The sequence below is a fragment of the Micromys minutus genome (genome assembly GCF_963924665.1).
Source record: "Micromys minutus genome assembly, chromosome: 13".
NCBI lineage: Eukaryota > Metazoa > Chordata > Mammalia > Rodentia > Muridae > Micromys > Micromys minutus.
In genome coordinates this window covers 48768824-49004946 of record NC_137982.1, presented here as the reverse complement: position 1 = coordinate 49004946, position 236123 = coordinate 48768824, and the positions used below count along the sequence as shown (strand labels likewise).

Genomic DNA, 236123 nt, shown 5'->3' with positions numbered 1-236123 from the left:
TGCCCCTCCAGATCAGTAGGAGAGCTTATGAAAATGCAGATTCAGATTCAGTGGGTCTGGAATAAGATCTGGGATTCTATGTTTCCACCTTTATAAATACTTAACATGTTGATTTTTCAAACCATCTCTTCTATGTGTTACTTACTAATAGCCAAACCCAGGGCTTCCTGCATAAGAGAGAAGTAAGTATTCAACCACAGAGATACCCAACAACTGAACCGTTTTATCAGTTAAGTTTTTTGAACAAGAAAATACAGTTTGCCCAGCATGGTGGCATACACAATTATTCCTGGCACCCAGGAAACAGGCAGTTAGATCTCTGTGAGTTTGAATCTAACCTGCTTTACACAGTGAATCCCAGGCCAGTTAGTGCTTGTAAGTGGCATTTTGGGGAAGTGCATTACATATTTTTAGGGATTTTAGATATTTATTAGATTACTGATTTTTTTTTTCTTTTGGCTATCTTGAATTAGTGGTAGTTGTATACAGCTAGACAAAGTTCATTCCTTTATAGTTTATTCTTTTGTAACTGTTTAAAGGCAGGCATTTAATTACAACTTCTAAGAGTACCACAGAAAAAAGAAGTGTAAAGAAAGTAAACACGTCCTGCAACCCATCAGTGCAAGGCTCATGCAGCTAAGTGCTTGTGCCCTTTCCTTTGTTTTGCATTACAAGTGTATACGCTGCTTAATCACCACCATTGTCCTCATACCTCACGCTCCTCTTGATGAACATTGTTTTCCTCTGCAAGCTAATGCTGACGTCTGATGATACACAGAGACCACTATTTAGAAACGTGGCTTTCCCTGGCCCTAATCAGTGTTCTGATCTGTGCTTGTGAACAATGGCCGTTATTTATCCTTTTGATTGCCTTCAATCTTGAGGGTGCTGAAGGTAGAAACACTGATATGGAGTTATCTGTATTCTTTGGCACTTGACATGCTGATTATCCTCCTGCAGGATGGGCAAATTCAAGATCCCCTCAACAGCTCCAGCACCCAACATGAGTTTTTTGTTTTTTTGTTTTGTTTTGTTTTTGTTTTTTCAGCACAGAAGGTTTTAATTTTTAAGTCTTTTCAAATCTTAGACAAGAACAGTTGTATTCCAATGAGTAACTGAAAATAGGGTACTGATTAGCAGCAGCCACTAAGCCTGTCCACTGGTGGCTTAACTATTCTTTCTCTACTCTCCTTTAGAGCCCTAGTAATTTTCTTATTTGATTGAAGAAACTTTCTATGAAAGTGTTAATTCATCGTCTTGGTAGCATGCATTTCCCCATTTGTTGTTTAGTCTGTCTTTGTGAATGAAGCTTAGTGATGTTAGCATTCACCTGTCTGTGGAACCTCTGTTAACTACCTTTGATTTTGATTTTTTGGGGGTGGGGCATGGCTTTGATACTTAGGAAATCCTTTGGCCTGGGTTTTGTTCCTCCTGTACAGTTTCCACTTGTGCAAAGCCACAAGCAGCTCTGGTGTGCTGGACAGGATGGAGATAAATGGTAGTTTGTTTTTACCAGTATCACATGTTGAATAGTTTATCCCTCCCATTAGCCACTGGCAGCCCTTGAAGTTATGTTGAGTTTGTAGATCGCTAGTCCGCAGCTACACTGGCTATTCCGACCTGTTAATCAACTCGTTGCTCCTTTGCCAGTACCACCTGGTTTCCGCTGTACTTTAGTGGGAACAGGAAGGGTAAGATTGTTGTTTGGGTGGTTGGTTGGGTAGTTTCCTTTCCATGTTTATTGATAACGTTGCCTCTGAATAGTGCCTTTCAGAAATCACTGTTCTTATTTTGGGTGGATGAAGAAGGAAATGCTCCACAGCACTTAGATGATAGGTGCCAGCAGACCGGTGGGAATGGAGAGGTGCAGTTAGAGCTAAGGTAAGGGAGGGGAGGGAAAAGAGCACCCGGCTCAGTGACTCGCCCTGCACAGTTCACAGCACACACAGGGAGCTGGAGAAGGCTACAGAATGCAGACAGGAAAGAACCAGCTACAACTGGAAGAGAAGAAGAAAATGGAGGGACAGCGGGATCTTTTTGAGAAGGTGGTAATGACAGCTAATGCCACAGTATGTTTTCAAGAACATTTGCAGTAACACTTTCACTTGTAAAGAGCAAAACACACTGGAGTCCAATCCCATGGAATCCACAAGGCACACAAAGAGAATGGAATACCTCCGTTACCGACAGGAGAAATTAGAGACCGGGCGCACCATCGCCACTAACCCGTGCTATTTTTTGAGCTACTGTATTGGATTTGTATACCTGTATTTCCCCAACACTAGGTAGGAGAGAAAGGAGGTTACCTCCATAGACTACTTCCTGCTGATTAGGAACTTCAACTTTCCTCATTGTCAGGATACCTCCTTTTTTTTTTTTTTTTTTTTTTTTTTTTTTTTTGTCTAGTCAAACTGCAACAACACAACCAGAAACAGCGGAGGGGGAAGCAGCCTCTCAGAGTGCCCCAGTCCCTCTCAGGATCTGACATTTATCCCCTCTCCACAGTTCCCAGAATTAAACTACCAAAGCTGAGCGATAATCACACCCCCGCTATGTGAGGCAAATCAGAACCACCTGGGATGAAGTAGCCTCTTAACCCACATCTGGGATTGAAACAAAAACATATTCACATAACTGGGATTTTTTTAAAGAAACCAAAATTCTCACTGCAACTTGTCAGTTATGACTGGTTCAAAATAATTTACAAGTTTGCTTCCGTGACTGGCAGTATTTAAAAACTGATAAATTTCAATTTCTTACAAACCTAAATAGGTTGTTTCAGACAATAAGACACGAATGAAACATCCTGAGTTTCCATGATTTTGAGCCTTTGGTTAAGACGTCTGCTTTGGGCCTGAGATTGACCTGGGTTAAAGCTTGGGCACCTTGTCACTGCAGACAAGTTCTTTAATGAATCTGGGTCAGTGTCCTCCACCAAAGGAGAACAATAACAGAAGCGCTGCTTTCCTGACCATTAAAGGAGCTACGTGGTGTTTGGTGAGTAGCTGGTTTGTAGTCAGCATCCTACATTAATATTTTCTTCTATATTTCTGGACATAAGGTCTCTGAGGGCAGAGACCTTGTATCTTCCTCCTCAAGGTTTACAGCACAAAAGTCAATGATAGGCATCCCAAATTCTATCCAATTTCTATGGAAACCATGTGGTGTTTCATTGATGTTTTGTTGGTTTTTAAGGAAGATGGGTATTGAAGTAGACTTTAAAATGCCATTTAAAGCTTTTGTTACCTTTTGAGTAGTGCCGATCTGACCCTGATCGGGCAGCTTTTCCTCGAGGAATAGCAAACATGACGTTGGGAAGGAGAAAACAGAAGGCTGGCAGATGTGCTATGAGAGTCCATTCTCCAGATGGCGAGCTCGGCCTCTGAAGTAAGCTTCGCCTAGAACGGGCCTCAGGCTGCCAGCACGAGCCAATGCCCTAGGCTGTAAGACAGCTCTTCTGTGATGCCAGGTTTTTAGACAGTGAGGAATGGGGGGCAGCGGGCTGAGGGCAGGGCTCCAGGGTAGGTGTGGCATGTCCTGATGGAGGAGACCAGGAACTCTACCGAAGTCTACAAACCTGAATGTCTAAATCTAGTTATGAGATGGAATTCTAAATAAAACACCTGTCATCATACTTGGACGTGGCTTTTCGATCAAGAGCTTCCTTTTAGTTCTTGGATTTAAAAGCTTTGTTAACAAAACAAAACAAACAAAGAAGGTTTGAATTCATACTTGGGTTTGGCGATAATGGGCCACTGCCTCGACCATGGTACTCCCCGCCTTCCTGAAGGTCAGGAGAAAAATCATCAAGAAAACCATCCAAGTTGCCCTTTTGCCAAACTGTCTGCAGATGCCAATGGGGAAAGATGTTACTTCGAGATTCATTCTGACTCGTTCCCGTTTCGCCTGCCCTGTTTGATCCGCCGCGCACATCCATCTGGGTCTGGGAGTGTCGCAGGACAGCAGGCTAGCCACCCTCACAGTCCATCAGCTCCAGAGTGGTTTCCAGATAGCAGAGCAACTGTGGCCTGTGCTCAGAGCAGGTCATTGTCCTTACTGTGCTCTGTGCCCTTACCTGATGAGACCACTGAGGACAGAGATCGGGTCTTGTGGGGCTTTGGTTTTTTGTAATTTTATTCCTTTTTAATTCCTTCTTTCTTTCTTTTTTTTTTTAAATTATCTTTTATTTTTTGTTTTGCTTTAGATGGGATCCTACTTTATAACCCAATCTGGCTTGGCCCTGACTGTGGCGAACAGTTAGCAGGGAATAGTCAGCCAGGAGGAGGTGGGCTGGGAAGAGATGTCATTCCCTCATATCAGCTCAATGATAAGAGAGACCACACCCTACCTCACAGCTGGGGCGCCCCTGAGCCAAGGACCAGTCTGGGCTGAGCTGGATGAAGTAATGGGAGAGGGGAGGAGGGGCCTGAGGAAGGAAAAGGGAAGATTAAAAGAGGAGAGTTCAGGATCCTGTGAAAGACCAGCTCTTAGAGTCCGCCAGCCGGCCTACCCACTCTGGACGCTCCACCCTTCCCTTCCCTAGTGTTTTCTGTCCCCAACAAATTTCTGTTTTCTCCTTCTTTGAGTCTTTACTTTGTATCCCTAGGTGGATACAAAGAATGTGGACACCACCTCCGATGTGCCTATGACACTCCTGTCGCCCAGGATGGCATTGAACTAGAAGCCGTCCTTGGTGCCGAGCTACAGGCATCTGCTTTCGTCTCCTTATAAGGTTTCTTACTGTGCTCTGACACAGAAGGCCCCACTACAGACTGCTCCACTGTGGAGAGCGATCCAGCCATTGGACACGAGAGATTTTTATCTAACACTTAGGAGAGAATTTACTCGCTCTGAGACTGCAGTAAGGAACTTGAAGGGAAGCATCTGGGTTCCTGGCTCCTTTGCTTCACAAACCTGGATAAGCCCCCTAACTTTCCTTGCTCCAGCTTCCCAACTCACGACAGTTATAGAGTTCAAGCCTAGAGGTCAGGTTGTTGAGAGGCCTGCTCCATTACAACTTCAGGCTGCACAAATCTAAAGGGGCTGTGGCAGCCAGGTTGCTGACAAAGGGGAGGAAGAAGGCCTTTATACACAGTGGGTGAGGCTCTCTGCTCTCCCTGGGAGCTCAAACACAGCTAAATGCCAGAACCAGAATCTAAACTCTACCTAACAGACCGAGTTAGCTTTTGAAGTCTTTCCTTTCAAGAGGGTGGAGTTTGTGATAGGAAGCCCTTTGCTCTGGGTGGTGTGAGTCGGGTGGGGTGGGGTGCCGATGACCTGCTACCTTTGTTTCCAGTTTGGATTTCCAGTCTCCTGTGAGGTTCTCTCATCTCGCTTCCTGTTTTTCTCACAAGCTCGTGCATATAAATATCGTTTTTCCTGCAGGTGTCACTAACTGCTTTATTCTTCTGGGCAGTCTCTGCCTTTCATGTGGGTTCTGGGACACCCACCCTTCTCCAGTGACAGATTAACAAAAGATTCCCATAGCAGGGAAGGCTGTGTGAACTGGAGCGAGATATATTCAAAGGAAACAAGGACATGGATCTTTTAAAAAACTAGGTACGGTTTTCTGTTTTTAAATCTACCGTTGTTGGGGCTATAGAGATGGCTCAGAGGTTAAAAGCACTAGATCTTAACAGAAGATCCCAGTTCAGTTCCCAGCACCCATGTTAGACCACAACCGCCTATAATCCCAGCTACTGGGGATCTGACCTCCCTTCTGAGCTCTGTAACTAACTAACTACACCCTGCCCCCACTACACACTCACCCTCCACACCCCACCCACACATAGACTCACACCTCCCCCATCACCATATATACACATACACACACACACATACACACAAAAACCTCCCCACCCCAACAAATGTTCACATACCTCCCTTCCATCTTCCCCACTTCCCCATGCACACACACATACCACACACCCATAGACACACATACACACCTCCCTGTCCACCACACACACATACACACATCAGACATCCATAGACACACACAAATTTTAAGAAGTTAATCTTTAAAGACATCTATGGTAGATCTTACTAAAACATCTTTGTTACTAAACTTAGGCCTGTAAACTATCGATCAATCATGAATCCACAAGGAGAAACTGAGAAAACCCAAAATAATGTTTCTAAAAGCACTTTGTTTAATAGGCTACAGATGCATCAATCCCCTTAATTGTGTCTTAATGTTTCTTAATAAAACCCATATTTTAAAACTCCTTCTAACTCCTCTTATTTCCTTGGACTCCGTGGGCAATAGCCACACCATTTGGGGCATCTGAGTTTTATGCCATTGGGTTTTCTGTTAGGTCATTAGTCTTGCTGGCAAAAGACACAGAAGTGTCAGCTCACTAAAAGTGTCCCTCTGGCTTCCCCAAAATGACTGTGACCCTTGGCACCTCCCTGGGGATTCCTTTGAGTTGGAAAGTCTCAGCCTCAAATGGAATTTAGCAACAGTAAAGGAAAACAAACAAAATGCAGTTTTTCAAAATCGAGTTCAACAGATCTCCTGTGTGTGTGTGTGAGTGTGTGTGAGTGTATGAGTGTGTGTGTGTGAGTGAGTGTGTGTGTGAGTGTGTATGTGTGAGTGTGTGTGTGAGAGAGAGTGTGTGTGAGAATGAGTGTGTGCGAGTGTGTGTGAGTGTGTGTGAGTGTGTGTGTGTGTGTGTATGTGTGACTGTGTGTGTGTGAGAGAGAGTGTGTGTGAGAGTGAGTGTGTTAGAGTGTGTGTGTGTGTGTGTGTGAGATCACCATCTTCTAAGGCAGATCCTCCACACATTTCTTCATGGGAGGAGCACCTTTAAGAGGGACTTCAGCTGTGTTGGATGCTGAGTATGTGGATCAGGACAGGTAGAAAGCAGTGATGCGGCTTCAAGATTTAAAATGAAAGCTTGTGGAGGAAAAGCTTTTCCATGACTTTAAATACTTTTCCCCAACTTGAAAGGTTGTAAATATATTCTCACCCAGAAAGGAATCACCAAGATTCCTTTGTCTTTTTAAAAAATTGAATATTTTCTGCATTTACATTTCAAATGTTATCCCCTTTCCCCTACTCCCATCCCCTCCCCCCTCCACTTGTTTCTATGAAGGGGCTCCCTCTGCCAACCGCCCTCTCCACCTCAGTGCCTTGGCATCCCCTACACTGGGAAAACGAGCCTTTGCTGGACCAAAGGCCTCTCCTCCCATTGATTCCAGACAGTGCCTCCTCTGCTGCATATGCACCTGGGGCAATGGGTCTCTCCATGTGTGCTCAATGGTTGGTGTTTTAGTTCATGGGAGCACTAGAGGGTTTGGTTGGTTGATAATATTGTTCTTCCCATGGAGTTGTAAATTCTTTCAGCTCCTTCAGTCCTTTCTCTAGCTTTTTCACTGAGGTCCTCGTGTTCAGTCTGATGGTTAGCTGGAAGCATCCTCAGCTGTATCCGTATGACTCTGGCAGAGCCTCTGAGGAGGCATCCATATCAGGCTCCTGCCAGTAAGTACTTCTTGGCATCAGCAATAGTGACTGGGTTTGTTTATTGGCTGCATATGGAGTGGATCCCCAGGTGAGGCGGTCTCTGAGTGATCTTTTCTTTAGTCCCTGCTCCTCTATTTGTTCCTGTATTTCTTCACATGAGTGTTTTGTTCTCCCTTCTAAGAAGGACTGAGGCATCCACATTCTGGCCTCTCTTCTTTTTGAGGAATTTCATGAAGTCCTCATTCCTAATAGCTGTTCTTTATTCACTTTAACTTTGCTAATTTTCGAACTCTTTCTACATTATTTTAATGCTCTGGAGACTTCACACAGAGAACTGTAGGTGCACATGTGTGTGATAATGGAGAAGTGTGGATTGCACTTCGCATGTGGAATTGGGGAAGTCCTCTTCCACGTGGCCCTCTCGACCAGCATGTGTATGCATTTAGCTTGCCAAGTGTTCTCTTGCTTTTCTTCTCAGTTATAGGTGGGAAAGGCATTGGATAGAAAAGTCGCTTGTCTGTAAGTTGCTCCCAGATCTCATGGAGAAAACTAAGGACACATTTAGTTGTAAGGAAATCTGTGAGTCCAATTCAGACAGAGAATAAAACTGCAGGTTGGAGCCTTTATCTTCCAGATACATCATTCTTCTTCAGCATGGCTTAGGCGTTCAAAAAGAAGCTTCTCACCATGGCCCTATGTGGCCTTTTGTGTACCAGGTGGTGTGGTGATCATCCCAGCATGGCCCTGTGTGGTGTATGTGTAGCAGGTGGTGTGATGGTCATCTGACTTCTCTCTTTTGTGCCTGACTTTGACTGTCTCGTTCCCACAAAGAGTTTCTATGGCAACATTAAGTCAAATAAATGATGCTGTTCTTTGGAAGTGAGCCCAATAGCTTTCCATCTCAGAAAGAACCCAAAAGCATCACTACTGCCTTACCAGTAGGTTTAACACATAATTTATCACCCAACTGGAGTCTTTTGTTTGTGACAGGAGCCTTAAGAGTAATTATGGCAGAACAGGTGTAAACCAGGGTCATCTGAGCAAACCAGGACCCAATGGCACTTACTCAAGAGGCCCTGTGGGGAACTAGCCAGAAGCCTCTCAGTTCTATCTCTGTCTCCTTCTCTGGCCTCATTTAGCTCAACAACCTATTGGATGCTTTTCAAGAATAAAGACATGCCCCAGCTGCCTGGGATACTCTTCCCCTGAGATACAGAATGCCTTGTTCTTTCTATTTCATCCAAGTCTTGGCTCAAATCTTACCTATTAGACCTCTCCTGACACTCCTAAAAGTGTCCTCTTCTCCTGTGTGTTCCTTTGTAGTTCTCAATACATGATGGTTCTCTGTCTGTCTGTCTGTCTATCATCTATCTGCCCATCTACCTGTCCTCTAGCTATTCTGTTCGCATGTTTGCTATCCAATTGGTTATGTCTCCACTCCAGAGCACAAACCATCGAAGATTGGTCTTGTCCTGTTTTTGCCATGTGCTTAATGTCTGCACAAGTGTTTGATGCTAGCAGACACATATTTAGTCCTCCATGATGAATGAAGATACGTGAGCCCATGTAGGGAAGAATAAATTGCTGATAAGGAGACTGCAAATAAAACTATCATAAAACACTTATTCTGGGTTATTTATATTTGGGTCTGTGTGATTTGTCTTTGTACAGTAAGAAAAAATGATATTAATTATGCAAACACCTGGAACTGTTTATGAAAAAAAAAGGAGCCTATTCTTCGTGCAGACAGTGTGGGAGAGAAAGAGTTCGGATGGCAAGTCCATAGGCAGGGCTGAAAAGAACTGCACAGGTCTTCAAACATCAGCTCTCTCTCTTTTTCTTTAAGAACCTGCTCTTTGAAACTCCCAAATTCAGCCATAGCTTTATGATTCCCTGTAGGATATTTCACTGAAACTCAGCCATATATATAAAAACAGCCATTTCCCCCAGAGGGATGAACAGAGAAGGTAGAGTAACTTCTGCCAGGTCGCCTATAAACTTCAAAGGCAGGAGAATGCCTGCGAGGTTCTCTCTTCGTTTTTTGGCTTCCTTCCCCCTCTCTGATGTTGATAGGGAGTATAAATAAACCGTAACTCGGAGGTTTTTTTACAAACACTTTCATATGGATAAAACCCATCTGAGCAGCATGTATAGCAATTTCTTTAGCCCCAATGTATTTCTTGCTAACTATTCCCTAAACATGAGATCAGTGGTTCTCAACCTGTGGGTTGTAGCCTCTTTGGGGGTCAAATGACCCTTTCACAGAAGTCACCTAAGAGGACTGGAGAACACAGATATTTACCTGATGATTCGTAACAGTAGCAAACTTCCAGTTATGGAGTCCAATGAAAATAATCTTATGGGGCTGGAGAGATGGCTCAGTGGTTAAGAGCGCTGACTGCTCTTTCAGAGGTCCTAAGTTCAAATCCCAGCAACCATTTGGTGGCTCACAACCATCTGTGATGGGCTCCAATGCCCTCTTCTGGTGTGTCTGAAGTCAGCTACACTGTATTCATATAAATAAAGTAAGTCTTAAAAAATAATTTTATGGTTGTGGGTCACCACAACATGAAGAGCTGTATTAAGGGTCATGGTGTTAGCAAGGTTGAGAACCGCTGCTCTAGAGGAAGACTGCAGCAAGGTTTTATAGAAAATAGATGTTGGTGTTGTGATCTGAGCCACATGATCTCTGTAGGGAGGCGGAGTCCAAAAAATAAAATATAAGAAAGGAAAGGAAAATATAATTATTCAAGTCTTTTTCAAGTTTTAAGACTAGGAAGCTGAGTAATAATTAGAAAGAATCCACTTTAGATGGATGCAGGCAGTTTGCCTCAATGTTCATGTCCACCAAAGACCTTTTTTCTTTCTCCTTTTTTCCCATTCAGTACCCTGGACCTGCTCCATCTAATTAAGGGAAAGGTCATCCACACACAAACTATGTTGCCGAGTAGCTGCATTAATCTTTTAACAGAGTCCTATTCTAATTCCCCTTGCCTGTAAGCCTTGGGTTTAACTAGCGTTTTAGCCATGGGCTCTCCTTTTGCCCTTTCTCCCTCTTTTCTGTTTAACTGACTGTCATTTTCAGAAGCCCCCCTTGATGTCCTCCAAACCTTGTCCACAGTCTTCCATTCTAAGTGAAGCTTTGTGAAGGGAGTAGCTCACTCGGTCTGTGGTCTTTGCAGCTTGCTGCCCCAAATTCCCTTCCACTCTTGAGGGCCTTCATGCAACTTGTGAGCCAAGCAGCCCAGGGTTAACTTAGGGGAAAAGTGTGCCGTTTGTATGCAGGTTGGTGTTTGCTGTTCTGGTTGACCAGACGGATGAGGACTTAAGCAATATCCGCTGCGCACTTAGTTTAAGCCATGGGCATTCTGGATCTCCGTTGTTAGGGCTAAAAGCCGGTTGTAATTGAATTGTTTTGGTTCACACAGCCCCAGTTACATACTGGCTCAGTGGAAGAAACTGTCTTTAATATTCTGAAGTGGTTATTTCTCCGTGAGCTCCTCAGCCCTGCCACAAAATGAAACCAGTGTCGAATAGGTTCCGCACTGTCCAGGATCTTGGCATCTGCTGACCAGAGCTCACTCTGGCTGCTGTCTTCATGGTGTCAGGTGAAGTCTGTTCAGTCTAGGAACAGGGATCTTGGTGTGTTTCTCATGTCATCAGAGCAGCAGGCAGATGCTGAAAGCAGAAACCCAGATTCAAGGGCGTACAGTATACTCTTGGAAAAACGAGCAATTGCTGACACCCATGTACGTGTGCACATATACTCCCACACATTTTAACTCAAGAATATTTTCATAAGCCTTAGCAAAAGAGTTTACTCGCCCCCTCTGGAACAGCCTGGAGTATAACATGCTTTAACTCAGAGCTAACGGGGGCTGCACAGGGAGTGGGTTCCTTTGGCTCTGCGTATGGCTCTGTCCTCCGGTTTAATCTTTCATCGCAAGGCTCTTCAGTGGTTTCATCAGATTTGGAGTTAGTGTCTCTGATGTGTTTGCCTCTGACCTCTGACCTAAACTTCAGCAGTGTTATTTTCAGCTGTTCTTTGACTGGGCTCCAACAGCTGCTGCTTAATACCTCAGACAGCTTCTGAGGGGCAGAGCTTCTAGCAACAGGATTCATCTGTGAGGCTCAATCTTGATTTGAAACTAGTTGCATTTTTCCCCTCCAGGTAGAAAATCGGGATTTGCAAAAAGAAGGTGGTGGGGGAGAGGTTAGCCAGAACAAAAACAAACAAACAAACAAAAAAAAGAAACAAAATTCTCTCTAACAAAGAAAACATATCTCTTACAGTTAACACGGAAGTGCTCGGCTCCCGAACAGCCGTTAGCTAGCTGAATTTGAAAATACTGTTCAGAAAGTTGCCACAGAGAAATACCTGGAAGATGTGTAGTTCTTGATAAATCCTGGGTGAGATGTTTGAAAAATACCCCTAAGAAGCTCTGAGCAAGTAGGACCATTCCACAGGCTTCCTTTGCTAAAGCCTATTCTGTTTTAGAAAAAAAGAAGAAAAAAAGATTTTTATTTTGAGCAATCCTGACATAACTCCTCAAATACCAGAACTTAAAAAAAAAAAAAAAAAGTGATTTTTAGCACTTTGGTGTGCATGAAGACTTGAAAAACCTGCTGTCCAGGTCAGTGACTTTCTGGGTGCAAAGTCCATAGTTACAACTGTTTAGTTTCAATGGCAAAACTAATTTGGGTTGTCAGGATGTAGGTTTTTTTTTTTTTTTTTTTTTTTTTTTTCCATTAGCTATCAGACATCAGCTGATAGGCAAAGAGCTCAGAGCTGTCCCCCGAGTTTCAGATAATAGCAAAAATAACATGCACTTACTGTTACCATACTAGGGGTGTGTCTCCCCCCATCCCTCTCTCTCTCCCTCTCTCTCTCTCTGCTCCCCCCCACTCCCCCTCCCTCTCGATAAGCTCAATGGGGCTGTCTATTTTTAACTTCCTGTTCTTTCCTTTTGGCTGGGTAATCAGTGCGGGCAGAGAGAGTCCCCGAATGAGTGCCGGAGCCTCATGGAAGCCGTCTGACATGACCAGCACACAGCATCGCTCTCTGCTCGGGGTCTAAACCCTGCTTCTAAAGGGCCATGTCCTGCAAAGAAAGTCCTCACGTGGGTGTTTCCACCACCACCGTCAGCTCAGTAGCGGTGCAAGCCGGGGACTCAAAGATTGTGATAGCTGTTGTCAAGGTAAACTCGGAGCTTCCTTTTCTCCGTGTGACTGGGGGGCGGGGGTGGCAGGGGGGGTGTCTGTGTGGAGTGGCTGAGAGCCCTCGAGGATAATGCACTGCTGAGCAGATGGCAAACAACAAATCTTCGCCACTTAAATCCGAGGCAGAGGACTGCTAAGTTTCAACAAGTTTCCAGTCAGTTGCTTTTCAGCTCAGAAAGCCATCTGCAGTTCCTCAGAACAAACTTTACTCTGGACTTCCAGTTTGGTCCTTAAAGGCGAGGCGCGTGCGATGGGGGTTCGGGAATCCCAGGTGAAGGAGAGTCTGGGATAGTGCCTGTGATTTCTGAGTGGGTGTGATGGAAAATGGAGGAGGCGGGTCAGAGTGGGGCACTGGCCCGAGCATGGGAGAACTAGTAACACCAGGGCAAGTGCCTCCCAGAACCGGTTTGCACTGGTAAAGGCAACACACTAAGTACTTCTCCCACTGTAGCCTGGGCGGAGACTGCCACAGACTTTGTCTTCAACTGCCTCTTGAGAACAGGAAAGTGCAGGGACTTGTTGTTAACTGTGTGTTTTATGTCTAGCTGTTTGCAAAGATGGCCACATGTTTTTCTCTGGGGGGTGTTGTAGAAGGTTCCCATGATTTTGTTCCTGTGGCTGAAACCATCATGAAAGGTCATCTGGAATATAAGTTTGCTCTTTAGATGATTTGCCACCCAAAGAATTCATGCTCAAGGAAAGCGAGCTTGGCAAACAAACACAGGAACAAAGAAAAGACAAAAACTCTGGCTACAAAGGCCACTGCTGCAAAATTTTACAGTAGTCTGGAGGTGTGCAGGGGGAAACAGTTAACATGGAGCAAAGGGATTCACTCGTAATCATGGAATGTAGGGTTCTGGGAGACCTCCTCAGCAGAACCTCTGCAGAGGTGTGAAGCTTCCCCGGGGAAATCAGGTCACTCGCACAGGACTTAAAAATGCTCTGGGCGACATGCAGATTCCAGGGGGAGTGGAAACAAAGCACATCAATGGCTTTTTTCTTTTTTTAATAAATAAATATTACTTTTCCTCAAATTTGAAATACTCTTAGAGTAGACGGAGTCACAGTACTTAGGGAATAACCTGCGGGGTAGTCAGAGGAACAGAGAGCACAGCTCCAACAGCCATATAGGAATGTCTTTTAAGCTGGATTCTGTTCCTCAGGAAGGCCACTGATGGTCCCTCTCCTTACCCTGCTGCCATCTCCAGATAAAAGGCACTTCAGCCTCCTTAGAGAGCAAAGTCTGGATGGATGGGTGGATGGGTGGGTGGATGGATAGATGGATGGGTAGATGGATGGATGGATGGATGGGTGGATGCATGGATGGATGGATGGATGGATGGATGGATGGATGGATGGGGAAAGCCTGGGTCTGGTCTGTAGTGAAGCTCCTCTCCCACTTTACCTGTGTGAAGAGTTGCTCACTGTCTAGAGAATTTTTGAGGGAATTCATCCAATGACTCGGAGGCGGTAAAGAACAGACCGTCTAAAGCACACATTTCTCATTTGGAAATTTAAAGAATTCAAACCTGCCCTCCATGAGAAAATATGTCCTGGGGATAAAAGAAGATATGGCACAGGTGTGTATTGCATTTCAACACTTTAGGCCATCTATCTCTGTGGAAGGAGAAAGTGTTCGGAGTGTAACTGGGAATTAAAATGGAAAAGGTGGGAAAAGGAGAAAGGGGAAAGAATAAAAGTTCACATTCCATTTTGTTTTAGTGTGGCAAATGGGTACGACTCCAACTGGCAGAATCGCAGCCCAATCTCCTAGAAATTGGCAGCAGTCAAGATGAAACCAAAAAACTGCTTTACGACCATGAGCTTCTTCTGGCCAAGCTTAAGGTAAGAGCCTGGGATCTGAAGCAAAGCTAAATCTCCAAAGCAAGATGAGGCCAGGTCTCGCTTTCCTTTGGGTCCCATGTCAGCCATTTTAATCCAGGGCCGTCAGAGAGTGGAAAAGCTGCTGCTGCCGGGTGTAAGCATCAGCCTAGGAAAGGAACAGGGCTGGACAGACAGCTCAGTTGGTCGAGGGCTTGCTTTGTAAACACGATGATGACCTGGGTTGAATTCCCTAGAGCCCAAAGGGAACGTCAGTCAGGCAGGGTAGCACAGGAAATGGGAGGATCCCCGAAGTTTGCTGGTCCAGCCTAATTGGTGAGCTACCTGCCAGTGAGAGATGCTGTTTCAAACAAGGTGGATGGTACTCCCAAGGATGATACCTGAATTATTTCTGGCCTCCACAAGAACACACACAGAGACAGACACCCAGACATGCATGCATGCCCCACCCCAAAAATGCAAAACTAGTTGTATTTTTAAATTTGCCCTAAATGCAATAGAAAATATATCACCATCTTTTCACTATAAGATCCCACCTCCGCTGGCTACCTCAGTGAAAACAAACTCCACTACCTTTTCATTCCACGAATTAAGTTTCCAAAGCACAACATCAGAGCTAACCTTTCTGTCGCTAAAGTGACCTTCTGATAAGAATAATTTAGGCAAATCATTGTTTTAAAATACCCAATTTTTACGCTTAGTATTACTAAGAGCTGTTGAAACCGGATGACATTGTTAGAAAAATTAGACCCAACTTGTTGTAGTAAGTTAAGAATGTAAAGTTAATGCCGATTCGGGATTGCCAAGGAAGGACAATGCCAGCTACATAATTTGTGAGGTTCCAAGCAAGGTGAGAAATGTGCAGGCCCTGGTTCTAAAAACTGCCATGGTGCGTCTCGTTCTGTGTCTAGTATCTGTCTACTTTGGGTACCAGTAGACCATGGATGTTGAGTATCACACTTAACTCACACAGTGAACGCTACAGGAAGCCAACTGGATGGGGGCGGGACGCGTAGACAGACAGTGCCCTCCCCGGTACAGTGAGGTTCCAGATTCCAGCGTGATCAGTGGGATTCACTTGAGATCCCAAGCTGAAGGAGAAACATCCTTAACCTTTCCAAGACAGTGACAGGCAGAGTGTGAGATCCCACGTGCTTCCCGGACATGCCAGTAGGATACTGCCAGTCCCCTGTGCCATGGGCTGCACTTGGAAGCAAGGAGATATCTTTGCCAAGGTCAGAGAGGCTCGGTGAAGATTCAGAGCCCTGAAATGGTCAAGGTGCTCTGTGATGTTAGACTTCTGGCTTCTCTTTGTTTCTTCTCTTTGAAATGCGTGGTTGATGTCTAATTCTGAATCAGGTCTAACTTATAGGCTGTGGAAAAAGAAATTAACTGGTAAAAGTGACTGAGAAGATGATAGATAAACCAGTCCTACAGAAGACAGAACCTGATATTTACTCCCTTGTCTGGCCACTCCTTACTCCGGTGTGATCTGAGTTGTCCTTCAAGGCAGCGGGCCCTGCTAATCACCAAGTCTTGTGGGTATTGAACAGGAACAAAACACCATTATAAAGTGAACAAACATTGGGCCTGGAATCAAAGGACCTTTGTGTAGCTTCAGTCCTGTCATAAACTAATGGATCTTGACAAATAATCCAAAGTTTTCCTGTTACAAAAAAGCTTCAATACACTCTTGAACGACTGTTCTAGGAACCGCACAGAAGCCCGATACCGTTCCCGTTCATCCCTGAGGTTTGCTTCCCCACGGTCCATGGGCTCCCATCTCCTTTCTGTGCACCTGCCAACATCTGTGGGATGTAATCCGGACCTAAAACTGCATTCCTTTCCCAGTTTCCACTAACTCATGCCGCCCCGTACTTTCCGGTTCACTGATGAATCGTGAATGGTGGCTCATAGCAGACTGGGCCTCCGGGGACTATGGCCTTTTCATCTCTCACATCTTTGAGAAAACACTACAAGACATGTTTTCTTAGATGGACCAATGCTCTTCTATATCTAAAAGCACCCTGGATCTCAGCTAGAAATAAGGGTTCCATTTAACCGGTTCTGTCTGCCTTCAGGGCATTCTGGGCTCCACATTCTAACTACCTGGTTCTTTTGAGCCAGACTTCAGGTGATAGGTGAGCTACTTAAGTCTTCAGGGTTTTTATCTGCATGATAAGGAGAGAGATCAGAGACTTGTATCTGTGAAATTTTTATCATGAAGTGCCATGAAATCTGGAGTCGGTTTCATCCTCCCTGCAAATGGGTCTGCAACATAAACTCTCAGTTGAAAACACATTTTGGGGCTGGAGAGATGGCTCAGTGGTTAAGGGTACTGACTGCTCTTCCTGGAGGTCCTGAGTTCAAATCCCAGCAGCCACATGGTGGCTCACAACCATCTATAATAAGATCTGATGCCTTCTTCTGGTGTGTCTGAAGACTGCTATAGGATACTTACATATGATAAATAAATACATCCTTTTTAAACCCACATTTTGGCTTTACCTGTGGTTCTAGTCATAGGCTCTGAATAGCCATCCATTTGTTTGCTAGGAACCTAGCCAGCTCAGCCCCTGAGTAGTTTAATTATCGGCTCCATCTTCCAAACTATACTGGTATTTAAGTTTTTGTTTAATGTTTATAAGAAAGGGGGGTTTGAAATTATTGAGGAGTTTGGATTCTATTCCAATTTGCCAACTTAAAAATAATGAGAATTGAATCTGTCAAATGGGTCCCAACTAATTTATTACTTATTAAGCTAGCAGGGCCATCACCACTTAACCTGAGGCAGAAAATTATTGGTCTCAGGTTAATTGTAATCCGAGGTTTTCAAAGGAAAAGGAGGTAAGTATTTCAAGAAGCCAATCATATGTAATATTTAGTCTTCTCTCAGTGTAGAGGACCTTGCAGTGTGTTCCAATTATAGAGAAAAAGATTCTGGAAGGGCTTCTGGGAGAGTGTAGGAGTCAAGAGGGAGCCCTTTCTGGTCAATAGTGCACTCATCCTCTCCAGTATGAGGGTATATATTTGAGAATTAGGGTAATAACAGGTACCTTTACACTTTCAAAAGGAAGATCTGGGAAGACAAATGTAATGTCGCATGGAAGCACGTACTGCCTTTAAGAGGGAAAATGGCATAATTATTATGCTAATGATGAATATATCAGACTAATGTGAACATTTACTAGGAAAGCTATTTTGTGCCTTCCATTAAAAATTATCTTAAACCCTCATATCGCAGAAAAAGGGATAATGTTGGGAACATGTGATTTTCCTTAGTGGTTCTGATGCGTCGGATGTCTGTCCCTGGGGGACTTATTTTGCCTTCAGCTATGTACTTAGCTATCCCTCTGGAGTATCCAGAGGGGGGGGGGGAATACACTCCCGTTTCCGGTGAAGAAAACAATCAAGTGGGAAAGGTTTAACTCCCAGGGCGTCTAGATTCCCACGCTGCACTGAATTATTTCCAATGAGAAAGAAGGCATCTGGGAAGGAGAAGAGGGGGACTTACACCAGGTAAAGACTTGCCGGTGGCTGCTATTAACTGTGCCCTCAGGTAGGCGCAGAGTGGTAGATGGCAGAAACGAAGAGGTAGAGGGTCATTTGGGATGTTGATTAGGATTCTGCTTTCCTCAGCATCAGCCTTCTCACTGCATCTAAGTGTCCAAAGGAATGCTCTGGTGTCTGACTCTTGGGCAGCAGCTCCTTGTTATGGGCATATGACCCTTCAGAGAGATTACAAACCACCACCCACTTTACTTCTTATTTGACTCTCAGAAGTCTAGTGGTTTCCTGCTTCAGATGAGATCTCTGTCCCAGTGTGGTTAATATTTATCCCATTTCTGATTACTGATCTGGAAACAGGCTTGCTATGAATACAACATAAGAGTAGCAAAGCCAGAATCCTTGTATTAAAAATTTGCCTTAAACAAGGAATAGTGTCAAATACTGCAATTAAGCTACGGTATTTGCTCAGAATGCATTTGAAAACATGATTTATTGCTCCAAAGTATAAACGATGTAAAATTTACTGTCTTAACTATTTATGTGAGCACTGACTACATGCAGAGTATCACAACCATCAACTGTGTGTTTAAAAAACAAAACAAAACAAAACAGTCAGACCAAACAGAAACTCTGCATCTCCTAAGAAGTAACTATTGTCTCTGTTCCCAGTATAGTCTATTTCTTCTGTCTATGAACTTGCCTGTTCTAGACATCACATGTAAATGAAATACCGTATTTTATTTTGCTTACCTGGCTTTTTTTCTTCTCATATGATATTTGCACGTATTTTGTTCAACAATTTCACTTCTTCTTGAGTAAGGAATAACAAAGAAAGAAAGAATGAATGATGAGCAACAATACATTGTAATGGTTGCATATCCCTTATCTGAAATGCTTGGACCAGAAGTGTTCCAGCTTTTCGAATCTTAGGGTTCTTGGAATGTTTGCATATGTGCAATGAGATATCTTGAGCATTGAACCCAAGTATGTGTATAAAATTTCTATATAAAGAGTAAAGGTGATTTGGGTGTGCTTTAGTATACCTGAATTTTGCCTGTGGCCTATGGCATGAGCTCAGGGATGGAATTTTCGACCTCAGGTCACAGCTGTGCTCAAAAGTTTTCCATTATTGAGTAGCATGTGGACTGGTTAGTCTTACTGTCGACCTGATACTAACTAACATCATCCAAAAGAGGGAACTTTAGCTGAAAAAAAATGCCTCTTTCCAGTTGGCCTGTCAGTAGTCTGTGGGGTGATTTTCTTGATCTGTGATTGATATGGGATGGTCTAGCTTGTGGGTGGTACCATTCCTGCGAGGTGATCCTTGGTTGATTAGGAAAGCAAGGTGAGCAAGCCATGAGGAGCCAGTTTATAATTAGTGTCCATCCATGGCCTCTCAATCAGTTCCAGCCTCCAGACTCCTGCCTTAACTACATGACATGACTTCCTTCTATGGTAGATAGATAGTAAGTTATATCTACTCTTTCTTCCCCAAAGCTGGTTATGGTGTTTATCATAGTGACAGAAAGGAAACTAGGAACCTCTCTCTCTCTCTCTCTCTCTCTTTCTCTTTCTCTCTCTCTCTCTCTCTCTCTCTCTCTCTCTCTCTCTGTGTGTGTGTGTGTGTGTGTGAGCATGTGAGCGCGAGTGCATGTGAGCTATGCCTGTGGAAGCAGAGGTTAGTCACCAAGAGCCTTCATTACTGTCCATGTCAGTTTTTGTGACAGGGTCTCTCACTGAACCTGGAGCTCATTGATAGACTAGCTGGGCAATGAGTCCAGGGATCCAGCTGTGTCTACTTCCCGGCACCAGAATTGTAGACATAGGTCACTGTGCCTCGATCTTGCACAGGTACTGGAACTTTGAACCCATGTCTTAATCCTTGCTCAGGAGGCACTTTGCCAACTGAGCTCTTTCTCCAGCCCCACATTTTGATGTACTTTTGATTTCAGATCTCAGCATGAGGGATGTTCACCTCGTAAGACATCTGTTTAGTCATCAGTCCCAGGACACGTGGATTGTTTTCTTTCTGTCTTCTGTCAAATGTGCTGCAGCCAACACTGACCCAAGCATTTGCTTGGAACGTCTAACTCTAACTCCTTCTGCTGACATGTAACAGCACAATCAGCCTTTGCATGATTGGGTTCTGAGGAAATGCTAAAATATTTCTCCCAGTAGAAAGCAAGGAGTTTGGCTGATGCCGTGTTTGGATTTAAATGTCAGCTTGCCACAACAGAGAATCACTTGAGCAGGGAGCCTCCAGTCAAGGATTGTCTCCTTCAGGTTGGCCTTCGGGTGTTTGTAGGGAATTGCCTTGGTTACCTTTATCAACAGATGTGAGAAGACATGGTTGTGGGTGGCATCTCCTAGTAGCAGCCCAGATTAGAGAAAAAGGAATTAAAAAAAAATGGAAGAAGGAAGAGTGTTTGCTTTTTGCTCAGTTGTGCTTGACCTCCCATCAGTGTATTTCTCCTTTTGCTGCTGTTTCTAATTCCTTAGCTGCTGTGAGAACCAGCTTTGCCAGGAGCCTGGCAGTCCCAATCTAGTACCCAAAGCCTTAAGGGCTGCTGGGGAGCTGCAGGTCCTCTATCCACCTTGGAATCCTGAAAAGCTGGTTCCAACCTAGGGAGGCTTCCATTGACCTTTCTACATTCTGTTCTAGCATAGTGAGGAGAGTGTCCTGCCTAGCTGGTGAGACTTGGGGTGGGGGGAGGAGTGGCCACCAGTGGGTATGAAGAGCTCTTTCTGAGGCCCATGGCAGGCTGCAAGCTTTCTCCTTTCTCTGCTGCTGCTGACCAGGCCAGACATCTCCATCTGGTAGATGCAGACCACAGTTCAATCCATGACAACCATGTCCCCAAGCTAATTCTTCTTGTAGGCTGGTTCCAAGGTGGGGGGCCCAGATTTTGGAGGTGGGAGAAGCCAGAACAGTCTTGTCTGCCAGTTCCTCTTTCCCATTAGTGAGAATACATATCTTTTTTCATACTTGATTTTCATGCCAATCTCCCAACCAATAGGGCACATTAAAGGGAGGTGGCCAATGGGCTTGTGCCTTGGTGTTCTAGTCACGGAAAGCATCTACTTTATGTCGCAGTGATGATTTTGAATGAGGTAAGTGAGATAAGGCAGGGACAAAGCAGAAGTTCTGGAGAACTTTTCTTATGCTTTGCTATTAAGAAACTTCTCTACCAAAAAAAAAAGAAAAAAATCCTCACAACCATGAAACTGAAATCTCTTGGTGACATTCCTGAGATATTCAGTTCTAGTGAACAATATATGCTATGGAGTGACCCAGCAGGCTAATTTTGAGTCGTATTTTTGAGAGCTAGAAAATGCCATGGACAATCTGATAAAATGCTATCCTTGTAAGTAGAAAGGAAAGATTATTATCTTAGTCCATTTGTGCTACTATAACAAAATATCGAAGACGGAGTTAAGTTATAAAGAACAGAAGTTTATTTTTCACAGTTGAAGAGAGCCTGAGTTCTGCTCCCAAGATGGTACCTTATTGTGGCACCATCCAAAGGAGAAGAGTTGTGTCTTCTTAGTAGAGAAGTGGGGAAGACAAAACAGGACTAAATTGTCTCTTCTTCAGGTTCCTTTCCTGCACTGACATCAGCCTGTCTACATAGCAGAGACCTCATGACCTACCTTTTTCTAAAAAGGGCCAGTTCCCAATATTACTGCATGAGGGTTTGTGCTTCCAAACATGTGAATATAACTTGAGGGAACACATTCAAACCATAGCAGAAATGCTAACTTAGCAGATCTTAGAGAGTCCACAACTTGTTCCTTTGAAACAGGAATTGGAAGAGTATCCATTATTGATGAAATATTGATGTGAGCTCATTTTTAGAAGCACAGAAATGATAGAGGGAGACATTTTTTTTAAACACAGAAATAGAAGAGCTCTTGGTTCAGGAGTAAACATTGAGATCCCTGGCAAAAGGGCCGATGTGGAACAAGAAGCCCAAGCATGTGTATCTATATATTTTTATATCCTGAGAAATCAATGACTCTGATTCAGTCAGGAGAGGCTTCCTCATTTCTTCAGGAAACAGACCATTTGTGGGTTATAGCAGATACTCATATCCCTTCTGAGATTGTGGTAAATTAGAAATACTTTAAGGTACCCTGTCCTCCTCTAATAGAGAGGGCCTATGGCCCTTCTCTCCAGGGTATGTAGACCATTCCCTGCCTTGGAAAACACAGTGTATCATATTGTTGTAGGGGCACCAACTTCAAGAGACTGACTACGTTTGTGATCCATGATTTACACAGACATTGTGCTCTAAGTCTTAGAACTGTAATACTTAGCATATACTCCACAGGACAGGGATCTCATCAGCCCCATAGAGGCCCAAATGGTGATGTCACTGGGCTCCTGGGCAGCCAATCTGATATTCCAGCAAGTGATTTGCCAGTCATGTGAGGGACTGTCCAGCTCTAGTTGCAACCTCACCATGCCTCTGTCGGGTACAGAAAGCCTTCCTTATCTCCTTCCCTAACTAGGCAAATAAATGACTGACTGCTTCAGGCAACCTGAATTTGGGGTAGCTTATGGCAAAGCAACAGAGAATAAGGGCAAAGGGTATCAGGAACCATTAACTTCTAAGGACAATTCATGCATTCATGCATGAATAATCACAAGCAGAAGAAAATGAGAATTTTTTAAAGAAGCAGTTAAGGAATATGACCAGACTTCTCTCCAAACAGGAGCTGGTATGAACGTACTATTAAGGGTAAAGCGTACGTCTGAGGTCTGTGTGACTCCTTTCTTGAAGGATAAATGAGTGAGCATGCATCCAAAGATTATATCTGTAATGACATTTGAATGTTTGGTGTACATCCTGCTATAGCTTTGTGATCAAGAGGGGGAAGATGTATAGTTATAACTCTACACACAGAGATATGCACAAAATATTATATGCAGGAGGAGGATTGATTCTGTCAGGGAAATCAGATAACGGGGATGGAGAAGGCAGTTAATACTGCCTAGGAAGTGAATATGAGTGATCGAGACACTGTAAGCAAATTCAAAGGGAAACCAGGGAGTGGGCAAAAAATACTTGCAATGTATATGACAATTAAAAATGTGTGTGTGTGACATGTACATTTTGTGTGTGACACATACATTTTGTGTGTGTATGTGGTATGTGTGTATAATTATTCATGTGTGTTGGTATAGGTTTATGTCAAGGTGATACATGATTGGACAGTAGAGAGTTAGGCGGCGAAAGGTCAAGGAAAGCAGAGGAGATTGACAGAGGAGGAGATGGAGGCAGATGCATATGTTTCTCTTCATGCATCTTTAGTTTGATGAGGTTGTCATGATTATTTCTAAAGGTTTCTATGGTCTAGTTTATCTCATATAGATGGGCAGTTTATATCTTTGTCCGTTGGTTGTAAGTTTATTGTGTAGAGGGTTTGTGGATTGAGAATTTAACATATAAACCTGTTTGATAAGTTAATGGATGTAGAGTCATGTTTTTACTGGGCTGTGGAGAATGTGAGCTAAGTTCTCCACTGGTAGAGGAGCAGCTGGGGCGAGTGGTGTCTGCATGGTAGCCTGTGGCTCCACTCGGGAACTGGTAGCCAAAGTTTCAGACTAAAAGAGAGACAGCTGAGAGAGGGCAGTGTGGGGACCTCATGGTAGAGAATGAGCCTGGGCGCAAGGTTTCACACTGGAGTGGCTGCTGCCGAGAGAGACTGAGCAGGACTTGTAGAGGTAGATAGAGATTCCTTTTTAATATTCATCACAACACGTGGGTATGGTCACACACAAGCCACAGCATGCATATAGAGGTCAGAGGATAATCTTGGGTGTCATTTCTCACCTTCTACCTTATTTGAGACAGATCCCATGTCATTCACTGCTATATAAGCCAGGATATCTGGCTATGAACTGAGCAGTCTGTCTCTGCCTCCAGTCCTTGGGTAGGACTTTAGAGCTGATAGGTACATGCTCTACTGTGCCTGGCAGGATTTCACAGAGGTTCTGGGATACCAACTTGGGTTGTCAAGCTTGTCCCACAGGTGCTTCACCTACTTCTCCATCTCCTCAGTCACAACTAGCTTTTTAGAGGCCATAACCTTACAGCCTCTGACCTATAAAGTACTTATTTAAAAGACAGCCCTCTGGGGGAAAATGTAATCTTCAACCAATGAAAGTAGAACGTATTCTTATTGGCAGTGACAGACAGCCTGTGGGTCTGTGATTTGGAAAGTTGGGGATGGAAGCTGACAGTTCCGGAAGTGTAAATGCACTTGTGATGCAGAGAGCAGGTGGTAGAACATGACAGGTCATCTCTGCTTTCCATCCTCAATGTGCTGGGTTTTATTATTTGTAAGATAGCAATGTGCCTTTCAAATTCTAGCTAAAAGGTGACAGATCCTTCTGTTTAGGAAAAGACCCCAATATGCATTCTATGTAACTGAAAAATGAAGGGATCCTTTGTTCTGTTTTGTCCATTACAATCTCTAATTACCATTAGCTCAAAGGCAAGTTTGACTTTAATACGTAGTAATGTGTAAATATGCCAAGCTCAAAGGATCTTAAAATGACTTGACTCTCTTTCACGTGATAAATCCATGCAGCTGTCACTCACCAGGAGACTAAGATGAACTCCACAGTTAGCTCTGACTTCTCAGTCATCTGCACCTTCCAATATCTGTCCCATAACATGGAGGCAAGGGGGCATCTGTTCTCCTTCCCAAAGCTACCCTGCTCACTCCTCGGAATTCCTGGCCAGTGTTCATTCTGTCAGAGGATCACAGACACATTAGTGGAAATAATATAGAGTCTTCTTTCTGACTTGCTTGGACTTGGACCCAGTAAGACCAATGTTATAGGCTCTGTGGTATTCCCACTAACTGGTGAACAGCGGTGGGGAGAGGTTAGCCCAGTTAGTAAAGTTAAACCCTGGCTTTTCAGTCCCCACTATACATTTCAGCCAGCCACACACTTGAGCTAGGAAAGTGAGACTTCAAAGAAGATTCCATACCGCGTATCATCGGGATGTCTGATTGCCTTGAAAGAGAGTTGGATGCTTTGTCGTTAGATGAGAAACCGAAGAACTGGATACCCCAGATTCTGTTTTATAGAATGTAATTTTTTTCCCTGTGAAAAGTCAAGGCAAAGCACACCCCACATTTTCCATAATTGGAAGCAGAGAAATCTAAAGCACCCAAGGCTGTCGCTTACTGCTTTCGGAGTGCGTGAGTGGTTTTTGGTCCAGTGGTCCCATAAGCTATTAAACTTTTATTAACGTGTTGAAAAGAAAATGCTTTGCTGCAGTGTCACACTTCTTGGAGCAGAGATGAATAGAAATCTATAATGTATACACACGGACCAGCCACATTTGTAACTCACAGTGTGGAGGAGCTGTGTGCAAATTTTAGGGACTTAAATGCTTATGCAGGAAAGAATAAGTAAATACCCTGAATTGATCTAAGCTTAAGAGACTAGAAAAATAAGAGCAAATTAAAACCAAAAGCAAGCAGAGTGGAGGAGATTACAAAGAACAGTGATCGATACAATTGAAAACAGAAACACAATAGAAAAATCAATATGGCAAAAGCCAGCTCTTTGAAAAGGTCAATTACATTGATGAACCTCTAGCCAGCCCAACAAGGGAAAAGAAAGAAGGCAAAAATGACCAATATTAGGCATGAAGAATAGGCCTTATTATGAATCCCGCCGTCATTAAATGTATAATGAAGAGGTGCCAAGCACATGTGTCTGTACACGAGTCTAACAGCTTAGATGAAATGAACCAGGTCCTTTGAAAGCATAAATTACCAAACCCAATCAAAAAGCAAAATAAAAAGAAACAAGTGAAAGTAATTTAATAATATGCTTAATTTACTCCAATACACACCAAATATTACCATTTAGCAAGTAATCATTTTAAAATTACGGATGGAATATGGCAGCAGAGCAGTTGGACACTGTGGCCTTAACCTACCCCTGCCAATGATGTGTGGTCACTGTGTGTCCAGTATGGTGCACTTGGAAAATAGAGGAGTCTACATTTGGAGTTTCTTTGCCTTGTTTTCTACCTCAAGGTGAAGAGTCAGTGCCACGTACGTCCTGAAAAGGAAGATCGTGGCCTGATATTTCTGTCAGGGGAACTCATTTCTTTTCTTTTTCAAAAAGTTTTCCAGTGGTAAATTTTTATAATTAGTTAAGCAGTGTCATTGAAAATAGTTATAGAAGGGATACAAACATTTTCCCAATGCAACGCTTCTGAGAAGTATTCTGTGAATGTGTGTGTTTGTGTCTGTGGCTGAGAAGCGTATGTTATGTGTGTGAAGGTATTCTTGTGTGTGTTTTGTAACTGTTTGAAACTGATTTTGCTTTAAGCAGTAATTTCTTCCAAACTACTGGAAAAACGGATGGCTCAGTGGTTAAGAGGGACTGCTCTTTCGGAGGACCTGGGTTCTGTTCCCAGCACACACATCATCAATGCAGCTAACTCTAGATCTGGGGGATCTGATGCCTCTGGCCTCCTTTGACACCTGCACATACCCACAAATAGATCATCACATCTACATATAATTATAATTATAATTTAAAATAGAATTTAAGAATTTTAAAGGAAATAGCATGATACTTTGAAATCATGAAGGGAAAACTGTGTTACTATTGTTTGGAAAGCCACCGACAGACAACTGTAATTAAACCGCAACTTGTCTGGTTCCCACTTCTGTCAGCATTGCTGCACATTTCATTAATATTTTTATGTGTAATTAATTTGCTGTCTACTGTTCATTCATGGCTCACATATTGCTCAGTGGATCTCTCATGGCTGCGTTATATAATGACGATAACATCAGACACTAAGTGCAATTTGGAGTCTAAAAATAACTGAAATCATTTCTTAAATATGTTTTGGCTTAATTGTGCTAAATGTTGGCTAACAGATCATTAAAAGTTTTGTTACTTGAGTGATGAGTATTAGAGTGACAAGTGGGGATGTGCTTTCAGTGGTTGGAAAACCTTGGGGATTTTTGTAATGCCTAATTCATTTACACACACACACACACACACACACACACACATTTCACAGCTGAGTAGTTCTCAATCATGTCATAGATAATGGCCCAAATGTTGAATAATACACAAAAGGAGTCATGCAAATATGGTGACTAATAGCAAGTGTTCCATCTACTTTTCTTTTCTTTTAATACTTAGGGCTTGGGAAAGGGGGATTCACTGTCTGGATGTTACATGTAAAACATAGAGTAAAGGTTGAAATATTTCGTGAAGTCTTTCAACCAGGCTGTCCACAGCATCATCTGAATGCCTCAGAAGTGGACTGGTCCTCGGATCCAAGCCCTGAACTATGTACCTGAAAAAGTGATGGAGAGTTAAGATTAGAAGTCAAAAAATTAATGCTGGATTTTCTTTTTCCTCGACGAGAAAGCACCTTCTGCATCATTTGAGATTTACAACTGGTCTACAGAAGAGTTTAGCCAACAGAGAGAAATGGAGCCTTCTCAATCCTGATAGTCCTGTTCTATGCCAGTCAGTTGTCAGCACAAGTCATTGCTTCTAATAGAAGAGGTTTGATTTGACTATTGCAAAGGAAACAAGCAAGCAAACAAACAATAATAATAATGGTGGTGGTGATGATGATGACGACAGTAAAAATAATCCCCTAGCTAAACTTGAAGATAATTTCTTTCCATAGTTGATAGAACATCACCAGCTCGTTGGTCCCTTGTGCTCCCGTGAGATATCCTGTATGTACATGGCTCAGGGTTGCTGTATATGGCATTATAAATGTGAAACATTTAAGAAGTTCTTCCTTCTCCTTGAAAATCTTTAGAGGTGATAATGGCTGTACTTCATACCCATCTACTGTGCCCCAATCATTCTACACATCCCGAACTGAGTATTTAATTCTTAAATTGACCTTACAGGACAGGAAACACTCATTGTAACAGATACCTAAACAGGCTCAGAAGTGGCTAATGACCAATCCATAGTGCCTTATGCCAAACCAAGTCATCGCTCCCCACATTCATTTAAGGATGTATTATAGTAATCAAAATGTAGATATTGCAAGATTGTATATGAAAAACTCTGCTAGGAAGAGCTGATGTACAGCTGACAGAAAGGATAGCTCAAGAGCGGAGAGTGGTTTTGTGGTCTTAAAGGAAGTGACATGTTAGGGTTGAGAGTCAGCAGCTATGAATAACAATGAAATTAGGACATTTGCAGGCATATTAGATTAGGTGATACAGACTAACAAAAGCAAAAAATTGTATGTTCTGTCTCCTATGCAGGGTCCTAACTTTTACTGTTTGCTTGCATATAAAAAGGTAGTGTGGGGGTGGACATGGAATACTAAACTAGGTAGGAGACCATGCAGTGGAGAAGCAGGAAGTATTGAGAAAATGTAGGAGAGGTCAAAAGGTCACACAGGGTGTTAAAAATGGAAAAGTGCTACCAGAGGAGGGAAGGGCAGAAAGAAGGAGGAACAGAAGGGGCCACAATGAAACCAAATTCTTTGTATGCTACTTTTCATGAACAAATACTACATGTTTATATAAGGTAATATTTGGTAAAGTCTCTTCTACATTTTAAAACTAAAAGTAATTAGAAGTCATAATAACATTACTTGGGAAGCACTGACTAGGTCTGGCTGGCGTAAGGCACTGTGGATTGGTCCTTAGCCATTGCCGAACCTGTTTAGGCATCTGCTGCATGTGAGTGTCTCCTGTCCTGTAAGCATTTGCTTGATGATCAGGTTTTAAGAATTAAGGTTAGAGGATAGGCTCAGCTACATCTTTGAGATAAATACAAGCCACACACACAAAACCTCACAAAGAGCCCTGTTAGGCATCAAAAGATGAGATGGCATGGTGTGGAAGACAAGGGCTAGAGACAGAAGATTGTGTGCTGGGCTCAAGATTGGGTTTAGTGGTGGTGGTCAAGCGGGGGTAGATTTGTCAAAATAGTTTCATGATAGTTTCCTTTGTAATTATTTACAGGGTACGCCAGAGTGGGAAAATTCTAAACTTAATGATGTAATTGGAAGCTGTTAACATTGAGATTTACACTACAGTTCTGATGGAAAGAGCAACATAAATCAAATTTAAAAGTCTTCAATAGTTCTTAGCATAGTATGTTTGTTTAGTGGAAATTTTTTTTGCCAGTGAATTATAAACAGGATGTCTTGGTTTCATTTTATTTTACATAAAGAGTAAGAGAATAGTCAAAGATTATCCCACAGTCTTAACCGTGTAGGGTAAGAATAAAGGATACCCTAATGACATTGCTATGTCACAGCCCATTTGAAATCAGGATATCTTATATATGTGGTCACTGCTAATGTTTGCTAGATGGTCAGTTATCAAACACAAAAAGCAAAATGTGGTTCATATAATGGAATTTTATTCCACTATAAAGAAAAATGGAACAATAAAGCTTGTGGGAAAAAATGGATGGAAGTATAGAATATCAAATTGAGGTAACCCAGGCTTAGAAACACAAATGTTGAATGTTCTTTTTCCTATGCAGAACTGTAAAAGTAACTTTACCGTCCTGTAGTAACTGTCATCTCAGGGGCTTACTGCTTGCACCTGCTAAGCTAGGCCTCGGTATAATCAAATCTACACCTCGATTGTTTTTAGCCTTAGACTTGCTGCTGAATAAGCTCACCCTTTCTAGTTCTTTCTGAGCTCTGGCTGACTGGTGGGACCCAGCTGTTCTAGCTCAAACTCCTCTCCAAACTGACTGATTCAACCTGGCTTCTTTTTTGGCCTCTGACTGAATTGTTCTTCTTGGCCTCAAATTAAATCTGGCAATCTGTTTTAGTCTTCTGGCTCCTTCTCATTCTCTGTCTCATTCTGTCTTCACCTGTGTCTAGTTTGTTCCATCTTCAGCCCATTTCTATAAAACTTTTTCAGTAAAATTGTTTCCTTCTCTCTCTCTCTGTACTGACCCTCAAGTAGCTTCCCTTTACTTTCTCTTCTCATGAGAATTGTATGCATTATATTGTGTCAAATCTTTCTCTGATTCATCACTTTGTCTGTCACTCAATTGGGCTTCACTTTCCACTAGATAACAGAATCTTGAATTTCACAGTATGATCAAATATCCTGCAGCAGAGATCCTAGCTTCTAGTGTTTATTTGTACATGCATGTTTGCATATATGTGTGCATGTGTGTGTATGCACACACTTGTCCACAAATGTACATGCACCTGTGTAAGTGTATGTATGAAGGTCAGAGACTGTGATGGTTGGAATCTGCTTGGCCTATGAGAAGTGGCACTGTTAGGAGAGTGGCCTTATCAGAGGAAGTGTGTCTCTATGGGGATGGGCTTTGTGGTCTCCTAGTGCTCAAGTTCCACCCAGTGTGGAAGAGAGTCTCTTTCTGGCTGCCTTTGGATCGAGATGTAAAACTCTTGACTCCTCCAACACTAAGCCTGCCTGCACAATCCCATTCTTTGCACCCTGAAGATAATGAACAGAACCTCTGAAATTTAAGCCAGCCCCAACTAAATGTTTGTTTTTATAAGAGTTGCCTAGGTCATGGTGTCTCATCACAGCAGTAAAACCCTAAGATAGAAATCAACTCCAGATGTCATTCCCCAGATGCTGTCCACCTTGTTTTGAAAGCTTGTTTCTCCTTGGCTTGCAACTCCTCCAAGTAGTATAGGATTGACGTACTACAGACTCCAGAAATCCCCCTGTCTCTGCCTATCCAGCATAAGAGTTACAACCATACCACCAATACTCAGCTGTTTTATATAGATTCTGGGGATCAAACCCAGGTCACAGTGCTTATGCAGCAAGCAGTTTACCAGTGGAGCTATCTCCTTTGCCTCCGATGGTAACTTTTTTTTTTTTTTTTTTTTTTTTTTAATCTGTGCTTAGTTGTGTGTGAATGAGTATGGGCAGATGTCTGGAAGTGAGATAAGGAACCATGAGAGGGGAAAGGAAATGGGAAGGCTAGTACAGCCCATATGATTTGAAAGTGAGAAAGGAATCCAGGGAATAGAGGGATGGAGTGATTGATCACATAGTAGAGGGCAGAGAGGTGAGACAGGAAGGGGAAGGGTTTGGTTGAAGAGGATCAATCAAGTCAACTGTGTATAAAAACACAGGAGGAAAGTCATCCTCTTCTCAAAAAAAAATTCTACAAAGGAAGAAAAGACAAGATATAACACTATGGAAAATTTGAGGCAAAAATATTCAGAGATAGAGCACACACGTATGAGGGAAAGAAAATTCCAAGACAAAAATATGAAATAACATTAGAAATAGCAGCAAATTGGAAAAACCTAATATTAGATCTGACAGCCAGAAAATGATTGCTCTTGTGGTGTCTCTAGGACATTCCTTTCTTCTGTTGGTGACCATGCTGTCCTCTGGGTACTTGTTGTCATTGTCATTTCTCTATGAACTACTCCAGAGTTCTTTTCTTCAGAGATGCAAATTTTTCACATTACCTCCGTGTTGGTCTGTGAACACAGGTCTATCTCTGAGTCCTGGCCCTGTGTTTGGGTTATATGTTAAATAAATGTTCATAGAATGAAGGAAGGACTGAATGAACATATCTCCCCTCCATAACTGGGCAAAAGAAATACACAAAACTGAATCCAGGTAAAGAAATACATTAGAGATCGCTGGAGTCTTACACATAGCCCGGCTCCTCTTGAACTCGCCAGTTGAAGGTTTGAAGAATCAATAATTAATGTATAGGACATTCTAGTTCCTAAAACACATGGTGGGACTGATTAATTATTAATACTATTAGTGTTTCTGATTTGTATCATTATTCTTCTAACTGAGCTGGAGGATGTATTTCCAAGTGAATTATTGATACCCTCATTTTAGAATGCCAAAGCGGCCTCCCTTGTGAAGTCTTTGCCGACTCTGCCCTGCTCTTTGCCTGTCTTTCTCCACAGAGCTCACTGGCTTCTCAGTACACACTTGTTAGGTACAGTGCATCTCACCTGAGTGCTGGCTTCATGTAAGCTTGGTCTGTATAAAGTGCTTTAGGCGTGGCTTACACAGCATTTAGGCCCCCACCATCTTGTGCACCTGAAGAAGGCCACGTCCTTATCCTGTATGGGGTAAGACTGGTGAAAGAAAGGCGTTCTGCGGTTGGCACTTTGGCTCTAACATTTGGCATTGCTTTTAATATTGGTTTGCTAGAATTTTTGTACACATATATGTTTCTCACAACATTGCAAGCTTTGCTCTGTGTAGCAGTACCTAGTTATTATCTGGTTAATTTTTGTCTAAACTAGTTGTAGGAACTTTGAATTATATCATTACCCATGCATGAAGATAACTCAGTGGGTATGTATTGATTATTCTGTATCAACTGGCTTGTAAACAATAAGATTTAGCAAGTTCTTAGCCCAGTTCCTATGGTTAGGAAGCATTTGTCTTGGAACCCCAGCCCATTACGGTTGCCTTTGTGTCAAACAGTGACCAGATGCTAGCCCTTCAGTCATTGGCTGGGCAGTAAGGACCCCACACATGGAGAGAATGTGTAACAGTAAGGGAACATGGGTTCCTTCTCACCTGACCCAGTAGGACCAGTCAGTAATATCAATGTCACAGTTGCCGGTCTTGTCTGATTTAGAGGAACCAGGTTGCCATAGCAACAGAATGGCTGTGTTCTAGCAGACCGGAGTCCATTCTGTCTGGCTGCTCTGCTTGGCATTGCCAAGGACATGAAGGAAATGTAAGAGGCACTCTTGGCTGCTAGAAGTTTATAATGTATAATGCATAGAGGACAAAATGACCCTGTTAGGTCCATGAAGCAATTAAGTAACCACGATCACAACATCAAGGCTGGGGATGATTAATTAAGTCCCCAGATGAGGGAGGCTGATAGCAAAAGCACCATAGGCAAGTTTGGGGGAGAAAAGAAGTTAATTTAGCTGGAGCGGTTTTGTGGAGAAGGTGGCATTTAAGGACAGCTTTGACATAATGGTGTTGTCAGGGTCAGTGTGTAAGGGAGAAGAAGTTTCTGGAAAGGAAGAAGGCTACTCTCTCAGGCCCCAAGTGGCTGCTTCCGCTTTGCTCTGTTCCACCCTGAGAACAGATGTTAGCTTATTACTTATGTTTATTTATTCTTCTGTTTGGTACAAAAACTTCCTAATAGTCTAGCTTTCATCATGTCCCAGAAAAATATGTCATTCTCTTTATTGTTGTTGTTGTTGTTTTTGATCAAGCCCGAGGAATTCCAGTTACCTGTCGGAACACACAATAGCATCCTTGATAAGTCTCCAGGGGACTGCTGTTTTCAGTCACACTGAAGAGCAGGGAACAGTGGGGAAGGCCGTGAAACCTAAACAAATCTAAGGGTAGAGAAAGCTCCTCAAACAACAGAAAACACCATTAAGAATCCCAGCTATACACCTGTAGATGATTTCTAATTACATTATTTACTTCAATTCATGGAGCAGACCTGGGAGAGTCATTTATATGCAAATGCCAGGCAAGGAAAAAAATAAGAAAATGTGTTTATGAAAAGTAATGGTGGAGAGGTTCGGGGTTCATTTGAAATGTTTCTAAAATACCATCTTTCGCTGCACAAAAGAAATGTTTCTGAATAACAATTATGATGCAGTAAATCGAGAGGAAAATACTTGATTTTATTTACATTTAATTTATACAGGGTCTAAGTCTTGAAAGATAAAAGTTGTGGCAATTTTATTATGATGGAGTTGTTTGTGGTCCTTTAAACAGGTTTGAAAAATAGACAAAAAAAAAAAAAAAAAAAGACTTTATTTGGTTTTTAATCCAAATGGACTGGTGCAATTGTATGGTGTTAGAATTTTCCAGGTCTTTGTCTGTCTGTCATTGCTATGTGGCTGACGTTTCCTACTGACAACAGAACCATTTGATATTTTACCAACGCCTTGGCACTAGCACAGGAAGCCTTGCGGATGAAAGTGTGGGCAAGCATCCTTAATTACCCCGGGGCTGTGGTTTGGCTTTCAGGTAGAGGCTACTGGAGGCTTCCACCATGTGCTTGGCACTCAGGGCTCTCCGCAGCCCATTTGGAGCACCAACCCTTTCAGACTGGAAGGGAGCCAGAATCCAAAGTCAACCTTTTTGTCTTGTGCCAGTCCAGTTTCGGGGCACCCTTACAAATAGGGAGTGGTGTGAGCACCACCAAGCAGATACACATAGTATGTCTTCAGAACTAAGGGATGGTGTGCAATTTCTCTTTCACCAGGAGAGTATTTTTGAAGTCTGCTTACAGTGTTGTTAATTAGATTTCTCGGCTCATGCAGGGACAAACCACACCAAAACCACACGGTTCCACATGGAGAGGTTTAATAGAACAGGGACAGGACAAGGGTCAGGGTCAAGGGGAGAAGAGAAGAGAGAGGGGAGGGGTTTCAGTCTTTCAGTCTTTTATAGGGGTAGTGCAGTCATTGGGCTTCTGAATGGGTGTATCCTGGTCTTGCTTTGACTGTTTCCATGGTGATGGATGTGCCAGGTTCCAGTCACTTGTGGGTGGCGCCATCGCTGGGGGGTAGGAGCTGTCCTAATGCCCACATACAGTATATTCACTCAAATTCAGTATGGCTTACAAATGAAGGCCTAACAGTCAGAAGGAGCAAAGGAAAGCATAGGAATCCTGTAAGAGGAATCATGTGACTCCCGTGGCATTTACTCTTGATATATTTTCATCACTGTTAACAACTGCGAGAATGCTGTGTCACTGACTTATAGGTGCTGCGCCACACAGCTCACCCTGTGACATCTCATTTTAAAAAGTATTAAGTGGAAAGCAATCTTCGTGCATAGTGTCCAGCCCTAAAAACCGAGGCTCAGGGATCGCACAGTACATGAGTTATGCTAAGCAGCAGGCTCAGTGTGATTTGGGGTGGCGCTTAGAAGCTCCTCCCATGTTTACCTCCTCCTGCATTTCCTGTCCAGCCTCGTTCTGAGCCGCACTTCCGCTATCAGAGTCGTTCTTTCGGATGACCACGAAAGTGCTCGGTGTTTGACTCCGAGTAGAGGTGCACACACTCCTGTTACCTTTTACCCCACTCTCCTGTTATCCGGTGCCCCTGTAACCTGAGATTTTAGGGGAAAAGCTTGTTCACTCTGACAGACTCAGGCTAGGCTCCACAATACCCAAACTAAAAACAAAACAGAAAGGTGGTATAGTCAATGTGGCCATCTGCTGGGGCAAGAAACAGTTTAAGGGGCCTAATAACCCCCGTGTCTGTCTTCAGAGTACTGTCATAAGGTGTCGTTCTGAATAAATGGAGAGGTGTGCATACCTAAGCCTCCTGGATGGAGGTTGGTCCTGCCCATCAGGGACTTACCATGTCTAGCCAGTCTCTGTTGTCTCCTGAACTCTGGAATCTCTTCCTCTGATTCTTCTTCCTGGAGCACAAGATTTGTGGGGGGACTTTTAATTCTTTGGGGTCTTTTGTTTCAACACTCTGATAGTGGACGGGAGACATGCGTGCTTTCCTTTAGTATCTCTTCCGTGGCAGGGTGGGTACACTGGGACCTTCAAGTCCTTTTTCTTTTTCTTTTTTTAAAACCAAAGCTGGCTTCTTTTGGAAAGAGTATGGATGTTTAAAGAAATAAACTTTCTCTGAAGTAGCCTTGCTAGCGTCTGCCAGCACATGGGAAGAATTCCCCTTGAACCTCAGGCTCTCCCTCACTGCCCTGAATCACCATGCATTTGCTTACTGACTCTTCAACAGTTAAGGTATCTGCAGCTGCCACCAGAAAATGCCGAGACAGCAAGCAGCGTACATGCCCCGGCAGAACGGCCTGACGTCTTGCCAGTGGAGCATGAAGTCAGAGGACAGAAGCAGCCAGAGTCAGTGCTGAGATTGCTTTCTTGAACATTGTACCGTTTTGGTTATACAATAAAGAGCAGTGTGGTCTGGAGTCTTTTCCAGGGGAGGGAAGTGAATCTTACAGATGCTAAGGGGCTTCTTGGCCTCCGTCAGCTGGTAGACCTGGAATCCAACCTAGTTTGCCATCGTCTTTCTATTATGTTCTGTCCCAGAGTTCCCAGAACAAGCTGGACACAGAAATCTCATCATCTTTAGACAGAGCACTTGATCCAATGGAAAGAGAGCCCTTCACATCACAATAAGAAATAAGGATGTCTTGTTTTAGGTAGGTCTGCCCTAAGTCTGGCCTAGCATGGCTTATTCTGGTGTGCTAAGGCTCGGGGTTATGACTGAGTGTACTTCTATGAGGATGCCACAGAACTGATGCCAAGCACAGCAACTCGACCATACGAAAGGGATGCCATCGGAGTTCTAGCTTTTAAGCTTCTTGGATGGTTGAAGAGAACAAAAATACCTACTTGCATTTGCAACTTGGAGTTACCATCTAAGGAACTCTGGATTCTAAGTGGTAGAGGAAGCATGTCCTCATTGCTAATCAATATGAAGCCTTTTGTCATATCAGACCTATTTCAATCACCCTTACTTTGCTGTGAAGTACTTGAGAGCTGTCCTGATCTATTTGAATGTTCGTTATAATCAATATTGATTATGAGAGTACGAGCTCCGACTGTAGAATATTCATTCTATTTTGATAGGAGGCAGGATATAAAGAAGATGGAATGGGGAAAAAGACGGTGCATAATAGCTTACGAGTGACTTTGCTTTCCTGTGTACTGCTAAGTACTTCTCTATATGAAGGGAAGAGCCTATAGTTAAAGTGGAATTCCTTTCACCAAAATAGAAATATCCAGTGCTGAGCAGCAGTCTACGTGTGAAACAGTGATGTCTCTGAGCTGATGGGCCTTTAGAATAGGTGTTTTTCTCTCATCCCTAATGTTCTGCAAATATGAAGAAAAGGCTGCTGGGACATTTGCTTTTGTTAAGGTAGAAGATGCTTTACTTATTGGCAGTATAGGCCAGGAGCATATTTTTATTGACTTCTGGTATCCATCAAATATTCAGAATATTTAGATAGAAATCTTTGGAACATTCATTAAATATTTTATTGGAGGTTTATATTAAGCATTCCGCTTAAGTGAGACCTTTGTCATGGCCACGTTGGCTTGATGGACACAATTCTATTTTTAAGTCACTAAACGGTAGTGTTTAGAGGCAAAGTGGTGTTCTGAACCTGGAGCTCTGACAGGGCAAAGGAGGACATGGGTTTGGAGTACCTAGAATTGAAGAGAAGCTAAGCCTACAGTTTTCTCTTTCTTCTTATGTGTGTGGGGGAAGGGGTATATGTGGAGCAAACATATGAGTTTGTACATGTGCACACATGTAGAGGCCACAGCAGGATGTTGGATGTTCTCTCCAGCTCTCTGTTTTATTGCCCTGAGGCAGGGTCTTTCAATAAAGCAGAAGTGGGATTTAATTTTTTTTATAGGCTGGTTGGCCTAAAGCTCTCCAGATCCACCTGCCTCCATGCCCACATGTTGGATTTACAGGCACAAGCGTTCAGTATGTAGGCGCTGGGGATTAGAACTCAGGTCTCCATGCTTGCTGAGCAAACACTCTTATCCACTCTGCCGTCTTGTCAACCCACAGCTTTATTTTAAAGATTCACTTTTAAGGAATTATTAAATGAGAAAATGCCTCCATGAGATCCAGCTGGAAAGCATTTTCTCAATTAGTGATCAAGGGTGGGAGGACCCATTGTGGGTGGTACCATCCCTGGGCTGGTAGACCTGGGTTCTATAAGAAAGCAGGCTGAGCAAGCCAGGGGAAGCAAGTCAGTAAGTAACATCCCTCCATGGCCTCTGCATCAGCTCCTGCCTCCTGACCTGCTTGGGTTCCAGTCCTGACTTCCTTTGGTGATGAACAGCAATGTGTAAGTGTAAGCTGGATAAATCCTTTCCTCCCCAAACGTGCTTCTTGGTCATGATGTTTTGTGCAGAAATAGAAACCCTGACTAAGATACTATCTTCTCAAAATATGAATTTCAAAGGAGGTTTTCTTTGTTTTGCTGCTTTACCACTTGGCAGCTGCTATTTCCTCGAAGTTGAAAGATTATACTGCCTGATAAGGAAGCATGAGGTGGACATTCGTGAGTGTTTATATAGTTTATAGGAAGGAGGGTAGAAAGAGACAGGGGCGTCTACAGGAAAGAGGAGTTGCTGTTGGCTGATGTGGGTAGAGAGCCTCATGGAGGGGTGAGATTGACCTTGAGACTGAAAGGCAGACAGGTTTTTAGATAAGCAACAATCAACACAGGAAATGTTCCAGTTAGAAAGAATAGCAGAGTCAGTGGATCCCAACGCGACCTGCAAGAGACTGACAAAGATAATTATACTTAACTACTCGCTGCTCCAAAAATGTTCATTATTCTTTACTTCCAAAGGTCCCAAACTAATTACTTTCAGCTCCCTTGGTAAAACTCAGGTGAATTTCTATAACCAAAGGACTGCCTGCTTCTGTCCCAGGTAGACGATCCTGTCAGCCTAACATATGCAGGCCGTGCACATCTATTCGGACTTTTAGTAAATTGCTATTCAGGGCACCGTTTAATGCTCCACTGAAAAGAAAGTCTGTAATCTTTTTTTGTATGCTCTGTATGGCAGCTCGGGTGCTACAATGACCATAAAATATGCTCCACTTAAAGCTGACTATTGGGAAGCTACACTTAAAAAGACAGAGTTCATTTTTTGAGGAGTGTGGAGTATCTGTGGTGTTCCATGCCTCTGCAACCTGAAGGGAAAGTAGTTTTAGCATCTCTTTAAATAACAAGTTGTATGATGTTGGCCAGAATGTCTTTTTCTCTCATCCAATTCCAAGATACTTTGCCTGAGTTTAATGGCCAGCCAAGTAGGAAAGGAAAACTTAAATTAAGCTGGCCTTGACCGAGGCCTGAGGCAACTCATTTTTCATGGGTTGCTTGTCTTAAAAGCACCATAGCTCATTGTCAACGCAAAGTCTGCTTACGCTGTAAACCGGACACTCCATTTGTTTTCTGAAACAAGTAGCTTAAGAAAAAAAAACCATATTACCGCTGCTGTCAATTAATCTGAGTATTTCATTTGGTGGCTGCCCCGAGGCTTCTTCAACCTGAGAATGGATTTTTCATAACTGAGAATATGTTGTGACTTTTTTTTCAAAGTAAGGACAGAATCTGTTATTTTTTTTCCCCTTAGACGTTGGGAACAGAGTGGAGTCGATGCTGTCACCTTGGGTGGTGACCAATTTCTCTGTATTGTATTCTGTGTAACCCCAGTGCCACTTTTGGTGACTTAAAGGTGACAGCAAAATGAAGAGAGGGTTTATTTAGTAAAGCAAGTATAAGGAATGAAAGGCTGAGAGGGTCACTAAGGACGCCCAAGAGAGGTACCCAGAATACATAACTTCCAAGGGACAGAGGGAGAGCTGACTACACAGAGAAGATACACTTAAAAGAGACACCATGGCCAGGAAGTACTTGGATGTCTTTAGTTTACAGTGAGGTGATCTGGCTTTCTCATAGGCATATATCACAGCCAAAAGGTGCAAATCAAGTGAAATTATTTATTTGTTTAGGAGAGTCAACTATTCAGATACAAATTCAGAAAGAGCTGGGAGAAATTCCACTAGCTGTCTACTGATGGGTGCCCACTTTGGTCATAAGTTATTATCTAAAAGCACAGGACAAGTGAATGACTCAGTGGGGAAAGGCTATTGCAAGTCATACTTCCTGAGACCCACTTCATAGAAGAGAACAGACTTTTTCCCAGTGGTTGACCTCTGACCTCTGTAAATATACCATGGCACACTTAATGAGTGAATGCAATATGTGTTCAAAGTTCAAAAATAAGGTTGAAATCTCAGGGTCGCTTTGATTTGCATTTCCCTGATGACTAGGGATGTTGAACATCTCTTTAGGTGCTTCTTGGCCATTCAAGATTCTTCAGGTGAGATTCTTTGTTTAGCTTTTTACGGCATTTTTCAATTTTATTTTATTTTTTTGTTTTGTTTTCTGGAGTCTAACTTCTTGCGTTCTTTGTATATTTTGGATATTATCCCTCTATAATAATATATTTATTATTATAGATGTTGGGTTGGAAAAGATATGTTTTTCAGTCTGTAGGTTTTTGTCCAATTTACAGTGTCATTTGCCTGACAGAAGCTTTTCAGTTGAGGGATGGGGCCATGCAGCCATCTCAAAATCTTTATCCCAGAGTTGTTCCTGTCTAAAGGAAATGCAAGGACAAAAATTAGAGCAGAGACTGAAAAAAAGACATCCAGAGACCACCCCACCTTGGGATCCATCCCATCTGCAGACACCAAACCTGAGAGAGGGAGAGAGGGGAGAGAGGGAGAGAGGGGAGAGAGGGGAGAGAGGGAGAGGGGAGAGGGAGGGGAGGGGGGAGAGGAAGCAGTGAGCAGAGCACGGAAGCCTAGGTGTGCCGTGCTAGGATACTCCTCCTCAGCTTATCTTGTGGATGAGGAATCACTGACTGTGAGGCAAGGGAGTGACCTCATGTGTTCTGTCACTAGAACTTTATTGATGACCTCATGAGTTCTGTCACTAGAACTTTATTAATGACCTCATGAGTTCTGTCACCAGAACTTTATTGATGACCTCTTGTGTTCTGTCACCAGAACTTTATTGATGACCTCATGTGGCATGCTAGGGAAAAAAAAAAAAAAAGAAGAAACCAACAAACCAACCAACCAACCAAACAAGCAAACAAACCTACCAAGGTAAAGATGTAAAGGCACCTTGACAGGTCTGTAGCTAGATGTAGTTTTTGAGAACTCACGAACTTTTTTAAATGTCCTTGTGAATTGGCCTCCCTTTTCTTCCTTTTGTCACAATAGAGGTATTTTGGTTGAATAGCACCCATTTGCACTGAGCCACTGGCCATGTCTAGAACTGAAGAAAAGGAGATCTTTGAGACAGAATTTAGAGGTCTAGGCCAAGGTCGCTAAGGTTGCATGCAGAAATTTTAAAGTATGTACTTTTAGTTAAGGCCTGGTGACCGTGTGCCTTCACGGGACACAGGTAGCTCTTCCATCCATATAGCTCACAGGGATCAATCAGATCAGAGTAACTGGTGTTTCAGCCACTCAGGCTGCTACTATTTCCTTGTGTTGTGTAACATCTTGTCTGCCAGCTACGTAAAACAGCATCATTGTTGTTGAAGTTAATCAACTGCATGAGAACACTCAAGGTCATTCCTCTCAGCCAGCCCATGTTCTCTCTCCAGAGAGTCAGCAATAGATGATGCCTTCAGCACATAGACATAAGTCAGAGGCAAATGAGGACATTGACCCAGAAGGGATTCCCAGTTCTGATCCTCAGAAACCTGGGGCCTGGGAATCTACCTCTTCTAGAATCCCTCTCATGGTGGTGTGGGTGCACCCAGTTACTACCTAGTTTGGGGAACATGGATCTGGAGAATTAACACAGAAAGGACTCAGTGGTAGAGGCCTAAACAGAGGACTCAAAAATAGTCAACAAACCCAAATGCTGTGAGCACATGTTTATCATATCTGCCTTTGATGCTCAAGATACCGTGTCATAGGTTGTTTGGTACCCTCTGGAAGCTGCTGGAGGGAGGACTGTAAAGATGTTTGACAACTGAGCAGAATGAGCAATTTCATCTCTCTGATGCTAGCAAAAGGATGGTCAACAGGGCACTTGTGTGCTTTGGGTTGGTCGAGCAGTCTAGATATGCCTATGCATTGAAGTGTAATACAGACAGCCTATACCTTAACTGTTAGATGCAAGCAGGTTTGTAAACTTGAGAGTTTAATTCAGGGGGCTGGTCACTGCCTAAAGAAAATAAAAAAGGATGACATTAATCATTCTGTAGCACTGCCATACTCAGAGTTTATAGTTTCAACTTTCAGAAAACATACTCCCTTTGTCACTTATCACTGTGTGGTTACGGCAAATAATCTAAGTGACAGCAGGCACGGATAGTGATTGAAGTTAACCAGACCTGCATTCAACAGCAAAGAGAGGCACAACCATTTGATATTTATTCAGTGATATCTGCCTCAAATATTTCTGGAAATAAATTATTTAAAATGTTTTCCTTCTTGACTTGGCAGAAGAAAAGATGGTACAATTTCATGTTGTTAGTTCTTATCTCATTAGGAGTGTCAAAGCAAAGTTCTTATTTTTCTTTTTAAAAAATCAGGGATTTTTTTGTTTGCTTGTTTGCTTTTGATTTGTTTTGATCCCCAAATATCATAGAGTACAACTCTTATGTAGACACCATGGATGTGTGCTGTTGTCAAGGCTCTATGTCTCTGACTTCTGGATAAGTTCTACTCATGGCTAGTAGGATGGTCACCAACCTGCTCCAGGTTTACACCATACCAACTCAGTAGCACATGGGGTGACCATTGCAAATAACCTTGCTGGGAAAGGCTCTGTGGAATTGAATTTTCCAGGGATTTTTAAATTATTACTTCCCATTTTATTATTAATTTTTTGAATCAATTAGGTTTTAATCCATGAGCCAGTCAACTTATGTATAGCTCAGTCAACAAATTTTAGAAGCCAGGCCAATGCCATTGGCTTCTCCTGTCAATGGGCAAAGGTGAGGGGTGGCTTTCAGCATCTGTCCTGTGTTCGTCACATACAAGAGGGCTCTGCTCTGTTGACAGGGAAGAAAAGAAATAGTTTTCGTCAAAATGAGTGATGGGGAGGCAGGGAAAGAGGGGGAAGAGGAGGAGGAGGGGAATGAGGAAGGAGGGGAGAAGAGAAGTAGAGTAGAGCACACTTTTGTAAATTGCCTGAATAGGCCTCAAGAGGAAAAAAAATGCATTTCCTCAATGGTGTGACCAGTGGTCCTTTTGTACAGTTATGAACATTATAGGCTTCTCACTAATGTAAGATCTAACTTTAGTCCCCTTGTGGGGAATGTTCCGCATACAAAGGTAGATTCCACTAGTCCTTGTGCCTTGCCAATGTACCCAGCAAGCAACTCCTCCAAGTTAAGGAATCTGTAGCTAGGATGTATAGAATTAGTCAACATTGTGGGTGGATGTTTGACACCCCTCCATGACAGTGTCTTGCAGAGTGTTGTATTGAAATACTTTTTGGATACTTTTGAATGAAACTTTGTTTCCCATCTATCAATGTTTTACTCAGTAATGAGATACCATTGGACAAGACCTCCCATATTTTTTATTTAGCTTCTTCTCTTCACCTCCCTCCCTCTCTCTATAGAAGATGTGAGCCACCAGTTCCTATCTGTGACATATTAAACAATATTATCTCCATTGAACAAGTTGGCCTATGTTCAAGGAGCTTTGTGTGGAATTCCAGGCAGGATATTGTTAGAGGAGGGAGAGGGGAGGATGGTATGGGCATTAGGCTCCAGGCCCCTCTCTCTAGCTCACAGCCTAAGACGGAGGTTTCAGGAATGACTGTCTGGACAAGCTGATGCTTAGGGCGACATCCAGTGTGGCTTCCTCGTGACTGGTGGAAAGAATCTTCATTGGCTTTACCTTATTCTCTGGAAGGCAGAAACATACAAGAGTAGTCCAGAGATCCAGCTTCTGCCATGTTAGGAAGTGCATACAGACTTGAAGCAGGGTGGGGGGCAAAGCACGGATCCCTCGTGTCTTGGACTATTATTTGTTACTTAAGGTGACAGAGGCTCTTTTCTGTGCGATATGTATTTTCATTGCCCCATTACTTTTTTTGGTTATTTTTACACAGAAAGATTAGATTACAAATGCAGACCCCTAAACATATCCTAGTTTTGGTTTAGCCTGCTCTGTCTTATCCTTTATTCCTGAATTATGTATATTCATCACATTTTTGGTCATTTAATAATATTAATTAGCTGTGTTGAGATTTTTCTGTCCTTCTTATATTCCCTGAAATTGTTGTTCAAATTATGTTCACAAGTACACCTGTGAGTAAGCGCTTATGGAAATAGATTAAATCTGTTTGCTTTTGAAAAAGAATAACTTTATGATCGCAAATGCTCACATTTTAGAGTAATTGCCATTGGTTAATCATATGTGGGTGAGAAGACTACAGACATCCTCAGCTGTGTCTGACTAGAACACTTCTAGGATCCCAGATTAATTTGAGCATTTGAAAACTCTCAAGTCAAGAAGTGTTTTAAGGGATGCAGGGGTTTTATTTTTTTCTGTGTTTTTAGATCATTTTCTTTACTTAGAAAGTGTTTTGAATTGCTTGACAGGAAATAATAGGATGTGGTTGCAAGAAACTTTAGAAAATCATTATCCAGATACATCCCAAAAATAGAAAATTCAGAGGGCATCCTCATCCTGACCCCGACAGTGTCCTGATATATAAGACATACACCTGGCAGTAGAGTTGGAGTCAGAGTGAGAGCTAGCTAGAACAGCTAGTAACTCAAACCCAGCTGGCTAGAACACCTAGTAACTCAAATCCAGCTAGCTAGAACAGCTAGTAACTCAAACCCAGCTAGCTAGAACACCTAGTAACCCAAACCCAGTTGGCTAGAACACCTAGTAACTCAAACACAGCTAGCATATTAGCCAAGAGCAGCATTGTTTCAGTGTACTCTTTTACAAGTACCTTATGGTGGGATTTTAAACAGACTTGGTTATTTTATTTATTTACCTTTGAAATGCTGTCCTCATTCCCACTTTCTCTACCCAAACCCCCATCCCACCCTTTCCCCTGCCTCTATGAAGGTGCTTTTCCACCCCTCCCCAATTCCTACCTCACTGCCCTAGCATCCCTTATGCTGGGGCATCAAGCCTGCACAGGGCCAAGGGCCTTCCCTCTCATTGATGCCAGATAAGGCCATCCTCTGCTATATATGTAGCTGGAGCCATGTGTACTCTTTGGTTGGTGGTTTAGTCCATGTGAGCTCTAGGGGTTCTGGTTGGTTGATATTGTTGTTCTTCCTATGGGGTTGCAAACCCCTTCAGCTCCTTCAGCCCTTTCCCTAACTCTTTCATTGGGGTCCCCAGGCTCAGTCTGATGGTTGGCTGTGAGTATCTGCATCTGTATTAGTCAAGTTCTGGCAGAGCCTCACAGGGGACAGCCATACCAGGCTCCTGTCAACAAGTGCTTCTTGGCATCAGCAATAGTGTCTGGGTTTGGTGTCTATAGATGGGATGGATCCCTATGTGGGGGACTCTCTGCCAAGCCTTTCTCTCAGTCTTTGCTCTATTTTTTTTTTTTTTGTCTCTGAATTTTCTTTAAATAGGAACAATTCTGGGTTAAAGATTTTGAGATGGGTGGGTGGCCCCATCCCTCAACTGGGGGGCTGTGCCTATCTTTAAACAGACTTATTTAGGGAGATCACTTATGTTTAGAAGAATCACCAAAAAATGACTGCAAAGATTGATTGAGAGTTTTGCATCAGCAATACTTACAGCATGCATCTGCTTTCTCCTGTTCACCTTCATTGGTAAGGGAGGCCCTAGACATGGATAAAAAGAAACTGTGCATGAGCTACATCCCCACGTCAGGTGACATCCTTCCACCAGGCCTTCCCTCATTAAGAGTGGCTACGGTGTGAGGCCTGGGAATGTGTGGAAGAGTTGGAAAATGATGTTTCTTTGCCCTTGATGACTTTACCATCTGCTACTTCAAGTGTGAGCAGGACAGAGAGTCTCTGGGCACTATACCACTCAAGGATGTTCTCAAGACTTATGGGTATTCATCAGCCTTTCAGATCATAAGTAGCCTTCTGTTTCCTATTATAATAGTATTTAATTTATTCTTATAAGATTACAGTATATTCTCCATACAGTGGTTTATAAGTAAATAATAATAATTAATATTAATGAGAAGGTACACATGAATATAAAAGAAATTAAAATACCACCTAATACCTATGGACTGTTAGTATCTGTCAGGTACTACAACAGAGACTCACATAGATCACTCATTTAGTCCTTATAACTTTATAAGGTCAATATTGTTTTAACCATATAGTTGGTCACAAAACAGGCCTTTACAGATACAAGAAGATCAAAATAATCCCATGCACCCTATCAGATCACCATGGACTAAAGGCTGGTCTTCAATACAACAACAACAACAAAGAGCCCACATACACATGGAAGCTGAACAATGCTCTACTCTATGATAGTTTGGTCACAGAAGAAATAAAGAAAGAAATCAAAGACTTTTTAGAATTTAACAAAAATAAAGGCACAACATATCCAAACTTGTGGGACACAATGAAAGCAGTGCTAAGAGGAAAACTCATAGCTCTGAGTGTCTCCAAAAAGAAACTGGAGAGAGCATACACTAACAGCTTGACAGCACTCCTGAAAGCTCTAGAATAAAATGAAGCAGATACACCCAAGAGAAGTAGATGTCAGGAAATAATCAAACTCAGAGCTGAAATCAACCGAATAGAAATAAAAAGAGCTATGCAAAGAACCAACAAAACCAAGAGCTGGTTCTTTGAGAAAATCAACACAACTGATAAGCCCTTAGCCAGACTAATGAGGTGGCACAGAGAATGTATCCAAATTAACAAAATCAGAAATGAAAGGGGAGACATAACAAAAATAAAAAACTGAAGAAATTCAAGAAGTCATCAGATCCTACTACAAAAGCCTATACTCAACAAAACTGGAAAATCTAGAAGAAATGGACAAATTTTTAGATAGATATCGGGTACCAAAGTTAAATCAGGATCAAATAAATCATCTAAATAGCCCCATAACCCTCAAAGAAATAGAAGCAGTCATCAAAAGCCTCCCAACCAAAAAAAGCCCAGGACCAGATGGGTTTAGTGCTGAATTCTAAAAGACCTTCATAGTAGACCTAATACCAACACTCTCTAAACTGTTCTACAAAAAAGAAAAAGAGAAAACACTACCCAAACCATTCTTTGAAGCCACAATTATGCTTATAATTAAATCACATAAAGACCCCACCAAGAAAGATAACTTCAGACAAAATCCCTCATGAAGATTGATGCAAAAATACTCAATAAAAGTCTTGCAAACTGAATCCAAGAACACATCAATATGATCATTCACCATGATCAAGTAGGCATCATTCCCGGGATGCAAGGATGGTTTAATGTATGGAAGTCTATCAACATAATCCACTATATAAACAAAATCAAAGAAAAACAAAACCCTTTAGAGGCTGAGAAAACATTTGACAAAATTCAATACCCTTTCATATTAAAAGTCTTGGAAAAATCTGGAATTCAAGGCCAATACTTAATTATTATAAAAGCAATATACAGAAAAGCAGTATCCAACATTAAACTAAATGGTGAGAAACTTGAAGCAATCCCACTAAAATCAGGGACTAGACAAGGCTGCCTACTCTCTCCCTACCTATTCAATGTAATACTGGAAGTACTAGCCAGAGCAATCAGACAGTGAAAAGAGGTCAAAGGGTGACATATTGGAAAGGAAGAAGTCAAAATATCACTATTTGCAGATGACATGATAGCATACTTACGTGAGCCCAAAAATTCCACCAGAGAACTTCTACAGCTGATAAACAACTTCAGCAAGGTAGCTGGATATAAAATTAACTCAAACAAATCAACAGCCTTCCTCTGCTTAAAGGATAAACAGGCTAAGAAAGAAATTAGAGAATTGACACCCTTCACAATAGTCACAAAGAATATAAAATACACTGGTGTGACCTTAACCAAGCAAGTGAAGGACCTGTATGACAAAAACGTCAAGTCTCTGAAGAAGGAAATTGAAGATCTCAGAAGATAGAAAGATCTCTCATGCTCATAGATTGGAAGGATCAACATAGTAAAAATGGCCATCTTGCCTAAAGCAATCTACAGGTTCAATGCAATCCCCATCAAAATTCCAACTCAATTCTTAATAGAGTTAGAAAGAGCAACTTGCAAATTCATTTGGAATAATAAAAAACCCAGGATAGCGAAAAACATTCTCAAAAATAAAAAAACTTCCAGAGGAATCACCATCCCTGACCTCAAGCTGTATTACTATTATAGATCAATTGTGATTAAAAACTACATGGTATTGGTACAGAGACAGGCAGGTAAATCTATAGAATAGAATTGAAGATCCAGAAATGGATCCATACACTATGGTCACTTGATCTTTGACAAAGGAGCTAAGAACATTCAATGGAAAAAGGACAGCCTCTTCAACAAATGGTGCTGGTTCAACTGGCAGTCACCATGTAGAAGAATGCAAATTGATCCTCTCTTATCTCCTTGTACAAAGCTCAAGTCCAAGTGGATCAAAGACCTCCACATAAATCCAGGTACACTGAAACTAATAGAACATAAAGTGGGGAAGAGCTTAGAACACATGGGTACAGTGGAAAATTTCCTGAACAGAACGCTAACGGCTATGCTCTAAGATCAAGAATCGATGAATGGGCCCTCATGAAACTGCAAAGCTTCTGTAAGGCAAAGGACACAGTCAAAAGGACAAAACAGCCACCAACAGATTGGGAAAAGGATCTTTACCAATCCTACATCTGATAGAGGGATAGTATCTAATATATACAATGAACTCAAGAAGATAGACTCTATAGAATCTAATAATCTTATTAAAAATGGGGTACCAAGCTAAACAGAGACTTCTCAACTGAGGAATATGAATGACTGAGAAGCACCTAAAGAAATGCTCAACATACCCAGTCATCGGGGAAATGCAAATCAAAACCACCCTAAGATTCCACCTCACACCAGTCAGAATGGCTAAGATCAAAAACTCAGGTGACAGTAGTTGCTAGCAAGGATGTGGAGAAAGAACACTCCTCCATTGTTGGTGGGGTTGTAAGCTGGTACAACCACTCTGAAAATCAGTCTGGCAGTTCCTCAGAAATTGGACATAGTACTACCTGAGGACCCAACTTTACCACTCCTAGGCATATACCCAAAATAAGCTCCATCTTCTAACAAGGACACATGTTCTACCATGTTCATAGCAGCCTTATTTATAATAGCCAGCAGCTGGTAAGAACCCAGATGTCCTTCAGCAGAGAAATGGATACAGAAATTGAGGTACATTTATACAATGAAGTAATATTCAGCTATTAAAAACCATCTTCATGAAATTCCTGGGATGGAACTTGAAGCTGAGTGAGGTAACCCTGTCACAAAGGAACACTCATGGGTATGCACCCATTTATAAGCAGAGACTAGCCCCAAAAGAGCTCAGAATACCCCAGAAACAATTCGCAGAACCTAGAAAGCTCAAAGAGAAGGACAGCCAGAAGGTAGAGGCCTCAGTGCTTCTTAGAAAGGAGAACAAAACACTCATGGGAGGAAATAATGGGGTGAATAAAGAAGCAGGGATTGGAGAAAAGATCATCCAAAGACTGCCTCACCAGGGGAACGATCCCATATGCAACCACTAAACCCATGTACTATTGCTGATGCCAAGTAGTGCTTCCTGGCAGGAATCAGATATGGATGCCTCCTCAGAGGCTCTCCCAGAGCCATACTGATACAGAGGATGATGCTTGCAGCTATCAGACTGAACAGGAGGATACCAATGAAGGAACTAGAGAAAAGACTGAAGGAGCTAAAAGGGTCTGCAACCCCATAGGAAGAACAAAATTATTAACTAACCAAGCCCACCACAGCTTCCAAGGACTAAAACACCAACCAATGAGTTGTTTTGAAGAGACCCATGGCTCCAGGTGCATATGCAGCAGAGGATAGCATTCTCTGGCACCAATGAGAGGAGAGGACTCTGGTCCAGCAAAGGGCCATTTTCCCAGTGTAGGGGAATGCTGTGGTATGAGAGGGAGGTTGGGAGAGGGAGCATCTTCCTGGAGGAAATGGGTGGGGGAGGGGGATGGGATTGGTGGAAAGGGGATGACACCTGAATTATAAATACAGAGAATATCTAATAAAAATATTTTTTAAAAAACTCAATATTGTTGTCTGAGGTTGAGACTTGCTGAGAAAAGTCGGTTTATAAAATGCACAGGGTTTACTAAGTGGCAGTGAGTTTGTGGGCCTTGGGAGTTTAAGCAAAGGGAGTCAAACTTAGGGTCTTGTGTTTGCTCTACCACTTAGCTATACTCTTAGCCCTAACTCTGAGACCTGTGTTATGTGAAATGCCTGCCATAAATCAGAAGAGGTTTGACATATTATTGCTTCTCACTGTGACCAAAGGAAAAATGTTCTCTGTCTCTGGTAGAGATAACTGAGTGTGTGTGTTTCAGGTTTTTGCTCAAAAAAGACTATCTTCATACAGGAGAAGTACGATTACCTCAAAATTTTCTTCATGTGAAATTTTTCTGCACATCATAAGGAAAAAAAATGGAGATATCGGGGCAGTTTCACATAGCATTCTGTGCTGAGGAAAAATTTCTTTGTTGTTTTCCAAACTGAAGGAATACACCAATCAAATTATCTCACCATTTCCTAACATAGCAATTGACTTCCTGTCTGTTGCAATTCCTCAGGAAATATATGATGACACTGTGTGGTTGTGAGATGTACCTTTGCAATGTGTCTGGGGTCTTCCCGGAAGCTCTGCTCCAACCTCTTCTCCATCTTTGTCAGCCTTCTTGCATCAAATGCTAAACTGCCCTGTGTCTTCTAGCTCTTGTATTTTCCCTGCATTCTCTCCCATTTCCAGGCTTTTTGACTTCTTTATCCAATCAATTCAACTCTATGAAGTGGCCTCATCTTACTTTTCACCAGTGACTACAAGCCTGGAAGGACTGAATGGTTTCTTAATGAAGATCCTTAATATCTAACATAATGCCTGTTAACATTGTCAGCACCGCACCCCAGTCCTCTTCTTCTGACAATTCTTCTATTGCATTGTTCTCAAACTGTGCTTCCTAGACCCCCGAGAATCTACAAATGCAATCTCAGAAGATACCTATGATATTTTCACCTTTTTGATGTTTATTATAAAATGCTGTAGGCCATTAGGATCCAATGCTTGCACTTGCGTTTGAGCTTCAGTTTTACAGAGGAGCAATGGAACAGCAAAGCTTGACTTTCTAAAAAGTGGCTTCACGTACTGAGGGTCCATAACTTCAGTCTGAGAAACCTTTACACGCTTTCTGTGACTTTCACAGTGTGGCATGCGCTAGAAATTGCATACAACCAAAGGTCCTGTTATGTTAGTTGGTAGACACTGTGAGTGGGTAAAGAACGAATTGAAATATATTGTCTTTGGTTGGTGAGAATCTTCTAGAGAACAGTTTAGTGCCAATAGCTAGAGCCCACCAAATCTACCCACTAAGAGTTTAGTTTGTGGAAATAAAGTCCACAGATTTATAGACGAGGAGCAAGAAGCAATGGAGAGAAGATTATTGGAATGAGCTCAACCTGATGCTGTACAGTAAGGATAGGACCTGGACTTGAAGTTTAACAATATGAGAACAGTAATAAATCACAGGCATTGCACGTGATGTTGTATTTGGCACTAAAAAAATATCTTCCTACTATTTCTTCTGAGTTTAAGGTCAGAGGGTAATATTATATGCTTTGTTCTGTTTGAGAGTTAAATGGTGACTGTTTTAGGCATAGTTGATGATCTTATCCTTTGAACTGCAATTCTCTAAACTCGGCTTTTGTGACATAAAAACAGCCATAAAGTCAGAGATGATCATGGCTGCATCCCCAGTGGAACTTTATCTGCGGACACTGAACCTTCAATTTTGCGTTTTAAAAAAGCATAAGAGATAAATCATAAAATTTTTCCTCTAACATTATTCTTGGTAATGTCATGTACAATTTTGATGTGTTTTGGCCATATCTCCTCTCGTTCCTTCATCTCCCACCTTTGTGTCTTCATTTTTTTTTTATTATAACACACAAGGCTACTTATTATGTAGATATATGTAGTATGATGGCATGTAGCAATGTTCTCTCAGATTCTGGGCACTAGTATAGCACTGATGTACAATGAAGAATATCTATATATTACTTTCATAATCAGAGGAAACAGGAGTAATTGCTATAAACCTGAAAGTAGTTTTAAAAGGTTAGGGCCCTAAATTCATTCAAGGGAGAGAGTTGAGGGTCTGGGAAGATCCACAACCCAAGTATCTTGACCAATGGAGGAAAACTGTTTGGACAATCGAACCATGGGTGAAATATGGAGAGATGTGTGACTCCAGGGAAAAGAAATCTAGACTGAGTTATGGATGATTATCTGTAGAGAAGGGAACACCAGAGCAGAAGTAAGATCATGTCCCGAGGCTTAATTAGCTGGACTACAATGGAAATTCATCTTCAGCAGGGACATAAAGACAAACAAGAGGGGAAACTGAGGCATGAGATGGAGGCAGGGAAGGACAAGCTTTGAAGGAAGCCAGCTATTTGACTATGTGTCTTGGAATAGAAGGGAGCTGGGGAAGAGGAGGGAAGTGAAGGTAGTCCCTTAGGAGTGGCTGCTCTGCAGAGTCTGGTAGTGGTAGATCTGGTGAAGACAGAATGAAGAGCTTTAGATAATTTTGAGTTTGAGGAAGTTGTTGCATCAAGTTTTGGTGAAGATTTTCCAAGGAATCTAAAGATCAGGAAAAACATATAATGTATAGAGTTTGTAGGTTTAAGAGCTGAAACCTTCACTAGGAAGCAGGAGGGGATAACAAACCTTCCCATCAAAAATGATTCGTATGTATAAATTATGGTCTACTAGACCTTCCTGGATCACATACAGTTTCAGGTCTCTGTGCTTAAAATGTGCTCCTTTATTTTCACACTGGATGGCAACTGACACATATTTTGTTTTCATGGACTTAGGCCTTGGAGGACCGAGTGTGGGAACTCTTACAGGAAGCAGACAGGACGGCCGAGGCAAACAAGGCTCAAGGTCAGGTGTACGATGCCATGGCCCAGACTCTGGGTGAAGCGTGGGCAGCCTTGGTCTCCATGCTTGAAAGAAGGAGGGAGCTACTTGGTCTGACGTCCGAGTTCTTTCAAAGTGCTTTGGAGGTATGTGTTTCAGAAAGCATTTGCTACTCCACAACATTGCCAATAACTAGCATGCTCAAAATGTTTGACATCCCGAAAACAAATGTTGTACGCATGTGCAAAATGGTAAAGGAGAGATATAGAATACATTTTGTAATGTACATATGTCGTATGATATATCCAGACATATATGTATTGTATATATATATATTGTATAATATATAATATATACATAAAATTAATACTTTAGATATAGATCATCAGTCATATAGGTAAGTAAATGTGAAACTCTTACAGACGTCACTTTGATCTAGTTACTTCTTTAGAAGATTGTGATATAATATAGACTAGAATCTAATTGCTCTGTCTATCCAGTTATTGGGGACTGTCGATGTGGAGGATTTTATTGGCCAAAAGTCAGAGAATAAAAAAAAAATTGCACAATATTTCTTAGGATGTTTGACTTGTAAATATAGCATCTTAGAGTATTTTCCTGAGGAATATAGGTGCTGCTCTATAGTTTAAGCCTCATCAAAATGCAAGGAAAGAAGAAAAAGGCTCCGATCTTCAAATTGTTTATGGTTCTAGTTGGCAGTGTGAACCTGGGGGAACAGGGCTCAAGAATGAGGTGGACTGGGCTGGAGTCCAGTGGTTCAAGTGGTTAAGAGCACTGACTACTCTTCCAGAGGTCCTGAGTTCAAATCCCAGCAACCACATGATGGCTCACAACCATCTGTAATGGGATCTGATGCCCTCTTCTGGTGTGTCTGAAGACAGCTACAGTGTACTTAATAAATATTTTTAAAAATGACATATATTTTTTAAAAAACTGAGGTGGACTAAATCTCATGCAATAGCCAGTTTTACTCAGAGCAGCTGACAAGTTCTACAGGGAAAGTTAAGAAGTGTCACCTGAGCAAAGTGTCCAATCGCAAGGACAAGCTGCAAACTGCAAAAATGTGGTTTTCAGAGGAACCCAAACAACAACAGCTGAAGTAAATTCTGCTGCACCAGTAGAAGCAGGAAAACACATCCCAAGAACAACTCCATGTTTTGAAGACACTGAGGTCACAAGACTCTTGTCTTGTGTTTCTTAGAGATTTCTCACAAGCACTCAGAATTCTCCACCCACAGCTTTATTCCCGGACTGTATTCCAACTTAGATGAATGGCCACTGAACCCTTCTGTAATTCTTCTTGTGTGTGTGTGTGTGTGTGTGTGTGTGTGTGTGATTTTTACATTTTTCTCTTTGTAGCAGTTATCAATTTTAAGATGTGAGACCTCCCTATTTTTTTCAGAAGATATATATTTTGTGCCAGGCAATTATTGGAATGTTCACACTTTTGACTCCTCTCAGTGGCACAAGCTCTTGCTGATGTGCAACAGCTACTTCATTATGATAAAACACTAACTTTGAAAATCAAGATATTCTTAGAAGGGAAATTCAGGAGTTAAATCCGGAATTACGAAGGTAAGGAGATTAGTCACAGAACATCAAACTTGAGGTGGACAATCTCACGCTCCATGAACTGATTTAGAAGAGGAACAAAAACCCTTACTGCCGCTTTTAGGATTCACACGCCACAGCTCCATGTCGAAGCTCTGCTCGTTTTATAGACCATCTTCAGGGAAAATTCAATATATGATCTCCTTTCTTGAATGAAGAAATAAGCCAGCTGAAATATACTCACAGCAGCCCAATTGCAGCTCTAGCTGATTCACTCCATCTTAGTGGGAGGGGAATAAATGTCATCATCTTTGAAACTCAGCACTCCTGAGAACAGCAACTTATCTTTCCCTAATGTCAGGATCAGTGTTTGTTTCTCTGTGTGGTTTAGGTTAATGATAGCTAATTTTCTCTGTGATGTGGAAATAATTTCCAGACACTGTAAGGAGTAGAAGGAAACACTAAATTGAACCAGATCAACTGGGCATGGTTATCCGTTTACTTAAGATTTATCGGGTCTAGGGAAATAAGTAAATATGTCTGTAGTGTCCAGTTTCCCATTCCGTGAACTGTTCATACTCAGCGGAGGGGCTGAGTCCGACATAATCTGCCGGCGGCTTCTCTAGCTAAACGGTTTCCATCCATGATCAAAAAAGATGATGAAATTAATGTTAACTCTTATTCCCATCCCTGTTCCCACTCTGGACGAGTTTCAGAGAGAAGAAGGGGGGAAATCCACAAGGTAAGAATTAGTAGGAGAGCAAGGAGTGTTCAGACCTTTGTTTTTGTTTCAGTTTGAACAATTTTGAGTAAAGAATCTGAAAGAGATGTAAACTATTTTGTGGTCGTAAGCTTCCTGTACTGTTCTACCAGAAAACAACCAACAACCTTTGAAGATTCTCTTGGAATATTATCTTTAAAAATTAGTTATAGAAATTGGACGACTGAGAGATGTGTGTGAGTGTGTGTGTGTGCATGTGTGTGTGTGTGCGTGTGTGTGTGATTCCCCTGTAAGTTCTTACAGGTATAGGAGAAGTTAGGAAGAGCTATGGTGGCTATTACCAGCTAGTGTCTGATGGTTACAAGCTGAACTGTCAGATGGGGGTCTGCTCTAACACTGCTGTGTTTGGTAACAGTGCACCTAAGGGACAGTGGCCAGCGTCCCTTAACCTGATGTACAAGATGGCAGAGACCGTCGATGCTTTTCAAAGGGGTAGGCCCACCAGGCCCTCTCACCATTCCATACCACCCAGCACTGCATTTTCTGCGGCTGTTGTAATAATCAAAATGTGATGCATCCTCTTAGTCAACTTGTTTCATAAAGTATCAAGCATCACCAAATTCAAAGAAAGCAAAGCAGGAAGTCTAGTGCAGTGGGTGGTCTTCTTATGTCTTTCTCATGGACACTTTGCCTTTGTTGTTTTGTTCTCAATCATATCCAAAGGTGGGCATTTTACCAGGCTCTTTATGCATTATGATAACCTCTACTAAACCTTGGTGTAAAAACATACCACCTATATATGTATGCAAATCCATGTCCCACCATGGGGACATTGTAATAGAATATTTAACTATACTTGGCCCCACCTAAAATTTATGTTTAAGATTATCTCCCCGAGGGCTGGAGAGATGGCTCAGCCATTAAAGGTTAGGCTCACAACCAAAAATGTAAGACTACCTCCCTGAGTAAGTTTCCATTTCAAATTTACTTTAGAGAAATGTTTAAAAATGAAATTGATCATACTGGTCACCATTTGTGTATTATCCACTGTCCTTAAAGTGTTGAAATGCTCCAGTTTTTATTTTTGATTTAGCCAATCTCATTTTTATTTATACAAATAAGGCACGGATACTGTTGACAACTCCAAATAGCATTGGAAGTTACAGTTTCAGAAGTTAAATTTGTCTCCTCTCTCATCCCCGGTTGCATTTCTTCTTGTAAAATTAACTAACTTATTTTAGCTTAAAGTTTATTATATATTTTATATTAAGTTTCATTTTAAATTAATTAGTTTTGGACCTCTATCTCTTCTGCCTTTACATGTGTGTCTCTCTGTGTGTGCATGTGTGTTTTCTTCATGAAATTAGACTGCTATTCAGAAGCATCTATAGTTTATATCTAAGCTTAAACACACAAAGGGAAAAAAAATCACAACATTTTCTCTGAGATTCCTAAATTAAATTTACTGTGATTTTATTAATTATTTGTCAGTCAACTTTTTGTTGATTTTTGTCAGCAAGTTTTCTGGCTATTCTTTGAGAACTATTTTAGAATATTGATAGTTACTGAATTTATGGCTTATATGGAAGATATGACTGCTATATATAATATCTATATGAGATAACTTTGGCTGAAAAACATACTAGATACTTGAAGATAATTTATTTTAGCATATATAATCTGTTTCTGGATACAAAATAATAGAGGAGAAACCATGGCATTCTGTAAATTTAGTACATGTAAATACACATCCTAGATTTGAATACATTAACATTCGTCTGCTATCTATCTATCTATCTATCTATCTATCTATCATCTATCCATCTATCATCTATCTATCTATTACATCTATCTATCTATCTATAACCTATCTATCTATCATCTATCTATCATCTATCTATCTATTACATCTATCTATCTATAACCTATCTATCTATCTCATATTGAGTCAGCTAGGTCATGACCTAGCTCATAGTGTGAGAAAAATCCATAAGTATAATAAAGTATTCTATTGTTTTTTAAAAATCATTTTCATGTCTTTCCCTGTGTTTTTTTCATAGTTTGCTATAAAAATAGACCAAGCTGAAGATTTTCTGCAGAATCCTCATGAGTTTGAGAGTCCCGAAGCCTTACAATCACTTCTTCTGCTTCATGACCGACATGCCAAAGGCAAGAAATAGGCTCCCCCTCTCCCGCCGTCATATTAACTTTTTCAGATTAAAAAAAAAACTTAATATATGATTCTCATAAATGGCAGTATTTAGAGTTTTTCTACTGTTATACTTTAGTTTGTTTCAAGAAAGGATAAACAGAGCTTTACTTTTGGCCACCTTCTGAAAGAAAGCACTAGTTATAGGTGACCCCAGAGGAAGGTAGAGGGAGCCTGTGGAAAGTTCTTCTGTGGGTGTTCTAGAGCTTTATCCATGAGGAAGAGGCTGCCATGGCCCAGCATCTCTCAAGGTGTGCAGTACCATGGATCCTTAATCTATACTCACTAGTTGAAGTCAGTAAATGTTCCATCTAAGGGTGGATAAATACCGACCAACCTTTAAACATCAACCATAAGGAAAATTCCTCTTTTCATCATTTTAATAAAAAAAATGTAGATGAAAGCCCAATGAAACATGAGGCAGAATATTTTAAACTCTCTCAGAGTATCTAGTAGCAATGAGTGAACTGTTAAAGCGCAGTTTATATGTCAGGTCCTCACCACAGGAATCTGAGGCTGGCCAGGACTGGTGTAGAGGCGGTGCCATCTATGAAAATAATGTTGACAAATGGTTGGGGGAAGGTTCCTTTTCTTTCTTTTCTTTTCTTTTCTTTTCTTTTTTTTTTTTCTTTCTTTCTTTCTTTTTTTTTTTTTTTTTTTTTTGAAATTTATTTTATAATCTGTTCCTGGGCCTTATCACAAATTTTTATAATGTTAGTGTTCATTTCATTTTATTTTGACTTTTACAAAGATTCCATGAAGTCAATATTTGTCACTTTTAATTTGATTTGATCCCCAAAATGTTTGATCATGCAAGAAAAGAAACAAAACAATAAAGTGAAATTTTAAGGACATAGTTCTCTCTTTCACACATGCACACACACACACACACACACACACACACACACACACACACACACACATGCGTATTGTATATTGCTCTCTAACTCTCTAAAAAAATAGTTCTTCATTATCAATTGCTTGCTGCAAATGTCTCCAAATAAAATGATCAATAACCCTGTCCTTCTGGTATAAATTTTTATGGCAACCTACCAAATGCCTAGATGTGTTTTTCTGGTGATTTCTCTGTCACACCTGTCACCGTGAGATATAAACAGAAACAGCAGACCCAGCACTAAAGCATCAGCTGGCTTTTTTGACAAAGCAGCTGTTATCTCCCTGGGTCCCCTGAGGCTAAGCGGAATCACTTAACATTCCTGGTAGGAAGCTGGAAGAGACTCAGGTCCAGTGACCAAGATGGGATCTATGGCCTCAATTCAATCTTACCCAGCCAATGTGATTATCACACAACTTTACTCATGGAAGCGAAGTGACTTTACCCCGTGGAGATGGGTACTTTCCTATCATTTGGTGCTGGAAAAGGAGACTGTTTAGTCTTCCCTTTGCTGCATTTGCTGGCATCTTCAGGTTTAATGGGGTCTGTGACACAAAGAAGCCAGCTGACACAGATGCACCCTGTTTTTATTTGGAAACCTGAGGCTTTGTTGTCCTGATGTCCAACTGACAATGAACCCATGTCTTACTTTCCAGTGCAATCTTTGAGAGTGTGCTGAGCCTCATCTTGGGTTGACAAGATGGCTGAAACGCTAACTGAACACAGGAAGCATACTTTGTCTTTGGTGGTATGAGTCTTGGGATATTTTTAAGCCTCTCTGTGTGATACTCGAAAAATTGTAGGGGGCAGTGATCCAAAGGACCGCATCCTAATGAATAATGCCCAATGGTGGCCTCAAGAGCTTTGTTTTTATAAGATGGAATTTAGACTAATCAGCCCATTCAGTGGGACGTGATTAAGATGATATAATTTGAAGTGCACATTAATGCATAAAATTTCTGATTGCTAGGCAAGGGCTTTGTATCTATCATCATCATTAAATTTATGGGAATAAAGTGTGAGTTAGCAGTTCCAGTAAGTTTCTAAGTTGTTGAGCAGTTGAATTGGATAAAGTGTAGGCACTGATGGCAAAATATAATTGGGAGCTATATGACGAAACTTACCTACTTCCTTTAGCCTCACCTGTCTGACCCCTGTGTCCCACTGCTCAGGTCAGAACAAGATGACTGGGTTGAGGGTTGTGCCTTTCAGAATGTTCCAGAATGTCCCATCAGGGTTCAGTGCTTTAGACAGCTGAAGACTAACATTGCCTCACCCATCTTCCCTTCTTTGGGGCTAACATTGTCGTATTAGTACCCCTTTTCCCAGAAAACACTTTGCTGATTACTTTCCCATCTTCTGTTTTGAATTCAGTGACTTAGAATAATGTTTCTGAAGCAGTTCTTGGTGAGGAGCCCAGGGTCCCATCACCATACCGCAGTAGGCTCAGTGGCAAGGGCAGTTATTAGCTGAATACCCGTCTGTAATATTCCAGCCAACACAAGAGCTTGGAGTGAAAGTAATGCTTTGCTATGAAATTGGGCAATAGGAGTATTTGGTTCAGTTTATCCCTTCAAGGGACTGACAAATGATAGGCCTGAATATGCATGGAATAGAGGTGTAGAGGAAGGGAGGTGAGGTATTTTGCATGCTTGACAGAGGAAGCAGGGGAGAATATAGAAGCAGGGGGAAGTATAAATGTGAGACGAATTTACAGAGGTAAGATGGAGCCTTTTGGAAAAGGAAGCTAGAAGTTAGGTTGTGCCAGATGTGATAACCTACGTTAAGGGACCTTAGCCCTCCATTTTAAGGCAAGAAAACTGTAGCTGAGAGAGGAAGAGAGGAAAAGTTGGAGGTTGGCATTGAAAAGGGAAAAAAGGAATGGAGTTACAGAGAGAGAGAGAGAGAGAGAGAGAGAGAGAGAGAGAGGGAGGGAGAGAGAGAGAGAGAGAGAGAGAGAGAGAGAGAGAGAGAGAGAGACAGACAGAGAGAGAGAGAGAGAGAAGCAGATGGAGAGAGAGACAAAGTCTGTATACATTTCCTGGGGCAAATGCCTGTTTATCTTAGACAAGGCACTAATGAGAGACCAGAGAAAACATTCGTACATTTAGCTTGGTGAAATGATAAGTCTATTGAGTTAACTTAAGGGAGCATGGATGACTCAGAACCAGGGTGATGACTTGTAAAAGCTGTGTTCCTGCAGCTTTCTGCCTAATTTGCTGACAGATTTACTGAAAAGACTCTTGCCTAATACATATTTACAGCTCATGTAAGCCCCCCTCTGGGGGATGTTGTGAATCTTATAACTTTAGGGCTCTTGGGTCTTGTAAGTTTAGTGAAGTTCCTGAACCTCATAAATATTTTGGTTTCTTGAGTGTCAGGAGCCATCCTCCTTCCTTCAGGAAGGACTGGTAGAAATACCACTTACCAAAAAGCATGTTATAAAAGAAATCTGTGGGTAAGTGTGAAGAATGGATAAGTGGGTTAGAGCAAGGATACGGTCAAGAGAGGGTTGCCCAAGTCCAGGCAGCAGGTGACACTTTGTATCATGGGATGGAAGGAAGCAGATATGGAGAAAGTGGGATGGTAGTGTAAAATAGAAAAATCATCCATGGTAAGATAAGGGAAGGTAAGATAAGTGTTAGGGAATTCCTACTCCTGGCTTGTAAATAGTGGACTTACTCTGAGCTGTTTCTCCAATTGATGCTGATGTGTAGATCTTCATATCAGTACTTCTCTCGATCCTGCCTACCCCTCAATGTTCTCTCCTCTAGTTGATTTGTCAGTTCTTAGGATTTAAACCATCCTACAGTATTCGATACAATCACTATAGAGGTTGTTAACTGGTGAGCCATTTGACAGACACATATCTTTGATCACATGGGGTTTAAAAAAATTGAAATTGCAAAGTATTTAAAATGTTTATACATTTAAATTCTTTTCGATACAGCTTATCATTAGTATGTTACATACATATGATGACGAATGCAGAAACAACTGCCCAGATGTTCATTACTATATCTTCCTTTCTAATTTTCTTCTAGAACTCTTAGGTAGATCTCTAGTCCTTTTGAACAAAAGTCAACAACTCACTGACTTCATAGAAAAGTTCAAGTGTGATGGATCTTCTGTGAATTCTGAGCTGATTCAGGGAGCTCAGAGCAGCTGTCTGAAGATCGACAGCCTCCTTGAACTTCTGCAGGACAGGAGAAGGCAGCTGGACAAGTACTTGCAGCAACAGCGGCAGGAATTGTCTCAGGTTCTGCAGTTATGTCTGTGGGACCAACAAGAAAATCAGGTAATATAAATGGATATTGGTTGAAGTCTTAGTCTTGGTCAGTTGGTTACTATATGGCCTGATGATGCTCTGAAAGGTTCACAATTGCCATTGTTGGATATGTTAATGGCTAGCCTAAAAGTATTTTCTCTTAACCACCATGTAGCTTTCCATTGTAAGTATGCATATGAAAATGAAGATTCCTGTAGGTTTATGTTAAGGCAATACATGATTGGACAGTGGAGAGGTAGGTGGGGAAAGAGGCTGGAGGAGTGGAAGACAGGGAGCTTGACACCGGAGGAGGGACTGGAGGCACAAGGAAGCTGAAGCCGATGCATGTTTCTCTCGGCGTATCTCTAGCTCGATGATGCTGTTATGACCATCTCTAAGGGTTTCTATGGCTCTACTTTATCTTTTCTGGATGGGCAGTTTGTACCTCTGTCTGCTGGTTATAAACTTACTGTATAGATGGTTTGTGGGTTGAGAATTTATCATATAAACCTGTTTGATAAGTTGATGGCCACAAGTCGTGTTTGTGCCAGGTGGTGGGGGAAAGGAACTTGCTCGGGGTGGTTGTATCCACCCAGGACAGAAGCAGCAGGGGCGGTGGAACAAACCACCTGAGTTAATAGAGGCGGCATAGAGCGCCAAGTTAGAGATCCTTGTAGTGTCAGATGGCCCCTCGAGAGCTGGCGAAGCACTGGATAAAAGGTTAAGCCACTTTTTAATATTTACTGCAACAGATTCCCATCTCCCTTTCCTTATCCTGTCAACACTGCAAATGGAGGAGCGCCTAGGTGAACATTTGAAAATAAGTGCTCTATCATCGGATCTGCAATCTCCCCTCCAGATCATTACTCTGGGGCTTTTCGTGTTTTTGAAATTCTGAAGTATGAAATATGGTTTCCTGGGAGTCAGAAAGATGTGTCAGATTGTGTTAGATTGCCGCCAATGCCATTTAAAACAATCTGTATATGCAAAATTGAGACAGTGTTCCTGGGAGACTTGTCACAGTCTAGTGGGAAAAGGTAGGGCACTGGCTCGTGTCTGGATTGTGGTTATAGGACTTTAGGACCCCATGGGTTTGCACACTCAGTAGAGCTCATTATTCAGACTGTAGGCATACCATAATCATTTCAAAGTTATAGTGGTCAAAGACCCTGATCAAATGGCTGGCATGTTTACTGCAAAGTTTCCGTTTGCTTCAGCCCCATGCTCACAGGTGGCAGCAATCATGTAGAGGCTGCTCTCTTGGCAGGATGCATAGGAGAGGGCTCTTTCTATGTTTCCTATTTCTATAATGCAAACTTGAAGACAGACATACCGCTAGAAGGGTATGTGTGACCGGGAAAAGTTGGTTCTTATTTCAGGCTAAAAAAAAAAGAAGATTTAACGTCTAACATTTAGATTTTTTCCCATGGAGTACCTACTATTTTCTGTTCCCTGTTACAAGGGTTACAGATACACACAACAAAAGTCAGTGTCATTTTCCTGCATGAGTTTTATTTTGTTGCATTTCAGTCTTTGATATTTGGTGGTAGGTAACTCTCACTCTGGAGGAGATTATCTGGTGACCACTAGGAAGTAGAATCTCTGAGGTGTGCCACCCTAGTTTGAGTGGAATACTCTCAAGACATCTAAAATGTCACCAGAATTTGTAAGGTGTATTCCAGAATGCAAAATCATTGAGAACTATGAGACCGTATAATGAGAAAGTCACCGGATACGTGACAGCTTCTATTTGAGAATCCAGTGGGAATCACGTTGCTCCATTAATCAGGCTAGCCCCTTGCAGAAGCTGCCATAGGTTAGAGACCCAGTTACAGACCCCTCTGGTCATATATGTGTTCTGTTACCTTCTCTCACAGGCCCATCCGTAAGCTACCTCTTCCGGCATCTCCTGCTGGTTCCCGCCTACTTCTAATGCGGTGCTGCCAGCTTTGCTTTCCCTGGTCCCATCTTGATCCCCCATCCCACCTTCACACATGGGTTAGTCAGGATGCAGCCATACAGGGTAGTCGTCTTTCACTGACTATGGTGGTTTGATGAGCATCCACTCAAAACTGTTCATTAAAAAGATGTTCCCAAGTTTTCTGTCTTCTGCATCACAAGCAGGTCCATGACAGCCCATATTCTTCCTTCATCCTTCCTGCCCCTCCCTTTCCAAGTTATCTTCTCTGGCATTCAGTTCTCTCTTAATTCTGACCTGCCACCATGTTCCCAGAGTGACTGTTCTTCTAATGGGGTTTCTCAGTGATCTTTTTCTTCTTAGGTTCACCACTCAAACGCTTGACTCTGACGTTTCCAAGGCAGACTCAAACCTATCACTGTCCTGTATGGGAGATTGTCGCTCATTTGGATTAACGCAGAAACCCTTCTTCTCCAAAGAAAAGACCCATCTGGGAGGATTTTGCTAAGCAAGAACAATTGCCCCAATAATGGAAATGCAGTTATAGTAGGCTTTATCTATTTCTTATTTTTGAGATGGCAATTTTGCCTTCCCACTTCATTGCTGCTAAACTAGTCAGCCACTTCAATTCCTGCAGTAAAAGCAAAGCCAGAATTCAAGAGTTCTAAGTGAAAATAGACTAGCTCAATTACATGCCAAAGAAAAATTGAGATATCTCGACAACCTTGTGAAACTGAGATGTTGGGTGATAGCTACAGTCAGATATTGAAGGTTTCCCTCCCCTCCCTCCCCTCCCTCCTCTTCCCTCTTCTACTCTTCTTTTCTATTTCCTTCCCTTCCCTTCCCTTCCTTCCTTCCCTCCCTCCCTCTTTTGGAGGTTGGGTTTGGAAAGACACCCTTCATCTTTTAGAGAAGTTTTCAGATGACAGCGTAATTGAGCAGAAGGTAGAGATACTCTATACATCCCACCCTGGCAACCACATTATCGGCAGCATCTACCTGAGGAGGACTTCAGTACTGCTGATGTTCAAACGTGAAGACATCATTATCATCTAGGGTGCTGTATTCACTGAGGTTCAGTCTCAGCGCTGTGCATTGTGTGAATGTGGACAGATGTATAATGGCTGGCGTTTGTCATTATGATACGATGCAGAATAACTTGACTGCCCCTCAAGTCCTCTGTGCTCTGCTGCTTTATCCCTCCCTCCCCAGCTGTGTACGCTGATCTCTTTTTACCTAGATTGCCTGGTTGAAACCATACATTATGTAGCTTTTCACGCTAACTTACCTTTCCCCCAGTAATAAGCAATTAAGTTTCTTTCTCTTCGCATGGCTTGATAGACGATGGTCTGTCGAGGGCTGACTGATATCCCATTGTCTGCATATACAACTGTTTACCCAGTTCACTTGCTAAGGGACATTTTAGTGGCTTCCAGGTTTTGGCAAGTGTAAATAAACAGCCGTGTGTAGGTTTTAGTATCAAGTTGGATTTCAGTTCGTTTGAGTAAGTAACAAGGCGCGTGTGTTGGAATATGTTTGAATATGTTGGACAGTGTGCTTAGAATATGTTTACTGTCATCCAAAGTTAGCTACAGATTTTTGCCAGCAATGAATGAGATCTCTGCATTCCATTTCTCTGCCTACAATGGAGTCTATCAGTATTTTGGATTCCAGGAAATAGACAGTGGTATTTCACTGTGGAACCTTATCTATAAACTGAGAATAATACAGAATCAGAGAGCTATTCTAATAACAAAATGCAATAGCATGCACACACTACTTTCTTTGTTTTCTCTTCAGTTAGACTTACATGAATTCCTTCCCCAGGCTTCATGTTAGGGATACCAAGTACACTGGGGCACCCAGATGATATACATTGTTGGATGCCCTATAGGCCTACTAAGAATACACATTCACGGAGATGACAGGTCTTTCATTTGTATTCCATTCCTAACAGTCCTGAACCAAAGCTAATATGATTATTGTGTAAGACTAAACAGTGCTTGAATATAACTCACTGCTGGGTAAGATAGTTATTGCCTTAAATATAAAGTTAGACTTGTGTTCTTAAAACAGTCCACAGTGCGTTTTCTCTAGCTAACTGCAGTCCAGCGGCAAGAGCAATTAATAATAACTATTTTACATGCTTATAAGAACACACATCCTTGGGCCAGCCTGCTAGGTGGGTTTAAATTATGGCTCCACCATTTATCAACTGAATAACCGAGCCATTATTTAAATTCTATGAAATTCTATTATCTCTAAAAATGTCTATAATAACATTAATGGTCTGGAGTCTTATTAGGATAACCAAGTCAGTTTTTATACGTCCAGTAGTAACTGCTGTATCAGTACAGCGCTTTTTGTCCTTGTACCTTTGAGGGAGAGTGTAGGTCCAACATAAGACACATAAGACCGGTACTGCTCAGAGCAGATGAACATTGGTCTTGGATTGAAGGCCAATCTTATTACTTATATTGGAGCCATAAAAGTAAGGTCAAATGAGCAACTTTTATAATCTTAATGTTCATATTCATTGATGGGCACTCAGTTTTTTAAGAGGCAGTATTTTCCTAGCTTATTACATACTAATTTTCATGTGTTGGAAGTGTGGGGAGCACTTCCCACTCAGATGATGGCGGTAAGCATTTGGTATATGGTCTACCCATTTTGGACTTTCATTCCAGCACAAGTCTAGTCATGTTTATATACATACATACATATATATATATATATATATATATATATCTGTCAGAAAAAATAAGCAAAACCTAAGGAGCTTATATTGTATATAATACTATATTGTAATATAGCTTTTATGAATTTAACCAAATAATAGACATATCCTCTGGTCAAGAGAAGAATAAGAAATTTGATGAATCTATAATATTGATTGTAGTATAACTTAAACCATGTCTCATTGGTAAAGAGTCAGAGCCTCTCCAGTTTCTCGGTGCTATAAAAGTTTAAGTGTGCACTGTTGATTGCTATCAGTCTAAGTAGACATTAATATGGTCTCCACAAAGCTTAACCTGTTCTGTACATAGCTCTGTAGATGACATAGAGCTGTACTTGGCAGCACAGACACCAGATTGAGATTGTTAGGGAGTTCAGGAGAAGGACGTGATATTCCTGTGCCGTGTACCCAATAATCCTGGAACATGGTGGCAACACACGTCACGAGAGGCTTGTCCACCCTGGGCTTGTTTTATGGAACATAAGGACTGTGAAGAGATGCATTCTTAACGCCGCAGCTCTGTTGATCATTCTAGCCACCTAAGAAACAGGGAAAGGACCTGACTAGTGAGAACAAAGACTATGGATGTCTGACCATGGAGGAATCTCCCCTGAGGAGAGACAGTTGATACTTTCATGACTCTGGGTGCTTGTAGCCTGATGCTTTTGAAAAGGTCAGTTAGTTCTCTTTGGGGGAAGGAAGTTAAAGGATAGGCATGATAGCAACCAGAGATGTTCATTACTTATAAAGGAGAGTGAGTGAAAATGAATTCTTTTTCTGTCTTATTTGGGATGTGATCGTCTGCAAAGCACAGTCCCTGGGCATCCACCTTTATCATAAGTAAGACAATGTACACGTGCTTCCCACGGACAGGCGAGCAACCTGCCCTTTCTTTTCAGCCATAGCAGCATCTTAGTTCGCAGATAATCTGCCTCATTAATGAAAATCAGAAGCAGCATGGAGTATTTTGTGCATAATTAATTATCTTGGCAAGAAGATTTATGAATGTAATTTTTCTCAATTGTTCCAATCAGGCATAAGCGAGGCAAACAAATACACTAAAACTAAGTTATTCACGGCTTCTTTATGGAAGGCAATGTCAAGGGCATCGAGAAGGATTAAGATGGGGGACAGGGGCTCTGCTTTTTCCACCCAGGGCACACCTATATATATTTGTGCATGTTTTTACAAGGAGGAGAGACTAACAGAATTCATGGGAAGGCCTTATGGTTCATAATTTGAGGAGAGCGCAGCCATTTTTGGATACTATGTTCCCTATCAGCTGCCAATTACGCATCCGAGACGCCCTGAAGATGTAGCTCTGATGCATGTAATCTTGTGCCCATGAGGCATCTGCCAAGCTCGTTTGTGTACGAACACTCACTTGTGCTTCTTTGTGTGTTTTCTGGTACAGGCCGCTGCTTTTTTGTTTACTTAAGAGTCTGAATGAATGGCCAACATTAAGTTAATAAGAGACAGCTTAGGCAGGGTTAAAAAGCTTACAAAATTCTTCTTTAAATACATTTTTCTGGGCAGGAGAGATGGCTCAGTGATTAAGAGCACTGTCTGTTCCTCCAGAGGTCCTGAGTTCAATTCCCAGCAGCCACATGGTGGCTCACAACCATCTGTAACGGGATCTGATGCCCTCTTCTGGTGTGTCTGAAGACAGAGACAGTGTACTCACATACATAAAATAGATAAGTAAATTTTAAAAATACATTTTTCTAATACTGTCTGCTGTAAGGCAAACGTAGAGGGGAGTGGGGGAGAGCTATAATTTGCTTGTCGATATTGGAATCTGGGGGTTTGGTCCAGTAACAGACATAAATAACAATCCATATGTATTTTAAAACCTACCATAGTATTTTATTTTGGCACATTGGCCCTGTCTGGAATTCTTTTTTAAATTCCTTGTTAGCAGGAAATGCAAAGAATCTTAATGTTAATAGAAGCCCAGAGTTCTGAAAGCAATAGACATTTGCTGGTTAGAACGTTGATTATCATTGCTTCAGGCTGGTCAAGAATGTAAATAACACTTTTTTGAGTGTGTATATTTTCCATGGGGGATGTTCTTCTAACAACTAGGGTTAGAACCAAAGCTGTATATGAAATCCACCAAGTTGTCCAGCTTAGGAGTAGGGATGGTGAGGTAAGAGAGTCAAGCTGTGGTCTCAGTCCTTGTGTCTGTCTCTCTCTCCACACTGGGGTATATTGGTCCAGATTTCCAGGGTCCTAAGAGTGTGTCTTAGTTAGGGTTTCTATTGCTGTGACAAACACCATGAGTAAAAACAACGTGGGGAGAAAGGGGTTTATTTGGCTTCCACTCCCATATCACTATTCATCATTGAAATAAATCAGGGCAGGAACTCAAAAGATGGTAGGAAGCTGGAGGCAGGAGCTGATGCAGAGGCCACGGAAAGGAGCTGCTTACTCCTCATGGCTTGCTCAGCCCCTGCTGCAGAACCCAGGAATGGTACTGCCTAAAGATGGGCCGGGACCTCTTCCTATCAATCACTAATTAATAAAATGCCCTATAGGCATGCCTGTAAGAAAGAAGGCATTTTCTTAAATGGGGTTCCCTCTTCTCAGATGGTGTTAGCTACTGTCAAGTTGACATGAATGATCCAGCACAAAGTAGAACTGAGTTGTGTCTGGAATACTGTGCCTTGGGTACCTTTGGCACCGTGATTCATATTATATAGGACTCTATCCTCTTTCTTGAATAAAGAGATTTTTTTTTTTTCCATTGCTCTGAATTCCCCCCACAATGACCTAGAGGTATTACTGAAATAAAATTTAGGTTTAGAGACCTTTTATTCAGGAGACTTTGGAGCTTTCTGCTCTCAAGTGGGTGTAGTTAAAGAGCCTACCCTAAAACAAAAACAAAAGCAATCCCACAAGTCAATGGCAATATCGTAAAGGAGAGGGCTCTTAGTAGCATTATGTTTGGAATAAAGATGCCAGAGGACATTATATGCTAACATTAAACAGAATAATTAAGTAGATTGCCCTTTAATGTAACTTTTAGATAGGAAGATTATCTGTGAGGGTATTTATAAAAGTAACCAGTTTTTCTCATGACAAACTGTTCCAGCTGCCTGCCACCTGTCACCTGATGCTTAGGATTTGAGAACCTGGGGAGATATTGATACTTTCCTGCTGGCTTCAGTAACTTGAGAAAGGCTTCCAAATTCTGCAAAAGAATGTGACCCTTGTCCTCCTCAGACTTGAAACTAGGCCCCCAGATAACAGGCTAAAAATTGTATCAATCCGAAAATGTTTCTAAAAATAGAAACTCAGCACAAAATTTCGACAATATTAAAAGACAACTTTGCAACAAATCTAGTTTGTAACTTCATAATTGGCTTCACTGAGATTCCATAACCAGGCACAACTGGGACAAATTGGTTTAGACTGTCCCATTCTGCTTCGTGGTTAGGTTTTATTTATGGCCAAGGACAAAGGTGGCCTGGGCAAAAAGCAAGTCTCTTCTACAGAGATGTCCGGACTGATTACTCATAACTGTCTTCTTTGAAGGTGGTTGAATGGTTGGCTTCTTGAGGCTGGCTGAAACACCATCCCTTGTGAGAAGTGTAGGTCAGTCTGTTTGCACATCCAGCTACGATCCTCTGTGTATTTTGAAGCCAGTGTAGACCAGATGACTGGGTTGCACAGCAATAATCCAGCTCCCAAGTCCTGTGGCACAGAATCGGCCCTCTGACCCTGCCGCCTCGTCTCCTGTATTCCCACCTGATGTGGCAGGTGGGCTTCTCAAGTTGCTTATCGCCTCGTTAAACACACAGCACATTTGACCAGATTGCCCAATGCAAGATAAAGACTACTGTTTGCTCTGCTCTGAGCAAAAGAAAGACGAATCAAAGTAGACAATTGGAATTGTGAGGCCAGCTGTAATTGCAAACATGTTGGTGTTTATGGTAATTGGATGGAACACGGTCAAAAACGCTTGGGCCAAGGAAGATAAAAAACAAAACAAAACAAAACAAAACAAAAAAAAAAACCATAGAAAACCTGATTTATTAATAAATAAATAATAAAAAGCCCTTTTTATTCTTTGCCAAGTTCTTTCTTTCTTTCTTTTCTTTCTCTCTCTCTCTCTCTCTCTCTCTCTCTCTCTCTTCCTTTCTTCCTTTCCTTCTTTTTTTATTTTTTCTTTTTTTCTGAACAGTAGCTGGTTCTGTGGCAAGAACTACTCTATACAGGAAGAAAAAATCAAAGTAATTTGAAGAGATTATTTTTTAAATGTTTGTTAAGATGGTTAGAATGCTTTTTTTTTCCTCTTAACTTTCCTCACCTAGAATAGTTATAAATAAAGGTAAAAACTAAACCTCATTTCGGTTTCTAGAACAGATTGCAGAAAAGAGAAACAGGTTACTCGTGGCAGTCTGGGGCAGGACGTCTGGCTTCCACAGCCCTTCACCTTTTTTGCTTCCAGACTTTTCATCTTTGACCTTCACAGGACATCTCCTGCTTCTATGTCTGTGTGTTTTAGATACTGTGCATCCTTTGCAAAAATAGAATTCTCAGTTTCCTGCTGTCGGCCACCTCTGCCCGAGGCTGCGTTCTGACCACTTGACTCAAATGCTTCCACTTTCTTCTCTAACTGCAGCTTCTATTGAGCCCCCGACGGTGCTGCAGCCTTGCCGATACATTTTTAATTTTAAAAGTGTTCACAGACATGGATTCCCCCAGAATCCACTGTTTTAATAGACAGGTGTGATGGGAAGAGAGATCAATACTACACTAGGAAGCATGGAATCCATCCAGGGCATCGCTGACCCCGACCCTCCTTGCTGGCTGCATGAACGTGGGCAACCCTCATTGGTTGTCTCGGTTGCAGGAAGAGGATGGACAATGGCTGAGGTCACAATATAAGTGCCTCTGAGAAGCTCACCATCCCCTTCTCTTCGTTTATTTCTTTCAGTGGGTGTGGTCAAGGTAGACTGTTCAGTTGATACGCCCTTCCTTGTCCAAGGCTAGCACACAGCAGTCTTCAACTTCCTGCTGAGTTCTTAGTCTGCTTCCCCCCTGCTAGTGGCTCTTCCCCTGAGCCGTGCAAGTCTACCTACCTACTTGGCAGCTTTTTTTCTGCCAGTCTTCCTAAACTTTAGCAATAATGCTTGAGTTTTATTAACATCCCAATCTTTTTTCCCTTTCTCCCTCCACTCTTCCCTCCTTCCTTCCCTCCTTTCCTCCCTTCTTTTTTTCTTTCTTCCTTTCTTCTTTGTATCTTTATTGACCTGCTTCTGTCTTTACCCTCCAGTGGATGCCTAAGCCACCCAAAAGATCTGTCCCATATTTTCTCTGACTCAGTCCCGTCTCCTCTAAAGAACTGGAAGTCATGTCAACCAACAGAGTGATTCTAAGTACATGAGTTCAGTCAGGGTGCATGGTGGGGACCGAGAAAGGCAAGGGAAAGTTTTCATCCCCCCCCCACCTTACGGATGGACACACAGAACCAATTTCCAGCCACTTCTCTGAATGGTTTTTGGTTCTCTCTTCCTCCCTACACTCCTCCTTTTGTGGCACTATTCTGCAGAAGTGTCCACGGGCTGGACTCATCACTCAAGCCTTTGGACAGCAACTGATGCAGTTTAAAGGCTTATACAAAGCACCCTTGGAATATCTGTGCAGCTGTCTGTGGTGACGACTCTTGGGATGCAGTGGCTGGCTGACTGGGTATCAGAGTATAGTGGTGGATACTCTTGTGGTTATCTACAATGTCTTATTTTAGCCCGAGAAGGGCCCCAGCCCATCTGTGGGCATCTCACAGCACAGGTGGTAACCCTGATCTGTGGGGCCACCCATGTGTCCGAATGCCTTGTGAGAAGATGTGACAGGCGTGATCTACTTACTCCAAGAATTTATACCAATTTGTGTTTCTTCCTGAAGTGTATCGGGTCAGGAAAAAAAAATGTGTAGATCTAGGGAAGTCATATGTCTCGAAAGGCAGGATGAAAGATACTGAATGCCACCATAGTTTTCTACCTCCAAAGTGTTGCTCACTGGAGTAGCAGCTTGTGGAGGGTGGAATAGTGTCAGCAAGTTCTACAGGAGGACGTCAGTCAACACCGTTTAAAACTCAAAACAAGGTGTTGCAACAGAGCAGACCTCCAACCCCAGTACTTGGGGAGCAGAGGAAGGCAGAGCTCTGTGAGGTGGAAGCCCACCTGGTCTGTGTGCCAAGATCCCAGCCAGCTAGAGCTATGTGGTAAGATCCCATATCAAAAGAAAAAAAAATCACAGAATCTCCCTCCCTCCCTCCCATCTAGGTTTCATCACTTCTGATGTGTCCGAGATGCAAATTTTTGACTCCCAAATTAAATAGGATTGTCTGACGCTTCAAGCTTTTCACCTGTTTAGGGAGATTAACAAACACCTGCTTCCTCCTTGGTTTCATTCACTCAGCGTCCATATTAGCTGGCCCACAATAAAACATTCTCATGTCTGCCCCCACCCCAACTTTAGCTAGGAATAGAAACCGCTTGCTTCTAGCCCTCAACAGCTACGGAATCTCCCCAGGTTAGGTGTGCTCATGCTCTCTGAGGAAAACCCCCATGTCACCCTTCCAATCATGTTTTTGTGAGCACTCACTTGTACTGTTGGAAGGGATTATTTTATAGAAAAGTAAATTTTAGCGCTCTTCATTAAGTGCCCTCTGTGGGTTCTTGTATGTACGCTGTACTTATCTAGTTCTAATCGGATACCAGAAAAAAATGACTTCAAAGAGTTATAAATATATAAGAAACACTATGTAAGTTTATATAGTGTGAAACATATATCACATACTTTACCAACATTACGAAGAAGGTGAATTTCATGTAAGAGTAGCTAAAGGGTAAATGTGAGGAGTATTGTTGTTGTTTTTGGTTTATGTTGCGCTGATAAAGAGCTAACATTTAGAAACTTTGTTGCTCTATAACATATCTCCTGTTCTGTGCTGGGAAAGGATGAGTCACTTCAGACCGTCTGCTTTCAAGCTCAGCTGCCACACAAGCTCCCTAGTGGCCCACAGGCATCTCTTTGAGGCATATTTTCAGTTTGGAACTTTCGACCTGAAACCTTTCCTCAGCCTCCTGCTTTGTGTATCCCTTCCTGTTACCAGAGCTGGAAGAAAGCCCGTGACTGGGCAGACAAGATGACTAAGGCCTCAGAAAGACGCAGCATGGCTCTTGGCTATGCCCACCATTTTGAGGAGGCTGCCAATTTTCATCTTTGAGGTTGGCAGCAATATCCCCAGACAATGGGGCTGGAAGACTGTGGGTTACAGGACCATGGCAGGCACAGCGGAAGAGCACGGATTTTGGAATTATGTACACTTGGGGCAGATCTTTCTTCTGCTGTTACCATCTGTCTCTAGATAAACTGCTTCGGCTCTCCAAATTCATTTATTTCTTCTGTTTGTATGACTGTATTGCTCTTGTGGCCTTACTGAGAAAAACGAAGATGACACTCTCCAACCAATGAGCAACATATCTAGTTTATAGTGCAGTCTCTCATGGATTAGTCATTCTGATATGATTCAGGGACAGTACTATACAAAAGCAGATGGCACAAAGCTAGCTGCAATGCATTGTATGGATAGAAAGGTTCTTGTGTTCAGGAGTCTTAAGTCAGGAGTCTCACATCAAGTTATAATGTCTCACTAGGAATGCACTGTGACAGTCTTAATGGAGAATGCTTCTTCGGCTGTTGTGACGCTGTGTGCCCTGTGTCATGAGTCAACTGTGCACGTATCTGGTGTCTGAGTCCTGTTTCTACAAAGTCAGTGGATTTTGACAACTGTTCCATCTCGTCTCTCAATACAGATTTCCACCAGTTACTGCAAATAAAATACGTTTGCATTTTCCTTCTGTTTACTAGAGAATATGATTCTACATACGCTGTTCAGTGTCTTTAACTAAGTCTGTGTAACTATATCCAGATTCACATTTATATAGAGAAAGAACGGTGTATTTGAAAAGGAAGCAAGATGTATGGGCCGCATAGGAATGCACTGTTGCTTTCCGAAAAGATGCTGACTCACTTCTTCATGCCTTATAATCCTGAGCTGCTAAGTGAGACGGTCCCTGTACTTTTTTCTGATTTATTTCATCTATTTTCTCCTAAGCATCGAGAGGCTGAAATAAAGAGGGCACTAAAGACCTGGAAGATATTACCATCCTATATAAATTAGTGTACGTGAAAGAGATTGAAGTACTCTGTTTTGAAAGGTAGCAGTACTGTGTCTGAGTTTAACTCCTCTAGCCCAGACATTTAAATGTTGATCTTTTCTTCTCACCTCTTTTCCAGGTTTCTTGTTGGTTTCAGAAAGCAATAAGAGATCTGCAGGAACAGAGTCTGGGTTCATCGCTTTCAGACAACCAAGAGCTAATGTGTAAGCACGAGGATCTGGCAGTCAAAGCAAAGGTAAAAAGATATATTGTAGTACGTGGGAAATGCCAACAGGATTGCTCCGGAAATGTGTGTGAATCTTTTACAGGGGACAAAAAATGAATAAGCCACTTTTGGCATAGAAATGCTACTGCCCAGTAACTTTTAGAGTAACAGTAAGACAACAGCTTGTGCACACACACCCTCATTCACACACATTCATTCACACATACACTCATTCACACACACTCATTCACACACACTCATTCACACACACACACTCATTCACACACACACATTCATTCACACACATACACTCATTCACACACATACACTCATTCACACACACACTCACCTGTCACAATTATTGTTTACTCTGAGTATGAGAGATGCCTTATTTAAGAGATCACAAACCCCTAAGAAGTCTATCTTTTTTAATGACTTGACTGAAACAAACAAATCAGAGGCTTGAGTATTGAGAGTTTCTTCATCGAAGTTACATCTTATCCCAGGCAGAGGTGGAACTAGATTCTGTCTAATCCAAGGTCCCAGCTCTTCCGTATCAGGCTCCACTGTATTTCTGCAGAATGGATCTTGGCTGGTGCGACAGTTTTGTCTGCTTGTTTTCTGCACACTGCACTGTCTCCGGTTTCCAGGCTTGCTCCCTGCTCTCATCTTCATCCCCGCTCCCTCACTTGCTTCACATTCCTCTGTTTTGCAAGACATTGGCTCCCAGCCAGGCATCTCTTGCAGGTGGTCTCTAGAGACCTAGAGCGTATTTTGGTGACCGAGCTCAGGGAATTACACCTAGAACATCGTAGGTGGTTAGTAGTTACAGGTCAGAAGTAATGGACGTACTGAAACACTTGTTAGTTGGTGACTGAAAGCAAGGAAGACCAACCATATACTCATCTGACACTTGATAGAAGGCTTGTGGGGACAGACTGTATTTAATTAGGGTTAAATATTCCAAGGATATGGTTTTCTTAGTTTTACGGTACCTTCTTGCTGTGGTTGAATGCCGCAAGTATATTGTAGGTCTTCAAAGGCCGAGTCTCAATGGCTAAGTGATTGTTAAAACATACAACTATGAAAGAAAATCTACCCTATAATAACTGCTCATTTAAAATATTTTCAGCTTTATTTGCATGTTAAGGTTTTTCATTGAATTAATATAGTGATCTATTCTATATGTATCAAACTCATAGTTTCTCAGTTAGAATGAACCAGGAATGATTCAACTTGCAGAGGATAGCTACTTTCAAAAACACAGTAACAAAGACAACAGCTCACATAAGTTAGAGTTCCTTGTATTTCAGTGACTGTGCGTATGAAGCTATGAGAGTTGTTTACACTTAAAGATTTGTTCACATATGACTTTGGTTCTAGGAGTGCTCTGTGTCTGGGGTTCACAGTTCACATCTGAAACTATGGAGTGTATAAAAAGAAAAGGCCATGAGCTTGCTATGTAAGAAACATAGATGAACACATTTGTTTCTCTTCACGATGTCAGAAATATTTAAATAGGACAAGCTGCAACAATCTCAAAGGCAGCAGTTTGCCAGATATTTCCACTTTCCTAGAAAGCTATGGTGGAGGTGAATATTCTAATTTAATTACTAACGTGAACTCAGGTCACATCATACTATACATCACATTACGCGCGCGCACGCACACACACATACACTGTACTGGCTGGTTCTGTTTCAACTTGACACAAGCTGGAGTCATCACAGAGAAAGGAGCCTCAGCTGAGGAAATGCCTCCATGAGATCCAGCTGTAAGGCATTTTCTCAACTAGTGATCAAGGGGGAGGGCCCAGCCCATTGTGGGTGGTGCCATCCCTGGGCTGGTAGACCTGGGTTCTATAAGAAAGCAGGCTGAGCAAGCCAGGGAAGCAATCCAGTAAGCAACATCCCTCCATGGCCTCTGCATCAGCTCCTGCTTCCTGACCTGCTTGGGTTCCAGTCCTGACTTCCTTTGGTGATGAACAGCAATGTGGAAGTGTAAGCTGAATAAACCCTTTCCTCCCCAACTTGCTTCTTGGTAGTAATGTTTTGTGCAGGAAGAGAAACCCTGACTAAGACACAAAGACAGACAGACAGACACACACACACACACACACACACACACACACAGAGAGAGAGAGAGAGAGAGAGAGAGAGAGAGAGAGAGAGAGAGAGAGAGAGAGAGAGAGGAGAAGCTGTGCTAGCTGAGTGAAGCCACTGCAAAGCCACATGATTGAAAGAGAAGCTATAGAGCTGAGTCCAGCTTCTGAGCTAAAAGGTCAGGACTGGTTCTAGACGAAGGAATGGGTGGCTGAATGGATGGCAGGTGAAGGCAAGTGATCATCATGTCAGACAGAAGAAGATCTGAGTAGAGCGTGTCTACAAGCTGAGTGGAAACCCGTGGGACAGCTGAGAGTTCTACACTATGGCCAGCTGTGAGTTTTCAATTAGCCATCATCCGCTGCACTAAGAGCCTTTTGTGAAGAGGTCTGATAACTCCACCAGTCTGTAGGTAGTAAGATACAACTCTAGAGGGAGGCTTCACACTCTACCATGCTATAAAATATTAGTAGGACGTTATCCTTGTAAGCTCCCCCACAATAAATAAAATCTGGTTTTCCTTCCTCCTTTTTTTAATTAATAAAAAGAGGCCTAGGCCATAAGCTTTGGCTCATTTCCCCAGCTAGCTTGGAAGTTTTTTTAACCCATTTGAACTAGTCTGTGCCTTTCACATGGTTGGTTACCTCTCCTCAGCTTCATGCACCAAAGTCCAGGGCGAATCTCCTCTGTGTTCTTTCCTGAGGTCATCTGTGTGGCTGGATACCTCTGCTCAACTCCCATACTCCTGACCTCCTCTCTGTTCCTGTGTGACTCTCTTGGGCCTCTCATTGTTTCCCAGAATCCTTTCTTCCTGCCAGTGTCCCACCTCCTAGTTCCTGCCTTAGCTCATTGACCATAGGCTTTCTTATTGACAGGTGTTGCCTATAAGAGATCTCTCTATACGCCTCAACCCTGGGCTCTTGACCAAATTCACAATACCAGGCATGTGCTTCTTCTTACAAAATTGGCCTTAAATCCAACCAGAAAGTGGTTGGTTACCCCCATAATGTTCATACCAGTATTGCACCCATAGGCATGTCTTAGCACATGCACCATTTATTGCAGTTCACAGGACTCACAGCTTGGTAAGACTTGATGGCCCAACTCAGCAGCCTGCATAGCACCTTTCAGTACATCCAAATCAAGAATTCTTCCCAGGATATTTACTGTTTGAAAGTCCACGTTATTCTATCCCAGACAGTCCCACGCCCCTGACGCCGCTGTGTTACTTTTCCTAGAGAGACACAAGTCCATCTGGGTGATCTGTGAACGTATGGGGATTTCTTACAGTATCATGAGTGAGGACTAGTTACAGGTACATCACTGTGTGTGTGTGTGTGTGTGTGTGTGTGTGTGTGTGTGTGTATCCCAGTCAACCTTCTACTTCCTATTTCCTTTTACATACCCAGCTCAATACCCAGCTGTGGAAGAATTAAACGCAGCCCGAGAGAGGTATCAGGATGCGTGGCTGGGGTCTCAGGTGAGGGTCTTATGATCTTCTCTCTCCTATGAGGCCTGATCTCACCAGGGACTCCTTTGTCTAGTCACAGCCACTCTGGTTTTACATGGCAATAGTTCTGACACGGTTGGAGGATTGAATCCCAGTAGACTTAACCTTTCTAGGGCTCCCAGTTGAAGGGACCACAACTCTTAGTCGCTTTTTCATGCTCCCTGTTGCCTTACCCAAATTGCTGGTCCTACAGAAAGGACCAGCTCTCCAGTGTGTGATGCCCAGAGAAAAATGAAACCATGAAGGCTTGCCTGAACAAGTTTATGGAGGATGCTATCTTGGCGATGCCAGTGCATGTAGCCAAGTGTGCAACCGTCTAAGTGGGCCAGAGAAGTCACGACGGTCAGCTGACTACAGGGGAGCTCTGTGTACAGAGTTAGGTGCGCTTGGGGGCTTTTGTCACTTGGAGATTTTCCTCAGTCACTTGGACGATCTTCCATTTTAAAAGACGGTATATAAAAGAGAACCATTGAAGCAGAATGTCCCTAGTTCTGATCTGATTCTTCCTCGCCCTTACTCCTGACTAGCCTAAGTTCAGGGGCTATGTATGGTGCTGCGATAGACTGTATTTATCTATATCAAAGACCAAAATGAAAGTACACTGGGTACAGGTTGCTTCTCCAATGCCTTACTTTCATAGGCACCTGGAAAAGAGGAAACGTAGGAATTCTGCAGAAAATACTTGTGCAAACAACGACCTGTAAGAAGTAGTCCCAAACTGTTGTTTGCTTTTCCATCCTTCGGCCAGACTTTCAGATGGTTTTCAATAATCTCATTCCTTTGAGAAAAGATTCAATTTTTATATGTCCCAAATAGGATGCAGCACACTGTATTCTGGACTCTTGTTTGTGCACAGCATGTGGAGAGGAGTGGGAAGTCACTTTCAAAGAGAATTGATCAGAAACAAGGCATCAGGTGGGGGGGTCATTTACTGAAACTCACGGAAGAAATCAGGTTTACGGGACCCATGCTTCTCACAGCGAGACTGGCCAGCAAATCTTTTTGAAATACGCTGCAAAAATGTCTCAATTGTTTCTTGCTGGAATACATTCAAATGAAGAAATGGGGTAACTGCCACAGCTCTTGGTTAGGTTTTGGGGGGTATTGAAATAATTGAGTTGAACCTCAAAATCTGAGTGGTTGTTTGAGCTATACCATCTCTACTTAGTGTAGAATTTTCTATCATGTATATAACCAAAAAGGGAATAGCAAATGCAGATGCTTTTAAATCCTCCTTGGATGGCACCATAAGTCAACTTAATGTCCTAAGGCCTAATTGCAACTTTAGAGGTCAGAATTAGTTACATGTCCCAATCTGGGCTCCCACAGTGTCAACCCCCCATTCAGTTCAGCCCCTTGCAGTTGGTGCTGTGCAGAGTATTGGGGCTCAGGCTGCCGGCCACTCACAGAGTCCTGAGAGATGCCGGGAGACTGTTGACATCTGGATCTCATGGCCAGAGAATCTGTGTAGTTGTTCGGGAACATAAGGCTTAAAAACATAAAGATAGAAACGACTCACTGTCAAGCTTAAAATATTAGAGCTTTAAATTTAAAAAACACAAAACAAAACAACAACAGACTTGGGAGCTCTTCTAAATCCTGAAAGGTCTCAGGGACTGCAGAGGCGGCTCAGTGGTTAAGAACACTTACTTCTCTTGCAGAGGACTGGGGTCCAGTTGCCAGCACCCACTTGGCAACTTATACCTGTTGGTGACTAGTTCCAGGATGTCCAGTGCCACGTTCTTCCATTGCACTTATGTGATGCACATACATGTATTATATACATGCAGGCAAAATACCATACACCCATCTACGTAAAATCAAAATAAACAAAACCTTAAAAAGAAAACTTCAAAGATCTGGCATCCTCAAGTTCGACATTCCACACAGCTGTAAAAGGTTTTGGTGTGGGTCCAGTATTACATGTTTCTTGTTTTTTGTTTGTTGTTGTTTTTTCCCCCCTTTGGAAAAGGCATGCACACCCAAGGGCTTCCCATAAAACATGCCATTCCCCTTTAGTGATCAGTATGCCTCATCTTCCATTCCATTCATACCTTGTACCTGTGAGTAAGCATCAGTGGTTAAGAGCCAATGGGCAATGAGATGCCCTCCAAACAGGGAATCTGCTCCACTGTCGGGCTTGCACTCACTGCCAGCATGAGGGGAGATGAGAAAGGGAGGCTGGAAATACTCTGGGAGTCCAGTGAGAACAGAAGTGACTTCAGAGGTAGGTCCTAGTCGCTTCGGCGATGGAGGTTATTAATCTGCATTTTCTAGGAAGACTTACAGCCATGCAGTGCAAGTGTCTCTCCCAGATTTCCCATCAAACTTAGAGGCTGAGCCTGTGTGTAACAATTTTCCCATAAAGACTTATCCTCATCTAAAATACACAAGCGACTTGGAGGTCTTATTCATGCATGTCTACACTCTCATGGTTCAGATAAGTGAATAATGGTTACATTATGTATAGTTGTGCACGCGCGCACACACACACACATGTATATACACACGCATATATATGTATGTATACATAGATAGATACATGCACACACGTATATACGTATAGATAGATATATATATATGTATGGTTGTATACATACATACATATATGTAGAAAAGAACTGAAAATAGGTGCTCACACAAAATCATATACATGAATACTCACTGTAGCAGACAAAGGGTAGAAGTAACTCAGATGTATGGATAAAATAGTGTAGTATATTTACATAATAAAATATTTCACAGCCCTAAAGCAAATGAAGTATTACACCACAGTGAGAATAGGCCTGGGAGAAGACAAACAGAAAAGGCCAGTTTGTGAGCATTCATTTATGTAATACGTAGAGAAGAAGGAAATCCTTAGAGACAGAAAACAAATCAGTGGTTGGCTAGGCTTTGGGGAGGAGGGCATATTGACTGCTTAATGGGCCTATTTGTCCTTTGGGGGCCATGGAAATTATCTGTGACACATAACATTGTAAACTTACTAAATGTCACTAAGGGTAAATTTTATAATCCTTTTATTTATTTTACTGTTGTTAAGAATCCATATGTCAAGCATTTTGCTGAACATGGTTGTATATGAACACATTTAATCCTTAAAACCACCAGAGAAGTAGGCAGCAATTACTGTCCCGCATTTACAAAATAAAATAAAACTGGGTCTAGTTTTTGTTTTGTTTTGTTTGTTTGTTTTAGAGCCTGTAATGGCACCAGAAATATGTAGAGTTGTTTAACTTTATCTTTATGTCTTATACTTTTTCCAATAAGAAGAAATATATATGTACCCACATACTATGTATGGTGTTATTTTTTTTTATGGTGTTAATTTTCGGTGGTTAGTTTTGTGTATTTTTCTTCACAAAATAAAACTGTATTGTTCAATTATAAAGACAGAATGAGAGAGATATTATAAAGAGGTACTTCTTGCTGTATAGGTGGTAATTATGCATACAAGTTATTCAAGCCAACTTGCAGGAATCTCTACTTTCTTGTCTTATAGTAGAAAGCTTCAAGGTTGACTTTTTCCCTTTGAATAACGTTTCTGTGGGACCACAGCCCTGGCATGTTTCACACGATATTCTAATGATATTCTAATGATATTATTTATAGGGACTTGGGGTCATGATCACAGAGCTAGTTTGTGAAGTCAACCACAACTGGAAAATATTTTTCAATTACTTGGAAAACCAGACCAGCTGATGACTCATGGAAGCTGGTCTTAACCTTGAAGCTGAATGTGAATACTACTGTATCAAAACATGGGAGGTGGTATGACTATGAGAACCATAAAGACCATGTGTACATACACACACATGTACATATGTATTATGTATGTACGTGTGTGTGTGTGCGCGCGTGTGTAGAATTGCTGTTATATGCTGTTTCTGTTGAACTCACTGGGGAGTCACTTCAGTGACTTCTACACACACCATTTTATACTCAAGGGGTCCATTGCCCAGTGTCCCCCCCAACACTTGCCAATTTTTGTTTTGTTTTATCATCCTATGTGTGGAGAACTAGTTGATGGAGACTTCTTGCAATTCTCATGTAGCTGATGACTTTGTAGCCATTTCACACGGTCATTGTCCACTGTGAACATTTCTTTGAGGAAATTTTCATATAACCCCTCTAAGCATAGCATCTTTCCATGAACAGAATCTTTTAACTTTTATAAAGTCTAATTATTTTAAATGCTGTTGCTTATGTTTTTTTGTTTTGTTTGTTTGTTTGTTTGTGCTTTGTCTGCTAAATCCAAGGTTACAAAGATTCTTGTTTATCCTCTGAAGAATGTTGTAGCTTTAGCTTGTCTATTTAGGTCAATTATTCTGTTTGGCATAGAATATGGTGTATGGTATGAGACAGGAGGTTAGCTTCATTCTTTCTCATATGGTTGTCTAGAGTCCCTGAAGTTCAGGAACTGAATAAACAATCTTGGCATCTCTTTCAGTGACTGCAGATGTTGGGGCTTCTTTCTGGATTCTGGTCAATTCCATGAATCTGTATGTCTGTTACACAGTTGTGGTAAATATTAAAAAGTTGGAACCTTTTATGCTGTGCTTGTGCAGGCTCCCCATATCTCGGGGTCACCACACTGCCCTCTCTCAGCTGTCTCCTTTTAGTCTGGAGCTTTGGCTACTGGTTGAGTCGCAGGCTACCATGTTGAAACTGCTCATCCCAGCTGCTCCTCTACCAACCGAGAACTTAGCTCACATTCTTCATACCCTGGTAAAAACATGACTCACAACCATCAACTTATCAAATAGGTTTATATGTTAAATTCCCAATCCACAAACCCTCTACACAATAAACTCACAACCGGCAGACAAAGACATAAAGACAGAAAAAGATAAATTGGCCCATAGAAACCCTTAGAAATAATCATAACAACCTCATCAAGCTAGAGATGCACTGAGATGCACATACAAGCCAGCTCCTATCTTGCCTCCATCCATCTCCGCCTCTTCTCTCTCTCTTCTACTCCTCCAGTCTCTTTCTCCACCTACTGCTCCACTGACCAACCCTGTATCACCTTAACATAAACCTACATTACACTTATGTACCACATCATTTTAATTTGAAAGAAAAAGTGAAATTTGGAAGGATAAGTTCTCTTTGTTTTTATTTCAATATTTTTAAAAGGTCATTTTGACTCTTCTGGTGGCCCTGCAACTTCATGTGACTCTTCAAGTAACTCCCTGAAGAGCCTAGCAAGATTTACTTTGTGTCTAGATATTTGGAGGAATATTACTCTCTTATTTTTTTTTTCTTTTTAAATATTTTATGGTATGGGTGTTTGTTGGCATGTATGTCTGTTTACTACATTCATTCAGGGTCCACAGAGGCAGGAAGAGGGTGTAGGATCCCCTGGAACTGGAGTTACAGATGGGTTATGTGTCACTGTGTAGATGCTGGGAAGCAAACCTAAGTCCTCTGGAAAAGCAGTCAGTGATCTTAACCACTGAGCAATCTCTCCAGCCCATAGTATTGCCATCTTCACAATATTAAATTCCTGGTTCATACTCACATGTGGCCATTATTTATGCATTTTCTGGATTTCTCCCCCCTTTTCAACACTGATAAGTGAATTCTGTGCACTAGCCTTATACCCTTTCCATTAAATTTATCCCTGACAATTTTGTTCTTTCTTGTATTACAATAATAGAATTGTCTTCTAGTTTCCTGTTCAAATTGGTCATTGCTGCTCCTTAGGAACACAGTGGATTTGGGATGGCAGTGTATTAGTTCTGGGAGGCTTTGAATATTCCAGTGGATTTTCTGTATGTAAGATCATATCTCGCAAAAGCCTCCTTTACAGTTTTCTGCATGCTCATCTGTCTAACTGGGGGTGGTGGTGGGAGATTGCTTTTGTAGAGATCTGTAGACCAAAGGTTCCCAAATTATAAGACGATCTGGGATTCCAGGCTTAGGATTTGACTACAGCAGTGTCTGCATTTGGAGCAAACTCCTATTAGGTTCTGCTGATGTGGGTCTATGAATCATACTCTGGAGGTCAAAGACAGAAAGAAAAAGCAAACAAGGAAAAAAGCAGCACCAGCAACAACAAACCAAACCAGTGAAATCAAAGACAGAGTTCCCAGAGACAGTGTGAACTGTAGCCATTGTTAGAACATGCAAGGTATAAATCTATATCTGTGTTAGACCAATACATGCTTATGAGTATTTGCCTGCATGCACATATGTGTTTCTTATGTATGGCATGACGGGTGGTTGCAAAGGTCAGAAGAAGGGATTAGATCTCCTGGAACTGGAGCTACAGATGGTTGGGAGCCATTGTGAAGGTGCTGGGAACTAAACCTAGGACCTCTGCAAGAACACCAAATGCTCTTAACCACCAAGCCATCTCCTCGGCCAAGACAATACAAATCTAAATAGATGATATAAATGATAATATAATATAAATAGTCTCTGAGTAGGGGTAAGGAGTGGGGACCAACCAGGAGGAGTTGGGGTAGAGGCAAAGCATGATCATAATGTGTTTTATGAGAGAAACTGTTATTATCCTCCATGAGCATCACTGAACTGGGACATTCAGTATCTTCCATGAGCATCACTGAACTGGGACATTCAGTATCCTCCATGAATATCACTGAACTGGGTCATTCAGTATCTTCCATGAACATCACTGAACTGGGACATTCAGTATCTTCCATGAGCATCACTGAACTGGGACATTCAGTATCTTCCATGAACATCACTGAACTGGGACATTCAGTATCTTCCATGAGCATCACTGAACTGGGACATTCAGTATCCTCCATGAATATCACTGAACTGGGTCATTCAGTATCTTCCATGAACATCACTGAACTGGGTCATTCAGTATCTTCCATGAACATCACTGAACTGGGTCATTCAGTATCTTCCATGAGCATCACTGAACTGGGACATTCAGTACAAAGGAACTACTTGTATATTTCTTCTCTGCTTCAGGAGGTGTGGGGCAATATCTAGAATTCAAGTAACCAGTTTTCAGGCCATCCAAATATCTTCTTGGTGTTCCACAAGCACGTGAAATGCTTTCTTCTCACTCCTGCATATATTAACTTAGACAGAGAAACTCATGGTTTCACTGTTGAATCTCTAGTCATTCCCTGGCGTCCTTCACTGAATATTACATAATGTGTGAAGTTATAAAAACAGATTCCTTCCTTCAGTAAATCCACATCGTATCTGATGACCGCGAAGAAAAACCTAAGAGGGGAGTAGACGCTGCTTCTTTTACACAGCTTTGTCTGCATTGAAAATCAGATCTGAACTGTCTCAAGGCAGAACTAGTTGCGTTCTCCGAACCCTAAGACACCTGCATCAATATATCTCAATCCCTCTGTCTTCATCCTAGTGAATGATTAGTTTTACTTGCCTGATTTTTAAATGAACTTCCCAATTATAAGCAGATGTCATTTTTCACAGAACATAAATTAGAAACAATTCCATCACTAAGAGTCACAAATCTGTATAAATAGTATTGAGTTTGCCAGTGAGCCTTGGGAAAATCCATAAAACAGTGAGTTTTTTTTTTTTTATTTTAATTTTAGTAACCCAATGCTTGCCTTCACTTGGGGTTAGTTTCAAGCCCAGTGAGCCATATCCTTTTAATTTCTAAGGCGAACTTGCATTTTAAGACTCCCTCAGAAATATGCTGAGTTCCAAAACTCAGAATACTGTGGTCTGAAATTGCTAGGCCGAAGCCATCATCTCTGGGACCCTCGGCTCATTCTGTTTGGCTTCTGGTTTTCTTTTTGCCTCCTCTTTGATTCTCTATCATTGGTTAATCATTAAATGGAGATTCCTATAAGGCATGGCTTCTTGTAGCTCCTCTCTTAACGGTACATAATCACACGGTAACAGTGGAATAAAGTCCACTTCCAGTGGTTGGCTGCCTGTAAAGGCATCTTCTCAGTGCTTAACACAGTCATATCCCAAACCACTGTGGCCATCTGTGTTACCGTAATGTGCGATTGGTGAGCGCCAGGTTCCCAGCCTTAAGTTTTCTTGATGTGATTTGTTCCTAGGTCCTTTATTTCACAGCATCATCCTGAGCTGCTGTCTCACAAGCTCCACTCCATTCTTTGGCTACGTGTACCATTGAGCCTAGACCCCAGTGGCTGTTATTAATTTAGTCACCATGTCTCCATGTTGCTTCAACATTCTAGAAGGTTCTAAGACAACTGGCACAGCCGTTTTGATTGGATCCACGAAAATGTTTTATTCCTATCAGCCTTGCATTTCCTTTAGTTATCACTGTCAATTCCCTGTTTCGGTTTGTATTTGTTTGTTTGTTTGTTTGTTTGTTTGTTTAATCTTGTGCATGGGTGTTTAGCCCAAATGTGTGTCTGTGTACCACATGTGTGCCTGGCATCTCAGGGAGGCTAAAAGAGAGTGTTTTCTCCCCTGGGACTAGAGTCATAGCTATGAGGTACCACATGGGTTCTGAGAGTCAAACTCAGGTGCCCAGAAGAACAGCAAGTGCCCTTAACTGCTGAGCCATGTCTGCAGCCCGACTCTTCGTTTAACCTCTCCCTTGTTTCTCAGTCATTTTTACTTCCTACCTCTTACAGGCCTCCTTTACCTTGAGCACTCCCACCTTTTGATTTTTAGCCTCATCTTAGGCATCTCTGTCTATAGAAAAATGCTTGTGGAAGTCTTGCTCTGGGTCAGCTGCATTTCTCTTAGGATCCAGACTCCCTCACCCCTCCTTGACTTTGTGCGCTGGCCAGGGCTGTTTCTTCTGCATCACCCCCTTCTATCCAGTCCCACCTCCAAGCTCCTGAGCTACAAGTCCTGCCCGTGCTGAAACACCCATCTCAGTCTCTAATCAGGACAGCCTTTCTTTTAAACATTTGCTGGTTCGAACTTGAGCTCACACAGTCCCTTTGTCTCTGTCAGCTGTCTCTATGAGGTGCTGAAGAATGGGTTGATTGTTCCGTGTCAGTGTGAGAGTTACGCAACATCCGTCCCGGTACCTTTTGCCCACACTTCATGGGTTACTGAACATAGGGTCAGAGTAAAGTGGTTCCACTGAGTCACAAGTCTATCAGATCCTCCAGAAGGAGAAATTCATGTGTGAGATTCTAGTCTTGACTACATTTTATTTGAAGGCAGATGATGTCTTTCATACCATTAGAAGCAAAGGTTTGTTCCTATAAGGAAGAGAGAGAAAAAAATTTCTACATACAGCTACAGAAGTTTTACAGGAAAATTAAAAAAAAAAAACTACATAGGTATTCAGAAAAGTGTAAGAAAGGAAATGCTTAAAAAAGTCTTTTTCATTTTCCTTTACATCTGTGGCTCCATTGTCTAAGACAATGACATGAAGAAAGAAGGAAAGAGAACATGGTGTGAGTCCTTCATGAATCAAGATGATGGCCAACATTATATCAGAGATATCACACACACACACACACACACACACACACACACACTAACACACATTCTAACACACATACACTCCCACACACATTCACACACACACTTATACACAACACATACACTCACACATGCACTCACACACTCACTCACACACACATAGACCCACACTCACACACACATACACACACACACTCATAATACACTCTCACACACATATCTCCCCACCCTGGAGTATCAAGTCATCAGAGAGTCCTAAGTTTATGACGGATTGTGATATGAACAACTCATCCAGAATAAAGATAAGGAATTTACTTGTCACGGTGTCTTCCATAACCCATTTCAAATCTTACTGGATTTATAAAACACAACTTTTAATTTTAGGTTTACAATTCATCGAGGCAGTAACATAATTTTAAGAGTCAGATTTGCTGAGTTCGAACACTGAAACTACCATGATTACATAACCCGGCCACCATTTATTGGGATTGTAAGGAGCTCTTGGCCACTTGTTCTTGTTGAACAGCCCACAGTGACGATCCTAGCATTTGGCTGGTTAGAAGTAGTATTGCTTCTCTCTGGTTCCAAATAAAAGTTCAGCTTTAAAAAAAATAAATTCCACCCTACCAATAAAAATTATGAAACTGGATATGAGGTGAACCTAAAATATGTTCTTAAAACCTTCCCACCAGATGTTAATGGCTTTACAACCACTGTCTTAGCTTTTAGTCTGTTGACTGTTGCATCTTTCCTACACCACTAGACTATGGGCTCCATTCAGGGGCCCAACACTGGACAGTGAAAACAAACCAAACAACCAACCAAACAAACAAACGAAAAACAACAGAAAAAGAAACGTCCAAGCTGGGATTCCCCCCAGCCCCCAGGGGTACAGGGAGACGGAAGGTTTGCTTTTGTTCTTCTTGAAATTAGAGAAAAACAGTCTATTCATAATCAGAAATTAATTTGGGGGTATATGTCCATTTCTATTTATAGCATATCAGCCCCAACCTCAGCAGGGTTATTTATAAATAATTACTCTAATAATAAACCAATTTTGGGGAGCACTTCAAATACGAGAATATGAAGCACACCAGATAAATCATTGAATTAGCACAAATCTCCCCAGAAGCAGGAGTACCCATCAAGTATGGTGCAGCCGCCATTGGTTTGCTAGGGAAGAGAACTCAAAAGCAAAAGTTTCTTTAGCAAGTGTTCTTCCAGGCCCACCTCCTGCTCATCTCCAGAACTCTCTACTGAAAGGGTAAACTGAGCATTTCTTTCATGCAGAGGTGAGAAACAGTTCTTTCTGTGTGTGAACCATGCTTTGTAGGAATGTGCACAGGAAGGCATAGTTCACATGGCCCCTGGGCACTGCACTCTGCACGTTTGGAGGCTGAGGGACTCCTTTCTCTCCAGGATGACCCTACAATTGTACAGGTCGGCCTGGAAGGGAGAGTGATGAGGGAAAACCTGTAGAGAAGTTACTGTCCAACTTGACACAATCAGAACTCACCCTTTCTGCCTTCTGGCTGCCATTCTTCCAAAGTGAAAACATTTCTTTCAAAAACATGCCTGCTCAAAGCAGACTTTCAAATGTTCTCTGATTAAAATTGCCAGGTTTGTTTGTGCCATCTGCTAATGCAATCATGTAAAATTCTGATTTTCTGTCAATGAGTTAATCCTCCTGATGCCGAACCAAATGGGATTGAACAGGAAATGGGCTGCACCAAGTAAATTGACCTTGGACTCAGCTGAGCTTTGTGAGCAATCCGTGAGCTCAACTTGTGCTTCTGCCCCAACTGGTTTTGGCAGTGACAGCCGCTGCCAGTCTTCCTCAGTCTCTTACACACGCATTCATTCCCTTTTCCAGTTTGTCCGTTTCCCCTCACCTCACACTTACACTCCCATAGCCAGCATGGGATAAGAGTGCATCATCATAGGTATTGATTGACTTATTAGACCTTCTCCCCTATGGGGAAGTTTTGTGTCAAGAAAAGCTTATTAAACATGTTGCACTCATTACTTCTTTTGCTTTTCAAATTGGACTCGTGAACGTATTTTACTTTTTCAACCTACTTAATGTCAATCTATAACTTCATTTGAAGATCTAGCCTCGGACTATAACAAAAATGAGAGAGATAGAGGGGCGGGGGAGAAAGAAAGAAAAGCAACCATTCCATCTTCTTGTCTAGCCACACTAATCCTCCTTTAAAGTTCCTTTTCCATCAAGGGAACCCAGAGAAGCACAATTTCTCCAGCAAATGGAATACTGAGTGGTCCAGTTTAAAAGGGTCACTAACTGTGAGTGATAAATGAAAATACCGGAATGACCCAGAGAGACACCCTGATATACTGCCACTTGGCTTTATTGGGTCAGGGATAGGCATGTGCTTCTGTCTAATTGAAAAGCAGGGAAATGACAGACCTTGGCTTCTTCTGGTGGAGGCACACCCTGGAAATGTTTTATTGCAAAGTGACTAAAACCCTTTAAGGAGTTTAACACATAGGAGACGGTGGGAATGGCTCAGCAAAAAAGAACTCAGAGTCTCTCCATTGTGTTGACAACCATATATATATTACATGTGATGGATTCAGATAACTCTAGAAAGTCCTCTCCTAAAAAAATAAAACAGTTCAAGTGTCCCCTCAGAAAAATGCCTGGGGAAACACATCATTGCAGTGGTATAGAAACACAGCAGACAGTCCTGAGATTGCCCAGAGAAAACAGAGCCAATTTTCTAAGAAGATTGAGTAGAATAGCGAATGTGCCTAGCCTCATTTAATGCCCACAGAGCTCGTGTAAGAATGTAATTAAGAATGAAAACAGGTAAGTGGCTGAACCTGGTTCTCTGAGTTTCTTCAGAAGGTCAGGGCCTACTCTTTCTAGCTGAATCCAAAATAACAAGTGACTGTGTGTGTGTGTGTGTGTGTGTGTGTGTGTGTGTGTGTGTGTGTGTGTATGTGTGTGTGTGTGTGTGTGTGTGTGTGTGTGTGGTGCATATGTGTGTGTGTGTGTGTGTGTGTGTGTATGAGATGTGGTGTATGTGTGTGTGTGTGTGTGGTGCATATGTGTGTGTGTGTGAGATGTGGTGTATGTGTGTGTGTGTGTGTGTGTGTGAGAGAGAGAAAGAGAGAGAGAGATGTGGTGTGTGTGTGTGTGTGTGTATGTGTGTGTGTGTGTATGTGTGTGTGTGTGTGTGTGTGTGTTTGATGTGGTGTGTGTGTGTATTGGCGGGTGGTCCACACACTTGACTCTGTGCTGGAACATTTATTCTCATATGTTTTTTGAAGTTTAACCATAGCAGCTCTCTCAACAAATATGGTAAATTCTTGTGTGATGGTGATAAAAATTCTGAGTCATCCTCTGTGGAGAGCTGGGGCTGGGGTGGTACCCTGACTCTGATACCCACGCTCAGGTGAGCAGCCTCAGCCTAATCACAGGCACCATCACAAGTGTAGATTCTGACTCTTTCTTACTGCTGCCAAGGATTTGGCAAGTGTCATTTCTCTGAGCTCTAGTTACCTTGTGGTTAGAATGTGGATAACAGCTTGAGCCTTGTGAGGTAGGTGAAGATGAAGTGAGATGGTACAGGTATAGGTTAACACAGAGCTACTGAATAAAGGAGAGGCAGTGGTTAACCCTTGGTTGGCAGCTAGTACAGCGACCTAAAGCTTCCAGCTACCAATCAGAATACACACTTTCTCCATCCTCTTATTATGTCTGCGTTTTCCTTACACACAGCATGCTAACCAATACCCAAGTTTTGCATTTATGAAGGGTCTCTCCTTGCTAATAAACATAGAGCATTCTAGTCAATGCGAATTACAAAAAAAAAAAATTACCTGTTTTATTCTGCATCTTTGTACATTTAAGTATTTCTTCACCTCAAAGGCTAATTAGTTCAAGATCTTAACCGGTTGCAGAAATAATGGCACAAAGACGTGAGGTGGATCAAGTGGGTCATTACATGTATGAAGAAAGAATAGGGTGATGGTCCCGTGGCTAAAGTACATATCAAGCAAGCATCAGGGCTGGAATCGGGAGCCCCAGAACTGTACATAAGTGGCCGGTAATTGTAGCCTAAGAGGTGCAGAGAGTGGACCCAGAGAACAGACTAGTTAGCAACAGTCATTATATCAGTGAGCTCTGGGTTTGATTGATACATCCTATCTCAATGAATGAAGTAGAAGACTGGTTGAAAATAATCCTTCTCCTCAACCACAGGCTTCCATATCCCCACAGTCATGTGCCAACACATTCGTATCCATACATACCAAAAGATACCAATGTACACACATGCATAGCACACCACAGATGCATACATAAAAATGGGAAGAAATAAAAAAAGAAAAAAAAAAGAAGCAGGAAACATTGGGTTAGCAGGCAAACCAGTAGACAGTTGGGGCCTCTTAACCACAGGTATGTTTGCTGACAATATTCTACCTGGACAATTGGACACCTGAGATGCTTAGCAAACAAAGGGCTTCTTTGTCAAGAACGTTTACCCAAATATTTCAAATGACATCACCTTCCAGGAAGGTGTTGGCACATAGCAGCAGAGCAGACACGTGAGGACAGAGTCCTGTTCCCCTTAAGACTGTTTATCATGTTATTCAACAATATTCGGGGAACATCCCATGACTCTTAGCTCTGAATTGGGAAAAAGGGACACTCATTTATGAAGATCAAATATTAGGGGAAGGACGTGTGGCCACACTCAGTGAGGGTGTGTGAGAGACCTCCAGTCCAAGAACATTTGTTCTTTCTCAACATGTATTGGTTTTGAAGCAGGAGGGCTATTATTTACCATACTTTAGAGATACAGTTCTGTTCAAGTGGAGACACAAAGCTTTTTTTTAAATCTTGAGAATGCTTGTAGCACAGAGCCCGAATCCATGAGCACAGCTTTTCTAGTCAGTGAGAATTATGGAGAATTTGGAATCTGCATTCTCAATTCCCTGAATGATAACACAGAACAGAGACCCATGAACTAGATTCTGTGGTCCTTCTGTGGTCCTTCTTTGAGGCCATGTCAATATGTGGAACATACTTTTCTGAGCCTGCGTAAACACTAAAATAAAACAAAACAAAAGAAACAACAATAACCAAAATAACAACAATAACCAAAAAGAAAAAGAAAAGAAAAAGAAAACACACAGCCAAGCTGAGGATTTTTGAAGATCATAGTCACAAGTCACATTTAAAACAGGCTCCTTCCACCCTCTCACCCCCACTGCTAACCCCTAAACCGACCTTCTTTATTTTCATATCCCTCAATCAAAATAGTTTTCTGTTGGGTATTACAAAAGAACATGTACAATTTGTACATTTAAAGCCCACTCATTGTGTATGGTATTGTGATCGAAAAAACATACTGATGTATTTCATAATGAGAGAATATAGGAAGTGGTATGAGATATGAGCTTGCAAATTGATAAAGAATGAAGCTACATTTTATCCTTAGGTTACAGTCCTAGACTGTGGCATGTATGTAGTAGCATTCATTGTGTTGTATGAGAGTAATAGAAACTGTAATGACACAGGACTCTAAAATTAGACTTACTCATGAACTGTTCTGTGCTTTGCTCAATGTCATTTGAGATTGGTGTCAGAAAATACACCAACCAGGCAGCCATCTTAGAAAACACACCAACCAGGCATCCATCTTAGAAAACACAGCAACAAGGCAGCCATCTTAGAAATCACACCAACCAGGCAGCCATCTTAGAAAACACACCAACCAGGCAGCCATCTTAGAAAATACACCAACTAGGCATCCATCTTAGAAAACACACCAACCAGGCATCCATCTTAGAAAACACACCAACCAGGCATCCATCTTAGAAAACACAGCAACAAGGCAGACATCTTAGAAATCACACCAACCAGGCAACCATCTTAGAGAAAGAGGCAATTATTGCTTTATGAGGCTGAATCTGGCAACACTCCAGTTTTGAAAAACTTGAACTTCCTCAAGAAATGAACTGAAATACTGCTCTCTCTCTCTCTCTCTCTCTCTCTCTCTCTCTCTCTCTCTCTTGGTTTTGTTTTAAATCCTCAGGTCACATAAGGTAGAGAGCTACTTCTTTTCTTTTTGGGACATGCTTGTACATCATCAAGTGTGAAGCATTAATATATAAAACTAGGACCAACACAAAAGAAACTGCATGATGTATTTATTTTCCAATGAGTAATGAATCTCGGTCTCCCTATTTAGGCTAACACAAAAACAGTAGCCATACACACTCAGTTTCTCTCCTTTGTTGTGCATATTTTCTCCATTGACAAGGAGCCTGACGTGTGGGGTAGGTATTCTTTTTACACTTGAATGAATACTAATAGAACAAAATGAGTCAGAGATGTGTTCAGTTGGAGGTACAGGTAATGAGAGCAGCGTGGAGGTCATGGTAATAGGAATGGATGTGACCTGCATATCGAGTGATCCATTAGCCTCTCTGCCCTTCTCCCCACCCCATCCTCTTCTGGTGCCTGTTTTCTGTATCTCTCTTATGACTGCATATTGTTTCTCAAACCCACATGGTAGCATTTACTTCTACATGGCTTATTAGACTTTACGATTGAAAAATATCACGACAGATTGTGGATATCTGTCCCCCAAATCTTACCGGGGATCCAAAACAGGTGTCTTAGTTTCAGTTGCTATAACTTGAAGGAACATAGACAGGAAAGATGACAGACAGTAGTGACACAGCCTGCATGATTCTAGAAGATTCTGGAGGTTTGAAGGCTGAGGTTGGGAAGAAACATGGGTTCCATTGTGATGAGGGCTCTCTCCTGGGTTGCAGACTAACTTCCCCTTGTGTTCTTATATAGGAGAAAGTGATGTAGAAATACTGTTTTTAGACCAAAGATTCTATACTTTGACCTAATGACTTCCCAAAGCTCTGCCTCCTAAAACATTCTTATTTGGGGACTCTGTGTCAACATTTGGATTTGGGGACAGTGTGATAAACACAGCAGGGTCTGTGTGCAGTCACTAAGAATGTTGTCTTGTAGGAATGGGATTTGGCCATCGAGAAGCTGAAGAGCCAGGCTCTTGGGATCCTACTGTCAAAGGACTTAGCAGCAAAGGAACATCTACAGCTCTCTAACCAGAAACTGAATCGACTTCAAGAAGAGTTTGGACAACTCATGGCGGAAAGAAAAACCTGGCTAACAATGGCAAATGACTTTTTTACCAGTGCTGACAAGGTCAGTGTGAGGCCAAAAAGACAGTGTCTAACTCAGTCTAACCAGTATGAGACCTATTATGTTAGCTGGCCAGGGCATGTCACAGAAGGCTAATTTTCTGTGGGACACCTAACAAACTGAGGGAAACACAGACGGGTTTTTAAAAACTATATTCCTATTTAGCTATTGGTTGTTTTTCAAAACTAAGAGATTATAAGAGATTATGTTTTGTTGTGTAACAAGTTAACTTTTGAAATAATGCCAAAGCCAGGCATCTTTAATCCTAGCACCCAGAAAGCTGTGGGTTTGAGGTACAGCCTGGTCTGCTTGTTCCAGGCTAGCTCTATAGTGAGACCTGTCTCTTTTTTTTTTTCTTTTTTTTTTTAAAAAAGCAAATAACTTTTAAACGTTTTCATCTTAGAACTATAATTGGTCTGTTTGTGAGAGACACTCTTCACTTTAAAATGTTTCTCACAGACATGAGGAAATATTATAAAATACATCCAGTCAAAAAGAAACCTTACCAATGTTACCAATATGCCTTTTTGCTTTTTGTTTTAAATTAGTTCAGGCTGGCCTCTGACTCCCAGTGTAGTGAAGGATGACCTCAATTTGACCTTTCTGTGTCCACCTTCTTAGTGCTGGCACTGCTGGCATGCATTAGTTTGTGTAGCATGGGGACTCTGTGCATGCTAAACCAGCACTCAACCAGTTGAGGTGCAGTTTTGTTCTTTTATAGCATTTTCCCTTAGTTTATTAGGTAAAGATACATGCATATTATGTCTTTGGCATATGAAGCCAGCCCTGAGGTCAGAACCTGCCTTACCACAGACATCCTGCCTTGGTCTTAAATTGTTAAGTAAGGCAAGAGGGGGCCTTGGCACTGACCATTCTTTTTGAGAAGCTCCTGGCTAAATGCCTTCAGTGTTGGAGTGTGTGGTCCTGGGGGTGGTAATACTTATGACTAGTCAGTAAGAAGTTCCTGGGTCAGAGAGCAGAGTCCTGGTGAACAGGATTTCTACCTCACCTTCTGCCACTACATGAGTGCATAAGAGGATGGAGTGCAGCCCAGGAGATGGCCCTCATCACAATGCAACCTCCTTTTCTTCCTAATGTCAGCCTTCTAGCCTCCAGAGCCATGAGCAATGTGTTGCTGTTGTTTGTGTGCACAGGTGGTGTTCAGTGTGAGCAGCTGGTGATGTTATTTGAAAGATTTTTTGACCTTTGACACTGTCCCATAGACGTCCAGATGCTGCACTGGAATTGTTTAACCAGTTACTTACCAGAAGTACTCCTTGGCTAATTGAACTTTTTGGGGGATCTTACTGTTTTCATGTAGGAAACAGATAAAGCCCAGAGCTCGAGACACTTAACTAAGTACACACCAATTACTCCTCAGTTTTCTCTTTAGCAGCCCAATTTTTAGGTAAGAGGTTTTAAAATCTCCATCACACCTTTAATCTGAAGGATGAGTTAGCTGTTTCAAGTCAACTGTTACTGAAGCTAAGGGGAAACAGAATGCAATGTGTTTCTATAAAACAACGCTCCTAATAGAGGCCGCCACAGAGCTCACAGCCTTGCAAAGCGTTGACATTTTTCTGTCCTTCGCCCACTCTTGCTCTCTTGTTGTTTTGGTTTCTCTACAGTCATTGTTTGATACCTTGCCATGGCTATTAATCATCTGACTTGATTCTCAGGCCCCAAGGGAGCTTGTAAAAGTTAGAGAAGCTGAGCTGGTGGAGGAGACGGGGAGAAAGACAAGAAGGAAAAAAGGGTTGGAAAAGTTGAGAATGGATTCTTTCTGAGTCTTGTACAACAATGCAAGTCTGGTCTGGAGGGCAGAACTCTCGTGTTTCTTAACCCAAAAGAGTAGATTCCTTGATCCCCTGTCATCTCATCATTTGGTAATGCTAACCATGCAACTTACAAAGCTGCTGACACTGACCAGTGCTCTCTCTGTGGCCAGATGATACTTAGAAGGCTTGAAGTTCTTTCTTACTTTATGAAGTAATATCCAAAATAAATACTAGTAATTCAGTGTGAAGAAGGATGGGTATGAGAACCGTGGTGTAGTCAGTACCAGCATTTCTAGAGTGAATAGTTAATTATATATCCATATGCATTGTTTCTATGCTATTGAGGTAAAAGGAACAATGATATTATATAAAGTGTAAGTCTCTGTAAGCTAAGAACTAAACTCTTAGGACTTTTAAGTGACATTTTTCCTCCTGATCTCTACTTTAGAGTCTCCAAATTTAAAAAAAAATCTATCAATATCTATGTATAGATATAGAGGGCTGTTCTTTTTTAATATAATATTAAAAGTCTTTAAAATAATATTCTAGGCTAGAATTTCTGTGCCTACTAGTAAGTGGGGTAGTGCTTAATCTACATCATCAACTGTTTCTCTCAGAAGTGTTTATTTTCCCCTTTGAAAATTGCCTGTGACTCGTCCAGGGGACACTGCGGTTCCCTGCTGTGTGCACTTGTGTTTGCGGGTGAAGTCAATGCTCCCAAGCACCTAGGATTCTGGTTACCTGACTTTCAGGTTCTGGTGCTGTCCTTCTGTGGGTGCTGGCAGCAGCTGCATAGGTTATTATGAGCCAGCATTGGATGGGTGACAGCATCAAAACAGTAGCTAGGCAATAGCAAGCAAAGGAACCAGCCCGGTGTGTGCCAGTTCCAATATGGGTGATGCCCCAAAGAGGAAGGGGTGAGGAGAGAACTCTCCACTCGGGGAGCCTGCTGTTTTATAGAAAGCAGTAAACAAAGCTGCTTCTTGTCTCAGGGGGTGGCATAACCTCTGGTTGGGAAGATTGCTAGCTGCAGAACCCACTGAGAAAGGTGTCCTGCTAACGATGGCAACTCTTTCATTCTTGGCATACAAGAGAGAGGGGTGACAGAACACACAGGCAAGCGTGCTGTGGGGGACAAAGAAGTCTCTTCTTGAGAGCTCTTACCCTACAGAGATGTGAATTAGTATCTCAGTAAACAAACTCATTGGCTGAAATTATTCATGTAATGTCAAATGCCAGTAAGCAGAACATGTTGGTGCTGTGGGCGAATGGGCCTTTGGGGTATGTGAATGTCAGCTTACTAAAAGGAGAGACAGTGGGTTTAAAATGTACTTGTTGGGAGGCTGGAGAAGTGGCTCAATGGGTAGGAGCACGTGCTGCAAAAATGTAAGGAGTTCAGACCTCAGGATCTTCATAAAAAGCCAGGCACAGTCCTGTGCATGCCTGGAACTTCAGCATCATGGATGGCAGAGATAGCAGGATAAGGGGGGCTGGGTGGTTGGCTGCTTAGTTCTGAAACCTGGAGAGATCCTTTCTCGGGGATGAGGTAGAGAGTGGCAGCCTGAGTCCTCTGACCTCTACACATCCATCTTTACACAGACACGCCATTATCACCCTACCTCTCCCTCCCATCCCTCACCTACACACCATGACCACACAGTCTACCACCAACCCACCACCCACACACCACTATACTCCCTACACCCACACATCACCATGACCAACACACACACACACACCACACCACACCCATCACACACATATACACACATGCACACTACCACCACTTTACACACACAAATACTACCACCACCACGTCTCACATACATCACACCACCACCATCATACACCACCACCATCATACATACACCCATATACACCACCATACCACCTGTCTCTCTCTCTCTCTCTCTCAAAAACACATACATACACACACTCCACCATCACACACACACACACACACACACACACATACATACACACATGCATGTAACTCCACTAGTACCACCACATCAAACAGTATTTTTTATGTTTGTGTGAGTAGAAAGGGATGAAGGCAGTTTCTCTGCAGAGTAGACAGTATGTTTTTATATCATGTCTACTTAGATTTCTACCATATTTATTGTTACCATCATCCCTAAATTTCTTTCCACTTTCATTCATTCCTCTCTACCAATTCTAGGTTGGTAATTCACTTATTGTAGTCACCGGATATGCGGTATGGTAAATCCACAGCAATACTTACCTCCATCTTTAGTCATTCCTGTACTTAGTGAGTATTTATTGAGCAACTTCTCTGTGACAGGTACTGTTCCTAATCCCGGGGATACAATATTTGGAGTGAAATGTGAAGAAAATCTATTGGTCAATAGAGTGTACAAATTTTGAGAGCCAGTAAGCTCTAACAGTCCCCTCACTGTCCACACTGAGAACAAGTCCCCAAATGCCTTTGCCTTATGACTGGTACGCTGTAATTTGTCTAGGAATTTGGGACAATTACTCAGACTTTGTGAGTCTGTTTCTCAAGCAGAGAAAATGTGAGCAGTGTATTGTTCTGGAGAGATGGCTATTTGAATCTGGACTTAGCAGCAGATGGCAATGTGGAGATGTGGGCCTTTGGAATGTTGCTATGTTTTCCCTCTAAAACCCACCCAAAGATTGAGCCGGGATACTTCAGGAACTGATGTACCTCCTTCTCAGAGTTTCTTTCTGTCTTTGGTGAACCCATTTGTTGAATCATTGAGCAACAAATAAACTAGTATTGCTGGTGGCTTCCACTGAGGACGAGATGACTGGAGAGGAGCCCCTCTCTACCCTCCGAGCTTGAAATATGAGCATCACATCTGCTACAGAACATTCTGTCATCCCTCCAAGTTTTCGTCCTTCTCAACTGTGGTTTATCGTTTTGCTATAGTTCCAGCATTTTGTGGACTTTTATTAATATCTGTTGACCATCCAAGACATAGTTACAACTTTTCGGGCTTTGTGGTTGACCGGAACATGGATGAATATCTAGCGTTTTTCAAGATAAAGAGCTTGAGCTTTATATTTATGCAACAGGCATGACTGAACCCAAATCTGTCCAGCGTGGCCCTTGGGTTATCAAGTTTCTTGCCCATACTTTCTGTTCCCAGGCACATGGTCTCTCTGGGAGAAGCAAGCAGAAAGGACAGGCCGACTCTATCTCATGAACATGGTCGGACCTTCAGATGGGCAGTATGAATGCAAAGGTGAAGTGAATTTGGGACATTCAAAGAAGCCACTAAGTACTCATAGGAAACAAAGTGACCTGGCTTCCATTGCTTCCCCATCACTATTACAAATGTGGTGTTTTTTGGATGATGTGGTTGCTTTTCGAAACAATTATGCGCCAGTAATGCCTAGAGCCACGTTCCTGTTAGACATGAAAACAAAATAATTAAGCATGACATTTGCTGTACTTTTTTCCCATTTACATATCCCTCATTTACCATTTAAAAATACATGCATTTTAAGCACACTGGTGGGAAACAACCACAATGGTTTAATTATTGAACAGATTGAAAGAGGAAACATGCCCAGATAGAGAACCTAAAAAAAAATATGATTGAGAAAGAATGTCTTAAAATGATGTAAATAAAAATCTAATTGTTAGAGATTTTTTGAAAGTTACTTTTAGTGGTTTAATTCTTCAGTACTGTGTCTCAGGGTCCTCTTTTCGAAAGATTTAAGTAAGTATATGTGCGTGTGTGTGCACATGAGTGTGGGTTCCAGAAAGGGAGGTGAGATTCCCTGGGTCTGGAGTTACAAGCAATTGTGAGCTGCTTGACATGGAAACTTGGGAACCAAATCCCGGTCCTCTGGAAGGGCAACACTGGCCCTTAACCACCAACCTGTCTCTCCAGCCCCAGGGATTCTTTTCAAAAGCCACCTCTTTTCTCTTATAAATACCTGGGACACTTGCTTTCCTATCTAGCTTCTTATACTCTGATAGTACAATGTATTCCTACTGGTTCCCGGTGTCAGATCAGTGTGTGAGTGAAGCCAGTGACAGGCATGGTCTCAGACTTCTGGGCCCTCCTGGACTGTTTGGAAGACAAAGTGGAAAACTGGAGGACAGCCCGATGGATTAAGCCCAAGGCAGTGGGGAACACTGACTTGGACCTGGTCAGGGGAAATGTGTCAAGGAAGGTAACCACTGGGTGGGGCTGGCACACAGGGAAGGGGAGAATGCCAGAAGATGCAAAGTCAGCCATGTTTGGGAGGCATAGGTTAAGTCATTGCCTGAGGTGTGGAGGGATACACCTCATCAGATGACAAGAGTGACAGTAACAATAGAGGAAGCCAGAGCTCAGTGAGGAATGTGGACACCATGTTCAGGAGTGTGTGTTAATGTGTGTGCGCACACGTACGCACATATGCATACAATGTATAGTGGTATGTGTGTGTATATACATATTCTATATGTATATATACTATATATATACAACATTATATGTATATAATGTGCTATATGTGTAGTTGTTGCTATTATATATCATTCAGTACATAATATATAAGAATTATATCTAAGAACTTGAATAGATTATCTTAAGTCAAATCTCACCCCCCTAAAATTGATGATGATATCTTCCTTTAATCCACCTTCCTTCTGTCCCTCTGAGAGAATGGTGACTATGGGTGAGAACCTTTGACTTTAAATCTCAGAGGTCAGGTTGTTTAAACCTCAGCAGTCAATAAAGGTGGGCACATTGTTAGTACAAAAGTATTAAATATAGGATTAAAATGTATGGAAAGTCTTTAACATCATTCACAAGACCCCTAAACCCAGTTCAGGCTTAATCATCTGATTGTCAAGTTACTCAATTTGGGGGTACTATAAATCAATAGTAAGGGCTTTGCCCAGCATCTCTGAGGTTCTGGGTTCTACCTCCAGTACCGCACATACAAATAGAGATATTCCATTTTATTCCTACTCACCAGTAAGCATTTTCCCCAGTAATTAGTAGTAAGTAAATCCGTCAGTGGTCGTCTAAGTCATGAATGTGTTCCCTGGCTGTCCTTCTGTGCACTTCTGCACTACTAGATATCTTTTTTGGCAGTGAACATATTCCGCCCTGTGGCAGTCATTTCTTGGTAGATTTGTTTTTCTTTGCCCAGTTACAATTCTTTGAGGCTAAGAAGCGCGTCTATCTCACGCTGTACTTACCCAAGCAGTCTAGTGCCTTTAATTAATTACTTGAGCCACTGAAAAGCAGGAAGGACAAGCTATAGCGTGGCTAGGTTTCTCTGAGCCTGGCTCTTACTTCATCAGAGCTGCTGTGGTTTACTGTGAGACACCTTCAAGATGAAACCTGCTGGTTGTCATTTTCTCAGAGGAGGCAAATGTTACCGGCCCCTCGCCTGGGGTTCCAGCCATTGCTTCCTGTACTTACATATATAATTTGCTATTAAATGTACATAGTCTCATCATCTCAGGGGAGCTCGGGAATACTGTGTGTGTGGCAAGTTACATGAAGGGAAAACGAGTCAATCTCTTAAGCTGTGGGAAGGTTGTCATCTGTGCTGCGGTTGAGACTCTACATTGATGTGGCTTCTTTGTGTTCACCTATGCTCCTGTAAGTAACTCCTATCCCGTGTTCTGAAAGTGAGCCCAACAGACTCATTGGTTTCCCAGGTTGGACCTTGAGAGAAGTCTACTTTGGCCTGCCCTATACAGTATAAGTAGACATTTGTTCCCATCTCCCCAGAGAAAGTTCAGAACGTTCATACAATAAAGAACCCTGTACCGTGTTGTTCGTAACAGATTGTATTGACCCATAGTATTTGGGATACGATCAATTCGAAAGGGAAAACCTTACTACAGGGCTCAAAGAACATGGACTCTCAGTGCAATGTCTGTGACATGCCTGAGCAGCTAAGTAGCGTTATATAAAAGAAAATATCACCCGTGTCAACCTTCCAGTGACTCCAGGCAGTGTTGACTGTTTATTCCTTATTATTCCTGTTGTAGTTCTCACTGTTCAGGACAGAGGTTGTCTTGGCCATCTGCGTATGCCACCTAGTGTTCGAAATTTGTATGTTGTGTGACTGAATAAACTACTAGTTATATGGAATATCGATTTAGCCTTTGAACTTGAGTTTTCTCTTCAAAAAAAAAAAAAGTCTAACAATCCCCGTCTACTTTAGAGAATATCATTCCATAATTTTTTAGGGTTGGTGATGAATTACATATGCATGTAAGGCTATAGTTGGAGTATAAAACAAAATGACAGGACACTGAGGAAAAATTTCCATAGTAAATCCTGGAGTCAGGCTGGGTATGTTCGGCCTGACACGTTTACTGACTGCGGGGCCTCGATATGTACTTAACTTCTCCCTGTACCTGATATCTTCATTTGTAAAACAGAGATCCGGATTCTGTGTTCTTACAGGATCGTCAGCCCATCTCAATAAGGTGACACGGGACTTGTGTATACCATAGCTGAGTGTTTGCTGGGGACATAGCCCCGCTGAGCTCAGTGACTGCATAGCTGAGCACTCGCCGGGTACTAGCCAGAACTCTATCATTCCTTACGCATCTCACATTGCTTCAGCCCCTCTAATGTGGCAAATCTTATGTGCAGCACATAGTTAAATCTAAGGTCCATAGGTATTGCTGGATATTCCTTGGAGGGATAAACACAGAAATAATTCATGCATGATTTCCCATATTAATAGAACAAAGATCACCCTAAAACCACTTAAGTCAATTAAGATAAAAAGAGAAACACGGTGAATAGACCTGAGACACCTGAAGTTCTACTTAATGAGTCTCATTTCATTTGTAAGATGAATTTGCCTGAGGAAGACTAAGATGTTAGTATGTAAATGTCTTTCATTCTCTTATGGATATAATGCTGTTGATACATGCATTCAATCTAAAGCTTCTTTTCCAGTATTTTTCAGCTTGTGAGGCAAACCTGCCGAACAACAAATGCCTTTAAATACAACTTAGAACCACTCATCTACCCTGAGGCTGAAAGCGGTAGGGGCCAGGAGGCACAGCAGCTTTGAGAAGTAAGGAACCCATGGAGGCAGCGGAGGATTGGGAAAGGGGACCTGAAATCCACCATCCTCCAGCTCCAGGTCTTCATGGGTTTGCAATGTGGAACAGTTTTGGCCACATCCTGAACGTGAGTTGGTTGAGCAGCCTGAGCCACGAGCAGGTGCCTGGGGTGCTTAGGGAAAGAAAGTGAAGACGTGGGACCTTATATCAGCTGCCCTGAGAAGATCTGACCCTCTGAAGGTGGTGGAGAATCAGAGGCTCTGGTCTGAAGCTGTTTTTGTGTCCTTGGGTGTTTTCCAGGGTGTGTCATTTTGTTGTTCCCTAATATTGACGAGTCCGCATTTATCAGTCAGATTCTAACGTCGTTGTTTCCCAGCATGGCAGCAGAATTACACTGCACGGCTCAGGGTTCTTAAACCATGGGTCTTTTAGATATATAAAACAAAGAACACATGCCATCCCCTGACACCATCTAGGCTTGATTTGGTACAGGCAAGCTTGGGTCTGCATTTAACACAGTGAACGGGAAAGGTTTTTTATTGGCCTCTTTAAGAACAAAAGCCAAGCAGTTTCTTAATCTTTTCCAAATTAGGGCCCAAAGGAGCTGACCTGTCTCCTTGTGTGGAGGGGCAGGGTGGTAGTGTGAGAGATGGTGTGGATGCCTAGAACCCAGCAGGAGAGAACACTGTTCTTATCTCTACCCCAACCCCCAGTCTAGTCTTAAATGCTTATTCACCCTGGACATATAAGGTTTGAAGAGGCAGGGGGCTATGAAAAGAAAGAACAAGGGGGAGGAGACTTTAATTCCAAGAGTGTGTGTGGGGCTCACAGTGTTCTTATTGCCAGGAAGACCTTCTGTACTGTATTTGTAACAAAGAGATCCAGTATATCAAGTTCCCTACAGGCGGGGCACATAGATGAGCACCCCATTCTATTTTGGGAGAAGTGAAACGGGAAGGGTAATGCTTAGATCATTTCTGGAATTGGCACATAGATTCCTCACCAAATTCTACACAGGACTGGGGGAAAGGAATCTTGCATATCATTCAGCAGAGAGCTTAATTTTGAAAGAAGACTTCTAAAGCCCAATGGTTAGCTGTTATTTCTGTGTCTGTTATGCTCAGAACTAACTATGCTGGTTAGTTGTTGTCAACTTGACACACACTACAGTCATACGGGAAGAGGGAAGCTCAGAGGAAGAACTGTCTCCATTGAACTGGCCTACGGGCATGTCTTTGGAACATTTTCTCTAATTAATGGTTGTTGTCAGAGGATCAAGGGCACCTCGGGCAGTACCGTTCCTGGGCAGCGATCCTGGGTCGGAGAACAAGGAAAGATTGTAGCTGTGTTCCTCCTTCGCCTCTGCTTCAGCTCCTGCCTCGAGCTCCTGCTTTGGTGTCCCTCAGTGATAGACTTTAATCTTTAAGATGTTATAAACTTCTTTCCTCCAGAGGTTGCTTTTCGTCTTGTTTTTATTGCAACAACAGAAACCCAACTGGAACATTATGTAAGGGACTCCTTAATAGAACCCTTCCCGCCTTACTCAGAGGTGCTCTGTGCATGTTTATGTTAAGCTCATGAGAGGAAACCTGTCATCTCCTTTATCGTGTCATAGTTTTGTCATTTGCTTTATTATGTTGAGAAAATCATGAAGTGCATTCCTAACGGTTGATCTATTTGAGAAGAGGCTGTGGAAGAAAATCTGGCTCATTTGATTCCAAGCTAGTGTGCTGCCTTTGCTTTTGATTTATGGCTTATTTCTAGTGCCGATCTGACCCATCAGTTTATCTTCATTCGTTTCGAAGCCATTCCTTTAGTATAGCACCATGACTAAGGGACAGGTAGATTGCACATGTATCTGACAGCCTTGCAGTTTTAGCTTCTAACACCTCTGAAAATGGCACAATGGTCGCGGTCTGCGAGAGGCAGCTGCTGGCACAGGGTCACAGAAGAAAGCCTCATAGGATGAAATTCAGACGACAGGTGGCTGCACCCTTCTAGGAGATCCTTTTAAAGGCGTGTTTGATGGATTGAAATTTAGAACAGCAGCTAACAGTCCGGGTTCTGTGCATCTGCCTTCATTCTCAGTAACCGTGATCATTTTCCTTTAATTCTCCAAACAACAGTGAGCATAGCATACCCTATTATTGAAACAGAATGGGGTTCACTTTGTAACCAAGAAGAGGTACCATGAATTCCCCATCCCTCTTCCATTTGTAGGAGGATACTAAGACTTTTCTTTCTTTCTTTTTTTTTTAAAGGAAGAAAGGAGATCACATCCTGACATTTACATGTAGACTTTCCATCTATCTCTTCCCTTGGTGGAGCTTGAGATTTGTCAATCCAAAGTACAAACATAGCATGCAACAACTCACCAACCTTAAACTTTAAGTGGGATTTAAGGGAATCCAAGGTAATTTTAGTCACCAGAAGTTTGCTTTAAGCATTGACTTTAAATCTTACCCTTGATTAACAAGAAGCACCATTTTATCCTAAATAAATAACCCCATATTTAAAATAAAACTGAAACCCTAGAAACAGAGCTTGCTCCTCAATGATGCTTCAGCGAGCTGTGGGAAAGTCTTAAAACCACAATCACTAACATCAGCATACTGCCTTACTCTGCTCTGTTTCCAGTTGCAGGAAAAACATGATCGGGTAAAAGAAAGGATTCTTGGGTATAAACGTTTCTTTAAAGGGCTTAAGTTACTATGAAAGCAAACCTGAAAGATATGAGGACATTGGAGGAAGAAGAGTGTCTCAACATAAAAGAGCATCTGGGAGATTTCTGTAGATTCCGATTCTGTCCTGTTTGAATTTGGCCATTCTCATGTTCCACCCACCCTCAATGGATGTCTGTCATCTTCAAACTGTCTTCTGCGAGAATGACTCAGCCCCACTTCGCTCCCTGCCTCAGGTCTCCACTAGCTTATCTCTTATCTTGCCTCTTGTCTCTGATGGTCTGGGATCCTCCCTGATGGTCTTCTGTGGGTAATCCCTACCCATTCTTATGGGCCCTGCCAAGCTCAGTGGATTCCCAGTTAGCAATCCGGAAAGGCTAGACTTCAAGGCTGTTGCTGGGCTGTGTGGTGTTATATGGTACTATACACCATTTATGATAGAATTGTTCTTCATTGTGGTCTAGAACATTCTGAAGGGTGGCTTTCTGCAAAAGCGCTGACCAGAAGAATTCTCTAGATGTCCAATGTTTGTTTGATCCACTTTACTCTTCTCTCTAGGCCAAAGGTCAGAAATGGCCATCAGGAAACACCAAAGACTTTACTCTGTTTCATCTTTTTAATTACTTTAAATATCTTTAAAAATCAGTTATTATTATAATTATGTCTTTTGTATAACTTTATTTTTACTACTTGTAGGTTGTTTGCAGAATGTGTGTGTGTGTGTGTGTGTGTGTGTGTGTGTGTGTGTGTGTGTGTGTGTGTGCGTGATATAAGCCAGACTACAGGTGTCTGTAGATTCCAGAAGAGGACAGAAGATAGATATCCTAGAGCTAGATTTGCAGAAGGATGTAAGCCTCCCAATGTGGGTTCTAGGTACAAAACTGAGGTCTTCTGCAAGAACAGTATGCCTTCCTAAATGCTGAGACATCCTCTAGCCCAATGCTTCAGTATCTTAATGTCAGCTAAGCCCCAATAGCCAATAAACAGCTCCTTTATATTTCATGTTAATTTTGTCAACTCCATCTTCTCTGTGGGGCAGTCTGTCTATCTGCCAATGCAGAAAAAAAAAAATGGAGTTTAAAAATCTTAAGTCAAAACCTTGAGTGGAGGTGGCTGGAGAGGTGACTTGATGTCAAGAGTATTGGCTACTATTCCGAGGACTGAGATTCAGTTTCCAACACCAACATGGTTGTCTCGAAAACATCTGTAACTCTTGTTCACGGTAACCCCACAACCTTTTGTAGTCTCCATAGTTACCAGGCATGCAAGTGACACACAGATGTGTGTGGAGGCCAAACACTCACACACATAATGAAGAAAATATATAAGATAATTTTTTCTATATATCAGATACTGAGCACATCAAGAACTATTACTTTGTTTGTGCTCTTTGCACTGTTTCATAAATGAATTATGATCCTCTCCTGTGGGCACATGGACAGCTTGGACGGAATAGGTCAAGGTCATATTTTAAAGGCCAATATAGAAGTTCTTTCTCGGTGTCTCTCTCTAGTGCTTCAGGTTCATTGTGTAGCTCATCAGGAAGTTCCCCCTTCAGACTTACAGAGCTGTTCGGGTCATCAAAGGCTCATCCATTGTATGTGCACAGTATAAAATATGCACAATATCAATCCAACTCTCCAAATCTCATACTGTCCGCTGTCTGTGTCACACCGATAGCTGAATACAGCAATTTTCGGTCATTTTATGGCATTGACATTTATTTATGTTGGACGGAGCTGTAAATTTCCCTAAGTGGGCACTGCACTGCTGTTTTCCTGAGCTAGGACTTGGTTGTTGTTCTTGTTGCTGTGATCAGACTACTAAGTTGAAGGGCCTGGTTTAATCGCTAGTGTTTTGTGTACACATTGATGCGGGTTTAAACTAAAAATGTAGAAAATGAAAGTTTTTTTTTTTTTTTTTTGGCAGGCATTTGATGTACTTGGAAAAGTTGAAGCTTACCTTAAGCTCCTTAAATCAGAGGGTTTAAGCCTGCCTGTCTTGGCAGCGAAGCATGAGGAATTACACAGAGAAATTAAAGACTCCACAGCCGCTGCTCTGCAAAAGGGACAAACCTTAATCAGCCAAGTAGACTCCTGCCGGTGAGTAAAGTCTGTTTTATCCCCAGTGTAGCAAGCTTTTTCAGTTTCCACAAACTGGTAAAAAAAAAAAAAAGTTTCATGAAGGCTTTTATTTATTTATTTATCTTTCTTCTTCTGATGTTCTGCTGCATTATGATGTGGCTTAAAAGGTTCTATTGAATTATGTTCAACAGTGATTCTGAACACAGCGTTGCTCACCCAGAAGTGAAGCCGGTAACCTAAGCCTGAGGACTTAAAGATGCTAAGGCTTTGTGTGAAGAGGGGGAGAGGAACCGTAGGAGGGAGGGGCTCTGCTTCCCATCTTCCCAGATGCTGGTACCCTCATTCTCCTCACCCCCTCAGTTCTTCTCTGTTGCCCCATTTTTCCTTTAGGAAACAAAACTAAACACGCCTACCAGAATTGCTCTTTCCTTTTGACCTTCCTATTTTACTGAACAACCCCCCTCCCAAATGAAAGGTAACTATAACTAACACAAGCTCACAGTGAGTGAGAACCTGCTATGTGCCAGGCACCGTGCCAAGGGCTTTAGGGACATTATCTCACTTAATCCACAAAGCGACTCTATGAAACACGAAGAATGTTTTCCTTCCACAGACAGGTAACTGTGGTGCAGGTCCAGTTTGTGACAGAGGCAGCTTTTGAACTTAGGACACAGGCTCCAGTGTGCCAGGAAGGTCACTTCAGTGAGCATGTTCAGTGGGTGCACTGGGGGGGGGGGGGGGGCTGAGAACTGTCTGGCGTGGGGGCAGAAAGGGGCACTGGGAAAGAGAAAGAATGCATTTGGGAAGTGTGGGGATGTGAAGACAGGGAGGTGGGCACGGTTCTTGGAGCAGGTATCAGCCGGGAAGAAATGAAGGCAGCGCTTTGGCTTGAACCTGAAGAGACGAAATAGATGGATCCCAAGAGGGTTAGACCCCAGTTCTCATTTTCCTCGTCTACAGTATCCTTGAAACTCAAAAACACAGTCTGAGGAATGAAGTGGATGGGATGTGGTAAACACGGTTTCACCTCCTTTCAGCCTCCTGGTCTGCTCTTTCAGATGTTTTTTAAATAGCAGATGTGGGAAGCCTAGGCGCGGGAGTTTTCTTTCCAGAAAACAGTCTGACCTGGACAGAGGCATTGGATTTGGGGATTAAATAGTTGCTATGGAGCCATGCAAAACAGAGATTAGAATTAATCCAAGGTCTCCCAGCAAAAGCCAAAACCTGGAGGCCATGACAAGGGCAACCAATTTCCACAGGGGCATAACTACCAGTGACAACTGGAGGTGCTTAGTTTCTTGAGTAGGGTGTTGTGCCACACCCAGACAAGGCTACCGTCTATGAGGCTGGAGCAGGCATGCGCCATCCGGGCCAAGTGTGCCTGTAGCAGTTGCTTCCTTCATTTCCCGTCATGATCCAAGTCTATTCCTTGTAAATGTCTTGAGCCCTGCAGAAGACCGAAAAACACAAGAGACTCCTGTATGTCGGTGTGGGTCATGTGACATCTAGAGCAAGGGCTGAGGCCTGCCATTATCACTGGGTCCCAAGTCTTGGCCAATGCTACCTTCCTGGCCAGGCTTCTCTTTGCTTGTGCTGTTCTCTCTGGTTTCGGGAAGATTCCTCATGTGTGAGAAAATGAATACATAGCCAAAGATCCCTCTGACCTCTGGAGTCCTGGTTTGAGTTTTCCCTTCCTGCCAAATATCCATCCCACAAATCCTAGGTGCTGAGCTTCTCTGAAAATTGATCCTGACTTCTTTTTTAATTAATCAGTTTATTCGTTTTACATCCTAATATCAGCCCCTGCTCCCGGCTCTTGGATCTCACTTCTCTGAGCTCCGATCTAGAAACTCCCCTGAGGCAGGAAGCCCGTGCCATCATAGTCCCCGTGGTTCGGCTTCCCTTCTCCGGGGCACACATTTGTCTTCTCCCAGTCACTTGAGAGCCAATGGGAAGCTTAAGCCCTGCTTCTTACTCAGAAACTCAGTTTTCTGGTTCAAGCTGCTACTTCACTCCTGGAGTCGGAAAGGTGGTGACAAGTTTTCCTGATAAGTTTATCTGGTTTTCTCTGGTCTGAAATACTCGGTGCCTAAATCACCGAGTGACATGTTTTGTGCTTTCACTTTGTCCTCCTCCTCCTCCTCCACGTTTGCCTTTAGCATGGCCGGCATATCAATTTACTCAGCCAGCCTGATTCTTTTGTCTCCCTCGTTCTTCCTAGTCTTCATTTTTTTTTTATATTCCCCCCATTTATGGAAAGCCTGGTAATTAAGTTAACAGCCAACTAGCTTGATTTTTAAAGAGAATTAGAGTATGTTTCTGTCAGCATCTCAGAAATATAAGCTTGCTTCCTACTAGATCTTGTCTTGCCCTGAGACTGGGCAACCTTACAAATCAGTGCCCCTTTCATTTTGAAGGAGGAACTAAAGGTGAAGAGAAACTGGTAAAACAGTTTTGACTCAGAAAGTGGATGCAAAATAGGAACTCACTGGAAACCAAATCTCAGTTGCAAACCAGCAGGCAGCATGGTTACTGACCTCAATTCCGTACATCCTACCCGGGACTTGACCCCCTTTCTCAGTCTGATCCACCTGCGCATACGTGGGTTCCCAGAGAAGGAAAATGGTTTTCCAAGACGGAACTTTCTGGCCACAGCCACTCTGGAGTGAAGGTAGAATTTAGAGTCCTAGCAAGAACAACAAACAATCGAACATGGAAAATGCCTATGTGGAGAATCACAGTCGGTCTCTAGGCTTTGAGATGCCAGCCGTACCACCAGGGCGCACAATGCTGTTAGCAGATGCTTCCAAAATGGCACGGGTCAGAAACCCAAGACTGTACTTCAAGGAGTTTCGCTGTGCGCATTGGGAGTGCCCAGATAGTGGTGTGGCTTTTAGAGTTAACTCTGAGTCTCTTTCCTCCTCTGCAAAACGGAAATTCCCACTTAATATTTTGCATTAAATAACACAGCACCATTCCTTGCACCTAGAAAACACCCAATACATAATTATTTTTTTATTTTATTACTTTAGGTTTTAAAAAATATGAGCTTTCAAAGCAAAAAGAAAAACAAAAACAAAAACAAAAACAAAACCACAAAACCATAGTGCTTTCAAAGAAACAAATTAAGAGTCACCTGACTGTTTCAAATATCTGCAGCAGGGTGGTTGTAACACATTTAAATTAGGAAGGTTGGGCTTGAGTTACAGAAGATAAGTATTGCTCACCTGATATCAAAGGCAAATTCAGAATCGGAATATCGGCAGGTAGAAATTTGAGAGGCCCTATCATTTAATTTTTTACTGTTGATGATGGGAAGATAAAAAGCCTTAGAAGTTTGCATGTGGGTGAAAGGAAGAAATGACCACCTCAAGGAAAGGTTGAGGAGGTTTTTGTTGTAGCTGTGAGGGAGAGTACAGACATGGGCATCTGGAAGAGTGCACAGCAGGAAGAGGAAGCAGTGGACAAAACATGATCAGTAAATTCATCCATTCCATGAGAGAAGTGTTGGGGGCAGGGAGGAGAAGGAGAGGAGAGAGGAGCTCGTGGGTGAAAAGGGAAGCCCAGGAGCTGGAGAAGTTTAGGGTAGAGAGCAGGGTGGGAAGTGGGAGGAGCCACAGGTACTGAGTGTGCTCTGAGGCCAGCATGCACTTTGGTATGTATCCTAATAGGAACCTCAGTTGGACATTTCTTCTGAGTTTCCCTTGAACCTCTCTATATTTATCTGAGATAAAGGGTTCTGGATACATCTGAGTTGTTTGTCGTTGCTGTTTTGTAAAGAATAGCATTCTGGGGACAGTCCTGGAATCAAATGCATTTGAGCCAAGCACAGAATCATAGTGGTGAATGCTCATATTTCCCTGATTCTTCTAAATCTAACCTGCAGCCTAATCATAATTCTGCTTCATTGGGTGTTTTTTTTTTAAATCTTTGTAGATGGAAACATCTGTCATATGGCTGAGAGATACTGTATTATGGTTTTTGTGTGTGTTGCTATGCATGCAGTTGTGACACAAGTTATTTATGATAGAATGTGATAACAGCCAAGCTTAGTCTCACAGCAAGGCTGAGAGCCCTCAGCTACTGGTCCCCTCACCTACTCCTAAGAAAGATGGCATCATTCCTAACGGAAGCTGGCCAGCTAGCACACGGTGTTTGGTATTGCGCCATAGGAAGCTGGTGTGGTTGGAAGTGCTCAGTCTGAAGCTCAGGTGACAATAATGACGTGGAGTGAGGGATCTCTGTCTCTTTCTCTGCGTGCAGCTCTTCAGAGCTCAAACACAAAGCACACAGCAGGGCCAGGCCACCTCATGAGCCATTCATTTGCTTTTCTTGTTTGTTAAAATTCATTTAGGAGTCTTATTCGAGCATCTACCAACTCAATTTCCATCCCTGCACGTAAGATTTCCCTCTGTCTTGTCATGGTGAAGTTGGATGCATTGGTTACACCTGAGCTGGATATTTTGCTTCTGTGTAACTTTAAGTGTCGTCTGCTTTGACCCAGAACATGGGACTTCTTTTATATAAATTCTCCATCCTTTGTATTTCCAAGATTGAGATTATCTTTTTCTCCCCCCATCCCCCATTTTTCACTTACATTGACTATCACCACCTTGGTTGTAACCAAAGATGATAGTGAACCTCGGGTGGAGTTTAGCCCATTCATTCATTTCTTCATTCCCAAAACCACGGTCAATGTCTTGTAAAGCAGGTGGTCCCAGGTATCTAATACCACATCTGTCCTCCTGCTGTTTGCATCCTGGTGGGAAGAGCCAACCAGCAAGTCAATCTATAAGTGGGATGCCCCTTGGTAGCAGGACATATGATTTAAAGTGACTAAGTGGCAGGGACTATTTCAGGCTCTGGGGTCAAGGAAGGACCAGCTAAGATGAGCGCCCCTGAGAGGTAGGTGGATCCGACAAAGAGCTGCATCAGAAGAGACAGCGTCACTGAAGGAGAAGCAGACAAGAGGAGGAGAGCAAGAATCAAGGGAACTGTGTTGACAAGCTCATTAGCCATCACGGAAAACACTATCCTTTATAAAGTACCATGGAGTTAACGATCACTTCTATTGTGTACCTGATCCATCATTGTCTCTGTTTTGCAGATTAGAACTTGAGGCACAAGAGGCTCAACAACTTGTTCCAAAGCAGCAGGAGGTGGAGGACTAGGGTTGCTTGTCTGAATCATTCTGTTAGATTGCTAACTTTCTGTCTCTCTCCTCTTGCGATTCAACTCCCATTGATCACAAGGAGCCTGGTTGCTTTGAGGCCATGGGTTCATTTATTCTAGTAAGCTCAAAGGGAATTCCATCTCTGTCTGGCTTTAGCACGGGCTCCATTTTCTCTGTACTTTACTTTGGTTTGTTTAAAAAAAAAAAAAGTGTTGACTATGCAGAAAATGGCTGTGACCTCAAAGCTAGACAAAGATATATAAGCCTGTCTCAGGATGGTGAGAACCCACCGGTATCCTTTCAAGAAGGCACACACTGAGTATACATCTCTAGGAGACAGGATTCAGGGGCTGTGGTGCACAGCACATCAGAGAATTCACAGACACAACTCTGAACTGAGCACAGAGTAGGCAGAGGCAGGATGAAGTTAATAAAATTGGAGGGAACCACAGGGAAGAGTGTCTTCAAGCCAAGATGACCAGAACGAGCACCTACTATGTAACACCCTGTATCCCTTCCTGATTCTCACATCCACCCTTTTTTGGGGTGCACACCTTTAATCCCAGCACCCACAAGGCAGAGACAGGCAGATCTCTGTGAATTTTGAGGCCATCCTGGTCTACAGAGCAAGTTCCAGAATAGCCAAAGCTACACAGAGAAACCTGGCCTGGATGCTACCCCCTCTCTTAATGACGTTTGATGATATATTTAGGTGGTGAATGTCAGATACTGAAGTTTGGGAAGTTACAAAGTTGAGTTCTTATGACAGTTTGAAAGTAGCTGCTGTTCAAATATCCCGAGTCTATAATAAGCTGTTCTTTCAGATGTTGGGTAAACAGCCACATTGCAGTCTCAGCCTGCTAACACTTAACAATGAAGGCTAATGGCTTTCTTTTTTTTTTTTTTTCTTAGTTCTGAAGCTCCTAGTATAGAATGCATCACAAAACTTAGATTGCATTAAAGGCGTATCTATCAATTACTGTTCACAAACTATCTAATGCAAATTTACTTGATGGTGGTGGTGGTGGTGGTGGTGAAGTTGCCTAAATCCTGTTGTGGGTAAAAAAGAGTCAGTTGTGGGAAGAGCAGAATCAGCAGAGGGAGGAGGCCTTGAAAGGTCAAAAACCTTGCCCTGCATGGTTGAAGAGGAGTTCTCTTAGCTCAGGGGGTTTAGGAAGAAAAGATAGAGAAGAAGGTGCGTGCAGACACACTTATGAATGGGGACTTCACCCTATGGCTAGTGGTCAGAGTAATGCCATCCTGAAGGAAACCTCTGCATTTGCCTCGAGTAGAGAAAGGTTTAAGGGCAAACATGTCAGGGGACAACATAAACCCACATGAAAGTGAGTTTTGTGAAGGTCCTGTAATGATAGAGTTGTAAGTAGTAAACACAGACCACAAGTTGAGTGCATGGCCTAATACTAAGTATGTTCTGGGGGTGAGGGAGATATAGAGGGCAAACTTACTAGAATGAGGTGCACAGCAATTACCTATATACTTTCCAAAGGAGCTCAAATATGCAAATTTACCCTTTTACCTCTTTATCTCTTGCTGTGCCATTTTGTCCAAGCCTATGGCATAAGAAACTTCCTTTTGAATATTGCCTCCATGTGACTCGTGTTTCTCTCTTTGCCTCTTGCTGTAAGAAGGCTGTGGGAGTCTGTCAGTCTGTCTGGCAGACTGTCCTTCATGGCTGCTGCTCTCTTGTTATGTTCACCTTCGTTTTCATTCATTGATCTTTCTTAGTGGGAGTAACTGATATCCCCATTTCTAGTATTTCTATTTAATTTTTTTGGGATCATTTTTGTTTCATTTCTGAGTATTTTTTGCCTTTCTTCCTTGAATTATTTTTTGAGAATTTCTTGCACGAGTGCTTTACCTACGTCACATTCGCCCCATGTTCCTCCCTTGCCCCCCACCACTGCTTTTTAAATTCATGACCACTTCTTCTATATTATTATTGTTACGTGTATAGACACACACATGCACACATATATGTACACATCCAGATAGACATACATATAAACATCACCCTGAAGACTCTGCTCAGTCTTATTTACATGTAAGCTCACATGCTACATGTTCACATGTGTACACAGTACAAGTGGCCTACCACTTGGGACTGGGTAGCCCATGAGGGGGCTTCTCCCTGAGGAAAGCACATTGGCTTTCTCTGGGAAGTCACTGACTGCCAACAGCTCTTCACGTGGGGGGGCCTTGTGTGTTACTGCCCTGTCATTTTGAGAGTTGGTTTTCCCTTTGCCTCTCTTGCCTTCAGGGATGTTTATCTTCCTGCCCCTTCCCTCATTTGAGCTGCAGTGCATTTCTCTGCTGCTGGCCTTGCCTTGCCTTACCCATCTGGAAAATGGCTCCACTTCCCCCTGGTGGAATGGCATTGTCTCTTTGGCATTTGGCTGCTTTGCTCTCTCCTCATGGCCTCTTGTTCCTTCCCAGCTTTATAATGATTTCTTCTGGGATTCTCGCCACCTCCGGTCCAGACTCAGGCTTCGGAGTTAGATGAAGGTCACTTGACTGCTGGTTACAGTGCTTTTCAGTTTTCTTTATAAAGAGAACTCTATGTCTGAGCTCACGCAGAATCCCAGCTATGACGTTATTCTCACGGGACACATGTTGATCCCCACAGTTTTATAATGATGAATCCTTCATCCATTGGTGCCAAACCTCAGGACCCTGTGACTTGCTTACTTCTTTCTTATTTTCTAGGCATTTATTATTATATATGTACGAATGTGTGCGTGTACGTGTGTTCTATGGTTTTTGGAGAGAAAGTGTCTATATATATATATGGCAAATCAGCAGGAATGAGCATACCTTTAACACTTGCAGTACAAACGGTGCTTTTTCCAAGCAAAGATAAAGAGGAGACACAGTGCTTGTCTCCTCCAAAATGAAGACTGTTTTGGGACACAAACAAGAAAGGACACACTGTTCAGGTCTCTGTTAAAAGGAGCAGCAAGCTAAAGATAGGAGTATCTCTCCCTTCCCCCATCTTCCAAGTGTCACTTGCCATAAACAGAGGAAACTTCCGGTCAGCCGATCCCTTCTGCTGAGACGGAGTAAGCTGTCAAGTGCTCACCATCTGGTCCAGCTCCTAATCCAGATGGGCTGCCAATAGTAATTTATGGAGGGGTTGAAAGCAACTCGTCATACTCCGGCATGAATCATTAGAATGCATTAACTTTGGGATTGGCTCCCCCTCCGCCAGCCTCTGCTTCGACAGACACAAAGACGGGGTGACTGCACCCCTACAATAAACAGATCCGTTCATTTGGGAAGCAAAAGTCAATATGTCTTTCCTTTCTGAATTAAAACAAAAGAACAAAACAAAACAAAAAAATCCATTTATCCCCTTCTCCCTTTAGTTGACTTAATAATGACTACATGCCCCCATGGTGGGAGCTTCTACCAAATGTCCGAAGACGTCTCCATCTGACACATCTGAACATCTGTGATACTGGACTGCCAGCGTCAACATCAGGGATAATCTGACATGCCTTATGCTCACACTCCTGACAGGCACCAACAAATCCTCTCTCACAGAGGAAATCCAAAGGTCAATCAGTGTTCCCAGTACAATCCGGAGTCACAGATCGTTAGCCCAGCGGCCATCTTTTTCCTCTTCCCCAGCGGATGTGCACAGACAGTGTGCTTTAGAATGGAAACAGAGTAACGGGGCACCATAGTTGGCTTCATTCAGATCCCTTCTAGCCACACTCAATCCGAGCTCCACCATTAGTGGAGTGCAGCTGTAATGTGATAATACTTGCTCCTTGTGAACGATGAAATTCTTTTCATTTATCTTCAACTCACGTGAGAATGACTAGGAAATTGGGGAATCATAGTTTGTCCCTTGTTCGAGTCATTTACTATGAAGGTGCTGGAAAATGCTATCTGGGTTTTAAGGGACTGGGAATAAGAGTCTGGAATCAGCATGGAAGGTTCTAAATGAAAAAACAATGGTGGCCTCTGGGCTGCTGTAACCTCAGATCAGGGTCTCATTAAGGAAACCTAATGTGGGGGAGGGGAAGGGCGGTTATGGTCATGGGGTTAGGAATGGGCCAGGTACTGTCATTATATTCCTACTGGGAATGAGAAATAGAAGAGATTAGCATCCAATCAGAGGGATGCCATCTTTTGAGGACCGGGAGAGGAAGGAAAAGGGACTGGCTTGGGTAAGCAAGGCAGTCAGGAACTTCTCCAGCCAAGGACTGAATCTATGCAGCAGACAGGAGTGGGGCAGGGTAGGTAGTAACCCTCATGGGAACCAGGGGACTCAGAGTGTCCTCAGAAAGCTGTGTTAGAGGAGAGGCGTGCACATTGAAGCAAACTATTTGTGTGAAAATAGTTTAAACTCAACTGCAAGCGCCAACACGCAGGAGAAGAAACCAGGTGTCCTTAAGGGCCTAAAGAGTCTGCAAGTGGCCCAAAGTACAGCCATTTATCCGCAGGCCATACATACTATTACTGTGAAAATTAAGAAATTCTGGCTTCAGAATATCTTAGTTTGTATTTTTTTCTGAGAATTGTATATGTTGTATATTTAATTTTGGTCTTTTCCTTTGCCGTCATTACTGTCTCTCGTCTTCCTTATTCCCTAACTGAAACTCCTTTTCCCCGCGAGCCTCTCCTGTACTTTGAATTTTTATGGCCTGCTGAATATTATCACTGCTGCTTGTGTGAATATTAGTAGGGAATGATTACTGAAGCCATGGGCCACTTATCAAAGGCTATACCACTGAAGAAATGATAATATCTTACCCAGAACCTCATAACTACCCATAATCCCTCAGTTCCTTGCCTGAAAAAAATGGTGAGGGCCAAGTTTTTTCCCATTATTTATTTATTTATTTATTTATTTATCTATCTATCTATCTATCTATTTATTCATTCATTCACTTTATATCCAAATTGCTGCTCCCCTTCTTGGTATACCCTTGATCCCTCCCCCAACCTTCCCCTTCTCCTCTGAGAAGGAAGAGCCCCCCTCCCAGGTATCTCCCCACACCTGCACATCATGTCTCGGTGAGGCTAGGCCCACTCTCTCCGCTGAGGCCAGACGAGGCAGCCCATCTAGAACGTATTGCACAGACTGGCAGCCGCTTTAGGGCTAGCCTCTGTCGAAGTTGTTCAGGACTTGCATCAAGACTAAGCTGCACATCTGTGACATTTGCATGGGGGACGCCTAGGCCCCACCTGTGCATACTCTTTGGTTCATAGATGAGTCTCTGAGATCTCCCAAGGGTCCAGGGTAGTTGACTCTGTTGGTCCTCCTATGGAGTTCCTATCCCCTGCGGGGGCCCCCATCCTTTCCCCAATATTCCTGTAAGTCCCCAAGCTCCACCCACTGTCTGGCTGTGTTTGCACGTGTCTGAGTCAGCGGCTGGATGGAGCCTCTCAGAGGACAGCCTTGCTAGACTCCTGTCTGCAAGTATAAGAGTGTCATTAATAGCGCCAGGGATTCTTATGTAGGATGCATGCAGGTAAAGACAGCCACATGGAGTTTATGAGTGCAACAGTTATTCCAGGCCCTAAAGACCTGCTTTACACCCTTCTCCACCTCCGTCTCTTACCTTCCTTATACCCCATCTATCTTCTTTGAGCTGGTGTCCCTCCAAGGCTCTCCACCATTTATTCATTGTACTTTGACCTCTTAAGAACTTTTGCATGAACTACTTACTGCCCACTGCAAAAGGCAGCCTCTGAGCAGCACTAGTCTATGAATTTAAACATAAGTATTTAGAATACAGTTTGACGCCGTGTCCTTTCAACAAGGTTGAAAGGTTAGGTTCTCCTTCTGGAGTCTGTGACCTCCCCAGTCAGAAAGTGGTTGCTTGCTAACATAATAGTCACATCAGGGTTATACCAGCACATCCTGACATTTTTTAATATGGCTACTAGGCTTAAATTTATGTGTTCCTTTTTCCTTAAACATCAATCAGACAATATTTTATTGAACTTTAGAATGACATTAATCAGTCTAGAGATGTGCTGCTTGTCTCTAATGTCATATCTCTGGCAACCCATATACCAGCAGTGGCAGTGTGTGCCTGTAATCTCAGTACTCGGGGCATAGACCATAGGAGGATTAAGAGTTCAAGGTCCCCAGGCTACAGGGAAAGATTGAGGCCAGGCTCAGAGAGCTGAGACTCTGTCTCAAACTTTAAAAAAAAAAAAAAGTATTAACCTTCTGTTATTATAAGACCATGTGCTCAGGGCTACAAGGATTAGGGAGTGAGTAGGGCACCAGGCCTCACCCTTAAAGAATTTGTGGCACAATAGATATAGTGCCTGATAAGAAACAAATACATCTTTTAGGTGATTGAAAAACAACATCAGAAACAGACAGATCCTGTTTTACTAGTTTTGATTTCTCAAAATTAAAACTGTGGTTTTGCAAAGGTGATTTTTTTTTCTGAAGAAATGCTTGATTTTTGGTCTTGTTTTCTTATTTTGTGTTCTCTGTGCTGGAAGGACCTTCAGATATGCAATTTGAACAAGGTATTACATCCCTCTAGTGGCCATTTTCCAGACAACAGGCAGACATAGTTTTTATCCAGAGAAAACAACCAATTTCAAAAGAGCTTGCCAACCAGGTTCTATCTGATTGCAAGTCAGCAGCAGTCAATAAGAGAACACCAGGAGGAAAATATCTCATTATGATTTATGTCACATGTTCCACACTCAGAAAAAGTGCAAAAAGATTGGGGGAAAAATAATTGACTGTAAGATCAGATTCCCAGGTTCAAATCTTGCTTCGGCCATTCCGTGACTGAGCACATTAGTGAAAGGAAAAGAAAATTAAAGTGGAGAGCAATTGAGGAAGACACTCAGTGTGGACCTTCAGCCTCCACGTGTGTGTTCACCTGTACACACCTTGCAACACACATGCGCACACACACATACATATACATACACATACAAACACATACATGAACAAACATGAACACACACAGGCATACACAGGCAGACAAACATGTACACGCACAAACATGCACACACATGCACACACACAAACATGCACATATATGCACACAACACACACATGTGTGCACACACACAAACATACACACAAAGCTAGCTGAGAACCAAAGAGTAGTGTGAATAGTGTTTTTTGGACTTACTGAATGACTGACCACTGCTGTCCCCTGGGACAAAATTTATAGTTGTCCTCCAGTTTCTATCTTGGAGGTGTTTATTCTAAGTGTGATCAGTAACAAATGTCTAACTAGTGGATGCAGGATGCATGCTGGGCTTGGGGATGAGGAGCCGCAGGTGACTCGGAAGAACTGAGCATATCCTTCATCTTGGCTGACACAGCTCTTTCTACAAGTTCTATATTACAAGTTTTAGTGATAACTTGCGAATTTCCATGGTGTTTCCTGCTACTTCCTACCGTCCCTTCTCTTTCTGAGTCTACCCGTCCACCTCCCCACCCCCCCCCCTTTACCCTTTTCTCCGTGCCTTTCCCATGGTGCTACACTACCACGTTATCTTTCTCATTCTAGATTTCAATATTTTTTTATCAAAGAACTTTATTTTAAAAAACAAAGATAAATGTACAAATTTTAAGCATTTTTGAATAAAAGTATACGAATACATTTTTGTCATTGCTTGGCTTTGTTTTTAAAGGTTTGATAGTGTGCATTAAGATCTTACTAGTTACAATGAGCATAAAGTACATGAAAAACAGGATGTAACCTGGAATTAGTCCAAGTATCCTTGGTGTGTAAGGAGTAAACATAATGTTTTTTTTTTCTTTTTTTTTTTCTCTTGAACTTCACATAGTCTGTGACTTGTTTCTGGGGTATTCAGAGCTTTCTGGGGTGTTCAGAGCTTTCAGGGGTCAGTATCCAATTATCAGTGACTGCATATTATGTCTGTTCTTTTGTGACTGGGTTACCTCACTCAGGATGATATTCTCTAGATGCATACATTTTCTTGAGAATTTCATAAAGTCATTGTTTCTAATAGCTGAGTAGTACTCCATTGCATAAATATACCACAGTTTTTGTATCCATTCATCTACCGAAGGACATCTGGGTTCTTTCCAGCTTCTGGCTATTATAAATAGGGCTGCTATGAACATTATGGCACACGTCTTTGTTGTATGTTGGAGCATCTCTGGGGTAAATGCCCAGAAATGGAATAACTGGGTCTTCAGGTAGTACTATGTCCAATTTTCTGAGGAACTGCCAGACTGATTTCCAGAGTGGTTGTACCAGTTTACAACCCCACCAACAGTGGAGAAGTGTTCCTCTTTCTCCACAACCTCGCCAGCATCTGCTGTCATCTGAATTTTTTATCTTGGCCAATCTGACTGGTGTGAGGTGGAATTTCAAGGTCGTTTTGATTTGCATTTCCCTGATGGCTAATGATGTTGAGCACTTCCTTAGATGCTTCTCAGCCATTCAATATTCCTCAATTGAGAACGTTTTGTTTAGTTCTCTACCCCATTTTTAATAGGGTTGTTTGATTCTCTGGTGTCTAACTTCTTGAGTTCTTTGTATACCTTGGATATTAGGCCTCTATCTGATGTGGGGTTGGTAAAGATCTTCTCCCATTCTGTTGGCTGCCATTTTGTTTTCTTGACCGTGTCCTTAGTGTCCTTACAGAAACTTTGCAATCTCATGAAGTTCCATTTATCAATCTTTGACCTTAGAGCACGAGCCATTGGTGTGCTGTTCAGGAAATTTTCTCCTGTGCCTATGTGTTCTAAGGTTTTCTCTACTTTCTCATCAAATAGTTTCAGTGTACCTGGTTTAATGTGGAGATCTTTGATCCACTTGCACTTGAGCTTTGTACAAGGAGATAAGAAAGGGTCTATTTTCATTCTTCTGCATGCTGAGTGTCAGTTGGACCAACACCATTTGTTGAATAGGCTGTCCTTTTTCCATTGAATGTTTACAGGTCCTTTGTCAAAAATCACGTGACCATATATGTGAGAGCTCATTTCTGGATCTTCTATTCTATTCCATTGATCCACATGCCTATTTCTGTACCAGGACCATGCAGTTTTTAGCACAATTGCCTTGTAATATAGCTTGAGGTCAGGTATAGTGATTCCTGCAGATGTTTTCTTGTTGTTGAGGATGGATTTCCCTATTCTAGGTCTTTTGTTATTCCAGATGAAATTACACACTGCTCTTTCGAACTCAAGAATTGGGTTGGTATTTTGATGGGGATTGCATTGAATCTGTAGATTGCTTTTGGTAAGATGGCCATTTTAACAATGTTGATCCTTCCAATAGATGAGCATGGGAGATCTTTCAATTTTCTGAGATCTTCCTCGATTTCCTTCTTTAGAGGTTTAAAGTTCTTGTCATATAGGTCCTTCGCTTGCTTAGTTAGAGTCACACCAAGGTATTTCATATTTTTTGTGATTATTGTGAAGGGTATCTTTTCCCTAATTTCTTTCTCCACATGTTTGTTCATTGAGTAGAGGAAGGCTACTGATTTGTTTGAGTTAATTTTGTATCCAGCCACTTTGCTGAACTTGTTTATCAGCTAGCTGTAGAAGTTCTCTGGTGGAATTTGTGGGGTCACTTAAGTACACTATCATGTCATCTGAAATAGTGATGTTTTTACTTCTTCCTTTCGAATTTGTATCCCTTTGATTTCCTTTTGCTATCTAATTGCTCCATCCAGGACTTCCAGTACTATGTTGAATAGGTAGGGGGAGAGTGGGCAGCCTTGTCGAGTCTCTGATTTTAATGGGATTGCTTCAAGTTTCCCACCGTTGAGTTTGATGTTGGCTGTTGGTTTGCTGTATATTGCTTTTATTATGTTTAGGTATGAGCCTTGAATTCCTGTTCTTTCCAAGACTTTTAACATGAAGGGGTGTTGAATTTTGTCAAATGCTTTCTCAGCATCTAGTGAGATGACCATGTGGTTTTTTTCTTTGAGTTTGTTTATAGGGTGGATTACATTGATGGATTTCTATATATTAAATCATCCCTGCATCCCAGGGATGAAGCCTACTTGATCATGGTGAATGATTGTTTTGATGTGTTCTTGGATTTGGTTTGCAAGGATTTTGTTGAGTATTTTTCTATCAATGTTCATAAGTGAGATAGGTCTGAAGATCTCTTTCCTTGTAGGGTCTTTGTGTGGTTTAGGAATGAGGGTTATTGTAGCCTCAAAAAATGAGTTAGGTAGTGTTCCATCTGATTCTATTTTGGGGAATAGTTTGGAGAATATTGGTATTAGGTCGTCAATAAATGTCTGATAAAATTCTGCACTGAACCCATCTAGACCTGGGCTTTTTTTGGTTGGGAGGCTTTTGATGACTGCTTCTATTTCTTTAGGTGTTATGGGATTATTTAGATGGTTTACCTGGTCCTGGTTTAACTTTAGTATCTTGTATATGTCTAGGAATTCATTCATTTCCTCCAGATTTTCCAGCTTTGTTGAGTATAGGCTTTTGTAGTAGGATCTGATGATTTCTTGAATTTCCTCAGTTTCAGTTGTTATTTCTCCACTTTCCTTTCTGATTTTGTTAATTTGTATACTCTCTCTTTGCCCTCTAGTTAGTCTGGCTAAGGGTTTATCAATCTTGTTAATTTTCTCAAAGAACCAGTTCTTGGTTTTGTTGATTCTTTGAATGGTTCTTTTTGTTTCTATTTGGTCTATTTCTGCCCTAAGTTTGATTATTTCTTGCTGTCTACTCCTCTTGGGTGTATCTGCTTCCTTTTGTTCTAGAGCTTGCAGCTGTGCTGTCAAGTTGCTGGTATATGCTCTCTCCAGTTTCTTTTTGGAAGCACTCAGAGCTATGAGTTTTCCTCTCAGTACTACTTTCATTGCATCCCATAGGTTTGGGTATGTTGTGTTTTCATTTTCATTGAATTCTAGAAAATCCTTAATTTCTTTCTTTATTTCTTCTTTGACCCGGCTATCATTTAATAGAGCATTGTTTAGTTTCCATGTGTATATGGGCTTTTTGTTGTCTTTGTTGTTATTAAAGACCAGCCTTAGACCATGGTGATCTGAGAGGATGCATAGGAGTATTTCAATCTTCTTATATCTATTGAGGCTTGTTTTATGACCAATTATGTGGTCAATTTTCGAGAAGGTGCCGTGAGGTACTGAGAAGAAGGTTTATTCTTTTGTTTTTGGATGATATGTTCTGTAGATATTTGTTACTCCAGTTAGTTCATAATCTCTGCTAGTTTTACAGTGTCCTTGTTGAGTTTTTGTTTCCATGATCTGTCCATTGGTGAAAGTAGGGTATTGAGGTCTCCCACTATTATTGTGTGGGGCCCAATGTATTTTTTGAGCTTTAGTAGGGATTCTTTTATGAATACGGGTGCTTTTGTATTTGGAGCATATATGTTAAGGATTGAGAGTTTCTCCTGACAAATTTCCCCTGTAATGAGTAAAAAGTGTCCTTCCTTATCTTTTTTGATAACTTTTGGTTGAAAATCTACTTTATTCAATATTAGAATGGCCACTCCAGCTTGCTTCTTTGGGCCATTTGCTTGGAAGGTCTTTTCCCAACCTTTTACTCTGAGATAGTGTCTGTCTTTTTCTCTGAGATGAGTTTCCCGTATGCAGCAAAATGCTGGGTTTTGTTTATGTATCCAGTCTGATAGCCTATATCTTTTTATTGGGGAATTGAGTTCATTTATGTTAAAAGATATCAAGGAATAGTGGTTGATGTTTACTGCTATTTTTGCTTTTGGAGGTTGAATTGTGCCTGTGTGTCTTTCTTCTTTTGGTTTTATTGCTCAGGAGTTTTCTTGTTTTTATTAGGATGTAGTTCCCCTCGTTGTATTGGGTTTTCCACCTATAACTTGTTGTAGTACTGGATTTGTGGTCAGATATTGTGTAAATTTAGTTTTGTCTTGGAATATCTTAGTCTCTCCATCTATGATGATTGAGAGTTTTGCCCGGTATAGCAGCTTTGGCTGGCACCTGTGCTCTCTTAGGGTCTGCATGATGTCTGTCCAGGCTCTTCTAGCTTTCATAGTCTCTGTTGAGAAATCGGGTGTGATTCTGATTGGTCTGCCTTTATATGTTACATGACCTTTTCCCCTTACTGCTTTTAGTATTCTTTCTTTGCTTTGGGCACTTGGTGTTTTGACTATTATATGTCGGGAGGAATTTCTTTTCTGGTCCAACCTATTTGGAGTTCTGAAGGTTTCTTTTATGCTCATGGTCATCTCATTCTTAAGGGTAGGGAAGTTTTCTTCTACAATTTTGTTGAAGATATTTACTGTGCCTCTTGGTTTATATTCTTCTCCCTCTTCTATTCCTATTATCCTTAGGTTTGTTCTTCTCATTGTGTACTGGATCTCCTGGACATTTTGGGTTAGGAGCTTTTTGGTTTTTGCATCTTCTGTGGCTGTTTTGTCTATGTTTTCAATGTTGTCTTCAGCCCACAAGATTCTCTCTTCCATCTCTTGTAATCTGTTGGAAATGCTTGCATCTGTGAATCCTGATTTCTTTTTTAGGTTTTCTACCTCTAGGGTTGTCTCTTTTAGTGTTTTCTTTATTGTGTCCATTTCCGTTTTAAATTCCTTCTTCCATTCCTTCATCTCTTTGGTTCTGTTTTCCTCTAGTTCTTTGAGTTCTTGAAGTGTTTTTCTTGTTTCCTCTTTAAAAGCTTCTAATTCTTTATGCTTTTCCTCCTGTTCTTGTTTAAGGATCTCTATCATCATCTTGAGGTATGAGTTTGGGTCTGAGTCTTCTTTTTCTGGAGTGTTTGGCATTCTGCTGTTTGCTGTGATGAGAGAGCTGGGTTCTGGTGTTGTCAGGTAGTCTTGGTTTCCCTGGGGTACATTCTTTCGCTTTCCTCTTGCCATCTTGTTGTCTGTGTTTATACGTCGTCTTGTTGTCAGTGATTGGTTCTCGCCTCTCCCTTGTACCTGGCCTGTGGCCTGTGTTCCTGGATCTCTGCTGTTCCTGGTGGCAGATGGTCTGAGCAGCACAATGCCAGGTTACTGGTTCCCTGAATAAAGCAGGGGGGCGCACTTTCCGCGTGCTCGGCAGAGGTTCCTCTGCACCCCAGCTACTCGGAACAACTTCTCACCAGGCCTGTGCCCCTGGATCTCCCACATTTCAATATTCTATAGAAAACTTGGAACATATTGCTCAGAGGACAACTGGACTTTAAAGACCTTTTCAGTACAGTACACTTTCATCTAAATTCTAGTCAAAATAACTCATATTGCCAGGATCTGGCTTTTACAAAATGTGTGGGTTTTTGTCAGTATGAATTGATTCTAAAACTCCCCTGGTGTTTTTATTATTTTCTCCACTGATTGTAAGTACCGAGGTATAAAACTAATTGTTCTAAATGTGCCTGGAATATTGTGTACCAGGAACAATATTTCTCATATTGGGTTCATGTCATATTTCACAATTATTCTTGTCTGGGACCCTTGACTACCCCAGGCACATTCAAGTGTGACTCTCTTTGGAAGCATTTTTATAACCATTCTAGTGACATTACTGTACCCCTAGGTCTTTTTTGATCTTGTTCTCATTTCATAACTAATTTATTTTTATTGACTCATGAATTAATTATTTGCGGTCAAATTCCTGAAATCTGTACCTAGATCTAAGATCTTAAAAAAAGAAAAAGAAAGAAAAAAAGAAAGAAACTAAAATAACTCTCAGGATAATTAAAGAGTTGCCATGATAACTTTTGCTAGTAGTTGGAGGAAAATGGATGGAGGGAAATGAAAGACTTAGGTGTCTAAAGCAGTAGGCAAGGTCCTGTGTTCATTTTGCTGTGTCTCCTCTTGCATTGTGAAATCTTGGAGATGGTTAGGAAGCCTGTGACTGTTTCCACAGATGGGGGCAGTTGGAGTTCAACTCAAAGCTGGTTTGAAAGGCACGTCCTTTTATGAACCCCTATGTCACCTTCATCTCATGAGATCAACACAGGTTATAAAAATGAGAATGTGAAGATAAAATTTGGAAAAGCCTATCTGATACCTAATTGCTAGTGATAACTAGGTATTTATCTAGCGAATATAGCCTTGAGCATTCATAACCACTGAGAGCAAAATATATAAATATTTTACCCTATTGGGTTAGCGAACGCTTTGTTAATTGGCCAATTCACATTCCTATTCAAAGAGCATCTTGGAATAAATGAAGCTTTTAAATGACATCCCTAGGGAAACTTGGTAAACATACTGTGCCTTCTACCATAGATTCTCCAAGTATCTTAGAGAAATATTAAAAAGTAAACCTTTAGAAATGAATAGACCTGCCACAGAAGCCATGATCCATCCTTCCCTCAGGACCAACGGACTTAAAGGAACATACTGGCTTTGCCGCCTGCTGTACCAGTATAATTTCCAGGATCTCAAAGCAGTTGCTTGTATCTTGTACCAACTCATTCTGCCCACAAAAAGGAGAGATCTGTTTTCAGATGTTTCCTCTAGTTGGAGCGTCTAAGTCAAGGTCACGTGAGCTAACCACTGGCTTGTCCCATTCAGGTCTCATGTGACGGGAATCCACGATGTGATGGGATGCATCCAGAAGCGAGTGGATCGCCTCAGTGAACAGTGTACGGCGCACAAGGAATTTGCCCTTAAGAAACAGCAACTAGCAAGGTCAATGGACGACTACCTAAGGAAGGTATAAAAGACTATACATACCTTTTATTTGGTGTTCATGGATCGTGTGCCAACTGTGTGCACCATGGGAGAGGGCGGGACCTGTCTCCTTAGACTTCCTCTATATTCCATAGTAGGTCTTATAATTGGGTGAACAGTAGTTGTAATTCACTATTGTTCAGCAACCACCTCTGTCCCGGGTTGCCAATAATAAATGTCTAATGTCGTCCGACATTCCTGAAAGTGTATATGTATATGTGTATGTGTATATGATGTATATATGGTTGTATACTCTCCATAATTCTCTGTTAACCACATGCACTGAAAGGGCGGGGCTTGTATGACTGAGCAGAGTCACATGCTAGTTGTCATTACAATGGGACAACTGAACAAAAGGATTTCAGATACACAGTTATTAACAATTTTGGGTTTTGTTTTTCTGGGGAGGAAAAAAAAAACTCTGCTGTCATCATCATATAGATTGAATAAAGCCAGTGCAAGGGATGCAGTCATTCATGTCAAAGCCCTCACAGGGAAAATCCTCTCTGCAGAGAGATCAGCAGCTTTCTGTGGAGACCTTTTGCTTCCTGTCCACTGAAGACACAGTGGGAGGGAATGGTGTTGTAGACACTGGGTCTCAAATGTTCAGCCATCTTTTATTTTTTCGATGTAACCTGCTCATATACTGGAACATATAGGAGCAGAATTAACAGACTTCATAGGACCTGGCATTAAATAACCTCCCTGTTAGGTTGCCTTCCCTCTGGTATTGACCCGGTAGCTTGTGACCGTGAGCTGTATCTCATTGCTGGGTCCAGGGAGAGTCTGAGCACGGGAACCGCTGCAGTGTTGCCTTCTCTACCACTTAAGAGTCAAGCTAATTTGGTGATTGTGAACACAGCAGGAGTTTAAACAATGGTTGCTTCTTATCCTGTGGCCTACTTAGCTGTGGAGAGGGAGGGTGTGTACTCTACAGAGAGCAAGGGTTGAAGGAAATAACTCGAGTGGAATGAAGCCCTTCCTGGGTCACTTTAGCCACTGGTTCTTGTGAACAAAAGATCAAATCACAATTCCCTCAGTGAAAGGATTCAGTGGGTCCCTGCTCTCACTACCATCAGCCAGGGCGTTGCCCAGAGCTCCTCAAAGGGGTGCTTGCTTAGGTGTGCCAGAAAATTGGTCTCATTCAGCATACAGATGAATTCATCTCTGCTAATGTTAGCAAGTGCTCTTCTAAAGTTACCATCCTCTGTAGGTAAGATAGAAAAGCTCTCCATGGGAATGTGGGGATGACAGATTGTAGTCATTGCTGTTAATGAGGGAATACACTCATAATTTACCATAATTTATCTGAAGTGTGGCATCAACAAAATATTGAAATAATAGGTATACATTTTTAAGACTATAATATATTCTCTGTTTCCCAAGGTGGAAACGTCAATTCAGGAAATCAGTCCAATTCTTGCTACCCCACTGGATGTCGGTTCCAGCCCTTCTGAATCAGAGAAGATTTTAAATAAATATCTGGATTTGGATCTCCAAGCCAAGGTAAAAGAAAGTTATTTTTAGGACCATGCTGTAGTAAATAATTGTTTAAAAACAACTTCCAAAGTTATGAAGCTTAATCCCAGCTCCCTTAAGAGCTACAATTCTAAGTTAATACAGATAATGACATGAAAATCACATACAGTTATGTGTGTCTAAGTTTTATGTGTATTTGTGTGTTCGCTTATTAGCATATTCATACTCGTTGCGACTATGGCTTTTGGGTATTGGTTCTCTGCCTGAGGACAGACTCGGGTGTTAGCAACATTTTTGAGGCACCAGACTAGGCAGGAAAGCACTCTTCTAAGACTGTGACTTTTTACAAGAATGAAGTCACACAGAATTTCCAGAAACAACGTCCGTCACTCCTGCCAGAGCAATACTTCTCACCCTTCCTAGGACTGTGGCTCTTCAACACAGCTCCTCATGACACGGTGACCCTTAACCATAAAATTGTCATTTTGCTGTTATGAATAGTAATGTGAATGTCTGATATGCAGGGTGTCTTTAGGTAACCCCCAAAGGGGTTGTGCCCCACAGGTAGAGAACTTCTGCACTAGAGGTTCCAAACCTACACTGTCTCCCTGCCCCATAGAATTTAAAGTTGAGTGCCTCCCCTGCCCCCCATCACCATCATCAGCAAGAAAAGCCCTGATTCTTGGGTTTCCACAGAAGACCCTCACTCAACACAGCCCCTCACTGCAGACGGGCACTGGTTTTCCTTTCCTTCTTACTAGAATAGAATTTAGAGGGGAAAAAAAGTCTTCACTTTAAATGTTTACTCTATGTCTGAAGGCATTCTTTCTTTAAATTTTAGAAGCATGAGAGAGCTCAGGGGAGAAGCCCCTGCTCCTCTTTGATTCTGCAGTGTGTTGTCACAAAGCGGGGCTAGCAAACTTCGATTCAGTGCAATTAGTGGGCTTCCTGGAAAGCATATTAAACACATCGCTTCTGCAGAGGATGAGAGCACACACATTCTAATTCTGCTCGGTTCCTCCCTTTCTCTCAGGAAGTCTTACAGGGCTCTCTTTCTTTGGCTCTCAGTCATGTATCCCTCGGTGATGAGGATACATTCTGAGAAATGTGTGGTTACATGATTTGGCTCTTGTTCTGTGAACATCACAGGGTGCACTTACACAGACACAGGCAGTCGCTAGACATCGTTCCTTGATGGCACAGAGAAATGTAAACCCCACGTATGAAGAGGCTGCTGCCAGCACAGGCATGTCTATTCTCTCTCAGTACATTTTTCATATGTGTAGAAGAATACTCCGACAATAAAAACAGCACCCAGCAAATATATGGACCAGTAACGTAGTTCATTAGGAAGCATTATGCATTGCACATAATTACATGTGCTACACTTTTATATGGCTGGCAATAATAATTCTGTTTATACACCGTCAGAATAGATGTGCAGATAATGTATTAAAAGGGATCAGAAAGACCAGCTCTCCCTAAGGGCAACTAACTAGGAGTCAAGCACTGCTAAATACTATTAAAAATGCTAATGCTAAGACAGGTCTTTATTGTAAGCACCTTTTCATGTTTGCTTTCCCCACAAATAAGCTAAGCTGTTGGGGACCCAGCTAGTTTGAGCTTTTGATTGACATCTGTCAGACTCTTCTTTGTGTCCTATTACCATGAACGGGGCTGTTAGCATAATAATTCCTCTTACTGGCTACTGGCTAAACTGTCCTAGTGGAATCTTGGCTTTGAGCACTTCATGGATGCCTTAAAGAAACTAGATATGGCTACAAGGAGTACAGCAATCAAGACTGTGGCTGAGACCACAGACTTCTACTTCTAGAGGTCTTGAGGTGGGGGTGGGGAGGTGGTAGGGTGGAGGAAGTAAGAGATGGGGGGAGTGGGGGTGGGAGGAGTGAGGGAAGTGGGGGGTGGGGGTTGCATAGCAGATATCCTTCATATCAGATCACATTGTAATTTGTAACAGTAGAAAAATTACAGTTAGGAAGTAGCCACATGAATAATTTTATGGCTGGGGAGGGGGGGTCACCACACCATTAGAAACTGTATTAAAGGGTCTCCGCATTAGGAAGGTAGTGAACTACTCCTCTAGACACTCCTTCTCTAGCCTGTGCCATTGGCAGTAATGAGCCATGCCCTCCTAATGGCCCTGCCCAGAGCTCCCCCAAAGGACTCCTTACCCACCCCACCTCCCAGTGGCTCTGAGTCTGGTAATAGCTATTCTCACCCAGGTCTGAGAGGAAGAGTAGGACTCCGCCTCCACACAGAGCTTATGAAGGTGCACCTGCAGGAGGCCTGTGGGCGGTGCTCATCTAAAGCTTGTGGTTGGTAGAACAGGAAAGCCCACCTATGCAGGCTGTCCCTGAGAGACGGAATAAAAATCTAAGCACCAGACTGCCATGTCTCTTCTCTGCCTGTACAAGGTTGTACATTGCTATTGGGAGTCTGAGGGGTTTCTCCCCGTCGTGATATCCCCGTTTGCAACAGTAGGGCACGAGAAATTCCTCTCCCAAATAATATCTTAGTTTACTTGTGGTCTGTATCATGGGTAGAGCAGGCTGAATAATGGGCAGCTAAGATGCCTAGATTTAGAGAGTGCCCAGCGGCTGAGAGCCTCATGCCTGGAGCTAAGGCCTGCATGGCACCAATGGCAGAATCCTGGGGTTGCTAAGAAAAGTCTGAGAAGCCAAGGGGCAGAGAAACTCTCCAAGCTGGAGCTGAGAGTTCAAGAATCATAAGCGAGGCTTGCTAGACGTGTTCAAGAGTTCTACCATGGACCAAGGAGCCTGGCATCCCAGCACAACACATCTCAGGAGCTGCAAACTGCTCACTGGGTTTTGAGTCTCTATGTCCGCAGAGGTGCTATGCCTCTACCTTAAGCACTAGAACAAAAGACCTTCAGCTTTGGACAGAGCCGAGGAAGGGCTGGAGATGGTTTTTCAGTTTCATGTGCCTTTGCTCCCTGTTCCTCGTTGGAATTCTGAAAGCTGTGCCTTTCTTTGATTGGGGGAAATTCTCAGTACAAGTTCAATTAATATCCGCAATAGATGGATGAGCCGAAGGGTAATGGAATGTGAATGCTCACGATTCCCCTGCCAGCTCCCGACCCCTTGTGCTTTGCTTTCCTAGGAGACGGCACATGCATTAGAAGCAGCTGCAAAAATCATGACAGAGAAAAATGAACTTGAACTCGATGACGTGGCGTGGCTTCCTTCCAAAGTGAAATGGCTAGGAGAGGAGTTAGACATGCTTGGCCAAAGCATCAGCTACAGGTCACAGGTCCTGCAGACCTACCTGGCGTTTCGAAAGTCATCCGAGGAGGTATGGCGCAGTGTTGTCCTGCTTCAGCAAGATGGTGTCTGTCTGTCTGCTTTCTGTGTTATAAAAAATTCCACCCAAGTGGAGAGACTGTGTCTCTGCCAGTGCCTGTGCACTTACAGACCCTTTGCACCATCCCAAACCTCAGAGTAATCTTACCTAGAAAAAATATAAATCGGTGTGTATAAATAATTTATCATAACATGTTCTACATCTTTATACCTATCTGAAATAAAGAAAAATTATGAAAATATTCATCATTTAGACTATAGATCCCTTTGAATACTAAGAGTAGTAGAATAATGGAATACTTTTGTTTAAAATATTTATTGTTGTTGTTGTGTGTGAGTGTGGAGTAGACATGAGTGCAGTACCCACAGAAGCAAGAGGAGGCTGTCAGTACTCTGTGGATTTGGGGTTACAGGAGATTGTGAGCTGCCCAATATGGAAAATGAACACCAGACTCAGATCCTCTGGAAGAGCAGTAAATGCTCTTGACTGCTGAGCCATCTTTCTAGCACCAAAGTATGGTGTTGACATAAATATAGTAATGGTGGTAACCTTTTACCTTGTTCTTAGGCTGGCACCTGTGGGACCACATGGCACTGCAGGGTGTCTCTAATTTAGTGGCTCCATGCCACCTCTAGGAACTCAGACATGGTTCACTCCACCCACCCCTGAGTGTTGTGTTCACTCACTTTCCTCCTCTGCCCTGTATAAAATGACTCCATAATCATCAACTTATCAAACAGGTTTGTATGTTAAATTCTCAATCAATAATCCCTCTACATAATAAGCTTACAACCAGTTGACAAAGATATAAGCTGCCCACCCAGATAAGATAACTTGACCCATAAAAACCGTTAGAAATAATCATAACAACCTTATCAATCTAGAGAAACACCCAGGTCTGCTTTCATCTTGCTTCCTCCATGAATCTCCTGCCTCCCTCCTCCTCTTCTGCTTTTCCAGACTTTTCCCTGCCCCACTCTCTTTTGTCCAATCATGTATCATCTTGACATCAACCTACATATCACTCTTTCTGATTACTTAAAAACAAATAAACAAACAAACAAAAAAGCTTTTTCTCTCAACTGTAAGCTGTGCACAACTATTATCACTTGAAAATATTCTAAATGGCTATGTTTTCTCAAAGTTAATTAGCTTGGGTAGGCTGTAAAACTAAATTAGTCTTCAACTCCATCAGAAATCTGAGAGTGGCCAAATATCTAAAAACATAGGAAGGCTAACATGGCTTCCAAAACTGAGAGAGGTTGTAGAGACAAACCTCCACTAGCAGTCCCCTATTAGCAACATGGGAAAGCAAGTCTTCAGCCTTCTGGCCCAGGATCAGCTAACAAACCTTTGAAATGTAGAAATCATGAAGGGCTCAGCAAAAATTATCAGTCAACTATTCTGCATAATGTGTCCCTTTCTAGACAGTATTAGTGTATAGCAGTTTCTGCCCAGTGGCTGCCTAGCCACAAAGTATACCTCATCTGGAAGTATAGATGATCAATATCTTTGTTTAAACTACCAAAGGGGAACTGTAAGGAGCAGGTATGTCTCAACAAAAGATAAATAACATTAAATGCCATCATTTATGGATTTTTGATGTTTTTGAAAGCATTTAACTACAAAAAACATTTCTGAACTGTTAAAAGTTGATTACTCTTGGCCATTTATAATTGAAATATCTCAAAAACACCCTTTTAATTTACTCAGAATCATGAGTTTGCTATCTGGCCCTAAACTAGTATTATTTAATTAACTAAAAACAGTGTATAATAGCAGTTATAAGACTGGGTCTAAGCCTTGCATTCCCAAATGTATTGTATAGGTACAATACCTCTATGAAAACAGTAATACTAATGTCAATTTTAAATCAATAAGAAATTATACCACTGAAAACCTTAAATCTGTATTAAGTAAATTCTATACTACTGTAAAATTTATAGCTTCAACTTTGTATCAATTAGAAAGACTTCTACCAGTGTAAGATATAGCTTAGTTGCAAAATGAAGATTATGGCTGTACAAATCAATCTAATTCCTCCCTGTTAAATTATGACCATTTCTAAATTACTCATAAAAACAACCTTAGAATAACCACCTTCACCCCCCAAAGACCAGGGAATTGAGGCAAAGACTCTTTATAGCTTCTTCATGGTGGATATATGGGCATTGAGAATCTAGAAGCGGGGAGGAGAAAAAGAAGCTGAGGAAGCCTCAAGAAGGAAGGCTACGCCAACAATTGTTGTAGTCGCTGATGTCAGGAATTTAAGCAGGCCAGTTTAGCATTCTGATGATGAGCTTCACTGTAGTTGTACATTCTGTGATGTGTGTGTGTGTGTGTGTGTGTGTGTGTGTGTGTGTGTGTGTGTGTGTCTCAAAAGATAATATTTTAGTATCCAGATATATTTTAGTTTGATCCTCTTGAATTTAGTTTTTCAGGCAGTTTCCTTCTATCAAATCTGATCCATGGAACTCTGAAAGGCATGTAAAGCCAAATCACACCTTTTAAAAACACAAATACAAAACCTTTCTCCCAAAGTAGCATGTTGGCAACTAGAATATCTTGTATTTTGTTTTTTTCTCTCAGAGAAATAATAAAATCACAAAACTCAGCATCATACCCATTTTGAAAATTAAAACAATATAAAACAAACAAACTGAAAAACTGTATGATCTTATTCTTAGGCCTCTAATAATCTGTCATGTCAAGGAATCAACTCAAATTCCCATGGATCCCACATTAAAAGAATATGAGTCTCCTGTTGTGGTAATTTTAAAATAACCACAAACCCCCACTAGCTGGCATCTGATGAGCCACATGGCCTTATTGGGGTAATTCATAAAACAAACTAACACATTTTATCAATTTCAATCTCAATAGGTACAACTTGTAAAGCCAGGATTTTAGCCCCAAGTATTTTGATCTGTCCAGCTCTTTCAATCTGGAGTGTCAGATCTTCATTTATCAATAACTTCCCTAACATATACCTGTATTCACTCTGCCTGATGTATAGACTTCTATTTTAATAACATTCTTAACTTGCAAATATCACTACTTTCTACTTGGAGTCTCTGACTAATTTACTCTATCTTAATTCAGAACCTTGGGTGAACTCTGTACTCTCTTCTTCTAACTAAACAAACAAACAAACTTGACTTGATCATTAAATCTTTATACCATTTTCAAAACAAAACAAAACAAAAACCCAGACTTTTAAAATACATTTCCCAAACAATTCTGTCAAAGAATCAAACAGCTTCTAATCTCTCAATCTGTGTTAGCCTGCCTTCTCACTGCAGCATGATGGCAGAAGCTGGGTTTGTGTATCTTTTGTTTAAGGCTCTCAAGCTTGAGACATTACATGACTCAGCATGGCGCTGGCCCCTTCTTTCTTAGAAAATAAAACTTTTTCTCTAACTCTTAGGTTGAAGCCTTAACTTGTTAGTGGATTCTTGACTAACACGTTGGTTTGCCACCTGTTGTGGTAAATATTATAATGGTGGTAACCTTTTATCTTGCAGTTGGGCCAGCACCTGTGAGGCTACATGGCACTGTATCTTTAACTTAGGGGCTCCATGCTGCCTCTGAGAACTCAGGCATGGTTCACTCCACCCACCCCTGAGTGTTGTGTTCACTCACTTTCCTCCACTTCCTGATATAAACATGACTCCACAATCATTAACTTATCAAACACATTTATATGTTAAATTCTCAATCCACAAACCCTCTACTCAATAAGCTTACAACCAGTTGACAAAGATATAAGCTGCCCACCCAGATAAGATAACTTGACCCATAGAAACCCTTCCAACTTACTGATATATATTCACTTATCTACCCCATGAGTCCTGGAAAGTAATCTAGTCCTAACAAGCCCTGATCAGTAAGTCTCTCCCTGTGTAGTCTATTTCCTTTGAAATCTGGCTCTCTGCCCCTCTATCATTTTCTTGCCCTTCGTTATAAACTCTTGGAATGGTAAGATGACTTTTTTTTACCTGCTCATCCTTCATAGACTTCCTCCAGCTGCAATTGTCATCCCTGTCACATGTCACCTCTCCTTGGCATTAAGCATCTCTTGTGAGATACCTATCATGAGAAAGTCAACTAGTGTGTTTTCATTCCTCATCCTGCTCAAGTTAACCCAACTCCCTACTCTCCTTTCCTTTGGTGTTTATGAACATTATTGAAGTATGCTTTATTAACATAAAATTTACTTAAGTTTCGGTGCAGTGATGTTTACTGTATTTATTGAATTATACAACCATTAAAGCATGCCAGTTTGAGTACTGTCCCAATGTTTTAAAAATGATTTATTAATTTTTATTTTTATGTGCATTTGTGTTTTGCCTGCACGTACGCCTGTGTGAGGATGTCAAATCACTTGGAGCTGAATTACAGACAGTTGTGAGCTGTCATGTGGGTGCTGCGAATTGAACTTGGGTCCTCTGGAAAAATCTTAACCACTAAGTCAACTCTCTGGTCACCCAACTTTCTGTTAAATCCTTACTGGACATTTTAGTCACCACTGAGTTCAGTATCTTCTCTAGTCTGTCTCTCAATGAGCACTTCTTTGTGCCCCAGGCCTTTAATTCCTGATTTCATTGTGTTCCTATGATTCTGTGTCCTGGTTACCTAGTATTATCCATTTACAGGTGTGGGAAATTGAGACTTGGAAGAATTTGACATGCATTGTTGGGCAGCTTCTGTCCTCCTTCCCTTTCCTCTTTCAAAGGCCACATGTCCTTGTATCTACTGGGACAACCACAGAGGTTTCTGCATAGCTTTCTCCAAATTTTCTCAGGTGTTTACCAGTCCAAGTCCTCATCACTTGCTCACCATTGGCAACATCAAACTAATGAGTCTGTGTCATGATTCTGTTGGCTACAGTAGAAAGCAAGGTGCAACAGTCTGCCCAGCCGTATCCCATACAACGATCTTCCTGGACCCCTTTGCCCATCAGCTGATGAATCTGAATTTCATTCACGCCTTCAGCATGCATTTCCTGGATGCCTGTGACTCCACACTTTGCACCAGTTCCTTCCATCCAAGACCTCCTTTTGCTCTCACCCTAGAAAGGGACAGACCAAATATCACCTGCTGGAAAGATTTTCTACATTTACTTCATGTAGAGCTATTGTCATTCCCCTCCTTGTCCCGAGTACATTGTCTGCTTGTCTGTACACAGGCATGTCTTATCGGCCTTTTCCCCACAGAGCTAACTTTGGTTTCTAAGGAAGTAAATAATTCTTTGTAGGGGAATCTCAGGATCCTCCATGGGAAGGGCATCCTTTTATGTGGTTCACTAAAGATAAATAGAAGAAGAAAATTAAGGAAAAGATGCTGTGCACTTAGGAAATGGGCATCAACTGAATGAGTAGAATATGGGAATCAGGATAGATCCTCTCTGGCTCTGAGAGCTAAACCAGGCTGGCTTTACTTCATTTCAACTAAGAATGCTCTTGAAACCTTCAAAGTATGGTGACTATTGCTTGAAATCTCATACTGTGTTTCCATGGCTTTTATAACTTATAAGTTCCATGAGTCTTGTCATATTAGTCATTAAATATTTTTCAAATGCATATAAATCAGTTCCAAATGCTTTCTGCTAATTCTATATCACCCCCATTACTTGTTAATCTATAGTTACACATTTGATTGTATATTAGCTCTGCTCAGGAGAGTAATTTAAAATAATTGAGTACTGCTAATACTGGTTAACAAATGCTTAAATGTAGTTCTAGGGAGCCAAAGTAGTATGTCTTAATAAGATTAGCCAGTGAAGGTTTTTAATATTAATGCTTACCAAGAAAATTTGTCATTATTTGTACCCTTTTATTATGATTCACCATGATTAAAATTAAATTGTACAGTAGAATGCCCAGCCACAACTAGGTGTATACTTCATCCAACCCCCACCAAAGCAAAGAGGGTGAGCAGAGACTATAAGAGCCAGGGTCAGGGAGAACTTCAGGAAAACAGTGTCCTCTAGACATGACAGGAGCACTCTACTTGTAAATTCACAGGAGCTGGAGTTACGTGCATAAAATCAAGCCAATCATTGTTCTATCATGGAAGGTGAGGAAGGGCTCTAACTGAAGAGCCATCGATAGTTAATGGCTACTGGGTCGGGGGAAAGTCAGTTTTATTTTTATTTGATATCATATTATATCATACTAGATTATATCTATGTATGGGTGTTTTACTTGCATGTGTGCCTGTGTGCCTCATGCATGCCTGGTGTCTGTGAGGTCAGAAGAGAGTATCAGTTCCCCTAGAACTGGAGTTACAGATGGTTGTGAGTCATCACGTGAGTAGTGGGAATTGAACCTGAGTCCTCTGAAAGAGCAGCCATTGTTCTACATCCCTGAGGTAGTTTGCTTTAAGGGGTGACCTCTGGTAGGTTAACTCTGCTCCTGTGGATGGTACCACGCCTGTGGGTATATATGGGCAACACAAATTGAATTCTGTAGGTTATAGTCATAAAACAAAGAGAAAAACAAATTGGGAGGCAATCGGGAGGTGGGGGTGGATCTGGGAAAATTTGAGAAATAGGGAGTGAATATGATCAAATCACATTGTATTACATTTTCAAAGAATTAATAAAATACTACATTAAGGTAACAGATAAATCACAATACTCTAATATATTAAGTACTAATTGTCAGTTGCTGAATTGCTTTTTTTTCTGATTTGTATTCCCTGATTTTTATTTGTTCCTTTATTTGTTATAAAACTCAGTTTTAAGCAGAGCAGTCCCCTGATCTCTGAAATAAATTATTCTCATTGTAGATTATACATAAAAAGTAATCTAGAGCATAATAATATTTTTGATTGGCAACAGCCTTACCAGCTTCTTTTGTTATGCAGTGGGACTCCTGCCTGTCAGCTATGTAGGCAAATTCTCGTGGTTTTCAGAACCCTGGAAATAGTCAATAATTATTTAAAGAATACCAAGAACTGGGTTTTCAGTTTAATTTTATACAGGCTCCAAATGGACTCTGAATCCTTTTTATTAAAAATCCTTCTTAACTCTCATCTGTCTTCTCCTGCCTTAGGTAGAAGAGCAGCTTCAGAGCCTAAAGGAATTTTATCTGACCGAAATGCCTTGGCAAGATGAAGATGACGCATTGGTCAGGTGCCAGTCTGACTCTGCTGAGAAGAAGTGGCAGCTATTTTTAAAGAAGAGTTTTCTGACCCAGGACTTGGGCCTTGAGTTCCTGAGCTTAGTAAACATGGTAAGAATAACATTAAGAAGCCAGTGCCTTTAGTAGATATTATTCCTCATAGTCAGAATCACATATCAGCTTGTCTGTTAGTCTGCTGAGCTGCCCAAGGGAGGCCCCCTCAACTTCTGTCAAACTGGACCGGTTTTGAAGCCCAGCATTTCTAAGCTTTATTGTCACAGAGCTCATGTGTCACAAGAGAGCCGCTTTAGCTACTCGGATACAAGTGCTATGTGATATAAAAGTCCCAGAAGTCTATACACAGGTTTTGAGTTATGTTGACAGCAAGGTCCTTACAAAATTTCCAGGGACCCAGAGACAATGATTATGATAAATCTTTGTTCTGAAGAATTTCCTCTTGGCTTAACAGATCCATATTTTTAATTACAACTCTTAATTAGCTTGCAAAGTAGTAGATTCCCAAAGATTGATTTTATCCATCCTTGACTTTGCTTTAACGCTACCTCCAACCCTGTGTTCTCTTTTCTTACTCCCCCACACCCATTCCTGCTCAGTCTCTCACTCCCAGTATTTCCTCATTGTACAAGTGCTCTATTGTCTCACCCTTGATACCTCCTCTTCTCCTAGTCCTTGTAGAACAAAGATCCACTGCCTTTAGAGCTACGTCCTAAGCCTTGGTTTCCCTGAGATCAATAAACAAAATACCCCAGGACCTTCATGCCAGCCATTCATCTATTTGAAGCTACCTATAGAATTCTTAAAATGTGCTTAGTTCACTTCTCCCTCGGAAACCTCATGAATTTCTCCCAATGAAATAGCTCATTTTATTGTTGGAAAAATGCTAGCTGTTAAAAAAGAATGTTTTTAAAATGTTAAATAAGTCTGTCTTCCTATCTCGTACTGCACCTCTGTAGCAAGGCAGGCATAAAACCATCCGTAGGTAATTTCTCTGACATATGAAATTCTTTCCAACATTGAAAGCAGTTGCTACATTTAATATGAGTCTTTCCTACAGCTACACATTTGCAAATTTATCATTTATGATGTAGTTTAATTTCTCCCTTCAGGCTGATCTGCTTTGCCAAAATTTTTACTTGCTAAACCCATTCGTGAAACGGAAACAGAAGCCTAATGGCCAATGGCAACCAACCTGACATCTTTCTTGTAGTTGAGACATGAGGGTGCTAACACCTAAAGCAGTAATCTCTCGTAAATGGCGATCCAGTACCACTTACATGACCTTTCAGATCCTAGGTTTAGTTAGTCAGGGCTCTCTGCACCAGCTGTCTAACTTTTTCCTGAGATGTGGACCTGTATAGTTCTTGCCTTATTTCATTTGGCCTTAGACAATGATTCACCTTGTGAAACTAATTTAGATCGATCCACTCTATTAACTATTTCTCTTGGGTTTTGTTCTGTAGATTTGCAAAGCCAGCCTTCTATAACTGTGATGACATCTTTAGCAAAAATGTCCGAAAGGAAGATTGACACCCTAGTTCCTTAAGTAATATATTGATTAGCAGGTTTTTTTTAAAGGAACAATTAATGCTTCTACTATGCTTTGATATAATCTCCATGGTACCTGAGTGTGCGGCACAACTCCTTCTGACTCTGCTTTTAAAACGTTCTTCAGATACCCAAGTGTCAGCACAGATCTGATTGCAGTGTGAAGTTTATCCATACACTGGATGGCACCCAACTGAAGACCAGACCATCTTCCTTTCTCTTACAGCCTAGAGCTTCTTTCTGTAGATGTTTAAAGATGACTGGCTGTTGCCATTTTCTGGAGACATGGGGAATGAATCTGGAGGCAGAAATCACTTGGCAGAATTGGGCTGCAAGACTCCGATCTCTTTGACCTTCAGTCATTGAATTTTTTTTCTTTGTTTTGACTTGTGTTGTTGGAAGAACGTTAGTGATGAGCCTGTGTAGAAGCAAAGCATTCACTGAATAGTTATAAATCAGGTCACACCCTCTTTAAGCATCAGAAAAACAAATCTTGTTAAGCGATTCATTCATGTTTGGATACCAAGTTATTTTTCATTTGAAACATTGATTCACTCTATCCTTTACTTTTTACACACTTGCTTGGCTTAGTGTGTCTCCTTTCATCTCTAGTTTAGGCACTTATAGTTTATGTTACAAGAAAGTTAAATGATTTGCAAATTGTCTGTTTTTTTTTATAGTCTCTTTTTATTCCTGAATTTTACAGTTCTTTTCAATTGTGGACGTGCCAGGTGGTTTTAAAGGTAAATATAATTGTTAAGGTTTTCTTTCACATCCATTCTTCATCTTTCCCACATTTCTTTGGAGCATCTTAATCCAGGGTGTGTTGAGAATGTCCTTGTCACCTCCAGTAGCTGCATCTAGGGACCCTTCTGCTAATATGTTTTTTCCTCTTGCCCTTTGATCTGTAGTCTGGTCTTTTATCCAGGTTGGTGAATCCTTATCAAGTGTCAGGAATCACATATAAACAATCAAATAGTATTATCCTCACGTGGAATGGTTTGCAGAAAGAAATGGATCCAAACTCGAATCTTGAATCTATGTCTAAAATGGCAGGTTTATACGAAATCCCAATTCATAGAGTTCCTGAAAATAGCCCATATCTGCCCACTGCCTCCTCATGGTCTCATATCTGCACGACATCATTGTTAAAGTTTTTTTTCTATATTCTAGTGATAGGTTCTTTGTTGATAAAAAATTATGTCTACATAGTAATTAACTTTACTAATTGGTTGGCCTACTGATAGGGGAAATTGCAGGTAAGGATGTTGTTCCTCTTCCTATACACAGAGCATTAGTCTTGAAAGAGCATACTGCTGGAGTGCGGGTTTAGAGAAGGGGGAGGGGAGGAGAGGGGGAGGGAGAGGGATATGGAAGCTGGCTCTTTGTCTTGAGTTGGGTGTGTCCCTGAGACTAGAATTTTTCAAGCTTGAAATTGATTTTTTTTCCATCTAAAGTTTGAATTAGATTAATTGACTTTGGTCAGAGTCCTGGCAGATGTATGTACCAACTTATTAATCTACAGTGGTGAATATTGAGAATTCTGTCAAACACGAACCTCCTTGCTACTGTGGCATCTGAGAGGAAAGATCATAGAACAGTCTGTGGTGCATGGATATACACGTAAAATGAGTGGATAATTTCACACCTGATTTAGACTACATTACAACAAGAATTTCCAGGCACCACACTGAAGTAAAACGAGGACTATGTTCACTAACTAGACAGAAAGAAAATTATTGATACTAACTCTGTCAAATTCAAAATCACTCACACCCTGCTAGCTAACCACAGCATGTCTTATGATAGCTACCCTTCGCTAGGCCCTACTCAGACCACTGTGCCCTTAAGACTGTAGTCGTCACTGATAAAATACAATTCCCAGCTTATACTACATTGAAGAATATTTTATACTTTAATAGCTTCTTAATAACATATAAAAGATACAGTAACTTTATTTATAACATGTATTAAAATATTTTATAGAGTTACTCCCACTGTGGTCTACTGTCTCTAATAATTTATTAAATTTAATAATCATGATTATAGGATATATAATTTTATTATTCAACCCCCCCCCCTTTAAAGCCACTAGAATACTACTGAGGCCTTTAAAGACTGCACCTGGTGTCACACAGAGACTATAGGTCCAAGCGTCTGACTGTGCCTCTGTATACAAGCTTGGATGTGTCCTGCTTGGGTGTGATGAAGCATTTGCCACCTAAAATAGCTGGATGCAAAAGAAAAATGTATCTCTTAGGAAAGAAAGCTATTACATGGATTATTAATTCAACAGGCAAAAGAGAATGAGCTATTAAATGTTAAAAATGAAATGCGCATTATGGAGAACATTATGGAAAAGCAAACAAACGGAAGGGACGAGCTCAGTCACCTCCGGATGGCGTGGCACCTCAAAGCCATCAAAGGCAAGCCGATGAAAGAACGGTGGGAAATGTTCAAAGAGAAACTTCAGAAGGTAAGGAACGGGAGTGGGTAATGGCTCTCTGCAAGACCAAGCTTGCATGAAGCACCTGGTTTGGGCCCTAGCCTGGAAATAAACAAAAAGGAATGTCTGAGGTTACCCCTCAGAGAATAAATTCCGACCTGTGCAGCCTGTAGAGCCTTAAAACCATGAGGTAAGAGACACCAGCCAGGCACAAGAGTGCAGAAATCAATGGTTCTGCTTATTTGCCGCCCTGTAGCCAAATTCAGAAACAAAGGCCAGAATGGGTGCTACCAGAGGGTGGACGCAAGAAGGGAGGAGGGAATGAGGTGCTATTTACAGGGTCAGAGGTCCTGTTTAGGTTGATGAGGGCTGTCTATAGGTAGTTGGTGTGACTTAATTGTACATAAAGAGAGGGTAGAAATTGCACATTTTGTTATATGTTATCATGACTAAAAAAAAAAAAATAACATAAGGGCTGAAGAAGTGGCTCAGTGGTTAGAGCACTGACTGCTCTTCCAGAGGTCCTGAGATCGATTCCCAGCAATCACATGGTGGCTCACAACCATCTGTAATGGGATCCAACACCCTCTTCTGGTGTGTCTGAAGACACCTACAGTGTATGCAAGATAAAGAAATAAATCTTAAAAAGAAAACATAAAAGTCACAGGAGATCAAGGGATGTGTGACCTCCCGGGCAAGGGTCAGTGTTTACGGGGGTTGAAGAACTCCCCATGCCGCATCACCACTGCACGTGCCGAGTCTCCAGAAACACATTCCTGATTGTCAGTGTCTGTTTCAGACTACTCACAATGTAAAACTTCTCCATGAAGTTCTGATGCCTGTCTCTGCGCTTGACCTTGGAGGGAGCCTCCAGAGCCTGTCAGACCTGCGGAGGAGGTGGATCGCAACGAAGCCTCACCTCCAGGTGGAGATGCCAATGAATGGATTGGGTGAATGGAAAACCCCAAGTCGCCAGTTCCCGTTTGCCCTATAAGCATCCTTTCTCTTTAACAAAAGTACTGCCTTTCTCTTCAACCCTATAACAACACATTTCTCACTGTCCCCATACATACTTTTGTATTTGATGATACCCAAGCATTTAAGCCATACTGTGTCTTGAATATATTTTTATCTTGCACCAATTTCCTTAATATTTCTAATGAATTTATCAATGTGTTTATCTTATAGTCACTGTTTTCTTAGGGACTGTTTAGAAGTAAGGCATCTTAGAACAAAACCGACAACCTCTGACCTAGAAGCTTTATTGTCATTGGTCCACGGGTCACTGGAATGTGTCTGCTCCTACCCACAAGCATTCCAGCTCCCACCCCACCCCTTTCCTGATAATTTTTTTCTGTGAGCTTGGGTCACCTTTCAAGGACGCTCTCCGAGTACAAGAATCAAGCCACAAGTCAGGACTCCACCCCTTAACTGACTAACCCCACCCTCCACCCATGACCCTACTGCTCCTTGACAAACTTTCAAGACAGGTTGGCTGTCAGATATTCCTACCTAGATTTATTCTATTTATTTATTTTTGAGACAGATTCCCAAACCCAGGCTAACTTCTTCAAACTTGCAATAAAGCCAAGGGTAACCTGGAATTCTGATATTTTTACCTAGTCTTCCCAGTTAATACCTTATTTGATTTCTGGGTCTTATTGGAAAAAAAAAAAAAAAACAACTTAAGATGCATCTATCTGTTACTACGTAATACGTATTGGCTTTGAAGAATTCCTGCATTAGATGTTTGGAGGATATCTAATTGTATATGTTAATATAAAGCATATGTGAAGCGTACCCACTACACTCTGTACACATAGACACATACATAGCGCCTCAATCCACAGTAAACTCTCCTATCCAAACTCACACCACTGGGACTAACCCAGTCTGCTAGATTCTGTATGGCACACATACACTTCTTTTGGCACACGTGTCTGAGAGCCACTGCTATGCGTATTTAGTTCTGCTCCTGTGATGTGAGCCATCTAGCTGAGGTCCAACTACTTAACTTGAACTTATGCAAGTCAGTTGTCTGAGAACCATGTCCTTAGCCCTCAGCATCCCCTTTGCTTCTTCCTTTGATACAAGATCCACCCCTGGGATAAGAGTAGAATTCTCTTGAAGCAGTGTGCCATTTGCAAGCTCAGATTCCTGCATGGGATGTCTGAGCAGTGCTGACTGAGAGGGAAGGCAGTCGACCCCCTCTCCATGTGGTGGCTATTTGTGGATTCTGGCCTGACAGCTTTGAGGCAGCATATCTTGTGTGCTGTTCAGCTGGTGTGTTCATACTGATCATTCCTTCCTTGGGGAGCACAAGTCATTCCCCTGATGTATTTTTATACTTTGCTCTGTGTCCTTATCATTCCTCACGATCCTACGCTATACTAAATGTCTAAAGAAGTCTACTGACTTAACAGAAGGCCAGTGCATTTGATATATTATAGACGCATGTGGACTTCCATCCTTAACATCTGTCTTTGAGACCCCTACCTTTATCCCCATGTTGTCTATAAAGTCCTGAGGAGACAGAGACTGAACATATCTTTATGTCCTCACTGTTAAGCACAGTATCTGGGCTTCGAGAAGGCTTATGGGTGTCTGTGAGTTAACAGATGAGAAAATGGCACATTATGTAGACAATCAGCACAGTTGTAAAATAAGAATCGCTCGCTGCGCTACTCTCCTTCTTTCCAGCAACTGCATGAGGACGTTCAGCTCATCACGAAAGACTGGGAAGTGTTCAGTGGTCAGGGAGCCCCTGTGAGGGAGAAGGCTGAACAACTGAAGGACCTCCTCCACCTCCATCGGAGGCAGCGAGAGCGAATCCAGGAATATGAGGCAATCCTGTACAAGACCTTCCGGTTCCATCAGGTCAGGGAAGAGGTAAGTCTTACGGGGGTTGTTTAAAGGTTAGGATTCTGCAATAAATAAAACAAATCACTCGTCTCAGTGTAAGAGGTTTATTCGCCCTGGCTGCTAATTTATCTCTCACGGTTCCCCAGCCTACTTCATACCTAGCCAGGCTGCAGCCTGCCCTGTCCTTCCAACAAGGCACATGAGTTCCTCCAACTCAGCCTTGACTCCGACTTGGCACTTGCTGGCAGATCGCTTAGCTGCTTCCTTCCAGCAAGCCCCTCCCAGGCTGCGATTCTCCCTTCTAAATTCCCACAGCACTCAGTCACACCTAGCACCTTGACTCGGATTTTATTTTTCCAACTCAAGTGTTAGCTTTTGGGAAGAGGGATGGGCAAAACCCAAGTTCTTTCTTTTTTTTCTTTTTTTTCATCCCTAGAAGCTCTCAGCATGATATGCTCAGGAAAAAACAAAACAAAACAAAACAAAACAAAAAAACAAAACAAAACATTTATTGGTTATTTCATGGTAGCTCACAATCATCTTTGTCACAAGCTCGGAGACTCCAACACCCTCTTCTGCCCTCTGCGTAACTATATGCATCTGAGACACAGACATGCATATAGGCAAAAAACACTCATACTCACCTAAAAGGAAGCTCATTTCAAAAGTGGTTTTTGGGTTTACGTACATCACAGACCAAGAGCTTGCTAAAGTTTGGGAGGGTGGGCCCAGAATGCATTTCCTCCTTTTATAGAACTGAAGGTGTGCCCTGATCCATGGATTCTTGTTGGAGTCACGGCACCGCCGTGTGTACCTGTATCATCATCCGTAGGACGGATATTCCGGATGGGCTAGGGGGTGTTTCATCCAGCTGGGGAAGCATTACAGCAAACAGGCTTTGGACAAATCAGGTTAAGTGCTGATGTTTTGAATTCCAGCTGACTCGTCTCATGAAGCCAAGAGGACTGGAGCCTCTAGCACAGCCTACGGAACTGGGGGGTTCTAAGGAGGTCCAGATGCAACTGGGACATTTTCAAGGAAGGCGGGCACATGTAGAGCATCTGCAGCGGCTGGCTCTCTCCTTAGGAATGGACATCGTTTCATCTGTTCAACAACCTGTAAGCATCTAGGGGTATCACCATCGCTGCCTCTCTCTCACTGGTACCATGAAGGCAGCAGGCAGATGGCTGAGTTCAACATGAATGGTTGCTTTTGTGTGTGGTGCTGGGGACTGAACAGAGAACCTCATGCATATTAACCGAGCGAATCATTACTAAGCCATCCCATAGCCCCAGTATGTTAAATGCTAAAAGGCATTCATCGGGGTGAATATTAGTTCTGATTTCCACCACCATTAGCAAACAAGTAAGCCTAAGGAGGAAAATCTGAGCATATAAACTCTATTTTATACATATTATTCTCGTGTTAATTTAAAATAGAGCTATGATCTCAGATGGACCATTAGGTTTCTATATTTGAAATGTGTCTAATGCAATTAAGAAGCTAAACTTTTATTTAATTTGAACTAAGTTGGAAATCTCTCAGTACATTCAGAAACTACTTGGGCATGTGAGTTCCACCTTAGAAACTGTAAGTTTGGAGAAACTTAAATCTAGATCAAGTATTTCTGAAAGAAATTTAACCACAACTGAGAAAGCTTCAAACGATACACATATTAGATTTCAAAGATGTGAGGTAAAAATGTTAATACTTTTATATTAAATATGTGATATAACATGATAATATTTGGACATACATGGTAAGCTATATTATGCTGTGAAAGTTAATTTTGTTTGTCTTCTTTGCCTTTCAGTGAGACTATTAGACACTGTTCAATTCCTCCATACATCTTCATGCATTTCTACTGGACAGTGGTGCTTCAGTATTATAGGTCTGGAAGGCCACTAGGTCCTAGAGTCTTACCAGACGAGCAGCCCCATTTTACAGAGGAGGAGCTGAAGTCCAGAGACACTGGCCCCTCTTCCATAAAAGCCCAGAGTAGATGGGCCCAGGCCCTCTGTTACTGGCCTGGATTCTGACCCCGGTTTTTGCACATACTTTATACCTCTGGTCACATGTTAATAGAGGATCCTGAAAGAACAGAAAGCATTTTCTAGTCAAACATTCATAACTAATTCCTAACTAACGCACCAAACTCCAATGCTTTACAATTCCCCAAAATCATATTTTGAAACGGGGTGGGGGAAGGTTATGTTTACTTCACTATAAACAAAAGCCACTGGTCTGATTTCACATTTAAGTTCATGTGAGACGCCCAGCAAGTGCTAAGTGATATACAGAAAGCCCAGCATCTGCTCTTTAAGCTAAAAGGCAGAATATGCGAATTGGTTACTGTTAAAAAGAATTCACTTTTGCCAGTGTCAACTTTTTCTAAAGAGTTTTATTATATTTGTAAATTTATTTAAAAAAAATAAAACTAAGAAGAAAGCAGAATGTCTCACTTCCCACAAATAACACACACTGTGCTCCAGACCTCTCCCGGCCTTGGTTCCAGCATCCCCCCTGCGCTAGAGATCGGCGCACTTGCATAATGAACCTGAGGTTAAACTCAAGTTGACGAGAAAATTACAGAGCTGAGGCAGAATGTTTCTAATGCATATTTTATGCTTTTTGAAGTAAAAATTAGACCTTATCATGAGTGGTGTCTCTGAGGAGTTAGGAATGGTGATGAGAGTCAAGAATAGCAATGTCTGTTCCGTAATGTTGAGTGTCTGGCTTCTCTCTCAAATTATTAGATTCGAATATGTTTAGGGTAAAATAAATTAGGACCCTATATCTCTTTTAAAGCCATTTGTGAGCATTACAACACAGGCAAAGTGGTACATTGCGAGGCCATCTCACAGGTTCCTTTTGTTATTTCCACATCCTTCATTTCCAGAATTGCTCTAATATTTCTGCAAAAAGCCTGGAGCAGCAGTTGGAGACCCTTGAACTGGATAGCAGGAACTGGAGCTCCAAAGCCAAGGACTATGAACGGGTCCTGTCCTGCGGCTTGGAGTACCGCACCACACTCGATGAGATTAATGAGGTAGGGCTTTGGGAAAGGACACGCTGAGCTCAAAGCATCTCTCCCAGTGTCTTTGCACGAGCATGTGTGCTTGCATGCTACATACTGCTACACATGCACATCAGAACACCGTTTTCTTACCCGTGCCTTTTTATTCCCAGTAGTCTCAGGGTCCAGAAAGCTCAAGTAAGCTTTGAGCTACCAAACCTACTGTTGATATTAGGACAGTTTGGTATCTCAAACGGTCAATGCATAGCAAAACTTTGAACACATGATTGAAGGTCTGGAATCTTATTGCTTTTCGTGTGTGTGTGTGTGTGTGTGTGTGTGTGTGTTCTAGCCTGCTTGATTGGACACAGCTTTCTCGGGGTATAGAGGAAAGGGTGGCACTGCCCAGTATGACAGCTTGCTCTAGCCTGCTGACATTCTATTTAAGTTCCATTGACTCAGGGTGAAGGTGGTGCTAAGGGCAGGGAGAAGAAACTTTGCCTGGGAGACCGAAAAACATTTTCCAAAGTCAAGTAACTCAGTTCCTGTTAAAGTGAACAGATTCCTTTTCTGGCAAAAGAATTTTCAGGGAGAAAGAAATGGTAAGGGGTCCCCTATACTGCAGCATCCACACAGACACAGTTTCCCCTTGCAGCCATCAACGGTTCTGAGCCGTGACACATATTCAACCCCCTCCTTCACTTCCAGCCCTACAGTTAAGATTTGCACTCATGGGTTGTGTGCTGTCTGAGCACAGCAGTCTGCCAACCATCATGAGCTTGTTCTAGAGAAGACACAGGAAAATGACAATTCCACGTCTGTTGATCTTTCTGAGGGCACTGAAAAGGGGGCTGAGGGGAAAGGCCACTAACTCACTTTCTTGAATTCTTCGTTTCTGCTCCATCTGCATAATTTAGGTCCATCCACCAGGTACTGAGAATCATTAACTAATTGGTTAAAGAATGGGCAATGGAGCTTTAATGGTGGTCTTCTTTGGTGCTCCCGCCCTTCCTGCAGAGCACAGGAAGGTGCTGGAGAGAAAGTGAGAGATCAGGAGAAGCTGCTAGGATCCTGTTTACAAGGAGGGGCCAGGGAGAAGGCGCCGACATGACTTTTACTATGGCAGTGAGCTCCGACACTGCTTCCTTTCCGTTCTTGGCCTGGATCACTTTCTGGCGACCCCATAGTGTAGTCTGCCCTCTACACAGGGGAGCAGCTTCTTCTGCTTCCCCATGCTACAGTTTACACTTTGTTAGCTCTGTTTAGTTTTGATTCCAGAATCATCCAGAGCTTCTTGGTTCTCTCAGGGCTATGAAAGATTCATAGCCATTTTCAAAGGTGATCTTCTTCTAAATTTTCTTAGTTCTGACCCTCCCTTTCATCCTCTTCCTTCACTTCTTCCTTTGCTTTATCCAAACATTTCTCCCTGCACAAGCTGGCAGAGATCTGCAGCAACAGAGAGAGCCCTGGTGAAGGAGGCTACGTGTGTTCCCAGCCCTACCTCTCTGGGTTTGCATGTCCCTGAAGAGCCATGGTATTTATGAAGCTCGGTTTCCCCTGCCTACAGCCTTCCAGACCTTCTATTTACAGGGACAGCCTCATGAGGAACTTGCATTAAGGAGCCAGCCCAGATGACAGATGACTCTTCAGTCACAGTAGGGACGCCCCAGGATTGTCTGTACCACTTCAGGAATGAGCTAGCAGATACATGGGGCTTTGGTTTAGAGGTTGGATATCATCTGAACACACTCATAATTACTCAGAGAAGGATCATCCTCCGACACTTCTACTTCTAACCCAACTAATCTTTAGGCTACTCTTCTACACTTGAAGAACCTTTGAGAACCTTAGGTCTTTTTTTTCTTTGGCTTTTGTTTTGGTGGAGATACAGCAGGCATGTTGAAGTGTGACATCCACATGCTGGGCTTTACAAACACCAAACTAGTGGCAAAATAATCAGGAGAAATATTTTCGGTGACCTTTAGTAAAATGAAGTCATGTTTTGTTCAGCTTTGTACCATGACTGTGAGAGGAAACCCGGTTGACATTTCCATGGCAACAACATTTGACATCTATATGTGCTATTTGTTTAGACAGAGGTATCTAGAGTATTATACAAAATGAAATGAAGCCAAGCAAGGTAGCACATGTCTGCTTTTCCAGTTCTTGGGAGGCAATGGTTACAGAACAAAGTTGAGGTCGGTATGAACTACATAAGACCCTGTCTCAAAATAAACAACAAAAAATTGAAATGTGGTATGTTATATAATTTTCTGATACAAACAAATGAATAATATTTTGACAAGGAACTAGACTGTACTTAACATTTAATTTTTAAAGTTGATCACACACTGTTTTACTTTCAATGTGATCAAAGTAGTTCCCAGAAGTTCCCAGACACTGAGCTGCAGTAGGGCTTCAGAGACTATCGGGCTGTGTGTCTTTATTTTCATAGGAGACCATGAAGATGTGTGTGGGGGCGGGGCGATCCATCTTAACAATGCACTGGAAGACTGCAGAGCCTCTGTCTGTAGTTTTAGGGTTTTATTTTATTGTATGTATGGGGGGGGGTCAACATTGTTGAACCAAGATTCACCTGCCAGACATGAACTATTAGAATGAACTATTCTCTTCATACAGTCCCATCCAAGCCTGTCTATTCCTTCTTTCCAATACACCTATTATAATATGTATGAACGATCTGTCACAATTGATTTGATTGCTTCCAGAGAACATTTTCTTTTGACTTTGTTGGAGTTAATGTAGGGCTCTTACGTGGGTCGTTTACAGAAGGACTTTGCACCTCAAGGTGAGGGAAGGGAAGGTGCTCTAAATGACATTTTAAAAATAAGATGTGCTTTCCTTTAAAGACAAGTAACAATGCCTTTTGTGTTCCATTATTGTTGTATATTTTTATGCATAGGAGGTTTTTGAAAAACTCGTTTTCTTCATGTTTACCCAGGAGAAGCACAACTGTCAAACTGCCAAATTTTATGGCATTTTTCCACCCATTTCATGCAAGGATTCATTTGTATGCATGACGGCTCAATATCACTTTGCATTTTCTTGCTTGGCCATGTGAATATATCATTAACACACAAAACATTCTAGAAATTTCCACAATCATATTACATTACAAAGGAACATCATTGGTTTATAATCTACATTTAAAATGTTAGTATACTGATAGGAAATATGTTTCCTTCTTACAAGCTGACCAAAAAGAAAAAAAAATGTACCCTTATATTTGCATGATGTTAATGGGGATTTATAACTTAAAGGTTCCTATTTTGTGTCGCGAACAATTACTTTTCTGGGAAGAACAGGATGACAGAATCAGGCCGCCATCCATTTTCTGAAAATAAGTTTTCCACACAGAAGCTTCTAGACTATGATATTGCCTTACCCTGGAAATTTTCCTCTAGGATAGCAACATCTTTTCTATCAGAGAGTGAAAAGGGAAGGATTTAGCATATATATTCCATATACCAGGCATGAATCCCCCACGTTCTGCTGTAAGTTTGAATGGATTGGTCATCTGAGAGCCAGATACGAGCTGGGTCAGAAGCAATGGACTGTAATTGAGGAGTGGCAGGTACTTTTATATAACATGCATAGGTAACAATGAAAACCACATACCACTGTTGGGCACTTTGCCTCTGACAAAATGAACATGGCCATCCCCGGCAGGAAAGGGCACAGGAAAAAAAATTGCATAGAGAAGAAACCACCGGATGAGGCATCACGGGGAAAAATATAGACAAGTATCCATTGCTCCGACTTGTCACCCAAACTTGTTCTTGAAAAAAAAATAGTAAATCGTCTGTATCCAACATATATATTTAATGTGGCTACTGGGAGCCAGGCTTTAACACTATAAATGTCCACAAGATACCAAAGTGTCTTGAGAAAATTGAAACCCACGTGGTGCTTCCCAACCACAGCCATTTGCTCAGAAAGTCCTGACCCAACTGAATTTGGTGGCATGTATAAGTGGACAGGAAACACTACAATTTATTCAGAAAATGTTGATCCCAAAGGCTCAAAATTTTAAATCCTAGTGTTTGGTGTCTGTAAAATACCATACAGTGTCTTCTGGAGGGTATGGGCAGCTCATGTTTAAAATTATAGATACCATTTTCCCAAATGAAAATAGAACAAGATGCATTAAATTCATTACAAAGATGCAACGCATACAAAATAATATTTATTGCGGAGACTGGCTGCTGCCTGTACTTTGGAACAGGTCTTTGCCTTACGAGTTGTCTCACTTCCTGTTGCTATGCGGCTTGGAGCCGAGGAGGATGTGCCGTGGTTACCGAGTGGAAGAAGGCCAAAGGGACTTCTCCAGAAATCTGTCCAACATTGAGACCCAATGCCCTCCAATAATATTTGCAGCGTCTTATCCAGATTAGATTTTTGGATGTCTTTGTTTTGAATTCAAGCATCTCTGGGTGGTGGTACATTACAGCCTTTTGTTATGGAGAGTGAGCCCCCAAAGGCTTCCTCAACCAGCCTGGGCAAGCAAAGAATCGAATAGAGCTTGTGAAGTGGATGCTACAGAAATAAAAACTGACTACTCATTTTGAACTTGGGGTTTAGCCAGAAGTATGCCATAGTTCTAACGCAGATTTTTCTTTGTAAACCCATTGCCTTGGTTTTAAATAGCCTCTGTCCCTCACACCAGTGGCTGTGCCAGCACCAGACTTACACATAAGACCTTCTCTGCCTCGACCAGCTTAGTCAAGACTAAGAATAGCAAGCCAGCCTAGCCTGTCAGGAGCCTTCCACCCCTCTGTTTCCATAGTGCTCTCATTTCTAGCCCTAAGAAGAGACTCATCACTCACTGAGAAAATTATGAGAGGCTGAGTTTTGTAGTTTAGAAGAAAAAGGAGCAGTTTTAAGATTTTAGAATTTTTTCTAATTATAGCCATAGACGTTTGGGCTACTTTGTGAAAACATGAAAGAGCTGGGCTTGGACAAAGAGGGAAGAATCAAATTACTCACTTAAAAAAATCCTAGCATCTATAATCCATAAGTCTTACTAGTGTGAATTATAGCATTTATAGATTTCTAATGAATCAGCTATTCCTCTTCCTGTGCTGTTGGTGTGTGTGGCTGCCTATACGGACAAGCGGGACAGTTGTCTGGCCTGTCACCGCCGTGCCCCATTGTTGACAAGCTCACTAAAGTTAGAGGCAGCTGCATGGACAATGATACCCAGGGCAGTAACCAGAGTACTCAGTTTCTTTAAAGCTATGATGCCAACTTATGTGGGGATCGGATTAAGCTTTCATATTGGAATGTGCAGGCAAGAAAAATGTGGTGTGGCTGGATTTGTTGATGCTCAGAGGTACTTCATCCACACTCCCTTCTACGTGTGTGTATAGTGGTCTTGAATTTGCATCGAGGAAGGTACAAGCGGTTAGATTCTGACTGGATTTCCAATGTGACTGAGCAAGAATAGTGCCAGCAACTCTGTGGCGCGAGCTTGTGTGTCAGATGAGGCTATCCTGTTTCACATGCACCACGGGCATTCCTGGCCTTCTAAATCATCTTCCATGGAAATGCATTGCTGGTCATGCAGAAATGCAGTGGTTCTTACCAGTCATAAGTCTGATGTTTCTTAAGCCAGAGTTTTAGTTTTAGTTTTCTAAAGCACGTGGTTTAGAATGAAAGTGTTTGGGATCTGTCTTCCTACACTGCGCATACAAGCATTCAAGTAGACATTAAGCCTTCTTGGTTGAAAAAGCAGATAAAACCCTTTGGCCCTCAAGTTGATGGTAGAACCCCCTTTTCTTCCTTTAGACTGATAGACTGATCAATAACACAGTCCAGTAAATACGGTAAAGTGGAAAGCTGTATTTTCCAGTGTATAATTGCCAGTAACGGAACACTTTAATTCCTTTGTTTATTTTATGTATTACTTCACCATATTCAATTTTATTTGTGTGTGTATGATGTGTACATGAGTGTGTGTTTGTGCATGTGTGTACAGGCACTGGCAAACCACACGGTATGTGTGGGAATCAGAGGACAACCTTGGAGGTCAGCCCACTCTTGCACCTTGTTTGGAACAGTCTCTTTTGAGCTTCTGGGAATTCTGTCTCTGCCTCCCCGAGACTGGGATCTCGGTATTACAGAGTGGGATTATAGGCACATGTCACCATACTTGGCTTTACATGATTCCTGTGGATCTGAACTCTGGCTCTCATACTTGTTCATCAAACTTAAGCCACCAAGCCATCAGTGACCCTCTTCTCTCTTCTCTTCTCTTCTCTTCTCTTCTCTTCTCTCCTCTCCTCTTCTCTCCTCTTCTCTCTTCTCTTCTTTATTAATTTCTTATTCCTCTCTCTATCTCTCTCCCTCCTCCTCCCTCCCTCCCCCCTTTCTTTTTCTCCTTCTTTTTGACCAGCTTTCACTATATGTAATCCAGATTGTCCTTAATTTCTATACCCTACTTGTGCAGCATCCAAAGTACTGGGATTCTAGGCGGGCACTCTCACACCCTAAATAATTTGGTTGTTAACAGTGGTAAATATTGTAACATTACTCTGTCTTAACCACATTCCGGGTGCTGCTCAGAGCTATTTAGTACCTACACCTCAGAGTGCAGGTGAGGCATTCTCTATCAGCTCAAGTTTGTAAGCATAACAAACAAAATATCTATAGAGTTAAATAGTAACTTGCCACTGAAGGAGTTTTTAAATAACCCTCTCTGACTGCCTCAGGTATGGAATTTAGTGATTTAAGTTGTAGATTAAAAATAAGGGATATAAAAAGACCTTACCTAAGTTTTCTATTAATAACTCAGGATAGTTTCTCTATTTTTCGGTATAATAAATGATACCTCCTTTGTCCCTTCCTGCTGGAATTAACATATGTACATTAAAATACCAAGTATCATAGCATGTAGATAAGTATTGGATAGCCATTTCATAAGTATACCAACTTAATAAGACATTTTAAGTATTTCCTGGTCTTCTGATGTAGAAGTCATTTTCAAAATCTGAAGTTACAACCTTTACTACTCTTTCTAGACACTGTTGACTTACCTGTTAAAATGGTTTATATCGTCTCCATTCTTGGTTCTGTCCATAGTGTAAAACTAATATTCAGCAATGTCATTTTCTATGTAAAAGAAAATCAATACGGGCTGAGTATATGGGTACCCTATGCAAAAATTGTATAATAATTTCTCCATTATCAGGTCTACCAGGGCCTTGCAGATGGTTTGTTCCAAGAACAGTTAAGGATAAATGTTTTATTTTCACACTATGGAAAAATTTGGGGTGAGCATTTTGAGAAAGCATACATTTTCTGGGGCAGATGTATTTTTCTATATTATGAACCTAAGGTGTATGTGTGCTCAGCTTCTATACACTCTGGGGTAATTTGTTTGCTGTCATTGAAAAGAATTTTAATGTATTTCTAACTTCTCTTCCCATCATTCAGATTTATCAGCCATGATGTGATTCCTTCGTGTTGTAAAAGCTCCCATATAATCTTAGGTTTATGTTTTCTTTGTGCTTTTTTTTTTTGCTGATAATATAAAGTGAGAGTTGCCTAGAAGGGCACTTAGCCTTCATGAATATGTAGGAGCGACAGGAAGCAGAATGTTGAAAAGTACCAGGTTGCTTAGACTCTCAGCACACTGGTGAAGATGGATGGTTTGTGAGACAGTTATAGTATGCCTGCCCATACGATGTCAGCTCTGAGCACACTGGTGAAGATGGATGGTTTGTGAGACCGTTATAACATGCCTGCCCATACGAAGTCAGCTCTGAGCACACTGGTGAAGATGGATGGTTTGTGAGACCATTATAACATGCCTGCCCATACGAAGTCAGCATTGCCTTCAGTGGCTGTGACTCTTACTTTGGGTTTTTCATTCGTTTGTTTGTATTTTCAGAGTTAACGGCCTATGTCTAAAAAGTAAAGCTGTCTAAATTTTGCTCATGGAAATAACTTTAGCTGGGCAAATGAAATCCCTTTCTCACTAATCCTCACTGACTGTACTAAATATTCTAAAAGTCAGATCCCTCTCTGACCTCTTCATCATGAGCAACTCCTTGGAGCTGTAATAATTTTTTATACATACTGACTGTGAGAGAGTCCTATGATCGGGGAAGATCTGCAACAATGCCCAAAATAGAATGGTATCAGCATTTATACCAAAGATACAAACACAAAGCTTTGTGTTCAAGATGTTAGACACTTTCTTGTTTAGCAACCACTGAGGTAGTTTGTAACTGGGCTCAATTAAAAATCAGACACCAGAAATTACTCTCATTGAAGGGTGAATGTTTATATAAAGATTTGGTTTTGACTGAGATTATTCTGAACCCATTTTTAAGATTATGAATTTGAAAATGTTTAGCTATTTTGATTCATACAAATGAATATTGGCTTTCTAAGTTTAAGAGGATTATAATTTTATTTTTCTTAAACTATAGCTCAAAGAGTCATTCAAAGATATAAAAAAGAAATTCAACAATCTGAAGTTTAATTACTCCAAGAAAAATGAGAAATCTCGAAACTTAAAGACTCTTCAATATCAAATCCAACAAGTGGATACATATGCTGAAAAAATTCAGGTAATGAGAAAGTAGTGTGTGTGTTTGTGTGTGTGTGTGTGTATATATATATATAATATATATATATGTGTGTGTGTGTGTGTGTATGGGAGGTATGTATGTTTGTGTGTGTAAATGTGTGTGTATGTTTGTGTGTGTATGTTTGTGTGTGTATGTTTGTGTGTGTGTATATATGTGTGTGTATATATATGTGTGTGTGTATATTTGCGTGTGTATATGTGTGTGTATATATATATATGTGTGTGTGTGTGTTTGTGTGTGTATGTGTGTTTGTGTGTGTATATATGTGTGTGTATGTGTGTTTGTGTGTATATATGTATGTGTGTATATACATGTGTGTGTATGTTTGTGTGTGTATATATGTGTCTGTATATATATGTGTGTATGTTTGTGTGTGTATATATGTGTGTGCTGTTGTGTACACTCACGCTCACATGCCTGTGTATGCATGCACATGTGTAATGACTATAACTAGTGTAAATTAATGCAGACGGGCATGGCTATTTTGCAGAACTGACATGATGAGAGTAGTTTTCTAATTTTGTAAAAATTTGACTTCTTGTAGGAAATGATGATTTATCTCATTTCACTTAAAAATTTATTCTCTATAATTCAGAGTTGGCTTTCCTGGAAAGGTTTTGGTTATTTATTTGGCATCCAGTCATGTTATGCTGCTTTTAACCAGATGAACAGGAAGGGGCACATAAAGTAATCCAAGGCAGCATTCTACCCAGAGAACAGTTTTTATCACCTACCATTCTGAGAGCTTTCTAGCTTATCCACTTTTCAAATTTCTTGCTGACACACAAAAACAGAAGAAATGTGTATACTCTGGGGGTACCATATTATATTTTGGTGCATGTAAATCTTGTATATTATTTAAACCATGTGAGAACTATCTCTATAAATGCTCATAGTTCATTCTAAAAAACATTCTTGACCCTTGCATCGAACCATTGACCACCGGCATGTGTGGTTGCGTCTCTAGCTACAGCCACACATCAGAGCTTCTGGCCCCATCACCGTAACCTAGCACCAGTGATGCATGTTGAGATGTATGTGCTGAGTTAGCAGGGAATAGTTTCTGCCAGGCTTCTTATCGTGTTCATATGTGTGCACACATGTCTCCCTCATACCCCAACCCTGTTTCTGTCCTTGTTCCCACATCCGCAGAGTGTCTACCATAGATTCCAGAGATCCTGATAACTACTATACACACATATACATATATACATTACTTATACGTGATCTAGCTTATGTAGGCTTTTTTATTTACAAATACTGACTGAATAAAATAGCTTGGAGAAACCGTATTCTTTTCAAAGTGCATTTATAGTGATTATAATTTTAAGACATCAGAATGGTGGAGGCAGCAAGTTTTCCCAGGTTACTCTGCTTTGCCACTAGCATCATAAATAAAATACAATTTCCTGTTAAATACCTTTATCCCCCACTTACAGGCTTTAAGGAAGAAAGTGGGAAAAGTTAACGATAAGATATCAGATTCGTTCTTAAGTTATCAAAGTAATAAAGCTAACATCCTTTTGGAGGCCATGGAGGATTTGAAAAAACACATCGAAGACTTTGACAAAGTTGTAACAGATTACAAGATGAATTTGGACCTGACCGAGCATCTCCAGGAAGTAATAGAAGAGGTATTTTCTTCTTGCTGTTGTGATTCCATTCTTGCTATAACATTACTTCTGAAAATGCTTTGTTCTTAGCATGGTGTAGAGTAGTCCCAGCAGCTGGAGGCAGAGGGGAGGTTGCAAGATCACAGTTTAGCCTCTGTAGTAAGACACTATTTCAGAAACAAAAATCTTGCTTCTTTTAAACAGTAAGTGCTGTGTTAGTTACTGTTGTCACAACAGCCCTGGTCATGCTCCTCTTTGTTATTGATTTAAGGCAATTCTCTGAAGTTAAACTGTCAGGCCCAAGGCGATAAGATGGCATAGGGGTTTTGTTTTTCTGCACTGTCCAGTGGCTTTTGAGAAAGCTTTGGTTAATTTACTCCTTCTCCCAGAGTCGTAAGAGTTTCCATTTCTTCATAACCTCTATTCAAACTGTCTAACCCCTGAGAGTACAACACTGCTAGAAATCTGTCACAGTGTTCAAGCAGCATATTTAATTTTACAACATTTGAAATCATTTCAGAATAACCTGAGACTGGGATATCTCAGGTGCTGCGTCACTGGTGATGTAACCTTAGTTACTGCAAAGGAGACAGTGGTAGTCCACCTGAAATACATGATGTTTGACAAGGTCAGGTCATTGCCTCATATTTTATATCAGAGAAACAACACCTGAGAGTCTTGCGTGTTCTTTGTTGCCTATTATTCTGACATACAAACTATCTTTCTTTACAGTTAATACAGTTGAGTGTTTGGGCTTAACACCACATTATGAATGATCTGACTATTCTGTGAAACATGATGTACAGGTTTCCTGAAGCTTCTTGGCACTTACTTAATGCTAGCTTTTCACAGAGTCCTGTTTTGCAATTTTTTTTTTACCCAGCACAAATGCCTCTGGCCTGGGGCAAACCTTCCTCCTGTCACAATTACTTCTTTTTAGAGAAAAATTGCTTCATATCTCCACTGTGGTTCAGAATAATGACTAGGTTTATTTCATGAAGGTAGAATTCTATTCTTTGGATGGTAATTCCTTGATCCATATCTAAATTTCATTCTTAAAAGAAAATATATCATTAGAATATTACTAAGAAAATTTTTCTTTGTGGATATCTAGCAGTGTTTGTTGATTATACTAAATTTTGAGTATTATCTCCCAATGTTTTTATTCTTTCTAGTGAGCAAATAATTTTGCTGCTTGCTCTTAAATGTATACAACATTGTATTTAGAACTATATTTTAGACAGATCTAGGAAGGCAAGAGAATCAAAGCTATTTCCATACTTTTGCCTTCTAAATTTTCTTGTATTTCTTTAATTGTGCTTTTAAAATGTGTTCCCTGGTATATGTGAAAATATATATGACTGTGTGCTGATATGTTCTTTAACACGGCTTGGAAAGTTTAAAGACTATATGAATGTAAAATTTGAGAAAATCAAAACCTGAAGCATTCTTGGCCAGTGTGAAGAATGTAGAAGAACACATCCCTACTCTGTTTTCTTCCATGTGAATATAGTGTAACTTTTGGTATGAAGATGCGAGTGCCACTGTTGTGAGAGTTGGAAAGTATTCCATGGAGTGCCAAACAAGAGAAGCTGTGGACATCCTCCACAGCCAGTTCAATAAGTTTATTACACCCTCAGTGCCCCAGCAAGAAGAAAGGATCCAGGAGGTCATCAACCTTGCTCAGCGCTTATATGGTGAGCATTCTGAGCATTCCTGTGATAGTGATTTGCCAATAAATGAATCCATTCTGAACCTGATCCAGCAGGAAACAGATAAGAGCCCTCACTATCCCACCTAGGCTGAGAAAAGGCTCAGGATCTGCTCTACATCCAGCAAAAGTAAACAGTGGGGAATAGCTTCCCTACTGTTCTTCCCACAGCAGGAGATGTAGCCTGATTTTAAACTGTCTGGTATCAGTCCTCCTTCCCTATCCACTTTGTGGTTCATCCTTTCTATCCTCAGAACCACACTCTATAGACACAGAGTATAATGTCCCCTCAGTGATTCTGTGAGCATGAGAAGATTCTGGGATCCTGGTACAAAGCTCCCCTCAAGGGTTTCCATCCTCTTGTTCCCATGAAATTTAATTTGTGGATTTGAGAAATGACTAGAGAACTCTCCCTCATCTTTCTCTCACTTGCAAACACACGGGAGAACTCTGTTACCTCCTGGCTGCTTTCTTGTTCTCCATGATGAGGAGAGAGTAGAAGATACTTCTTCATAAAAGTTCCTTGGTGGCAACAATGCTGAGACAGCAGTTCCATGGATTCTATCATAGGACTTCTGTGAGATGAAGGGGGATCCCCAGGGACCAGAAAGCATCCTCTGGCTACCCAGAGCTACTCCAGGCAGACATTGAGTCTATAGTATGTAGTCCTACTCCCTGATAGATGCAAAATGCTTAGCAAGATGCACTGCCCTGCCTAATAGGCAACCCTTGAGAATAAATTGCCTATTCTTTCCCAAAGGAAACATAGTGACAATACACAAACACTAAAATATTAGCTGAAAAGCTAATGAGAAGAAACAGATGTCTTTCTCTCTCGCTGTTATGTAAACGCTCTAAGAGGAGGTTGGAAGGGCATCACTAGCACCATGATGTCTGTCTCTATTTTATACATGGTAGTATAGACACTCCATTGTCTTTTTTCCGTGCATACAGTGTCTGTTCAATGTCAAGGCATGATAAGTACTTACAAAGGCCCTATAAAAGTCACAATCTTCCATGCTTAGCAGAGTTCTATGGCCTGTCTGTTGGGTAATTCTGGCTCTAATCACTAACTGGTGTGTGCATTAGTTAGTTGTTGTTTGGATCACTCCCATTAGAATGTAATCTGTATGAGACATAAAACTTTGCCTGCTGACTTGGGCATCATGGTGTATACAAAGGGCTCAATAGGAATAATTGACTACTATGATTGAAAATATGAATTCTATGACGTTTTATACATTTACTATGGAATCTACATACCTTTTAAATTATTTTATTAATTTTACACCTGTTTGTGTGTGTGTGTGTGTGTGTGTGTGTGTGTGTGTGTAGACTACACAGACCATTTAGAGGACAAATTGCAGGGTTAGCGCTTTCCTTCCACCATGTGAATCCTGGGAATTGAACTCAGGTCACTAGGTTTGGCCGCAAGCACCTTAATTCACTGAGATCTCTTAACAGACCAAGAAATTACCCATCTTTCCAACTGCATTACACAATTACTCTGGGAATATGAAATGAAGTCATGTAGACAACTAAAGCATTACTGAACCCTGAACACTTAGATTTTTCATTTATTTTGTGTGGGGTAGAGAGATAGATGCTCCAGTGGTCATATAGAGGTCAGAGGACAACCTTTGGGAAGCAATTCTCTCACAACACCATGTCGATCTCAGTGCTCAGCCATCTGACCAGTCAGAATCCAAGCTTTTAATACAGGTCAATTTACCTCGAACATTAGTGGTGAGGGGCTACTGTCCCCTTTATGTGTATTTGCATTGTTTATGTTTAAAAAAAGAGGATACAGTTTCTACAGCCAAGAGACATGATCTAGGCCTAAAAGTCACCACACTGCAAATACTTATCTTTTGTTATATATATATGATTTTTATCTTCTGTTACTGGTGATATTGATTGAATTGGGGGCCTGTCATAGTTAGTTTTTATCAATTTACCACAAACCTAGACATACTTGGCAAGAGGAAATTGCAATAGTAATTGCCTCTGTCAGACTGAAAACGGGGAGTGATAGAGAGAAGCCTAGGCACAAGATATTTATTCAAAGGCATATCCCGGGCAGCCCCTTTCCTCTGATCCTCTGCACTTCCCACAGAATTTACTACCTCCCAATAGTCAATTCAATTACTAACCGATCAACAAATGAACCCATTGATTCAGCCAAAGGTTGCAGGATCCTTTCCAAAAGTCCCACCTCGGGGGAACATAGCATTGAGGACCAAGCCTTCGGCATTGATATTTCCTAACCAAACCACAAGCTGGACCTATAATCCCAGAATTTAGAAAATGAAGAATATACAGTGACTTTAAGGCCATGTCTCACCTTCATCTCTCCCTACCCCACAACCCCATATCCAAATCTATCTAAATACTTGGCTTTTAAAAATGCCTGCATTTATTGATTTCTGTTCTATGTGTGTGTTAACTAGGAGATGACTATCCACCATCACTTACAAAAGACACTTAGGAGATGAATTAGCATCCTTTTTTTTTTCTATTCTCTTGTTAAGAATTCTCTTTACATACAGGTTTATCTTTACTCCTTCCCAGGTTTGGAAGAGGGGCAGAAATATGCGGAGAAGATTGTCACAAGACACAAGGAGATTCTTGAATCTATTACTGAATTATGTGGGTCTCTCGTGGAACTTAAAGAAAAGCTGATGGTAATTTCTTCTTTCTAGAATATGCATCATCAAGTGATATAAATAAAAATGTGTTAATCAAATGTCTACTGGTACCAGAATGTTCTACTAGGAATTCTCAAGAGACACAATATGCACATTTGTTCCACAGCATTCTAACATAACTATCCGGTTTGTGATAATTAATCCTGTTTCTTTCCCATCAGTCCAGAGAAAAAAGGTTGCTGTGAGTTAGGATTAAATACAATCAAGGTGTCTCATTTGCTTTTCTGTGGGTCATATCCCAGAGGATAAGTGTGTGCTGTTAAAACCAAAGCCAAGTTTATATTAAGGAATCTTGTACTTATATTCATAAATAATAGATGTGATAGCTTTCTTCCTCCAGATTATGGCACCAAAGAAAATAACTCTAAAATTCAGGTATTGTTTTTATTGAGCATTTAGTAGTATGGAAGAATTGACCTAACCATCACGACCTTCATGGAATTAAAATAAAATGATATGTAAATAGAGGGTAAATACTTATGGAAGAATGATGGGCAAAGGCCAACTAAAGGGAAAATGTTATGCTCTGAAATGTTTTAGCTGATGCTGCCCTTACAAATGAGGTGAGCTGGTTTAGGGTAACAGCTATGTCACCCAGAGCATAGGTTCTACACCAGAGCTCAGGTGCTGTGGGATAGCCTTGAGTTACACCTTGTGTAAATTGTTTAATCTCCATGAGACTAGATTTTCTAACCCCCATAACTAGATGCCTCAGTGGTTCCTGGGCATGGCCTCGAAGCTGTTCAATGCTATTGGGTGTGTCATTGCTGAGGTCCATGCCCATCAGGAAACTTGCAGTTCAGGTAGAGTTGTATATTTCATGGCAGAGTTTTATGATTTTTTTCCATGTCATAAACTCAAGCACTGACTTAATGTAGAGAATCCAGAGGAATGTTAACTCAGTAGTTATGTAACCAAGTTACCATTTCCCTCCGTTAAGCATCAAGGTTTTTCAACTTTTTTTTTTTTTTTTTTTCGGTGAACATCTTTGTGCTTGGCTTTTTTCATTCCTTTGCTGTATTTTCTATGATCGACATACACACTCTCCTGCGAGGATTTGAAAATTTAGTTAAAATGCTATGGTTTCTAATATATATATATGCAAAATGACCTTTTGTAAGTATTTCACAATTGCAAAACCACTAGTAAGGTGTGAGTAAGCCATCGATCTTACATTATCTTTCTGAACATCCCACCCACAGCTTCTCCATTACACACAGGTATAAGCTGAACACCCCCCTTTCCCTGACTGCTGGCCATTTTCTACATCACCCTCCTTTATATCACTGTACACCTTCAGCTTAATGGAACCTTGTCTTTCCAAGTGCTATTCCTTTCCGCCCTTCATTTCCGCCGCTCCCTTCTTCTTGGAGGAGCTGCTTCTGTAATCCGCCCCCACTCTCTCATTTCCTGTGCCATGGACACTCCCTTCAGTTAGGATTATGCTCCTGTTTTGCATTTCCAATAAGACATGCTCTTACTTTACGTGTACGTTCCTTGGTTCTATATCTGGCTTGATTCCCCTTCCTAAATATCGCTGGGCTTGTGTCCAACCCTTTTATGGTTTTGAGATTTTTCACCTTCTCTGTTGCTTCTACATCCATTGCAAGTTCCTGATTCACCTTTCTTAGTCTTTCTACTGCTAGACTTTTACTTCAAACACAGGACCTTCTAGTTATCAAAATCGTACCCGTCATCCAAAGTTAAATAGAAATATCCTCTTCTCTACACAGATCTTCCTTAGTCCTCCCTTGCTTTACCCACAACCCTTCTTACACGGGCGCTATTAAAAAGAAGATGCACAAATTGAACAGGATAAAATAGTGCTAAGAATCCTTTGCTGTTTGTGTATCAGTTTGATGCTTTAAAAAAAAAAAGGCTTGCATACTTCTCATCTCCAGTGATTTCCAAGGAACCTTTCAATGGAGATAATACCTTCTTTGTATGGTATTTTTGGTTTCCAGTGTTGTTTGTTTATGACAGAGTCTTACTATATAACCCTTGGCTGTCTTAGAACTCACCACGTAGACTAAGCTGACCTAAAACTCAGAGATCCAAGTGTGTCTGCCTCCCAAGGACAGAGATTAAAAGCATGTTCTGGGAGTGTTGTTTTCCTTCTTCCAGAAGGAAGATATGGGTCCAGAGAGTTTAGAAGTGTTGTCCCTGAGTCTTCAGAGTCACTGATAGCAGATCTGGAATTTGTAGTTACATCTAATTTAACACCTAGAATTCTTTCCACAACAGCTGCCATTGTGGCCTAGATTCCAAGGGTGTATTAGAGCTGAGTGACTCATCCAGTAACACAAACGAGTTTCATTTTAGAGTAGAGATTCAAAGCTGAATTTCCCCAGTAGGTTCTCCCCAAATGCTCCTGGCAAGTGTAATGTGCACTTTGGGGACTGTGCCTGTTTCCATAACATCTAATACTATCCATGATGCACACACGGCAATCTTGTCCTATAAAAACATCGTTTAAAAACCGTGTGCTCCATCACTTAGGGCGCCTGTGCCTCCATTCCTCTTCACAAATACTTGGACCTTGTGCTGCCCCCTGTCAGTGTGCAAAGCCCCATTACCTCTGTGACTAAAGCTGAGGCCCCATAAAATGCAGGAACAGGTAATACCCACAGGAGACAGCCTGTGTTCCCCACCACCATTCCATTTCCTTCCTTTTTTCAATCGTCTCCCAGTTTGCTTGTGTGGATTCTTGGGCCCCCTTCTTTACTCTCCTCCAGTGACTCATCATTTCTTCCTCACTGAGCTCTTCCACTTCCTAATGACATAACCTGTCCTCCACAGTGATTCCCATCTCCAGGGAATGCACTTGCAGGATCATCCTACGGGAACAGTCACTGCATTCTTTACAGGGTCTTTGAACAGTTGGTTTTACAGGCGATGAGCTTTACCAAAGGGCTGAGCAAGAGAAGAGCTCTAAGCATGATGGGAGAACATTGGCCTCTTGTGGGAAGCATTTACTGAAAAGTTGCTGTTGGCTTATTTTTTTTTCCGGGTGTTTAGCATATGGCATTTTTTTTCCTCCCATTTTTCTGGCTCTCACTCTCACTAAGCTTGTTTTGTACAGCAGGGAGAAGTTCCAAAGATGAATTCGAATTTAGAAGATTTCCATGACAATTGCACCGATCTGCTAAAGGAGCCAGGGAGGGATGAGCAGACAACCTTCACTGAAGAAAGGAATGAGGTAATGAAAGTATTTAGCTTCAGCTATGTCATTTTGCCTTTGAGATTTGTCATTGTTTGTTTGAAAAAAAAAGAAAGAGAGAATAGACTGTGTCTCACCCATCAAATCGAGTTTCTGAATATAAACTCAATGAGAGTTTTCTCATGCCTACCATGCTAGCTACCCTTACCTGGTCATTTCACAGACATGTTAGCCTAGGCTAGATCTACTCTCCCATCTCATGCTAACTTGCCCTTTTATAGTCAGTCTTACTTCGTTTTGTCTGACTACCTGTTAGAGCATTACCAAAAGGGGAAGTTTTAAAAATTGTTTTATAGTACCCATTACTACATAAAATCAGGTTTCATATTTTCCCCTAGATGCTAACTCCACATGATATTTCTAAGCATTTATACTAAGGCACTGAATCCACTTGAGATATAAATGCTATTTAAATAAATGTTTAAACCTTTTATCATATACACATAACTTAAAGCAACTAACTAGGGGACTACAGATGCTCATGAATACAAATGCATTATGCTTTTAAAAGTCTTGCCGAAGTGGCCACACCCTTCTGGGCTTTCCCTGTGGCTACATGCTTTATTTGTAGCTGCTGAATTACAGTTATACTTGATTTTTTTTTCTTTGTCAATATGCTTGTTTCTAATTTTGTTCTCCTGGATGAACAGTAGACCAAACATAATTCCTAGCAGCCCTCAAATTAACAAAATATACTTCTATGATAAAAGAGTTACACACACACACACACACACACACACACACACACACACACAGGTCTTTACTCCATAGATTGGATCTATGTCAGAGTTTGGTGTAATCATATAGCTTCTGGCCAGCCTCAATACCATTAAGCAAGCTACTTTTTGAGTGGTACAATTTGGAGCCATTTACAGCTGGGTCCACTCTAAGTAGAAGAAAATCTGGCTAGCCTTAGTCATCTGTCTGGCTTCAATCTCCTGTCAAAACGGTCATTACTTCTTATCCAGGTCAGGATTTCTCACCTGCAACCCTACTGGCATTCTACGCAGAGAAAGAACTTCTAAAGGGGGGAGTGAAGGTCTTAGGTATCATAAAATATGTAACTGCCTTGTGCTCCTTCTGTGAGCCCTCCTTGTTACTTAGCCTGTCTGGGTTTGTGGCTCGTGGCTTGAATATCCTTTACTTTACAGCCAAGACCCATTTATAAGTACATGCCATGTTTGTCCGGGTCTGGGTTACCTCACTCAGGATGATTTTTTCCTAGTTCCATCCATTTGCCTGTGAGTTTCATGGTGTCATTGTTCCTAACAGCAATGAGCAGCACTCCCTGCTGTTTCCTGGATGATGCTCACAGCAACAGCACTGATGTCTGCCCAAGCTGGACCAGGAAAAAAAAAGTGGGCATAACCAGTATCCCACTGGAGAACAATATCATCTCTTATATATGTATAAAGACAACTGGATAAAATGATAGAGAATAGTATTAAATATACCACATTTTAAACCCATGAATTTTTGATTTGTTACAACATGAATTTTTTTTAGTCCTACATATTTTCCTACATTATATATTAGGCATAGTTAATGAAGACTCAAGAACAAAAATCATTGCTGCTAAAGCAACCACACTCATCTTTCATACCTAGTAAAAAAGGTTTTTTTAATCTTGCTTTTATCTATTTTTATTAAAAGAAACAGATGCCTTTAAATAAAACAGATGCAACTTATTCTCACTGACAAGTGACTTTTATTTCAAAGCAAATTAAAAGACACACGAGATCATCAGTCCTTTAGAATGCAAGTGAAGGTCCCCAATTATAACTGCCAAGAGTCTCGCTGGCATCGTTTCCTACCCAAGCGGCTGTCGTTGGTGCAGACAGCATAATGAAGGGGCAGCGTAGGCTTCATCTTCTAGCAGCTCAATCACACGTACCCTCTTACTTACATATAGGTCAGATGTAATGATTCTCCAAAACCTCCAATGGGCAAATTATAGGAAGCCCCAGGTAGAAGCCTGGGATCACACTGCACTCAGTCCTGATTCCCTTAAATGCTGTGAATCTTCCTGAGAAAATTACTCGAGCTGGAAAAACACAGCTCTACAGCATGATTATAAGAAGATATTTATGACAGGAGCTTTCCTCCCAGAGATTGTAAAGTCCTTCTCATTCATCCTGACCCCGGATGGGGTAGAAGGCATTGAACAATTACATCAATGTGATGCACATAGCACCAGCAACAGATTAGTGCTGGTGTTTTATCCCTGGGCTGGATGCTGAGGCTAAAGCCATAGCAATATCCAAAACCTCCCAAGGTTAAATGGCAGCACAGAGTATTAAAGAACTTGCCGAAAGCCCTGGGACCATTTGGGAGCTGATGAGGGATTTGGACACCAGCATTGGGAGGTTTAGAATTTAGTGCTCAGAGAGATTTAACCATCATCCGATCAAATCTCATGTTAGAATTGAAGAAACTGAGACAAAGAGGGGTTCAATAGCTACCCCTCCAAAATGACAGAAACTAATACCAGAGGCAGGCAGGTAGCCCGGTCCTTTGGGGTTTCAGTAAAATTCCTCTTCCAGGAGAACCAAGAGGCTTTCCTAGGAATCGCAGCATAAACATGAGCTGTTTGTGGCAATGCTGTGGACGCCCCTTCCCTGTTCTGTCTACCCGGCTGCGTGCAGGAGGATTAATAAACAACAGAATGGGGGGAGTTCCTCTCCCTTAGACAGTTCAGTGGCGTTTACCAGGCTGAGAGGATAGCTCCTGGTCCTTCTCATCGGCTCATGGAACGGGTGTTAGCTTGGCAGAGGCACCTGCAGCTCATGGTAAAGAAAGAGAGCAGAGGAATGGAGCGCTCCCTTGACTCTTCTTAGTTTTCCAAGGCATCTGTCTCTGCCAGACATATGAACCAGGGCAATGGGTGTGTAATGAATTCAGAGTCAGTTTGTCACTGGGCATGTACGTGGCCAGAGACTTCAGAGGAAGGGTGGACATAGAAGATTAAAAGACTAAGAGTGGGAAGCTGGGGAAGTGGCTCAGTCAGAAAACTACCTGCCACTCTCATGAGGACCCACTTCAGAGCCCCAGTACCCCGTAAAGAGCTCGGTATCACTGTGTGCCTGTGACACCAGCTCTGAGGAGATGGAGGCAGGCAGGAGGGTCGGTAAAGCTTGCTGGTGACACACACGTCTGAATGAATAATCAGTAACCTGCAAGTATCAGATAAAATAAAACACCAATAACAATGGAGGAAGACAGCCAGTGTGGATGGCTGGCATCCCTACACATCTGCGCATCAGTGAGTATGCACACTTACATAGACATATACATATCACATAAATAAACATATACATATCACATGCCTTCCAAAAAAAAAACATCCTAAAAGCTAACGACACCGTTTAGGTGGTAATAAAAGTGAATTTGCATGGAAGCAGAGAACGGAGAAAGATGCATGGGAAACAAATTTAGAACAGGGTCATGGTCAGCAAATCAGAGCGGAGTCTCTCAACTGGCTTCCCAGAACTTGTCAGAAAAATTCAAATGTCTTACGGAAACAATGATTCCATGCTGGGAAAATTAGAAAAGATAGTCGCTACCTGTGAATACGTATGTACCTTCTTCATAAAGGAAAAGTGTAGACATTTGGCAAACCATACCTCGCTGAGCTTTAAAACTAGTGGTTGTGACACTTTAAGATGACTTGGAGGACCACCTGCCCATTTCCACGTTGATAACAAAAGCAGAAAGACCAAGAGGCAAATGGATTCAAAATATTTACCTAAGACAGACCTTATTTTCCTTGCTGAGATGATGTAGGTGACTCTTGTTCAGCATCAAAGGCATAATTTACTATGCTTTCAGGAAATCACTTAGTGGATAAACACACTTGGAGTACCTCCCTCCTAAGACAACTGCAAAGACAGAAACTGAATAAGGATTTGGTTGGGAGAGAATTCTACCTTTGACTATTGAGTAGTATTTGGATTCACTTGAGGACGCTTTGAATAGTTTTTGGTCCTGGTCATGGGACAGTTCCCAGTAGACATTTGGGGTTCAGGGCCTCTTACACCATTTCCCTTAGGTTTTCATCTCACTCTGGGTGCCATTTTAATGGGGGGCTGGGGAAGGACGTGTACCCGACTGATGAAAACATGTCTTTCCTCCTTTGAAGGGGCAGGTGCAGGGAGCAGACATGTCAGCCATCTATGGAACGAGAGAAGACGAGCTTCCCACGGACTTGAGGCAGTCCTCGTCTGACAAAGAGGGTGGTGCCCGGGGTCTGATCCTTCCAGAAGACATGCTCTCTGGAGAGGACTCTGAGTGTATCTCATCTGACGATATCTCTTTACCTCCACTGCCAGTGAGCCCTGAGTCCCCTCTGGCACCATCAGACATGGAGGTAGAAGAACTTGCCAGCTCTTCAGCCCTCACCCTGCACGTCAGCGGCTACAGGATGCATACAGGGGCAGATGGTCTAGCGAAGGCCCAGGAGTCTGTTCTTCCCCCACCCGTTGCTTTTACTGATGGGCACCATAATAAGAAAGACACATTTACAAGTCATTTTGAGAGGCCCTATCCACAGTTCAAAGCTGAGTCCTTATTAACCTCCAGAGGGTCGGTAGAGAGGAGTACGGAGTTGCACATCAATGTGAAGTGTCCAGCGCGCATGCCCCGTGAAGTGCACGACAAAGCTTTACCGCAAAGCTCCCAGGCTCAGGAGAGCTCGCTAGCCACGCAGGAGGAAGTGCATGCTGATTCTAATGTCACTAAAACCCAAGACAGGCTGCATGCTGCCCTTGACGTATCCCCTGGCCTCGGCTCTCAATCAGACACCAGCAGGAGCCATCAGAGGCAAGTGGGTCCCCAAGGAGGCAGGAAAAACTCATCTGCAGAAAACAGCGTGGTCAGCCTAGCTGGCCAGGTGCCTCATTTCTCCAGGCTGCTGTCCAATGTAACTGTCGTGGAAGGTTCCCCGGTGACTTTGGAAGTCGAAGTGACAGGATTCCCGGAACCTACACTGACATGGTGGGTAGCCTATAATGACAAGCCATAGACAGAGATACGCAACTGCAGAGAGTATCTCATGTTGTGTGGACTAACCTAGAGGGTCAGGGCTGGCTGACTAACCCTCAGGACACTCAACCCTGCATGATTTGATCCCATGGCCCACCTCCACTCCCGTTTAACTAAAATCTTTTAAAAGCCCCGGGAGGGGGCAGTAATCATCTAAAAATAATGGTTGAACAGACCCCCCCCCCCCGAAGCCCTGGAAGTTGGTTCTGTTTGGTTTTCTTCCCATTTAACATTCCTCGTTGTTAATATTCGGGTCTTGAAATGCCAAGCCTATTGCCTGCTTCTGCACTGGAATGGCATCTTCTTAGCCTGGCACCTTCTAGGAGTTAAGAAGCCTATGACACCGTAGGTTTCTTTCTCTTCCCTTTCACTCATTTCATCCTCCCGACACCTCTGTGATGTGTGTTTTGCTACGGCTCCTTTAAATGAATACGTTCAGTATGAAATATTGTAATACGTTTATAGCTACTCCAGGTGCCTAACAATAAGCTCGTTGGTTCTTTTGGAAAGTGATCTAATACTTGAGCTGTAAACAGTATGGCCTCCCTCTAGAGACATGGTTGCCTTTTCTTCTCCGTGGGGCTTACTTCTAAACCTTCACAAAATTCTCATTCAAGCAAATTGGCTTGAGAGCAAACTGGGGGGGGGGGGTACGGCAGGTTTGTGCCAATGGGCGAAGATATGTGTGCTGCATTTTACTTATCAGGAATTTTCCTGAGAGTTGTTTCGGTTTTGCATGTCTCATTGGTGGTATTTGACTTGTGAAGCAGACACCAAAAGAATTTAGGAGAAAACCTTGGCACTCAAATAGTATGAGAAACTGCACTTGCATAAAGTGCAGAGATTAGCACTTTTTTTTTGTTTTGTTAAATTTGCAGTCGCATGTTTTTTAACGAATAAAAACTTTTGTATGTATGAATTCAGCAGGTATTTATTTCATAATTAAATATTAGTTCACCCCAAGGAAAGATGTCGTCTGAGGCACTTCTTATATTTCCCCATGCAAACAAACAACTCCATTAGGGCTAGCACACAGCACCGAAGGGCTGTGCTGCGTGTGTTGTTAGAGAGCTTGCAGACTGAAAAACATGAAACCACTTTGCTGTCAGTTCTAGAGTTTTGTCCAGTGAACAGTTGACGGGCTATCACGGCAGTGTGCATCCCCAGGACACTCTGGAGATGCCAAAATATCAATTAGGTGATGGGGACAAACTTTGACTCTGGGAGCTGGACCAAGAATGAGGACCTGATTTCATATTAAAGTTGCAATATGGTGACAGACATCTGTAATCTCAGTGCTAGGGTGGGGAGATGGTAACTGAATCAGTGATCTTTGGGTTCTGTACAGAGACCCTGACTCAGAGGATAAAATACAGAACAGTAAAGGAAGACACCAGCATCTGGCCTTGATACATATATGCATACATACACATACATACACATGTGCATACATACACATACATACATACATACACACATGCCTGCATGCACATACACACATGCCCACACAAATACATACATCCCAGACACACAAAGAAAACTGACCTGGGTTTCTCATCAGTGTTTGTATGAAAATATTTATAAATAGATACAGAATATGAGAAATTCGTCACTGTCTAAGACAATCTGGGTAAGTATTCATGCTCATAGAGAAATTTTAGAAATAGGTCATTTATAGTCAAGATGTAATGACACAAATGTATTTTATAATGAGAAGTCATTGTCTTCTAATGAATTTAATTCACCAATAAAATGAGCTCCTTTCAGCAGGAGTGGTGTCAAGTCCCTTCTTTTACTTTGCATTTGTCCTGCTGGGAGGCTCTGGTGAATTAACACAAAGGGCCAATGAATTGCTCCAATGCCTATGCCAAACAGGAGTCCTGGTGCTGCTTAAAGCTGCAGAGAGGATGCAGTGGGCTGGACATTCAAGGGCCACTTCACACTTGAGCTAACTGTTGCCAGGAGGAAACGGTGACCTTGCGTGACCAGACAGCCTGCATTTCATTGTTCTGTGTTTGGATTTTGTTGTTGCCATTGTTGTTTTGTATGTGTGTTTTAAAGAATGACTGGATGTATGTATTTTCGTCTATGATATCTTAACTGTTAGATGTTGTCACAGAAACTTTCATAAACATGATCTGAGTCAATCAAGGTAATTTTCCAGCTCCAGGCTGGTAAACAGTCTCCCTGGTGTCTGCCATAGCTAGATACTTCTTACTAATGCTGGGGAGCACCACAGCGGGGGTGCTAGGGAGTACCACAGTGGGGTTGCTAGGGAGCACCACAGCGGAGGGGAGGGGCTAGGGAGCACCACAGTGGGGTGCTAGGGAGCACCACAGCAGGGGATGAGCCTACCTGCAATAGCTGTGAGAACATGGGAATAATGGAATCAAAAGGTGACCCTGACTTAAAACTGACTCTCTGCTTTAGGTTCAAGAAGGGCCAGAAACTGTGTGCAGATGGACACTTACAGGTTTTGCACAAGGACACAAAGCATTCGGTGTTCATTCCAAAGGTATGTGAGGCAGACGCTGGCCTCTATGTGGCTCAAGCCCAAAACTCTAGTGGCACTCTGTCTTCCAAAGCCATCCTCCATGTGACAGGTAACCATGGGCCACCAATTACGAGAGTAAACTGGATTATGCTGTGTATCTTCTATGTCAGTGTATCAGTAATATATTGGCTACTTACACAGTAGCGCCGTGTTGCCATCATTAGACATTGTTATGAGCCTAAAGGACAATATGGTTGTTTATTTTTTCATACATCACACACACAAAGCACCCCGAACATACATACATACATATACACACATGCACACACACACACACACACACACACACACACACACACACACATGCACCCACATGCACATGTGGGCACACATAACACCAATTTATCTCCACTTTGACTAATATCACTGCTAGGTGAAATAGTTGAATTTTCTTTAACAAACTTGGGGAACACGGAAAGTTACATGCAGTAAATAATGATGCATTTTGTACTCTAGGAAGAGGAACATTAACTGATCTCTTGTTTAAAGGCATGTGAATGCTCACATAGGTCACAAGGATCACAAGGTTGCGATCTCATTTTCAAATCTAAATGCCTCTTTGTGCATATAACCACCTCATTGTAGGGCATCATTACATCAAGCTGAATTTGCGAGTCTCCATGTTGTAGCAGCTCCCCTTTAACTGTGCTCTTCACGTTTTCATCTTGTTTACCGAACAAACTATGCTGTGTCAACATGCTCGACATTCCTGAGTCTGAGGGTGTCACTATAACCATTCCTCACGACGGTCTCTTGGGCTTGATGTTGGAGAACAGATGGGCCATTAGCTTCAGAATGGAGTCAACCTTTCTCTTAACTGTGCGTGTTGTTCGTCGAGATGGAATAGAGGCTGCAGGAGGGACCAGTTGTCTCCCCGTCTGTCCACTGCTATGTACTGGCCATCCTGGGCATAACTGTAGGCGGGTCCTACCGCATCTAATGCTGCTGCTGCTGTTGGACACTGTAACCATTTGCAAGGCATCTCAGTGCCTCCCTTTCTCACCTGGAAGAGGGGCTCATCTACCTCTTGACAACTGAGTTTTTATTTTATGTCCTGTGCTGATATGGCCAATGGAAAAGTACTGAGTGAAGACTCATTACAATGCTTGGTATGATTTACCATCTTGCTACTCACTGCCCATTAATTCCCTTTCAAATGCTGGTCTCTTAGAATATGAAATGAAAAGAATGATGTTGGTACCTAATTCCCAACTGCTCCCTTGTGGGAGGCTAAGACTGATGTTCTAGGAATTAGAGTTTAAATTCCTTTCTAACTTCTTACGAATACATCCTCTTCAAAGGCTTTAGACAGTAACCTCTGGAGGATATAGTTAGGGTGTCTTAGGGGGAGTCTTGGTAAGACAGAAGAAGACAAATCTAGCCTTCTTTTGTGCAATTATCACTGTGATATTGAACCCTATATGGCTTTCTAATATGCATTATTCAAAAAACAAGAGAGGCATTTGCTTTCATATTTTAAACTTTGTCATGCTAGGGTAAAATCTTAAGTTGAAAGAATAATTTATTGCAGATTTTTGATGAAGGGAAGAAATTAATTATGTTGCTGGAAGACTGTCTACAAATAATCAAAATATTTAAATGGAATATATTTGATGTGACATTAAAAAGCTACTGAATATTGTGGAAGATAAGAAATGTCTAGTCTAGTAAAAAGTTGGCCTGTTTTTTCTCTTGTGCTGTGTATTCAATTTAATTAAAAAATTGTAACTGTTTGTTTCAAGTTTTGACAGAAAACTATTAAAAATCTTATATATACACATCATCCTGCAGACCTCAATCTTTTCATTCTTATCCTTTCGTCCAATTTTAAGATTTCCATATCTCACCTAGCTGCTCTGGCCAATGTGGAAGCTAAACCATAAAATCTATTCATGCTCAAAGGAGGCAAGTGGGTAACAAATTTCATCCCGCCACACTTTGTAGCGTTTATTAATCTGATGAGGTCTCTGTTCCAATGCCGTCCACATGGTTGTATTTATGTTGGAAGATTGCTAAAGCACATGAAGTATAAGCTCACTCTACCTGTTTCGCTTCAGTTAAGATTCTTCCTTCAGGGAGCCAAATGATATAGACCTTCATCATGATGTATGACCCACTACGACCTGTGAAATCCCCCAGGATGCACATTTGTATGGATGTATAAATTGAGCCTCTGTATTGGAGAAAAAAAATACTATCTGGGTATTGAAGATGCAGTTCAAATGGCTCTGTAAGCATCTCATCCATCTAGGGTATGTGTGGGCCATTCATGTAGCAGGGAGGAATTACAAGACAGCCATAAGGCTATATATCCTTATATTAACTTAAGAAGACTTAAGTATGAGTCTCCTTACTGATGGAGTTTTCTCTATCGAGGTGTGTATTGAAATGCCAGGCATAAATTTAGCCACTGATGAGTTGTCCATCTTCCAGTAAATACCCTTCCACCCATACTTAGAAGGGTCTCCGAGTTGCCAAGGGGCTGTGGTGGGAGAGGGAGCACCTTCAGGGAGGCAATGGGAGGGGGAGGGGGAGGAGGTGGGGGGGAGGAGGTAACATTTGAAATGTAAATACAGAGACTATCCAATAACAACAACAACAAAAAGAAGGGGGGGAGTAACTTCAAGATTTACACATACATACAAAGGAAACACGAAAATGACAAAGGGGTTTGTGGGAAAGAACGTTTTCAGAAGCAGAGGTGTGGAACTCTCAAAGAACTGAACCAGAAAGAAAAGATGTGAGAAAATTCAAGGAAGGCTTAAAATACATTAAAGGTAAATACATAAATTATATATCTATTTACTTCTAGGTATTATTCTAGACAGCAATATAAAGTATTTCCAAAAAGAAGATCAAAATGGAATGAAAGTAAAAATTATATATGTGTTTAACAGAGTCATATGATTTGGTTTGCTGGGGAGGGAAAAAAAAATCACTGTTCTGATAATCCAATCAAACATGTATTGACATTGGGTGGTAGTTTTCCACACTTAGTTCCAAAATAAATATACTGTAGCAATTCTTATTTTATTGTATTGCTGGAGTCTTTGCAACATGAAAAATCACGACTTCGGGTAGATTGTTGTCTGATTTCCCTCAGGCAGCATGTAGTTCTGCCACCACCTAGCTAATATCTCAACCTTCACCATGTCTGCTGTCCTCTTTTCCTACCTACAGTTACTCTGTTGTGGTCTCCTTTCCTAGACTCCTCTTTATTGGACTTCCTTTATTAAATCCCCCCCACCCCGTCTTCCTGTGGCTTCATGTCTGCCTATTCCCTATCGGTATGAGACACCAGGAAACCTTCTGACCTACCCAGTCCAGTGCAGCCATGTCTGCCGTGTGCGGTCACCTGGCACCTGGCCTGGGTCACGCGTCTTGATATACAGTGTAATAACCGCTCATCTGAGCCTCTCAACAGACTGAGCTCCCTATCAGCAGGATCCAGGACAACTCTGTTCATTATGTCCCCGGTACCCAGGACACACTTATGCTTAATAAGGATGTTCCGATGAAAGGTTGTCAGAAGCAAACAAAAATAAACCCACATGGATTTTTCTTAATTTTTTTTTAGAGGTGTTGGGTTTGTAGGGATAGAATGATTGTTCTTCTGTTGTATGAACAGACCCAGGGAGATTCGGGCTCTAGCTATGAATCTTCCAGAAACAATCCCCCTTAATCCATGAGATGTCTACTAGTTAACCTGGAAGCTAGACCCTGACTGAAAATTTAAACACAAAAATAGATAATTGTGGAGTCAAAACAATAATGAAGGCAGAATAAAGTGTAAGCTTAGATTTTTTAAAAACCTGTTTTAAGAACGGTTCCGAACAAAACACCACGTGAGTCTGTGTCACTTGACACATCCAAAAACTGACTTCAGTAAAGACCTGTAATTGTTTCCCTTCGCCTCGTGAATGTGGTGTTGGGGGTGAAACCCAGGCCACCTTCAGGATAGATTAACACTCAGCCACAGTGCCACACTGTACCCTACTCCCAACCTTTTAAAGCAAGACACAGCAAAGGATTAATTACTGTCAAGTCTCCGCGGTTTTCTCTCTCAACAACTGAATCCAGCCCAGGCTGTGTGTCCTCCTTTTGAACACTGCTTAAATGATCACTGTGGTAAGTGTAGGTAGGGTTCTATCTCATCGTGAACAGATCTCATCTGAGGTCAGCAGTTCATACACACTCATAAAAAGCAACAAGAGCTAAAATCCATAGACCATTTGAATTCCAAATGAAGGAAGGCCAGAATACTAGGCCTTGTATTACTTTACATTGGTCTGTATTGATGAAAATGCTTTGCTATAAACGATCTTCTGGGGACTCTGACGTTTCTGTTGTCCATCAGGTTTCCAGGTATGGCCATGAAGAAAATTAAACCTCTCCTCACAGGATACTGGGATATGGTGCATGTTACAGAATGCCAGAGCATGAAAGGCTGTTTTCCATTTATAATGAGCATAGCATTGATCTGCATCTGAAGTGCAGAAGATTTGCATTCACTAAATGAAACAGTGTCCCGCTTAAAGCAATAACAAATCATTTTCTCCGCTTGCCTGGCAGGAGATGAGATTTGAATGTTGTCTGCTGTGCCTGGATTCACCCTAGTCCCAAAAGGCACAGAGCTGCTCATTTGGTTTTTCCTGCTGGTCTCTACACTGGTTCTGTGACATCACAGACCACCTGAGTGTCAGTGGTTGGCACTGGATGTGTGACACTCCTCCCAGTGAAGTCTATGAGGCAGGATTATGAAACCTGGACTTCAACCTGGTGACTAGATTGTCAGGGCAGCAGGTTCAAGGGACAGTCTAGCTGCCGAGTTGAAATCTGGGTTTCCTGCCTCTATCTCAAAACAGTAAGGTAGAAAAAATACTGAGGAAGACCTCTAACATTGACCTTTGTACCCTTCCACCACAAGCATGCACACACAAAAGAAAAAGAAACACACACACACACACACACACACACACACACACACACTAGAGAGAGGGGGGAGGGAGGAAGGAAGGGAGAGAGAGAGAGAGAGAGAGAGAGAGAGAGCATACCATAGTAGACATAGGGATAGAGGATGCCCACAGAGGGAAAGCCCCTATGTCAGCAGAGAACTAGAGATCTGTGTCTGCTATAAGCCATGAGTCCCTAGAGATTGTACACAGTAGATGCCAACAGAAGAAGGGTGTGTTCTCCCCTAGAGACCCAGACAGAGCACAGTCTTGCTAACTTGTACTTTGTTCTTTTAAGTCTTTGGCCTTTAAAACTATAGCATAAATTTGTCATTTTAAGCTGCAGGGCTTGTGGTACTTTGTTACAGTAACCTCAGGATTTGGATGGGAGATAAGCTCATGGTAGTCCATTCCAGTCAGTTAAACAACCATTCGCTCTTTTTGGTGATCTTTACCCTAAGTCTACCATGGTGCTAAAAACTCTATGAAAAATTAAAAAAACTTCCAGACACGGATTTACCGCTTGTCATCTGTATGTGCACAGGAACAAAGGGGAAACAAAGGCAGAGAATACACAGTCAAAGTGAGGGTGGAAAATAGGCCCTCAAGTAGGAGAAACAAAAGGAAAGTGTGGTTATAAATGTAACCAAAACAGCAAAGTCTACTGTACCGAAGAAATAACACTGTTAACAAACATAATATGTACAGCCTAGGTGAAACGGCACCGAGTGCTTGCTTTCGTGACACACAAAATAAACAATTCAGCTGCTGCAGAATATGTGCTCTTGCTGTACTCGCATGGATCATTTGCCAATATAGACTACACCCTTGGCTGACTGTTACATTTAAATAATAATAATAATAATAATAATAATAATAATAATAATAATAATAATAATAAATGAAGCATTGGTAGAGGGGAATAAATAGTCTCTAGCAGAAAGTCCATAGTACTGCATGTGTATACTAGAGAAGAAAATATCCACAAAAGAAAAAAGTTAACCAAAGGAGCTATAGGAAAAAATACATAGGAAATATGTGTATTAGAATATATAATCAATGAAACTGAAAATAATAAAATACAGACAACCAATGAATTCAAAAACTGTTCTTGGAGACTATTAAAAACCAATACACCTCTAGCCAAGTGTAGTTTTGACTTTTCTTGTTGCTTTAACAAAATACCTAACAGAAGTGATTTAAGGAAGAGTGAGTTTGGGCTCAGTGTGGACAGAGTCCACCATGGTGGGAAGACAGGCCTCAGCTGTGTGAGGAGGATGGTCGCGTGGTCTGCACGCACTGAGCTGCATGCTGGCACTCCACTTAATCTCCTTTGTGTCCCACAGCCTCCACCCGTGGAACAGTGCCACCTACATTCAAGGGGAACCCTTACCTCTCAGTTAAACTCTGAATTTGTCCCTAAGATGCATCCAAATGTGTGCCCTTGGTATTTCTAAGTCAGTTCAAGTTGTTAGCTTTAACCAGCTTAACCAAGAAAAGAGGAACAACAAGACACCAGGATCAAAGATGGGCGGCCACTGTAGATCCATGACACAGGGACTCAGAGGGACAGTCAGCACCTGCATGGCCACGGCCTCGGTAACGAAGATGAAGCCGATAAATTCCCGAGTGAAATAAACTAGTAAACTTACCCCAGGCAGAAGGAGACAACCGCAGTGCCTCACAGCTAGTGCAGAAACGAAATCAATCATCTGCCATGACGCAGCACAAGGCCAAAAAATAATATGAATTATCCATAACCCTTTCTAGGGCAGAGAAACAGAATTCTTGTCAAGTCACCCTATGAATTCAGAATTACCCTAATAGTAAAACCAGATAGGTATTTACATATAAGAAAGGAAAACTGCATGCCAGAGCCAATAAGAAATTATACAGTAGGAAAATAATTTTTCTAGATATACAACACAGTCAAATAAAAACTCAATGACTTTACTTCATCTCCAGGAAGAAAAAAAAAATAGAAATACCATCTAATGCTAATTAATGGAGAAATAACATTTGACAAAATATTATCTAGGATCATGATCTTTTTTTTTTTTTTTTTTAACTCTCAGAAAATGAGCAATAGGAGAAAACAACTTCCCAGAGAACACCCACAGAAGGCAGTTGACAGCTTTCTGTTTGGGGGCAAGGGCCTGGGATAACTTTCCTGAAGTCTGAGAATAAAGCAAGAATGTTCTGCCCATCACTGGAAGCTGCAGCTAGTGAGTCTAACACCAACAGAAGTGTGAGAGATTGGAAAAGCAGTGAAGTAACTTTATATGTAGTGTAATGCTCTCTGTAGAAAGTTCTGAAGAATCTACTAAAACGCTCTTGGGCGGGTGAGGATATCCAGGTCATGAGGGGCAGAAGGCCCGCAGCAAGAGCATCTGGGAGACGCCCAGGAGCCAGGGGCTATCTACAAATGAACCGAAGCGAACAAGGCGTTTTCAGAGACCAAGGTGGGTAATGTGGATCTTTACTTTATTTATTTATTTATTTATTTATTTTTTTTGCTGCAGATGCTACAGAAAATCGAAATCAAGTTGTAGCCTTCCTCGTTTGTTTTTCCTCCCAGTTGCCTGTGATACATGTGTGGATCTTGATGGAGGTAAATTAGCTACAGAAGGTGGTGTTCGTCAGAACAAGGGGATGCTTGATGTGAAACAAGAATCAGATATGATCATTTTTGTCAGCCATTGTCACTCTCAAAAGAACCAAGGAGAAATGTTATTTAGGAAAAACTAGAAAGCCTGGGTTGGGCTTCCCATCTGGTGGAAAGTTGCAGTCAGAGTATTGTAGACATCAGCTTTCCCCAGCAATTAATAATCACACAGAAGAAAAGCCTTTTGGGCTCAGAAGTCACTTCACAGAGGGATGATTTGTCACCTCTAAGCTGCAGCAGGGAGTGAGCTGTGACTCTCTGCAGGCAAGTACTTTCCCGACAGAGACAACGGGAACATGCTGCTAGTATATGCTTAAGCCTTTTCATTAGAAACCCGTGTTAAAAATACACCACCCATTTTATTATTCTTTGAACGGCCATGTTTCATAGAGTCATAACTCGGCCTGGTAATTAAGACTACAAATGACTACTTTGGCAATTACAGTTAAGTAAAAACTCTTCAATGGAGCTAATTATTCTGCATTATCTAAAAGTTAAATGTAAGTGCGTTCTTCTTTTCTATTACACTGGTCCTTGAAGGTAATTTTGGTCTGCATTATAAGTCATTTGTCTAAACTAGGACAGCACTCACTGTTCTTTGTCATTTAAAGGACAATTCGTGGATGAAGCACAGAAGCCAAGAAATCAACTGGAACTTTCAGAGGCTTTGTTCATATAACCAAACACACAGCAGAGACCGGTGAAAGCCCACCAAGGACTTGGAAACAAGTTCTTACCGTGTGCAACCAAATACTTATTCTAGACTTTGCTCAAATCCATAGCAACACACTGCATAATCACACAAACTCTGGTGTGTTAGTACAGTTCAAAACGGATCACGAGAAACAGGTCCTGTGATACTTACCACTAATCACAGCCCTCAGGAACAGACAGAGGCAGGAGGATCATAGTTAGAGGCTAGTCTGGACTACACAGTGAGTTTGAGGCTAAGCTGAGCTATATATTAAGAGCCTGCCTGAAAGCTAAATAAGAAAGGAAGGAAGGAGAGAGGGAGGAAGTAAAGAAGGAGGGAGGGAATGGTGGAAAGAAGGAAAGACTGGAGAAGTTTAGTGATAGAATCCTTTCCTAGGGGATTCTCCAGGGTTCATTCTGGGGTGGGGGGGGGCGGGAAGAAGAGGAAATGTGGAGAGAGGAAAGGCAGGGAGAGGGAAGGAAAGAGAAGGAGTTAGAGAAAAACCATCTCATAGAGAATCTCAAAATGAGAAAGTCTGTGTGGTCTCTTTAAATACAAGAAATTGTTCTTATCAACTTAACCACTGTTAGGCAGCGGGTGTGTCTGGTTTGCAACAGCACCTGTGAGTAAGAACTATTTGGTTTCCTTTCCTTCAAGGAGCTGAGGATGGAATTCAGGGTTTTGCAATGTGAGGCAGGTGCTTCACCATTGAGCTATCTCTCTGTAAAATCCATTTTTGGATATTAGTAAAACAGTTCTCTGTCTCTCTCCTTGTCTCTGTCTCTTGCTCCTCCCCACCCTATCCCCACCCTCTGTGTGTGTGTGTGTGTGTGTGTGTGTGTGTGTGTGTGTGTGTGTGTGTTGTAGTAGAGGTTCTTGTGTGTGTGAAGTTAGTAATTCACCAAATGGCCAGGTGCTATGTGATTTAATGGATCAGAAAGCACCTCATGTTGACAGCCCTGCATCCTGAACAAGGGGGAACTGTGAAGGAAGGATGACCTTGGCCGGTTATTTACATTGTTCTATGCCATAGATTAAATACTCAAGGCACTCTAGTGTTTAAAATGAATGTTTGAAGGCCAGTGTGCTTCAAACAAGATCTCTAGTCAGCTGTTGGAATGGGAGAACCCTAAAATATGTGCACACATGTACCAACTCTAAATATAAGTCCATTTAAATTCCTTACAGATATTCAAAAGGGATTATTTCCTCTAGAACATAGATGTTACTTTTATTTCAACACAAGAACAACATCATAAATCTTGGTTGAGACCCAGCTGTTGGGTTTTTTTTTTTAATTCATTTGATTACTGTGTTTGAATTTTCCTTAAATACTGAGTAGAGATCCTTAAGAAATATTTTTCCAGGCCACTTCTCATAGCACACATATGCACATGTGCATATATGATCCTCGCAGGAAAAATGTTTTAGCATTTATCTCCTGTTTATCACTAATGGGTCATGTGGATAATGCAGGGCGTATCTGTTAAATGTCTACAAACAACAGCTTCACTAACCTGGCTTTAGTTTCTTTACTGGGAGTTCTTTAAAACATAATTTAGCATTCATTTTTTACAAGGGTAATAACTCATTTGCTGAACTTAATTTATCGTTTGGAGACAAGAAAGTCGGTTTTTGAGTCAGTTCCCCTCCTGTCATGTAGATCCTGGGGACTGGACTGATGTTCTCAGCCTTGAAGGCAAGGGTGTCCCCCCAGAGTGGCCCTGTCAGTCCAGGAGATGTTTGAGCTTATAAGAATATTGATTCACAAATGCCCTTAATGTGATTTCTAAGCTGGGAATAAGGAAGCATACTGGAATTCCAGCAGTTGGGAGGTTGAGACAGGAGGATGGCAACAGGTTTGAGCCTGGCTTAGGCTTCCTATAGGATGCCATCTGAGTAAAAATAAGAGAAAATGAGAGAACACGAATGCTGCAGCCCAGCAGGAAACATCATCATGGTGGATGACCTTTGCTCCTATTAAACATGCTTTGTGAATGAATAAGCTGGTATGCGGCTGTAGGCAAAGAGAGTGAGGACAGCTTCTAACATACAAGGCACTCCATTCTGGATGGGGTATTTCCAGTCTCCATGCACACACTAGAACACAGGCCTTCTGCTAGTCAGAAGCCAGACAGGTCGGTCCCTAGGTAGTGCAAAATCTTTATGGCTACCTTAGTAATATATAAATTTGAAATCAGAGTATAGTTGATACTTGAGTGTTATAACATTTGACTATATACATTATTGAAAATGGATTATGACCAAGTTTCATTTTTATTTTACTTTTTTTTATTAAGAATATTCTTATCTAATATGGAGTTGCCCTTTAGATACGAGATGGATGAGATACAACATCTCCTGTGTTTTTGTTACCTCAAAACACATATGCCTGGGCTGGAGAGATTGCTCCATGGTTAAGAGCACTCACTGCTCTTCCAGAGGTCCTGAGTTCAAATCCCAGCAACCATTTAGTGGTTGACAACCATCTGTAATGAGATCTGATGCCCTCTTCTGGTGTGTCTGAAGACAGCTACAGTGCATATAATAAACAAATCTTTTTAAAAAACAGAAACAAACAAAAACCCAAAAGCAAAACAAACCAAAAAAGCCACATACTTCTTGCATTATGTGAAATAGATAAAAATTGGCAATTTTTGAGGTTGTCGAATTAATAGTGCTCATTAAAACGTAGAACATTGATTTTCCAAAGCGTATTTAAGCTTTTTAAAGATGTTATAGAGGTGTGTGTATTCATGGATGTTCAATGTGCTTCAATGTTTATGTGTGTGTGTGTGCAAGCACATGTGTATGGACAGATACATATGTATGAGGAGGCCGGAGGTCAACATCAGGCGGTGTTCTCCCGCAGGCATCATCTACCTTGTTTTCTGAGACTGTATCTCTCACTAGGACTAAGAGCTTGCCAAATACGCTGCACTGGCTGGCCACTGGCCCCAGGGACCCACCCATGCCCACCACCGTGCTGGGGTTACAAGTACAACCTCACGTGCCTGGAGGCTTTGTGTAAATTCTAGGGATTGAACTCAGGTCCTCATACTTCTGTGGCAAGCATTTTACTGACTAAGTCATCTCCCCAATCCATATGTAATCCTGGCCAGTCTGGTATTAATACAGAAATAAACAATTGTCAGTAGAAACGCAATCTTTAAATGTTACTATTAGGTAATCAGAGGCCTGGGACCGGAGGGATAATGGGAATGCAACCATCCCTAAAAACCACTCCCAACTCTTCTGAATCTCTAGTGGACATTAAATACACAGTGTGTTTTTGTCCTCTCCACATCGCTGGAACAGGAAAGTTTATTTCCAAGGACATAATTCTAGATTTAAATGATTAGAGGCCAGCCAAAATACAGAATAAATTTTAAAGAAGATTTTTAGGAAGTAGAGGCAGATAAGAGAAAGAGGTTCTTTGCTGGGAATAGTATCCTCTGAGGATCATTAAAGTGCTGTGCGTGTGTGTGTGTGTGTGTGTGTGTGTGTGTGCTCGTGCACACACACCCCAGATAGTGCCAGATGAAGAAATATGTGCACATACAAACAGGTTTATAGCTACGCTCCCAAAGCCACAGCCCCAAGATCTTTAATACACAAATGCCACTGATATCCTATCACTTTGAATGATGACACAATCAGGACACCACCCCTAACAGTAAATTAAGATGCATCACTATGGAAACGAACACAAATCTTGTCCCTCTACAGAGAAACACCTCCCCCAACCAGTCGAACATTGTCTTCCTGTGTAACAGGTATGAACCTGCACAGTGGGGTAACTGAACACAAAATATAAAATCCATGTCAACACATAGATTCATGAAGGGCTTCATGGATGCAGAACTGTCCAAGATTGAGGCCGGGGACACACATAGCCACCAACATGTCTGTCTCACCAGGGCCTGGAAGAAAAGTTAAGTTTCAGGCTATTAAAATTAAAAAAAAAAATACTAGCTTTTATTATACTGAAATGGAATCAGCATATTTTTCTTTGCTTTTGGAAGAAACTTTTACATTTATAAAGCTTTCTCCAAAATGTCTCATATAAACTAATGCTTTTAAAAATTGTTTTATCTTCCCTTTGATGCACTTTACATCTTTTTTTATTTTCAAGAAAGAACTGTTAAGTGGAACATCTTAAACATCTGATCTCCCTACCATAGCTGGAGGAACGACAAACAGACCAGAGCTCACAATATCCTTCCAAATGAAACTTTAGGCCTAGGTAAACATAGTGTGGCAAAATCAGATATTATTTATATTGTTGTTTGCTTAGGAAGAGATGCCATGTTTAATTAAATACCCAGATATGAAAGGAAATGGCAAGTTGGTAAATTGCAGGTTCTGGTTGCCAGAGCCACAGCGACTCTGCAGGTGATTCGTCCAGACTCTTGTCTGACAGACTCAGCCCCTCCCACCTCGTTCTCCACCAGCGCAGCCAAGCGGAAGCAAGTGAGAAGCCAGAGCCCAGACACAGGGCAGGTCAAATAAACCAGATAAAGATAGCACTGCCTGCTCCCAGAGCCACCAGAGCCACCAGTCTCAAAGTGAGCCAGAGGACAGAGCAGAGCTCTAGCAACAGAAGCTTCAACAACAAAAGACCTTTTCTTGGCCCCTTGTTGGGACCTTTCCTTTTTGTTACATGAGGAAAATAGAATTTCACACAGTGACAATATTTAGAGGTCTTGATAGGAAGTAACCTTCACAAATTTTGGTTTTATTTCACCTTTTTTTCTCCTCCAATTTGACTTTTGGTTTTTTTTTAGTCAAGTCACTAGATATTAGTATTAATAAATTCAAGGCAAAATAAAACTGATTTTGTTTATGCATAATCCTAAGAATAAACACTGAAAATATGAAGTCTGTGCCTTATATTGGCATTTTTAAAATGTAAATTTAGTACCAGGCAAAATTATAGAATTTCTAGAAAGGGTGAACTTGTGACTGCCAGGAAAAATGGTTTATTCCACACCACACAGGAACTGAAGTTCAGAGCCACCAAGACTGGGTTCAAAGATGACTCCCAAGAGAAAGGTTAAAGTGTGCCATGTGGTTTTCAGAGCATATGTATTGAACTTTTACAATTGTTTGTATTTGCTTTCCTCAGTTAAGATCCAGCACTTTGTGGATGACTCATTGGCGAGATTATACATAATAGTCATAGAGACACATCATGAAGATTCCTAGTTCCTGGAAGCACTTCCATCCTGAGAAGAAGAAAGAATAATGCACAGTTTTTGTTCTTCTTCAGGTCACGTTCTCGGGCACATGAGAGATGAGCAAATAGAATGCTGATTCACAAGATAATACCTGCTTTTCTCAGAAAGGAAGAAAGAAAGAGAGAGAGAGAAGGGGGGAGGAAGGGAGGGAAAGAGAGAGAGAGAGAGAGGGAAGGAGGGAGGGAGGAAAGGAGAGAGAGAGAGAGAGAGAGAGAGAGAAGAAGAAGAAGAAGAAGAAGGAGAAGAAGAAGAAGAAGAAGAAGAAGGAGGAGGAGGAGGAGGAGGAGGAGGAGGAGGAGGGAGGGAGGAAGGAAGGAAGGAGTGTCACATTTCAGACCAGAATTTATACCTGAATAGCCATAGCAAAAGTGTTAAGGCAAGAACTGGAGGCCGGCTACATGAAAGAATGGAACCAAACGTCCCTCACACGGGCTGTCTCTACATGTTTATTTCACATGGAGAACTAGCCACACTCCATATAAGGACTTTACACCTTTTAGCCTTTTATTTTGTTAGCATGTGTTGTTGATTGCATAAAACATAGTGACATTTTTATACATGCATGTAACATACTTTGGTCATGTTCGCAGCACATTATCTTTATAGCCTTTGTCAGATATTGTCTGAATTCCTGTGTGTGCACCTATGCACAAGTGGAGGCCAAAGGCCACCATTAAGAATGTTCCAATCACTGGCCATCTTGGTTTCTGAGACAGGGTCTTCCATTGAACCTGGAACTCAGTAATTCTGCTGACTGGCTGGCCCAGGGCTCTTCCTGGCTCTGCTTCCCTGTCTGAGGTCTGTCACTCCACACCTTGGTTGTTTGCCTTGTTTTTGTAACTAGGAGCTGGGCATCAAACTAGGTCCTTGTGGGAGTACAACAAGCATTCAACGGACTGGTCCATCTTCTCAGCACCAACATTAAAACTTTTAATGCACAAAAAACATTATGCAACAACAATCCCAAATCCCATCTCTGACTCATTACCCCACAGATTTTAGTTTGTTCCTAGGAGGCCATTGAATAAAAATAAATTGGAAATAAAGGAAAAGAAAACTCTCAGTTACCCAGAGAGCCAAACCTGAAGTTACTGTTTTGGCTTTTTTTTTTTTTTTTTTTTTCCCATTCTCTTCCCAGGGTGACGTACACACTAACTATCCTAAGATACTTACCTATTTTGGATGAAAAATAGTTCGGAATAGTCCCACTGAGACAGGCTAAGATCCAAAGCAAAGGTGATAACAAATGTCAAGGCTGTGACCCCCTAACCCCCTCATTTATCATGGCTATGCAAAAATGGCGTGGCTACTTTGCAAGTCCATTTGGCATTTTTCTACAAATTAGACACTATTTACTACATGATCTAGCACTAGCAGCCTGATGTACTTATTCAAATGAGCAGAAAACCTTAGACCACATGGAAAAAAAAACCAGTAGCAGTTTTAATCATAATCACTCAGATGTTGTTGTCACCAAGATGTTTTTCAACGAGTACATGGGACTTCATTCCACCCATACCTTAGAACATTCAACAGTAAATAGAAATGAACTGCCAAGCCACAGAAACACACAGAATCATTTTAAGCACATATTGCCTAGCTTAAAACAAATGCTCATTTGAAAGGGCTGCAGTGTAGTCGGAAAGGCAAAATGTGGAGGAAGTATAGGTGCTTGCCAGGGGGTGGGGAAGGAACAGGAAGTGACTATGGAGACGTCAGAAGATTTTTAGGGCAGTGAAACTGTCACGTATGATACTACAATTGTGACCACAAGCCATCACACATGCTTGTCAAAAAAATAAACCCAAATGTTGTATTTAAAAAGAATGCTGGTAATACAAAACCATGGGCTTCAGTCAACAATGTATCAGTTTCTGTCTATCCGTGTAGATAAATGCATCATATTAAATGTAATTCACTAATGTTAATAGGAGAAATTGTTGAGAAACTTAACAGGGATTAAATGTAGCCTTGTTGGAGGAAGTGTGTCACCGGGGGTGGGCTCTGGGTCTTTAAATGTTTAAGCCAGACTTAGCTTCTCAGCTTCCTGCTAATCTGGATGTGGAAGTCTCAGCTTCCTCTCCAGCACCATACCTGACTGTGTGTTGTCATGCTTCCTGCCATGGTGACAATGGACTAAAGTTCCAAACTGTAAGCGAGCACCAGTGAAATGTTTTCCTTTATAAAGGTTGCGGTGGCCATGGTGCCTCTTCACAGCAGTGTAGAACACCAACTAAGACAGGGCCCGGAGGAGTTAGAGAGCGGAGATTTCTGCTCACCTGATTCCCCTAAACCTAAATTCCTTCTAAAAGGGCGAAGGGTCCTCATTTGTAAGTGAACCAAAGCAGCAATAAATGTTTGAAGTGGTTAACAAGAAAGAAAGAAAGAAAGAAAGAAAGAAAGGAAGGAAGGAAGGAAGGAAGGAAGGAAGGAAGGAAGGAAAGAAGAAAGAAACCTAACCAAATTTTGTTTGTTACATATAAATAGAGTAGTTAAAGTTTTAAAGATCTCTTAGAAGATTCTTTGTTAACATTCAATTCTGGCTTGATTGCCACTCTGTCTCATATAGGAGACCTTAACAATCTGTATACCATACAAGAACAATTTATATAGCACCCGTATCCTCCACATTTTTTAGTTCTGGATCTATCTCTGTAACTACAGGTTGCAGATTGCTACAATCCATTGACTCTAGGCATGGAACATTACAGAACTAGCCTTGGTTCGGTTGCGTCTTACTCCATCCCAAGAGCCCAATTTGAGGGCCGTTTGGAATCCTCAGTAAGTCTTCAGAAGCTTCATTCTTCCAGCGTCTCTGTCTATCATATGTAGTGAGCCCCTGCCCCTTTCATCTCCAGTGTGGAATTCAAGCTAAACAATGAAGGCAAATGTGACCAGCCCATCACACTGAGGATGCTGCCTGGTCATACATCGCTGAGAGGAATTGGGTGGACATGGTCATCCAAGCCTTGAGGAATCTTCCTGCTTCTGCCCTTTGTGCTCTCTGCCTTCCACAAAGGACATTATATTCTTCTGTCCTACGTAACTTAGTGGGAGATGCTCTAACCTTAGGAATGATACACTCTAGCCCAGTTTGGACTACTTTCTGAACTGTGCACTTTTCTGCTGCAGTTTGAGATTTCAACCACAAACTCTGGATTCTTTCATGTGCTCAATGTTTCCAGGTAAATTTCCCCAACGTCTCAGTTTTGCCCACAGGGACTATCTTTCCTCCAGCTTACTTTTTTAAAGTAGATTTTATGTTCTTGCTTTATTTTCAAATTCTGTAACTAATTTTGGACACTTTTTTTTTTTTTTTTTTAGTAGCAAAAGTAGGGCTGGCTCACGGTACAAACTCAAACATCTGGATATGACAGATATACGATAGGTTTTTACCACAAAGAGTCTGTTGCTTTCCTATTGGCGTTGACAGCCCAGCAGGAGAGTCAGATAAGAATGAGAACAGCAGAACAAACAACAGGTAAGTTAAAGTGGAAGTAAGGGACAGTCATGATCGAGAATATACAACCTGCATACCGCTCTGCAACTTGTTTTTCTGCACACTATCATGGTCATCTTTTCTAGGACAAAACATGGGTCTAACACATGATTCCTCATTGCTGGGTAACAGTCAGGTCACAACTACGCCACAGGTTATTTGGCCACTTTATTAGCATTTAAGTTGTCAAGTTTTCTACTTTGAACTTCAAACAATGTTAAAACAAACATGTTTATATCATACCTTCGCCCTGTGAGGCAGGCAGTCCTTTACTAGCATGTTCACTATATATATGTTCAGGTCTTTGGGTTTTGGGGTATATTGAATCATCCAAAAATCAATTACTTAAAGAGTCCAAGGTTTCCATTGTGGATGAATGTTAGGAGTTACTTAAGAAAGTTTCATCCACTTGCAAGGTTCTACAATACTTTCTTATATATTAGTAAAATGTTTTATTATTTTTTTACTTTAGAGGTTTATTCCACATTGAAATATTTCCTTCTTCTGAATAAATATTCAGTTGCACAGTTCTATAATCCCAATTACTTGGGAGGCTAAGGCAGGAGGATTATTAGTTCAAGGCCTGCTTGAAGAACTTAGTACATTCCATCTCAAAATTTGAAAAAAATAATAAAAGAAACAATAGATCAGGGCTGTAACTTAGTTTTCAGTGTTTGATCCCAGCACACACACCCCAAAATATCTGGCCTGGCTAGCACAACTGTAAACTAACTCATCATAGGTTAACTCCTCTGAGTGTCTTGAGTCAATTTCTAGAACACATTGGCTACTTTTTATACTAGTGTGTAAGTGCCACAGTGGTTTGATTGACATTATCTCATTGTAGGTTGTAATTTGTAGCAAGTCAGATTCCTTTTTCCAGTTGCTTTTATTTTGTAAGAGATTCCTAACATCTGTTGTGTTGGTACAAAAATTCTCTGTTGGTAGACAGCTAGGTTGTTCCCCCACTTAAATTTCCTATGACAACTTCCCAGAACATGTTTTTTCATCATTTAATGTGATTCTCAGAGCCACAAGAGAGAGAAGCAAGGCTGGGGGTCTGGGATAGAATTGAGTCCATAAAATGTTCCTCACAAGCCTGAGAACTGGAGTCCGAGCTCCAATACCTCCATGCCAAAAGGCAGAGTTGGGTTGCACATACTAGTCATCTCAGCACTGGGTGAGGGAAGTCATGAGGGTCTGTGGGGCTCAGTGGCCAGGAAGCCCAACTTCACATTATTCTCCAGTTGGTGTCAGGCATGCACAAAGAACAGCACTTCTGCACGTTGCTGTCTCCGTGATTTACTCTGCGTTTACCTAACAGAGAAATGGGACTAGTTCCCACATGTGCTGTGTCATAACACAACCCACATCCGGCCTCCCCAACATGAACTGCTGTAACTATGGTGCCGTTCGCAAGATCTCAAGCTCACTAGTGCCAAGGATCTCTGACCTCAACAACTTGTACCTGTAGCAAAAACAAATAAAGCGTATTCTGGACTAGTTTTAAGTGAGACTCGGACTGTGGTTCTTTTATGTGGCTTTGACAACTACTGGGGGGTCACCCTTAATCTGCTCGTCTAACTGCAGGTCTGGCTCCCTCCCCAGTGTGCACCCCAGACACTTGCTGTCTAGCCTGGTCACATGCTTCTTGTCCATCTCCCCTCAAGGTGGCTTCCTCCTTCTTCTTCCTCTTTCCTCTCAGTGTCTCCTCCTCCGACCAGGTTACTTCTAACCTACCCATCTCTAATCCCACCTCTAATTGGCTGCGGCCAATTTTATTTAACCAATACTTTTAAATCAAGAAACAAGGATTGCAAAACAAAAGCTTGTAAACAGGAGAAGTCACTAGTAGGTCTAGACCTTTAAGTACAGAATTTAACATTAAAATATACAGCAATAGACCAACCTCAAATTGTGCTGGAGGATTGATTACATTGATATTCAGATATCTAACCCTTAAAGATCAAATGCTTAAATGACTAATCCTCTCAGTTTCTTTATCTAGCAGTAATTCCTACTCAAGTTGCCAAACATCATCCCCTAAAATCCTACATATAAAAATTTTAGAAACTGGTCACGTTGGTGCATACCTATAATTCCAACACTTGGGAGACACAACTAGAGGACTTCAAATGGGAGACCAGTCTGAGCTATCTGGCAAGACCCTGTCTCAGAGAAACAAGGCTTAGAGAAATAGGAACCAGATGGTCACTTTGTTTCTAACACCAAAGACAAAGTATGACTTCTTCAAAGATCCTCTGTCTCAGACCCACTGAAACAATTTTTATCTTTGGGACCTTGAGTCTCCAGCGGGAATTCCAAGTTTCAAGGGCAGATTTAATCTTGATGTGACCTTCCCCTGGTGCCTTCCTCTTTCACAAAAGAAACAACAAAACAAACATGCTAAGAACAATAGTCTACAATACAAGAGTATAATTATTAAACTGGAACTGAGTTTACTTTGGAAGCCATAAATTACTTTGAAATAAGCGTTGCTTATTGTCAAGGCCTGTGGGAAAATTTGGATGCTATGATAATAATAACAATAATTATTATTATTATTATTAATAATAATAATAATAGGTATATGAGCTTTTGTAAACTGAAGGCTATGGTAATCACTTCTCAAGTAACTATACAGAACACCAGAGTACCAGGCAGAATAGCAACTTAGCCTTCAGCTTTAATTCCTACAAATGAAGCCCTAAGAGAGGTCAGATGATCCTTTGTACATAGTAGATTTTTTGGTATGGATCAAGGAGAAGCCCCACTTCTCTACCTAACTTCTTAAACATGGCATGAGTCCTGTTAATCCATCTGTATTAGTCAGGGTTTCTATTCCTGCACAAAATATCATGACCAAGAAGCACATTGGGGATAAAAGGGTTTGTTCAGCTTATACTTCCACATTGCTGTTCATCACCAAAGGAAGTCAGAACTGGAACCCAAGCAGGTCAGGAAGCAGGAGCTGATGCAGAGGTCATGGAGGGATGTTACTTACTGGCTTGCTTCCCCTGGCTTGCTCAGCCTGCTTTCTTATAGAACCCAGGTCTACCAGCCCAGGGATGGCACCACCCACAATGGGCTGGACCCTCCCACCTTGATCACTAGTTGAAAAAAATGCCTTACAGCTGGATTTCATGGAAGCATTTCCCCAACTGAGGCTCTTTCTCTGTGATAACTTTAGCTTGTGTCAAGTTGACACAAAACCAGCCAGTACACCATCCTTTAGGTATATTTAGGAAGTTGCCTCTAGGGCTATGCCCTTGAATTTCATAAAAAAAAAAAAAAAAAAACCCTAACAATAATATTGATATTTTCAATTAAGTCATTAAATTTGACATAAGCATACTAAAGACTTCAAGTTCCCTCTTTATAATATATATTTCATTATTCTTCCAGGGAAGCTTGTATTTTGTCCTCTGTTGAAAATTGAGTCTTTGTGTTTGTTTGTTTTTACTTCCGTCTACTTTGTCAACAGCCCACCGATGTATCAGATCAACTCTGGCAAAACTGGTGACCTTCTCGAATGGGAACTGTCTGTCAGTTTTTGCCAATGTGACAAACTAGAGTTACCTAAAATGAGGGAACATCATTTAAGAAATTGCCTCCTTTGGCTTTTAAGCATGTTGGGCATCTGTTCTCCCTGAGGGACCAGCCCCAAGATAGTATAGTACAGAACAGAGTTTATTCAGGGCATGGGGAGGGGAGTTAAGAGGGTGGTAGGGGCAAGGGGTGGGAGTAGGCATACAGAAGTAGAGGCCAGCTGTGAGCACTGGAGAGGGGGAAGGGAAAGGGGAGAGGAAGGACAATGGAGGTGTAAGAACAAGAGGAGCAAGAAAAGGAGGAGGGGACAAGCAGCCCCGTTTATTGGGCTAGGTAACTGTGGGATGGAGTTTATGGAGTCTGAACATTGGTGGAGCATTGTTTTGATTACTAATTAACAAGGGAGGTGGGGGGACTCAGCCAACCAGACAGGTGGTCCTGGGCTGTAATTGAAAGTCAGCTGAGCAAGCCACAAGGAGCAAGCAGGTAAGCAAAGTTGCTGGGGGGAGGGGGGTGTCTCAGCTTCAGTTCCTGCCATGAGCTTCCTTCAATGATGGACTTGTAACCTGTAAGCCAAACAAATCCTTTCTTCCCCCAGGTTGTTTTTGTCAGTGTTTATTTATGTTTGGTTCCAGACCCAGGGAAAAGGGACTGGGGTGTATATTTTATATAACAAAGCAGACCTGGCTTCCAGATTCTCCCAGCATCCCTCAATTCCTACTTGACTCATCCTGCCTACCTTAGACCTTGAACTTTCCAGCCCAGGGGCTGGGCTACCCATCATCCAGGGGCTCCTTTCTGTTTAATCCAGATATTTTCCTTGCTCTCTCTCTCTGTTTCTGTCTCTCCCTCCCTCCCTTTTCTCCCTCTCTTTTCCTGTCTTTCTCCTCTCCTTTTCCCCCCTCCTCTATTCTCTCTCAATTTCTAGCTTCAAAAGAAAACTAAAACAGTGATTTTATGTTGTTCCTTGGTGTGGTTTTGCCTTTCTATTTTCATTTCTCTTATATTTTCTATGTTAAAAAAAAATACCTCAGGGGACTGGAGAGATGGCTCAAAGGGTTAAGAGCACTGACTACTTTTCTAGAGGTCCTGAGTTCAATTCCCACCAACCACATGGTGGCTCACAACCATCTGTAATGGGATTGGATGCCCTCTTTGGTTGTGTATTCACATGAAGTAAATAAATAAATCTTAAAAAACAACAATAAATTCAGCTCTGTTGTCGAATGAGATGCAAACACCCAACCCCAGTTCTTCCCAGTGAGCTCTGTTTTATTTCACCCTGCAGGACTCTCCTGTCTCTGCATTCCTGAGCAATTAGTAGCTGCTTCCAGACCAGGTGTTTGACTTTTCTTTATCTGGTTGCATTGCCACATAGCTGTCACTCTCTTAACTAACATCTAGGTGAAGAACGCTCAGGTCTTTAGCACTTTAGCATCTCTAAGTCCTTGGCACAAGGAGACATGAAGGTCTCACTTGAAAAAGGAAAAAGAAAAACAAAAAGAAAGAAAAGACTTCTCTACACTTCCCTTTGTTTTCAGAGACAATGGCACTGCTGTCAGCTTTATAATCCCCCAGGTTTGGAAGATCCTCTCCTGAGTCAAAGAAATAAAGTGTTGACATGCACCCACCCTAAATGCAGTGGACTGGTTTGCATGTCTGTCTTTACAGGCATTTGATAAATCCATTATTTTCATCTTTGCAGGATTGTGTGTGTGTGTCAGACACACAAATACATTTTCACCTGAGAAAGGAAATTTCTGGTCCCAGCCCTTAATCAGTGTTTATAGTTGTCCCTGGATAAAATGATCCCAGCCACCTCCCATTGTCATGAGGAATCTTGCTAATTGATGGCAATATTGGCTCCAGTATCACTGATAGTTGGTCTGACCTGGCTCTCGGGTTTCTACTTCATGTCTCCGAAAACCTAGTTTATTTCTTCCGTGACATTCTGGTTTTGCTTGGGCGTTGCTTTAATCACCATTTACATGTCACCATTTACATGACTTTCTTAAGTCCTTTGGGGAAGAACATCCTGTGTTGCCATAAGGTCATCTTTGAGTTGTCAAAGATTTATTAGAATCTTCCATACTTAATCAGATGGCTAGATACAGACCAAACCCGTGTTGGGAAGCACCGGAAATACTTGTCTTGTGTCATGCTCAACAGGAGCCGAACAACTGGACGCCCATGGTGTGTCAGGTTCCCACTGTCCGGGCACTGCTGCGTTCTTGTGTCATTTAATCTTCCTGAAAGCTCTTTGAAATGGATATTATAATCCACAACCCACAACAGGCAAATCAGAGACTCGAGTTGCCTATAGCTCTCGGAGAGTCAAAGCAGGACTCCCTTCATATGGTGCTGCAGTTGGTGCTGTTGAGAATTTGAAGAATTATACTTTCTGATTTCTTGCTTTGGTAAACGTGTCAAATGTATGTTAAAAAATTTTTTTTTGCTTTTAGCTATTAGATATGATATTAGACAGGATGCTGACCAGTAGCTTAGGGTAAAGAGTAATAGAAACTGATTCTTTTAATCTCGCTGTTGAAGAGACAGTCTTTACTTAACTTTTAAGCAACAGTTTCTTGCCTCTCTTTCCCACCCCATGTAGCTTATCTGACCACTGAAGGCACACATGAGCACCAGACGCTGAACATGTGTGCAAAAAGAGCTCCGAGCCCATGTTTGCATGCTGGAGGTGTATGAGTGTGGAAAGGATTGTGCAGGTGCTGTGTGAATACACACCTCTGGGCTCACTAAAGTGCAGACTTCTGGGGGTCAGATTTTTGTACCCAGTGAATTACTATGATCCCACCACCAGAAGCAATATGTGTTTTATATTTAACAAAAATACACATTTTAACAAAGGACTAGAGTTACTAATGTTGCTTGTTTCCCTGAGATAACTACTCTTGCATTAAGCATTAAAATTGGACCTATTTTTCAGATGACTCTCAGGAAGTCAGAACTGTTGTACAAGGTTCTGTGTAACTGGAAGGAAGTCTGAAAGCAGCAGACAGGGAGAGCGAGTAGCCATTTGAGTTTGCAGATGCTCTCACCTCTGTCTCAGTCACTGAATAGTAACATTTTATCAGTTGTCTGGGAAGACCTTCCACAGGAGTTTAACAAAGGAGACTGTCTTCTCTGAGGGTGCTCCCGCCTCTAACACAAGGCTGGGCACAAAGTCACCGCCCAGTCCGGATTTGTTGCCCGGAAAGAGTGACAGACTGTAAATCACAATAAAGTGTTCAGCACTGAGCATGTATTTAATAAAATATTTACCAAATTGCATTGCATATGATGCTCAAAGGGAGAATCACGCCATGCATCCCCAAACTAAGCAGGCATTCTATTTGAATTAGCAGCTGTTTGGGATTATCTGTGTGACTCCCCAGTCAGGATACTAAATGGAGATCTTACAGCATCAGCAAACTCCTCAGTCTGAGAAGTGGCTCATTTCCAATAGGCTGGCTTGCTATGCTCCAAGCTCGCCATACTTAATGTAAAAGCTAATGCCTGCTGTGGTGTTAAACAGAATCCGAGACTGTTTATAATCAGTCACCTTGTCTCTTATCATAGCCCGAGTGTTCGCTGATCTCCCTTTCCTTCTGTGTTCTGCTCTCTCCTTCTTAACTCTGAGTTTCTGTACACGTGAGCATGCACAAGTATCTCAACAATACTGCAAGGTCTGGAAAGGTCAAGGACAGTGAACAGGCAGCTCAGGAGGAGACACACATGACTTTATGTTTGCAACATATAATGTGTTTTCGAGGCTTATCTGCTCCCTGAACTGTGCTGGGCTCAACTCAACAGAACACAGGCTCCGGATCTCTGAGTCGTTAGCTAAAGTTTTCAGAACTAAAATAGCTTGACTTGCCCTCGATAAACATGGCAGGACACTGACATGCTCCAGATTAGAAACATGTATGCTGTATGCACATGCACGCACACACACACACACACACACACACACACAGAGAGAGAGAGAGAGAGAGAGAGAGAGAGAGAGAGAGAGAATAAATGCACAAATGAATTTTAAATAGTGAATTATTGAGCACCTTTGCCCATTATGACTGACTTGTTTCCTTCAATGGGAGTCTCTCAATGGGAGTCGTGGTCTGGTGGGGGTTGGGTAGAGGCTCCAGGACAGACTGCAGCCCTCAGGGGAAGGAGATAGCCGTTTAAATTAGGACACAGTGGTGTCAGCTTGTTATCAGAGCTGCACTGAGCCAGTTGCTGGTAAACTGAAGCTGTTAAATGTTAATGAGCTATCACTCTATAGGTAAGCAGGAGACAAAAAAGGCTCAAAAAGTTCAAAGTCTACTGCAAGGCCAATTTATCCCACGACAGGGAACATTTTTTACTACAAACACAAGGAAACTTAACTTCAAATTTAATTTTTGAGTCTATTTTATTGATAAAAGTGTCTTTCCTTTTATCAATGGGTCAATTTTCTCTGCTTTGAGCAGAATTTTATAAATCCCTGGGTTAAACCACAACAAAGGCCATTGGATATGATCTTTTGTATTTGAACTATCTCTTGCTTGAAATTAAATTCACTCCTAAAATAGCTAGTATATCATGCCCTAAGCACTTCCCATTAGGGACAGCAAGCTGCAGAGATTAGTAGCACACCCTGGTTACTAATCTTACACGAAGAAAACGCTACAGATGGTTTAAAATCAGACTTCACCACTCAGTAAGGGCAGCCCATGGGTAGGGGTAAATATTACTGGCAGGCAAAACTGAACTCTAACAAGAGCGAAGACATTGTCCCATACAGACGAAATCGAAGCCCAATACAGACTTTGCCTTTGGGTGTTCTTTCCTGGAGGGTTGTGGCACACATAACTCACTAACACTGGTGTGGCTATTCTGTGGAACAAACAGGACAAATGTGTCCCTCTTCTAATGCTAAGTTTATCCAAACCAAGTCTTCAGAGAAGATGAAACCTATGTGTGATATAAATTACTTCATCAGCTGCTGTGAGTGACAGGTCCATTTGGTTGGGTTTAGAGGGCAGGGGCCAGAAGTGGAGCTAACTCACAGAGCACAGGGCTCAAGTTCGGACTGTTTGAGATCTATGAATGTCCACACGTTTTATCCTATGTCACATTCTGGCTCCCGTTCCACCTGGGTAGATTTTTCACGTTCGCGACAAACACTCCTGTCTCTGAGCCCCAGTGAGGTCGTTTTTAAAATACAATTCAATTTCCTCGGTAAAGCCTCTTCTAAAAGGCTAAATTTAGCGCTGCCAATCAGAGGAACAGGTGGTATGTGATACTCCCAAATAGGTCCTCTCCCATCATGCCTTCCTGACAGAGCCAATCAGGGAGCCGGGCTCTAAGGATGTTGGGGGGTCAGCAGATCTGGGGAATATAAGGGCCAGCCAGCCCCTGGTTCTGGAGCAGTCGGCATTCCCACCTCGCCTCGGGTGTAGGGATTGCATAGGAAACAAAACCACACAGTCCTGACTGTGTGGTTTTGTTTGGAGGGTTAGAGGCTCACCGATTCATGTCGGAGATGGTTGGAAAAACCAACTCTACGTAGGACGTCGTTTCAGAATCAACCTTGGGCTTGGTCCCACCCTTTTTGGGCACTCTTGAGAAATCAGGTGAGTGAGAACCAGCTCGTTTGACTCCTAGAGCTCTTTCTGATTGGTTACTATTTGATGATTTGATCAACGAATGCCTTCTGTTAAAGGTTTCATCTTGCTGACCTACAGTGTGAATCTGCGTTTTAAATTTAGTTTTGAAATATACATTTTCTGAAAGAAAGGAAGAAAGAGCGAGAGAGAGAGAGAGAGAGAGAGAGAGAGAGAGAGAGAGAGAGAGAGAGAGAGAGAGAGAGAGAGAGAGAGAGAATCAACGACCATAGTCAACCATTCTGATTTTTAAAATGTACGGGTTATCTTGGAACCAGGGGTCTGAAATGGGGGCATAAATGTTTCCTTCCTTAGTCTGTTGAGAATGTACAAGGTTATGTGACTCGGTGATAGAGCAAGGCGCACCAGGAATAGCACAGAGAAAACCCATGTGGCATCAGCTACACCCGATGACTTTTTAAGGGAATCAACTGCAGAGGCATCTGTTGCGGACCGTGGAAGGACACTTGTCCGCTGTCAGTCAAGCTGGATGGTTTATTTTGGGAGTGTGACATTTCAGATGCGTGCCTTCAGCCTTAGGCCTCTGAGAAGCAAGGGCTCACAGAAATAAATTTAGTCTTCCTAGACAAGAATATTAAACTCACTTAGGCCATTTAATTCCCAACATTTTATAAGTTTTCAATGAAGCTATAGAATTGCTTTCTAGAAGATTCTAAATCTCATTATACCTTTTAATTCAACCCACAATCCAATTATATGGTGTGAGATAATGTTAATGCTAAAAAGGGTTAGAAACAAAAGATTCTTAATTTCTAAATACACTTTGATTTCCTATTTTCCTGGGATTAGATTACAAATTGTTAAATGCCCGTTATTAGATAAGTACACAATTATACGTGATTTGTCTAAGGAGATTTCTAGTTTTTGAAGATACACTAGCTTGCAGATAGGGGAAAGTAGATGTAGTATGTGTTTATCTGAAAGATGATGTGCTGGAAGCAAGAACTCCTGAGAAATGGTTCCTGAAAACCTCTGGATGAAATCTGGATTTTTATAGGCTGTGAATTTTGTCTCAAAAAAAAAAAAAAAAAAAAAAAAAAATCAGTTACAGGACTAAGAAGAATATCTCACTGTAACATTTAGTGAACAAAGAAGGTTGTGAAAGGTAATAATGAGACAGTTGACAATTCAGAGCCTGCCCTTTAATGTCAGAACATTGATTTGCTTCAAGGGGACTACTTAGCTATTTATGCATAAGAATTTTCTCACATCATCTCTGAACATGGTTGGAGGAAATACTTTCTTCCACTTACAAAAGGGCTTAACTGTGAATTTTGCTCATTTTTTGTTGTTGTTGTTGTTGAATATTTCACATATAACAGGTCTTTTATTCCAGTGAACAATTCCCACCAGCCTTCTGTTATTCAGTCCACACACACGGCTCCGTCCATGTGAAGAACTCAAGGCAGCACTTTCCTTTCAGACCTATGATAAAGTTTGGCCTCTTACTTCGGCAGCATTAATAGTGCCACTGCACACAAGGTTCAGAAGTACCAGGGCGTGGACAGCTACTTATGCTGTCGGAAAGCTTGAGGATGAGGAGACAGATACTCGCCAACACTTTTCAAGTCAGCGAACTGCTTGCAAAGTGCAGATTTTTCATTTGGGCGGTGATTTTAAGTAAGGGGACAGAGCCTGTAGCAAGGTCACCTTGTGTTAAACCGCTGGCACTGTGTGTGAGAGCTGCTGGGAGGGAACGTCACCGTCTCTTACAAGCTATGTTGATGCAAAGGTTCAGTTGTCACATCATGTCTCTGAAATCCCTTGGCTGCCCCTATGATCTAACTTGGTTTTCCCTTTCACTCTGGCCCAACCGAAGCATTCATTGTGGTATGATCGGACCTTCCCACTTTGACCACTAGGGGGCATTCCTTGCTTTATTTGGCCACCCCCTATCCCCCCTCCCACCTCGTTTCCCTTAAATTAGCTCAAAGGTCAACTGCATAAGCACCAGGAGAAGGCTTCCTATTGCTCTAGGGCCACATTCTGGATTAATCCATTTTGAGAAATGCATGTCTGTTTCCACCAAGAAGATGCTAAGGGGCCCTGAACATCAATATTCTTACTGGTTTTTCTTTTTCCAGAGTGCCTGAAAAGATGACTACTCAAGCACCGACGTTTACGCAGCCGCTACAAAGTGTTGTGGTACTGGAGGGTAGTACCGCAACCTTTGAGGCTCACATTAGTGGTAAGCTCTTATGAAGGCGCTCTCTCCTCCCCACCTGCCTCCTCCAAACACGAACTTCCTTTTTGTCTCGAAACCAAGTTTAAGCACTGCTTCTATGTGAAATTGGCACAGCACTGTGGAAGGGTCATTTTAAGGGCACACCATCCACAGGGTGCTGACAGTATAATGACTTAAAATTGTTTTGAAGATGTTTTATTCATATTTATAATTCCACAAAGCAAAAATAATTAGCATTAGGTTAAAATTTGCTGTCAGAATCCAGCAACTAAGAAGGATCAGATTTGGTCGTTCTATATTTGGGTTCAGGGGCAGAGCCAGCCTGACAGACGAGAGCCCTAGTGCTGTGGGATTCACTGACAAAGCTTGGTAGGTAGTCTGTGCACCTCAATTTTTAATATATTAAACATGTATTTTATATATCATATTAAATACATGGATATTAATAATTTAACATTCTATATCAATATATTATATTAAATATATACTATATATTATAAATATATATGTATATGTATTTATATATAAAATAGTTTATCTCAACTTTCCATAGAAGCAGATACAGTGACTACTCATGATATTATTTTATTAGTTTTTTCATCCTTATTAAATTATTCTAGCGAATTAGAAAACTCCCTTTTGTAATGAATGGCAAAACCTAATACCATCTCTCCTTTTAGTCTTTTTATTTAAAGGGTACAAACATTTTCCCTATTTATTTAAAAGGAAATTCCCCCATTTCTTTTTACTTCATCTCTTAGTTTAGGGATGATTCTAGACCTTGCATGATGTATAACAAGTGAGCCTTGTCTATAAACTATACTGTAAATAATTTCAAAATAATTTAAACAATCTGTCTTCTTCTATAGTACCATACATAACTGGTCATGTAAGGTTATATGGATTAACTGATATCCATGATTAGTTCATAATTCAATGTATTCCTGTGGTGAACATATTCTTTTTTTAAAATGTATGCTTGTAATAAAGATATTAACTAAAGTTTTCTTTCCATTTCCTGATTCTGCATTATGTGTGAGTCTTACATACTAGATAATGCTTTGCAAAAACACTGTAACCTCATTCAGTTGCTACTGATGGAAATCAGTTCAGTTTTTCTCTTGCATGATAAACTCTGGCTTTCAAATGATTAACTTCTTTTTCTTCAAAATCTTCTCTAACTTCTAAACTGAGGAGAACACACATGGTGTCTGTGGGAATTTTTTCCTTTGTGTAGTAGTAAGCCGGAACATTCATAGCCTCTCAATTCCTTCTAATTATGTGCCTTCAAGTTTTTAGAAATACGTCACAGATGACATTTGACACCATTAAATTAGTCTAGTAAAGTTCACTCTCCAATAATGGGAGGTCAGCTTATATAAGGACAACACAGGAACATGCTAATATCATCACCTCCTGTCTCAAGGACAGCAGTCACAAGCATTTATGTCAGATGCAAAGTAAACCTTTTCTGAAGTAGCCTTTCAAATTCTGAACACACTAGATTTTAGTAAAAACACGAAACCACTGATACAGGTTCTTAGCAGTGGGTGAAGAGAATCTGGCTTTCCTTCTTGCTGCTGCAACTACATGTTCTGAAAGACTGGGTTTAGCTCTGGAGTTAACATGAGGACCAGCCTCTCCCTGTGAGGGCATTTTGGCGGCAGTGAGGTTTGCAGGGACATTCTGGACAGTGTCCCTGAATCAGCAGAGGAGGGAACCAAGCATGCCCTCCTGAGGCAGAGCTGTAAAGTGGCCTTGCTGCCTTATGCTTTCAGAGATGACAACTGTCACTTTCTCCTTCAAAGTTTCTGCAGCTCTCTGTGCTCAGGAACCCCTCTCATTAGCTTAATGATGTCACTGAACTAAATCAGATAGAGCACTGACTAGAGAATAGAAAGTTCTACCCACATTTGTGCCACTGATGGCCAAGAGACCTTGGAAATATGATGAGACTCCAATCAAACCCCATATCTATAAAGTGAAGGGGCAGGACTCCATGTAAACTGCCACAAATGGCCCCCAATTTTCCCTTTCTATCATATGACTGTTGTGATATGTCACCATCATTAAACGAGTTTCCACTCTGGCCAGCTTTGCCCCGCTAGTATGAGGGCTTGCCTTGATGAGAGAGAAAGGACTGAACAATACCCACTCCAACTTAAAGATGACTTGGCATGCCTTCCAGGTTCCCCAGTTCCTGAGGTGAGCTGGTTTCGGGATGGCCAGGTGATTTCACCTTCCACTCTGCCCGGCGTGCAGATCTCCTTTAGCGATGGCCGCGCTAGATTGATGATCCCCGCCGTGACTAAAGCCAACAGTGGACGATACTCCCTGAGAGCCACCAATGGATCTGGACAAGCGACTAGTACTGCTGAGCTTCTCGTGACAGGTAAGTTGTTGGGAGTCAGCCTTTCAGCTAGGCCAGAGGGCATCTATCTCCGGTACAGGAGAAGAGTCCAAATAGAGCTCTAAGCACAAGGGAGGCCACTCCCAAGCTGAAAAAGGAGTCATAGGATGAGTGATTATGATGGTGTGGGTTGTGTTATTTCATCCTCTTTGAAGATGAAGCATAACGCATCTGAGAAGCAGGGTCTCTGTACACATCACATGCTCAAAGTATCTCGATGAAACACTAAAAATCATGTTCCTCAGCTGGTAGAGAGTTTAGAGCCTTACCATGAAGCTATCAAGGGATGGGGAGTAATCCGGAAGTCAGCGGAGATTTCCATTTTAAGGACCATTGCCGTAATTCTGACATAAGTGGGCCATGAGGCAGGCATTGAAAATACTGCACAGTAAACATGCCCAGAGAACCAAAAGCTTTCATTCAAATATATGACACCACTTTCCCATCAAGTCCTTTCCAATCACCCCGGCGTGTTTTATTTACTAGCAACATCTTGTCTGAACTCACCTTATTTGTTCATGGTATCTCATTTCATGGTCATACCTGACCTCAACAGAAGCATGCCATGTCCCTTAGAGATGAGCTTTATGTGCACTTAGAAAATTCAGAGCTGGAAGAATTACCTTAGAAGCACATTGGTTCACACCCACACTTCATCAGGGGTGCAGAAAGCACATATGGGTGTATCCTTCCCCAGGGGAATACTGGCAGTTAATGGAGGAAAGGTAGAAAGGTATCACTGTTTCCAGCAATGGAGCTACGAGCTGAGATGTTCTTGCTCAAAGCAAAACAAAACAAAACAAAAACCCCAAAAAATCCAAAAAACAAAAACAAAAAAAACCAAAACCAAACCAAACCAAACAAAAAGATGCTCTTGCTCAACATATAACCTCCCACCTATGCCTGGGGCAGAAACCTGAATTAAATTCAGTTTGTCACACACAAACAGAGGACGGGGAAAGTTGAAGGGACTTCTTTAGAAAAGGGTGCCAGAGGGAGAGGATGAGAGGAGGATTAGGAGATAGAAAACAACTCACATTCACTGTACAATGTATGAAACTGCTAAACAATTTAAAAATACCGAGGAAACTTTTCTCTTAATATAACGAACCGAAAAGCCTTCTTTCTTTCTGTAGCATCGTTAACACGAAGGCCCACCGCTGTCGGGTGGGGTTAACATTTTAAATGCAAGTACATATTTTTGGTCATTTTAATATCAACCTAGTTACCTAGTTGGAGGATTTTAAACAATTCAAGCAGACTTCAATGATTCAGTGAGTTCTTGGATATGCTCAGGAAATCAGTGTGATGTAAGTAGCGTTGGAAAACCACCTTAGTGTCTTAGCAAAAGGCAAGAGTCAGGGACTGGAAGTACCAGAAAGGTCTGAAATAGTACAGCAACATCTGGACTTTTTGGTAAAACATGAAGGGCTAGAGAGCTAACTGAGCAGTTAGGAAGCTTACCCCTTTTATAGAGGACCAGGGTGTTGTTCCCAGTACCCACGTGGTTTCTTGTAACCTGGCTTCTATGTACAGACACCTGCACACATATGGCACACACAAGCTTATCCACACTCGCACATACATGACTCAAAAGTTAAAAACTAATCCTGGTAGCCTAGAACTGCTAACAAGAGCAAAGCAATTGAAATCGAATCGTGGGCAGGACAGGCTCCTGCTCCTGCTGTGTTCGAACCGTCTTCCACCAAGTGGTAGGGCTGGAATTCAAGCCGATCCCTGCTTTAAGACCCAGAGCTGTTGGGAACACCCAGCACCTGGGCCTGACTTTCTTCTCTGCCCCGGCAGCCGAGACAGCACCACCCAACTTCAGTCAACGGCTGCAGAGCATGACTGTGAGACAAGGAAGCCAAGTGCGACTCCAAGTGACAGTGACTGGAATCCCTACACCTGTGGTGAAGTTCTACCGGGACGGAGCCGAAATCCAGAGCTCCCTTGATTTCCAAATTTCTCAAGAAGGCGACCTCTACAGCTTACTGATAGCGGAAGCGTACCCCGAGGACTCTGGGACCTATTCCGTAAATGCCACCAACAGCGTTGGAAGAGCTACTTCCACTGCAGAATTGCTGGTTCAAGGTATGTGGTGGAGGCTAAGATGGGGGGTGGAAGCGCATGGGGCCAGTTCTACTTGGCTCCCCCATATGGCTATCCTGGGGGTGCTAGCATGAGCTAAGATTAAAGCTGCTTTTCTACCCTCCCCCCAGTGGAAGGTTCTAAGAGTTCTATGTCGAAGCTCACTACAGTTTATTCAGTGATAGCCAGTTAATTAAGGCACCTGCTCAATGCTGTTGGCAAACAATGGGATATTTAAATAAGTAATCCAAAGAAATTCCTTTCTAACAAATATTTTCTATTTTTCAGTCTAATTTATATTCACACAAAAGCCACAACTTGCTACAGTTTTCCTACTGTTACACACAGGAAATTGTGATGACTTTCCAGTCCCAACTAATGGATTCTTAAAATAAAATAAAAAAGTCATGGTTTTTCCTTCTAAAACACTCATCTTCCCACTTCCACAGGTGAAGAAGTAGTACCTGCTAAAAAGACAAAGACAATCGTTTCGACTGCTCAGATTTCAGAAACAAGACAAACCCGGATTGAAAAGGTAATTTTCCTATGAAACAGTCCCCAGCCTTCCCGGCTCTTGCTTCCCTGACTCGCTCCGTCACTGTGGCTTCTCCGTTCGTGTTTTGTAGAAGATTGAAGCCCACTTTGATGCCAGATCAATTGCAACAGTTGAGATGGTCATAGATGGCGCCACTGGACAGCTGCCCCATAAAACACCTCCCAGAATCCCCCCTAAGCCCAAGTCCAGGTCTCCAACACCGCCTTCCATTGCTGCCAAAGCACAGCTGGCCCGACAGCAGTCCCCCTCACCAGTAAGACACTCTCCCTCCCCAGTCAGACACGTGCGGGCACCCACCCCATCACCCGTCAGGTAAGTCTTCTCTGGGGAGACTGCGCTGCTTGTGTGCTTTCACTGTTAAGCATTAAGCAACCAGAAGAGCATCATGGGAAAGAATGAGAGAGAGAGAGAGGGAGGGGGGGAGAGAAGGAGGAGGAGGAGGAGGGGAGGGAGGGAGGGACAGAGACAGAGAGAGACAGAGAGATAGACCAAGAATTTCCCGAATGTGAGCTTTACAATCCTCACCTTCTGTGGAAGTTTATAAACTCAGGTTCTGAATTTGTATTTGTAGTCCATTCAGTGAACACACATTTCGAGCCAAAACGTGACAAAGGGAAGGGATAAGAATTATGCAGCACCTGGAGTTAGATCTCGCTGAAGTCAAGTCTCCAGACTACTTGCTTGTAGTTTGACTGGAGGCGCTAGTTTTAATAATATCATCGTCACTGTGACATATATGGTTTATCGCCTCTGTGTGAAGCTCCTTGGGTTTGTTATCTCATTAATATTTTCAACCCCTGTGAAAAAATGTGATTTCCCCAGTATTCTTGGTAAGAAACCAGAGATAAAGAAGGTAGGAGGCTTTCCCAAAGTTTTCATTGTGCCCTCCATAAAATGAAGGGAGCCGCAGCCAGACTGATTCCAAGTGCTCTGGAAGGGATCAGTGAACTAACTCATCAGTTGAGGGTATCCCTAGGAAATAGAAAATCATTATGCCACATGATCATACTCTCAAACAGTAAGCAAAAACCTTCTGAATCTTTTCCATATGTTTATGTTGTTTTATCTAAAAAACAACGTGGATTTCTACCCTTAGCTGAGATGTAGGTATTTTCCATGGTGAGCCTATATCATCAGCACTCAGAAACTATACAATCAAATACAAATTACTCGAGGCAACTGAAACTTTGGGATTTAGTTTGTAATGAGGCTTTTAATATGAGGAGGTAAAAACTCTACAAAATCTGAGTGTGCACACATACACAAAGTGTATTTAAATCAATTCAAATGAATTTTGAAAATGACATAGATCAAGTCCTCTTGCTAAGAAATCTAAAATGCTATAAGGAGATTGTTGACCTAAAAAAAAAAATCCAAATTTACTATAAACTCACTGTGATCTAAACAATATGACAGGCCTAAGGTCTAGCCTAGTGGAAGTCTGCTCACCAGGCATAGGTGAGGACCCGTACTGATGTCCAACTGTGTATAAAAGAGGGACAAACTAGGGAGATGTAGGTGTAAGTATAGAGGGATTTTGTTTTTTAATCAAGGGGAAGGGTGTTTTACTTCGCAAATAGGACTGGCCTAATTAGGTGTCTGATGGGAGGAAGGCTGACCCAGGCTTCAGCCTCATATGATGTAAGAAGTAAGTGGCATCTTGATTAAGTTTGAAAATATTAAAAGGAGTCCAGGATGATGTTTTGGTAGACAATGGCACTCACCACCAACCTGAGGTCAATCCTTGGGACCTCACTGTGGGCAGAAAGAATTGACTCCCAGAAGCTACCCGCTAACCTCCACACAACCCTCCCACACACACCTAGACACACTCACATAGACACACATGTATACAAATAAATGAGTTAAGCATGTGCTAAAAATGAAAAGGACAGAGGAAATGTTTATGGGGGAAAGCTTTAAAAAATAGGTTTGCAGATCCACAACAAAAATTAAGACGTCTCTCTGGCAAAAGGCAAGGTCATTGTTTGACTAAATAGCACATTTACATGGGGGGGGGGGGTAGCCAAGCTCCTTTCTGAGGAGTCCTTGTTGCTGCCTGTTCAGGAAGAACACCAACTAGCTACAATGTAATAATGCCAAAGCAGAAACAGTCCGTAGCCTGCACAGGCTGCAGGGTTATACTGAACAAGACCCTGTAAGCCACCTAAACACAGGCAGTGCTGGAGGGCGAGTTAAGAGGGACTTATGAGGAAGAATAGAAAATAGGGACAATGCAGACTACCTGATAGATTTAGGAGTTCCACCAACTAATTTCTAATGGAAAAATCAATCATGCAGAAAGAAATTTTTTAAATGTGGGGAATGATATGAATGTTCAAATAACATATTGTAACACGCTGACTGTCTTCTAATTTTTATTTTGGTCACTTAAAAGTGATTGAAGATATTTGGTCAGAACTAACATGAAATCTTAACAAAAAAAAAAAAAAAAAAAAAAAAAAAAAAGCTCAGTTTTAAAAAGATACCTATCATTTTTTTAAAAAGATGTGTTTACTCTTAGGCTTTCCACTGGTTCGTATACCATGAAATCACTCACAATGCAGGCCAAACGTACTCTCTGAGAGATAACAGCTTTTCTGTATTTTATACTCAAGCCCGAGGGTCATTTAGAATTACAGACATTTCCTGACCCCTATGGAGCTGGCCATCTTAGCCTTCTGAGAGTCTATTAGGAGGGATCTAGTTACTTAGTCTGCAAATTTTGCTTTAAAATAATTACAAAATATAAAAGCCAGCTAGTGAAGAAGATAATGGTTATCCCAGATAGACTCCTTCCTAAAATGTTCCATGGATTAATTTTGGTTCTTTCTGTAGATAAAGCAAGCTTATTTCACTGGGTACCTTGTAGCTAGCTGTGACCGAGTGATTATTATTTTTTTTATTATTATTGTAAGTGCAAAAATAAGCACTTTCTGGTAATGGCTCAAATTACATTGATTTTCACAGTTATGGGCTTACCTGAAGCCCGCTGTTAATCACTCACTACTGCGAATCATGTCGCAAGCTCTTTCTGAATTAAACCCACTTAGCAAGGAACAGTAAGAACAAAGCAAGCCCAAGCCTGGAAGCCCCTGTCTCTCTGCCTTTCTTCAGTTGGTGTGGCCTCCGCACCATTCTAACCTGGTCTTTGTTCTGTTTCCAAGACGACTTTTTTTCACGGTAGAGGCATATTTGTTAGTCCACCCTTTGGCTTGATTACAATCTCTTTCCTAAAATGTAAATTTCTCCCCCTCCCCCCCACAGACAGCCTTTTACAAGAAAATGATTACATATTTCTTGATGAAACAGGTTGATGTAATATTCTGCAAAGTTGTTCTGTATTTTAGAGAAAATATTACTGGACCTTCAGCTTAATGGGGAGAATTGTTTTATTTATGATTGATGTAAACTAAATACCCTAATTGCTAGAATACATGATAAACATGGCCCTGTGGGAAGAATTTGTGAAGCAACACTGCCACCAAGAGGTAAAGTAGAGAAAAACAAATTAATTGAAAATTAATTTTGAAAACTGTTGTGTTCAGATAGTTGATCTGGACTTAGAATGATTGTTAATGACAACGATCTGGCTTTGGGGCTATCGCTGGCAGAATACAATACCCACAGCCTTTGATAGATACTGTTTGCACTTGGCATACATGCGCACACACAAAAGGCAAACCGGTGAAAACCATTTTGGAAGAAGGTTCTTTATCAATTTAATGAAAAGGGCTTCAAAGTAGTCGATTTGCCAGATAGTTCTGATATTATGTAAAGAAAGCTACCAGCAGAGGATGGAAATAAACTCAGAGGAATTAAAAAGAGGTAACATGTACTTTGGGCTAGAACAGCAGTCTCCTGCTGCAGAGCTCAGACAGTTCCCAAAATGATTCTGCAAAACTCAGCAAGAAAGCTTTCACCTGATCTGGAAATTCACAAGATACTGAAGTGGTTGCAACTGTGGAGAGATAAGGGGAAAGGGGGGGGGGAGGACAAAGGGAGGGGGAAATGTGGGCTATTTTTAGTCAGGAGAGGCACAAGCATTCAGTTACTAAAACCCATATAACACCCATCAAATATTCTCTCATCCCCAAGTGGAGCTGGGAACACACAGCCCTTTCTATGCTGGTGTTTTAAGGAAGCTCCCGTTGCCACTCCCCCGCCCCAGTGCCAGAAGGTGAGATGGGGCACACAGCTCTTCAGATTACTTAGAGTTAAGTCTCATTCCCTCCCAGGGTTACAGCAGACAATTGTGGGGCTTTATTGAGATTTAAAGCAAATTGCTTCCAGGTGCATTGTGTGCTCCCCAGATAGGTTATGGAAACTCACATTTTAACACCCCACCTTAAAACACTGCCACATTTCCAGCTAAATCCCACCAGGCCTGCTGGCGTGTGTGCCTTTCCCTCTGCCATGGCCGTGCTCTGACCTCTGCCACTGGGGTTTCAGGTCCGTGTCTCCAGCAGGGAGGATCTCCACCTCCCCGATCAGATCTGTTAAGTCACCGCTGCTTATCCGAAAGACCCAGACCACCACCGTGGCCACGGGCCCCGAGGTGCCTCCCCCTTGGAAGCAAGAGGGCTACGTGGCCTCCTCAACTGAGGCTGAGATGAGAGAAACTACAATGACGAGCTCGACCCAGATCAGAAGAGAAGAGAGATGGGAAGGGAGATACGGTGTCCAGGAGCAAGTGACCATAAGTGGCGCCGCGGGCACCGCGGCCAGTGTGTCAGCCAGCTCGTCATTCACGGCAGGAGCCGTCGCTACAGGGGCTAAGGAGGTACAGTCAGAACCCTTTCCTTTCTCTGTTTCATCAACTGGCTCCTCTGACCCAGGTTCAAGCATGGGGTAGTCTGCACAGTTAGAGAGGAAATGCATAGGGTCTAAAACTAAAATCAGTATGGCTGTCCGCTACAAAGGCATCTTTCCTTGAGTCAGAAGACTAATCTGTGAGGCTGGCATAAAGTATGAATTTTAATGACGCAGACCTTGTCTCTCTGGGCAATAATGGGTCATTCCGTATGCGTCTGTTTTGCTCTTCCTGGTAGTTGAGGTTTGTAACTTCTCGACAGGTTACAGAAGTGCATTGTTTTCGAAAAGCATTGTACTTACCCCTTGATACAGGTGAAACAAGAGACAGACAAGAGTGCAGCTGTTGCGACTGTCGTTGCTGCTGTTGACATGGCCAGAGTGAGAGAACCAGCTATCAGTGCTGTAGAGCAAACTGCTCAGAGGACAACCACGACTGCCATGCACATACAACCTGCTCAAGAACAGGTAAGGGCAAGGCCACCAGGGGGTGCTGGAGCGCCCCTGGCTCAGCTCTGCTTTCAGGAATTGGACATTTCCCATCCCCTGCTGAACCAAATACTGCTGAAGGCAGCAGGCCACCCAGCGTGGCCCGGGCCTTTAGAGCCTCCTGAGGGGGGGGGAAAAGGGCGGCTGGAAATATCAAATGTGTTTAAGCTGTAAATATCCCAGGAGAAGACTGGGTCAGAAGAAATACCTAGGCTTTGTGGGGCGAGCAAAAGTTAACTACTGTTTTCAAGGCATCCAGGGACTGCGGGAGCCTGGTAGACATGGAACAAAGGGCCTGTCAAACTCTGAGGGCAGTTCCCACCATCTCTAGTCATGGAAACTGCTATTTCAGGGCAGGCATTAGATTTCTCTAAACTTCCCGGAAGGACCGTGGCTTTTACTTTCCTCAAAACAAACGTGACATTTTGATTCACGGTGCAAGGTCACAGGCCACCTCCTATTCCGGCAGACTCCGTTAGAGTCTAAAAGCCCTTGTACTCTGCGCCCTGCCCTGTGGGTTGACTGTCACACCTTGGTCCTGATGTGGTGTCACGGGCTTCCGAGTGCTGTGTCCTGAAGTGATTCTCTTCTTTTGTTCACGAAAATCAGGCGAGAAAAGAGGCGGAGAAGACCGCAGTAACCAAGGTTATAGTTGCTGCCGATAAAGCCAAGGAACAGGAGCTAAAATCACGAACCAGAGAAGTGATCTCGACGAAGCAAGAGCAGACTCACGTAACTCATGAGCAGGTGGGGATGATCTTTGATTTGCGAATTCACCTGGGGGTGCCCACACAGGAGATGACCCTTTAGTGTGATGCAGGTTAATTCCAAGGCCACGTGTCTAGTGTCACACAAATGGCACCTAGAGTCACTGAGTATTTATAGTGGAAATAAAATGAGGATTTATCGCATCTAACTTTTTTTTTTTTTTAATAATTACTTACACTGATTCTAGGTTAACTATGTGGCTGTGGATAGGGAATAGGCAGAGTTAGAACTGGAAAGATGAAGCTGGTGCTGTGGGTGGAACTAGAGAAAACATAAGGGAAACTGAATATGTTACCTTAAAAGTTTGCTTCCTGACCCCTTGGACATTAGCGCATGAGTTTCAAGTACAATGTGTAACGTACATACCTACATGTGGTAGGTGGCATAGTGAGAGATTAGATTAAAAGCATGTGGTGACAGATGGGAGAAGACCTGATTGTCATGGGAGTCAACTGACTATAGGATAATTGGAGAAGATCGATTTTCACATCTCTTTCTACCTGAGATTCAGTGATAAGACACCTGCAGATGGAAAGGACTCACTCCTTAGACATTATCAAATGGAAGCAAAGCATCCGTGGCTGGCGATTGGAGCCATACTTTTGCTAAAATAGAGGCCCAAACTGCCTTTCCATTGTGTCTCAATTTTAGACAAGCCTTGACATTCAAAGCCATTATCATATTTAGAGAAAAAGAAAAGAAAAATAGAGTAGGAAGGCAGACTGAATTATGCTTGGATTCTCACATTAAAATAACGGGCCAGGCAAAATTACTTTCATAGTAATATTCTGAGCTGTAACATTACTTTCAGCTGATGAGATTAGTGCCTAATTAAATTACCATATGGCCATCTACAGAAGGCACAAATCTTGCTAAGGTAGAGAGCAACTGTCTATAAAAAAGCAGTCCTGAATCCAACATTCCATTTCCTCCAAGGAGACTGATCTATGGTTCAGAGAGCTAACACATGTGTTCATATTAATTAAGATATGATTAGTTAATGGTATCAGAAACGGAGTTTCATTCTTCCCGTTTCCTACTTTGTTGTGTCTAATACTGTGGTAGCCCCGTTGTAGATTTGGAAGTACTAAGGTTCTGTCTTTAATCATCAATTGCAGATAAGAAAAGAAACCGAAAAAGCATTTGTACCAAAGGTAGTGATCTCTGCAACCAAAGCCAAAGAGCAAGAAACTAGAATCACTGGAGAAATTACTACAAAACAAGAACACAAACGAATAACTCAAGAAACAGTAAGTCTGGCTTTGATTTTTCCAAATGGCTCAATTCCAGTCATCAGCTGTGTGTATACATTATACCCAGAGCATCAGACCAGGCTCTTGTCTCTTTTCCTTCTACTGCTTACCTGTGTCTAGGGTTAGAAAGAACTCTTTTGTATTCACTGTTCTGTGCCCACATGAGCAGTTATGTAAACTCAGTTTTGGAGGTTCCTTGAACTTTAGATAATCACATAACATAAACAGAAGGGGTACCTCACTTGTGCCCACTAACCACTAGCACATCAGTTTTGAACATGTAACCTGAGTCCTCAGTCACTCAGATTGGGACATTTAGCCATTATGCAGTTGTGAGATACATGCCTATCTATGCATACCTGCTGACACACGTGTACACACCTTAGTCCCAAGCACCATTTGGCCATTAGAGAAGACAGCACCCATAATTCCTGGATGATAAACACCAGAGTAAGCATATAGGATATGGGAAGACATATCATATATATATATATATATATATATATATATATATATATATATATATATATATATATATATGGGATTGATGTTACTGAAGTCTACTTTTCTTCCCTCTGTCACCAAGCTTGATGAGACAGGAGCTTTTATTTTGAATTCTTTGACCCATGCTTTTATTTTGAATTCTTTGACCCAAGTTCTCCTCAGAGCTCTTGGCTGATCTAAGAGCCACTTTCTTTTGAGAACATGGTACTGGTAAAATGCTAACCAGAGTCCTCTTCCAGGGAAACCAGGTTTCCCTTCCCTTGTCCTCAGGATAAAAGAGACTCCATGTTGCGTGGGAGTCGGGCTAGGCAAGACATGGAACATAGGAATGTCCATGACCATTGGAACATAGCAGACTGATGAGTTCCGCCAGCCTCACATTTTAGGCATTCCTGACCACAGCCAGAGCACAAAGATATCACCTTTTTAGTCCTGGTGCAACTCCTTAAGCTTGGCAGCAGTGTTTCTTCCCCAGAAAAGCAATGGCAGGTGGTAAGCCCACACGTCCTCCTCTGAGACGGGGATGTGACGTTTTCTACCTCATCACTAAGCTTCAGAATTCTGAAGTCATCTTATCATTTCTTCTGTGCCCTTTGAAACTCACATCTTCATTTTGCCCCACAACATCAGATAAGACAGGAAACTGAGAACATTGCTACATCCGTGGTGGTGCTTGCCACCACCAAGTCCACAAAACTAGAGGCAGCTGTGGGAGTCCAAGAAGAAATTGCCGTACAACAGGATCAAATGCACCTCAGTCACGGACAGGTGATGACTTCCTGCCGGTGTGAAATGTCACGTGCATCACATCACCCGCAGCCATCACATCATCACGGCTCTTAGGCATCACTTCTCTCCGAAGTCTCATGTCCCCTCACCACCCATCTGGCTGTCACTCCCATTTCTAACTCTCAGCTTTTCTTTAGATTGCTACTAATAGATTACAGTTCATCTTAACGTCTTCCCATGAAGGTAGACTCCAGTATTCAGAACAAAATTATGTAATTTTAAGTGCCTCTTAGAATTCTACAGATGTTATAATAGGTAGCATGTGGCAGAGAGAGGGAAATGTATGTCTCAGGGTTTTTTGTATTGCTGAACGAATTTTATATTTTTGATAGTGAAATATTATGCATAATCAAGACAATCCAGTGATGTTTAATGAAGTATTTGTGTAAAATAGGAAAAACCGCCTAATTTTCCAGTTAATTTGTTTTTTTTAAATTAGAGACTCATGAAATTTATTGACATTTCCTTATCTTTTTCTTGAAATCATATAACCAGACAATGAAGGAAACTAGGAAAACAGTGGTACCCAAAGTCATAGTTGCCACACCCAAGATTAAAGAGCAAGATTTAATATCAAGAAGTAGAGAAGCCATCACTACCAAAAGAGATCAAGTTCAAATAACTCAGGAAAAGGTGAATGAACAGAGATCCGAGAAGTCCATCTTTAAGCTAATGTCTAGTAAACCATTAACTATTACATAGTATGAATTATTAATCTGTTTTCCTGTCTAGGCTCATGACTAAATATAGTGAATATGTGACTGAGTACCCTTAGTTTTTCCTTCATGCTTGGTGTTTACCCACTGATAACATTTGTAATTCATTTTGTTCAACGCTATTATTTGCATGAACATTAGCATTTTCGATTAATTTCTAAAAACAATATAGGTCCAGAGATTCTTTTGCAACTAACCTTACTCCATTCTGTGATTCTCAGTCATTCTGTTCAAGTACTGCTAAGTGAGTGTTTAACCCTGGATGGTTTTACCTTCACATTCCACAAGCAGAGGAATGGAGTGTGTTCGTTCTGCGGGGGTGGGGTCATACTCTGTATGTCTGAAGTCCACACAACTTAAACTTTGCTTTTACTGTAATGATCAGAAGAGAAAGGAAGATGAAACAACTGCCTTGTCTACAATAGCAGTTGCTACTGCTAAAGCCAAAGAACAAGAAACAGTTCTGAGGTCTAGAGAAGCCATGACCAGTAGACAAGAACACATCCAAGTTACCCATGGAAAGGTGACTGTGTTATTCCAGTGTGGAATCCATGATAATCCAATTAATACCAAGTCCCATGTGAAAAAAAACCCATTATAACACATTAATCCCAAACATCAATCATCTTGTGTAGAAGACACTATTAATCGGATTTATTAAAAGATAATTATACAATGTGAAACTAAAAAGTAAAACAATTCATCATTCTTAACATAGCAACATATTTCTCTTCCAGTTTGTTATCATTTTCAACTTTTTATTATTAACATGTAGAAGTCCTCCACACACTAATGACTGAAGTTGCATGTGGGCTAATTTTAAGAGACTCAATGAGCAATAAAAAAATTGCATATGAGCAAGAAGAGCCTTACAGTGGTGTGTGTGTGTGTGTGTGTGTGTGTGTGTGTGTGTGTGTCTATCTGTGTGTGTGTTAAGGAGTAGTTGCAATCTAAGGATAATTTTCTTCATGTGAAACTTTATCTTTTTTCTTTCTGTAAGTATTAGAGATGAGAAAATTGTAAAGCCTGTTTAGTCGCTTCCACAGAAGCTGCACAAGATGTGGTACTGAAGAATCTAGAGAGAGGGAGATCCAACCAGAACTGTTGCATACAAGCTGTAAAAAAGATTACCATGTCTATTTGTACCTATAAAAATCCTATGAATTAAACTACCTCCCACAACCATAATGCCCTCAAAATGAGCTGTCTACCAGAGTTTATTCCCCACTGGGAACTGGCCACCAGTTCTTTCTTTCTTTTTTTTTTTTTAATTTCTTTTGCATTGTTTGTATATTGCTTGTGTTTCCCTCAGTGTTGATATCTATCACAAAATCATCAATTGTTTTTTTTTCCAAAGACAAGATTTAAGATAAGATTCAAACCTTTCTCTATGATATTTAATGGCATATCTGCCTCCTAGAAGTCTCACATGCAACAAGCTTTACCACAAGCCAAATTTCAAGAATTATGGTGAATTTTCCTTTCTGTCCCTGTTAGCATAAATGTCTGTCTTGTTTTCAGTGTTGATTTTTTTAGTGAAGAATGGAGGCTGAGAACATCTCCCTGTCTCAATTAATAATGACCACTGTAAAGCCTGGTGAGCCAGCTGTGCTGCCAAGGACGTCAGAAGGTCTAGCCATTAAGCAAGAACAAATGTATTTTCGAGAGGAGAGGAAAGCCCAGGTTGTGGAAGTGAGACACAATGTTTCACTTCAGCTCCTGTAACTTTTAGTCCATCATGAACCCATGTGCTCCCGGTGGTCCGTTTAATTGATTCACTTGTAAACCAACTGGGAGAGATGGTTTGTTTCAGCCCGAGACCTCCAGAGGAGTAGTTAGCGTTTCTAGCTATAAAAGACCACATTACACAACACTTTTCTTAAATTAATTCTCAGCATTTAATTGGTGTAAATTGGGCTCTCCTAATCCATTTTGTGTTCATGCTTATCTGGGTTCCAACAATAAAAAGGATGCTTAAATCTACTAAGGCGTAGGAATAGCCACTGGCTTTCCATCATTTGCAGTTGACCTCCAAACACCATGTGTAAATGCATTCTGATATATATGAATTCAAGGAAAAGGTCTATTTCCCTACAATTTAATCTTTGAGGGCATACTTTTAAAATTAGGACAATATTTATTATCCTGGTTGTGCAGTTTTTGGTCAACTGAAACCTTGAGTCAGTTTCCTCATCATTAGAATAAACTTAAAAACCTCCTCAGATTTTCTCCTATCACAGGTTGCTTGAAAGGTACCAATGAGATAAAATGGAAATTCAGTTTCTCTAGGTAAAGTGATATGTTTGCATTAGCTGAAGAGGAACACAGTAACTCCTGTAGAGTCAACTAGTTGTCCATATGGGTTTTTAAATAAAAGAAACCAACAAAAATAATTGACGAGCTTGATATTAATAATGTGTTTCCTTCCAAAATTCAATGTATTGAGGATTGTGTTTGCAGTCTTTCATGGCAGATTAGATTTTTATATTTCTCAATAAAACCTATGATGACTAAAGGCTCAGTCCCATCTTCTAAAGGCCAGGGTTATGCCTTAAATATGATTCAGAAGCTACTTTTTAAAGGTACCCGATTCTTCACTTGAAGCACATTTCAGACTTGGGTTAAACTGGACCCATAGCAGAAGTAAAAACTGAAGATTAATAGAAAGGTTCAGCCTTACTTCTGAAGTGCTCTGGACAGCCACAGCCACTTGGCCTCTTGAAATGTTTCCTGTGTTGCACAGAACTAAAGGGTTCATGCCTCGTCGGCTGCTTCGCTTGCTTTGTGAGGACACCTTTGCAAATTGTGTTCTCTTTCATGTTAATCAGATTCATAGGAAGGAGGAAATAATATTTGTCTTTGTCTTTGCTTTAACTCCCAGCAAAGATGAAAGCAAATTGAACTTCAGTGCGAAAGGTTGTTCTCTTGATTCCAAACATGATAACGCTTTCATTTCAATCACAACGTTATTCCGTCATGAGCTTTAAGAGAGCTATTTTTCTAATAGATTGAATAAAGCTATCCCCCTGTGAGTCATAAGTAAATTCGGGGGCTCCGTCTTTGATCGGGAGCTCTCTTTTTATCTGGCGTCTGCACGCAGCCCTGTCTCTCTGCAGCGATTGATTTTCCTGGATGTGAGGGTGACGGCATTTGAGTAGACTTTTATCTTTGCTGTTGTCATGCCGACACCAGACTAAATGATTGACAAAATAATAGAACTAATCGATGGAGACAGCCCGCTCCAAAGTCCTTATTTCCCAGGTGCCAACTGACTGTCTGCCTAGGTAAATTCCTTGAAAAATTCAAAACGTCCTTAGGACTTTGTGTACATATTGTCATGTTGTGTTGTCCTGTCTTGGGTGTGTGTGATTGACTGTCTAGTCTCTAGCAGTTAGAGGAAGTATATCTATATAGGAGTCTTTACAATATAATGATTAATGAAGCACAAATTCTTGGAAGAGCCAGGTTATGCTTCTGAGAAATTAACCTTCTTAGATAACAGAAATACTTAAATAAATAAATACTCAAATACAAATAAAATAAAACACCATGCCTTTGTTTGTTTGAGTAAGTAGAGGAGCTACCCCAGGAGGATGTCCCTAGGAGATGTCCAAGTGTTAACTTAGTCATTATCATCTACTGACTTGGCAAACCTTGTCTCCAGGTGGGCGTTGGGAAGAAGGCAGAAGCCGTGGCAACAGTGGTAGCTGCTGTGGATCAGGCCCGAGTGAGAGAGCCCAGAGAGCCCAGACATGTAGAGGAATCCTATTCTCAGCAGACCACTTTAGAGTATGGGTTCAAAGAACACATTTCCACCACGAAGGTGCCCGAGCAGCCCCAGCGCCCAGCCTCAGAGCCCCACGTTGTCCCCAAAGCAGTTAAGCCTGTTGTGATTCAGGCTCCTTCTGAGACTCACATCAAAACTACTGACCAAATGGGAATGCACATATCACAGGTGAGTCCTCTGTGTGGGGTAGCAGCCACCGTTCTGGGAACACCCGTTCTGGGAGCACCTAGTGAACAGTGATGTCACTGAGCTTCATTTACTGTAGGTCAAGAAAACTACAGATATCTCAACAGAAAGATTGGTCCATGTGGATAAACGCCCCCGCACAGCAAGCCCTCACTTTACTGTTTCAAAGATTTCTGTACCTAAGACAGAACATGGATATGAGGTAAGATGTGGAGGGTAATAATTAGATGTATATATAACTGTATCCCTACTTGTGATGTAGCTAGAGCACCTTTGTGTAGCCACTTTGGGTTCCTTTTAGGTGAGGGACAGGGTTTTATGGTGGATTCAGATGCTCTGAGCTTTGTCTTCTGCCATAGGCCCATAGGGTGAAGCAAATAAAACTTAGTTCTCACACTGCCCCCAGGAGACAAAATCTACACAGGCCTCTTTGTCTCTATTTTCAGCTATGGTTCCAATTCAGTTGCATTGATTATAATATATTTATAACCATTTTGTACATGGTAGTGGTTTATACAACCTTGTATGCTGTGAGACACTTTGAGTAACTTAACTGAATGTATTTTAATAAGAGAAGACAATGACAGGTCAGATGTTTGCATAATTGCAAAGTGGGGAATGTCTGTTTTCACCTGCCACATAGACTATCATTCAAATGTGCAATCACAAAATATGCCTAGAATTGATCAATTAAAAAATAGTTTGACTTCCCCATTATGATGCTTTTGAATGTAGCATTCATTATCCTCCCATGATAGTTAAACTGGATTATGGAATGGCACAGCCCTGCATTGAGTCCTGCTAATGTCTGTCCCTTACTAGCTCTGCCATGTGGAAAAACACGTAACAACCCTCTATATGAGGTACTAGAGTTTTGATCGTAAGGACTTGCCTTTTCTGTCCTCAAAGGATCATAAGCAATGTATAATACCTGTGTCTGAGGACAGTCTCAAGTTACTACTAAGACCAAATAACCACACACATGCCCCACAAGAGAGACAATGAGGAGGCTGTTGGGAAATCCTTTTCTGATGTTTGCTTTCACTGTTCATGCGGACTCATGGCTGATGTCCAAATATCCCCCCACAAAGTGCTTCTTAGAATTTATCAATACTTTAATTTTTTTTTATCCTGAATTTTCTGCAGCATTCATCAAAAGTGAGTGAAGACAATTCCTGACCAGGCTCTTGAAGAGCTATAAAACAAGGGTTACCTCATGCAAATCTTTAAAGGGACAATTTTAAAGTTTTCTAACTAAATGGAAATCACCAATAGTTTTATAAATTGTTCAATCTCTGCCTTTTGTTAACTGTAATAATAAAATTATTGAAATATGAAATATTGAAATAATGAAAGTATTTCGTCATAGAGAAAGTAGACCAGAACCAGCCATACTGCATGTGCCTGCAATGCCAGCACTCGGGGGCAGATAGTCTGAGGCTCCATTCTGAGATGCCAGTGCCGAGCACTTCCAAATGACTTGCCTGATAATTCCATCACTTTGCTCTTGCATCCAGGCATCGATAGCTGGTAGCGCTATCGCCACATTACAAAAAGAATTGTCCGCCACATCTTCTACTCAGAAGATCACCAAATCAGTGAAGGCACCCACCGTGAAGCCTGGAGAGACTAGAGTAAGGGCAGAGCCCACCCCTTCCCCACAGTTCCCCTTTGCTGACATGCCGGCGCCAGATACTTACAAGAGCCAAGCTGGCCTTGAGGTGAAGAAGGAAGTCGGGGTAAGCATCGGTGGCACCACGGTTCGTGAGGAGCACTTTGAAGTACTGCATGGACGTGAAGCCAAGGTGGGTCACTGAGTTATTGTGGTGACTGACCAGAAGGATGCTTGGCCCCCTTTCCTGAGATTATGTTTCATTTTTATTGAGCATGCTCTAGAAGGTTTTGCAGAAATACTTTTATTATGTTGTACATGGTGATGGTTTGCAAGACTTCCTGTAGATTTATGTTAAGGCAATATATAATTGGACAGTAGAAAGGTAGGCGGGGAAAGGTCTAGGAAGGCAGAAGAAAAGGCAGGAAGCTGAGATTGATGGAGGAGAAGATGGAGGCAGATGTGTATGTTTCTTTCAGTGCATCTCTAGCTTAATGAGGTTGTCATTATTTCTAAGGGTTTCTATGACTCTTTCTCATATAGATGGCCAGTTTATATCTTTATCTACTGGTTGTAAGCTTATTGTATAGAGGGTTTGTGGATTGAGAATTTAACATATAAACCTGTTTGATAAGTTGATGGTTGTGAGTCATGTTTGTACCGGGCGGTAGAAAAAAGGAACAAGCTGGGGTGGTTGTATCCACCTGGGACAGAAGCAGCAGGGAAGGTGGAGTAAACCGCCTGAGTTCTCAGAGGCAACCTGGAGTGCTAAGTTAGAGATCCTCGCAGTGCCAGATGACCCCAGGGAAGCTGGCAGAAAACAGGATAAAAGGTTAAGTCATCTTTTTAATATTTATCACAGAAACTTCTCTTAATTCCTACTGTAGGTAACAGAGACAGCAAGAGTGCCTGCTCCTGCCGAAGTCCCTGTTACTCCACCTACTTTAGTCTCGGTGAGTGAACACATCACTTTAACCCCTTCAACATGTGCTAGCAAAGACCAGTTTCCCACACTTTGAAGAAAGGTGTCATTAGGAGGTTTACAAATTCTGGCTTTGAAGCAGTGCTCTGTTTGGCCAGGGAAGGGGTTGTCCATGCAGCAACCATCATTTTGTTGTTTACCTGATCCTGCTATATATACGGTGTTATATCAGGACCAGTAGAAATGAAAAGAGCAGTCACCCTTCCCATCCCCTGCCTTGAGCCTGTAACTTGTCATTAGCAGAAACCTACAACAATAGACACAGTTAATAAAACGTAGGTGATTCTCAGCACCCTGATGGATAGAGCACAAGCAGATCATCTCTAGTTAGGGATCCTAGGGGAAAGCTGTGTTGGTTGGTGGTGTTGGTTGCTGTGCCCTACAACGCTTCTAGAATTTAAATGTGAAGATAGCAGAAGCCTCTCAATGATATTGTGTGAATATAATTTCACTACAGAGATTGGGACATGCCTGGCATTGATTTGAAATCGGGAAAATTCCAATTTCCATTTCGGTGCTAATGGTTCCAGAGTTCTTGTCATGGGGTATTTTGTGCCAACTAAAATGTTCAAACTCCAACCGTGTATCTGATCTAATTTGTAGAGGTGATTAATGGGTGTGTGCACAGGAATATTGCCATTTTCTTCTCTTTTCAGGGCTTAAAAAACGTGACTGTCATAGAAGGTGAATCTGTCACCTTGGAGTGCCACATCTCCGGATACCCATCCCCCAAAGTGACATGGTACAGAGAAGACTACCAGATCGAAAGTTCCATTGACTTCCAGATAACCTTCCAGAGTGGACTTGCTCGTCTCATGATCCGCGAAGCCTTTGCAGAAGACAGTGGCAGGTTTACCTGCAGCGCTGTGAACGAGGCTGGGACTGTCAGCACGTCCTGCTATCTCGCTGTGCAAGGTCAGTGTTAGGATTCCTCTCAGTCCTGACTTCTGCCTGGGCCACCCTTTCCAGCAACCCCACACTTCTGTAGCAGTTTCTGAGCACTTCAGAGTGCTGTCCTGTGTGGACTTTACAAAACAGCTTACAGGGTCCCACTACCCACACTACCCGTGGTCACTAATGGAGGAGACGGTAGGCTCACTCCAGTGCCACCTTCTGTCTTCTAGTGTCAGAAGAGTTTGACAAGGAAACAACTCTGACTGAGAAATATACCACAGAAGAGAAACGGTAAAGCCTCTCTTTCTGCCAGCTTAGTTGCTGCTTTTGCATGGTTTTGACATTTTTTCCTGGTTAGTGTTCTGTTGCTACCTCACGGTTAATGGAAACGACATTCTCTTCCCAGCTTCCTGGAATCAAGAGATGTAGTAATGACTGACACCAGCATCACAGAGGAACAGGCAGGGCCTGGAGAGCCTGCCCCGCCTTTCTTCATTTCAAAGCCAGTGGTCCAGAAACTGGTGGAAGGTGGGAGTGTTGTGTTTGAATGCCAGATTGGTGGCAACCCAAAGCCCCACGTATACTGGAAAAAATCTGGTGTTCCTCTCACCACTGGATACAGGTACTTTGTGCTTGGATAATAGACTCTCTATAGGGTGATAGGTAGATATATGGATCTTCTAAAGAGTATGCAGATGTGTAGAGATCTGAAAGGGAAGTAGAACTCTCATTACCCATCAATACCTGGGTGTAGATTATCTCATAAAGAAAGCTGATTAGTTATTCTGTGGTGTTTTATATTCTCGAAGTTTGGAGGGTTGTTTTATGGTATAAGAGGCTGGCATAAGGCTTCTCACATGCTTGACAAGCACTCTACCATGAAACTCTATTCACAGTTTTCTCCAGAAATCAAACTGAGGCAGGGGTGGGGGTTTGAGGGTGGGGGGAGACATAGTTTACAATCCCAGCTTAATTAATTGATAGTGTCACAAAATGGAAGATTTTACATACCCAATTCCAGAAGATATTTGAGAGAACTGACAATAAATGCACACTATAATTAAGTAGCTTGACAATAAAATAGAGTCTATGTAATGGAGAAAGCTAGTTATACCTGTGTATTAACACATATTTAGATATGTATGTATGACATATAACACATACATGTATTAACACAGGTTTGCAATTGAAAGAAAGGACAATATGAACACATAGGTGTAATTTCTTATGAATTGGAACTATGGTGTGCCAGGGTCTAACTACTGAGGTATTTAGAATGTACTGCTGGATTATCCATTTTAACCTTAAAATGAAATAATAGGAAATGCCAACTGTTTAAACGCCCTTATCAGTCGTCAGAAAGCAGATGCACACACTTCCCTATGTGACATTGTATTCTGTTATCTGCTTTGTGTTGTTGTGACGGGTTTCCCTATGTTACCCAGAAGGGTCTGAACTTCTGGGATCAAACGAACTTATGAACCTCAGCCTGACATGTTTCTGATATTATCAGGATATGCTAATAATAACTACAGCAGCCTGGACAATGTTCGAAGTACGAACGCTGGGCTATTTGTCCCTCTTTATACATGGCATGCATTTTCTCTGTTTTCTCAAATTCATGATCGCTTCTTGGCAGAGCTCAGACATGGGCCTTGGTCACTGACTAAGAAACATTGAGTCACCACAGAAACATTTACAAGTCAACTCAGCTCTTTTTCTCCAAGAAGGACTGCTTGTGACGATGTTCATTGTTTCATTTCCACAAAGATACAAAGTGAGCCATAACAAACAGACGGGGGAGTGCAGACTGCTGATTTCTATGACCTTCGCTGACGACGCCGGAGAGTACACCATTGTCATCCGAAACAAGCATGGGGAGACTTCTGCGTCTGCCTCCTTACTTGAGGAAGGTAAGGACAGTGCTGAGTTGTCCCTGCACAAGGAGGACTGTGGCACGGGAGAGAGGCTGTGCGTTTGCAGAAACACATATGGCAGCTTCCCAGTTCTCTTGTCTGCGCCCATTCCTTTCAGCCTCAGCTACGTAGACAAGGCAGAGTCGTTGCTATTTGGTGACACTTTATTATGTTCCATGGGAGATGCAGGCATCCCGCCTCCAGATGCCTTACAGGTCCAGGCAGCCAGTATGCCTCAGCAGGGAGGGCAGTGGCAGACCTCGGAATGTATTCCTTACCTCCAGAGAGCAAAGGCACTCACCTCCCATTTAGTGTTACCCCACAAGCTTACACCACGCTTAGTAGGGAGCTTCCAGAAAAAAAAAAAAAAACTGAAAGTCACGATTTACCAATGTTCATAATTTAAAGAAGAAAAAAAATGGTAGCACTCATGCCAAATACAAAGTATTCTTGAACCACTGTTAGTCCCTGCTAGCTTTTCATATTAACAGAACCATCCCATATTCTGTCTCCCCTGATCTTCCCCGACCCCTTAGAGGAAGTTGCCATTTTTATCCTCATTTAGCAATTAAAGCTCAGAAGCTAAATGAATTATTAATAGCTTCATAGAAAATGAGGAAGATCTGGGGGAGAAGGGATTCCCAAAGGACCGACTGTTGCTATCAAATTCTGTACACAATAGTTTTACTTGTCGATGCACATTACATTTGAGATAAAATTCTAAAATATTTATGGAACCATTTTTTGATAATAAACATTGGGAAAATCTGGCTTTGGGTAATTTATCTCAGACATAGTTTGCCTGGTTGGATATCAGTATGAATGCTTTCCAGTAAGAATACCAAAATTTGACTTGCTGTCTTGGCTCTCAGCTGATTACGAGGCATTGGTGAAGTCCCAGCAAGAAATGCTTTACCAGACACAAATGAGCACTTTCATTCAAGAACCCAAAGTGGGAGAAATAGCGCCTGGATTTGCATATTCTGAATATGAAAAGGAGTATGAAAAGGAACAGGCCTTAATTAGGAAGAAAATGGCCAAAGACACTGTGATGGTCAGGACTTTTGTGGAAGACCAAGTGAGTATTGCAACAATGACCTAATCAACCATTTCATGAATCGCATTTTCTCCCATAATTCCCCAGTTTTAATATCATCACCTTCTGCCACCTGTAGGTCAGAGTCACTGCTAACAAGTTTTTTTTTAATTCTCATAAAATGTTGTACTTGATATTTCAGAATTAAGACGATATATGTGAAAAATATGACTTTAAAAATTAGGATTACATATTCAAAAAACCCAAATATTACCATGACCAACAGTACAATATTACGTTCTCTCTATCTCCATAACAAATATGTACAAATAGCTCATACTCTGAAAATACTGTTTTACCTAACATGCAGCAGTGTCGGTTGATGACGCCTTCTATGCAGATTAAAATTAAACCAAATAAAGAAACCTAGATTCTTCATGTGGTTAACAATGTCCATAAGTCTCCAACACTGAAAGTAATATGTGTCCTTAAAGAACATCTATCAGTGAGGAGGCGACCTTTTAGTAAGTGTCATCTTTTTACCACGTAGGAATTCCATATCTCCTCCTTTGAAGAGAGGCTTATTAAGGAAATCGAATACCGAATAATAAAGACCACGCTGGAGGAGCTTCTGGAGGAGGATGGAGAAGAAAAGATGGCAGTTGACATCTCTGATTCAGAAGCTATCGAATCAGGATTCGATATAAGAATAAAAAATTATAGAATTCTTGAGGGGATGGGTGTCACTTTTCATTGCAAGATGTCCGGATATCCGTTACCCAAGGTAAAATAAAAATGCCGACGGACATTTATTTAGCCTTATTAAGCACTTAGCCTTCAGTGCTGCGGCAAAGATGCAGATAATTATACCCCGAGTGCCCATACCTAACTGGTTCTCACATGTATGACATTCTCCGCAGATCGCGTGGTACAAGGATGGCAAGCGCATCCGGCACGGGCAAAGGTACCAGATGGACTTTCTGCAGGATGGCAGAGCCAGTCTGCGCATACCTGTGGTCCTTCCAGAGGACGAGGGCATCTACACCGCGTTTGCCAGCAATATCAAAGGAAATGCCATTTGCTCAGGGAAGCTCTATGTGGAGCCTGCTGCACCATTTAGCGCTCCAACCTACATGCCCACACCAGAAGCCATGAGCAGGACCAGGTGAGACCTGTACTCAGCGTTGAATGCTGTTCTGCTTTAAAACGTCCCAGGAGCAAATTACTACCATATAACACATAACTACTGAAATGACACAAAAGCTAAGCACAGGCAATGCTGGTGACTGCCAAGGGGTTTTCTCTCCTGCGCTTTGATGAACAGAGGGATTTTATTCAGTATAGCAAACTATTTTCCCATGTGTCTGTTCATGTACCATGTGGTCTTAATGAATGACACCCTGGATTTATATAGCAACCCTACAATGGAGTGGGTGTTATTGCTGTTTTGGAAATGGGAACACTGAGATTCCACGAGGCTGTGAAAACTAGTTTAGTTCATCCAGACTAATAGTCATGTTATAAATGAAAACCAGTCTGAATGCAAAATTAGCACAGTTTTGCATTTCTGTTAGCAAATATAATTTCTACATTTTTCCTTCTCTTAGATAAAAACAATACTTTTTTCTACATCTTTTTCTTTGGTTTAACCAATAAACATTTGTTAACATGGTTTAGTAATTGAACCAATAGCATATAATGACTAACTTAAATAAAGGCAAGGTGGAAAGAAGGTATTATGAGCTGTCTTAAATTTTGAGTCTGGGTACTGATGTGTTGAATGATCAAGTTTTAGTATAAGCAAAATACAATGTTATAGAATATAGTAATATATTATTCTTGTTGGCTCAATGGGTTTGAGATCATTTTAAAGCATGCAGAAGCAAATTTTAAAACAACAGTAACAATTGAGACAGAACGGTTTTGGTTCTTCTGTGTCTTCTATATGGCTCATGAAAAATAAGAGTTTCCTTTTGCTTTCCAGGTCTGTCTCTCCACGTTCAGTGAGCAGGTCACCTATACGCATGTCTCCTGCGATGTCCCCTGTACGGATGTCCCCTGCACGGATGTCACCCGCACGGATGTCACCTGCACGGATGTCCCCTGGACGCAGGCTGGAGGAAACAGACGAATCACAACTGGAGAGACTGTATAAGCCAGTCTTTGTACTAAAACCTGCTTCTTTCAAGTGTTTAGAAGGACAGACTGCCAGATTTGACTTAAAGGTTGTGGGTAGACCCATGCCAGAGACATTCTGGTTTCACAATGGTAAGCATGATGCAGCTTTGTTCGTGAAATAAACTCTCTCTCTCTCTCTCTCTCTCTCTCTCTCTCTCTCTCTCTCTCTCACACACACACACACACACACAATCTGACAATGCAAAACAAACAAACAACATTCTTTACACTGTGCTTTTGTTTTTTTTATTATTTTTTAAATAGGACAGCAAATTGTCAATGATTATACACATAAAGTCGTCATTAAAGAAGATGGAACTCAGTCACTGATCATCGTCCCTGCATCACCCAGTGACTCAGGAGAATGGACCGTGGTGGCCCAAAACAGGGCAGGAAAATCCACAATTTCTGTGACTTTAACTGTGGAAGGTAACACAAGAGCTTTATTAAAATGAAAACAAGCTACTTTGTCACCTGGGTCGTAACCAGGTATTCCAGCCCCAGCTGCTCTAAATCGTGACTTTTCTCTTTCAGCTGTGGAACACCAGATCAAGCCAGCATTTGTGGAAAAACTGAAAAATGTCAACATAAAGGAAGGTTCCAGGCTTGAAATGAAAGTCAGAGCCACAGGCAACCCCAATCCTGACATTGTGTGGCTGAAAAACAGTGACATCATTGTCCCTCATAAATACCCAAGGATCAGGCACGTTTGAAAAGATCATGATATTAAACTGCTTATACAAACCCAGCAGTCAAGTAAGTAGAAAGTACTACCCCAATACTGATGGCTTTGTTTTCTTCTTTTTAAATAGGATTGAAGGAAGCAAAGGAGAAGCCGCCCTTCAGATCGACTCCACTATCGGCCAAGATTCTGCCTGGTACACTGCTACAGCTATTAATAAGGCCGGCCGGGACACCACGAGGTGCAAAGTCAACATTGAGGTTGAGTTTGCAGAGCCTGAACCAGAAAGAAAACTGATTATCCCACGAGGAACGTACCGAGCGAAGGAGATTGCTGCCCCAGAACTGGAGCCTCTCCATCTGAGATACGGCCAAGAACAGTGGGAGGAGGGAGACCTCTATGACAAGGAAAAGCAGCAGAAGCCATTCTTCAAGAAGAAACTCACTTCCCTCAGACTCAAGCGCTTTGGTCCTGCCCACTTCGAGTGTAGACTGACACCGATCGGTGACCCAACCATGGTGGTTGAGTGGCTCCATGACGGAAAACCACTGGAGGCGGCCAACAGGCTCCGTATGATTAATGAATTCGGATACTGCAGCCTTGATTATGGAGCTGCGTATTCCAGAGACAGCGGCGTCATCACCTGCAGAGCTACTAACAAATACGGGACAGACCACACCTCTGCTACTCTTATAGTAAAAGATGAGAAAAGTCTAGTGGAAGAATCTCAGTTGCCCGACGGGAAGAAAGGCTTACAGAGAATAGAGGAGCTGGAAAGGATGGCTCACGAAGGTGCACTCACAGGGGTAACAACAGATCAAAAGGAAAAGCAAAAGCCAGACATCGTCTTGTTTCCAGAGCCAGTGAGAGTACTCGAAGGGGAGACAGCAAGATTCCGATGCCGCGTGACAGGCTACCCTCAGCCCAAGGTCAACTGGTACCTCAACGGACAGCTCATCCGGAAAAGCAAAAGGTTCAGAGTTCGCTACGATGGCATTCATTATCTGGACATTGTGGACTGCAAATCCTATGATACAGGCGAAGTCAAGGTCACTGCAGAAAACCCCGAAGGTGTCACAGAACATAAAGTAAAACTTGAAATCCAGCAGAGGGAGGATTTCAGATCTGTCCTCAGGCGTGCTCCCGAGCCAAAGCCTGAGTTTCACGTACACGAACCCGGGAAACTTCAGTTCGAAGTACAGAAGGTAGACAGACCCATTGACACCAGCGAAACCAAAGAGGTGGTGAAGCTGAAAAGGGCTGAAAGAATTACCCATGAGAAGGTGTCCGAGGAGTCTGAAGAACTTCGCAGTAAATTTAAGCGCCGGACAGAAGAGGGGTACTATGAGGCTATCACAGCTGTGGAGCTCAAGTCTCGAAAGAAGGATGAGTCTTATGAAGAGCTCCTCAAGAAAACGAAAGATGAGCTGCTGCACTGGACTAAAGAGTTAACAGAAGAGGAGAAGAAAGCTTTGGCCGAAGAAGGCAAAGTCACGATTCCAACCTTTAAACCCGAGAGGATTGAACTTAGTCCCAGTATGGAAGCACCCAAAATCTTCGAACGAATCCAAAGCCAGACCGTTGGCCAAGGATCCGATGCTCACTTTAGAGTCAGAGTTGTGGGAAAACCAGACCCTGAATGTGAATGGTATAAAAACGGCGTAAAAATTGAGCGATCTGACCGAATCTATTGGTACTGGCCAGAAGACAATGTTTGTGAACTGGTCATAAGAGATGTGACTGCCGAAGACTCTGCCAGCATCATGGTCAAGGCCATCAACATAGCTGGGGAAACCTCAAGTCATGCGTTCCTACTTGTCCAAGGTAATCTGAAGATGTTTCATTTAATAGTGTTCTCTCTCTCTTGCCTTCTCGCCCTCCCTCTTTCTCTCTCTTCTATTCTCCCTCTCCCTCCCTTCCTCCCTCCTCCTCTCTGAATATCCCTTATTATATTTAAATGAGTTTCTTTTCCCATTATTCAAATCAAAAGTTTAATTGTATCCTCATCTCTGCCCCGCCCCTGCCCCATAGCCAAGCAATTGATCACGTTCACACAAGAATTGCAAGATGTTGTTGCTAAGGAAAAGGACACCATGGCAACATTTGAATGTGAGACTTCAGAACCATTTGTCAAAGTAAAATGGTATAAAGATGGCGTCGAGGTCCATGCAGGAGATAAGTACAGGATGCACTCCGACCGCAAAGTTCACTTTCTGTCTGTGCTGACCATTGACACATCTGATGCTGAAGACTACAGCTGTGTCCTTGTGGAAGATGAAAATATCAAAACAACAGCGAAACTTATTGTGGAAGGTAAAAGAAATTAGTGACTGTATTGTTTGCTAGAATCAGTTTTTATTCGGTGATAAATGAGCTAGACATTTTTCCTTTCATAAAAATAATTTTTGTGAAATTAGATACAAACTTTATACCAAATGTCATCAATGTATATTGCTAATAGTAATGGAATTTGAATATTTTAAAAGCAGTATTATTTTCTTCACTCATTTAAAAATGTCTCGATTGAAGGATATCTCCCTGATTCCAAAATAAGTCAAAAATTAAAATAACGTATTAAAAATTTCTCAGCCAACTAGCAGGGAGTTATGTCAAAAAGACAATTTTGAAAGCATAAGAGGGAGAAAACAGATATAAGGCAACATCTCTATCCACACTCTAGTTGCATAACTCTCCCAAGACATTTATTCATCTTCATTTTATTCTTCAGGTGCAGTAGTTGAATTCGTGAAAGAACTTCAGGACATAGAAGTCCCAGAGTCATACTCGGGAGAGTTAGAGTGTATTATATCCCCAGAAAACATAGAAGGCAAATGGTACCACAATGATGTGGAGTTAAAGTCCAATGGCAAATACTCAATTACATCCCGCCGTGGGCGCCAGAACCTTACAGTCAAGGATGTAACCAAAGAGGACCAGGGAGAGTACAGCTTTGTTGTCGATGGGAAAAAGACAACCTGTAAACTGAAGATGAAACGTGAGTCTTCTCATCCTTGATACCTGCACTGCGCATCAGTAGGGTTGAAGACAAAAATAATAACATTCTTTTCTTTCCAACACAGCCCGGCCTATTGCTATTCTCCAAGGACTTAGTGATCAAAAGGTCTGTGAGGGTGACATTGTTCAACTTGAAGTCAAAGTCTCCTTAGAAAATGTAGAAGGTGTCTGGATGAAAGATGGCCAAGAAGTCCAGCACAGTGACAGAGTTCACATAGTAATAGACAAGCAATCCCACATGCTGCTTGTTGAAGACATGACCAAAGAAGATGCTGGAAATTACTCCTTCACTATTCCTGCCCTCGGACTCTCCACCAGTGGGAATGTCTCTGTCTATAGTGAGTCTTACATAGTTCCATGTTAATTCTTATCCTTTAAAAAGTGCTTATGATGCTGGGGACCAAACCCAAGGTATTTCACATGCAAATCAAGGTCTCTATGTTGAGCTATAACTCCAGATCTAGCTTTATGTTCCCATTGGTATTGAGCCATAGAACTTGAACGTGCAGACATTTTAAACAAATTTCACATTCATTTAATTCTTTCTGTGTGTCTTCTTTTGCAGGTGTTGATGTGATAACACCTCTCAAAGATGTCAACGTGATTGAAGGTACCAAGGCTGTACTTGAATGCAAGGTCTCAGTTCCTGATGTAACGTCTGTTAAATGGTACCTAAATGATGAGCAAATCAAACCTGATGATCGTGTACAATCCATCGTCAAAGGCACCAAACAGCGACTTGTGATTAACCGAACTCATGCTTCTGATGAAGGCCCTTACAAACTGATGGTTGGCAGAGTTGAAACCAGCTGTAATCTCTCTGTAGAGAGTAAGGATGGTTCTGTATAACTTGCCATTACTTTAAGCACTTTACAGTCTTGTTATAATAATGACTACCGAATATTTTCTTTTCCCCCTAGAAATTAAAATTATCAGAGGTCTCCAAGACCTGACGTGCACAGAAACTCAAAATGTGGTCTTGGAGGTTGAGCTATCCCACTCAGGAATTGATGTTGTGTGGAATTTTAAGGGCAAAGAAATTAAACCCAGTTCTAAATATAAAATTGAAGCTCATGGGAAAATATACAAACTGACAGTCCTGAATATGATGAAAGATGATGAAGGAGACTATGCATTTTATGCTGGAGAAAATACAACATCTGGGAAGCTTACTGTGGCAGGTTTGTATATTGATCATCCAATGTTAAGTTCTTCGGGGGAGCAACTGTAGTACTTATAAAGATCTTCTTTCCCATTTTCCCACAATCCCCATTTACCTTGCACTGCCATGCCTCTTATCACACTGATCTAAAGGCCAATGGTACCCTCACCTCTGTCTCCATTAGCTTAAACTGTGAGTGTTCACTCAACTCAGATGCTCTTTGTATGTCAGTCTCAGGTGCCATCTCCTCTGTGAGAATTTCTTTAACCTCTCCACTTCTTTATCCAACCCTAGGATTCTTTGTCATTATCTCTTACAATGTCCTGATTAAACACTTGTCTTGTTCCCTGTTTCCTTTCCCACACAAGAGCATATAGCCCTTGAACATAGAATTACTTTCTTCTTTCTCTTCTCTATGTACTCCTCAAGATAAATGATCAGTAAATGTTTGCTAAACTGAATTTCATTTTAACTTTGCTTCAATAAAGATTTGTTACTTTTTTAAGAATTCTTGCTTCTTAAAGTGTTTTTCTCTTATTTTGTTTTTG

At 41.7% G+C, this 236123-nt stretch overlaps 2 protein-coding genes across 7 annotated transcripts in view; both read left to right on the top strand.

Annotated features, from left to right (window-relative positions):
- Positions 1 to 12561: 12561 nt before the first annotated feature.
- Positions 12562 to 175431, top strand: CCDC141 (coiled-coil domain containing 141; the record flags this gene model as incomplete). Its single annotated transcript, XM_080928184.1, has 24 exons — positions 12562 to 12663; positions 14408 to 14530; positions 52638 to 52829; positions 57037 to 57145; positions 61125 to 61378; positions 74314 to 74430; positions 94424 to 94618; positions 108031 to 108203; positions 127827 to 127968; positions 129372 to 129491; positions 132606 to 132797; positions 139865 to 140044; positions 143796 to 143975; positions 144745 to 144870; positions 146646 to 146834; positions 147746 to 147925; positions 149707 to 149856; positions 158280 to 158420; positions 159881 to 160075; positions 161568 to 161751; positions 164337 to 164449; positions 167556 to 167672; positions 171832 to 172685; positions 175164 to 175431. The coding sequence occupies 24 exons, from the start codon at positions 12562 to 12564 to the stop codon at positions 175429 to 175431; spliced, it is 4596 nt and encodes a 1531-aa protein (XP_080784310.1).
- Positions 175432 to 201307: 25876 nt separating this feature from the next.
- TTN (titin) overlaps positions 201308 to 236123 on the top strand; it is a 266446-nt gene continuing 231630 nt past the window's right edge. For 4 of the 6 annotated variants that reach the window (XM_080927461.1, XM_080927460.1, XM_080927459.1 and 1 more), the window contains exons 1-32: positions 201308 to 201501; positions 203637 to 203740; positions 205926 to 206129; positions 207954 to 208241; positions 208688 to 208773; positions 208865 to 209106; positions 213247 to 213577; positions 213922 to 214074; positions 214705 to 214842; positions 215982 to 216113; positions 217905 to 218042; positions 218511 to 218648; positions 221790 to 222080; positions 222178 to 222300; positions 223616 to 223903; positions 224598 to 224663; positions 225349 to 225607; positions 225817 to 225877; positions 225993 to 226208; positions 227357 to 227499; positions 228375 to 228580; positions 229089 to 229322; positions 229459 to 229703; positions 230523 to 230806; positions 230981 to 231145; positions 231251 to 231419; positions 231529 to 233222; positions 233430 to 233711; positions 234127 to 234393; positions 234479 to 234751; positions 234979 to 235242; positions 235334 to 235594. In XM_080927461.1, the coding sequence (XP_080783587.1) occupies positions 203650 to 203740; positions 205926 to 206129; positions 207954 to 208241; positions 208688 to 208773; positions 208865 to 209106; positions 213247 to 213577; positions 213922 to 214074; positions 214705 to 214842; positions 215982 to 216113; positions 217905 to 218042; positions 218511 to 218648; positions 221790 to 222080; positions 222178 to 222300; positions 223616 to 223903; positions 224598 to 224663; positions 225349 to 225607; positions 225817 to 225877; positions 225993 to 226208; positions 227357 to 227499; positions 228375 to 228580; positions 229089 to 229322; positions 229459 to 229703; positions 230523 to 230806; positions 230981 to 231145; positions 231251 to 231419; positions 231529 to 233222; positions 233430 to 233711; positions 234127 to 234393; positions 234479 to 234751; positions 234979 to 235242; positions 235334 to 235594 (7732 nt within the window). In that variant the 5' untranslated portion in view covers positions 201308 to 201501; positions 203637 to 203649. Of the gene's footprint in view, positions 203741 to 205925; positions 206130 to 207953; positions 208242 to 208687; positions 208774 to 208864; positions 209107 to 213246; positions 213578 to 213921; positions 214075 to 214704; positions 214843 to 215981; positions 216114 to 217250; positions 217389 to 217904; positions 218043 to 218510; positions 218649 to 221789; positions 222081 to 222177; positions 222301 to 223615; positions 223904 to 224597; positions 224664 to 225348; positions 225608 to 225816; positions 225878 to 225992; positions 226209 to 227356; positions 227500 to 228374; positions 228581 to 229088; positions 229323 to 229458; positions 229704 to 230522; positions 230807 to 230980; positions 231146 to 231250; positions 231420 to 231528; positions 233223 to 233429; positions 233712 to 234126; positions 234394 to 234478; positions 234752 to 234978; positions 235243 to 235333; positions 235595 to 236123 lie in introns of all 6 variants that reach the window. The other 2 variants (XM_080927464.1, XM_080927463.1) reach the window with 2 other exon arrangements.